The 282,500-nt window shown below is 42.9% G+C and overlaps 4 protein-coding genes, 1 long non-coding RNA gene, 1 other non-coding gene and 1 pseudogene across 10 annotated transcripts in view; 3 read left to right on the forward strand and 4 right to left on the reverse strand.

Annotated features, from left to right (window-relative positions):
• The window catches only part of LOC148323127 (kalirin-like), a 192,797-nt gene extending 103,841 nt beyond the window's left edge, over positions 1-88,956 (reverse strand). For all 3 annotated transcript variants that reach the window (XR_015846514.1, XM_088315416.1, XM_088315415.1), the window contains exons 1-14: positions 88,664-88,956; positions 46,359-46,433; positions 43,341-43,455; positions 41,318-41,510; positions 41,060-41,233; positions 39,415-39,498; positions 39,126-39,257; positions 38,888-39,010; positions 28,955-29,077; positions 28,644-28,835; positions 27,092-27,223; positions 19,104-19,202; positions 17,450-17,581; positions 12,887-13,009 (exon numbers count right to left, since the gene is read on the reverse strand). Coding sequence is in view for 2 of the 3 variants with exons in the window: in XM_088315416.1 (XP_088171542.1) it covers positions 12,887-13,009; positions 17,450-17,581; positions 19,104-19,202; positions 27,092-27,223; positions 28,644-28,835; positions 28,955-29,077; positions 38,888-39,010; positions 39,126-39,257; positions 39,415-39,498; positions 41,060-41,233; positions 41,318-41,510; positions 43,341-43,455; positions 46,359-46,433; positions 88,664-88,730 (1,764 nt within the window). In the remaining variant the exon portion in view is untranslated. The remainder of the gene's footprint in view (positions 1-12,886; positions 13,010-17,449; positions 17,582-19,103; positions 19,203-27,091; positions 27,224-28,643; positions 28,836-28,954; positions 29,078-38,887; positions 39,011-39,125; positions 39,258-39,414; positions 39,499-41,059; positions 41,234-41,317; positions 41,511-43,340; positions 43,456-46,358; positions 46,434-88,663) is intronic.
• Positions 46,681-48,334, forward strand: LOC148323128 (uncharacterized; annotated as a pseudogene).
• A 23,107-nt stretch (positions 88,957-112,063) lies between the features above and the next one.
• Positions 112,064-112,135, forward strand: trnah-gug (transfer RNA histidin (anticodon GUG)). The gene has a single exon. It is a non-coding gene; the product is annotated as a tRNA-His (tRNA).
• Positions 112,136-116,221: 4,086 nt separating this feature from the next.
• On the reverse strand, positions 116,222-166,311 carry LOC148323130 (aryl hydrocarbon receptor-like). 2 transcript variants are annotated; one of them, XM_088314286.1, is made up of 12 exons: positions 165,858-166,311; positions 165,666-165,764; positions 163,671-163,858; positions 141,829-141,938; positions 135,755-135,844; positions 135,116-135,248; positions 129,809-129,942; positions 126,447-126,649; positions 126,246-126,355; positions 124,139-124,280; positions 122,375-123,971; positions 116,222-121,190 (listed from the first exon to the last, which is right to left on the reverse strand). In XM_088314286.1, exons 2-12 carry the CDS (start codon positions 165,704-165,706, stop codon positions 121,050-121,052), a joined length of 2,889 nt encoding a protein of 962 aa, XP_088170412.1. In that variant the 5' UTR covers positions 165,707-165,764; positions 165,858-166,311; the 3' UTR covers positions 116,222-121,049. The 2 variants fall into 2 exon arrangements, with proteins under 2 accessions (XP_088170412.1, XP_088170411.1); XM_088314285.1 differs by having other exon boundaries at positions 165,666-166,311.
• Positions 166,312-175,125: 8,814 nt separating this feature from the next.
• Positions 175,126-233,797, reverse strand: LOC148323131 (aryl hydrocarbon receptor-like). Of its 2 annotated transcripts, XM_088314549.1 has the most exons (12): positions 233,782-233,797; positions 233,334-233,668; positions 215,482-215,672; positions 189,418-189,512; positions 188,651-188,740; positions 188,462-188,570; positions 182,462-182,589; positions 182,176-182,378; positions 181,966-182,075; positions 181,713-181,854; positions 178,905-180,339; positions 175,126-176,873 (listed from the first exon to the last, which is right to left on the reverse strand). In XM_088314549.1, exons 2-11 carry the CDS (start codon positions 233,390-233,392, stop codon positions 178,914-178,916), a joined length of 2,553 nt encoding a protein of 850 aa, XP_088170675.1. In that variant the 5' UTR covers positions 233,393-233,668; positions 233,782-233,797; the 3' UTR covers positions 175,126-176,873; positions 178,905-178,913. The 2 variants fall into 2 exon arrangements, with proteins under 2 accessions (XP_088170675.1, XP_088170674.1); XM_088314548.1 differs by lacking the exon at positions 233,782-233,797 and having other exon boundaries at positions 233,334-233,712.
• On the reverse strand, positions 203,163-213,357 carry LOC148323132 (uncharacterized). The gene is made up of 3 exons (XR_015846456.1): positions 213,265-213,357; positions 213,086-213,195; positions 203,163-204,140 (listed from the first exon to the last, which is right to left on the reverse strand). It is a non-coding gene; the product is annotated as an uncharacterized LOC148323132 (long non-coding RNA).
• A 41,640-nt stretch (positions 233,798-275,437) lies between the features above and the next one.
• Positions 275,438-282,500, forward strand: part of ndufa10 (NADH:ubiquinone oxidoreductase subunit A10) — a 16,818-nt gene continuing 9,755 nt past the window's right edge. Inside the window, exons 1-5 of the mRNA XM_088315081.1 lie at positions 275,438-275,621; positions 276,283-276,451; positions 277,518-277,733; positions 277,810-277,896; positions 277,967-278,088. Of these exons, the coding sequence (XP_088171207.1) occupies positions 275,547-275,621; positions 276,283-276,451; positions 277,518-277,733; positions 277,810-277,896; positions 277,967-278,088 (669 nt within the window). The 5' untranslated portion in view covers positions 275,438-275,546. The remainder of the gene's footprint in view (positions 275,622-276,282; positions 276,452-277,517; positions 277,734-277,809; positions 277,897-277,966; positions 278,089-282,500) is intronic.

The following is a 282,500-nucleotide window of genomic DNA, read 5'->3' on the forward strand; positions in this document are numbered from 1 at the left end:
TTAACTCAGTTTGATTTACTTCAATAATAATTTACATACTTAGCAAATATTGTACCATATTACCGGTACATCTTTAGCACATCATCTCGGAACAAAACACCCATCTCAAGTTCCCACTGGGTCTTGCAAACCAACACTGCTGGAGTGCGGTGCTTGTGGGCAGGTTTGAGAAATGTTTCTAAGAAAGATTCCTGTCAAGATGTCTCCATTTAGATTGTGTCAGAATAAGAATAAAAGCAAAAGCTATTAGAACAGTCATTGATTTAAATATGCTTCATATTTGGTGATTTTGCAATAATTCCAAGATATTATTCAAGAAATATCTATTACAAGCTTCGCAAAAAAAAATCTTTTGAAAAATGTGATTAATCGCAATTAATCATGGAAAAGCTTTGTGATTAATTAGTTAAAAAATAATTACTTAACAGCACTAATATTAACACAATAAAAAAAAGAAAACACCAGATGTGCATCTAAACTACAGCAAAATCATATACTATTATTCTGTTGATCATTAAATAAGCAAAATACTTGCCACCCATAGCGAGTGGAGTGCAGTTATGGAGGTTACCCTCAATCATCCATCCATCCATCTTCTGTACCGTTTCTCCTCACTAAGGTCGCGGGGGGTGCTGAAGCCTATCCCAGCTATCTTCGGGCAGTAGGCGGGGGACAACCTGAACTGGTTGCCAGCCAATTGCAGGGCACGCAGAGACGAACAACCATCCGCGCTCACACTCATACCTAGGGCCAATTTAGAGTGTTCAAATCAGCCTGCCATGCATGTTTTTGGAATGTGGGAGGAAACCGGAGCGGGGATCGAACCAACGCCCGATGCTGTCTCTCACTGTGAGGCCATTGTCTAACCAGTTGGCCACCGTGCCACCCTCAATCATAATGCATTTAACATGAAATAATTGCATTATTTACGAAAAAAAAGTGGAGTGCGTGTTATTACTGCCAAGTGTTGACACTGCTGTTGAGAAAGTATGTGCGTGCAATTTGGCACCTGTACATACTGGTTGTTTCATGTGTTCAGTAAGCGTACACATGTCTGGATTTGTGTCACTTGAAATGAGAAGAAACTTGCCACAGTATTCAGCAACTGTTTGAAATAAAAGAAGATTGTTGTTATAACTTAAGGGGTACAAGCGACATTAAAAATTAAAGTTAAGAACAAATGTATAGCAAATGTGTGTCTCTGTCATAATTATGATAATGAATTGAGAAGGTGTGGTGTTCAAAAGATTAAAAAATATAGTATAAACAACATTTATATCCACATTTAGTTATTTTATCACCTAGTACAGAGGTATATTTTATGGCATAATTCTTTGTATATCAATTATCCACCAGTGCAACTATATAATTATTTAATAAGTAAGCTAAGGAGTAGGACTAGATAAGTGTTGTACTTCTACCTACTCCCTTTGAACATGTAAACCAAGTTGAACTGACATCTACTGATGATTTACTTTCTCTCTTTTCTTTCTTTCAATCTCGTTTTTATCTTGTAATATGTTTATATGTTCAATCAATCAATCAATCAAATGTATGCATGAACAGATGCAAAAAAATAGCTCAAAATCGCAGTTATGCACCTTGACCCGCAGTGTAAATTAATCCTGATTGGAGCGCCCTCACAGTCTCTACGCGGCCTATTTCACGCAAACATCTCGCTTTTTAAACAGATTTCATCCAAGCGTAATATTGTCGGAATATTACAAATGCATTCAACGCAACATGGTAGAAGAAGTGAGTTTTTTACCGCCCTTCTTAAACACAGGCGTTGTTTAACAGGACTGTTGAAGCACGGCATAAGAGTTGAGGAAAACAAACCCTCCCTCAAAAAAAATAAAATAAAATCATCATCTTTGATGTGCTTCAATGAGCTTTTCCATTAAACAGTACTGATCGGGATTTAAAAAATGTGAACAGGTAACACGAAATTACCTTTTTTTTAATTTATTTTTATTTTTTTTAGGAAAACAAAATAAAAAACTAAATCCAAAATATATTGCAATGGCGGGGCGGTGAAATAAGAGACAAGTGATAAAAAGAAAAAAAATAAACCTAACCCTTTCATCATCATGGTTGCGGTTTAATGAGATTTACTTTGAAACACCTAACAGTCACATGTATGCTCACCCACACACACACATACGCACGCACCCCTACACACACGGCCACACACACCCGCACACGCACAGCACCCCCCCCACACACACCCACGCACACCCCTGCACACACACTATAATAGCAATTTATATCAGATTATGTTATATTAAATGTTAAGCCCGTTTGTAAATCTTAACATTTCTTCCTCTATGATGATCCTGAATGAACAATAGCATGGCTCTGTTTTGCTAAGTATGAACCATCACAGTTGCAATACTTCCATATCTTCCTCTTTAAACATACATCACGTCTCAGCATCTTCAGCTGTGGTGAGTCGTCTGGATATTCCCGCATGCAGGGGGAAGATTATTCAAAAGATAAAGATTATAATTTACAGGAGATTAATGATTTGTGCTGCATGACTACCTTGGTTTGGGAGGGTGAAGGATTATTGAAAATTGATAATCCTCTACGTCAAGTGAGTAAAAAAGCCACCAAAAAGTGATGGCGAAAGACAGAAACAATGATTTATGTGTACAGTGAAAATTGTTGTCATGACAACAAACACAAATAATTCTGACATTAAAGCTAAAATGTATTTTCCATGACCCCCAAATTGAAAAACTATATGTTGAGCTTGAGCAGTTGTAACTACCACAATTGAAACTATGCAGTGTCACACTTAAGCTAAGTTGTCAGAAAATAAATCTGAATTTTTTCAGTGTACCAATTATTCATATGTATTCAATTCAAGACTCATCTATCTTAGGTTGCAGGGAGATTGGCGGCAGCAACTCTACTTAGAGCAATAAGAAACCTCCAACAGAAATAAGACACACTAAGAGCAATTAGTAGAAATATGTGACCATTTGTATTTATATATCTTAAACTCCTTAGTATTTAGAACATTAAATTTTCCTTTAAACATATATTCGTGTTGGTATCAGTTTGTGTCAAAATTGGTGTCAGATCTGACCCACAAAAAAAATGTCTGAGATCTCAGAAAAAAACAATAAAAATTAAAAAAAAGATTTGTAAAAAAAAAAAGATTTGTCCAAAAAGAAAGCCTCTTGACGACCCACCCTCCAGGGAAATAGGTGGCCACGGAAATCCAAACGTCACTCGCCGGCGTCCTACGAGGCATCCATCCACTGTCGGTGCAGTTCAAGCTTTAGACGATTCTAATAGTCCCAAAAAAAAACGGCCTGCACGGAACGTGCAGAGCATTCATTCAATGTGGCCCCAAAAACAACAGTGCAACAATCGACCAGTCAAAAAAATTTAATGGAATAAAAGAAAATACGTGTATCTAACACACATGGAGTCCTTCGTGAGCCTGTTAGCTTATCTCACGAGGTAGTGCACTTGCTCGGAAGGCATGTAAAATAGTTTACAATTCTTTAATTTTTTTCTGTTATATCTCACCATTAACTAATAACAATCTCAACATTCACAAAACTTCATCCTGACTGTTTTTTTCAGTTACACATCATGAGATACATTGACACAGGAATGTTAATTAGGCACATTCGACAAAAACACTCACCAGGATCGATAGTCTCAAATAAAATCTAATTTCCTTGGCAAAAAACACCACAGGATTCGAACTCCATTCACTCACAGTTTACACAAAAAAAGTTCAACGGCTCAGTTTGGTCTATTCAGAGCCTTTCTCCTTCAACTCGCATGAAACAAAATGCTAGAAAGTTCTCTACGTCTCTCGTACGAGATGAGACGTCATCTCATGCTGCGGTGCGTTCTAGGTCCGTAGGAAATAGTAACAGCGCTAAAAAAAAAAATCACATTAACAGAAAATAAGAATAGGAATAAAAAAGGCTGAGCCAAAACATGAGTTATATTCTCCCCCTCTAAACGGCATGAGTCTCTTCATGCAACGTTTTACAGCTTGGACATTGCGGAGGTTGTAGCACAGCTCTCGAGAACGCAACGCTTAAAGCCTGAAAAAAAGAACTAATAGCCAAATTCTCCCAGTTCATCATAGGTAAACTTTTTAGGTTGACGTCTTTCTCTTTCAGAGCGTCGCAAGCCTACTGACTTAACCGCCACATCATCTGTTTAGACAGTGTCAGTACTGGGTTTGGAGTCTGAGGGAATGATAACTGTGTCAGTCAAGGTAGGAGTCAAGTCAGGTTCAGGGATATCAATAAGATGGTCGGAAGACCTATCTGTAGATGGCAACTCAACACTACTCAACCCAGGAACTTCATGTTGTGAGGTCATGTTAGACTTATCAAGGTCAAGTGTTGGTTTCTCTGGCACTGCAACATCAGAAGATGACACTGGGGGTTGGACATGTTTAGGAGGTTGGAATTTAACAGGAAACTGCTCAGTTTGGATATAAGGGCCCTTCGTGATTATCTGCCGCTCCCGTGAGTCAATACAAAATTCCTCTTCATCACTCGTTTCATCCTTGTCACTGTACTCTCCTTCACTTCCAACATCAGTCTCGGTCATCTTATTTGTCTTGCTCCTTGTCTGGACTTTTCTTGAATTGTCTCCTGGAGAATCTGATTCACTCTGATCCTCTACAGGTAAGAACCCACAAGGCAAAAGAAGATCCCTGTCCAGTCTCTCCAGTCTCTGGTTTAACAACATAAACACGACTGTCCTTGATGCGCTTTACAACAGTGTGAATGGTCTGCTCCCAACGATTTGCCAGTTTGTGCTTTCCTCTGACATTAACATTCTTTACTAGGACCCTATCACCAACAAAGAGTTCAGCAGCTCTTATTTTGTTGTCAAAACGTGTTTTATTCTTCTCACCCATCTTCTTTGAGTGTTTGGAAGCAAGGGCGTAGCTTTCTTGGAGGTTTGCACGAAGAGTTTTGACATAACCTGAATAGGACTTTGGACTAGATTTGCCAGGGTATGTACCAGGGAGAAGATCAATAGGCAACCTTGGCTGTCTGCCGAACATTAGTTCGTATGGGGAATACCCTGTCGTGTCATTTCGGGTACAGTTGTAAGCATGCGTTAAGGGCTTGACGAAGTCTCGCCAATGGAACTTGTCCTTCTCCTCCAATGTGCCTAACATAGCTAGCAACGTCCTATTGTAGCGTTCTACTGGGTTTCCCCGGGGATGATACTGAGTGGTATGGATCTTCCTCGCTCCGACCAAAGCACAAAGCTCCTTGACTATTTTAGACTCAAAGTCTCTCCCTTGATCACTTAGCAGATGGCAAGGAAAACCATTGGGAATGATCAAGTTATCCCAAAGAGTTTTAGCTATCGTTTTAGCTTTCTGGTCTCTTGTAGGTACTGCTATGGCAAATTTTGTAAAATGATTCGTCAATACTAACACATTCCTTGTGTCTCAACCATCCGGCTCAATGGACAGATAATCCACACAAACTAATTCAAGTGGGTAAGTCGTGTGAATGTTTTCCAGTGGGGCGGCTCTTTGGGGAAAACCCTTCCTCATGACACATCGAGGGCATTTCCTGCACTTATCTTCAATGGACTTCGCCATTCTTGGCCAATAGAACCTAGCTCGAGAAAGATGTAAGGCACGGTCAAATCCAAGGTGACCAATCTCATCATGTACACCTTGCAAGGCTCTTTCACGATACGGACGAGGTAGTACTAACTGGTAGACTAGAGAGTCTTGGTCTTTACACTTTCTGTATAACACTCCATTCCTGAGTTCAAGTTTGTTCCATTGGTTTAACATGACCTTAACATCAGCAGATTCGTACTTTGTTTCATTGAGTCCAGGTTTTGCACCTCCTTCCAACAAGGTTATGACACGTGCAATAGGGGGAGGGGGGTCCATCCTTTGTGCTGTGTGCCAATCAGCATCTGTCATTAAGGGCAAGATATTTTCCCCATATGCTTCAGGAACTGCTGCAAGGACAATAGCGAGAGACTCGACAACAACAAAAGGTTCTGATGGAATTGAAACAGAATGGCGCTGGCACAAAGCAGTGAAAGTTTCGTGATCCATTTGATTTGATGAATCAATGAGTCGCATTTTCATGTCGTTAATACGAGCTCTTTCTTTGCAAAAAGCCTCATCTTCATAAGGTGGTTCTTGTGGCCGCTGAGACAACCCGTCGGCGTCTTTGTTCGCTTGACCTGCCCTGTACTTGATGGTAAAGTGATAAGTGGACAAGGTAGCCAACCACCTGTGTCCAGCAGCATCCAACTTGGCACTTGTTAAGATGTTCGAGGATTATCATCAGTCAGGACAACAAAAGAAGAACCATACAAGTAATCGTTAAATTTGTCACACACAGCCCACTTGAGGGCCAAGAATTCAAGCTTGTGTGTGGGATAATTTTGTTCACTTTTGGAAAGCCCCTGGCTCGCATATGCAATTGCCCTAAGCTTTCCCCCTTGCTGCTGATAGAGGGCAGCACCCAAGCCATCACGACAAGCATCAGTGTGCAGTATGTATGGGAGCTGTGGATCTGCAAAGGCGAGAATAGATGCTGAGGTTATAGTTTCCTGATTATCGTATGAAACGCTGCATCACACTCTGGAGTCCGCTGCTCTGCAAGAGGCTGATTCGGACTGCGAGTTAGCGGGGGTGGCTCTCGTTTGTAAATTTTTCCTCGTTTCTTTGGTGGGTGATAATTCGTAATAAGGCGGTTAAGGGGTTTAGTTATCTTGGAGTATCCTTCAACAAAAGGTCGATAGTACCCAGCGAAGCCTAAAAAACATTTTAACTCTGACAGTAGATGGACGTGGCCAGGTTTTCAAAGCTGAGATTTTGTCCGTATCAGTATGTACTCCATGTGCATCCACAACATGTCCTAAATATTTAACTGAGTCTCGAAAGAAATGACACTTTTCTGGGGACAGTTTAAGCCCATAGTCTCTGAGACGTGACAGGACTTTCATCAACCTGTTCTCGTGTTCCTCCGTGTCTGAGAACACAATTAGATAGTCCAAAAAAACAAGCACTTCGTTCAAGTGGAGGTCACCAACACACCGCACCATGAGGCGTTGGAAAGTGCCTGGGGCATTTGTGACACCTTGTGGCATCCTATTAAATTCATAGAAGCCAAAGGGGCATACAAAAGCTGTCTTAGGCTTGTCTTCTTCAGCTACCTCAACCTGATAATAACCAGACTTAAGGTCCATGACAGAAATCCACTTCGCTCCACTGAGAGCTGTGAATGTCTCCTCAATATTTGTTATGCATCTCTTATGGTCCTCAAATTTGACTTGCGATAATCTATGCATAGCCTGATGGCTCCGTCCCTCTTTTTAACCAATACAATTGGTGAAGCAAAGGGGCTTTGAGACTCACGGATTATGCCTGCGTCAAGTAGCTGTCTGAGATGCTGCTTCACTGCTTCTCTGTCGCTTGGGTGAATGGACCTTGGACGTTCTTTGAAGGGTGTCTCATCGTGTAACCGGATCTGATGTTTTACAGCAGTAGTGTGGCCGTGCGACATGTCATCAAGAGCAAAAACATCAGAAATGGATAGTAACTTCTCCCGTATGCGCTCTTTCCATTCCTCTGAGATGGGAGACTCGTCAAGATCGAAGGTGAATTTACTGGTCTCCTGTTCCGGTTGATTTGGGGAAACCTGAGGTTTAACAAGTGTAAAAGGGGACATCTGCTGGGCTACACAAGCTTGTGCAAGAACACTGGTTGGCCGCAGTGTCACGCTACGTTCACTCATATTATGTACAATGACAGGCACTTTGGTACTGGCCCTAAAAGGAATGTCTACAAAAATGGACTCGATCAGCAGGCCTCCTGGCAACTTGTACTGCTCATGCTGTTCAAGCACAAAGCTCGTGTACGGGTTCGTTCTTCTTAATCTCACATTTCCCATAAAACATGTTTTCTGGTTTGGAAGAATTGTGACAGGCTTCTTACTATGCAGCATGACCGGGTAGGGATCGGTATCATTTCTCTGAGCCTGGGCAACATGTTGCAGGATCATTGCGAACTCTTTGGAGCGTATTCCTTGAATAAACGCAGGCCCATTTTGCTCCACCAATTGTTCATAAAGTCGCAAAAGTACATTTGTCCCAATAAGCAATGGAATTTTACTGTTAAAGTGGCATTCGGGAACTACGAGTGCTAATACGACCTACTCCTGCTCTTCTCCTAACATAAGTTGCGGGAAGGAAATGTGTGTCTAAATGTAGCCTATGTATGGGACATTCTGTCCCCCGGCTCCCTCAATTTCAAGAATAGTGTGGATAGGTTGGATGGAAAGATGAGAAAGGTGCCCTTTGTGGAAAGACTCAGAGATTATCGTTACTTGTGAACCGGAATCTATTATAGAGTCACATGGCATGCCTTCAATCAGTACAGAGGCTGCACAGCGTGGGCCTATGAGACCTTTGGGCAAAGACAATTGTGGGTCGAAAATGTGTTCAGGTTTCATCGGGCAAGTGTTTTGCCGTTCAGTGTCAAAAGATTTGGGACTCTGAGAATCAATGGTTGCAGCTCCTGGATGTCCCACAGCAGGAGCTGCCATTAGTTTAATGCAAAGGGAGCTGAAGCCTGTCCTGCCACAAAGTCAGCTGGTTTCTTCTTCAACTCAGCGTTCTTCTCTCTGACGAGGACAGGGTTTGAATCATTCGTGCAATGAACTGCTATGTGATTGTCATCCCCACACTTGGAAAAAAAAACATGCACGAGGCATGCCAGGGATTTTAACAGAGGTTCGTGACTGTCTTGAATTGACATATAAGGACTTCTTAGGCTCAGTTGCACCATATTTGTGTGCAACCCTTTGGTTTTGGACAAGCATTTGGACTTGCTTGGTCAACTCAACAATTTGATTTTCATTCTTAGCAGGTTCATTTGAGTTTTGCTTCATGGGCTGTGAGCCTACAGGGGGACTAGACATCGGGGTGGTGGTCTTTTCCTTTTGGCTCAACTTTTCCACTTGCTTCGTGAGTTCTGTGACTCTTAAATCAAGCTTTGCAGTTTCGTCATCTAATGAAGTGGGGCTTGTAAGCGACGCTTGGTCAAGGACGGGCATGTTAAATACAGAGTGGGCATGTGCAGCAGCCTTTGTTGCACCCAAATGTTTTTTCATACGGTCCAATTTGGCTGACCGTCTGTCTTCCTCTGTCCGCAACATGAGAATGAGGTCCGGGAACGAAGGGGGGGAACTCTTTTTCCCTTCAAGCTGAAGACCTATTATCAAACTCTGGTCCCAGCAACCCCGAATGAACTGTTTAAGGAGTAGCTCATTCACATTTGTAGTAGATGCACCCCCTCTAGAAATGACTCTGGTGAGAAGACTGTGAAGGCAGCTCAAGAAAGCGGAGGGCTAAGTAAGCTCTCAAGCATCCTTCTTACTTTGTGTGCAGCAGTCAAACCAGAGTCGCAAAGTAAAAGATTAACTTGGGTGCGCCATGTCTCATAATCAAATTCACCGTTGGGCCGAGGAAGTTGACCTGAGAAGGTGCGTATTTTTGCATGTGTAAGGGACGTATGAGTTGGCTCATTACGTATAATGTGCTCAACCACCACTTTCTGGACATGAGAAGGGTTGTAAATGCTCTCATCTAAAGGAACAGCACTAGGACTAAAAGCACTTGTGGGCTCTGCTGGTTCACTTTGATCAAAATAGTGAGTGTCAGTATGAATCTTTTGGTCATTAGTCGGTTGTGTCATAGCCTTAGGTGTGGTGCCCGCCTGTAATTCACTTTGAAGGAAACTAAGGAAGCCTACCTTCCCACTATTTCCCATAAACTCAAGTCCTCTAAGGTACCGACGGGCCACTTCTTTGCCCATCTCCCCTTGAGCAATATCTCTAACAGTTTTAGAAGACCAAGTCGAACTTGGGTCATTAGGGCTTGCAAGTTCCCCGAAGGTCGCAGGATGCATTTTCAAAATAGCCTGTTCTGATTCGTAGATAACGAGAGTTCTGCCTTGCGGTTGGTGTGGCTCATCTGGAACCCTAATGACCTTATCTATTTTGCCATTTATCACAAAAACATCAGAAATATGACCATCTGTGCAACTTGGTTTAATTCCTGTGACACACAACGTTTTTTGACCATCAACTCTAAACCGTTGACAAAGATCCATTTTTTTTCTTTTTTGACAGGGATATAAGTTATAAATAAGCGTATCTTATGGGTTGGAGGTAACAAAAGCCATTATGCCAATCTCCTGGCTTGCTCGCCACAAATAGTGTAACTACCACAATTGAAACTACGCAGTGTCACACTTAAGCTAAGTTGTCAGAAAATAAATCTGAATTTTTTCAGCGTACCAATTATGCATATTTATTCAATTCAAGACTCATCTATCTTAGGTTTCAGGGAGATTGGCGGCAGCAACTCTACTGAGAGCAATAAGAAACCAACAGAAATAAGACACACTAAGAGCAATTAGTAGAAATATGTGAACATTTGTATTTATATATATTAAACTCCTTAGTATTTAGAACATTCAATTTTCCTTAAAACATATATTCGTGTTGGTATCAGTTTGTTTCAAAATTGGTGTCAGATCTGACCCACAAAAAAAAATGTCTGAGATCTCAGAAAAAAACAATAAAAATAAAAAAAAGATTTGTAAAAAAAAAAGATTTGTCCAAAAAGAAATCCTCTTGACGGTCCTACCACCCTCCAGGGAAATAGGTGGCCACGGAAATCCAAACGTCACTCGCCGGCGTCCTACGAGGCATCCATCCACTGTCGGTGCAGTTCAAGCTTTAGACGATTCTAATAGTCCCCAAAAAAAACAGCCTGCACGAAACGTGCAGAGCATTCATTCAATGTGGCCCCAAAAACAACAGTGCAACAATCGACCAGTGAAAAAAATTAAATAGAATAAAAGAAAATACGTGTATCTAACACACATGGAGTCCTTCGTGAGCCTGTTAGCTTATCTCACGAGGTACTGCACTTGCTAGGAAGGCATGTGCGAGTAAAATAGTTTACAATTCTTTAATTTTTTTCTGTTATATCTCACCATTAACTAATACCAATCTCAACGTTCACAAAACGTCATCCTGACTGTTTTTTTTCAGTTACACATCATGAGATACATTGACACAGGAATGTTAATTAGGCACATTCGACAAAAACACTCACCAGGATCGATAGTCTCAAAAAAAATCTAATTTCCTCGGCAAAAAACACCACAGGATTCGAACTCCATTCACTCACAGTTTACACAAAAAAAGTTCAACGGCTCAGTTTGGTCTATTCAAAGCCTTTCTCCTTCAACTCGCATGAAACAAAATGCTAGAAAGTTCTCTACGTCTCTCGTACGAGATGAGACGTCGTCTCATGCTGCGGTGCGTTCTAGGTCCGTAGGAAATAGTAACAGCGCTAAAAAAAAATCACATTAACAGAAAATAAGAATAGGAATAAAAAAGCCTGAGCCAAAACATGGGTTACACAGTGATATGTCATATTCATGCTCATGAGTCAACTTTCTTTCGTTGTTCCTTTGCCCCAATTTAATGATCATGTCTAAATACTGAGATAGGTAGTCTAATGCTGTTTTAGGCGAATTCTATAGGGGCACAGGCAGATTTTGAGCTCTGTTGACCATAACTGTGTTTTTTTTAATTAGCTGTGTGTGTAAGTGCGTGTGTGGTGGTTTCTCCGAACGATCAATGTGCGGCATGGTCTCCAAGTGCCCACTGCACGGCACAGATGTGCTTCCGCCAATTGGAGACTCAAATGTGTGACTAGTGCACTGTATTTGAAGTTTAAAGCAATGGTTTTAGTGGCTTTGATTGCCCATGATTGAAGTCGATTGAGCCACTCTCACAGGGGCGCAGCACTCCCCTCATATCGACCAGTCTGTACTAGACTGCAAAAATACAAATATTCGGTCTGGCCTACCTCTGCGCAGAAATAAGCCACAAGCCGGACTGGAAAATGGAGCCCAGGGTGTTCCGGGTCAATTTAGACAAGGCCAAGAACATCCTCTTCATAATTGTTTGTATCAAATTATGAAGTACAAAGATTTTCAGAATCTATTGATAAATAGTCTGACATTAATAAATTGATTAATAATTCCATTGTGTCAGGTAAAGAGAACATGTGTTTTTTTTTCGCTGCATTGGAGGTACTTTTTTTACAGGTAGCAGATCTCGCCACGGCACTCTCTGACCTGTGTTTGACTTTCATTTCTTTTTTTTAGTATATAAGATCATTCATAAGTGATTTTATGCTTTCACGGTTTCCAGATTCCCCCAAAACCTTTTAATGACCAGCAGTTGCATGTTTCTGGAGAGTAAGTGTACTCTATGAAATCTACTGTGTACCATTCCTTGAAAAAAAAATACAAACAAATACACACATTTACAACATATACAGCTTCATAGTTTCAACTTTTGCACCATTAGAATGAGATGAGTGTATTTTTATTGCCGTCAAATTTGACCTAATGGGTATTTTGGGGTTAATCCGCATAAACAATGCAAATTGTATTTTACACCACTGCACAATCTTTATAGGATTAACACACATAATTCACTGATCTGTCACTTGGTTCTGGCTACACCTGCAAAAAAATCTGCCTTAAAAAAATTATAAAGCTTCTTATAAATTGAATCATACATTTATTATTACTACACTACATTAAAAAACATTGTTCTATAAGTAATCTTTTGATAATCTTCAACTCATCAGAGTTTCATAAATAGCACTGTGTGTACCATGTGACACCTACAACGATAATAAATACTTTGTTAACCCCGAAATGCATGGTCCTCGGCAACTGAAATGTACACATCCACGCATTCTAAAACCATTATGTCGTTATCCTTGTCAAGACAAATGAGTGAGTACAATGTCCAACCTGAGCGACGTCTTCAAAGTCGTCATGTCGCTTCTGCAAGGCTCGAGCTCGATGAAGAGACTTTCCCACTCCAGTGTGCTTGCTTAGAAAAGCCTCGCCGTGGTTTTCAATCCAGTCCATCACCTGATGGGGAGAAAAGGAATTTACAATTCAGAGGACATATTGTCAAACTTCTACCTGAGTGACCACCATACAAATTAAAGCAGATTCTTAATATTGTGGTTTCATAGTTAAATCAATGTGCCTCAATAAATGTGGTTTATTAGGGCCCGAGCAGCAAGCGCTGGGAAGTCCCTATTGTTTCTAAAATAATTCTTATTTGCCACAAATAATTGCAAATTTGAGACACTAAACACGAACAAGAACTCATTCAACTTTGCACAAATGTAACACTAAATATTGTGTTTTAAAGAAATGTAAACGACAATTCCCAATGGGTTATTTTGACCTTATTGTAAAGCCGTCAAGTAATAAAGACAGTTCAAATAATAAGCAAAAACTAAAATGAATCAACAAAGATTAAAGTTTTTTGTTATAATTCTAGTTAGTTTTATAGACACAGTGTCATTTCAGTTAGTTTTCATTTTAGTTCAATTACTCATTCTTATTTTATTTCGTTAATGACAATGTTTTTCAATTGTAGTTTTTTTTTTTGTTTTGTTTTCCTTAACTATAATAACCTTGGGGGCGGCACGGTGACCCGACTGGTTAGCACGATGGCCTCACAGTGAGAGACAGCATCGGTCATGGGTTCAATCCCGGTTCCGGCCGTCCTATGTGGAGTTTGCATGTTCTCCCTGTGACTGCGTGGGTTTCCTCCGGGTACTCCGGTTTCCTCCCACATTCCAAAAACATGCATGGCAGGTCGATTGAACACTCTAAATTGCCCCTAGGTATGAGTGTGAGCGCAGATGGTTGTTCGTCTCTGTGTGCCCTGCGATTGGCTGGCAACCAATTCAGGGTGTCCCCTGCCTACTGCCCGAAGATCGCTGGGATAGGCTCCAGCACCCCTCACGACCCTGTTGAGGAGAAGCGGTAAAGATAATGGATGGATGGAAGGATGATAACCTTGGTTCCAGCCCCCAACCACCGAACACCTTTTTTTCTGTTATGTTTTTTTACCACTGAACTGCAAAATATAAACAAAGGCATCACAGGATCTTCATCATGCTGCTTGAGAGTGGTTCATTTTTCTATTTGTGTATCTTATTTTCACTTCACTTGCCCACAACTCAAATTTTGGCTGGCAGACACAAGGCAAAAACATTGACCAAATGATGGCTCGTAACTGTGAAAAAAATTAAACTGGGGAACTTGTAAGTCAAGATACTAGAGCAATTTAGAATATAAGGGTTAAAGTTCACCTGCGTGTCACACTTACAAGTAAAGCGTTGGAAGATGAATATGAGCAATAAGTGTAAACGCACATCAACGTGTCATCAGCTCTTTTGAAAATGATTTGTTTGGGGGAGCACAAGGTGGATTGAAGGTCGTACGTGCCAAACCAAACTGCACTCCTCATACCCCGCAGCTCCACCTTTGCTTGCACGTCTTCCTCTCTCATGTGGAAACAACATTTTCCGTTCGTTCGTGATTTATTTGCCGTTGGAAGCGTGCGGCGCTTTCCATGTGTACGCCTCTACGCGAGGCACCACCCGCTCAACGGGTGTCTCTGGGGCCTCGTAGACGCCGATATGTGACGGCTGTTTTTGGCGAAACTGTGTTCTCCAGCTAGATATACTGCCCCCGCCGATGTGATCAGTTTTTTTGTTTGCTGTTTCGCTCGTGTCGTCCTCTACGGGACTCCTCAAGCAGCCTTCATATGTGGATATGAATTCTCATCAAATCCCTTCACATATAATAAATGACTCAAGGCTGTTCATTGCTTTTGTGCTGGTGTTGGTTTCTCGCAAAGCTGGGCAGTCCGTTCCGGGGGCGTCCGGCTGACCCTCACATTTTTGGGGCGGGGACAAATTTTAAAAAGGGTTCAATTAATAAAGGTTAACGTAACTTGCACCTCCTACATGCTACCGGGGCTTATCGTTACAAGAGGGGCGGCAATAAAATTGAGAGAGAGAACAGAGGGGAAGTCAAACAGTTAACCCGCTTTGGTTTGAAAAAACACTTGCCACCATAATAAGTCCATAATAAGGTAAGTGGATTTGAATAGTAAAATACGCCAGAAAATAATTGTTTAGGGAATTGTGGGTTTTGCCCTCCCTCTTGTAATGATATAAGCAGGTGGGAGCCGCGTGTTACGCGGGTTGTCAGAATAAGGCGGTGCATCTCAATTATTTTCTGTTACGCCGCCCCAGGCAAGAAGAAAACAATTCGCGCCCCTCCACCACCACCCACTCTCTGCCGTAACTATAAATTATTTTTGTTTTTTTCGTTGCAAAACAAACCTACTCCGTAGAGTTTATACCTGCTGCGCACAATAGGCAATGAGAGCGCCACTGCCGACAAGTGGAAGTGCAATAACACTTTATTGTAGTACGGCAGAAAAAAAGCACGTTGCCCAGGTTCACACGCGCCCCCCACACTATAGGCATGCTTGAATGCACACTGCTGTCTCACGTCTCTTCATACACAAGCTATTGGTAGTGCCATTATTTTACGCGGGACTGAGGACATTTTTGTCATTTGCACGTATCGCGGATAGGTTCATTACACGCATGAGGGCCGATTCGTGGGCCGAACTAAAATTCACCTCCGGCCTTTGTTAATCAAACTCTTTTTTTAAAATGTGTCACCCTCCCCCCGGTCCCTCTCTAAAAAGGCTGGAGGGTTTGGACCGTTCCGCCACCGGGACGGACTGCCCAGCTCTGGTACCGAAATAGCGGTTGGAGGGCGGGGCACTGACCAGCAAAAAAGGGTCAAGTGCCTAGCTATGGTTACTCGCTGAGCTTTTTTTTTTTTTATTAACAATATAAGCATTGTGTGCTAAAAGCAGTCAAAACATCCGTTTAGTTGCCTCTGCTAACGAGGTCTGCATATCCCCAAGTGGAATTACTGCAAATTGACTGCAGAGTGCCAATTCAGCAACAACATAGCGCGACATTGACCTTTTTAAACTTGACACATGGATTAAGATCAACAAAAATGCATTTTGGGAAGGAACGTCAACTCGTAGCTCTGGAAGAATGCCACTACATGAAAAGGAAAATGTTTCTGGTTTGCTATAAAAGTCCATTAAAGTTAAAAGTAGTGAGATTCATCCATGCAATGGAGTTGTTTACCTCTTTGCATTTTCACTTGATAAATGAATGGATTTCTAACTTTTCCCTGAGGAACTCCACCCAAATCTGTGTTGGATTGTTACTTTGGATTGATTTTATACAAATACCACCAACAAGCATGTGTGGAAAAAACAAAAAAAAACAAAAGCATGGAGTTGTGAGCTTTGTGGCTGTAGAATCTTGTGGAGTCTTTCTGCAACATTTTAGATTATGCCTGAGGGAGTTTTTTCCCAATTTGCTAGGTCACTGGCACTGTTGCAAGACCCATTTTGACTTGAATTTGCAGCAAGGAGGAAGAGAGTTTATTGAGAGAGTGGATTGGCCTTCCCTGAACTTTTCCCACAAAGTTGGAAGCAGATTGTGCATAATGGCTTGCTAAAATGTAGATTATTATAAGAACAAACCACATTTCTTCGCTTTTATTTACATAAAAACTATGTATTGGATTACTTTCTATGTGTTTTATTTACATAATAACTATGTATCGGATCAATTTAAACATATTTACATTTGCCCTTCGGCAGGAAAAAGCCCTTTTTGCTGTATTATGTCATAGTTATTGAATAATGTTTTTTCACTATGATAATTTATTATTATAGATTTGTTATTTTGTGACACACAGGAGTCTCTCCGCTTAACCCCAAAAGCCTTTTCCTAGATATAGGATTGATTTTCATAGTTCCTTATCCAGAATTGGACTAAGGTTTCTGGTTGGCTACAATTGATTTATCGTTGCTGTAGCGTTGGCTATACCTATTTCTTTGCATTGCAGTTGATATCCTATTAGTACATTTTTGTGTGGACTGAAACTTTTAGAACTTGCAGAGGGAGGTGTGTTCATGGGGGAAGTGAATGGAAACTTTTGAATGATTAATCCAATTTATTAAGGAATTTGTCCATATATTTGGGCATCCTTTGATAGTGGCCTATTTTTTATAGTGGTTTTAAAATGTCATCTCCTGAACTTCAGACATGCTTTCATGCTTCATTTGTCTGCTGTAGCGTCAGCGGCACTGCCAGTGGCGCAAAGATTCACTTAGATGCAAGAAGTTTTGAGAAATCGATGGATGAAGAGAGCAGATGGGAAACACATGTCGCCACAGGATGACACACTCCACTGCGGCTTTAAGAAATAATCTCCTCTCTTTGTATTGTATTGTTTTCACTTACTAAGGAGATACATATGTGCACGTGCGCGTGCAAGCACATTCGTGTATGGGGGTGTGCGTGCGCATACGTGTGTTTGGCGTGTGTATGCGAGTGTGTGTGGGGGGGGGATGCGGGGGTGTGTGTGTGTGCGTTCATGCGTGTGTGTGCTAAGTACCTGTTGGACATCCTGTTGAAACACACAAAGCTGCAGTCTCTGGTGCAGTCGCACCTTTCTGTGCTGCCAAATGTTCTCAAGACGGCGCTGATGGTGGAGTACTTCATGGACCACATCCAATATACAATGAACCTACACATAAAAAAAAAAATAAAAAAAATGTATTCATTTTGCAAATAAACAACTAAATGAATAAATAAATAAAATGTATAAAAAAAGAATAAATCATTAATTTTATATGTTTTTTAAGGTTGTTTTTGTGGATGTATTTTTTCCTTAATGAATCATGCATTAAAGTAGCAAAACTTAGACATAGGCCAGGGGTAAGAACTGTGTGCGAATGCATGCCAAATAACCAATACTAAGGAAATTGCATGTATGTTTGCTTATGATAAAATATTTAGTTTTATTTTCATAATAGAAGTCAGTCAAACTCACTTATTTTACAGTAGACGACGCAAAATGACCATATCATTATTGTCACTGTCATGATCTCTAGTTATGGTTTTTAGTTAAGTATTTAGTTTGATGTTTTTTCCTTGTGTTTGGTGTCTCTTGTCATGTTCATTGTGTCTAGCTGTGTTCCTCCACCCAAGCACCAGTGTTAACCAATCAGGTCCTTGCAACCCTTCGTTTCTTGTCCAGGTGCTCCACGTTGTCACGTCAATTTGTTTGTATTTAGTTCCCTGTTTACTTTTAGTTCTTGTCGGCGCATTGCCCTTGTCAGTTGTCCTTGTCAGATGTCCATGCCAGCGTTTACGTCAGTTGTCCTCCTGCCTGTCTCTCTTTATTTTCAGTTAAGTCAAGTCCTTGCATTTTGTTGCTCCCATTTATTTTGTACTTTTGTATTTCTTTTTATTAAATGCCATTTAAGTTACCCCTGCCTCGCTTCCCTGCATTTTTGGGTCCTCCTCTTCCTCAACCTCCTCGACAACCTGACAGTCACTCATCAAATATGGATATTTTCCCAAATTCTTTGACAGAAACTATCAAAGGAAAGATTTGTGAACTTTCCTGATAGCATTCAGTGACTTTGCAACCTTTGTTGGGTCTTCATAGGCAGTTTTACAGGCTGTCACCCTTACCAAATACCTTGACCCCAGTTGCTATACCTGGTTGTTACGATGAATCCAACAATTCAAGTGCACTTGATCATCCCCGGCAGACCACAGATGCTAAGTTATATTATGTGTGGTTCCTCTCGTCTATTATATATACAAATGGTCTGTCGAGTGTGACAACGTATAAGGTATAGTAGAATTTTTACATAATTGGGGGTTCATTGAGGCGCAACAGCAGGCTTTGTGCCTGGCTATACTAAACGAGATCTTAAAAACAATACATTGTATAGTCTTCCGAGGTTCACAGAAGACATTATGGCAGTAAACTCGCATTTATTTACAACAAATCACAAACTTTTTTACATTACACAAGTTATACATTCAAATGAAGCAAAGCAAAAGGTCTTGGATAAATAATAGGTTATATTAAAAAAACTAAAAGAAAACCAATAAAAATGTTTTTTTTTTCCTCAGTATGAGTACTTTGTGAGGAATATGTAGCTGTACAATATGGTGCAGATCCAGAATATAAATATTTGGCCTTGGCTGAGGTCTGGCCTCTATTGAATGACGTGTTACGAAAAGTTACCAACCGCTTTGGAGTAGTTGGCCGTGGCCGTCAGAGACTCTGAGTTGCCGGGACTCAGAGGTCTTTGCAGGACATCCAAGAGAGCTTTTCCATCCTGACTCACCTGGACACATGCAAGAAAGAAGGAAAAGTAGGGACAAGATGAGAGATGAATAGAAAGAAGTTGCGAAGGCACATATTTACATTAGAACTATGTCATGGTACACCGCTAAAAAATGTCGGAAAAAATATTGATATTGCAATCATGATGACATCTTTTATGCCCAAATGTACATATTTAGTGTGCAATGCACAGTAGGCATGTTTAGTTGAACACAAAGCAATTACAGTTTTCTGTTGTATGAATCTTAACAGATTCGTTCAGGGGTCACCGATCCAGCCTGTTTCATATGTCATCAGAAAGCTTAGTAAGTTTTGCACAAGCCTGTTAATGATTTCTCATTTTAATCAGGTGTGTTCAAGCTAAGGAAATATCTAAAAGAGGCTAGATGGGGGTTCCCGAGGACTTGGACTAGGGGGACCCCAGGATTAGTTTGACCTACTGCCATCTTGAGAATGAACATTTAATCTGGCAGTTAAACCAGCCACAGACCAAGCAACACAGTGACGCTCAACTGAAGAATTCAGTCATGTCAAACAACTTGAGGAGTTTTACAACACGTTTTCATGGTTTGCTAACCTTCTGCAACTAGTTTGGCTTTGACTATTAATGTTTGATGTCGTAACAGTGTAGCCGATACCGTTCCCAAGAGAAATTAAGCCTGCTGCCATCCAGTATCAATACACTAATGACAATTTCTGTAACACTACTAGGGAAGTTCAGCTGCCCCTAAAATGCCGAAAGAAAGTAGTGAAATATGTATTGCTGTGTGTACATTTCATTAACCACATATGCACTAAAATAAATCCCTTCACCTTTTTATTCAGAATCAGCAATTTATCACAGATAACTGACACGACCTCCTTCTCATTAATCTCCGGGCGATACGGCACTTTATGGCTTAGTAGGATGGTGAGGGACTACTGCCACGCTGAGAAACCATCGAGTGTGTTGTCCCACTGCGTGAAACTGGACAGTTATTGGATAAATGCTGGGCTTTAGGCTTTGGATAAATAAAAACACATGACGTCGCTGTTCTGCAGGGTAAGGGTGGTTGTGTGTGTGCGTGTGTGGGTGGGGGTGTGCGGGTGTGTGTGTGTGTGTGTGTGAGAGTTCAGAATGGAGATGGCTCTCGGAAAGAAAATGTTTTTCAGTCTATTAGTCTTCGATTTGATGCACCTGTAGCACCTGCCAGAGGGCAACAGGTCGAACAGGTGTGAGTTCGGGTCAGTATTGTCTTTGACGATATTGAGAGCTCTGCTGAGACACCGGGAGGTGTAGATGTCCGACAGGGAGGGGAGAGGGCAGCCGATCCTCTGTGCCAATAATTAGTGCTTGAAAATGTTGTTTACAGTTACGGAGGGATCACATTTTCTGTTGCTGGTAAGTATAGAACTAGAACTGTGTTTTTGGTAATTGTTGTTTTTATCCAGTTCAGCGTGTGGCTGCCTTAACTATACTTCAATGGCACGGTTAAACATTATTTGTACTTATTAAATAATTTTCTTAAAAATTAAGTGAAATTTGTTCATTTCCCAAAGCAAACTAATGTGAAGTAAACAACTCTTGAGGGATGCAGGAGTGATTGCAGACTTCAGCTCCAAGATACTCCTGCAACAAGTGAGGCTGGGGGGACAACATCAACAACATACACCACCAGCACTGAGGGCCCTCAAGGATGTGTCATCTCTCCGCTGCTCATTTTCCTTTGTACGAAGGACTGCACTTCAACCAGCTGTTAAACTCCGGAAGTTTGCAGACGACACCACAGTCATCTGCATCATCAAAGACGGTGACGGGTCTGCGTACCGACACGAAGTGGAGCAACTGGCGCACTGGTGCATCCCACACAACCTGAAGCTTAACATGCTCAAGACTGTAGAGATGATCATGGGCTTCAGGAAACATCATTTGCCACAGCTGCCTTCAAATTCCTGGGAATCAGAGTCTCTCAGGACCTGATATGGGAGGCCAAAATCAACTCCAGCCTGAAAAAGGTATAGCAAAGGTTGTACTTCCTGAGGTTGCTGAGGAAGCACGGTCCCCCACAGGAGCTGTTAAGACAGTTCCACACAGTAGTCATTGAATCAGTGCTGTGTCCCTCCATCACATTCTGGTTTAGTGCCACCACAAAACAGACAAAATCCGACTACAACAGGCATTTAGGACTGCAGAAAAAAATCATTGTTACCCCCTATCCACTCTTAAGCACGGAAAAGGCGCTATCAGACCGTGGACAATCAATACTGCACCACTGATCACGTTCGTGCTGTCCATGTGACTCTTACATTGCGGAAAATATTTTTTTATATGTCATGTCTTTATATATCATAGTTGCTTTTTACTGTAATACTAGTGTAGTTGAAGCCGAGAAAGGGAACATAAAATCAGACAGAGTAAGCCGAAAAAGGCAGTGTTTGGATCTTTGATTAAGCATCCACCAAGAGGGAAGCAAAGTATGATAAAAAAGAAAGCCGAAGTGGATACAAAAGGGACCCAAAACCAGGTTGCAAGCCACTGAGCTGAATAACCCAGTTTTGCAGAAGGTATGAGTGGCACAGAGAGAACAAACCCTCTGTCATAGGCTGTGCCCCCACATGAGCATCAATACCCAATTCTCCCACAGAACAAAGCCACAAGCAGGGGCTGGAAGAAACAACATCAATTAGAATTAGAATTAGAATTAGAAATCCCTTTATTGTCATTGTACTCAAGTGTGCAACAAGATTAGAGGGCTCCCCTCTCCAGTGCAATACAACAATAATACAGACAAATATATAAATTAGATAAATAAATAAGAGAGTGCAATGGAATTTAGTACGGAATAGGGTATATAAAAACACATCACAATGCTGTTCTGCAAGGTAAGGGTGTTCTCGTGTGTGTGTGAGAGTTCAGAATGGCGATGGCTCTCGGAAAGAAACTGTTTCTCAGTCTTTTGGTCCTCGATTTGATGCATCTGTAGCGCCTGCCAGAGGGGATCAGGTCGAACAGGTGGGAGTTTGGGTGGGTATTGTCTTTGACGATGTTGAGAGCCCTTCTGAGGCACCGGGCGGTGTAGATGTCCGACAGTGAGGGGAGAGGGCAGCCAATAATCCTTTGCGCTGTTTTGACTGTCCTCTGGAGCCTCACTCTGTCCGCCTCAGTACAGCCGCTGTACCAGGTGGAGACACAGTACGTCAACAGGCTCTCGATGGACGAGTGGTAGAAGGCCAGCAGCAGCTTCCTGTCCAGGTTGAATTTCCTGAGGACTCTCAGGAAGTGCAGACGCTGGTGGACCTTCTTTACCACTGCTGTGGTGTTGTGAGTCCAAGAAAGGTCGTCGGAAATCTGTACTCCCAGGAACTTGAACGTGTGGACCCTCTCCTTCGATGAGGCATGGCACACATTGAAGCTGAAAAAGAAGTGAACCTCAAGATGATTGAGGACATCATAAAACAGATCTTCAAGCAGAGGTTTGGTGAAATCATCCCCAAACAGAGAAACACCCAGAGAGGGAAGGGAAGGGAATATAGGAGATCATCCAGTTTGTGCAAAGGTAATGACAACTCTGCAACAACTGTTGGAAGAAAGTGAAGCCAGCTCTAAGGGAGGGGCGTTCAAAAGGATAACTAGGCTTCAGAGAGTTGAATGCATCCGCAACCACAGCAAACAGAAGCAAAAAAAGCAAATGAGCTTCTTCAAGGATCTTTTCAAGCATGCCACGTAAATAGTAAAGAGAGGATTGGAAAGTTTAAAATCAGCAAGTAGCAAATGGGACAGCATGTCAGAACAGTAACGCTTTCAGGATCATGCCCTTTACAGTACCAGGGTATGTGCCTCACCCTGCAGCCCCAACAGCTGAGATCAACCATCAAACATCATGATCCCAACATTAAAAAAAGTTCGGTAAATCACCTTTGTAAGGTCTTTATCCAAACTTGGAACTTGGAACAGCAACTTACAACAGCAACAAGGCAGTTGAGCTACAATGTTATTTACACAAAACTGCTTGGAAAAATTAGTCCATCAGAGGCGTAAAAAGAAGTTGCGGTCCCGGACAGACAGCCGTTTTGGGGCGGAGGACGGAGGACGCTAATTTTTTTTTAAAAAGGGGGGGCTAAGCAAAGCAGAATTGGGTTTTCGTCCATCCCTTGAAATAGCACGTGAATAGAATTCAAATACTATTTGCAGAATGAAATTTTGTAATGTACTCTCTCTCTCGCATGGCTGTGTGAAGAAACAATTCAAAGCCAAACTAAGCATCTTAAGTTGTGTTTAATTTGAGCAAAGGGATAAAGTTCAGTAAATATCTCCACATTGCGACCACGGTCCGAGCTGGGTCAGATAAAGGTTCCGGCTCACAGCAAGCGTTTATTTATTAATTTATTTATTTGGGGGGTGGTGGGTTTGGAGATTAAAATGCAGGCACGGATGCGCTTTAAAAGGACAAAGACAGACGGCAATGGAGGGCAATTGTTTTTATGAAAATGGACGAAAGTGTAAGGACGGAAGGGTGCCCAGGTCGCAGACGAACGACACGAGACTAACCAACAAAATAAGGTAATGTGCCCATCTACGACATTGACAACCAACAGAAAGCAAGAGGTGTGTTGAGCCCTTGATAACAATCTAGGACAATAGCTTTTGTATTCCGAGTAGATTTAACTGAAAGCTAAAACTGAATTTAAATGTTCCGTACAAACACCTAAATTGGAAAAAACACGCCTATTCAAATATTCAAATCGAAGGTTATTTAAGTTCACAGCGGTGGTACATAAGACATACCTATTGCCAAGATGGACAGATGTTAGTTAAACATAGTGGAACAGGTATATATGTTATTGGAATAGATCATGTCACAATGCATTAAAGAATAGAGTTTCAATCTGAATCCGAATGACAAAAAAAGTATGCATGCCTTATAATCTTGGACAGGATTCAAAAGGAAAAGCGGGATTGTCTGACCTGCATGTTGTTTGGCCTAACCTTGCCAACACATATGGTGCAGTTCCACACCAGTTAATCAATACACCATATCTTCCACTAACCCTACATCAAGAACCTGGATGCATCCTTTTTTAATTACCAACAGATGTGCTTCTCGCTGCAAGACTTTACCACAGCATGACAGCAGCTACAATTAGGAATCACGATGGGCTGTGCCATTTATCTATACCTGTTTGTAACGGCCTTTGAAATAATCCGCAGTGGGGCAAGACAAATTGTTGAAGGGATCAAACTACCCTCTGCTCAGAAACTATACTCACATTGAGGAGAAACGTATATGACATAACTAACCTCCTTAAGACAGCACCATGTACATTTTCTGAAAAAGACGGATAGTTGATGGTTTAGGCAGGAATGAAGATTAAGTCTGCCAAGAGTCACTCTAAAGGGAAGTCATAGATGACTCCACTACCTTTGTTGTTTGGTGGGAGAAAATGCAGCTTCTGTTGAATCACTCTTCAAAAGCCTAGGCCGGCACCATAATGCCCAAATATCTGACTAACAGATGGGGAGACTGTCATCAAGCAGTTCACAGATGGCCTGGCAAGGTATGAACAAAGACAACCCCCTGAAAAGTACAGTTCTATAAGACACCAAGGTTCCCATGGACTAAAAGAACAGTCCTAAAACATGAGCCAAAAAAGCCATCAGTATACTGCAATGCCAAGAGATCCTTCGTCGAATCCATGCAGGAGAAATTCTAGGTTTAGTTTCCTCCTCAATCTCCGAAATGCTTCCATGTCCTTGTAAGACTCCACCAGTATTTCTGTAATAATGGAAAATTGGCTTTCACTTGTACAGACCTTTACTACTTTAGGTACTCCAACGCTTTACACTGTTTGACAGTTATAGACATTTCGTCCTTGGGACGGAACGGTCCGTCCGTCCATCTGTCTCAGACAGACACCAATTTTTGGGACGGAGGATGATAAACCTTTAAAAAAGGACGGACTAAGCGAGGCCAAAAGAGGGTTATTTTCCATCTCTTTATTTTTTTGTCCTGCTCAATGTTCCCTCCATATACTGAATGGAAAATAAATCTGACTTGAAACTTGAATTGTTACTGAGCACTTCATTGAGTATAATTAGTTTTTATTGACTTTATTGGGGTTTCTTAGGGTCCTTTAATTTATTTTGTATTTATTTAATTCACGTGCAGTACATTCTCATGTTTGATGTTGAATTTATGGAACCCAAATGTTTGGAATTAATGGATCGTACTTTCTCATTCCTCCTGTTATCATTTGTTTGAATAGTATCACTTGATCAAGTCTCTTCTAACATTTCATACTAAATTATAAATAAAAGCATGCTGATATCGCGTTAGATCGATAAGATCTGTCAAGTGATTAAAATATTGAATCATAATTAATCACATTTTTTCATAGTTAACTTGCAGTTAATCGCACATTTTATTCATTGTAAAAAGAAAATCCCTTTATTCATTGTAAAAAAAAATCCCTCCCATTTTTTTGTACATTATGTATATAATTCATTATTTTATTGAATTGTAATAACTGAAACAGTTTCTTTCTGAGAGCCATCTCTATTCTGAACTCTCACACACACACAAGACCACCCTTACCTTGCAGAACAGCATCGTGATTTGTTTTTATATACCCTTCAGTATTATTTTCCATTGCACTCTCTTATTTATCTAATTTATATATTTGTCTGTATTATTGTTGTATTGCACTGGAGAGGGGAGCTCTCTAATCTTGTTGCACTCTTGAGTACAATGACAATAAAGGGATTTCTAATTCTAATTCTAAAAAAAAAAATAAAATGCCAACAAAGTGCAAATGAAATGGGTCAAAATAATGGGCTGTCGGAGGTAGTTGTGGTTACTGAGAGAAGTCCAGTAATCACCGGTGAGCGCGACTTTCAGCCTTCTCCGCTTCTTGCAAGTCTTGAATGCGGGTTGCAATGGTGTATCTCGAGGACAATTCCTAAGTGCAGTCGTTGGACGCAATGCGAAGCATTTCACCCAGACCTTCGTGCTGGAGAATTGGCATCAGCGGTGTGCTTGGCCATCAAATGGTATTTTAAACTGGACGTGCTGCGATGGTAGTTCAGTTCAGGATGGCAATACACACAAATGACTTCACTCTTATCAATGACACCATTAGGTAACTTTAAAAAAAAAAAGCTTGCCGTCCAGAATTGAATTTGTGTCATTTTTACCACTTGCCATGATGCTTTTAGTTATGTAAACCAACGGAAACTCAGCATAGCAAGCCCATGCAGGCGTGTCCTAAATTTCGCGTGCTTGATGTTTTTTTCCCGGTCTCGCAAGATCTGGTAAGGTGTAAGAGTTTTTTCAGCGTCAGCGCTTCGTCATAGGACTACATTGTTTATTAGGCCAAGATGAGTCTTAATTGCTCGTTAAAAAAATTGGGGTTGGATTAATCCCATTAATAACATGTTTTTCTGACACCTCTTATATATATATATATATATATATATATATATATATTAATCTATTTATGACTTTAAAGGTGAAATTCTCTATTAAAAAAGAAAATACCTCTTTATTTTGAAGGTTAGTTGTGTTGTCGCAAGATGCTCAAGAATAACTCATTTCTTTTTGGTGCTCTTTAAATCAGAAAATTTTCACCTTATCATGAAATGTAAACAGATTTGTGAAGGGCAATTACGGTTCAATAAGGACATGCTTTTCAAGTTAAAAATATGACGTAATCGTCTAATAAGGTTTGATGCTCTTTGGCGACGCAAGAGCGCAATTGTCTTAAATTGACTTCAGATGACTATGAATAAAAATGTCTCTTAAAATCTTACAGGGCACTTAAATGTTTTAGAACACCACAGAAATTGTTGCTGCGGTCTGGTGCTTTATCTTTCGGTTCTATGTGTGGAATTCCTTTGGTACTTGTGCTTTTTACCTCAGTGTAGGCCTGTGTGACCTGCTCGTAGAGGCTCTGGTGGCGATGAATGGCCAGCTCCAGCTCTTGCATCTCGGTTGGGAGCCCTCCCTCACTGCAGACCTTACACCATGTCTCCACCTCTGACAAGAACTGCACAGATGAAGAAATTGGAGAAGTTGTTAAATAACTGAATGAAAACTCCTCATTATATCAAATTTGCTTCCGTCGTTCTCACCAGCTAATTGCATTTTGTTTTCATCTATTCAATTTATCTTACATAAAGCCAACCCACACCTCTCACACACACCCCCACACCCCCACCCACACACGCGCAGGCACACACACTCTCTTTCAAATATAATATAACCAGGACTAGCAGGAATAAAAGCTAGTTGCCATGTCAACCCTGCTGGACAGCAGTCCATCAAGCTTCCCGAGTGTACATGTCACTTCCACTGTATGCACTCCCTGGAGAAATACTATCACATTTTTGGAAAAAGTGGTACGCAGAATGTCAATGAGGTTTACATTCACCATATCCTGCATCATTAAAGATATAGACTGAGGACAACTATATTACAGAACAACAGCGTTAGCTCTCTATTTACTTATACAGTCATTAAAAATCAGAAAGATACAAGTTTATACAAATAGGCAGGAGCATGAGCCAGTAGCTAAACTAACTTTCTTACACAATTAACTGTATAATATAGAGTAAGTCTCTAGCACTCATGTTAAAAGCATAGCATTTGGGCACATTGTTTACCTTTTGAGCAGACAAAAGTGTTGATTTTGAACTTAGTTCACTGACTATGTGGACAAGCACGCCCTATGCAGCACTTGCATTTATCTGGATTTTTTACAGATATTACAAGGACATTGTTTACACTTGAGTGGATACAGGTATGTCTTGTGATTTTTGAGGGATTTAACAACGCGCATAGCCAAATGGCTTTATCCAGAGCCTGCACGTATCTTGGTTAGATTCAGGTTTTAAATACATTTAAGATATAATACGTTAAGTTGTAGCGTTTATTTTGCGTCTTTATGCAGTATTATTTCAGCCTCTAAGAAAATATGAATTCTGTGCAATTAGTAGTTAGTAGTAGGAGTAGTGGACTAACCTGACTAAAATCAAGACTTTTTAAGGGTACAATTGTATAATTAATGCATCAAAGAATAAATCCATAACATAATTAATAAAATACAAACTTTCCAACAACACACAATATTTTATTTATTTTTTACATATAAAGGCAACAGTCCCCAAACTTTTTAGGGTAACCGGCCAGTTTCATGCAAAAACAGATATTGCATTGTAGAAGCAAATGAAAACAAATGATTAAAAATATCACTCACCATTAGTCAGCCTTCAACAACGCAGCCGTATGCTGTATTCCAGCAAGAGTTATAACAGTAATGACACAGAGCCGTTAAGTGTCATTGTGATGGTAAGTGTTGTTTTATAGCTTCTGTGATAAGTCAAGTGCTCTATACAACACAGTTGTCATCTGTGCAATACTGAACATAATGAGCTAACAATGAACTTTACTATTTTTGTTCTGCTCACCTGTTCGGATTTTTGGTGGAAAACAGCAGACATAGCAAGGATGGTAGAGCGTTCGTCAAGAGCAGCGGCAAAGCTTTTCCATTCCAGGTCCAGCTGACTTGATATCTGTTTAATCTGTGTAGAGGCATAGTGTCCTGCCTCCGCTAGGCGACTTGCTACTGACATGATCCTGTTGATGTTGACATAAGCATTCTAGAAGAAAAATTGAACAATATAGCATCTATGCAGTGTGGTATCATTGTGAGTGCTGAGGCACTATGGGGTGTCTGTGTGCGTGGGTGTGTGTGTGTGTGTGTGTGTGTGTTGTTCACCATCGAGTTCATGGCAAAGTGGTTGTGTTGTGTCTGCAGATCGGCGGCATGTTGGTACGCTCGGCCGATCTCAGTATGACTCTGCAGAAACAACTCCTTGTTGTGGCTTATCCAGTCAAACATCTGCAAACAATACACTTGATTACTGCTGAAAGCTAGTTTAGCATCACCTCACTTGTCCAAAAAGCCAGATGTGCAGACTGCAAGAATGAGTGAAGTTGATTCATCCATTGTCCATTCTAAAAACTGCTTATACAAATAATTAGTTGTCAATTTTATTGAACCCCAACTAAAAGGTACAAATAAAAAAAAAAACTTTTTTGTGCTAAATGGCAACGTTGCAATAAATGTCAGTAGTTACAGTTTTTAACAAGTTTTTCCAACTTAAAATTACTCCATCCATCCATTATCTGCCGCTTATCCAAGGTCGGGTCACGGAGACAGCAGCTTCAGCAGGGAAGCCCTTCCCTTTTCCCTCTTAGAGCTCTGCCGGAGGGATCCCCAGGCTTACCCAAGCCAGCCGGGACACATAATAACTCCAGCGTATCTTAGGTCGTCCTCGGGGCCTCCTGCCGGTGGGACATGCCCAGAAGACCTCAAGAGAGAGGCGTCCAGGATGCATTTTAAACAGATGCCCGAGCCACCTCATCTGGATCCTCTCAACGCGGAGAAGCAGCGACTCGACTCAGACTCCCTCCTGGATGACTGAGCTTCTCTCCCTATTTATAAGGTAGAGCCCGGACACCCTGCGGAGGAAACTCATTTCGGCTGCTTGTATCCAAGGACTTGTGCTTTTGGTCATGACCCACAACCCAAGACCATAGGTGAGTGTAGTAACGTAGAAATCGAGAGCTTCACCTTTTGGTTTAGTTCCTTCGTTACCACGACAAACCAATACAGCATATGCAAACTTAAATTACTGTTTTCCTGAATACATAACACCGGTTGGTATATTTCCTTGAAGTAGTCTAGTAGACCAGATTCAGTGCTTAGGATAATGGATATTTGCTATGCAATAGAAAAATAGGAAGTCATCCCAGAGGTTGCCATACACTTAAACCAATTTGAGTTGTTCGTTAGTCATTGTGCGATATGAAAGCTATGTCAGATTGACTTGGTTAATGCAACATTATTTCCCTGAAGATTTCATGCACAACTTGATTGATGCAGCTTCACACAAGTGAAGAGAGGTCGTTATCGTGGTAATGACTTACGCTTCAAGCTCTGTCCTCCCAAAAATGTGCATCTTTGTGAGGCCTAGGTCATCAAGTACCCTTACAGTGATGCGGACAAAACTTTGCATTTATTCTCGCCGCTTTGTAAATATTAACTGGAGAAACACACCCATGTCGCCAGACTCCCTTCTGCCGGTTTTGTGCGTAAGTAAGAGAACATGAGACATCAACACTTGATGTTCTCCCAAACAAACTTGAAGGAGAGGAAATAAAATGGCTGTGTGGAGTAAGATGCACCATAATCTTTTTCAAGATTATGCTTTGATGTTTGACATGTATGCATGACCCTCGTCTGGAATGTTAATAATGAATGGAATCTATAGTCACAACTGCAGCCGATCAATTTCTGCAAATGGTTGATTATCACACCTTCTTTTCAGTGAACACTAATCTTTGCTTTAACTCATGTGATACTAGATATCATGGTGATGATGACAATGATGATAATTGTTTTTATTGAACATACAAACAGAACAGAAATTAATATTGTCATGAAAGGTGTCTTGGCAATAGACTACTAGACAACGTCAGGGGAGGGACTTCACTGGTCACCACACTCCTTAGAGTCACGGTTTCAAATCAAAACCAAAAAAAAAACTCAGCATACAAGCAAGCAATTAAACAAAGAAATAAGATTAACACAAAACATGTATCTCTCATGCTATCTATATACCCAAAAGAAATAAAAATAACACAAAAAGATTATAGCAATGGCTTCTTGGGAGCCACTCAGCCTTAGCCAATTACAGCAATGGCTTCTTGGGAGCCACTCAGACTCAGCCAATTACATGGCTGTTTAGAGAGATGTGCATGGCTGTTTAGAGAAATGTGCTGTTGTGCTTTGGGCTTTTTGCAGTATGTTGTCTAAACCTGGGACGTTTCTTGCTTGCAATAAAATAAATGATAAGACAGACTACAACATTGTGGACAGCTGCCCTTTTGTCCAGCTTTCTCCTACACCATCACCCAAACACAATAGTCACATATTGTATAACTCACGGTCAATTAGAAGCATAAATGGGGTGTGCCAACATGCACTCCGAACAGTCCAATGAGTAAAAGGGTTGATGGTCGCGAGTGATGCTTAGTCCATATAATGGGCGCGTTGCTTTACAAGGCGCTTTGTTTGTTTTGGGGAAGATTAGGGACTTTAAAGAGCGCCCTATGGCCCGGAAAATACGGTACTTATATTTGATTTATATAGTTTTTTTGTACATTTGAACATGTTTTTGAACACAAGTGATTTATACATTTTCAGGTCCGTTTCAAAATCATTCCACAGAACAACACCTTTTACAGAAACACACCTATGCTTAATGTTTTTTCTTGGTTTGGGCTTTTTATACAAACTTGTGCCCCTTAAGTTGTAACAACTATCTCTCATTTCGAACAGTTTCTGAGTATTGTGGCAGATCAAGTTGTTATGTACTTTATACATTATTGGCGCAATTTTAAATTCAACAAGATCATAAAATTTCATAGTGTTTAATTTGATAAATAATAGATTTGTAGGTTCATTACATTTTGATCGATTAATAATTCAGATTGCATTTGTTTGCAGCTTAAAAAGAGGTAGAGTGTTGGATTTATAGGCATTTCCCCATATTTCCACACAATAAGTCAGGTATGGTAATAATAGTTAACAATATAATGTGAATAGAGACTTCTTATTTAGTACATCCTTGGTTTTATATAAGATCCCTATAACTTTTTTGTATTTTATATTTTACATTATCGATATGTGACTTCCAGGATAATTTGGCATCAATTACTACTCCAAGGAATTTATTCTCATAGACTCTTTCTATTTCAGCTGAGTTTACCTTGATGTTGACTTGGTCTAGTGACAAAAACAATTAACTTTGTTTAGTCTAAATTGAGTGATAATTTGTTTATGTCAAACCATTTTTTTAATATGATCGATTCATTTTCCACAATAGTCAGAAGCTGTTTTAGATTTTTTCCAGAACAATAGAAAGTTGTGTCGTCGGCAAATAAGACACTTTTTAGTGTTTTTGAGACACAACAAATATCATTTATATACAATATGAATAATTTGGTGCCTTGCACAGATCCCTGAGGAACCCCATGAGTAATCTGTAGTTGCTTGGATTTTGTAGTTTTAAATTGCACATACTGATATCTATTTTATAAATAACTTTTCATCCATTCATATGCTACACCTCTTATGCCATATCTCATCAATTTATCTGGTGATATACTATGATCTATAGCAGAGGTATTCAATTAAAAGTCACAGAGGTCCACGACTAAAATTTCTTACAATTAAAAGGTTCGAACCAAAGTCCAACTTCCCGAAATGTCTATCCTATGTTTACATTTTTAGTTTCAATATTTAGTCATTTTCAACAGAGCGCACTTATATACTAAATATTTAGCAATGTTCCCATTAAACACCTTTGCCAGTCAAACAAATATAAGGCGTTTATTTCACATTCAAGAAAATGTGGCTCCAGGAATTTAAGGGTGCCACTTCCAGAAAAAAACTGTAGAATATCTCCTGCAGAAATATATCAAGTGCTAAGCATTGAGTTAACATCTTTTTCCTTTTTTTTAAATCAAAGAGTTATCAGCCTAAAAAAAAACGGAAAGCCTAATTATCCAAGTAAACCAGGTCAACATGTTCAGTACACAATCAATAAAAATGGCTGTCCTCATCAAAAACTAATCCAAAATGAGCTTTGACACCACTTTTTCTTTTGAATATTTTTTTAACTTCTCTTAATGAGAAAAATGAGTTTGTGACTGCCCTGCCAGTGATTTAAATCTGGGTTAGAACGGAGTCAGGGCCATTGGGATTTGGTAGATTATTTCACACATCTGGGCTTTGTGTTTTCCTTGAAATAATGTTTGTGCAACCACATTTAAGCACTCCTTCACAACTTCCCCATCAGTTTTTTATGTTTCCCCAAAATCCATGATACTTTTACTGAATATTCGTTTGCATGCCGCTGGGATGTAAATGAAAATGTAAAAATCTGTTGTACTGCACTCGAAGTTTGATGTTTTGCGTGCACTCACCTCAAACGTCAGCGGATAACTGTGCACAAAAGGGCGGCGCTTTGTTTCGTAGTGGCGCATCGCAATGTTGCGACAGTTTCGGAGCATATGATGCACACTGGTTTTGAATTGGCTGCAGCCAGAACGAAACTAAATTTCTCCATCCATTCATTTAAAACAAGACGCATCGACCTCGCTAACTTTTTAGAAAGGCATACTGTCAGCAGCACTCTCTTCCGGTCTGCTGCGCAATTGGCAGTGGATCGTAAACAAACGATTTTATTGGCTCAAATCAGTGACGCCTTTTCCGTATTTACTAGAATTGCAGCGCCAACGTTTGCGAGTGCGCCATGAAAAAAATTCATCATAGATTGGCCATAGGTCCGGTCCGAACCAACCCGCGGTCCGCCATTTGGTGATGCCTGATCTATAGTGTCAAAAGCTTTTTTTCGATCGATGAAAATCCCCACAGTAAACACTTTGCCGTCTGTGCTAGTGGCTATTTTTTCGACAAATTCCATTAATGCCATTGAAGTGGTATGTTTTTCTCTTATGCCGTATTGATGTTCGTTTAAGAGCATATGTTTTTGGACAAAGTCTATTTGAAAAAAGTTTTTCTAAAATTGTGTGGTAAAAAAACTGTGGTAATATCCATCCATCCATCTTCTATACCGCTTCTCCTCACTAGGGTCGCGGGTGGGTGCTGGAGCCTATCCCAGCTATCTTCGGGCAGTAGGCGGGGGACAACCTGAACTGGTTGCCAGCCAATTGCAGGGCACACAGAGACGAACAACAATCCGCGCTCACACTCATACCTAGGGGCAATTTACAGTGTTCAATCGGCCTGCCATGCATGTTTTTGGAATGTGGGAGGAAACCGGAGTACACGAAGGAAACCCACGCAAGCACGGGGAGAACATGCAAACTCCACACAGGATGGCCGGAGCCGGGATCGAACCCACGCCCGATGCCGTCTCTCACTGTGAGGCCATCGTGCTCACCAGTCAGCCACCGTGCCGCCCCACTGTGGTAATAATGAAATTATAATAATAATAATATTAAAATTAGATTTGGAAGTGGCTTTCAGGACACTCAAGGACACTGTACAGAGTAAAATACAAAGTAAAAACACAAATAGGGGTAAAAAAGCAGCAACACGTAAAACAAACTGCATAAAATACAAAAGTGGACGAGGAACATATCTGGACTTAGAGAGAGTAGTTAAGGCGGATGGGTTTTGAGTTTAGTTTTAAAAACAGGCAGGGTGGTGCAATTACAGAGGTCAGGTGGGAGAGGATTCCAGAGTTGAAGAGCAGAGTGGCTGAAGGCTCTGTCCCCCATGGTGCGCAGGCGGGCCAGGGGTACAATGAGGAGGACGAAGGAAGAAGACCCGAGAGAGCGGGATGGAGTGGCAATATGGACGAGGTCGCAAAGGTACGGAGGAGCGAGGTTGTGAATAGATTTGAAAGTGTAAAGAAAAATTTTGAAGATGATTCTTTGATTGACTGGAAGCCAGTGGAACTGCTGAAGGATGGGGGTGATGTGATGGGTGGAAGCTGATCTGGTGATAATCCGGGCAGCAAAATTTTGGACAAGCTGGAGTTTGTGGAGGGCTTTCTGTGGGAGGCCAAAAAGAAGGGAATTACAATAATCAAGGCGGGAGGTGACGAGGCTGTGGATGAGAATGGCCGTGGTGTGGGGGGTGAGGGAGGGGCGGAGACGGCTGGTATTACAGAGGTGGAAATAACAGGATCGAGTGATGTTGTTGATGTGGGATTGAAATGAAAGAGTACTGTCGAGGATGACACCCAGACTCTTGACCTGAGGGGAAGGGAGGACCAAGGTGGTGTCAAGGGTTAGTGAAAAACTGTCAACTTTAGATAGAGTGGGTTTGGTGCCAATGAGAAGAAATTCAGTTCAGGAAGACAGGAGGAGAGGAAGGGAGGGAGAGGGGAATGTGGTTTGCAGGAGAGGTAGAGCTGGGTGTCATCCGCGTACCAGTGAAAATTAATGCTAAATTTGCGGAGGATATGGCCAAGGGGGAGGATGTAAGTGATGAAGAGGAGGGGCCCCAGGACAGAGCCATGGGGCACACCAGTAGTGACGGGGGAGGAGACGGATTTGAGGGACTTGAGCTGAATAAACCGGGAGCGGCATGTGAGGTAAGAACGGAATCAGTGAAGAGGGGTGTGGGTGATGCCAATGGAGGACAATCTGTTAAGGAGGATTAAGTGGGAAATGGTGTCGAAGGCCGCCTTCAAATCAAGGGAAGATGAGGATGGAAAGTGAACCGGTATCAGCTGCAGTGAGAAGGTCGTTGCTGATTTTTATAAGAGCGGTTTCGGTGCTGTGGCGGAGACGGAAACCAGATTGAAATGGCTCGTAAAGGCAGTTGTGGGTGAAATGGGCATGAAGCTGAGAGGAAACAGTTTTTTCAAGAATTTTGGAGATGAAGGGTAAATTGGAGATGGGGCAGAGGTTGTTGTAATCGTTGGGGTCGGTGACAATTGGTCTATAATTGGTGAATAGGTGCCTGTCTCCATTTCTATAAATTGGGATGACTTTTGCTATTTTCATTTTGGATGGAAAGATACCAGATTTGAATGACAGATTACATATATGAGCACTACATGTTCAATAATAGTTTTTACTAATGGCATATCAATATTATAACAATCAGCAGACTTTTTACACATTAATTATTTTTCAATATTTAATACCTCACTATCATTTACAGCACTAAGAAACATAGTGGAGGAGTTGTTTTTAATATAGTTATTTATTTCAAAGGTATTTCAAAGGACAAACCCTTGATTTATTTTCCATATTTCTTGTGTGTTGTTTTTATTTTGCTCTAGCAATGTATGATAGTGATCTCTCTTCCTTGTTCTTATAATATTTATTAATTCGTTTTTATAAGTTTTATACTTACTTCCAGCCTCTTTTGTTCTCAGTTTGATGATGTTTTATATAAAATATTTTTCATTTTACATGCGTTCTCTATACTGTAATGATAGCAGTTATATCATTAGTCACTAGTTGGCAGTATTGCCTGATACGTGTGTTTGGTCAGTAAATAAAGAGACACAAGCTTGCAGCATCACTGTACCTGCGTGACTTCTTATAAAATAGAAGGCAGAACATTACATATACCCTTTGTCATCCAAGGCTTATCTAAGCCTTTATACATCCTAGTTATTTTAATCAGTGTTGTTTTCGTCAACGATGACGAAAATATTTCGTTAACGCCCCTTTTTTTTCATGACGACAACGAGACGAGGACGAGCTAAACGAGGTTTTTTGATGACAAAAACATAACGTGACGTACATAAAATTTTCGTTGACGAGACGAAACGGGACGAAATTGTTAGCGTGTAGTTCGTCAGACGCTCAAAACTTATGACATCCGTTCCCTTCAGTCTTTCAAAACCATGGTGATTGTGACACTCGCAAGGCTACTTCGCTCTGATAACCGCAAGCTGGTGCAAGTAAACAAGACGTGTTTGATAGAGTTTGTACTTGTGCTACTGTACTATAGAACAAGTCCATGTTGTTAAAACCTTTTTCTATTTAATGTTGCTTTAAGTGAAATAAAGCCAGCTACAAAATAAAACGTTTTGGTTCTCGGCTTATTTTGGAGCAACGAGCATTGATTCCACTGTTGCGTTATCTGTTTGTAATGCATAATCCTTAATAGTCCAACAGAAAGTCTTTGCTGCTGGCTGGAAACCTTGTATGGCTATTTTAAACTAAAACAGACTAAAACCTTTTTGAATTTTGGTCTAATAAATTCACATAAACTAAAGAAAAACTTTTTGGGGCGTTTCTGTTGACTAAAACCGACTAAAACCATTTGGAGTTTTCGTCGACTAAAACTAGACTAAAACTATCACGAATAGGAATGACTAAATCAGACGAAAACTAATAAGCATTTTTGTCCAAATGAGTAAGACTAAGACTAAATCTAAAATGCCTGCCAAAAACAACACAGATTTTAATTAATGGAAAATATTTATTGTATTAGGAGATTATTAAAATGTGTCATTTGCAAGATTTTGATCTTTGTTTGAATAAACCTCAGACCAGTTTTGATTTTCTATCCCCAACTTAAAGGGAACAATGTACTGCTGTGTTTTTGGTCTTATTTCTGATATTTGAGTTGTTACCTTTGTTTTTTTATCAAAATAATTTTGAACTGCAAAGACAGGAAGATGGTCACTTATGTCATTGATTAGAACTCCACTTTGTATTTTATAGTCAATTTTATTTACAAATATATGATCTATTAGTGTGGCTGTATCAACTGTTATTCGACTGGATTTTGTAATTACAGGGAAAAGAATGTTGCTATACATTGTATTTATAAAATCAGTTGGGTTTTTTTGGTGTCCGTTTGGGTTTAGCATATTAATGTTAAAATCACCACACATTATTCATGTTTTTTAATCATTTGCGTGACTATGCGTGTCCATTAATTCTTTGTTGAATATGTCAAGGAATGATCCTGGTGTCCTATAAATACAGCTTATGATGATATTTGATACTTTTTTTGTGTATATTTCAATAGTTAAACATTCCATTATGTTCTCTATTGTGTTCGTCATGCAATCCATGATATTGCATCTCAGAGAATTGTCTGCATATATTGCAACACCCCCTCCGTTTCTATTCTCCCTATTTGTTGTAAATAACGTATATGCTTCCATATTCATGTCATTCATTTTTTTAAGTTTCTGATATAGCAATTATTTTGGATTTGTTTTATTAAGTCAGGTATTCTTTGATTTTGGGGAAGTTTCTATCGAGACTTCTAGTGTATAATTAAAAGTGCGTTATACATTTTTATATTTGTGTTAAATTGATCATCCATATAATATTCAGAATTTACAATGCATGTGACTATAGTGGTTGTCTGGGTCCAAGTTGTTTTCAGAATCGGCTCTCTTGTGGTCAGCATATTCAAAGGTTTTGAAATCCATTTTTTAAATATAGATTTGCTGTTGTAGTTGGGTCCATCGTTGTTTATCAGGTGGTTCAGTTACAGTTCTCAACATGCTGCTTGGTGGTGTTGTAGTTGAGTATGCCGTGTTGGTGTGCTGGTGCGGGGGTGCACTATTAGTTTATCCATCCTTCCATCTTCTGTACTGCTTCTCCTCACTAGGGTCGCGGGGGGTGCTGGAGCCTATCCCAGCTATCTTCGGGCAGAAGGCGGGGGACACACTGAACTGGTTGTCAGCCAATTGCAGGGCACACAGAGACGAACAACCATCCGCGCTCACACTCATACCTAGGGGCAATTTAGAGTGTTCAATCGGCCTGCCATGCATGTTTTTGGAATGTGGGAGGAAACCGGAGTACCCGGAGGAAACCCACGCAAGCACGGGAAGAACATGCAAACTCCACACAGAATGGCCGGAGCCGGGATCGAACCCACGCCCGATACCGTCTCTCACTGTGAGACCATCGTGCTAACCAGTCGTCCACCGTGCCGCACTATTAGTATATCATGTCTTAAATAAGCTATGTCCCCTCTGTAACACGCAGCTTTTAATTTCGGCAGAAGTTCTTTTCTTTTTTGACACACAGCATCTGTGAAGTCCTCGTTTATATAAATGTTAGGTCACAAATCTTTGCTGCTTACTCTTGATAAGTGTTCATATGGTGTATCCTTCCTTACTTTTTCTGCATCCTGCTCAAAGAGTCGTAGCTGGAAACACTGGTCCAGCTTCAACTTCCGTCCATGCCACATCTGATGCAGCTGCTGCCTGTTGGCGTGGAGCTTGTCCAGCAGACTGGCCACCTGGCACATGCACACACGCACACACATCTAAGCCATCTAAAACTACTAAAGGGGGGGTTGTATACTAGACTGGAATATTTTGCTTGTGCTGTGTTGAGGAAGCGGACGAAGTTACCTTGGGCACCAGGCTCTGGAAATCAGCAGAGCCGGAGATGCAGCTCCTCCCCGAGTAACCGTCACTACATCGAATACACTGTAGCAAGCGCTGGCCTTCCCGGTCCAAATCTTCCACAGGAGCATTCAGCACCTTCAGCAGAGTCACAAAAAAAGAGCCCCAATAATTTAAAAAACTATGATGATATTGACATATGGACCAGGCAAAACCAAGGTGAAGTATGATGAGGAACACTAAGTTGCATAATATTATTCACAAAGCAAGTAAATAGTGTGTTGGTAGTGCTTACCTTCTTCTTTAGCTGTGTGTGCTCCTCTATAAGCCGACGGGATCCTTCAACATCACAAGGAAATTCTTTCTCGGACAATACCTCCTTTGATATGAAGCAGATTACTGAGTAAATTTCAGTCTTTGCTCCATCACATCATAATTTCATGAAGTCACGCAGACATCCATCCAACTATTGGCATCCATTAAGTATAGTATCTATCTGAAGCCATGCCTAATCGATCCATTCATTTAGATCAGGTGTGGGCAAACTACGGCCCGGGGGCCACATGCGGCCCATTAAACGTTATAATCCGGCCCGCCGAACTTGAAAAAATTTAACGAATAAACCCGTTAATGTTTTATTTTCTAAAAATTGTGGGTTTTCAAAGACATATATATTGTAGTAATGCTTTTGTTCACTTTCATTTAAAATTAAATTTATTTTTTTTCTCAGATGAGGTGAGGTTATCAAAACACTCCATCCATCGGCTCCTGGTCCGGCCCCTCTGTCAAATTTTAGAACCTATTGTGGCCCGCCAATCAAAAAGTTTGCCCACCCCTGATTTAGATGGTCTTCCCGTTCATTGATAAATCAGAGCACATTCACTCTCAACACGATTCACTCATCCAAACAACAGACCAACCAGTCATCAATTCATCTACCTAGCAACTTTTCATGTAAAGTCGACACAGCATCTAACTATTCCCTTGTTCTTTATGCTTCTATAAAGTGATGATAGTGATCCATCCCAGAGGTCATTTATCCAATTAGCAATGCAGCCACACCTATATCTGGCCATACTCCCATATGTCATTAGTTCATCAAGACAGCTAACCAATTAGTTCTCAATCCAATTACCAACCAATCTGTGATGTTATTCTCCCATTAATCCAACGAATAATCAAACTGCCTCACTTTCCATTTGTCCTGTTATCAATCAGATCAGCTATCTGACATCAGTTCATCAGTTTATCCTGTACAGGGTTGCGGGAGGGTGCTGGAGCCTATCCCAGCTGACTAAGGGCAAAAGGCGACAGGACACCCTGAACAGGTCGCCAGCCAGTCACAGGGCGGACATAGACACTGAGTGAAAACCAAATCCACGCTGCCCGCACACAACTCAGGCGGATGTACCAATACAGCATCGGCGACTCAGTTCATCAAATCCATCCATCCATTATCTTAACCGCTTCTCCTCACTAGGGTCACGGGCGGTGCAGTTGCCTCTCCCAGCTGTCTTCGGGCAGTAGGCGGGGTACACCCTGAACTGGTTGCCAGCCAATCGCAAGGCACACGTAGACAAACAACCATGCGCGCTCATACTCATACCTAGGGGCAATTTAGAGTGTTCAATCAACCTGCCATGCATGTTTTTGGAATGTGGAAGGAAACCAGAGTACCCGGAGGAAACCGACGCAGGCACGGGGAGAACATGCAAACTCCACACAGGAAGGCCGAAGCCGGGATCGAACCCACGACCGCTGTTGTCTCTCACTGTGAGGCCTTCGTGCTAACTTGTTGGGCCACCGTGCCGCCAGTTCATCAAATCATACAGCATAATTGTTGTCTTACAAGCATGTCAAATATCCATCCGGTCACATCTATCTATGAAGTCACTGGTGAGTTTATTCATCTGTTCATTATTAGTCCATCATCGTCCCACCTGCAAGTCCTCCAATCGAGACAGGAGATGAACCGCATTGGACATGAACTCCTCCAGGGAGACTCTCAAGTCCATCCACTCCTCGTGGTTGTAATCCAAGGAGCCTTCAAAGTCATCCGTCAGCTGTGAGGGATCCACTAACTTGGCCAGACCTTCCACTGACACCATACTGGTCTGGTGGAAAGCAATTTGGAGAGCCCTCAGCAAGAGATTCACTTGAGTGAAGTGTCAATTTTCAGATTTAATGAGGCCACTCACTTCAAAGGAGAACTTTGCACTGCCAAAGTTGGTCTTCTGCTTCTGCCAGAAGTTGTCCGGTTTGATGATGAGTGCAACGCAGATCTCGACCGGGAAAAACTCCTGCAGCGTCTTCAGCAGAGGCTTGATTAGCTCCCACTTGGAGCCTCGCATGTCAATGATAACAGTGAAGCCTCTCTTGCACACATCCTCACTACAGTCAAGACAAGTCAAGAGTTGTTTGTTAGAGAATCTGAGGTTACCAAAGAAGCTTTGTTGACTTTTCTCATTCAGTCTGCAACTGATGAACAGAAATATAAACTAATATATGAAAGGACAATGCTTTGTCATGTTTGTCAGGAAGAATCACAATTCATTTTGAATTTCAAATCCACGTGTTACCAACTGGAGTCACCTGCAGACAGGCTCAGCCTGCTTACTGTTCATGTAAATTTATGTTGTCTGCTTCGGGAAAATTCAGGGATCCCCAAGTCGCCATGGAAACTTTTGTTGGATTAGCACAGAATGGCTACTATGGAAGACTGAGACCAATTACAGGTGACTTTGGTCCTGTTCTTATGTGTTCTCAATTGGCAGGTACATATGTTGAAAGGACATTTTCTTTTAGGACCTACCTAATGTACTGGCTTATATCTGTTGTCGATTCAGTTCAGGGGGACGAAACAATATTGCCATTTGGTGGCTAACGTTTGATGAATGTTTATCATTTCCTTCAAGCAGTCCCGTCTAGTGCAGTACACAACGGAATAGAGGTTGAATCCTGATCTAGTTACGCTTCGAGTGTCAGGAGTGTGTATGCAGAATAGTGAAAGCCGCATCGGCAGAGGGATCTGACATGATAGAATACACCGATCGATGACGTATAAAAACACGTATCGTACGCCCAACTTACAAACCCATGTTGAATCAGAACTATAGTGCAATTTTAGACCATTAAATATGATAGTTATTCAAGATAGACCGCTTTGTTTTTTTTTTCAGGGTTGATACCTTTACAGATTATTCGTAATCAATGAGGCAGATTACCGAAATTCATTTTCAGTAAAAAAGAAAATATTAAAAAAAAACTACCTTTGTTGAAACGTCTTAAACATATGTTTATTGAATCATTTTTTCACATTTTTTGATTTGTTATTATATTATTGCAATACGTAAGGATATTTGTTGTAAATTATGATTAATTTCAGGGAGCTCCCATGGTCTTCAGCGTGTCTTAAAAAGTTCAATGAAAACTTAAACAATAGCTCCCTATGGTTTTCCACAGTAAATGAAGTTCTCCAAAATTTCTAAATGACAAAAGTGTTTACATTTCACTTAGAATTGATTAGATTTCAAACAAAAAAACAGGTACCAAGTGTTCCCAGGGTCAGTAGGCTCTCTTATGAACTTAACTGAAATTTCAATAAATGTTTTCTTGAAGTTGACATAGTTTTAAATGGATTTATTATCGTCTATTAGATTTATAAAAAGGGCCGATATTCGTCAAAGTGATGAATATCAGCGCCCATAAGTGGACCAGCCGATAATCGGTCTATCCCGAATACTTCTGGTACAATATGTGTGCGTAGACAATTCAACATGATGTATATAAGGGACATTACCGCTACGTAGACCATTAAATATGGTAGAGGTACATTGAACATTAAAAATGAAATTGGAGCTACTTGCCAAGGACTTTATGTCAGCATACCTACAAAGTACATTGCTGCACATTAGTTGTTTCTTGTTATCTTAATTGTGTCTTGTAGCATTATCAGACTGTTCAGGCGAGCCAGAGCACTCAATAGGCTTGAAGTGACACAGGGTCTGCTGCAAACATTGAAGCGCTTTCATGCTGATGCAAATCAAACACAGGGCTCCCTCTGGTGCTTTGATTCCACCATCAAGCGGTGCAACCAGCCACTTCATCCTCCTTCCATTTGGCACAATTCCCTCTCTCAATGCATTTTTTTGGAAAACATGTATTTCTGATGGGCAGAATGCATGTGTGCGTGCGTGCGTGCGTGCGTGTGTGTGTGTGTACCTGGGAACAGTCGACAGGTATGTGACCAGCCTTCTCAGGTCCTCTTGTTTCATTCGGTCATGGTTGCTTCGTGCTGGGAATGTCAAGATGGGTCCTCCTCGTTTGTCCCGCCCACCTGCATGCACCCATACACAAACATTTAGCTTCAGGATTCACACAAATGTTTATTGTGTTAAAATAAATAAATAAAAAAACACAACACAAACCGATTATACCCTCTAAGCCCAAACTCATGCTTGACACCAAACAAATTTCATGGTTAAACTGGCTTATGGGGCTGAAAGTTTAAGGTGACAATTGTTCGGATTCACCTGTGTAAACTTGATTACTTCATTTGGTGGTCTTTTGAGTGTGGGAAAAGCTTTAAAAAAGACAGTTGCTTTTGGCCGAAGAATAATAATAATGAAGCAAGAGGCTCTTTGCATTACATCCTCCAAATGGACAAAGCTCAGTGTGGAAATCATGTTAGGGTCAGCTGAGTGGTGAGTGCAGCAAAGCGCTTTTCGCATCTGCTTGTTTTGGCACACACTCGTGTGTAATGCCTACCAGATGAGAGAATTTCACACAAGTCATATGTTCGGGGTGCTAAGCGCCCTGGATGACTTTACCTGGCCGTTTCTGCCTGAGCAAATCCTGCAAGGAGGGAGAATCCTAATGATTTTTTTTTTTTTTTCGTGGAAGCCCATTTGTCCACTGAAATTATCATACCCCAAAAAAGCTTTGGACTTCTTTCCACCAAAAAGTACAGTTTGTTCCATGTTGGTAACCTTGTTTTTGCGTTTTCATCGTCAAATGTTTTAACTTGAACCACATTTTACCTCTTGGAGCTTCCATCGGTTGGGAATGACAAAGTAACTTAATTATTCGGCAAAACATTGGTAAAATATATATTTAACTGTAATCAAAAAGTATATTTTGCACGAGCGTACCATAATAAGCAAGTGATTGCAAAATTATTAAAAAAGAAAATAATCAATATCACACTAGAAATATATTGTCCATTTAATTATTTTTTTAAAGCATGAAATTAATAGATTCACGACATCCACATCGCAGCTCTGAGGTCCATGACGCAAATCTTGGCTACAACATCCCTGTTTCGAGTTGACATGTTCTTTCCATGTTTGTGTGTGTCTTTAGGCGCTCTGACTTCCTCCCACGTTCCACAAACATGCATGTTGGGTTCATTGAAGACTAAATTGTCCTCAGGTGCGAATGGGTTATTCGTTTTACTACATAATTTAATGGTCTGTTAACAAGTACAGAGCATACTCCATCTCTTGCCAAGTCAACTGGGATAGGCTCCAGAATACACATGAACATAGGGAGTGAGTATAAGCAGTACATAAATTAAATGGAAGGTTCCAATTGCTAATCGTCTACTCAGAAACTTACTTAATTTTCAACAATGTCAAAATGATTGTAAATTAAAACACGGTACCGGACTGGATAAGTTACATGACTCTTGACTCGGGCTAAAAAAGAAAACGAAATGAGCGGAACACGCCCCCATCGGATCTAGCTCAACTTCCCATAGCTGACGTCTTCCTAGACTTTAGTCATGAAACTAGCCGAGAGTGTGCCAACAACGCAGCACCTCTGTTGGTTGCAGACAAGTATCGCTTTCAATTTTGCCTCAGTTGCTTCACAACGTGATTAATCAATGATCAATTGTGCACATTCGACCAAATTCTTAACAATTAATCAACTACTATTCCCATTACCAATCACAACATTGATATTTTGCTCCACGACGAGTGAAAGAGGGTGCTCTGTTAATTGGTCAACAAAAAAATGTAGACCGGATGAGGGGTTACTGTCCCAAATCATCCAGTGGTAAAAAAATAAGTGCTGACATTTAGTTCTGCGCAAAAGAAATATGCAAATGTGTCCTTTGGATCTCTGTTTGTAAAACTGCACAAAAGCTTACTTCTGCTGTCTTCCTTCTCTTGTTACACATCACATTTATGATGGTTTTCTGATGGCAGAACATTGTACTTCTGACACTTCATTACATCCGTCAAATGACCATGATGAGGAGCGGGTTTCAGCCTTAATTGAAACGCGCCTGTTGGATTTAATCCAAGAATCAAATGATAGATTATTTTCAAATCAGGCTGATAGTTCTGTGTGTCTGCTTTTGATTCTTGATTCAGAGTATTCCGGCTTCCACACACAGAACAAAAACATGATGCATGCCAGATTCATTGAAGACTCTAAATTGTATATAGATGTGAATGTGACTGTTGACAAGTCCTAGCTGTACCCTGCTTCTCGCCCTTCATTCACCTAATGACATATATATACATATGTATGTATATATATATATATATATATATATATGTATATATATATGTATATATATATATATATATATATGTATATATATAGATCAGTTTCCTCTGCAAAACTGTCATAGTATTTTGTTGCACAGCTGTCATTAAGGTGAAATTACTGCACAATGGTACCTCTACATTACGTAAAGATTTGCTATTCCTTTCATGTCTTTGTTTATAGAAGTTGCCTGTTACAGTAATACTAGTGTAGCTCATACTGACGGAGACAAATTCCTCATGTGTTTTATAGGGTTTTGGGTTCGCGCTGTTTGGCAAGCTACGAGATCATTGAATTCAATCACTTTTGATTTCATAAGCAGTATTTTAGTATGATCAGCATAACCAAATGATGTTTTTTCTGAAGACTGATTATTAAAGTAACTTTTATTAGCATTTCCCCATATTTCAGCACAATAACTAAGACAAGACCAAGGAAGGGCCAGGTTTCCCCTTTTTGGGAATTCAAAATATGGTCACATTTTGTCATGTTTTGATTTTTTTTTTCATTATATCACTTTGATTTGATGGATGTAATTTTCAAAGGAATACCGCACACCCTACGTACAACATTTGCAAATTGACATTTACAGAAAAATCGGCCATATTTCTGTAATGAAAGCGTCAGTCAATCTTTGCAACAGTAACGTGGGGGTGGGCAGGTGATGATTTTGATGACACTCACCGGACACAAAGGCGACTTTCTCCTTCAAGACAGGCAGAACATCAGACGCCTTGATGCCTTCAGTCCTCAGAGACCCTGCAGCAAAAAAAAAGAAAAGAGAGAGACAGTCAGTGGAGCTTTACGATTTTATAATTAATCCAATTATCAGATCAACATTCCTGTGATGCAAAAACAGCCGCACGCTGACACAAGCATTTTCTGAAAATGCAGTCGAAAAAGTGTTCCTGTGCTGTTTCTTTTAATTGCCTTTCAAACAACAATTTTTGTTTCATTACTGGAACACTTGAAACTTCACCAGTTGCGGGATAATTCTGCACCCAGAATGTGGTTTGTAATCCACCATCTTTTGCACGTTCTCAAGATCGTAATTTTCTCTCATGAGTGGTGGGGGATGTGACCAAATGTCCTCCTGCTGTGCTAAAGATGAATGTTTTTAAATCCCTGTTCTGATTAAAACATGAAGTCTTCACTGCAGCCTTCACAATACTTGACACTTTAAAACATTTACAAAATGACTTTACCGCCTTGTATTTGTTAGCTAAAATGAGCTCAATTCTATTATATATAATATTTTTAAACACAAATAAAGACAATTGAAGAAGACAACAAAAAAGTACTTTCTATGCATGCTAATAAGATGAGCCAATATTGTTTTCTCTAAAAGTGGGTTAAGACTTTTGAATAATTTTTTTTATATAATTTTTTTTCTGTTTTTAATACTTATTCCAAAAACATGATCAGCCTCCATAAACAAGGGGTGTTAAGAGAACAGATATCAGTCAAGGATTTTTTTCCCCCTCTCCCGGGGCTAGAGGGGTCTTGGGTAAGAAAAAATATATATAATTTTTAAATATATTTTAGGATGTGAAATAAAATGCCGGAAAATCTTAACTGGGACTACACAGATTCGTGATGGGGCTATAGCCCGGTAGAGCACCATCGCCTGTAAAAGCAGATGAAGGAGGGGTGTCATGGTTCCGTTTTTGTCTCATCCGCGTCATGTTTATGTTTCGCTTTTTCCAGCTGGAGTGGGAGAGCTGCCCTCCAGCGCTTCGTTCTGGTGTTCTGCCAAAATGTCCTACCCGTACGAATCGTCCTACCAGAGGCTAATTTGTCAGCAAAGTACTAAAGTGCGCTTTCAGATTGTTTTGTTTACGGGCATATAGGTAGAACTATAAAAAAATCCTTTAGTAAAATACACGTAGATGCAAGCAGGTCGGACGTCCTAACAGTTTAATTTATCTTTGTATATGCATAGATATGTTTACAAACTACTTTGACTGGCGAGATCACACGAGTGTGGCATACATACACTGTGTGAGTAATGTGCTCAACAGAAACTCACGTCAGTCTCTTTTGAGGCAATGAAAAATTCAAATAAGACTCAATGAAAATAAAAATATTAAGTACTCCCCACTTTCAATTTGCAGTGAGCCTGTTAAGACACATAGGAGTTCCCTTCCACCTCGGTCTCCTGGCTCCCGCATTTTAGTGATAGGTGACTCCATTACCCGCAACATTAAGCTTGAAAATCCAGCCACAGTAATGTGTATTACTGGGGCCAGAGCACCCGACATTGAAGCTAATCATATGGCGCTAGCACGCAAGAGACCTAGACAGCAGCGTAGTGCAAGCAACGCTAGCTATTCAGATATAGTGATACACGGATGAGGCAATCAGAGATCACAAAGAAAAACATAGCAAGGACTTGTGATCTCGCCAGAAAAATGAGTCAGCATCGAGTAATTGTCTCTGGCCCCCTGCCTGCGAGAGGCAATGATGAGAGGTTTAGCAGATTATTCTCGCTTAATCGGTGGCTGGCTAGCTTTTGTAGTGAGCAGGCACTGCAGTTTGTAGATAATTAGCCTTCTTTTTGGGGCCGACCTGACCTGCTGAAGGTGGATGGCCTTCACCCCAACTGGGAAGGAGCCGTCACTCTTTCTAGAAACATAGATTATTGTTTGAGCCTTCCATGACTGTTCATATCAGAGCGACCTGCAGGCAAATAGTGAGCCTGTAAGGAAGGATATGGAGTCTGTAAGGCTAGAGCTAACTAGCGCTAAGCTATACTTAAACAACACACATAGCTTTTCTTCTAGATTTGAGCGCGACACACCATACGCCAGTGGTATTCAATTAAAAGTTACAGAGGTCCACGACTAAAATTTCTTCCAATTAAAAGGTCCGAACCAAAGTCCAACTTCCCTTAATGTCTATCCTATGTTTACATTTTTAGTTTCAATATTTAGTAATTTTCAACAGAGCGCACTTATATACTAAATATTTAGCAATGTTCACATTAAACACCTTTGCCAGTAAAACAAATATAAGGTGTGTATTTCACATTCATGAAAATGTGGCTCCAGGAACTTAAGTTTGCCACTTCCAGAAAAAAAACAGTCAAATATCTCCTGCAGAAATGTATCAAGTGCTAAGCATTGAGTTAACATCTTTTACCTTTTTTTCCTCTTATATCAAAGAGTTATCAGCCTAGAAAAAAACGGAATGTCCTCATGAAAAACTAATTCAAAATGAGTTTTGACACCACCTTTTCTTTTGAATATTTTTTTAACAATCTCTTAATGAGAAAAATGAGTTGGTGAATGCCCTGCCAGTGACTTAATTCTGGGTTGGAACGGAGTCAGGGCCATTGGGATTTGGTAGATTATTTCACACATCTGGCCTTTGTGTTTTCCTTTAAATAATGTTTGTGCAACCGCATTTAAGCACTCCTTCACAACTTCCCCATCACTGAATGTTTTTTTTATGTTTTCCCAAAATCCATGATACTTTTAGTGAACATTCGTTTTCATGCCGCTGGGCTGTAAACGAAAATGTAAAAAACACTTATACTGCACTCGAAGTTCGATGTTTTTGCATGCGTTCACCTCAAACTTCAGCGAATAACTTTGCAAAAAAGGGCGGTGCTTTGTTTCGTAGTGGCGCTTCACAATGTTGCGACGGTTTCGGAGCATATGATGCACACTGGTTTTGAATCGGCTGCAACCAGAACGAAAATAAATTTCTCCGTCCATTCATTTAAAACAAGACGCATCGACCTTGCTAACTTTTTAGCAAGGCATACTGTCAGCAGCACTTTCTTCCGGTCTGCTGCGCAATTGGCAGTGGATCGTAAACAAAAGATTTGATTGGCTCAAATCAGTGACGCCTTTTCCGTATTAACTAGAATTGCAGCGCCAACCTTTGCGAATGCGCCCTGAAAAAAATTCATCGTAGATCGGTCATGGGTCCGGTCTGAACCATCGCGCGGTCCGGATCCGGACCGCAGTCCGCCATTTGGTGATGCTTGCCATACGCTGTTGCATCACATACTGATACAATTTCTACTGAGGTGGCAATACATGATGGGTTTAAGCATTCCTCCTCGGTCGGTCTTATCGAGGATGAGGCGTTCTCTCAAAATAATAGCACTCGAAAGCTGATAACTATCGGATTCCGACCGTCGTAATTTCTTGCCGCGTTTACAGTTGCTTGAGGTGCAATCCTGGACCTAGGCAACCCAATCTTATTAACATTACGACCAGGAGTCCTGTCACGCTGAATAATTTAGAGAGACCTATTTTATTGAAACTCGTTTTTTTAAATATTAGATCGCTCTCATCGAAAGCCCTGTTAGTTAATGACTTTATTAGAGACCATAATCTTAAAATAATTGGTCTTTGCGAGACCTGGTTAAAACCGAATCAGTTTTTATCGCTAAATGAGGCCTCGCCTCCAAACTTCGTGAGCTCACATGTTGCGTGCCCTTATAAGAAAGGTGGGGGTGTAGCCCTCATTTCCAAATGTAATCTAAAACTTAGTCCTCGTTCTAGCAATTCCTTTAAAACATCTGAAGTTCTCATTATGCCATCCACAGCCGCATTGCCGTTTTATCTTGCCGTTCTTTCCCGTCCCCCTGGCTCGTACTCGAGCTTTTTAGATGAATTTTCTGAATTTGTGGCTGATTTGGTAACTCATGCGGATAATATACTTACCATGGGCGACTTCAACATTCATATGAATTTCCCGTCTGAACCACTTACCGTGGCGTTTCAGACAATAATTGATACGTTTGGTTTCACGCAAATAATAGATGAAGCGACGCATACAAACGGTAATACGTTAGATTTGGTATTAACCCGAGGCTCAGCATCCTCAAAAATAATTGTATTACCATATACTACTGCTATATCTGACCATTACTTTATTAAATTTGAAGTCTTGGCTCATTGCCATCGTTCTGACCACAATCAAAGCTCGTTCTGACCACAATCAAAGCTATAGCAGCCGCAATATAAGATCCTCAACCATTGCTGCACTCTCTGGGCAACCGCTTCGTTTCCCAATTGGTACTATTGATGATCTCACAAACAACTTTAATGACGCTCTGTTAAACGCGCTTGACTCCGTAGCATCTTTAAAAACTAAAACTCGTCCAAAGAGGCTTACTCCGTGGTTTACAGAGGAATCGTGCATACTTAAACTATCATGTAGGTAGCTTGAGCGCAAATGGCGTGCGACCAAACTTGAGGTTTTCGGTCAGGCATGGTGCGATAGTTTACTAATATATAAGGAAGCACTCGATTTAGCCAAAACTAATTATTTCTCTTGATTAATTGTCTTACATAAAAACAAGCCTAAATAATTATTTGATACCGGAGCAATGCAAACACAACAGCAACTTACCTTGGATAGCTCTTCCTATTCAGCTCACAATTTCATGCAATTCGTTACTCAGAAGATTGAGTGCATTCGTGATGAGATTAAAGACACTGTTCTTAAAATTCCATTGAATTGCGCGATTAATGGTGTTAATTGGGACATTAGGGCTTATAACTGTCCGATAACCCTTTCTCAATTTAAAAAAGTATCTCTTGAAAGCCTAACAAAGTTGGTTAGTGCGGCAAAATCAACAACCTGTGTGCTCGATCCGCTTCCTGGCAAACTAATTAAAGAACTGTTTACGACCCTAGGACCGGCCGTTTTAAATATAATTAATCTATCACTACCACGGGTATAGAACCAGCAGCTTTTAGGACCGCCGTTATCCGACCGCTAATTAAGCAACCAAACCTCAACCCAGAGAGTCTCAACAACTATAGGCCGGTTTCAAATCTCCGTTTATTGCAAAAATCCTTGAAAAAGACGTAGCTCAAAAACTTCATAAATTTATGACTGCTAATAATCAATTTGAACCTTTCCAATCAGGTTTTAGAGCCGACCACTCTCCTGAGACGGCCCGTGCTAAAGTTACTAATGATCTTCTCATAGCTATGGACGCCGACACCTCATCAATATTACTCTTACTCGATCTTAGCGCCGCTTTTGACACCGTTGATCATAACATATTATTAAAACGCCTTGAAACGTGTGTTGGCATTTCAGGCTCAGCGCTTTCTTGGTTTAATTTGTATCTGTCGGAGAGGACGCACCGTGTAATTTATGGCAATGCGACTTCTGATCTTTGTAAGATCACATGTGGAGTTCCGCAGGGATCGGTACTTGGACCTCTATTGTTTAGCATCGACATGCTACCGCTTGGTGATATTATACGTAAATACAGTGAACCCTCGCTACTTCGCGGTTCACCTTTCGCGGGTTCAGTGCTTCGCGGGTCTAAAAAATATTCGGGGGCATTGTAGTTTCGCCGAGTGGCACGACGGGGCGCTGGAGCGGTTAGACGGCCGGCGTGCGCCGAAGAAGAGCGTGGGCGAAGAGGAGAGTGGACGAAGAAGAGCACGTCCCCCCGGCACGATTTGGGGCGACGTTTCGCGCGGTTCGGACCGTACCAGAGCTCCGGCCAGCGTGCGTGGCAGTTAAGCCGAAGAGGAACAACTTCCGCCCGGGCACTAGCGGGGCGACATTTCGCTCCGGAGGAGACCGGCCGGCGTGCGTGGCAGTTAAGCCGAAGAGGAACAACTTCCGCCCGGGCACTAGCGGGGCGACATTTCGCTCCGTTCGGGACCGTGCGAGAGCTCCGGAGGAGACCGGCCGGCGTGCGTGGTAGTTAAGCCGAAGAGGAACACCTTCCGCCTGGGCATGAGCGGAGCGCGATAAATAAATAAATGAAGAATGCCACCTTTCATTTCACAGGGCTCACCGGACGGCGTACCAGCAGGTAAAAGTCGAAGTAATTAAATAAATACAAAACGAAGTAATTGAATAAATACAAAAATAATGACTGGGGAATAAAAAAATAATAAGTTTTAATAATAATTTTTTTTTTTTTTGTTATAACATGAATTTCACTCTCTCTCTCTCTACCCGTATATATATATATATATATATTTTATTTTTTTTTAAAAAATTTTAATTTATTTATTTATTTTTTTTTTTAAGCATTTTTGAAGGTGCGCCGCTACTTCACACTTATTTTTTTAAAGCATCTTTGAAGGTGCGCCGCTACTTCGCGGATTTTCAGTTTTCGCGGGTGGTCCCCATTAACCGCGATAACCGAGGGTTCACTGTATAACATTAGTTTTCATTGTTATGCTGATGATATGCAATTATATATGCCGCTGGATATAACAACTCCGCGTGATTGCTATAAATTAGAGGCATGCCTTGCCAAAATTAAACTACGGATGTCTTTCAATTTTTTGCGTCTTAACTCAGATAAAACCGAGATGCTGATCATTGGAACAGCACGTCATCGGCACCTTTTCAAAGACACCACTCTGAGTATCGATAGATGTAACATTGCCCAAAGGGATTCAACAAAAAATCTCGGTGTTATATTTGTCGCAACTGTCGTTTCAAATGCACATTAAAAATATTACTAGAACTGCGTTTTTTCATCTGCGTAATATTGCTAAAATTCGTCCAATTCTAACAACTCGTGACGCAGAGATCTTAATTCATGCATTTGTTACGTCTCGCCTCGATTATTGTAACGTTTTGTTCTCGGGTCTCCCCATGTCGAGTATTAAAAGTCTGCAGTTAGTTCAAAATGTAGCAGCTAGACTCCTGACTAGGACGAGAAAGTTCGATCATATTACCCCGATACTAGCCAAGTTGCATTCCGGTCCACTTGAGATGTGATTTTAAAGTTTTGCTACTTTCCTATAAAATATTGCACGGCCTAGCACCATCCTATCTTGTTGACTTCGTGGTACCATATGTTCCGTCCCGAAACCTTCGCTCACAAAATGCTGGTCTTTTAGTGATCCCGCGAGCCAAAAAGAAGTCCGCAGGTTCTAGAGGGTTCTCTATTCGGGCACCAACGCTTTGGAATGCACTACCCTCAGATATTAGAGGCGCCACCTCAGTAGAAATGTTCAAAACACTATTAAAGACGCATTTATACTCTTGTGCATTTAGCTGAAATATTTGTTGGCCTGTTTACTACCGCTTCTTTTCTCTTTTCTGCCCCCTTTACCCCGGCTGGGGGATTAGGTGACAGACTCAGACACTCAGAAGTTTAAGGCATTGAGCAACTGGGCAGGCACCTGTTCCACTAATATCGTCTTCCTGCAGCGCAACATTTGATCAATTTATTTATCTACTTTAGCATCTAATCTAATTATTTGTTGGCCTGTTTACTGCAGCTTCTTCTCTTCCCCCTCTTCCCCTGCTTGGGAATTAGGTGATGGTGACCAGCTATGAAGATTACGGCACTGTCCAACCGGGGAGGGCCCTGCTCTGCCGAAGTCGTCTTCATGCAGCGCCTCATCTGATTTACTTATATTTCAGCACTTCGTTGAACTACTTGTTGGCCTGTTTACTACTTCTGTTCTTTTTTATTTTTCTGTTCCCAGTTCCCCAGCTTGGGAATTAGGTGATGGTGATTCACTTGGAAGTGGATGTTCTGAATTTACACCAACTGACAACAAGATCAAGGGCTCATCTTCGGAGGTGTTGCCATGGAGATTACGGCCTTGGACGAGGACCCACTCCACTGAAGTCATCTTCCTGCAGCACTTCATTTGATTGACTCTCACATTATCTCAGCTAACATTATACAGCATCATTTTACGTGTCAAATGTTGCCCACTTGGCATCCATTGCAGCCTGGTCATCCTGGAAGGAGGATGCCCCCATCTGTGGTCCCTCCTTAAGGTTTCTCACCTTTCCCCTAATGGGGTTTTGAGTTTTTCCTTGCCCTCCTGCGGGTTAAGATCAGTGGATATCGATAGTGGTTATGTAAAGCCCTTTGAGACTGTCTGTGATTAAGGGCTATACAAATAAAATTGACTTGACTTGACTTCAATCCTACCCATCGAGACGTCCTACCAATGCCTAGTGCGTATGCGCACAACGACGAAAGTGATTTTGTGGGAAGTTTGGAGCTCTTTGTACTACCAGTCGTTTGGTCGATTGAAAGTGGAGAGTACTTAATATTTTTATTTTCATTGAGTCGTATTTGAATTTTTTGTTGCCTCAAAATACACTGACGTGTGTTTTTATTGAGCACATTACTCATGCAGTATGTATGCCAAACTTGTTTGATATCGCCAGTAAAAGTTGTTTGTAAACATATCTATGGTATATAGAAATTAAACTGTCAGGACGTCCTAAACAAAACAATCTGGAAGTGCACACGGCAATACTTTGCTGACAAATTAAACACTGGTAGGAAGTTTCGCATGGGTAGGAGATTTTGACAGATCAAGCTGTCAAATCAGTCTCCAGTAGGACGATTTGTACAGGTTGGACATTTTGGTCATGTTGTCACGGGCTGGAGAGACGCTCCCTCCAGCCACGCCTGTAACTCTTCACGCTCTTAATGAACTGACTATTTAAGGGCACCATGCAGACTACTGGGCGTCGGATTATTCCTCTTGCTCACGTTACCAAGTTGCGAATTGCTACACGTCTTGTGTTTTCGTCCAGTGCTTTATGACCTTTGTTCATCTGTAAATTATTTGATGGTTTTTAATTTTTTGGCTCGCTCGTGCTAATCTCGCAAACTTGTATGTCCTTGTCCTTCCGAGGCAAGCGATTTTCGTTCCGTTTTGCTCCTTGCCATTTGCAAGCGTTTTTTTGTTCGAATTGTTATTTTCCTGGTGTGTTTTCCCACCAGCGTCATTCGTTGAACTTTGTCGGTCTCGCGCCAGATTTAATTTTCGTAAAATAAATATCTTTTGTGAAATTTATTTTCAGTGTCTGCGTTTTGAAGAATCCTGATCTTTTCCAGACTTCTGGAAAAACCTTACAAGGGGATGAGAAGCTATACAAGATGTTTCATGAAGTATGTGCATTCACATTGAATGTCATGTCCCTTAGTTACTGTAATTTTATTTATTTATATAATTGGGAATATTAAAAAGTGAGGCGCAACTGCAATTCATAATATAAAATGTGTGCGTCGTTCGCCCATCTATGCAGCTCTTCTGAGTCGCAAACTCATTCAAGCAACCCTCACCGTTGCTTTGTGAAAATAAAAAAAAAATCTCTCTCAAACTGTCCCAGAAAACTGGAAGCATCTGATCGTCCAACATGCCTTGATAAGATGAACAATTACTCGTTGATTATGAGGTGTGCCACAAAATATTTGTCCACGCGCATAGAATAAAATAAAATGTTTCAGTAACAAAGCCATTGTACTCAGTTCTTAGAGTGCACACTGGGCACATGTTGCCTTCAGTCATTTGACATTGGAACCAATTTGATTTGCATTGAAAAAAAATTAAGGTTTTCAGGAAATGAAGGAAGGAAAAGCGAGAAGCGAGTTCTGCCAACATTAGCAAGTCAGAGGGTTTGTGTGTGCGTGCGTACGTTCGCGTGTGATTGAGAGTGGAGGCCATGTGCATGTGTGTTTGTGTGAGAGAGAGAGAAAGAGCAAGAGTGTGAGTGCCTGCGTGTGTGATTATAAATTGTGTGCTGAATTTTTGGGGGCATTTTAACACACACAGGAAACTATCTGACTTGTCTCCCAGCACACAAACAGCTACTTGAGGATGGCTACTGTGCAAAGTCCTGCACGGTACTTAATTTTTCCTGACCAAAAGCCTGTATAGGACATAATAGTTAACAGCTCTAAATTTCACTGAGCCTAAAGATTGATAATTTTGCAAAATGAAAGTATAAAATGGCAACTGCGTATCCTATGCTTATGCAGTTTCAACGTCAGTTAGCGCCTTGACTATAGGCAGCAAGCCACATTCTAGCATGCTAACACGTTTTGTATGTATTTAACAGAGTGAGGTGCGAGTACAGATCACATAAGAGAAAGTCACAACATATGTTGGAGTGATAATGAAAAAAAAAGCTCTAAAAATTAAATTAACATTTTTATCTCAAAAAATTAAACCAAAACAATTTAACATGAAATGAATGTCTGCGCTCAAATTATTTAGAAGAATGCATGTAATTTTTTTCCTACTAGTGTTTATGAGAGTGGCTCTCTGTTAATGTGGTGATCCATCCATCCATTATCTGAACCGCTTCTTCTCACAATGGTCGCGGGGGGCTGCTGGAGCCAATCCCAGCTATCTTCGGGCAGTAGGCGGTGGACACCCTGAACTGGTTGCCAGCCAATCGCAGAGCACAAATAGACAAACAGCCTCTCACGCTCACACTCATACCTAGGGGCAATTTAGAGAGTCTAATCAACCTGGCATGCATGTTTTTGGAATGTGGGAGGAAACCGGAGTACCCGGAGGAAACCCACGCAGGCACGGGGAGAACATGCAAACTCCCCCCTTCAGGACGGATGCCGAAATCAATCCTACGACCTCTGCACTGTGAGGCCATCGTGCTTACCAGTCGTCCAGCCGCCTAATGGGGTGATAAATACATAGTGATTAGTTATTTCTGGTGCCAGTGGATGAAACAATGGTATCACCCTGACCAGCTTGTTGTGTCTTTATTCCGTGAGGTGCAACTTAACAGTTTTTGCCAATTTCATCGACAAGAAAATCCATTCATTCAAAATAATGATCCTCGAAGTTGGTTCCATTGTTTTTAGGTCCCCTTAAGGTTGCCACTTCACATCAACAAGTGGCGCTGACAGGATTGCCAGTTTTTTATGAAACAAAAACATGTTTATTCTTTATTGATTGCTTCTCTTCTTAAAGAGGCAAACTGTGTAAAAACTGTTGTTTCAAACCATGAACAAGATGTCTTGTCGAGTCATTTACTTCAAGTCTATGTTAGGTTGAATTGCTTAGATGCCAAGTCTGAAATCAAATCAAGTCCCTTCCACGTTTTCCAAGCAAGTCTCAAGTCTTAAAAATGACAATTTGAGTCTGATTCAATTCAAGTCATATGACTCGAGTTTCTCCAACTCTGGTATCAAATTGTGCTAATGGTCAATGGTGGGCAGGTCAGTCCGTTAGTCATCATTCAGTCATGATTTCAGGCAGGCGCAGTCCAGCGGCGGCGGCAAAAGCCAACTGACGTCAAGAACATGCAACATCACACTCACATGCATGCAATAAACTAAAACAAAAACACAGACACATAGCGTAGTGATTGATGAAATAAAACAAAATATGGTACAATGTCATAGCAGTTTGTGGTCCTGAAAGGTATACACAACAAAACTTTTTTTTAACTCGTCTGCTTGTTCTGCACCTCTGTGCGATGTAATTAGTATGTACTCGATGCTGATTGGCTGACACTGACGATGACGGACGGACTAGGCCAGGCTGAAATAATGACGGAATGATGGCTGATGGACTGACATGCCCACCACTGCTAATGTTGAAATCGGCGAGCCCCTGTGAGGTAGCAGTTAAGACGATTATTATACATAGTGACATGCTTTAAACAGAATTTTTTCTCATCATTTGTCATGAAATATTAAATTAAACAGAATTCATTCATCCCGTGTGAAAACCAAAGCTATGAATGTGACGCCAAGCGAGGAGAAGAAAAAGCACTGGCATATACCATGTGTGTGGATGAAAAGAAAAAACAAAGGACGCTGGCAGGATTGCACTGCATATGGTTGTTCACAACATCCCACGATCATGACAAGTGACCTTGGAACAACTTTTCATAGGTAAAAACAAGGATGGGCTTTTTTTCAAATACAGTATGCTGTTACGACTTCATTTCAGTGTCAATGCATTGCCTTTTGATGGGAGCCTCATTGTCCCTCCGCACACGGCCGCCACATAGGCACCACGGTTAGCTGGGGTCCTACAGCATGCTGACAGAGCAAGGGTGTTCAGAAGTTCACTCTGACGCCCTAACATGACATTGAAGGTGGTGTGTTGGAGTGCGCTTTCCTATTATAGTGTTATCACGATACAAAAACTTCAACTTTGTTACTATCCCTGCAGAAAATACCAGCACCACCGTCCATCCACAACATTCCTGTATGTTGGGAAATTGGGGGGTAACAATGATGCATTCAATCAATTGATTTCTACAAGTGATTCAGTGGGTTCGATGCTGTTGTCATTTGGACCGGAAACAATGACATCCACTACACATATCAGCAGAGCAAAGTATCTGTCTGCCTAAGCCTCGATCAAATTCACCAAAATCGTGTAACTCCACCTGCACCACAATCTAGACCTTGTTTCACCTGGTCTAAAATCTACTCAGCATTCAGTCACCAAATTGTAAAAGAGGTTGTGGTATATTTTGTTGATGCGTGGGTCTGGCTCAGCTTCCCTCCGGACAGGTCGCCGAGCATGGCAGAATTGGTGATGAAAAAAACTCCTCTGACACAGCCATTTTGGTTAGAGAGAGAATTTATTCTCGTCACATGCTGATGTCAAAAGAAGTCTCCCCAAAAAGAAAAAGGGAAAGGTGTCCCCTCTCGCCGGCCTTGCCTTCTTATAGGGAATGGGCACACAGGACATGAATATCTAATTTTACCTTGTTACATATGCATTCTCATTCTACTAGTCTTCGACTTTGCTCCCGAAGCCCCCTACGGTGAGAGCATATGTGGTTGCTCTTTGAAGTGGCCTTCTGGTGCCATCCTGACTGCTACTATCACTTCAAGTGCTCCACACCTAAATACTAGTCAAGCCTTTTGTCCCCCTGGACAGTATCTCATTTACATTGGAATTTCAACTCAAAGACTGGTCACTTCTTTAGTCTCCAATTCCCTCATAGTTTAGAATTACAAAAATGTTCAATAGTGGATATAAAAATACACTACAAGGTTGACTCAGCATGTAAATGAGGGTACACCAGTTTTTACAAATATAGGACCCACTATGTTTTATCTGAAAGTTTTTAAAAATCCACTTGTACATGGATTAATTGGATAAGCACGAGGGCTTAACTATATTGGAAAAAACTGACATTGCGATTTTGGGGGAGGTTTCGATTTGTATTGCGATACTGAAACTTTCAAAAAATTTCACCAGATGACTCAAACAGCTATGTTTGGGAAGAATTCTGAACTCACCATGACACCATTGGATTCATAAAATAATTCAGATATTTAACGTTGTATTTCTCACTTCAATGCAAACAGCAGCAAAATATTAAACATTTTAAAAAAAGTGCAGGTGCACTAGACTCTTGACTTCTTTACAAAAATAGGAGAAAATAAAAAACCTCAAAAGCAGCAACAGTTATAAACATCTTGAAACTAAAATATAAAATATTAAACAATTAAAAATCCAGTGTATTACTGTAGCAAAGTTGTAAATAAATTAGAACAAAAATATTAAAAATAAACGAGGAGGTGCATGAGTCCCTTGATTTGTGAAAAATCCAGTTCAAACAGCGACTTTTGAGTTCAAACTTCTTATTAATTAAGTGAATAGTCAGACGGATGTATGGCGCTAATGTCCGGCGATGTAACTGCATAATGTGCTGCTTGCAATGGCTCATCTTCAACATGTAATTAGCTGGGGGGGTGAGCAAGACTGTCTGTGCATAAAATAGTGTAGCGTGGTGCTCTTATGACACAAACCAAAAGTTTCCGTGTTCTAAAAAAAAGCTAGAAACATCGCACGTCCTACGATTTGACTATTGCGCATGCGCACATCGCAATTGCGATGTTCAAACGGCATATCGTGCAGGCCTAATAAGCACCCACACTGTCGCCAACATGTACTAACCGGGTACATATCACATACCACGTGTGCATCAGTGAATGGGAGTCTACAGGGTATCCGGCTTAAAACGGCACACATCATCCTAAATAAAAAGCAAATAGTGCAAGTTAGTTAGCTGGTTCTACATCGAGGCTGAGATAGTTATTTTTTGTGTTCAAGCCATTTCTTAGGGCAGGAGTGTCAAACTCATTTTTGCGGATGGGCCGCATTGTATTATGGTTTCCCTTGGAGGGCCAATAAGACTGTGAACCCATATAAATGTATGATGACCACAACAAATTAATGAAAAGCTAGTTATGAAATTGTTCAATTTATTTTAAAAGGGGAGGATTGGTAACAAATAAATGGCAATATCTTATATGTCAATGATGTTCAAAGTGGTCACGGTCCAGATCTGGCCCCGGGCCTCTAGTTTGACACCTGTGCAGGGGAACAGGATTACCTGTCTTAAAATAGCTCATTCGATTTAAGTGCCTATAACTACATGGTGATGCAACACATGTCCCATAGTGGCCTGACACTCCCGTTTAGTTCAGCCAGTCCTGCCTGAACTGATGTTGGAGCCCTGCATTGTTTTGCAGATCAAGTACCGGTCTTTGGAAATTATGGTATTGTGCCATTTATTGCCTAAAATAGTGCGGTACTTGTACCGGTACTTGATGCAGCACTATTGAGTTATAAACCAATCAGGATCTCGTGCTTGGAACTGCTCCCATCTAAGCCTTCTTTTTTGAGGTACTCTGAATAACTGAACAGCTACCGAATGGTCATTTTGTAATGTACCACTATTTGTGTTGTTCTGGGAAATATAGCATAAGCATTGAAAAACACAAACCTATAATCTGGCCCATTATAAGCATTTTCAGCGAATTACCAAAGTCAGCAAAGGCCTGATTATCTGATGTCTCAAGCTCAGTCTGAGTGATTGTCTTGCGGTGTTGGGTGTGCTAAGAGTGATTTTCCTCAGCAGTCTGCTGAGCATCGTAAATATCAAATCTATTCAACATTTATGATGGAAATCCTAACCACTGAGTCCATGATTGTGACATGAAACTTAATGATAGTCTTGCACTTTTACTGGACCGAAACAAAGGAGCGGATGGCCGTGCTGAGCATTTAAGTGCATTTCAAGTCATCATCACGATAAAAAGGAATAATAATAATTGTGGACAAAAATGGTGAGCATGTCGAGGCTACAATTTCTTCAACCAAACATCTTTTTTGCATTCACGACTTATCAACAGTGCGTTTAAGAGTCTCAAAAACCTTTTTGGCCGTATCGCCTTTTTTCTTTAACTTTCTTTAACAGTTTTTGTCTTCCTTTTCTGTCTCATACGCACAACTTTCATCCAGCATGTGTTTTCTCCATCCATGCGTGTGTCCACAGTAGCCTTACACTACAGACGTGATTGCAGCAGCATATGGATGTTAAACTACACAGCTCCTGGCCAATGAATTCATTGGACACACGCAAACATTATCGCCAAGAAATCAAACACCCAACACCACGTACAGACTCGGACTTCTGTCATCAAGTTTTCACCACATTCCCAAAATGGTTCCGGAGTTTAAATCTTGATTACAACAGCTGTGTCTGCTTTGTAAGTAGCTTGACATATTTGCAACCAGTAAGTGACTGCTTGTTCAGCAATTATTCAATTTATTTTAAAAGGGGAGGATTGGTAACAAATAAATGGCAATATAAAATTGTATTGTATTGTATCTCATATCTCAATGTTGTTAAAAGTGAAGAAAATGTGCTAGAAACAGGAAGTTGATGCACATCATGCGGGTCACGTAAAATGAGGTTGCGGGCCAGGTCTGGCCCCCGGGCTCTGAGTTTGACACCAGTGCTGTATGGTTTGTAATGGTAAATCCTGGTGTTTCTTGTTTTTGCTGGCTGGATAACCGATGTAAAGCATGACAATGTAGAGTTGTGCCACACTGTAAGGCAACGGATAAGTTAGAAATAGTTTGTAGTTCGTTGAAGTCTTTACAAGTATTACAAGAAGACGAGCATTGGAGCATTGCTGAGCAGTTTGTCATTGCCCCAATCTGAAAGTGGCCTCTTTCTGTTTGCCAATGAATTCATTGTGTCTAGTTCAGAACTTCCTTTCTACTTCCGCTATCCCAATGGAAGTGTGCCAGAAAGTGGCACAGAATATACAGTGAAACCCCGCTACTTCGCGGTTCACCTTTCGCGGGTTCAGTGCTTCGCGGGTCTAAAAAAAATATTAAAAAATTAAAAACTTTTTTGCCCGGGCACGATCGGGGCTCTCCATTTGCTCCGCTCCGCGGGGTCATTGTAGTTTCGCCGAGCGGCACGACGGGGCGCTGGAGCGGTTAGACGGCCGGCGTGCGCCGAAGAAGAGCGTGGGCGAAGAGGAGAGTGGACGAAGAAGAGCACGTTCCCCCGGGCACGATCGGGGGCGACGTTCCGCACGGTTCGGACCGTACCAGAGCTCCGGCCGGCGTGCGTAGCAGTTAAGCCGAAGAGGAGCACCTTCCGCCCGGGCACGAGCGGGGCGACATTTCGCTCCGTTCGGGACCGTACGAGAGCTACGGAGGAGGCCGGCCGGCGTGCGTGGCAGTTAAGCCAAAGAGGAGCACCTTCGGCCCGGGCACGAGCGGGGCGACATTTTGCTCCGTTCGGGACCGTACGAGAGCTCCGGAGGAGGCCGGCCGGCATGCGTGGCAATTACGCCGAAGAGGAGCACCTTCCGCCCGGGCACGAGCGGGGCGACATTTCGCTCCGTTCGGGACAGTACGAGAGCTCCGGAGGAGGCCGGCCGGCGTGCGTGGCAATTACGCCGAAGAGGAGCACCTTCCGCCCGGGGCACGAGCGGGGCGAAATGAAACCGAGTTCAACCGAACGGAGACACGCTTCGGGGGAGCAGGTCCGGCGTGCGTGACAATTAAGCCGAAGAGGAGCACCTCTTCCGCCCGGGCACGAGCTGAATGAATAAATAAATAAATGAAGAATGCCACCTTTCATTTCACAGGGCACACCGGACGGCGTACCAGCAGGTAAAAGTCGAAGTAATTAAATAAATACAAAAAGAAGTAATTGAATAAATACAAAAATAATGGCTGGGGAATAAAAAAATAATAAGTTTTAATAATATTTTTTTTTTTTTTGTTATAACATGAATTTCACTCTCTCTCTCTCTCTCTCTCTCTCTCTCTACCCGTATTCTATATGGTGTACTGTATACAGGGGGGTATACTGTATACCTGTATAGGTTTTTTTAAGCATTTTTGAAGGGGCGCCGCTACTTCGCGGATTTTCAGTTTTCGCGGGTGGTCTCAGGTCCCCATTTACCGCGATAACCGGGGTTTCACTGTAATGAATATTTTGGAACTCTTCTCAAACTTTTTGTCTTTGATTTGATTGAAGAGCTGTATTTTTTTGGGGTACTCTTTTTGCCTTCATAGTCACACACACATCCCTAAGTTGCAACCAGAAAAGAGAATGTAGCAGTAAAACACTGAGTGAATGAAAGTCTAATAAGCGTGATTGAATGACTGGTCCAAATAAACATTCAGTCTCACCTTATTTACATGCCAGCAAAGGCGGAAAGGATGGAATTCAGATTAGGCCTACTTCAGTGAAGGCAGAGTCTGAATTTGATCTGACCTTTGACTCGACTGCAGTCCTATGTGGGGTATTAGTCAAAAGCAAGAGCATACTGTGCTTGCACTGAGCCATCATTAGCCTTTGAAACATTGCAGATTGATCGAAAACTGAGACCAGTGTAGGCCAACAACAAAAAGAATTAGCATTGTAACATCAGTCATGTTTGTGATCTTCAAATAAGCATTCAAATATTAAGTAATTAAAACATTATTTTGCCACAGCATACGTAAACAAATAGATTGAAGCAGACAATCTACAGTTCTATCAAATCTTGATTATTTTATTTTAAATCTGGGCCCTAATGCGGACTCCCATATGAGGCTAAATAAAATTCAGACAACCAATTCATTGGCCAATTAATTTAAAAACATCTTAAGTAACTTTCTTTTTGGTCCAATAATAATTACAGCAATACAATTCAGAATTCCAGGAAGAGGATGACGTTTTTGGGGATATCCCGCAAGATGGGAGTCAATTTTACCTTTAATCACAGTATTGGGACAGTACAAGATAAAAACTTTACGGAATTAGACAATCAGAATGAATATTATCTATGAATAAGGGAGGGTGAAAAATGTCCATCCAGCCATTATTTGTTCTGCTTCACCTCGCAAGGATGGCGGGGTGCTCCAGCCCCACCGAGAGGGGTCCGGCTGCAGCTGGGGCGTTCCTGTTAAGACACAAGAACGCTCACCGTGCATTCCTGTCAGAGTTTAGTCGACCAATGAGAAGGATCCAGTAAAAAACAGGGTGTTCCCAACACAACACAGTGTTCCGCAGAGGGCCTTGGTGATATTATCTACCTGTATATTATAGCGTTAGATTTATGCCAATTGCATAAGCATAATGTAATAACGTAATAAAGTTTTGTGCGTACAAAAGGGTGTTTCGCATGAAAAAGACCCTCCGAGTGTACGCACAAAATAGGTTTTAAGCTTACACCTTCGCTCTCCTCTATGCGTACAAAACGCTGATTCACGCTTGCAATGCAGGCGTGACAATTGTGCAACAATTCTTATCCAATCAGGAGTCGGACACTCGGGCTGATTCTGATTGGCTGTCTACTGTCCAATCGTAACTCCGAGATGGGGTAAAAAAAAAAACAATAGAATGGCGCAGCGCTATTTCAAAACAACTACCATGGCGACATCTAAGGATGAAGATGCAAATGCACAACTCCGAGAGGTGATTTTTGATTATTAAAGAAAAAAAAAAACAAAGAAAACAAACAGCAAAATATTTATAGAAGCACAGCAACATTAAGCCAATCAAAGGTATTTGAAAATAAAAAACATTTTTTAATTATTACTAAAACAATAAGAACAGCGTGTTAGAATGCAGAAAACCTTCCTATCGACTGTTTGTGTTTGAGGTATTTGACATTACGCGTACGTAATTGTGGCATAAATCTAAGGCCATAAAAACGGGAACGCCCATTTGTGTGGCTGCAGCTGGACCATATTGGGCTTATCCCAGCTGTCTTTGGGCAGTAGAGGGGTACACTCTGAACTAGGTGTCAGCCAATCGAAGGGCACACAGAGACGAATAATCATCCACGCTCACACTCACACCAATTCAGAGTGCTCAATCAACCTACCAAGCATTTTTTTGAAATGTGGGAGGAAACCGGAGTACCCGGAGAAAACCCACGCACATGCAAACTCCACTCAGGAAGGCCGGAGCCATAATCGAACCCACGACCTCTGCACTGTAAGGCCATCGTGCTAACCAGTCTTCCACCGTGCCACCACGATAAATGTATCCATGTTAATCTATACTTTTTCCCCCTCTTATTATTGTTACATTTGACTGTTTTTCAATACTTTGTCTTTTAGTATTTAACTTTATAATACAGGGACAGAAAACTGCAATTGTGGGGGAATATTTGAACATCATTATGATAATGGAAAAGAAAGAAAATGTTTTAAGAACTAATATCGGGCGATTTAATCAATTGGGCTCTATGTTGCATTCATTGTATTGGTGTATAAATGCAAAATCATAAAAATGTCATTTGGGCTCATTCAATAACAGTGCATACGCACAAATTTGTACTTAACTCGTGGGAATCGAGGTTGACGCACAAATAGAAATAGAAGCTTATTTGTGATTTTGCCTCGTGTGACAACAACAGCTCGAGGAAGGCTCTGGTATGCTCTGTAACTATAGCTGCATTCAGTGTTGTTTGGGGGATAAAAAAGTGTCTCTTATATAGATAATACCCCATTTAAAAAGATGGAGACCCTTGCAAATTCATCAGAAGCATAATTTTTGGGGCTAAATTTAGCTATTGTGGCTGTTAATCATGTGTGTTTTGCAGTCCGGCAATTACGGTAAGTGAATGTCACTAGAAAATTAGCCAGCTAATGATCTTTAAATAATGTTTATGAATTATTAAGCCTCTGCAGTTCTGATTATCGCACGTGTACCGCAAAATGCAAAAGACGTGCAATGAATTCCTAGCATATTCAATGTTTTGATCTAACTTAAAACACTGATCAAAACACTTCTAATTTCTACACATTTCCTCGTGAATGGGGCCCATTGTTCTAATACTTGGTTGTCAAGGTGGGTCTTTTGCTAAATATACATGTGACATTGAATACAAAACTAGCAGATGGAAACATGTCTATGTTTGAAGAATTTTTCAGCACAAGATCAAGTCAACAATTGGAACCAACCCTGACGTGATTTTTCTTCGCAGTATGCCCCCGCATGTTGAAAAGTATGTTTATTTGAGTGAGCTAAACTAAACAGGAGGTCATGAAATTGTCTAGTGTACCTAATGTTGTGGGAGCTAGCATACAACAGATGTGTGTGTGGGTGTGTGGATTGGATTTCTGTTATCACTGATTCTTTACATGACAAACAGTCGGGTTAAGGTCATGGTTACTGCTGCTATTACGCACACACACCCGCACACACAAATGCACGCCCTCACTCAAAGTTTCCAGACGTCTAAATGTTAAAGGTTGGAACGCAGTCCTGCTAGAGCCATTAACACTTACACCAACCCACCGCACACCCACACAGAACCTAGGAATTCGCCACATACACCTACACACGCGCACACACACGCACGCACACACACCTAATATGAGCGCACTGATGATGCTTGGACAACTAAATTGCAGGTGTCTATGTGTGTGCATATCATGTCATGTCAACTTATACAAGAAATAATACCATCACACCCCCATCAGATTTGTGAATGTGTGAGTGTATCTATGTATATGTGTGGGGGTGTGCGTGCGTGTATGTGTGGCAGGAAACTGTCACACTGAGTTTGGAGCGTTGAAAGTACACGCATGTTAGTAATGTGTTAGAATATTTACAAAATGAATTATTCTGTATGGAGACATCCATTCGGTTTCTTGGGATTAAGACCACAGTCATCACCGAAGTGGAATTCTGATTCATCCTCATGCAAAAGTATAAACTAAATACCTTGCATCGCTTAGAATTTCACCACATGGACATTTTTGTCATCTGTGAATTGATTTAGAGACTTAACTTATTTAACTCACTGGCCGGCATGAGGTCAAAATGCATCTTAGAAACAGCTCTCTATGTTATGCAAACAGTGCATAGACTTGTTGATCAATGAAAGCCTCTGACCGTGTCAAACAAAAGTGAGCAGCTCTATGTTTGTTATTGCTCAGCAACTGCAAAAATTACCACAAAGACCTGCCATGCCACAAATCATTAGCATTATCACATGGCACAATACAATTTCTTAGTAAGGTGATGAGCCTACAGTTGCGGATGTCTGGAACTCACGTTTGTATCACGCCGTCATCATTTTGAGTGAGTCTGTGCATCAAGAACACCGTGGCAGTCAGGAAGAGAAAGATGGACTTTTCAGAACACGAGATCGGTGCTCCCTCCAATGATAAGGAGATGCTAGCGACAGATGTTAATATTACATATGTATCACAGTTGTTTTGTTATGAATAATTAATCGTTATTCTGCTGTACGTGTGTGTCGTCTGAACTGCTAGATCATCAACCTCCAAGGAAGCCCCAAGGAGAGGCCAAGACCAGCTGTGCCACCACATGTGCCACTATCTGACGCCTCAAATTTTTGTTATATACACATACTGCATGTTGATAAAGATTTTAATTAGAAGCATAGAGCTTCAAACGACACTTTTAAGTTTTGCATACAGTACATAATGGTACTAAATTTTCTGATGAACATAATAGGTGTAGCATGTTGATAGAGTCTCTGATTCAGTGGGACCCCTCCTGTCACCGTGGCAACACAAGTTCTTACAGCCGGTTGTCGTGGCAGCTGTTTCCAAGCTCTGCACTGCTTCACCTGTTGTTCTCCAAAGACATGTAGACACGCGCACACACACACACCCACACACATTCCCATCAATTACGGCTAGAACGATTACAGAAAAATAATAATCGTGATTATTTTAATTGATATTGGAATCACTATTCTTAAAAAAATTATCAAAATTTATTCAACTACAAAAAACGTTCTACTCAAAAACGACCATCACCTCACCATGCCTATTCATCCCTACACATTGAACTTTTTTTTCCCACAATCTCCCTCATCTTTTTATGGAGTACACACTTTTCATTATGATAAGCAGAGAAGAAACTTGCAATTGAGCATTGATAAAACTTGTCTTTCACAGATTAGGACAGATCTATGCCTTCAAGTATGGCCTTTCTTTACGTGTTTCAACAGCTCGTCAAATTTTATTGAAAATCGATGCTAATTTTCCGTCAGCATATCAACGGGATTTTACCTTACCTTTAGCATGATCACTGGTGATCTTTAAAAAAAACAAAGCATGTCTTGTGTTTTTATAAAGATAAAGATGTCCTTTATTAGTCCCACAATGGGGAAATTTGATATATATACACAGTGCATATAAGTATTATTACATTAAATTCCAAATGGAGTGTCATTAAACAGCTTGACACACGCTCAGTGAGGGAGTAAAATAAAATCCTGTGAATAACATTTGTACAAATAATACAAACATTCTCAAAATGACCCTAAAAAATGCATTTTTTCCCACTGTACTTGTGTATAATGCGAATAGATTAGCCGATTTGTTGGCATCTTTTATTATTAGCATAAATAATAAGATTGTATTTGATGATTATTTCCGGGTTGTTTTACAACAACAAAGTACTGCTAAAGTGCTGGTGAATGTCTGAACATGTTTTTTTCATTTCTAAATGCAAATAAATGAGTGTTGTTGTCACGATCCGTTTCTGTTTGTGTTTCAGCGAGTGGGCGTTCCCTCCGCGCTCGTCCCGTCGCACGTCACCGGGCAGGGAGAGACGCGCCTCAAGCCGCGCAGTTGAAACTGATCACGTCATGATTACGGACTACTTAAGCCGCCGCCGAGGATCAGTCGGCGTCGGATGATTATCCTGCGATGCTCACGTTCATGCTTCACGTTCTAGATTTTGCCTTTCTTGTTCCGTGAATTGATTTTTGCGGTCGTCGTTTTCCGCTTTCCTTATGGAGTTCCAGCGGGTTTTCCACCACCCGGTCAGGGGAAAAGAGGCGGGTGCCGAGCTCTTGGACTGCACCCAGGGTTCCCGATCGGTCGCGGATTATTCCATCACCTTCCGCATTAAAGCAGCTGAGAGCGGCTTCGATGATTGCGCCCTGCGAACCGTCTTCAGGAGAGGTCTGAGTTCCGCTTTGAAGGATGAGCTGGCCGTGCGAGAGGACGCCCGGTCGTTGGAGGAGCTCATCACCTTGGCGATCCGGCTGGTCAACCGTCTTCGAGAGCGTCGTCGAGAGAGGGTAGCCGAGCAGCGCTGGACCGAGCCAGCCGCCTTCCGGGTTCCCGAGCCTCCTTCCGGCGACGAGCCCATGCAGCTGGGAGCGGGTCGTCTGGATTCCCTCGAGCGGGAGAGACGGCGCAGATCGGGAGCCTGCTTCTACTGCGGTCTCCAAGGCCATCGAGTGGCTTCATGCCCTAGAAGATCCGCCCGTCGCAACTCACCGCCTGGCCGCGTCGACCACTGTGAGTCCGCGGTCGATTTCCCCGCGGTCACCCCTCCCGGACAGGAGCAGTCCGGCGTCGGGGTTCCAGGACATGGGGACGGTAATCCCCGGGACGCGTTGAGACTGGAGGTCGAGGGGGAGATCTCGGGCACGACCACTTCCATCCGTATCCGCGCGCTGATTGACTCAGGGGCGGACGATTGTTTCATCGACGCCGGTTTAGTGGCCAAACCCGGTTGCGCGGTAATGGAGCTGGACAAAGCCGAACCGCTGTACGACCTCGATGGGCGCTTGCTGGCGGACATACGACGGTTGACTGAACCCCTGTCCCTCAAGATTTCAGGGAACCACATCGAGCAGCGTCCCTTTTTTGTTATGCTGTCGAGGTCAGCTCCGGTCGTTCTCGGGATTCCCTGGCTAAGAGCACATAACCCAGTCATAGATTGGGAACGGTTATCGATCCAGAACTGGGGTGTTTTTTGCTATGCTCATTGTTTGCGCTCCGCCGAAGAAGGGTTAAATGTTAGGGTCACTCCCGTTAAAGAGGTGAATCTTGATAACGTACCGCAAGCCTATCATGACCTTCGAGCGGTTTTTTGCAAAGAGCGCGCCAAGTCCTTGCCACCTCACCGTCCCTACGATTGCGCTATTGACTTGGTGCCGAACTCAGTACTCCCGTCGGCCCGGTTGTACAAGGTCTCCCAGCCCGAACAAGCCGCCATGAAGGAATATATCACCGAGTGCTTGGCCGCGGGATTGATTAGACCTTCCAAGTCTCCGGTCGGCGCGGGGCTGTTTTTTGTGGACAAGAAAGACAAGACTCTCCGGCCGTGCGTAGATTATAAAGGGTTGAATGAGATTACGGTGAAGAATCGTTACCCGCTGCCACTGCTAGACTCCGCGTTCGCTCCCCTGCAATCGGCCACCATCTTCTCTAAGCTGGACCTCCGTAGCGCCTATCACCTGGTTCGCATTAGGGAGGGTGACGAGTGGAAGACCGCATTTAAAACTCCTCTAGGCCATTTCGAGTACCTAGTCATGCCCTTTGGCCTGTCTAATGCACCCGCGGTCTTCCAGGCACTAATCAACGACGTGTTGTTGCGTTATCTGTATTTTCTGCCTCAGCTACTTTTCGGCTCGCTTTATGTTCTCGTGTTCGCTGTTTGGATTTCCCTTATCCTTTCGTGGTAAGCCATTCTTGTTTTCTTGTATTCCTTGCTATGCAAGCGCTTTAAGTTTAATCATCGTTTTTCTTCCCTGGTGTGATTGTGTCCACCAGCGTTTTCCGTTATCGTCCCCCGCGACGGTTGTAACTATTGATATCTGCCTCTATTTAGATTCTCCCCTAATTCATACTCCAGTATTTGTGTGGATTGATTACTCTTTGACGGTCCCAATAAACACCTTGTCGGAACCTCTTTCCGTTGTCAGCGTTTTAAGAGTCCACCCTCCGCTTACGGCCTCGGCCGGACAGCGATCCTGTCAGTTGTTCTATGTATTTTTCACTTTTTCACTCACACATAACATGCTTGCTGCACAAGCAACAGTATGTTCACGGTGCTTTCATAATGTCGGGAACTCGAAAAGACATTCATTATCTTCATTATATCATTTTGATAATGAGTCAAAATCTAAATAATAATTACATTTCTATTAATTGCTCAGTCCTATTACCTATCCATCTATCGTGTGTCAAGTTGGCACTCTCTTGTGTTTCCATTGCAACAAAGACAATAACAATGGCCTCTTCCTCCTATTAAACCCTCAAGGTTACCATCCATGCACACACTTCCTCAAATACAGACAAAAAAAACACAGCAACTCTCAACAGCACCATGAACCAACAACAACATTTTGTGTGTGTGTGTGTGTGTGTGTGTGTTTTGACTAATTTCATGCGTGTTGCTCCACTCTTCTTATCGTTGACGGCATGTGAGTCATTCAGCTTGAGCCACTCACATCAAGCGTTAATAGCGCCTGGTCGGAGTGTGGTCCTTTGAGGGTGCAGGGTGAAGTCATTTGTGCGATGCTTCAACCACACACAGAGATGCCATCTGGATGCAGCTGACTCAGCACAACACACAGACACATAAATATAACAGAGTGCTCCCACAGTGATCAGTCAGTATTCAACATTTTATCCTTGGGATAAATAAGGCACGTAAAGTGCATGAAATACCCGCCAATCATGTTTGATCCATCATCTGTGAACAATTGAACAGATGTGACAACACTTCTGCATACATTGTGGCTTATTTTTGCATCCAGCACAAGTCCAGCGCAAAGTCCAGCTTAACTGTGCGCATGGGTGGAATTCTTTTTAATTTTGGGGTATTTTACTAGACTTTGAGTGTAAGGGGGCATTTGCACAGTTCTGCGCCGTTGCGGGATGGAAAGTATCCGATTCCAAGTTCATCAGAGCGGTTCCCCTCATTTTCATTAAAATCAGGGAAGACACAGTACTTGACGTTACAACACCAGAAATACATGTGCATGATTTGGAGAATTGGAGACCGCCTTGCACCCATTTCTGAATACCCCGAAACAACCACCCGCCCGAGTTGTTTTGATGTGCAGTCATGTGCGTGCAAATCCAAAGGTTTTTAAGATGCTAATGATTAGAATTGGATTCATTTCGACTAATTCAGAGGGATCAATGCACGCTGTTGTCATGTTTATGAAAGAAATCCGATGAATTCCACCACACACGTCTGAGGAACGCCAAATCTGTCTGCCTGTGTCTCAATCAAATAAATCAAAATCATGGTACAGCATTTGCACCAACATGCCAACATCAGGCAGTATAAAATGTCGTCTATTTTCTCGCACCAAATTGACATGTACGCTGGAGGAGTGTCATAGAAAATGCCCTCACTCTGCCGGAACGCTGTGCGGCCCACCAAGTTCACAAACATGCTTGTTGGGGCACACAAATGAAGAGGCGTCCGTTTTTATGCCAAGAGCAGACTACTTTCTGTGGCCAAATTGTCAGGTGCATCAGGCGTGGCAGCTCCATGCCTTGGGCACGCTCAGTGAGGTGCTTCGTGGTCTCAAACATGGTAGACAAGACTTGGTTCTGCACCAAAATGAAGTGCCTGTTTTTACGCTGCACGCAAGGGCGCCTGTCTACAAAAATAGTTCCCATTACGTGTCCACAAGCATTGACTGTGTACACACATGTGGGCTAAATTAAGCGCCAAGATCAGAGGTTAAGAGGATACCATATAGGTGCCTTCCGAGAGGAAGTGAACATTAAAACATGGAACACGTGTTGCAGCTATCAGATGAAATTCTCCCTCACTCTGTTTGCCTCGATGTCTCTCGCCCATTAGATCCGCTTACAGTGTGCAGACAGCAACTGTGTGTGGAGAGGAAAAACGTAGGCGCAGTGGTCAAGCCTGGAATGTGTACATGTCTATGTGTGAAGAAAGGACAATGGCAGTTTACTGTGTTTGCAGAGAAGTTCATACAAAATGAAAATAAAAGAGATCACTGAATCACCAAGTACACTTGGACGCACACTGAATTTTTTTCCAAGATTATTCCATCATTGAGAACACAGAATCCCAAAGTGGTGTGCGCACTTTCCAAAAGTACAACTACATAAATATCGTTGTCCTCCTGGCCCTTGTGCTTTAAATGTGGTTTCTTGGTATATACTGTATAAATATAATATGTATGTATAATAGTGTGTGTGCGCATGTGACGGATGGTGAGCGCTCCATCATAACCACCAGCATTTTGCAGCATCATACTGCAGCGCAGGTATCTGAATTTCAAAACCAACCAATTGTCATCCCTTTTCCAAAAGTTGTTGGTTGAATGAATAAATGAAAGAAGGAATCATCTGGTACCAATTCAACAGTCCTTCCATCTAGTACAGTATTTCCTTCTTTTGTTTGACTTTTTCTTGTCAAGTCATTGACTCTCTTTGTACATTTATGGGCTTGTCTTTATTTCTTTCTAATCCTGCATTTGATTAGGAATAAAAGCACAGTTAACCTGAGCCAACAAACACATGCAGAGGAACATATGTGTCAGGCAGTAATTGAGCGGACAGAACCTGGCTGGGTGTAGCCTATTAATAGAACAGGGAGAGCGCGAGTGGAAACATTAATCCGGGCTCTGAGCAGGTCGAGTAAGGTGCAATTATGATGTGATATTTGAGATATTCTGGCAATGTCGTCTCACTGTTTGATGCCTTAATGATAATCATCCAAAATTCATTAAAGAATAAAAAAGCAGGCTTTTTTTCCCCCATCCTCTCCGCTACCATGAGTAGTTTTATCCTGGAAACTCATTTGTCATTAATCCCCAACTAGCTCCAAAAGTTTGCAACCAAATTTACTGATCTCAAGTAATAATCACCGATTCTGTGTCAATCAAATTTTCATTCCATTACATTAAAAAAAAACTGAAATAGTCTAAAATACTTGTAATCATTTAAAATGTTCGTTTTCTTTAAGCTTTTATTAACCCTTAAACCAGAATACAATATATCAAGATGTATTGTACATGTCTTGACTGAAATGACAGGCAACGGTGTCAAGATGCACTTTACTTATTTTGTCGTTTCGCTATTAAACATGCTATAACAACTCCAGACCTCTTGTAAAAGGAGACAACTGACAAAGATATTGAGATACTGGTATCTGATGGCTTTAAAAGTCACCTCTCAAAAGCTGTAAAAAGCAACTCAAGCAAAAGACACTCATCCACACGTTAATCCTGTGATGTTGGCAGAACTGAGACCTGTGACGATACATTGACAATAGTTAAAACTTTTGTAAAATTATATTTCCATAACTTCCCCCAAAAAATTGATGGACTTAAGAAGTTTCACTAGAACGTGTCTATTAGCAGTATGGTGCTATGCATAGCATTTGTTTTCATTTTGTTATACTTTACCATTGTGGTTTGTACTGCATTTATTGATATACAGTGACCCCGCATAATCCCAGTTCAGCAACTATGGTTTCACATATTTGTGGATTCATAAATTTATTTATTTTTTTATTTAAAAAAAACACTTCAGCCAGTCCTTGTTTATCACTAAAATTCTTATTTGTGCTATGGTATATAGCAAGCTTATTTAAGATTTTGTTTGTTTAAATTTTTTCCCCAATACAATTATAATACGGACCATATGTTGAGTTTCACTATTGGCAGGCTCGGGCCCTTTCTCATCCAGTTTAACAAAAATTTTAAATTTAGCGAGCAGCTGGTGACAATTTCAGCATGATTCAATAGTAGTTTTTTTTCTAGCATTTGTTTCTCCTACACATGACCTCTCCTGATTTGTGGCTGATTTTGTTGTTGATTTTCTCCCCAGAATGGAACAGATCCAGGAAGATTTAACTATTTTCGGGTGGAGCAACATGCTGCACGGATTATTTTCTGCAACCAGTCAAGGCTTCTTCCTCCTGATTATATTGCACACAATTACACTATAGGTGAGATGGAGGTCAGTAGAACAAAATGCTCAAGGACAATCACAATAATCAGAAGAGAAGAGTCCACAACAGACAATGAATGATACACACAATATAATGAATGAAAGGTTTTGTAGATTTGATTCAATTCACACACAAACACATACACAAGCATATGTTGTTGTCTGTTTAATATATATATATGACGGAAAATTATTGAGAAGCACTGATATATATATATATATATATATCCCCTACCAAGAAGAAAACAATTCGCCACTTCCTTTGCATCTCCATAACACGCACTCATCAGCACATACGCACACCAACAGTCATTTTCTTGGTGATGCAGGCAAGACTTTTGCTAGCGGGATGGGATAATGCGGCAATTAGCAGTGGCAACAAGCTATGCAGAGGCTCGTAAATAAAACCGCACTAAATGTCAAAAGTACCAAAACCATCATCAGTCCTAATTGGTAACACTTTGAACCACCTCACAGCATATTATAGCTCAGAACCTTCAGGTTTTATTTCTAGACTATTTCTAAGCAACTTCTCATCAAAATGGAACACATGAGAAAAAAACTGTGATCATGATTCAACGTTGCTTATAGTTACTCCATCAACACACATTTACAGACGAGTGGCTTCAGCGGTACAGGCTTAAATATTAGTCACCTGTGAAATCAATGACCACCGGTCCTGTAATGACCAGTTTCCCCTCACTGAATGGAAATCCACCCATCCATGTTGAGGACCTTTAAGCACTAATGAGTCAACACATCAAATTAGTTCTTTCATCTTTCTTTGAATAGCCTTCTTGCGGCCATGGGAGACTTCGATACTATACCTGCATTTAGGAACGCGATGCGGCCACTGAAATTCTACCACGGCAAAAAAAACATCAGTAAAAGAAGTCAGATAATAACTGACAAAACAACTCAAAATTTTATTTTATTAAGAGTATCAATAAATAACATTTTCAACATTTGTAAATACTTTTGAAGATTTTCACATGCAATATTAAACATATTAAACATTTGAACACAAACACAATATCTGATGTATTTGGAAAATTCTTTGGCCACATTAAGGTTCTTTGCAGGAAAACAAGGGTGTCAAATGTTTTCCTCAGACAGAATACTGCAGGAAATGAATGCCTGCATTTTCTTGTGTGTGTATGTAAGTGTACAGTATATATGGGTTTATATGTTTAAACCAGGGCGGCACGGTGGCCGACTGGTTAGCACGATGGCCTCACAGTGAGAGACAGCATCGGGCGTGGGTTCGATCCCGGCTCCGGCCATCCTGTGTGGAGTTTGCATGTTCTCCCTGTGCCTGCGTGGGTTTCCTCCGGGTACTCCGGTTTCCTCCCACATTCCAAAAACATGCATTGTAGGCTGATTGAACACTCTAACTTGCCCCTAGGTATGAGTGTGAGCGCGGATGGTTGTTTGTCTATGTGTCCCCTGCAATTGGCTGGCAACCAGTTCAGGGTGTTCCCTGCCTGCTGCCCGAAGATAGCTGGGATAGGCTCCAGCACCCCCTGCGACCCTAGTGAGGAGAAGCGGTATAGATGATGGATGGATGGATGTTTAAACCAGTGGTGGGCGGTCAAACCCTCAAGGCCCAACATAATCAAGAAATGATGATTATATTTAGGATAAAAGTTTATTTAATTTATATATATCTCAATAAATTCTTCACATTCATGTCATATATCCATCCCAGTGTTATATTTTTCAATGATAGTGTAAGATTTATTTTCACGAGAATGTCTATATTTGTATAGATCTATTTTATTTCTTATTTAGGGGGACTATTGTTTTGTTGTATTGGCGGAGGGATATGGAGTGAGCGGACTAATGAATAAAGTCATATGTGGAGCTATTCCCTCTCCGTGTGTTGTTCTTTCACCCACGAATCCCGATGTCGGACTAGCACTAACCACCCCCAGGGAATCGAGTGTTACAATAGTTTTTATCCAATTAGAATTCAGCTAGCTTGTGTTGCTTTGCAGATTTGATAGTACGCCTTCAGAAGCAACAGTGTTGGCGTTTATGCTGAGTGCGTCAACAGGATTTTAGAGTTGATAGACAGTTGCGATAGCATGGTTGTTGGTCTATGTGTGCGCTGCGATTGGCTGGCAACCAATTCAGGGTCAACCCCGCCTACTTCCCCGAAGACAGCTGGGATAGGCTTATTCACATAATGTATTTGTCACATTCAATTTTTAGCATAGATGTCTCAGACTTTGGCCAGCAGGGTGTGCTAACATACCCTCTGCAATGGCCCAAAGGGACATGCTCGCTAGTTGAGAGAGTTGTTCATTCTATAGCAGGGGTCTTCAATCCTGTTCCTCGAGGGCCGGTGTCCTGGCTGTTTACCATCTCACCCTGCTCCAACACACCTGATTCAAATGATCAGGATCGTTATTTAGCTTCTGCAGACCTTGCTGGTTATCTGATCATTTGAATCAGGTGTGTTGCAGCAAGGAGAGATAGAAAACAGGGAGGACACCGGCCCTCGAGGAACAGGGGTGAGGACCCCTGGTCTATAGAATAGGTGCGGTGCATAAGGCACCTTGTTTGTTTAGGGGGGAAATTTGAGACTTTAAAGTGAGGTTTATGGTCGCGAAAATACGGTATTTTGCCTCTGCCAGTCAGTGTGTCAATGTTTGATATGGAGCAATCAGTCTGCTTTCAAAGAGCACAAAATAAATTTGAGAATATTTACTGTCAAGCTGAAATGCTGAGCATTTTGATATTGTTAAGTCTTTATACAATTAATCGATTATCAAGAATAGTTATCAATTAATTTTATTAATTGATTGATTGTCAATCAATCATTGCACCTCCATGATTTATTATTATTATTATATTATATCTATTATAATGTATGATGCGGTATGTATTATATGGATATATATTCAACATTTATTGTTTCATTTCTATGAAAATTGCCCACGTGCGGGCAGTATGTAACCTCCAATACTTGTCATTTTTCGCAATAGAATAAATAGTTAATATGTCTGTGAGGGGTCACTGATGGTGTAGTGGTACACTCGCCCGAGTTGTGTGCGGGCAGCGTGGGTTCAGTTCCCACTCAGTGATGATGTCTATGTCTGCCCTGTGACTGGCTGGCGACCAGTTCAGGGTGTAGTGCGCCTTTCGCCCGTAGTCAGCTGGGATAGGCTCCAGCACCCTCCCGCGACCCTGTACAGGATAAGCGGTGTGGATAATGACATGACATGACATGTCTGTGAGGGTTGATGTATATTGTCTGTCTACATGTCTACTCCACTGTTTGTGTTCAAATTTCTGTTGCTTAAAAGGTGTGTTGCATTGATTGCATTCAGATAAACAAGCTTTAATAGGGTAAAGCCATGTTGTTGTTGTAACACACAATATGTAATTCTTTGATTTACGTTTAGTTTGTCAGTAAACAGCTTGAAGCCTTGAAATTGTTCACTATCTGCCAAACTGCTGCTTGTTGTGAAGTGAGTTGGGTTACGTTCACAACAGACATTCTAAAATTATTGCTTGCAAGTCATAATCAAAAGTCAGTCCAACGACGGCTCCAATCTCAAAAGGGTTGCATCTCAAGGCACCACTGTATTTACTTTGTAGTTGAGGCTTGATTTGATCATGTGAGTCTATCATCCATTAGCTGTCAAATCAAAATAAAAGCATTCTGTGACACAGGTCACACGCACACACCCGCTCAGAGCGGGTAATAACATCAGGGTCTATTAGCTAGCCTGGCTAACCAGCTAGTAACACACGTACACACACACACCCACACACACACACCCCCACCCCCTCCAGATTTCTTTGTGATCGATTACATTGAAAACATTGCTCATTACACTAACGCACACGGGCCACGCGTACACACCATATGGCTGCATGTGTGCAGAGAGAAGGAAGCTTTTGTGGATAGAGAGGAGACAAAGAGAAGAAGGCGGGTGAGGAAGAGGAGGAGGAAAGGAAGTCCTTTCTTTGTATTTATCAATTTAACACTCTCCCTCATCCCCTGGTGGGTAATAAGGGCCAATCCACATCAGTAGCACTTGTGTCTGCTTGACACACACAAACACGCGCACACGCTTCTTCACGCCCATCTGCCAGGGGGTTGGGGGGTTGTAGAGGAGACAAAGGGATGGATGGAGGGAGGGATTCTCTGCTCTCTCCTCAGCACCGCCGCATTGTTTGTGATGACAGCATAAGCACGCATGCACATGCACATGCACACACCCACACACACATACACATAAATAAATCACAGTTTTGTGGCACCTCCCTGTAAGTGTCCTCGCCATAACTCAGAATCAGGGCTGTGGCCTGCTGGTGAACATTTTGACCCTAAACATGTGACAGGAAGTAATTGGATCACATAGCCCACATGAGCACGAAGACCCTTCAACAGTGCTGGTAAAAGGTGTTATTTTTTGTTATTGGCACTGACACGGATTGGAAGGTAGCGGGTTGGTAATCATCTCAGTAACGTTTTACTTCAAGGTAGTATTAAACATGGAACAAAGGCGGGTCGGAACCTTTTACAGTTACACGGTCTGTAGAAGCTGACATTTTTCCATTTTCCTTCTGTGTCTCTGGCAATTGAAGAATGGCACTGACACAATGGCACTGGCACATGTTAAATGTTGATAGACCTCACTCCTCAATTGTGTCATGACATTTCAGTTTAAACAAGCTTGCAGTATAAAAAAATAAAAACTAATAAAAAAATATGAACTATGCTGAATAGCACTAATACTAAACTACAGAAAATTACTAAAAGAAATACTGTACTTTGTAAACATAGTTGGGCAGCAATCCTTTTTTCTCCTGCAGGAGACGAGGCATTTTCAAGAGAAAAACACAGCAGCAAATAATTATATAAGTAAACAATACGACAGTTTTAATCAATTTTATATAAATTGTTACATCCCTAAAAAATGAATGGAAAATAATGTGTAAATCCTTCATGTGTGATGTCAAAAATAAGATTTCAACTGATTGAAATTGATGTTCATCAATACAATTGCACAAAAATTCATAGTATCCATCCAATGATCATGGCTAATAAATGGTATGCCTCTCAATAATATACCCGCTGAATTAATACTATGATGATAGTGTCTATATATTCTATTATGTGTTTGTTGTCAATTATATAAATTCTTATGATGTCATTTTCTCGTGGCTCTGTTCGATGGCAGCATCTTCATGTCCTCATTCATGGAGGCCCACAAGTCAGATGGTACATCTGAGGGTATGAATTCATCGTCAATCTCATCTAGATTATATCTAGCTCCATCTCCAACTTTGCTGTTTTTTCAGCCCATCTGAATCTCAGTTGTTTCAGTGACTTGCAGTTACACTTCGTCTCAGCATGTCTGGTCAGAGTTGGGACCGTCAGCAAAGAACACATCCTGGACATAACAGTCGATATTTCTGAAAATATAATGACATAAAATTGTCATCATGCAAAGTATATTGTTTGTTCCTACTTGACACCATCTTCTATGTGCAGTAACCACACTAATACCAATAAATTGTCGTACTAAGCATTAACTAGCAGATCATCCAATTCGTTGTATTAAGCCGCTTGGAGCAGTCATAAAAGCTATCTTGGTGATTCAATGCAGCACGCATAATATCCACCTTATGTACGATAAGTCAACCTAAATTGTTAGCATGAGGGTCCTCCGTTCACAACAATAAGCTAGTTTATGCAGGGGAATAAGAATGGCATCACAAGTTACCAACGTACATACTGTTTTTTACTTGAGTGACATTTGAGGTGGGGCGGCATGGTGGCCCGACTGGTTAGCACGATGGCCTCACAGTGAGAGACAGCATCAGTCGTGGGTTCAATCCCGGCTCTAACCGAGGTCGCACTTGATCCCTTTTTTAAATTAAAAGCTATTTAAAATGCTTATTTTGGCTCTAAACTGCTTCTTCACACATCTGTGCGAATCACTTCCATATTTTTTCCCACTATGACTCGCTCTTTCTCTTTCGCGCTCTCTCACTCGCACTCTCGCTCAGTTGCTCGCTCTGAGTTGAACTGTCAGTTAAAGGCCCAATACACGCAGAAAAATTATGGGATTTCATTCGGCTCCAAGTCCAAATACCTGAATTCTATACACACGGTACTTGACACGATTGGGCACAATTGCAGGGACGGACAAAAACCCTCCGTCCTTGCTTAGTCCGTCCTTTTAAAAAAAAAGAACTCTCGTCCTCCGTCCCCCGTCCCTAAAATGGCCATCCGTCCATCTTGGCATACATACATACATACAGTGGAATAGATACATATAGCAAAAGGTCACATAGACTGCTTAGATTATATACATTTTCCTTGCTTGTCCCTGAAATGCAGCTTTGTGTTTGTCATATATATTTTTTCTTTCTAAACAAAAACAACATTTGGCTAGCCATTCAATCGGTGTTCAGCAATATTCTTGCGCATCAATGTATTTTCTTGAGGTTCTTAAAAATAAAGCTGTCTTGCAAAAAAAAAGTAGACCTGCAGTGTAGCAAGCAACAAAAGATGAACCTGCACGTTATGCTTTTTTTTTTTTGGCTTTTGTAGAAGGGAAGAGAAGAAGAAAATATTCCAGGAGTTAAAATAGTGTCACTATATACTTTGTAAATCAAAACTTCTCAGAAAGTTAATATAGCGTTTTTTTCTTTTTTGTTGATTTATTTTTTTCAAAAGTTTGCATTTTGGAAAAAAAAATCAGTTCAAATGATTGTATGTGTGAGGTGTGGTGTAACTGTAAAACTAATCATGTTTCCATTGAGCCTTTGCTGTTAAAACTAAGTCTTACAGTTAAAGGAATTATCCAGCCGTGATGACTCAACAAGCTCATTTTATACATTTTTTTAATCAGGATTTTTTTTTTTATCCATTCAATTTGTAGTAAATATTTACATGCAAACCTCTTATATAAGTGCCAATGTTAACATCAATCAACTGTCCCTTTAAGAACGTTGTAGATGAATTATCTCAATTTTCATCCTTTTATTTTCATTGGACATGATTTGAAATTAAAATTGCTGAAAATGAACAAACAAACTGATGATTCAGTTTCTCTTTTATCAAAAATATTGTTTATTCTTTTCCAAAGCGAAAGCAGATGTTTGCAATTATCTTATTTTGAAAAGACAAAACACACAAAGCGAATCAGTGCTTTCATGGATGACTTGATAAATTGGAGAATACTTACTGTTGAAAGGCTGAAATTCCAGGGCTTTGGACTATTTTAAGTCAAATGGCTCAAAACTATTAATTGATCGATTATCAAGATAATGATGAATTGGATAATCGATCAGCTGTCATCTTTTCTTCAATGCTTACACAAAACAACACTAACACATTATTAAAAGGCTCCATGATTACAGGCCATTGCTTTTATTATCAAAATGAAATATTGTTTCACTATTTTTTACGTTTATAGCTGTTGACGTCTTTTTAAATGTATTTAATAATTATTAATGAGAAATTAGACGCATGAAGCTCATCTGAGACATACCTTTGTCAAGGTTCTATTGGTTATACACTTTAAGACTGGATAACCTTGCCACTTTTTTTACACTTCTAAAACAATAAATTATGTTACATTTTTAAGGTGCTTGTAAAGTTAGTATACATTTTATGATGTTGACAGTTTTACCCCGGGATGCATTGTTTCTTCTTACGTTCAATTGTATGTAGAAAATTATTTCAAAGGCATTATCATACAAATTGATTATATTAATCTACTCCTGACAGGATCTCCTAACTGTGTTGTCATGCTTGAATCCATTTACATTAATTCATTAAATTGACCCCACAAATTGGACGCTGTGCCACTAGTGGGAGTCTGATTAATAATATGACACCATCCAACACACACACACACACACACACATGTGCACACGCACGCACACAACCCTTTCCTAAATAAATCATAAATCATATTGTTACACGCACAACCCTTTCCTAAATAAATCATATTGTTACAAACTCCTTCCCCCATCTGCTTTACATTGAAGGTTCATCTGGCTGAAAGATGGAGGAAACCAATGTGCTTTATGTGTGTTTGAATCCAAGTCAATGAACGGATTATTGATTACTCGGCCGTGTAATGTCTGTTCACTAGGCACACAACTACCCACACGACTACCCACACGCTCCGCCCATACACGCAAACTGAACAACTCCCTGGCCCAGGTCAATGTTTTTCAGGAATTGTCCAGCCAAAACGAAAACGCATCAGGTGGCTCAAGCTTGTTGATTGTTACTTTGGATGAATGTTTGAGTATCTATTTCTCAAGAATTTTCATTTTAAAAATTTTTTCTGAAAATGTATATCTCAACACAATTTATTTCAAGTTATCTGGAAGGTTACGCAAAAAAAATTGAGCGACCTCAAAATTTCAAGGCAACAGATTGATCAAATTTAATGTTGAGCAATTTAACAAAATAGTTATGCTAAAGGGAACATTACATCGCCGCATTTTCAACAAATATATAAGCTTTTACAAAACTAATTGTGTTTTGGAATGTCCCCCAACTTAATGATATAAGCAGAGCTGGTCGGTTCGTCTCAGGGGCAGAACGGTCCAGGCCTCCATCCCGTCCAGACGCCCATTTTTGGGGCAGGGTTCGAGACATGGCAAATTTAAAAAAAGGGTTCGATTAACAAAGGCTGGAGATTGATTATAGTCCGGCCTGGGAATCGGCCCTCGTGCGTGTAATGAAACTACTTGGGGAAATGGGCAAACGACAGAAATTGCCTCAGGACATCAAAAGAGCCACTACCAACTGTTTATGTATGAAGAGACGTGTGCGTTTAAGCGTGCCTGTATTTCCTTATTCTGACATCACATAACCCGTGCCTCACACCTGCTACTGGGGAATACCATTCCAAGAGGGGTCGTGGGAAATACCACAATCCCTCTAACACCAACAGTGTGTACTTACTTGCAGTGGGCACGTTCATGGAGAAGTAGAAAGAAGAAGGAGACGAAGAAGAATATTATCAGAATCAGAAATCTCTTTAACGGCGACAATTTTTATGAATATGGCTGGAGGGTCGAGGCCGGAACGGTACCGAGATCACGGCCGGAGGGCGGGGGGCTGAACGGCAAAAAAAGGTCAAGTGCCCACTGCCCAGCTGTGGATATTTGTAGCATAGTTTTAATTGTTTGTGTATCTTACAATGTTTTTTTTTTTTGGAGAGGGGTTTTGGGGAGAAATGTTTGGCATTGACAATGTTCGTGTCACGTCAAAGTGTCATTTGCAGGCAGTAATGAAATCACATTCAATGTAAAAAATAAATCAATGAGAGCACTTATGTAATACAAATATCGATATTCGCTTCTAGTATACTGAAAACCTATGATGAAATCGATCGCTTAATCGTTAAAATGCCCATCTGGGGATTTCATCTCGCACTACCAGATGACATGATGCATGATGAAGCAGCCGCAGCACCCATTGTTGGCCCGAATAGCCAAACGGCGGACAACGCAAACACGGCATGTGTTTGACAGCCAAGGCACCAGATTCTTCCAAATTCCAATAAACCTCGTAAAAAATATAACCCGCCACGGATTTCAAGCTGAAGACAAATTCTGAGCAAAGTAATTGTAACATGTACAATAACAACAGGTGAGTCTTAATTTGTAAAGACATAAGCTACAGTACTAACATGCTAACACATGTAACAGTTGGCGTCTGCTAAAGAGCATGCACGTAGATGTGAAGATGGACGTGCGTTTGTGTGTGAGTGTAAGTGGGTGTGCGCATGGGTGGGGGTGGGGGTGTGTGTGTGTGTGTGTGCGTCACTTCCTGTCTACAACTGATAATTCTAGTTTCTAATTATAAAACAACTGATTAACATTGACACGCAGCATTTTTTTGCTTGTGTTTTTCTCCTTAATATGCATGCATACATGCAAGCAACTTCTTTAGTCAATTCATCCATCAGCAAATGTGACTCATTTGCATACATTTGTAAGAGTAGTGGAACTACTGTGGTAGATCTGAAAATGAAATAAATATGGGAAAAAATGATGGAATATGAAAAAAAAGTTTCCATCGGAAATGGCATTAGATCAAAACGGGCTCAAGCTGTCACAGAAATTGTATTAGCCACACAGACGGTGTTTATGTAACATTTTATCATTTTTAAACCGACACACAAATGTGAAAAGAAGCATACCAATTACCAAAGGTAAAAACAATTTTAGACAATTTACTATCACTTTGATACCAATACTGGGAAGTAGGCCTAGTTAGGATGTGCTTTTTTTGGAACAAGACTTTCTCAATCACCGGGCTTTAAAGCATTCAAAATCCAAGCGAGGGACAGTTCCAGGTTACTGAAGGAGTCAAGGCACTGCCCGAAACCTTTACCGCCACTGATCTGATCTCGCTAAAGTGTCAAGTGAAAGAGAGACATGGTGGCGCGGAATAGACACAAAGGACTCAAGACGCAAAGTGAGCATCCATTAGAATGGCGGCTCGGCCGAGATGCATTTCAGATGAATAATAGACCTCTAACGAGACCTCGCCGGGAACTTGAAGGAAATGGATACCGAAGCGCGTTGACAACAAGCTCTACATGTCTGGATGCACAAACGAGGAAGTGACGAGGCGTTTTGCTGTGCTGTGAGCACTATGGCACCACCATTGGGTCAAATGTGCTGCTACCAAACTTGTTTCGATTTATCCCAGTATGTCTAAAATAAATGTCTGCAGTTTAAATGGGTCAAACGCCATTTGAATGAGCAAATTTCTCCAAAAGGTTATGACAAAAGTAAAGTATGTAAAATGTTCTCATTTAGAAGAAGGAATATTTAGCAAGCAGTGGTAATTATTGTTTTCACGTTGATATCTGCCATTTTGGGAAATTGAATGTCAACACTGCCCCTTAAATCTTACCAAGATTAAAAAATAAATAAATAAAACAAGGAAAATCATGCTTGTTCTTTGTTTGCCAGCATATTTCTTCTTACGAGCAACCACGGCAATTCAAAGACAAGAAATTGAGGATTGCTGAGAGCTCTGGTGCCAGAAGACATCTGATGATCGGAGGACAGTCGGTCAGCAGGGGGATGTTGGGGAATTCACATTTTACCGCAAGCATGCTCCCCCACACACACGCACATACAGCCGAGCCACATAAAAAGTATTGTAGGGGTAAAAAGTCTACACACCCCCGTTCAAATTCCAGGCTTTTCTGATATAAAAGTTAGCCCAAGATGAATTTTTTTTTTCAACTTTTTCCAGCATTAACATGGCTAAAACCCCAAGGAACTCAATTGAAGAAAAATCTTTTTAATAGCTGAAATAAACAAATAAAACAATGGGAACAGCGCACACTCACTCTTATAACTGGAATGTGGGTGTTTTTAGAATTAATAAACCACAATGAAACTCATGTCAAATTAATAGGAGTTTTTCAAAAACCTAGCTGCTACCATTTAACGTCTCTACTCAACGCTAAATAAAGATCTTATACTTGTTCTAGTAGGGTTTTTTCTTTTCTGTCTTTTTTTGTAGCAGAAACTTGAATGTTTTGTGCTAATAACAATTGCTATATGGAACTGTTCATAATTGCCTCTACCTTGTCTATATACTGTATATGAACTTTATCAGCAAGCAAATCGACTTTACTTCTTGGGATGAATCTATCTATCACAGTGATTTTTATTGAGCCAAGGCATATATTTTAGGTTCGTAAAATACCACAGCACACCACCAAACAAAAATGTCACTGAAGAGGATTAACGTCAATTATATAGTTTCTGACATCTAATCAAAGATCATTATTATCTTGTTCTGACTGCCTCTATAAGTCACTGTCATCGATAGATGAACAAAGATACAAATATTATGAATATTTTTTGGGGCTAATTAAGTGAAATTTGATATTTCCCCAGAACTCTTGAGACTAATGTGGCGCAGCAGTGGCACACTGCTTGAGAATCACTGATCTAGCTATCCATCTATGGCTTTTTGCTATTTGCGGGCCGGCCCGGTCCCTATAACCCGCAAATAGCCGTCCACTGTATACAAATGTATATATTTTTGCAATATTTATTTTTATTTTGACTTCACAAGCATATTTGGGATTAGAGTTACCAAAAAGTAATATTCATGATGAATTAATTTAACTTGGATTACATTACAACTAAATTTTTTTTAACAGGTAACTCGTAACCATATCGGAATGTATTTACTCATTAGTGGTGCATCAAAAAAACTCTCGATTCAGATCTGATCACAGATACACAACCAAAATGGAAAAAGATCAACACAATTAAATCTATTCTTTGGTCCACTAATGTAAATCATTCAACCACCAGGGAGTACGAACATGCTTTTAACCTGATCAAATTGTGTTGCCATGGCAACTTGGCCCTGTCTCTTGCAGGTATTTTGATAAGAGCATCACAGTGTTGCTCAAGTTGAAAGAGGATGGCTTGCTGGCAGAGCACTACAGTATCATAATGAACCGTTGCTCTTTGAAGCAAGTCAACAAGTCTCAAGTCATCCCTCTAACATACAGTTAGGCAGGAGTAGGAGGCAAAAACTGAAAAAAAAAACAGTTCAATCTTCGGTCCACTTTTTTCCATGTATCAAAAATGGCTAAAATCCCAAAAGGCTCTCTATATTCTGCAGTTAGATAAAGTGAAGATGCTATTTATCACTTCATATCTACCAATTGCTGCAATTATCGCTCACTCACAAAACCAATGGATCCCTGAGATCATTGATTGATTGACACTCCAGTGACACGCGCCCCCCAAAAAAACAATCTCAATGACACGAAAAAGGCTTTTTAATAGGGCAATTTCTTCCATAAAACGTTCACCCATATCACGGGATGTCTCCGTGAACACAAGAGACATCAACACAGACACCACGCGCGGGCACGCACGCACGCGCCGTCTGCAGAGGCTTGAACATCATTGCGATAACGTCATTGAGTTGCACATTAGGAAACACATTTGCTGGCGCCTTGGACCAGCTGATTCAAGCATGGGAGTCTTCTTTCTTTTTATATGTGCACACACGTGCTGTAAATTGTGACACAAAGTGGACGTGCACACACGCTAAGAAGCACGCAGGGAGATGTTAAAAGCTACAGAACCACACCGGACTGATGTGCAATAAACGAGCTTCTCCCTCCTCACGTTGAGGACGGGCGTTAAGGACTAAGATCTGGCCCATTATTCGGTCATGTCCTTCACTCCCTGTCTTCCTACCTGTTTTGAAGAATTCATCAGTGTCGGGGTCGGTGGGCGCCTCCTCGGCCGCTTCTGCGGGGTTCATGCCGGATTCCGGTTTAATACAAGCCCACCGACAAATGAGTCCAAACAAGGGAGATGCAGAGGTTCCAAAAAAATCCACTCGGTGTTAGTCCTTTACATGTCCAGGGTCCACTTTAGGTGGCCTCCATCCCGCTCCTGGGCTCGCTTTCTGTCGCCTTCTGCGTTTGTTTGGAGCCTGAAGGCTGGCGGCGCTCCTCTCTATTGTTGTTCCCGTCCAACCTCCCCGCTGCTCCGCCAGGGTCTTTCTGCCTCCACTCCCTCCCCCTTCCAGTCGCCCGCCTCCTCCTTCCCTCCTCCCCTTCGCTCCCTGCCTCTATTCAATCCACTGACTTTTATTAGCATCATATGTGTTGGTTAGAGTTCGACTATGACCAAATACAGGCAACGAAAACGTTTGCATTTTGATAGAGCGTCATGATGATATGCGATATGGTGCAAATGAATGTTGCGAGTCAGGCATAATTTGCGTGTTAGGAAACTTGCATTGGGTGGGAGTCAATCGTTTTCATTCATATGTTTAAAGAAAGTGCGTTTCCATTGTGTTATGGGTCGACCATTCAAACTACTCCCTCACACTTAACATAGTGGATAAATTCTGAGCGTCAGAGTCACATTAAATCCCAATGCATGGCAAAACGGTTGTTTCTTCTGATGCTGGAGAGTCAAACATTCACTAATGCGCTTTTGAACACTACTTTAATGCCCTGTACAAGACTTTGGTATTTTTGGATATTCACTCACCAGTAGAATATAAAGGTAAAGATGGCCTTTATTAGTCCGACAATGGGAAAATTTGCAATTTTACAGATTTATAGACAAAATATAAGTTACACAGAAACGGCATAATGTAGCCGTTAATGTGTAACATTAGCAGCAAACATTCGGAAAACAAACCTGTGCCAATATACACAGTAAATATGTATATGCACAAATACCCATGATTAAAAAAAATACTGCAAGGATAAAAACACTGCAGTGGTCAAAATAAATAGATTATATATATAATTGTAGAAATGTGTTTGCACCGTTGTGGAAGTGGACACAGCCAACTTGATTTCTGCCCAATCAAAGTGTCTTTACGCCAAAGACATGGACGGGTCTTCTCTACAAAAATAATGCCCCCAGTGTCAGAACCTTTTTATCAAGTGCGCACCAAAAATAAATCGTTTATATGACTGAAAATCAATCAATCAGACTATTACAAATGTCTTCTTTCTGTGTTAATTGCGAGAGTCAAGCATTCATACAAATGCTTTTGCCTGTCAAACACGCCATGATTACGATTGCATGTTACTGCTAACGTAAATCATTCAAACTTTGAATTAACTGAGTAGCCCACAGTGTTGTGACATGTCTTAATGCATCTGTTGCTACACAGGTCCTTTTCTGCTCTGTTCTTTTATGACGTCTTATAGGCTTGATGCTTTGAGTATTTAAGATCGAGTTACTCAGTGACACATCGTCAGTACGTCAAGCTTTCTTCGTGTGAGGATGTCAGCCATCTTCCATGTGTTCTGAATACAGGCCTGCTTGTTATTACTTGGAAATTTTGTATATAAAGATTTTTACATCGCCACTTCCGTCTCATGTCTGCTTCTGGGTCCAAACCCCACTCCTCACGTCAAGTCAAGTCAATTTTATTTGTATAGCCCTTAATCACAGACAGTCTCAAAGGGCTTTACATAGCCACAATCGACATCCCCGATCTTAACCCCCAGGAGGGCAAGGAAAAACTCACAAAACCTCATTAGGGGAAAAGTGAGAAACCTTGAGAAGGGACCACAGATGGGGGAATCCCCCTTCCAGGATGACCAGGCTGCAATGGATGCCAACTGGGCAACATTTGACACATACAATGATGCTATGCAATAATAGATGAGATAATATAAGAGTCAATTGAATGAAGTGCTGCAGGAAGATGACTTCAGTGGAGTGGGTCCTCATCCAGGGCCGTAATATCCATGGCAGCATATCCGCGACACACAGTCCTCTTCTAAAAATAGCTCACCAGGCCATTGTGACAATGCGAGTTCCTAGAAATGTTGGAGAAGTGACAATTTGAAAATGCAAATGCTTGCATAGAATTGCAGAAACAAAGTTAAAGTTTTGATATTGCACCCCTACCTCATTGTTGACAAATCCGCACGACCGCTTCACAGTTCAGAGGTCCAAGGTAGAAATCTGAATTGGTACGAGGTGTGTGTGTGTGTGCATGGGTGGTTGTTTGTCTTTGCGTGCCCTGCGATTGGCTGGCAACCAGTTCAGGGTGTACCCCACCTATTGCCCAAAGACAGCTGAGTTAGGCTTCAGCACGCCCACGACCCTAGTGAGGATAAGCGGATCAGATGATGGATGGATGGAAATTTTACATGATCAGTTGGGGTCTAACAAAAAAACACTTGAAATTGGAAAATCATTTAGATTTAAGCCATATCCCCACTCAAACTGAGCCGTACGATATAGAATATAATCGTTATCCATTGAATTGAATCAAATCAAATCATTCCACTAAAATTAACGTCCTTTAATCGTATCGCACCTGATAGGGTCGCTGTGAAGAGTGAACTCCACAAACGCTGACCACAAGAAGAGTTTCAGACCAGGTGTTTATTGGGGCCGACAGAGAACAATCAATCCATATCCTCACTACGATATGGACTAGTGACAAACATAGATTTAGGAGTATATATACAATTACAAGCGTCGCGAGCGACGAGAACAGAAAACGCTGGTGGACCGGGTCGCACCAGGAACCAAAAACGAGATTTAACTTAAAGCGCTTGCATAGCAAGGATAAACTACAAAACGATAATGGTCTTACCACAGAAGGGAAAGATGAATCCAAATAACGAAAACGAGAACCAAGGGCGAGCCGAAAAGTAGCTGAATCAAGAAACACTATGAACGAGAAACTCAAGACACGGAACAACGTGGAGCAAACGTGAGCATCAACTATGAGCGTGAGCATTGCGGGATAATTATCCGACGCCGAGCGATCCTCGGCGACGGCTTATGTAGTCACGGTAATCAGCAGGTGATGAGCGTCAGCTGCGCGGCTGGGCGCGTCTGCCCGGTGACGTGCGACGGGGAGCGCGCGGAGGGAACGCCCACTGCTGGACAGAGAAACAGACGGATCATGACAGCACCACATGTATTGCGATCCAATTATTGCATTGTCTTTTATTGCAGAGCTGCACACACCTAATGACTGTGTTCATTTTGATAAATTTCTATCACTCTTTTCCTTTTCTGAACCACTTGTCATTTTTAGTGCATTAATTATTGATAATGGCATATATATATATATATATATATATATATATATATATAGAGAGAGAGAGAGAGAGAGAGAAAGAGAGAGAGAGAGAGAGATATGGATATAAGATAATTTGAGCGCAGGTTTTTTTTATTTCAGAACTGGTAGCCCTTCACATTAATCAGTGCACAAGAAGTAGCCCACGTTATCCAAAACGGTTGGTGACGCCTACAAAAAACTGTTAGGGTGAAGCATTCGCACCATAATGTTTCCTTTTGACAAAAAGCTGATGATTCAGTGCATGTTTAATGCCGAAAGTCCATCATTCATTTAAACTGTGGCAATTGTGTGCTGATGCCAACAAAACAGGAGTTCGAATGCGATTGGTTTATTCTGAACACAGACAAGTTGAAACTCTTGCTCGCTACCTCGCTTGTACTCGCGACCACGTGTGAACATAAAAAGGCCAACTATCAAAATAAAAGCACGGCATAGTTTACGTTTTACTTTTTCATGGTGGTCACTATGAGGAAAGTTCAGAGACAGCGAGCGAGTCGTTTTGTGGCCTCCGGGTCGTGTTTTGACCAAGCCAACAACTGTCTTGGCATACATCTAACTGGGTTTCCAGTGCTGTTTGCAGGTCTGTGGGAATGAGGATTATTTTTGACAATATTGTCGTCTTTATGTGAATCATGGAAACAGAACATAGGTCACTGTCATAAACGCACCCATAAATTCAAGTCGCGAAAATAATGCTTTGAACAAGATGCCGTGTACCAATCTGTCACCAGAATCGTCATCCACTTAAGACAAATTAAGCAATGGAGTCTTTCACCTATTGTAATGAACTCCCTGCGCAATGTTCAAGGCAATCTTAGATTATGTTGAAACAGAGCCTTTATCGTTGAACAGTACTCTTGTAAACGGATGAGATTGTTCCATAATGTTGTGTTGGTCCATGTTACCAATCTCGGGAACGACAATGTTCCCATCGAGTCTGGTTAGTTTCCTGCTGTTTAACTGCACTTGCATGAGTCATTTTCAATTTTGATTCACTCCTTTGTTTGCATTTCCTGTGTCAAAGGTTTTCAGATGTACTGTAATAAGTAATTTGTACCAATTTTTGACCCCGGAAATTTGGAGAAGGGTCCCAGCAGCCGGGGCGTTCCTGTTAGGACACACGAACACCCACTGGCGTTCCTGTCAGCGTTTAGTCAACAAATGAGAAGGACCCAGTTTGAACCAGGGTGTTTCCCAACACGACAGTGTCCCGCCGTGGGCCTTGGTGATATTATCTATCTGTATATTATAGCGTTAGATTTATGCCACAATTGTAATGGTAATGTAATACCATGTAGGAAAACATCTTTTGTGCGTCCAAAAATGTGTTTCGCGTGTAAAAGACCCTCCGAGTGTACGCACTAAATAGTTTCTACGCTTACGGCTTCTCCCTCCACTATGGGTGCAAAAGGCTGATCGCAGGCGTGACAATTGTGCCAAAATTCATAACCAATCAGGAGTCGGACACTAGGGCTGATTCTGATTGGCTGTTTACTGTCCAATCATAACTCAGAGGCGGGGTGAAAAAAACAATAGAATGGTACGGCACGATTGCAAAACAACTACGATGGCGACATCTAATGATGAAGATGCAAAGCTCTGAGAGGTGATTTTTGATTATTAAAAATAAATAAAACAAAAAAAGTTTATAGAAGCACAAAGGGACAATGACGTTAAGCCAATCAAAGATATTTAAAAAAAAATATTTTTGAATTATTACTAATACAAGAACAGCGTGTTAGAATGCAGAAAGACCCCAGCTTGCAGCATTACTGTTCTTGCGTGGCTTCTTGAAAACCATACAATACAATACAATTTTATTTGTATAGCGCATTTCACAACAGATGGAGTTGTAACAAAGCATGAATAACAGAAGGTAGAACATTACACCTCGTATCGACTGTTTGTGTTTGAGGTATTTGACATCACGGTTACGTAATTGTGGCATGAATCTAACGCCATAGGCGACACCGGACGTGGCGCTTGGTGCGAGGGGGCGTTCCCGTTGTCAGAACGGGGTATTCCCATTAAACAAATGGGCACACTCATTTGTGGCTGCAGCTGGACCATATTGGAAATTTGCCGTGGAGCGCACACAGCATGGAGTCTTAGAAATTCATGCCCGACTGAAGAAACTATGTATTTCAATTTATCTTCAGTGGGTTCAACAGAGGTGTGATGATGACTAAAGGGCAATTTGAACCGGAAATTTACGTTAATGAAAACTTGTCAAAAACACATGTAAACACACCATAAGCAATTGTAGCAATGAATCAACTTGCAGAAAAACCGCAGGGTTGATATATGGCCACATTTGAAATGTATATGCATTATGTGCACCACAACTTGAAATATGTTAGCCTTAACTGCACCTTCATAAAAAGCAAACCACCAAAGACTCCAGAGAGCTCAGCTGTTTCTGGCACCATGATTCATCTCTGCTCTGCATATATACATATACACACACACACATACCCGAGGATAGCTGGGATAGGTTCCAGCACCCACCGCGACCCTTGTGAAGACAAGTGGTACAGATAATGGATGGATGGTTTTATTTTATTTTGTTTTTTAAGACGACCATTAATACTGACCACAAGCACACTCACACACAAGCACTCACACACACACATGCACACACATGACAAAACACTACGTTTTCAGACTGGCTGCCGGCCGGCTGTTTACTGGGGACATCTTTGAGTTTGATGAGCATTGACTGTGACGTGCCGTGAAAAACTTGGTGCAGTTATGTTGCAACTGACTCGCAAACTTTGTTTTTATTTAGCTCCCGTGGCTCCCTTTACTGAGTAATAACATCATTATGTGGTTCCCTATCACTTTACTTAGCAGCAGAAAAAAAATGTTAAAACACCCCATAACTGGGTCAAATGCCAAAGATACTGTTCATTCTTCTGGTGTCAACTTAAAGCCAGATTTAACACATCAAAAGTACTTTCTCAGTCAGACTAGTCAAAACAAAACAACTTAAGATCATTTGACTAAATAAAAATAAAATTCAAATTCATTCCGACATGACATTCTAACAGTTGGAAAGCTGAACCCTAAAACATGTGGTGAGTGAATTTAAATTAATCCCTGCGTGAAATTCCATTTTCAATTTTTTCCCCACAAAATAACGACCATGGACCGGCGTAACACCGAAAACACAGATTCTAAAATTTTACTACGTTTTATGGAATGGAAAGGTGTTTGAGCATTGACTGAATAATCTTTGTTTGCATCTTAATGTCAATATACTAATACTGTCTTTGAACTGAATTGTCTCATTTGACATGCCCCCACAAGGAACAGTTCTTGTAAAACAGCTCGGGCGCACCATTTAACCTTTATTCGTCCAGGAAAGATGATTGTATAGAGATCATCATTCCATAAAGCAAAGAACTGTTTTTATTTCCGTGTAGGTCCATAAAGGCCTCGAAATACGACGTATTGAGTTTGCGCGGTTTCACTGGTATGCAAGGGCACGTGATGTTAGTTTAATTCAGTTATAAGCTGCTGCCATCTAGAGGGCAAAAGTACACATGGCAGTCAGCACTCGTAGACAGCCCCGCAGTATGGCAAGACATTTGAGCATTTATTCCATATCGCTGATGTGATTGTGGCGACAAGGGTTTGCTAATGAATTTCCCCATGTGATGAACAATGCATAATTGTATTTTGGAGGGGGGTGGGGATCAAATATGAGCAAGATAATGCCACCTTGGGAGTTGCACCTAAGGAAAATCTAAAAACTAAATGAATAATGTCGTCAGGTCTTGGTTTCGGCATGGTGGATAATTGAGGTAGAGAACTTAATTTCCAAAAGAAAATGAAAAGGCGGCACAGTGGGCTCACAGTGAGAGACAGCATCGGGCGTGGGTTCGCTCCCGGCTCCGGCCATCCTGTGTGGAGTTTGCATGTTCTCCCTGTGCTTGCGTGGGTTTCCTCCGGGTACTCCGGTTTCCTCCCACATTCCAAAAACATGCATGGCAGGCCGATTGACACTCTAAATTGCCCCTAGGTATGAGTGTGACCGTGGATGGTTGTTCGTCTCTGTGTGCCCTGCAATTGGCTGGCAATCAGTTCAGGGTGTCCCCCGCCTACTGCCCGAAGATAGCTGGGATAGGCTCCAGCACCCCCCGCGACCCGAGTGAGGAGATGGGGTACAGAAGATGGATGGAAAATGAATAGGCAAACAAGGACTGTGTTATCCGTTCCTGCTCGGTTTCCTCCTGACCGTGGTCAGGGGGGCGCAGGGGAGATTCGTCTCTAAGGCCGGAGTTGCCCGGGGATCGTGATCGGCGCACGTCGTCGGAATGCGGAGTCCGTCTTCGCGGCCGGAGTTGCTCGGGGATCGTGATCGGCGCACGTCGTCGAAATGCGGAGTCCTCCCAATCAATAATAACACGCCAGCAGGGAGACAGTGGTGTACCTGTAGCCTCGCTTTATTGTTTTCATGCTCTTCCCTCTTCCATTTTTCACTTCCTCCTTTCATTCATTCACACTCCAACAACATCCGCCCCCTCCCTCCTCCACGCATGCGCACCCCACACGTCACGCAAGCTTGTCACCATACTTGCAACACTACCCCCACTCTGGATGGTATTTAAACAATTCCACTCCAGCACAGAAACACGAGCTGACCTACAACATCTATAAGAGGCTTGGAGCCCAAAAGACAGTTGTGATTATCATTCTGTTATACAAGCGAGGTATGGTAAATGACAGCTTGGTAACAATAATAGGTTCATATAAGAAAATACATATTAACCACGGTGAAAATAAGCGCCACGAGGAAGGAGCTGAAAATCCACTCCTAAGTAATCAGTTTAAGGCGACCGGCGGAATTCCTGAGATAAAGCAATTTACAGTGACAGGTCAGAAGCGTAGCACTGGCAGGGTTTTTTTTTTTTTTTAAACAGCGAAACACATTGAAAAATCGCATATGTAAACAACTTCCATTCAAACATGGACGAAGTAGAAAAATTGTATAAAATTTAGCTAAGGCCCTGAGAACTGCCTAGAACATTCAAGTGCTCCTCACACCATTTAAGTCACCCAGGCACCATAACGGTCAGGTGCCCTGCGGGGACGTCCTGGTCGTTGGGCTGGCAGGCCCAGCTGGAGTGACTCACCCACCGCGCCCCCACCATTTTCATGGTCTCCATGGGAAGGGGAGGATGGAATGAGCACAACCGGTGTGGGGTCAGATGCAGATGGTGAAATGGTGCCAGGATCGTCAGTCACGCTTGAGAACAAATCACGCAGGCCTAGATCATGGTCTGCTGGGCCATCCTCCACAGCTGGCGGAGGAACCTCGGTAGGTGCCCACCTCTGAGCTCGGTCCAAAGCCCAGGTGTTGTCCAGGGGCTCACGGCTGCGATAATGTTTAAGTTGATCGTGGTGAACAACTTTCACCTTGGATCTCGGGTTCTTCTGAATACGGTAGACCAGGTCGTCCAATTGTCCAAGGACAAAGAATGGCCCTTCATATGACGGAAGGAACTTCCTCACTTTGTTCTTGACGTGGTGCGTACCTTTTACAAGGTACCACACAGGATCTCCAATCTTGTACTGCGAATGGCAACAGTTTTTGTCGTACTGTCTTTTTGCACACGTAACAGACTCACCCAGAGCTTCTCTGGTGATCAGATGGGCCAGCTCCAGCCGTTCACGCAGCTGTTTGACGTACTCTGGAACGGACGGTTGAATGTCTGGGTCGGGTGGCAATCCGGCAACTAGGTCCACTGGTTCGCTCACTTCTCTGCCGAACATCATGAAATTTGGAGTGAACCCGGTGGAACTGTGTTTAGTTGCCCTGTAGGCCATGACAGCATAAGGAACCATAAGGTCCCAGTCCCAATGGCAACGTTCCGCGGTGGAGGCCAGAATCTTCTGGAGAGTAGCGTTGAAGCGTTCAACCTGGCCATCTGACTGGGGTCTAAATGGTGTAGTGTGAGTCTTGTCAATGCCAAACAAGCGGCACATGCTTTGGAATACTTCAGATTCAAAATTGCGTCCCTGATCGCTGTGCAGTGCATGAGGTATGCCGTAGCGGCACACCCACTCAGAAGCAACAACTTCGGCAACGGTCACAGCTCGCTCATCAGGAATGGGAAACGCCTCTGTCCATTTCGTGAAGTAATCTCAGTCTCATTAAGTGGTCCCATAATGTCCAAGGCAATGCGCTCCATCGGGGCCCCTACCCGGACAGTTCCCATTGGGGCTTGTGGTCTCTTGACGGGGCGGGCCCTGGACGCACAGCTGGTACAGGTCCGGCACCAGAGGGTGACATCCTCCCTCATGTGGTACCAGTAGTATCGGGTTTGCAGTCTGGCCACGGTCCGTTCAACCCCAAAATGTCCACCCACGGCACCGTCATGCATCTGTTTCATCACCTCGGGCCGTAAATTGTGAGGCAGCAGAATTTGCGGGTAGAATTGGGTGTCGTCAAGGCAGTAGAAACGACGGACCAAAACATCATCTCTGAAGTAGAGTCGTTTCCATTGGGACCAGTACGTCTTCACGGCTTCACTGCATGATGAAACTGTAGTCCAAGGGGGGCGCTCACTGCTGGCTGACATCCAGGCGCGTATTGGTGCAATGTCAGCGTCTGCGTCCTGGGCTTGGCTCAGCTCCCCCATTGTCCAGCCATGAAACAACGAAGCAGTATCAGGGGTTCTCGTCACATGTACATTCTCGGTCATATTGACAATGTGTACATTGGTGTGACTGCCTTGGTCTACAGTATGTGTGTCGGGTGCAGGGGCGCTTTGACTTACCCCCACTAGACCCGACACCATGGTGGATGGTCGTCCCTCTACCCCCACTGGACTCAGCGACAGGGAACCGGGGGCAGAGTCCAATTTGCACTGGACCGCCCGATGTGTGACGCCCGTCGGTTGCGAGGAAGGACTTGGCACTTTGCAGGCACAGGACTGGCGACAGGGCCTTCTGGAGAGGCCATCAGCGTTGGCGTGCACACGCCCTGGGCGGTGAACAATCTCAAAGTCGTATTCAGCAAGTTTTTCGAGCCACCGAGCCAACTGCCCTTCTGGTTCTTTCATTCTGGTCAGCCAGCGCAGGCTGCTGTGGTCGGTGCGCACCTTGAAGCGTCGTCCAAGGAGGTACTGGCGAAAATGTGAAGTGAAGTCCACAATGGCTAGGAGTTCACGTCTCGTCGTGCAGTAGTTCTGTTCGGTTCTCGTCAGTTTGTGACTGCCATAAGCCAGCACTCGCTCCACACCTTGTTGAATCTGCGACAGTACAGCACCGACGCCCGTGTCACTCGCATCGGTGTCCAGTATCATTTCACCGCAGTCAAGCGGATATCCAAGGACTGGGGCTGAAGTCAGGCGGCACTTAAGCTCGTCAAAAGCCGCTTGGTGCTCTGCATGCCACTGGAAGTGAGCGTTCTTCTTAGTCAGGCTGTGCAAGGGCTCGGCTATTGATGCAAAGTCTTTTACAAACCGACGATAGTACGAGGCTAGACCGATGAATCGTCTTACCTCCTGGATTGATGTGGGGGTGGGCCACGTCTGGACCTTCTGGACCTTGCTCGGGTCGGTGGCCACACCGTGCTCAGATACTATGTGGCCAAGGTAGGCAACCTTGCGTCGAAAGAGGCAGCATTTAGAGGGTTTCAGCTTCAAGTTCGCGTGCTGAAGTCGGTCAAACACCTTGCCCAACCGTTGCAGCATCTCCGTCACGTCCCTGGCCAGCACAATGATGTCGTCCAAATAGACCAAGCAGGTCTCCCACTGCAGGCCAGCCAAGACGCAGTCCATCAGCCGTTGGAACGTTGCTGGAGCGTTGCAAAGGCCGAATGGCATGACATTCCATTCGAAGAGGCCCTTTCTGGTACAAAAAGCGGCGGCTTTGCGTGCTCTTGGGGTCAACTCCACTTGCCAGTAGCCCGAGGCAAGATCCAACGTGCTGAACCATTTAGCAGTGGAGAGCGTGTCCAGCGTGTCCTGGATACGCGGTAGGGGATATGCATCGGTGATGGTACGGTCGTTGAGGGCTCTGTAGTCGATGCATAGACGGTACGTCCCATCCTTTTTACGCACCATAACAATGGGTGAGGCCCAGCTACTGTGACTACGCTGAGCGACACCGCTTTGCAGGCTGTCGTGGATCTGCTGGTCTGCATGCTGCTGCTTTTCTCCTGCCATTCTCCTTGGCGGTTGTTTGACTGGAGCGCCAGGACGGGTCATAATGTCGTGCTGGACAAGGCTGGTTCGGCCCAGGTCTGTAGGCCCTGTGGAAAACGTGTGGCCATAGGTGCACAGCAAACGCTTAAGTTGGAGCTGCTCATGGTCATTAAGGTCTTGGGAACTCTGGGCATAGAGCTCTTGCAGGTGCAGAGGAACCACTGGCGGGCCAACAAGTGTGTCCTTCACCGAGGGCACGCTGGACGGCTGCATGGCTTCGGCCGGCTGGAGGAGACCAGCAATGGATCCTTCCTTAACAGTCACAGCTTTGTTGCCCGGGTTGAAAAGTCGAAGGGGGACCGCTTTGGAAGACTGGGCATCGATCAGCACTCTAGCAACGAGCACCTTGTGCTTTTCGACGAATCCTTTCGTGGGACTGAGTATCAGGTTCCCGAAGGTGGCTGCGCCTAGATCCACACTGCCCCTCACAACACATTCCTGCCCCGGCTCCACAACACCGGACCTGGATACTCTCACGGCAAGTGACTTTGGGCTAGCTTCAGCTTGGTAGTAGGTTACTTCTTCGCCGAACAAGATGATGCGATGACGGCCAAAGTCAAGGCGAGCTTCGGCTCGAACGAGAAAGGGATGACCCAGCAGCACTTCATTTCCAGATATATCTGCTACAACAAAATCAATGGTCACTTGACGGCTGCTGATATCGACAGGTATTTGGGCCTCGCCAAGTACAGGCACGTCTCCAGGGCCTACACCGATCAAGGTCTCGACAGTCGAGGGCTGCAGAGGGGGCCTCATGTCGGTGTGAATGGCGTTGTAATAGTGCAGTGGCAGCACACTCCTACGGGCCCCGCTATCCAGAACAGCGCACACTTCCAGCTCGTAAAGGCGCACGGCTATGCACATTTCCTTGCTTGGAGCCTTGAGATGGAGCATAGGTGGTTCGGGGCAGTCGCGAGGGCAACTGCTCAAGGTTGAAGTCTTGTTGGGTTTTTGAGGGGAAGGACACTGCTTCTGAATATGGCCCCAGCCTTGACAGTTATGGCAGCGAACTCGACCCTTCTTAAAGTTTTTGTGCTTACTGGATGAAGAGCTGACCGGAGATGGATCTTCCACAGCATAATCCTCTTTCTCTCTGACAACAGCAGCCCGGGGCCGACATCCAGAAGTGTGGCGGGCTCCCAACAGCATGGCATCAGCGACATATGATGCAGCCCTTTTAGTGGTCTCATGTCGGCGTGCTATTTCATAAGAATCAGCAAGGGTGGCTGGTCGCTTTTCCAACAACTTCTGGACCGTCTCAGCATCACCTAGGCCGTTAGTAAACACTTCAACAGCAATAGAATCTTGCTCACTTTCCACTCTGTCACCATAAGCTACAGCTATTCTTCCATAAATGTCATCCCGGAATTCGTGCAATGCTTCTCTGGGTTTACGCACCCGCTGTCTGAGTTCCACAGCGGCTGAGGCGGCATGAGCGGAGGAAGGGCCATAGGCAGTCTCAAGCTCATCTACTAGGCGGTGATAATCCCACTTCCATGAGTGTCATGATCCGCGTCGGACATGACCGGGGTTTTGTTATTGTTTTCATGTTCATGCGGTTTTGTTATTGTTTTCTTCACCTCCCGGCCATGTGCACTTGTTATTGTTTTGATCTGCTGAGTAGGGGCGTTTCCCCTCAGCACCTCGCCCTCACCAGCCACGCACCTGTTCCCCGTCAGCTCACACACCTGATGCCCATCCGCACTCCTAATGACTGGACTATATAAACACCTCATCCCAACAACTCATTGTCGGAACATTGCCCCTGCTACGCCTGCCCTATGCAATTGCTGCCGCACTTTCCTGACTTCCACGACCACGTTTGTTCCTGTCAAGTTCATGCTCTTGTTCACGTCCTCGTTCCCGTCACGCCCCTCAGCGTTCTGCCCCCGGCTTATGTTCCTCGTCTTCCTTTTCTGTTCGTCACGTTTTGGTTGCGTCCTTGTTATTTTTCATCCTGCCACGTTTGTTTGTCCACGCCCCGTTGTTTGTCCTCGTTAGATTTATTTAATAAACTCCCTTAGTTTACCCTTCTCCTGCTTCCTCGCTCTTTGGGTCCACCCACCTCTTCGCCGAACGGCGAAACCTGACAGAATGTTCCGACCAACCACGGACCCAGCGGGAAGCTCTCGGCGACGTCATCGTCGTCGCTGCTCGGACTACCCCACTCAGCCTGCCGACCAATCCCGCGTCCTTCACGTAGGTTCTATTTTTCGTTCCCCACCGGTTTTCTCCCCTGCGTTTCATGATAATGTTAAGGATTACCCACCTGTCATACCTCCCCATTTTATTATAGATTCAGATTACCAAGAAGATTTTGAGCGCAATGCCATTACACCACCTCACATTTTAGTAGACTCAGATCACGAGGATGACTTTGAATACATTTATGACCAGTTGTATGCCCAGCATGACACAGATTCCGTTAGGATCCATCACTTTCCTCCCCCCGAACAATTTCCGTCACCTTTTTCTTTTGACCGTTTTGAGACCACCTCCCACGTTACCTCGCGTCGTTCACCTCGTCCCAAATCACGTAGATCACGGCCACGTCGTTCACCACGTCCACAGTCTGTTTCCGCTCCTAGTCACGTTCCCCTCGCGTTTCATAGCTCACGTTCACCAGCACCAGTAGTCACGGTCCCTCATGTTTCCCGTTCCCCTGACTCCCTATGGCGGCAGGCTGATAGGGATCAGTTCCCCCGTTTCGGCTGCGCCCGGCCCGGCTGCTGCGCCCGGCCCGCTGCAGCCTCCACGTCAGCTGCGCAACCCACGCCGCCTCCACGTCAGCCGCAGCAACCCACGCCGCCTCCACGTCAGCCGCAGCAACCCACGCCGCCTCCACGTCAGCCGCAGCAACCCACGCCGCCTCCACGTCAGCCGCAGCAACCCACGCCGCCTCCACGTCAGCTGCAGCAACCCACGCCGCCTCCACGTCAGCTGCAGCAACCCACGCCGCCTCCACGTCAGCTGCAGCAACCAGCGCCGCCCCCTCGCCAGCTGCAGCAACCAGCGCCGCCCCCTCGCCAGCTGCAGCCTCCAGCGCCGGCCCCTCGTCAGCTGCAGCCTCCAGCGCCGGCCCCTCGTCAGCTGCAGCCTCCAGCGCCGGCCCCTCGTCAGCTGCAGCCTCCAGTGCCGGCCCCTCGTCAGCTGCAGCCCCCAGTGCCGGCTCCTCGTCAGTTGCAGCCCCCAGTGCCGGCTCCTTGTCAGCGGCAGCCTCCTGTGCCGGCCCCTTGTCAGCGGCAGCCTCCTGTGCCGGCCCCTTGTCAGCGGCAGCCTCCTGTGCCGGCCCCTTGTCAGCGGCAGCCTCCTGTGCCGGCCCCTTGTCAGCGGCAGCCCCCCGTGCCGGTTCCTCGTCCGCTGCAGCCTCCAGAGTCCCACTCTGGCTCCTCCCCAGCTGCTGAGCCCCGTTCAGGCTCCCCGCCAGCTGCTGAGCCCCGTTCAGGCTCCCCGCCAGCTGCTGAGCCCCGTTCAGACTCCTCGTCAGCTGCTGAGCCCCGTCCCGGCTCCTCGTCAGCTGCTGAGCCCCGTCTCGGCTCCTCATCAGCTGCTGAGCCCCGTTCCGGCGCCCTGCCGATGGCCCAAGTCCATGTGGCGGCGGAGCACGTTCCGCGTCCGCCCCAAGTTTATGTTCCGGCGGTGCACGTCGTGCGTTTGCCCCAAGTCCATGTTGCGGCGGTGCGCGTCCTGCGTCCGCCCCAAGTCCATGTTGCGGCGGAGCGCGTTCCGAGTCTGCCCCAAGTCCATGTCCCGGCGGAGCACGTTGTGCGTCCGTCCCCAGTCCATGTCCCGGCGGAGCACGTTGTGCGTCCGTCCCAGGTTCACGTTCAGGCGGAGCACGTTGTGCGTCCGTCCCAGGTTCACGTTCAGGCGGAGCACGTTGTGCGTCCATCCCAGGTTCACGTTCAGGCGGAGCACGTTGTGCGTCCGTCCCAGGTTCACGTTCAGGCGGAGCACGTTGTGCGTCCGTCCCAGGTTCACGTTCAGGCGGAGCACGTTGTGCGTCCGTCCCAGGTTCACGTTCAGGCGGAGCACGTTGTGCGTCCGTCCCAGGTTCACGTTCAGGCGGAGCACGTTGTGCGTCCGTCCCAGGTTCACGTTCAGGCGGAGCACGTTGTGCGTCCGTCCCAGGTTCACGTTCAGGCGGAGCACGTTGTGCGTCCGTCCCAGGTTCACGTTCAGGCGGAGCACGTTGTGCGTCCGTCCCAGGTTCACGTTCAGGCGGAGCACGTTGTGCGTCCGTCCCAGGTTCACGTTCAGGCGGAGCACGTTGTGCGTCCGTCCCAGGTTCACGTTCAGGCGGAGCACGTTGTGCGTCCGTCCCAGGTTCACGTTCAGGCGGAGCACGTTGTGCGTCCGTCCCAGGTTCACGTTCAGGCGGAGCACGTTGTGCGTCCGTCCCAGGTTCACGTTCAGGCGGAGCACGTTGTGCGTCCGTCCCAGGTTCACGATCAGGCGGAGCACGTTGTGCGTCCGTCCCAGGTTCACGTTCAGGCGGAGCACGTTGTGCGTCCGTCCCAGGTTCACGTTCAGGCGGAGCACGTTGTGCGTCCGTCCCAGGTTCACGTTCAGGCGGAGCACGTTGTGCGTCCGTCCCAGGTTCACGTTCAGGCGGAGCACGTTGAGCGTCCGTCCCCGGTTCGCGTTCAGGCGGAGCACATTGTGCGTCCGCCCCAAGCTCACGTTCCGGCGGAGCACATTGTGCGTCCGCCCCAAGCTCACGTTCCGGCGGAGCCTGTCCCGCGTCCGCTTCCGGTCAAGGATCCGACGGCGCCTGTCCTGCGCCCGTCGCAAGGGCCTGCCCCGGCAGCGCTCGACGACCCACGGTCGCTCCTGGCTCCTGCCTCGGCGGTGGACGACGACACGCCGCCGCCTCTCGACTCTGCCTCGGCGGCGTCCGACGGTCCACCGCCGCTCCACGTTCCTGTCTCGGCGGGGCTCGAGGACCAGCCGCCGCTCCACGTTCCTGTCTCGGCGGGGCTCGAGGACCAGCCGCCGCTCCACGTTCCTGTCTCGGCGGGGCTCGAGGACCAGCCGCCGCTCCACGTTCCTGTCTCGGCGGGGCTCGAGGACCAGCCGCCGCTCCACGTTCCTGTCTCGGCGGGGCTCGAGGACCAGCCGCCGCTCCACCTTCCTGCCTCGGCGGGATTCGACGACCCGCCGCCGCTCCACGTTCCTGTCTCGGGTGCGCCCGGACGTCCACCTGAATGGCCACGGGTGGACTTATTGATCGGGCCTCCCGGACGTCCGCCCGAATGGCCCCGTCGGGACTCGCTGGTCTGGCCCCCTGGACATCCGCCAGACCGGTCTCGTTCGCGGACCTTGGTCCCACCTCCCGACCCCTTCCGCCCACCCTCGTTCTTGGACAATTTTGGGGTTCCTTTTTTGTGTTTTTTTTTCTCCGTGTTTGTTTTTTTTGGGACGTCTGGAATCCGTCCCTTGAGGGGGGGGTACTGTCATGATCCGCGTCGGACATGACCGGGGTTTTGTTATTGTTTTCATGTTCATGCGGTTTTGTTATTGTTTTCTTCACCTCCCGGCCATGTGCACTTGTTATTGTTTTGATCTGCTGAGTAGGGGCGTTTCCCCTCAGCACCTCGCCCTCACCAGCCACGCACCTGTTCCCTGTCAGCTCACACACCTGATGCCCATCCGCACTCCTAATGACTGGACTATATAAACACCTCATCCCAACAACTCATTGTCGGAACATTGCCCCTGCTACGCCTGCCCTATGCAATTGCTGCCGCACTTTCCTGACTTCCACGACCACGTTTGTTCCTGTCAAGTTCATGCTCTTGTTCACGTCCTCGTTCCCGTCACGCCCCTCAGCGTTCTGCCCCCGGATTATGTTCCTCGTCTTCCTTTTCTGTTAGTCACGTTTTGGTTGCGTCCTTGTTATTTTTCATCCTGCCACGTTTGTTTGTCCACGCCCCGTTGTTTGTCCTCGTTAGATTTATTTAATAAACTCCCTTAGTTTACCCTTCTCCTGCTTCCTCGCTCTTTGGGTCCACCCACCTCTTCGCCGAACGGCGAAACCTGACAATGAGCGTGGGTTACGGTGGACGATGGCCCCCGCTGCTCCAACCAAACAGTGTTTCAACTGCGTCGTCATAGTCCTCTCCGATCAATAATTCGCCTCGGCGCAACTCTCAAACTTGTGCAGAAATTCTCTCCATGGTGTGCTGCCGTCGTATCGATCAGGGCGTAGTGTGGGGATCCTTTCTCTGGGATCATCATCTTCATCAGCATTAGTTTGGGGTTGAAGAAAGAAACGGTGAGACTGTCCGTCCCTCGGGTACTGCTGAGGACATGCAGGGATTTGCTGACTGTCTCCCGCATCAACTTGTCTGTATTCCAACAATTTGCAAGGAGCTGGCGTGCTATATGCAAAACACCCCAGATTAGTAGAAGTAAATGGGTTCGAGTCCGGTGCTCCTATTTTTATGGTGGAAGCTGAACCACAGAGGGAACTGCTGTACGTGCAGTGGGGTCGTTTCTTATAAACGTCATCAGAAAAAGGGTTTGACCGGGAAAACTGTGGTGGGGCGAGTAAATCCTTCCCATTAGCACATGCGGTAGCACAATTTGCGTCACACAAAAATGGGTTATAATGTTCACATTTTGCCACAGGCTTGCATTGGTTAACTTCCTCAATCCATTCAGCACGTTTAGGAACACGGTCCAACAGCATACATGCGCATTGACCCTCGAGTCCAGAGTTTTCACGGGGATATTGAGCGGCAGCCATCGTGTGCTAGCTTAGCTACGAGCTAACGCACGTAGTTGTTGATAAGCCGCGAGTGCTATATTCCTCTGTGCTCACCACTCCTCTTAACGACGTGAGCTCGATCCTGTCCCTTCGTGGTCGCCAGTGTTATCCGTTCCTGCTCGGTTTCCTCCTGACCGTGGTCGGGGGGGCGCAGGGGAGATTCGTCTCCAAGGCCGGAGTTGCCCGGAGATCGTGATCGGCGCACGTCGTCGGAATGCGGAGTCCGTCTTCGCGGCCGGAGTTGCCCGGGGATCGTGATCGCCGCACGTCGTCGAAATGCGGAGTCCTCCCAATCAATAATAACACGCCAGCAGGGAGACAGTGGTGTACCTGTAGCCTCGCTTTATTGTTTTCATGCTCTTCCCTCTTCCATTTTTCACTTCCTCCTTTCATTCATTCAACACTCCAACAACATCCACCCCCTCCCTCCTCCACGCATGCGCACCCCACACGTCACGCAAGCTTGTCACCATACTTGCAACAACTGAGTTAAACAAAAATCCTAAAGTTCAAAACAAACACAGATCAAAGCAACCAAACAATGGAAAAAGGACTTGGACACGGCATAGACAAAAAGAACAAGACAACACGACAGGAGACAGGCAGGTGGACAACTGACATTGGCAACTGACATGGACAATGAACGGACAAGAACTGAAAGCAAACGGGGAACACCAGGACAAGACAAAGAGTTGGAGGGAGCTGATTGATTAACACTAGGGAATGGGACCTTTAACGAGAGACAAAGGAACACAAGGAAAAACCTGAAACTAAATACTGAACCAAAATCAACAAACAGAACAGATACGAAGTTCTTACAATTTAACTACTTGCTACTTACTTATTACTTTGACAAATTGGAACTAGATAATTAAACCATTCTTTATGGATGTGCCCGTGTGTGTTAAGCTGTTTGTGCCCCTTGTTCACGCAGTACTGGTTTAAAAAAGTGTCGCCCTGTCACGCAGTACTGATTAAAAAAAAGCGTCGTCCCGTCGCTCGTTGACCCGGAAGTGATTTCTTTCGCCGCTATTTAAATGCACCGCGCCAAGCTATCTTGCGCCGTAGCAGAACGGACTTTATTTGAACTATATGTAAGTCCGCGCACAGCAGAAGCAACAAGCTCCGTGATGGCGAATAAACGACTTTGTAAACAAGTAGTGTTCTAAACGAGGAGGCGAGCAAGGCGGCTCTCAGCGCGCTATTTGCTTAAATGAATTGCTTCGATGTATGCTCGACTTTTAACAGAAGTCTGACTCGAACCGTGTTTGGGCGGAGAGCCAGCAGCTATGAACAGAAATGTTGTATTGCAACAATTACGTATCTAAACAAAATAAGACGACGGCTACGTTAGCAATTTAGCAGACGCTCTCAAGCTAGAACACGGAAATGGATGACGTCATCACAAAGAAGAGGTTCGACATCAAACGTATTGTAAACATAAAAAAATACGTATAGTAAACATTAAAACTGTTGCTTTATGTTATTTATATAGATTTTTGTCTAAAATCCCCCTGGCTCTTTTTGTCTTTTCTATATTATGTACGTATTAATAACTGTTTGGTTTGTTCATGTTAATAAAGTTAAAAAAACAATACAAAAACGTATAGTAAATATTTATCATCTCATCAATATTTGCACAACAGTACTGAGTTTCGAGATCCTCACAATAGTCGTTCTCAAAATATTTTTTTCATCAGTTTAGCTTTGTTAAGGATATTTTATTGACAATCTAATATTAATATATAAATTTGGCGGTGGGGGGGCGAATTGTTTTCTTCTTGGTAGGGGGGGGCGTGACAGGAAATAATTGAGAACCACTGTGGTAAAGGAACATCCCATAAAAGGATCATAGCAACTGATGGCTCAAGATACATTAAGGAGCAACCAGTCACAACACTACTTCAAGGGGAACCACCCGGTGTCCTAAAACACGAAATAAACACAAGTCCAAAAGAACAAGAATCAAAGCAACTAAACAAACACTAGGAAACCACCTTGACTTGGATTAAGACAGCAAACACCAGATAGACGTGACAAAGACAACGACCAACAAAGACTGAACAAAAACTGGAAACTAAAGAAAACTAGGAACAACTGTGAACAACTTGTGAAAGGAAGCTGATGTGGCAACACAAGGGATTGACACAAAAGAACACAACAAAAACATGAAACTATATTCCAAATCAAAACCAAAATCAACAACAGCACGGTAGGCCAGATGAGAGGATCTTTGTGGGACCAGTCCGGTGGGCGTTCCGGTGCCAAGATGAGAGGTTCTTGGCAAGGCCAGTACGAAGGCCGTCTTGGAGGCCGGAGGAGAGGTTCTTGGTGAGGACAATCTGGTGGCCGTCCTGAAGGCCAGACAACAGTTTTTGACAGGGCTAGTCCGGTGGCCGTCCCCCAGGCCACACTGGAGGTGAGGGCGTCTGTGGTGCTTGCACTTGCGCCACCAAAGTATGGTCAGAAAGCAGCCGTAGAGCCAGAGCGGGGCTTGTGTTGCAGGAGCAGAATTGGAGCCTGGTGGTGCTGAGGAGCTGCAACAGGGGCCTGGACAGGTTACGGAAGGAACCAGATCTTTTACTTGGGCGCTGACGTTTGCCACCTCACAGAGGTCCCGTGTAAAGGGCCAAATGGGTTTGGGGTGGACACTAAGAGATCATGAATGAGAAAAACGTGAAAAAATTGAGTATAACTATAAGAAATAACTTTTAATTGAAAACACAGCAAACAATGGCCAAAGTAGGAAAATATTTACCTTATTTGGCATCAAAAGACTTTCCAGATTTGTGAAAAATTTCTGGAATAATCTATGAGTGGCACAACAGGCACAGTTACAGAATAGTTTGCTCTTCATCCAACAAACCCACAGGACGATGCGGTTTGTTTCCTTCAAAACATAATTTTGCACAGCATATTCCAACGATATACATCTATGTTGGTCAAATTATTTTTTTTTCTCAAAGCAATACATGTACCAATACGGCGTTTAAATACTTTTGTCCAAGGCACAGTGCTGACACATCACTGTTGTTCATATTGAATCAAGAAATCAGGGGCTGAGGAGTCGCCTGACGTAGTCAATAACTACTTGGACAATGTCCAGACTGTTCTGATTTACGATGATAACAAACTTTTCTCAGAAGATCAAAAGTCATCATGTATCCGGAACATATCATGGACACTTTGAAGTCTTCTGTGACTGATGTATGCAGTATGTGCTGATAGAACCATCTGCCATCAAGGAGTTCCTGTTTTCTACAGAAGCAAGTCTGGTTGGTTTGAAACTCAGTTGTTCAGTGACTGGTTTGAAAAAATGCCTTGCCTTATCTGAGATATTTGCCAGGAAAGAACCTCTCAGCTGATATCATCAAACAGTGCAAGGACAACAACAACCATTTTTCCTTTACCCCAAAAAATGCCACTCACCTTTTTCAGCCTGTATGTGGCATTCCTTGGTCTCATGAAAAAAGATTCTGGTGAAATAGAAATTGGCAGCTGCTAGGCGTAAACAGGCCTCCATTTCAAGAATGTTTTGTTTAACAGAAAGAAACAGAAACAGAACAGTATTGACAATAGCTTTATGGATATACTAAAGGAGATGAGGTACCAGAACAGCAGTGTAGCTACCCAAAGAAAGTGGAAGAAAAGATGTGGAAACATGTAGCAAATACGTGAGAGTTGTGTGTGTATATTCCAGATTCAGAGTGTGGCAAGTGCTCAGAGTTGCTTTATGGATATACTAAAGGAGATGAGGTACCAGAACAGCAGTGTAGCTACCCAAAGAAAGTGGAAGAAAAGATGTGGAAACATGTAGCAAATACGTGAGAGTTGTGTGTGTATATTCCAGATTCAGAGTGTGGCAAGTGCTCAGAGTTGGATCACAGAGAATCTGAAAAGGGTGTAGGCCAGAACAGAGGTGACAAAGAAAGTGACTGTTGGGGTTGATAGTAGAGGAAGCAGTGATCAGCCAGATAATTCAGAGTCTGAAACTCTTAACATTCAAAAGGTAAGAAAAATGAGAATAGTTGTAGAGCATTGGTGTCAACCTAAAGGCCCAAGAGTCAGATTATGTTCGCCCCATATGTGACATAAAATGATGGGACAAAGGCAAATCATGTGCGTTGACCACTTGTTTCTTGCTAAAATACCAAAATTCAATATTGTCTTCACTTTAATAGCATTGAGGTAATGCAATATTTTTTGTTACTTAATTGCCCTATCAAAATAAAAAAAAAACATAAAGAAATGGTAACAAACATTTTTTAACTGGCTTCTGATTGCAAAACTAGAAGAATCCATAAATTTCTCATGCATATGTGATAATATGAATCATATGTTTTGATTTATATGGGTTCACAGTAATAATGGCTCTCTGAGCGAAAACTAAAAAACGTTGTAGATGTAGTGACAAAAACAAGTGTGACATCTCTGCTGTAGAGGTAAACAACTATATTCTGTTTGAGCGCTATCATGAAAAATTGTCTTTTGTCTTACTATGTTTAGACATTGTGTCTCCTTGTTGATCCGAACAATGTTCTTTCTGCTGCAGTGCGAAGCGACAACACTGTTTACAGACATAGTCTGTGTGTTTATGTGTGGCTCATACTCCCCGCCCCCAAAAAAACAAACCGAAACATTGGGTTACCACTCGTCCATTGAGAGCCTGCTGACTTACTGTGTCTCCACCTGGTACAGCAGCTGTACTGAGGCAGACAGCGTGAGGCTCCAGAGAACAGTCAAAACAATGCAGAGGATGATTGGCTGCCCTGTTCCCTTCCTGTTGACAGGAAACAGACTAAAATACAGTTTCTTCCCGAGACCCATCTCCATGCTGAACTCTCGCACACAACTACCTTTGCCTTGTAGAACTGTAACATAATATGACACCCAGTGCACTTTGTCAAAACTCTTTTGATTTTATTTGTATTCATTTTATCAGAATCAGAAATCCCTTTGTCATTGCACAATGTGCAACGGGATTAGAGAGCTCCCCTCTCCAGTGCAATACAACAATAATTATTTATCACGCCGTGATCGTATAGTGGTTAGTACTCTGCGTTGTGGCCGCAGCAACCCCGGTTCGAATCCGGGTCACGGCATTTTCAAATTTCCCCATTGTGGGACTAATAAAGGACATCTTTATCTTTAATTTAATTAAATATATAAATTAGATAAATAAAAGAATAAATAATGAGATGGAAAATAATACGAAATTGGATAAATAAAAACACATTATGTAGCTGTTCTGCAAGGTAAGGTTGGTTGTGTGTGTGTGTGTGTGTGAGTTCACAATGCAGATGGCTCTCGGAAAGAAACCTATTTTCAGTCTATTAGGCTTTGATTTGATGCACCTGTAGCGCCTGCAAGAGGGCAACAGGTCGAACAGGTGTGAGTTCGGGTGAGTATTGTCTTTGACGAAATTGAGAGCTCTGCTGAGGCACCGGGTGGTGCAGATGTCCGACAGGGAGGGGAGAGGGCAGCCAATAATCCTCTGTGCCGTTTTGACTGTCCTATGGAGCCTCACTCGGTCTGCCTCAGTGTAGCCTATGTACCAGATGGAGACACAGTACGTCACCAGGCTCTCGATGGATGAATGGTAGAAGGCCAGCAGCAGCTTCCTGCCCATGTTGAATTTCCTGAGGACCCTCAGGAAGTGCAGACGCTGGTGGACCTTCTGTTGTGTGTCCAAGAGAGGTCATCGGAGATCTGTACTCCCAGGAACTTGAACATGTGGACCCTCTCCACACACACGCCTTTGATGCACAGTCGTGTTCCTCCTGAAGTCGATGACAATCTCCTTTGTGTTTGCAATGTTGAGTTGCAGTCTGTTGTCTTCACACCAAGCCGTTAGTCTCTGGACCTCCTCCCTATAGGCTGTCTCGTCACCTTTCGAGATCAGATCGACCACTGTCGTATCGTCAGAAAATTTGACGATGGAGTTGTTCCCGTGGGCCGGGCTGCAGTTATAGGTGTAGAGGGCGTATAGGAGAGGGCTCAGCATGCATCCTTGAGGGGAACTGATGCTCAGCGTTCAGGTGGAGGACGTGTAGGGGCCGAGAACCACAGTCTGCGGTCTGTTGGTCAGAAAGTCCCTAATCCAGATGCGTGAGAGGGCAGGGAGGCCGAGAATGTCCAGTTTGGCGACGAGGATGTCCGGGATGATTGTGTTGAATGCCAAGCTGTAGTCCACAAAGAGCATCCTGGCATAGCTCTGCTGTTGTTCCAGATGGCCCAGCACAACATGCAGCGCTGTGTCGATGGCGTCCTCAGTGGATCTGTTTGCTCGGTATGCAAACTGGTAGGGGTCCTGATGTCTGTCTCTCGAAGCACTTCATGATGACTGGTGTGAGAGCAACAGGACGGTAGTCATTCAGGAGGACTGCGGGTGACTTTTTGGGGACAGGAATAATGGTGGAAGTTTTCAAGCAGGAGGGGATGACTGCTTGAGCCAGGGAGCGGTTGAAGATTCTGCAAAAAACATGTGATAGTTGGTGGGCACATGCTCTGAGAACCTTGCCTGGTATTCCGTCGGGTTCAGTAGCTTTCCTGGGGTTAATAGCCAGGAGCGCACGCCTCACATCGTGTTCCTCTATGGTGAGTGAGGGGGAGTTGAGGCATGGAGTGAGGGAGTGTGACGGTTGGGGTGAGTCAAAGCGAGCAAAGAAGTAGTTTAGCTCCTCTGCCAGCGACACACTCGGGTCTACAGATGTCATGCTGCTGCCTCTGTAGTTGGTGATGGTCTGTTGCTGGCAAGGTGGGACTCCAGCTTCCTCTTGTAGTCCGCCTTGGCTAGCTTAATGCCTTTTTTCAGGTCAGCACGAGCCACACTGTACAGGGCTCTGTCACCTGACCTGAAGGCAGTGTCACGGGCCTTGAGGAGTGAGCGAACCTGGCTGGACATCCAGGGTTTTGCGTTTGGGGTCCATATGGTCCTGTTCAGGGACACAGTTTCCATGCCGAACTTGATGTAGTCCAGTACACATTGTGTGTAAACATCAAGGTTCTGATGATCAAAGAGGTCCCAGTTGGTGTCTTGAAAGCAGTCCTGTAATTCACTCATGGCGGTCTCACGCCAGGTTTACACAGTCTTTGTGGTGGGCCTGAATCTGCGTCTGAGAGGGGTGTACGCAGGTGTGAGCAGCAAGGACAGGTGGTCTGACTGGCTGAGGGGGGCGAGTGGGAAGACTCTGTATCCGTGCTTGATGTTTGAGTACACATGGTCAAGAGTGTTGTCTCCCCTCGTTGGGCACTTAACATGCTAGTGGAACTTTGGGAGTACAGTCTTTAAATTGGCCTTATTAAAGTCTCCCGCTACTATGTGAACGCCATCAGGGTGGGCCCGCTGTTGTTTATTGATGACACGCCATGCTAGTGTTAGCATCAGGAGGGATGTAAACAGCTGTGACGAGCACTACTGTTAGCTCCCTCTGGAGAAAATAAGGCCGACATTTAACGGACATGTACTCGATGTCTGGGGAAGAGTGCTTCTCAACGATCGTGCTGTTATTGCACCAGTTCTCATGCACGTAAACACAGAGCCCCCCACCCCTGCTCTTACCGGTGTCCGCGCGATGTAGCGAGCGCCCAGCTAGCTGGATGCTAGCGTCGGGAATGTTGGCGTGCAGCCAGGATTCCGTGATGATGATCGATTATTGTCTTATTTTTAATTATCTACACTGCAGAGGGCAGCTCTCCAATGTTGTTGTACACTGAGTATAATGACAATAAAGGGCATTCTGATTCTGAATTCGGCTAGCTTGTGTTGCCAGGCTGATTTCACGTACTATTCGTATAAAGCCTTCAGATTCAACCATGCGAGAGTCCGTGCTGTGTGAGTGAACGGGCTCTTAAGAGTTGATGGACAGTTGCGATAGCCAATCAGATCACAATTTGGTGACAGTAAAGCCTTCTTGTACGCTTTACGGTAAAGGTGCGAATGTGTCCTGTGATTCAATACTTGTGAGAGGGCAGCGTTATGCTGAATCAGCAAATCCACACCAGAAGGTTTTACCCAACGACCGTTTGAAAATATAAACTATATTCTTGCTTTCTTAACCCTCAATGGCCAAAGGATGGAAAAGTGTGGATTTGACTGCAGATAAACTTGCAAGGCCATCTTCAAGACGGTTCTTTCAAGAGAAGCTCGCTATCGTGAGCCGAGGTGGTTGTAAGATAAGATGAAGACCACATTAACCTCAAGTAACTTTATGTAATCAGTTTGTGTATTTCTAATCATGTTTTATACACTACTTGTATTAATAATTACACACGCACACACACACCTACATTTTTGCTCTAGAGTTAAGTTTCTGTTTCCTTAAGTTTCGTTTTGTCTAATCTAACCTTCGTTGTGAGTTAAGTTTCTGTTTCCTTAAGTTTTGTTATGAGTCTGCTTCAAGCTCTAATAAAAGCGGAGGCAGCAGGGCGGGAAGATAGGGAGTCCTACGGAGCTGAGAGCAGGTCAACTGCTCGCTCTCTGTCTCTCCCTCCCTGCCGGAACAATCTTGCCTGGTTTCTTCTGGCCTTGGTCATGTCAAGTCAAGTCAAGTCAAGTCAATTTTATTTGTATAGCCCTTAATCACAGACAGTCTCAAAGGGCTTTACATAACCACAATCGACATCCCCGATCTTAACCCCCAGGAGGGCAAGGAAAAACTCAAAAAAACTCATTAGGGGAAAAGTGAGAAACCTTGAGAAGGGACCACAGATGGGGGAATCCCCCTTCCAGGATGACCAGGCTGCAATGTAAGTAAGCTTAGTAACCGATCCCCCAAAAGCGTCAGGGCATTTAAACCTGACAGTGGTCCAACACTCAGTAGCGCATAAGTGTGTGTCAGTATATTATTTGTCCATCCGTGGTGTCATAAACGATGGTATTTTGAGGGGGATTTATTCAAGTCAGACTATGTAGGACATCACTGAAGGCCAAGGTATGAAATGCACGGCCCTTCACTGTGTTTTGGCAATGTAACGCCTAGCACAATGTAAATCAAATGGTACTGTAGGTAGTGGGCTAGCTATTACGTTTTATATTACTTTATGGCAACCCAACCAAGCATTTTATACAAACGTGAGAAAATGGCTTCCACAAACCGGATGAAGGAGCTTTTGTCCCCAGTCTTCCTTCTCCATATACATTCTTTTGACGAAATGTTCAATATTCAGAAATACACACTCCCCAAGCATAATGTGGCAATGATGATTTATTGATGTTAAAATGCTACACAAAGCACCTTTACATGTTCGGGCTCCGCACAGGAAATCATCGCTGACTGCGATTGGAGGCCGCCCCCTTGTTTTAGGAGGATGTCAGTCAAGAAGGCTCACAAGCATGTTGGTGTTTATTTATTTGTCCAACAACATGATCACTGAGATCTTTTTTTTATTCGTAAGAAGGAAGAACAGAAGACAACGCACAAACAACCTTGACCTGTCGTTGCACGATCAACTTTACGTTATTTCGCCTACGATAGAAGACTCAGCAGTATGGCACCATTTCCAGGCTGTCATCGTGTTTTGTTCTCATTCGTGTAAGCTGCACTATTTACACATCTTGGAAAAAAAAAAGAACGACAGAGCAAAAGGAAATAAATTGGACAAAGGAGCAAGTGTCGCAAAAACAGTGTATGAAACTAGTGACGCCGAACTATGTACACACCTGTATGATTATTTTTTTGTAATATTTACGGAACACATATTTGTCTTCACATCTGTAATAAGTCACATCAACAAATTACACATAGCAAAAAATTGTTCTGCAGTAGAAAAAAATAAGAAAAAATAAGAGGGAAGGAAATGAGTCAATCCGAATGACATATAACCACGTGTGAATCACATTTTAACATAAACCATAGAGAACAATAATATTAAAACCACGAGTAATGACATTATCTCAACAATTAAAATCTCTTTTCAGCATCTCTCCTCCGCCACAACTTAACAGCCATTTTGTAAAAATTGTTTTTAAACTAGGAATAAGAAACATTCACAACTGCGTCCTTCATTTAGGGATCTCCTCTCAATCCTCACATTTGGTTTTGCTCGTAACTGCTCGTTGACTGCTCCCAAAACTCGTATCAAGTGAGCAATTTTTGCCGCAAACGTATCTCTTAAAAAAGTGTGCCATTTTGAGAAGTAGTCTCTTTCGTCACTCAGATGACAAGTCAGGTGACAAGATTGATACAATCTTTTTATTTCTGTGCACTCTTTATTTTGTACAGAATAAATCTAGCTTCAGTTCTTATGCCTCCAGGGGGTCAATTGCGGGTTTTGGGGATGAATATTTGACTACATTTGCTCTCACGATCGTTTAAGTATTTATTTGTGAGAGTATTTTGCATTCATTTTAATGTTAAATGTATATTTCTTCTCATAGATATGTTTATTTTTTTTCCAAAGAAATTATTGAATAAAAATCAACAAATGCTAAATGTAACAAATGGCGTGAGCTAATGTTATGTCTTTCAGACTGCAAATTAGTTAAGACTGATTTGACGCCTTTTCTGGTTGCAGCTAAGTACGCTCGCCACATTTCCTCCATTTGTCAAACATCACTTTCAAACAATCTCCCAAATTCTTAACAATCGATTACTTGACTTTTCAATTTTAATGCACTCCCTAGCTGGTACTGAAATGGAGCCTGAGGTGCATGAGAGCGAAGCACATAGTTTACAAAAGCAAAATCAAAGTGGCGTAGCTAAGGGAGGCTAAAAAATACTTATATACTGCCTTGCATTTTGTCCAAAATTTTGTGGCAATCAAAAGTTCATTAAAAAACTTTAATAATGAACCCTCGTCACTCGGCCGTTTGGCTAGCTGCTGTCATTAGTTGATTATACAAGTAGACTGTGTTTTGTTTTTGGACTTGAGTAAAAAAAATGCAAGGCTACTATACATCATTGATTGCGAAAGTTAAGATGCAATAGCATTATTTTAACATTTTTAACATCGTCTAAATTAATTTTCAGGTTTTTTTAATCTAAAGAAATTTATGGTCAACCAGCGTTTCAAAACGGTTTTGTGTTCGATAGTTATCGATATCCAACCACTAAGACCCCCTGGCCCCCATCCGCTACCAGTCAGTGCACTAACTAACCTCTAATTAGGTGATACATACTGTGTTTTCTTTTCCTTCTCAAACTGACATGTCTACTTTAGGTATAAAGTGAAGTGCAATACTTCAAACAAATAAGTTAAAATAAGTAAAGTATTTGCACACTTAATGAACATAACAAAGCATTACAGTGGCCCTAAAGGTTTTAAAAATAGTGCATCACAAATCTGGTGGAACTTGGGAGCGGTAAAGTTAAACAGATTAGTAGGGGGCTGGTAACCCACGTTAAACCATGTATTTTTTTTCCTCTTCTGATTTTTTTTGTGTATATGAGAATGTCCTTTCTCTTCAGAACAATCGAGAACCCATTATTGCCGCAGCCTGTGAATAAATACTGAAATTCTAAATAAATCCTCTAATCAGGTCAGTTCAATGCATTTACACCCGAATATCACCCCAAGGTTAATGTTGATCAGCATGGTCAACAATAATAATAATAATTAAAAAAAGAACATTTCTATATATACTGTATAATTCAACTTGAGAATTATAAAGAGAACACAAACAAGTGTACAGAAAGGATTGCGCTTGTGATGGCGTCATCTGAAAATGGATGCCAACTTGGGTAGTTAGCATGAGTCACTTCTTAAATCCGTACAAATGAAATAACACCAAAACAAATCAGGGTTTGTTTGAAGATGACTGCAGGGCTGCTGCATTAAATGGCTGCTTGAAATAAAGTGCAGGATATCATCCACACTAATTTTCTTCATATTCTATACTTCCTTTCAAACATTTAATCTCATTGTTGACGGGGACAACTATTCAACAGAGAACTGAAGCACTACATTCTTGTTGCATGACAAACAACTGTTTACTTTGCTCACTTTTGTGCTTTTTTTTTTTGAGTGTCGATGCAATGCGAAGCAAATAACCAAATGACGTTCACCCTGGACACTTCATTAGGTACACCTGCACAAGCTATGAAAGCGTCTGCCTCTTGAACAGAAACATGCTCAAGTATTATCTCCACTAAGATGATGTTTTCTTTGATGTTTGTTAGTAATCTCCAATATGCAAAACTACTTAAAGAGATAGTGTGTGAAATGCACTTGCTCATCTGGTGGTGAACTAATAGGAAGCAACAACCTAAATTTTAAGCACGTGCACTACACTACGGTGCCTCAAAATAATGTACAAAGGATACAACAAGAATTTCTGCCACAGTATTCAGAAACTGTTTGAAATTAAAGAAGGTTGCTTTTATAATCTGAGGGGCACAAGCGACTTTAAAAAAATTAAAGATAAGAACTAATGTAAAGCAAATGTGTGTCTCTGTCAAAGGTGTCAATCTAGGGAATAATTCTGAAAATTAATTGAGAAGGTGTGAATCACTTATGGTGTTCAAAAGATGATGTAAAAATATAGTGCTACAAAATTATATAAATCAAGTATAAATATGAACAGCATTGATACACATAATTAGTTATCATATGAACCTGGGACTGGAGTATATTTTTTATTATGGCATAATTCTTTGTATATAAATTATCTACCATCCATCCATCCATCTTCTCCTCACTAGGGTTGCGGGGGGTGCTGGAGCCTATCCCAGCTATCTTCGGGCAGTAGGCGGGGGACACCCTGAACTGGCTGTCAGCCAATCGCAGAGCACACAGAGACAAACAATCATCCACACTCACACTCATACCTAGGGGCAATTTAGAGTGTTCAATTGGCCTGCCATGCATGTTTTTGGAATGTGGGAGGAAACCGGAGTACCCGGAGGAAACCCACGCAAGCACAGGGAGTACATGCAAACTCCACACAGGATGGCCGGAGCCGGGATCGAACCCACGCCCGATGCTGTTTCTCACTGTGAGGTCATCGTGCTAACCAGTCGGCCACCGTGCCGCCCAATAATCTACCAGTGTAACTATATAATTAATTAGTAAGATAAGGGGTAGGACTAGAGTATTGTGCATCTTCCTACTCCCTTTGAACATGTAAACCAAGTTTAACTGTAACATCTACTGAGGATTTTCTTTCTCTTTCTTTTCTTTATTTAAATTTTGTTTTTATCATGTAACATGTTTATATGTTCAATAAATCAATCAATCAAAAAATCCTGATAAAGGTGCATATTCTGTCTTATCAATGCGGTTGTACAATTAAAATCTAATTGAATAGATCAACTTTTTTGGGTTCTACTCTTTGTGGTGTGGCCATTCGACTGCACGCTCACATTACACCTACTGATGCTACTAGTAGTAGAAATGTCTAACTGGTGACACCCACATCCTCCCCACAAACATGCTGTCCAAAAGTTATATGGTGGCTTAAGTAACTAGCCAATAACCGACTGCATCATGCAACCTTAACTGAGCATTGTGATCTTACAAAAGGCAGATTTTACATTGGATTTGATTGTCCAGGTGTCCCTAAGGAACTGGCTGGTGAACGGAATTTATCAACAGGAAGAGACGCAGGTATTTGATGGAAATATGGACAAAGTAAAAGTTGCATTTAGTGCTAAAGCCTCCCTCCCTTTTTCCACTTGAGTGTTTCTGTACATTCATGAAGTGCAGACAAACAGATTGACTCCAAACCTGTTTGTTCAACTGCAACTCCTTCACTAAAAGAAAACCCTGAATCATCTGTCACATCTGTATTCATTCACATAACTCTCTAACTGCATTATTGTAAACAAAGGACTCTTATGATAATATGACTTGAAAAATAATACAATGATCGCTCAACCCCCTTGGCCAAAACAAACGAACAAAAACAAAATACGACAGCATTTATTAATTTTGTTTGTTGTCTTATCTGTGTGTTATAAGGCTGGTCCATTCAGTGTGTGTGTGCGTGTGTGTGGGGGTGTGGGTGCGCGTGTGTGTGTGCGTGCGCGTGTGTGTGCTTTCTTGTCTCTGGCCATTTGCAATGCACGGGCCAGCTGGTCAGAGGTAGAAGCCAGTGGCTGGTGGATCGGGGAGTCCAGGCAGCGTCTCCGGGCAAGGTATCTGGACAGCAGGGGGCGTTGCACCATTCCTATTGGGCATTGCTGGGTATGCTGTGGTCAGGACACTGCCATTCTCCATCTGCACAGTCCAGGGGGTATGAACAAAAGGGCAGCAAGTGATGCAATGTGCTGGGTGTATAATATCTTGGAACATTCATATACCGTAGCTTTTTACTGAAGCGCCAACTTGACAAGATGTATTTATTTGTGATTCATCCCTGATTGGACTGAACACTATTTAAACAGCACCAAGTTCTCTTTATTTACTCTGGGATGTGGCCAGGTTGCTTTTGCAAAAGTGATTGAAAATCACTGAGTTTTTTTAAACCTGTTTAAATAACTAACAACCATAGCATACAACTGTACTGTATCATACTGAGAACTGAGTCTCAAACTTTGACTATCTCATCTTGCTAAATACCAAACTATTCACAACACTCCTCAGTATAAGCATAGCAGTGTAACAAAGTTACATTTCCAGAGGCAGGTATACATATAATGGTGGTATTATAGTATGTTTTACAATAGTTAAAGTAAGTTTCTCCATGTGTTGTATTGTGCCCCAACAGGAGCTAGGTGGATGTATTTGATTAACTAGTAAGTCATTCTTCCGCCAGTGCTTCTGGAATAATTTTTGTGTGCGGGTGTCAGTTTGAGCTTGGTTGATTCAAAAGTCACTTGTTTTGTTGAACCTTCCCTTTGGTTCAAATACACTATCCATCCATCCATCCATCCATGCATTATCTCTTCCGCTTCTCCTCACAAGGGTCGCGGGGGTGCTGGAGCCTATCCCAGCTGTCTTCAGGCAGTAGGTGGGCTACACCCTGGACTGGTTGCCAGCCGATCGCAGAGCACTCAAAGACGAACAACCATCCACACTCATACTCACACCGAGGGGCAATTCAGAGTGTCCAATCAACCTGCCATGCATGTTTTTTGAATGTGGGTGGAAACTGGAGTACTTGGAGACAACCTACGCTGAGATGGGGAGAGACATGCAAACTCCACACTAGAGGGAATCAATCCCCACAACCTATGCACTGCAAGGCCATCGTGGTAACCAGTCGCCCACCGTGCCGCCCAAACACAATATCATAAACTACAAATGTTACTCACAGATTATAGCTACTACCTAAAATATGAATAAATGAAACAAACTTGGTATTGAACAATTGTATTGAGTAAAGCTTCCTGTGAATTATTGACCATCACCTTAAATATGATTGTCCAACTACTGTAAAATCCAAGTTCAATGTTTCTTACCTTGCCTTGATTGGGTTCATGAGGCATGTCGGAGGCCACCATGCTGTAATGATCCAACTGACGACAAGGTTTACCAACTGCCAGAATTTGCTCCAGCGAGGCATTCGGAGGCGGACACTGTGACAAGCTGGATATGACCTGAGCTAAAGGAACTGGAATCGGCTCCTGCGGCAGCTTCTGCGTAATCCCCTGGAATGATGAAACTGTCGACTCAGCCCTGTGCTGAAGCGCACTGCTCCCAAACAACCCACCACCGTTAACAGAGTAATCCGAATTGTCAATATCGGGGACGCTGTAATCCATGCAGGAATCTAACGAGGTGTCCACAAGGTCTTTTTGGCTGTTATTGAGGCACGGACCCAGACTCTCTCTGAAGCCAAAGTCCTGCCACTGTGATTTTACTGCCGACTGCTCTGTGCTGGAGATACCACACAGTCCATTTCGGTTGGCGGCCTTCTGTTTGGCATGGCACTGCTGTGAGAGCTGGTTCTGTATCAAGGGTTGCTGCTGCTGAAGGTAGGTTTGATGCTGTTGATGAAGCTCATCATCTAGTTCGGACGTCTTGCCATTGAAAACAGTTTGTTGTGAGTTCATGTGTTCAAATTGTATCCCTGCATTCATGAGAATGTCTTGTGCTGACCATTGTCCATTGGGGGGAGCTTCAGCAGGCTCTATCAGGTCTCCATTAACTAAGGTGTTGGCCAAATGGTCACTCTGATGGCCCCAGTTGTGTGCCCCTTTGCCCGAGCACATGCTAAGGTGCTTTTGCATTTGCTGGGACAACTGGATGATGGGTGCCTTCCCGGCCACTGGAGGCTTATGGTGAGAAAACTGCATTTTCACATTTGTGTCAGAGGTGAGCATGCTTTCAGAAACCGACACAGTTGTTGCACACACTGATGGACTGCAGGGTGGCATCTGTCCTCCCTGGTCTGCGGAATCAGTCTTTCCTTCAATGGAGTCATAGATGTATGAAAGAATCTCATCATTTGTTAGTAGGTCATCCAAGGTGGGCACACGCTCTGGGTCTATCTCAACTCGAATCATCCGCTCATCCAACAGGAGAAGCTCAAGATCCTCAGCGCTCAGCCCCAAACCCTCGAGAGCTCCAAACAACTCCCCATTTGAACAGCCGCCATCCTCCAAATCCACAACCCCTTGGCCTTCCAGTGACAGGGAGTCCAAAGTGGCAAGCAGTGGGTCAAAGCTGGTGCCCGGTTCTGTGATACGTTGATCCACATCACCATTGCTTGGTGTGTCCCAGGTTCTCTGCAAACTGGATTTGGAATCAGAGAATCCCATTTGGTCTCCAAAGAAACTGCTGTGAAAGGAGATTTTGGGCTCCAGGGCAGGCTGGCAAACATACACCGATTCATCTTGGCTCATGAGGGCCCCAAGAAGTGAGCCTGGGTCCAGACCATCCCTCAACAGCCTGTCAGTCCGGCTCTTCTTTGACTTACTACTGCTCTTCTCTGAAACACCATCTCTGAAGCCTGCAATGGGATGGTTAGACTGGTAAAGCAATGCCTCGCCTGTTGCATATGTAAAGGGTAAATGCATGGAGCGTTTATGCAAGTGTTCTCCTCCCTCTTCATCCCTGCAAAGCATAAAAAAAGCATTATTAAGTGGAACTTCTGTGGCCTAGTTTAAATATTATATACATGGTGCATATCTGAAATTGTAAATCTAATGTTCCAAAAGTGGCTCCATATACAAAAAAACAATAACATTTTCAATTTTGAGTTTAACAGTAAAGAAACATACAAAAGGGGCCTCTGAGTTGCGATGATGTAGTCGGGTTTGCCATTTTTGTAAACCAAACGAGCGTTGGCCTGCACCCATTTCCAGCGATTCTCCTTGGTGAGCAGCCTGAAGACAGTCAGTCCACTCTCACCAGTCTTCATCACTATAGCAAAAACACATACGATTAGTATTGTTGCACGTGCTGGCCCTTGAGTGGTTTAATTTAATTCATTTTGTGTTTGTTTGTTTTGCACGTTTATTTAAGTACATTGACCCTTGAACCACACTGGTGAGAGTAACATATCTGGCCTCTGAGATATTTGTCCTCACAATGTGTTGGTGCTGGGTCATCTGTGATGCTTTGCTTATGCAGTGGATTTGTAGAGTGCCCCCACCCCCCCTTTCCCATCTTCTACTCTGGCAGCTCCACAGCTTTACTCAATCTGCTCCGTAATCCCAGGGGATTACGAGCAAAAGCCGTTTTAACTCTCTGACTGGGTTGGACTGTGTATCCTCAACTTTTTTGACAGGACTACATTCAAAATGTATTGTGTTTCATACGTATTTTGGTTGTCATGAACTCACACGGTATAGCGCTTAGGTGTCAGTTGTTTCGGATCGTCGTGCCATTTGGTGGCCGACCAGCCACGCACACAAACTGAACTAGGGCTGCAACAACAAATGGATATAATCACAAAGAAATTGATCGTTTGAAGTGTTTCCAATGAATTTCATTCTTGATTCCTTGTGTCAAAGTCTTGTGGCATGACAGATTTCAAGACTGGGGGCCCTATATTCATGCCCAGTGCAAGTCTAGCACAAAACGAGTGCGCATGGGTGGCCTTTTATTTCTTTTAGTATTTTCGTAGACTCGTAAAGGTGGACGAACGCTTTTGTGCCGTTGTGGGATGGAATGTAGCCAACTCCCGGCCAATCCAAAAAACAGGGCGGTCGAAATGCACACAGTGCTTGTCATTGCAGAACCAGAACTTGACTCGCTGTGATCTGTTCATGAGATTGGCGTGTGCAAAGTGTGTTTACACAGTTATAGAGGTAAACTGTATGATCTTCTCTTGCAAATGATGTAGTCGTGGCACATGGACGGGGGCAATTGGAGATAGCATGAACCCCCGATTGTGCAAGTATTGGTGAACTACCCCCCAACCATAGTTGCGACGAATGGTCAAGGGGGTGCTATTGAATTTTTTTTAAGATTATAATGATAATAATTAATTCAATTAATTGATTTCTACAATGATTCAGAGGGATTGTTCCATGCAGTTGGTATTTTGATAATGAAATAGTTTGACATCCACCATAAACATCTGCGGAGCACAAAATCAGTCTGCCTGTGTCTCAATCAAATTCACCAAAATCATATTACGCCACCTGCACCATCACTTGGACCTGCTTTTAGTGATTCTAAAATCAAGTCTACTTTTGTCACCAAATTGCTAGCTCCGCCAGTGGCGTGCGATAGTATACGCCAGATTGCCCATTGAGGCCTATCATGGTCTACCTAATTCACAAACGTACGAAAATGGAAAACGACACATCAGTTTTAATGCTATGCACATTCTATTTTCTGTCACCAAATTGACACGTGAAATATACATTCTATCTTTCCGATTTCAGGAAAAAAAATACTAAACTATCAGACCTTTTCTTTATGGGAAATGCAACATGTGCACCACGCAGTTATTGCAAATAGCATCTTAGAATGCTCATCATTGACAAGAGACCTTGAAGGTTGAAGATGAAGATGGTGGCCTCACTATTGTAATCTGCACCTTGACCCGAAGCTTTTTGACATTAACATTTCATTTTTGTCATTTTAAGATGATCATGCAGCAACATGTATTTTGTGCACTTTGTGCAGTGTTAGTTGAAATAAATGTCCTGTTTTCGAATAAAAAAAACAAAAACAAATTACCACTAATTTTGGCAACAACATTCAGTGTATTGTTGAGTTACTTTTTCATTATTTAGTTAGACATGTTTCTCGGTTGGTCCTTGAAAAAATATTGCTTCATGTTATAAATCTCAGCAGTGGCACAAAACTGGTTGGGAAACGCTCGTATAGTTCATTCCTGACATGATTTGTGGATAAAAAGTAAATTAAACTTACTTCTGACATGATTTTCGGCACAGTACAACATATCTGCAGCATGGATGAACTGATAGCCAGATCCTCGTACCCGCAGTTCAGCCTCTGTATACCCCAAGACTATCTTCCCCCTGAAGAGAGATATTCAATCCTAATCAGAGGTCTTGGCACAATTTTAATATGTTACATTTCCTGCACTGGAACCAAGTTTTTGAAGCCTACTTTGCATCACAAGCCAACGGTGTAAAGTCCAATTTATGCTTGGTTCTGAAGATCATGTTCTTGGTCCTGATCTCCAGAATGGATGGAGGTTGCAAAGGAGTTGCAATGGCAAAAAGTGCAAGCTGTGGTGGCGCCTTTCCTCCGTTTTCTTGTCTCTGGGCCTGTCCGTGTAGAAATTTCAGCCTGCCCTGGAAGTTCAGAGCCTGTAAAGAAGGGAAGTTTCACTCATGAGTTTATTGTCACACCTCAGCATGGCTGCACTGGTCAGATGTAGTAAGAGTTTGATTGTGTTGTAGCACAAGGCATTTTTAACAGCAAGTTGCTAAAACATGCTACACTAGCATTTAAGACTGGGATTATTTCAAGAGAATAGGGGTCCGAAAGCAAAAAGCGGCACACTGTCACATACCTCCATTGAGGCATGTTGATAGGACCGATATGTCTGATCTTGTTGGGCTAAATCTACTCAATAAGGGCTGGGCAATATATGGCGTCAAAATAAAATCTCCAATTAACACTTCAGATAAATGGGCGGGAAAGACAAATGACAAAAAAAAAATATTGCAAAAATATTTTGCTTTTGGAATTTTCTGGTTGGGGTGCGGGGGGCACACCATCAACATGTCAATGAATCCCACCATGACTCTGACAAGTTGTAACACGACTGCAGTGCGAAAATGATTCTGCTTATGTTTCATCAGTGTGAGGTTTTGTCCTCCTGTTTTTTTCTGAGTTATGTACAGAAGGAGCAACATTTGTGGCATGTCTTCATTTCAAATGTTGAATTAAGTACAGATGGACCGAGCCGAATTTTTTTCATATGCAGACATGATTCATCACCGATACTGAGTATAGATACTTTTTTTAAATTTATGTAGGTAAAAACCACAAACTTCTCTTGAATGTGGTGGTTTCACTCAAATATAACACTTTCTAGAATGTCAATTGCAATTTTTTCTGACAGTATTGTCTCACATTTTACAAAATTGTTGCATGTTATGTGTTGTTTGGCCTTGAAAACGGCACCTTTTTACAGCTGTGGTTCTTCTTTAAAGCATTCTATAAATACAGTAATCCCTCGTTTACCTGGGATACGTTCCCAAAAAAACCTGCGATAGGTGAAATCCGCAAAGTAGTCTGCTTGAATTTTTTTTATTATTTTACAATGCATTTGATAAGATGCATTGTTGTGCTTTGTTTGCACGTGTAAGTTGTGGTCCTTCAGTGCTACCTTGTGGCATTGCTGCCTTTGTTTTAAGCGTGTTATTTCTTCTCCCATCTTTTTTTTGTTATTCAACTTCCGGGTTGCTTCACTTTGAGACGTGTGTTCATATGTTGACAGAGGAGCGGTTTAAAGCCATCTATATAAACACACACTAGGTATAGAGCATTAATTTGATTGTTTTGGGAAAGAATTGACATTGTGATTTTTCGTTATTTTACATTGTCCGTAGCTCCGAATCTCAATGTGTATCCCAAGCCAAGGCAAGATATATATTGATGTGCCGCCACGGACGAGACAGAACGACCTTCTACTGCCGCACTGATTAACGAAGCTTACGAGAAAAGTGAATTTCTGCCGTTACAGGAGCGTTGTGTAAACATTATTGATATGTGTATTATTTGTGAAAGTACTATTACAATTTGTGTTTTTCTGTTGTTCTGTAGTTTTCATGGTGCAGAATGCTGAACATGCTTGTTCAGTGATAAAAGATTATCGACACCCGTTTCAAACTGTCTGCATCCTTATTCGAAATCCAAGGGGCCGCTGCACAGAGCACAATACCACTGTAAAAAAAATCTGCGAAGCCGCAATAGGTGAAGCACGATATAGCGAGGGATTACTGTAATGCTGAGTTGAGTGGACTTGTGTGATGTGTTGTCTCAGTTTGAACACTAAGGGGCACTATGTAAAAGCACAGAACATACAGTTGAATTGAGATGAAGAGAATAAATAACTCATTACAAAGAAGATCTCAATTTGAAGATCACAGAGTACGGTCTCGTGAAAATGCCAAGTACGGTCGTTCCAAGAACGTACACAAGTACAGTCTTCCTAAGAAGGTGAATCTCTTTGGAACAGCTGTGTACTTGTTAACTTCCACCCGACTCAGATGGGATTCTGTGATATCGGCTTGAATGCATCTAGGGATATTTTCCTAGCCAGGCCTTCACGTGAACCAACAGATGCATCCTTGGTTCCCAATACTCAATGTATTCTTTTTTTACTCATACTTTTCAATTGTAGCAGTACTTGGGCATTTGCACTGCATATACACGCCATGTTAACTCTCTGTGTTAAGTACCAAAAATATGTGCAAAAACAAACACAAGACTGCTTCTCCATAAGCGCACAAATTACAAAATAAAACTGACAGGACAACTTTTCCAATAGTGTCGCAAATCTGCAGTTGTTTTATATGAATTGTAGAGTTCTCTTATTTACCACTGTGTGTAGGGCTTTGACGGTAAAAATTATTTATGACTGGATGGGTGAAGAGGATGAGAAGTGTGTGAGGAGACAGATAAAGGCTGACGATTGAGAACAACATCAGTTGAATGTCATTTCATTTTGGCATGATCATACCAAACAGTGTTTATTTTCGCAATAAAGAGACGGTCGATCGCACATTCATCCTCATTTCTTTGTCCAAACAGATGCGACAAAACTTGATCACACAATTGTTTGTTTCCCTTTCCTCGACATGCCATGCGACAAGGCATTGCACGGCCCACTTACCTCCATCACGGCTTCATAATGGGAGCATTAGTGCATTGTGGGCAACGAGGCTCAAAACTCTGTGCTTTTGGGGCGGCAGTCTCCATCCCAGCAATTACCACCCAAGCCAAAAGAACAGTTAATCATGCATTTGCAGAAAATAATTTGCATTAAATTGCACTTCTAGCGTGGCTCCTACCCGGAAAGTATATGCCAGGCTGGTTATGCGCTATTGGGGTGTAGTATCGGTGCACTTTTAGGACTATTGAGTATTGTGCAAATGTACAATTTCGGCAAAGACGTTGGTCAGGTTGTGCTCCGCCCTTTGGTTGCTATGACCTTTAAACATACATTGCAGTGGAGTTTTTTTTTTTTTTTGCTCGTTGTCTGACACTGCAAACCTGAACCAATTACTGACAAAGCTGTGCCTCTTTTTGAATATAGGTTCTCTTTGTTGCAGCTGTTGTTGTGGTATTGTATGATCATTGCAAATCAGCTGGGTAAGAAAACAAATTTCGTGCCAGAAATTCAAATGAATCAACAAAATTGATTTCCCAATCTTACTAGAGTCCATTTAGTAAATTAATTTCATTTCATCACTTTTTTTATTTTGTATGCACGTATGGTTTTCCGCAAAACCTACCAGGAAGCCAGACGAATTGTCCAGGAGGCAGCGGAAGCGACACACAAAGCTCCTCTCCAGGAATGATGAGTTTTCTGGAGGAAGCTGCTCAGGGTTATAGGTAACCAAGGATGAGCTGTTGTCCGGTTCTAGCTCTATGAATGTAAGAAAATCAAATTGTTGGCAAATTCAACACAAAACAGGATTACACTGTAAAAAATGGGGAGTGATATTTACTTGAAAAAATCCAGCAAAGTTTTTTCACTCAGGACATTCTAAATAAATTTTACAAGAAGATTTTATTGAATGAAAAAAAAACACCAACGGGAAGTTGTAGTTTGTACTTTTTCACATAGCTCATTTCATACACAAGGTTACTCAATGTGATTGAGGATTGAACCGACAACCTCCAGATTTTGAAGATGGCCGCTCTACACCTGCGCTATGACTTGGCTATTTGAGGTGAGTATCTCCAAAAGGAGGCCAAAAACTATGCATAGACGGATTCCAAGGTTTGCACCTGACACCAATCGTGTACTGACTGACTGTCGGAGTGGCATGGCTCAGTTGTAGAGTGGCCGTCGACCAACCTTGTGGTTATGGGTTCCTCTACCGCATTGAGCTCCATTGTGTATGAAATGTGTGTAAAAAACCAAAGTGGGTTCAACCTTGGAATGCCTTTTGAAATTTAATGTAGTCAAAAACTCTTCTTGTAAAACGTACTTAGAATTTCAGAGTGAAACAACTTTAATAGTATTTTTCAAGTAAATATCAATCCCCATTTTTTACATTGTACTGTTATTGGCTTGCTTTCATACAGTAAACTGCGCTGTAGAAATCAAGCACTAGAAAAGGTAATTTATTTTGCTCAATGTTTGAATCATATTCAAACCTGGGTTTCATGGCTAATTTCTTCCATTAAAAACATATTGTGTAGGTCCAACTTGCACTACAGCGGTAACACTTGTGGCTCGGGATCAAGAGTTTGTGTCAGGGCTATGGGTCTTATCTTGAACACATTGCTAAAATCCAAAGACACAGACATAAGCATCTTACAACCAAAATACAGAAGGGGACCACTTCTCCTCGTAAGCCCGCTGAAGATTATGAGGTCATGTGACCCGACCTGAGGGACAGTCTTATGGCTTACTGCCTAAACTGTGTGTACTTAACTGTCTGATTTGGAATTCCCAATGTTTGTATGCCAACATGGGCTCTTTGTGGTCATTAAGTCATCGTTGAATAAGGGAGTCCCCTTCCAGTACAAACCACACATTGTTGTCTTTTTACAAACCCCAATTCCATCCATCGTCTGTACCGCTTCTCCTCACTAGGGTCGCGGGGGTGCTGGAGCCTATCCCAGCTATCTTCGGGCAGTAGGCGGGGGACACCCTGAACTGGTTGCCAGCCAATTGCAGGTCACACAGAGACGAACAACGATCCGCGCTCACACTCATACCTAGGGGCAATTTAGAGCGTTCAATTGGCCTGCCAAGCATGTTTTTGGAATGTGGGAGGAAACCGGAGTACCCGGAGAACATGCAAACTCCACACAGGATGGCCGTAGCCAGGATCGAAACCCACGCCTGATGCTGTCTCTCACTGTGAGGCCATCGTGCTAACCAGTCGGCCACCGTGCCGCCCATATATATATATATATATATATATATTCAGTATTAACAACAACAAGAAATTCTGCCGGATTCTCTGGGCCCAAGCTCATCTGAGATGAACTCAAACAAATTTGAAAAGTGTGGTGAGGTCTGACCAGTCCACAATTAAATGTGTTCTGGAAATTGTGGCTATTGTGTGCTCTAGGCCAAGGAGGAAAACGACCATCTGGGTTGTTATCAGCACAAAATCCAAAAGCCACCATCTGTGATGGTATGTGTGTGTGTCAGTGCCCATGGCAAACATAACTTGCAACAGAGGCACCACTGATGGTGAAATGTTTTGGAGCAACATATGCTGCCGGAAAATAATACGAAATTGGATAAATAAAACACATTACGTCGCTGCTCTGCAAGGTAAGGGTGGTCGTGTGTGTGTGTGAGAGTTCAGAATGGTGATGGCTCTCGGAAAGAAACTGTTTTTCAGTCTATTAGGCTTTGATTTGATGCACCTGTAGCGCCTGCCAGAGGGCAACAGGTCGAACAGGTGTGAGTTCGGGTGAGCATTGTCTTTGACGAAATTGAGAGCTCTGCTGAGGCACCGGGTGGTGCAGATGTCCGACAGGGAGGGGAGAGGGCAGCCAATAATCCTCTGTGCCGTTTTGACTGTCCTATGGAGCCTCACTCGGTCTGCCTCAGTGCAGCCTCTGTACCAGGTGGAGACACAGTACGTCACCAGGCTCTCTGCCCATGTTGAATTTCCTGAGGATTCTCAGGAAGTGCAGACGCTGGTGGACCTTCTTTACCACTGCTGTGGTGTTGTGTGTCCAAGAGAGGTCATCGGAGATCTGTACTCCCAGGAACGTGAACATGTGGACCCTCTCCACACACACGCCTTTGATGTAGAGGGGGGGTGGCGCAGTCGTGTTCCTCCTAAAGTCGATGACGATCTCCTTAGTTTTTGCAATGTTGAGTTTCAGTCTGTTGTCCTCACACTAAGCCGTTAGTCTCTGGACCTTCTCCCTGTAAACTGTCTCGTCTCCTTTCGAGATCAGACCGACCACTGTCGTGTCATCGGCAAATTTGACGACGGTGTTGTTACCGTGGTCCGGGCTGCAGTCATAGGTGTAGAGGGCGTAAAGGAGAAGGCTCAGCACACATCCTTGAGGGGAACCGGTGCTCAGCGTTCGGGTGGATGACATGTAGGGGCCGAGCAACACAGTCTGGGGTCTGTTGGTCAGAAAGTCCCTAATCCAGATGCGTGTGAGGGCAGGGTGGCCGAGAATGTCCAGTTTGGCGACGAGGATGTCCGGGATGATTGTGTTGAATCCCGAGCTGTTGTTCCAGATGGCCCAGCACAACATGCAGAGCAGTGTCGATGGCGTCCTCAGTGGATCTGTTTGCTCGGTATGCAAACTGGTATGGGTCCAGTGTGGGAGGAAGTCAGTCCTTGATGTGCTGGAGAACCAGTTTCTCGAAGCACTTTATGATGACGTGAGAGCAACAGGACGGTAGTCATTCAGGAGGAATGCAGGTGACTTTTTGGGGACAGGAATAATGGTGGAAGTCTTCAAGCAGGAGGGGATGACTGTTTGAGCCTGGGAGCGGTTGAAGATCCTGCAAAAAACATGAGATAGTTGCTGGGCACATGCTCTGAGGATCTTGCCTTGTATTCCGTCGGGTCCAGTAACTTTCCTGGAGTTAATAGCCAGGAGCACACACCTCACATCGTGTTCCTCTATGGTGAGTGAGGGGGAGTTGAGGCATGGAGTGCGGGGGTGTGACAGTTGGGGTGAGTCAAAGCGAGCAAAGAAGCAGTTTAGCTCCTCTGCTAGCGCCGCACTCGGGTCTACAGATGTCATGCTGACGCCTCTGTAGTTGATGATGCTCTCTAGACCCTTCGACACCTCTCGTGGTCTGTTGCTGGCAAGGTGGGACTCCAGATTCCTCTTGTAGTCCGTCTTGGCTCGTTTAATGCCTTTTTTCAGGTCAGCACGAGCCACACGGTACAGGACTCTGTCACCTGACCTGAAGGCAGCGTCGTGGGCCTTGAGGAGAGAGCGAACCTGGCTGGACATCCAGGGTTTCGCGTTTGGGAAGGTCCGTATGGTCTTGTTCAGGGACACAGTTTCCATGGAGAACTTGATGTAGTCCAGTACACATTGTGTGTAAACATCAAGGTCCTGATGATCAAAGAGGTCCCAGTTGGTGTCTTGAAAGCAGTCCTGTAATTCACTCATGGCGGTCTCCCGCCAGGTTTTCACAGTCTTTGTGGTGGGCTTGGATCTGAGTCTGAGAGGGGTGTACGCAGGTGTGAGCAGCAAGGACAGGTGGTCTGACTGGCTGAGGGGGGCGAGTGGGAAGGCTCTGTATCCGTGTTTGATGTTTGAGTACACATGGTCAAGAGTGTTGTCTCCCCTCGCTGGGCATTTGACATGCTGGTGGAACTTTGGGAGTACAGTCTTTAAATTGGCCTTACTACTAAGTGAACGCCATCAGGGTGGGCCCGCTGTTGTTTATCGATGACACACGCGAGTAGCGAGAGCGCCATGCTAGTGTTAGCATCAGGAGGGATGTAAACAGCGGTGACGAGCACTACTGTTAGCTCCCTCGGGAGGAAATAAGGCCGGCATTTAACGGACATGTACTCGACGTCGGGGGAAGAGTGCTTCTCAACGATCACGCTGTTATTGCACCAGTTCTCATGCACATAAACACAGAGCCCCCCACCCCTGCTCTTACCGGTGTCGCGATGTAGCGAGCGCCCAGCTAGCTGGATGCTAGCGTCGGGAACGTTGTCGTGCAGCCAGGATTCCGTGATGATGATCACACTGCTGTCTCGCACATAGCGGTTTCCCAGGATTTGTAATTCCAGGTCGTCGGTTTTATAGACTACGGATCTGGCGTTGGTGAGGTAGAGACTCGGCAGTGGTTGCTTGTAGGGCTGCTGTCGTAGCTTTAGTAGGACACTGGATCTGCAGCCCCGCTTCTGATTCCTCTCTCTCCGTCTCTGCGTCGCCTCCCGGTCCCGATGACAATCCACGGTGAGCCAGGCGGCCTCGCTAGTTCATCGGGAAATTTGCCATCATAGCAAAATTCCTCTGAGATAGTAATTTTGTATCGATATCCAACGTCCACGATGTCCTGACGGGTATATCGATACTGTGTCGCAGTTGGTGTTTATAAGACCAAGCAAACGTAAATAAAAAGGAATAAAGGACAAAATATGACAACACAGACCTGGACAGTTGAGTAACTATAGTTGTACATCAAACAAGAATGGGAAAGAATTCCACCTACAAAGTTTCAACAATTAATTAAGTTCCCAAATGTTCAGTCTTGTCAAAAGGAAAGGCAATGTCACAAAGTGGTACATGCCCCGTATCAGCTTTTTTGTCACATATTGTAGGCATGGAGATAACCACAGTTTACCTCAAGCTTTGTATCTAAACTTAAATCCACAAACAAATATATAGACAATATGCCAGAGATGGAGAAAACTCTCAGTTGTTCTCAAAATCATTCACTCACTCAGTAGTCTTATAAGTAAAATGTTGCAAATGCCATGACATCTCGAGGTAGTTAAACTAGCACTAGACCTTGGCGTACATCAACAGGAAGAACCCTCAATGTTTAGTTTCCCCTTCTAAAGTTTTAACTGATTCTTCATTTTGATATGGGCTTGACAAAATGGTAACATCCAGAATAAACTACCAACCTTGAGGCGAGTCCTGGCTGATGTTTGATGGTGCTGCAGGAGGAGGATTCAACGCCCAGTGTAAGTTTCTCCTGAGCTCCTGCTGGTCTTCTGTATGGACCAACTCATACACACTCTGGTGCATGACGTCGGTCTAGGGGAAAAAAAAACAATAAGTGGGGAGTCAAAGTCTGAGCCATGACCGTTAAGGCATGCCAGCATCTAAAATTTAACAGATAACTGGCATTCTCCACCAGTTTAACATCTATATCTCTATCAATATATCTCTATCAATATATATATATATATATGTATATATATATATATATATATATATATATATATATATATATATATATATATATTGATATATATGGATGCCTTGGCTCAATAAAGTTTGGGAAACATTGACCTTGATACTAGTCTGGATAGATGATTGATTTGGTCTGCTGCTAGAACTGTGCTGTTCTTGCAAAAGGCCAAACCTGATAAGTTCAAATTTTCATTGTTTTTCGGGGCGAGTGATTCTATGCACCATGCAGGGATTGAACCACAGGATGCTGAGCAGTTTCCTGCTGATGTTGCACGCAACCTATCCATCTAAACGTGAGGTCATACAGTCGTAAAGCCAAATTGCACATGACATGAATGATAGGTAACCTGATGGAAGCCCAAGTAATCCTGGATGGTGTGAGAGGAGAAGAAGATGGTCCCGCTGGCAGTGATGACCAGGACAAACCCATTGAGAGCCTTGAGGAGGAAACACAGCGTTAGTGTTCAGTCTAGCAGCAATTAACAGAAGGGCAAAGTCATGCTGCTAATTTTAGTCACATATGATTGTTACGTAATGTTTACCCTGAATGAAATTAACACAACAAACAGTGTGCACATCTCGAGTTGTAATAACATGCAGTGTGAGGAATATTTTTCAAGGGTGGTATGTTATGAGCACATATTTATTAGACCGCCAATTGTTTAGCCATTCTCAAAGTTAGCCAAAGCTTTTGTCTTCTAATATATTTAAGGCATGCAATGTCCTTGATTTTATTTTTTTGCTTCTTTAGTGATGGCAGTGTGTTTGTGTTATGTAAGAGTGGAAGCCTGCAAGATTTTAACTGCTCCACCATTGAGATTATTGTTAAGAAATTCAACAATGGCAATGTATGGATGTGGTGTGAACAGTGACAGGATTTGAAAACACCCAAACTTAATTGAATTTTGATGTCAATGTATACCCGCAACACTCGTAAGGATAAGTGTTTTGGCTAAAAGACGGATGCATTCAATCAGAAAATTAGTGCCAACACCGTAGCTGTTATAACCTTTTTTTCGGTCTTTCATAAAATGCCTACTAGAAAGTATTGTTAATATGAATGTAAGCTTGTTTAAATTCTACATGATTAACCAAATAATATATAATCATTATAAAATGCGGTCAAGCTCTACTCTTCGTGGACGATAGGGACAGTGTCGATACGTGAATAGCCAAGATTTGCGTATGATTGACAACCATTGAAATGCACTGAGGGAAAAAATAATACACCCCTAAAGCCATCCATTTTTTTCGTTTTCTGCCAGTTTTATTACTCTGAGTGTTATGACATATTTCAACCTTATCTGAAGCTCAAAAACACACACACAAAAAAAGAAACATAAAGACGTTTACTAAGAGAAAGCCATTAATAATAAAACAGAAGCACGTTTTCCCATTCAGATGAGATTCACATAATGTGAAGCAAAACAAGACAAAGAGAGCCAGGAATTTAAGTTGTAGGCCAATTTGTATTATATGAATTATTCCAAAACCAGCGAGTCGTTATGTCCTTAAATAGAGCTGTTTGGCTGCAAACACAGTACTGGACCCAACCAGGATTGAAGTTGGGATCGCAGTGGTTGCTGATATATTCACATGCGCTCATGCAGCTCAGCCCAATCTACCCCAAGGTCAGCAAGCCACCATGTGACAGAACCCAAGAAATGACCAGGACCCAAGCACAAGAACCCAGCCCACGTGGAAAAAAAGTCCAAATTCTCATCCCAACTGCTCCAGCAAAAGATGGAGATCCTGGTTTAATGCCAACTGTACCACAGGCCACCCAACTGGACCATTTCAAGACTTTGGCTGCCCAAAGAATATTCTGTCCATAAAGGTTATGAACAGAATCAATGAACAAATGCTGTAATGATGTAGTGCAACAATCAATTGTTACAAATCCAACTAATGCCAACCAAACTCTATCACCCGTTGTGGAGTGACCTAACAAGCTTTATTAGGGGTTCTAGTACTCCCAGAGTACCCTAAATAGAATTCCCTAGACTTCTCAAAGTCTAAAAAACACATTTCGATCGGTTGGGCACACTTGAATAGTACCCTGCTGAGGGGGTAGAGCAAGTGTAGTGTTCCAGAGCCTAGGTGGAGATCACACTGCATCTTCTATGAGGTTCAATGCAATAGATCCTCCTCTCCGGAACTCCACAATTGACCTGGAAGCCGTGTGTGTGTGTGTGGGGGTGTGTGCGTGTGTGTGGCTCCCACCCACCGTAGTTGAAAAAGACCCTCTGGTCTGCCTTCTTAAATAGGTAGAGAACCACCAAGTCTGCTAATACCGAATCATTGTCCTTGATGTCCATATGATGGTGCAGAAACCCCACAACATCACAGCTTTTGTGAACTTTGCGCTAACGTCATCAACCTTAAGGCCATTTAACATTTTCAACCACCTCAGTGCTCACAATCCTTGGGATAGAAGAGCCCACTTGAGAGTCCCCAGACGCTGCTTCCTCAATGAAAAGTGTGTCTGGGAAATTGAGGCCTTCAAAATATTCTGCGCAATCGCCCACAACTTCCTGAATCAACATCAGCAGTGTCACATCCAGTGTTGATGGTGCACTGTCTCTTCCTCCTGAGCTGATGGACAACGAACTCCTTACTAAGTCCCACAGAACAAATCGGCCTGACAGAATTCTTGACGGGATTGCTGATCCCCCAACAAGCACAGCTCCTGTCTTTTGCTTTAACAATTCTGCATCTGACTCAACACCCCAAAGCTTCACTGGCATGACATGGCTGAAATTTTGCCACCGGTGCGAGTTGAAACTCCTTCAGAAGTCCAATGCAACACTCAAATTCCAATCAGTACGGAAATGTGATGCGTTACTGTTCCTTCAAATACAATCCTTCCGTGTCTCACTGTCATTGGGCAGATGACCATTGAAGTTTCCAAGCATAACAAGGGAGTCCCGAGTAGTCACCAACCTATTTGTAGCTGAGAGCAACATCTTGACTACTGATTAGTGTGAAAGGCTGCCAGTGTGATACACACTGAAACATCTGGAACATCCATGCATCCATCCACCCATCCATCCATTTATCATCTAAACCGAAAACCCACGCAGGCACGGGGAGAACGTGCAATAATTACATTCAGTTTTTAATGATTTTTTACAACAACTTACACAAAATTGAAAATCACAATGTTTCATCATTGGTGAGCTATTTTTGGAGAAGGCCCACAGGCTACTCATTTGTCCTTGGGGGCTGCTTTTTGCCCACGGGCATCACGTTGGAGACCCCTCATTATGCCCATTCCTGCTCGGCTCATCTCGTTGGGGGCAACTTCAGAGTGAAAGCGAGTCACCCCCTTTCTAGATGACTGGACATTTGGAAGTGATGAGCAAAGTCTTCTTGGTGAGACACAAGACTTGACCAGGCTTTAGTAATTCTGTATACTTCGCGTCTTTTTCAGGCAACACATTGACCATTTGTCTTTGTTTTTTTTTTGTTACTCTATTGTTATTATTCAGCCCCATTCTCTGAGCTCCCATGTTTAATGACACTTTTATTGTTATTTAATTTGTGTCTGGAGTTTGCTTTGGGTTCTTCTTTTAGGCAAATGGCTAAGCCTAACATCAATATAGAAAACGCAGGAGTTTGCGAAAGGATAAAAAAAAAGGAGAAAAGCAGAAGCCTCTTTGGTGAAGAGGAGGGCTGATAGTTCCAGCTCACCTGGTGCGCACATGCCCTTTCTGCATTTACCAACATTCCATAAACAAACAGGTCACAACAAAAACACAAAAATGTCAACACTAACATGCATAGATGCCCCGGCATCTCCCTGAATCAGGCCAGGGGCGGCTACGGGGTTGAGCAAGTGACTAATGCTGCAGACTTTATGTGATTCTTTTGGACACACGCGCACGCACACGCACACACCACATACACAGTCAACACAATAATCTGCCACACTTCCTCCCCGATAAACATGAACACCCATGTCAAAGCTGAAGATTTCACAATAGCGGCCACCAAACTAATGAAAGCAGTTAAATTATATGAAACGTATTGTTTGTATGAAAACAAATTGTGATAATTATGTCAATACTATTTAGTAAAATAGATTATTTTCTTTGGAAGGGGTTGTTTGCTGAAAGCAGTGGGGAACCAGCTGTACAACCAAAAATGGACTTATGGCTTTGCAACATATTATTGAAGTAATAGTTCATTCATTTTTGTCAATGGAGGATTTTGATCAAATCATTTAAGGCTAAGTTATGTAATTTACTGCTAATTTATATTAATTAGTGCTGTCAAGTGATATACACAATGATGTGGACAATGAACCGAAAGCAAACAGGCAACTAAATACAAACAAATTAACGAGACAACGAGGAACACCTGGACAAGACACAAAGGAGCTGATTGGGTAACACTAGGGAATGGGACGACAGGTGCAGGTGAACACAATCAGAATCAGCTGAGGAGAGCAAGGAAAGTAAGGAAAAACCTGAAACTAAATACTAAACCAAAATCAACGAATAGACCATGCCAGGCTTGTTATCATATCACGCTGAATTCGCCTACACTATAGTGGTAACGCAGGCTTGATCGGTATACATTTTGTGATCCATTCAAAACTGGACCACTGGCATAATTATTGCTTATGTTTTGAAGTGGTGGCACCATTCAGATACATCCAAAATGATAATCATCAAAGAAAAAGATTGTTTTCACAAATCAACCAAAAGCAAGCAGGAAGAGGCCCCCTTTTTGGAATGGTCACCTCCTGACCGAGCCTGTTTCTCCATATGAGCTTTCATGTTTGATTACGAGGGAGCCAAAAGAATTGCATACTGTAACGACATAACGAAACCTCCCCGGTACAATCGGGTTGCGCTGGGCGGGTAGGCGTCTCCTTCCCCTCCTGGAATGCCAGTGTGGTGCACATTGGGAGGAATTGGACTGGAAAATCAATGACTCCAGCAGATCAAAAGAGATCTGGCAGCCAGTGAGTTTTTGCTCCATTCAATCACACATACAGTATTGCCTTGAACCAAGACTGGATGCAGTGTGTTTAGCCTTTTTTTTTTTAAGAATCAACATCAATATACTGTAGTATGACCAAATGTAATGCATTATTAGGCAAGGCAAGGCAGCCTTATTTATATCGCACATTTCATACACAATGTACTTCAAATAAGTAAAAATACAACCAATAAAAACAGAAGAATTTAAGCGTGTTAGTTCATAGTGTCAATGAAATGTTTGCGGGGTGAAAAGACTAGCCAATATTTAGTTGATAATCAATCGATCCATCCATCATCCAAGCCGCTTCTCCTAAAAAGGGTCGTGGGCATGCTGGAGCCTATTGCAGCCGTCTTCGGTCAGTAGGGGGGGTACACCCTGAACTAGTTGCCAGCCAATCGCAGGGCACACAAAGACAAACACCCATCCACACTCACAATAACACCTAGGGACAATTACGAGTGTTCAATCAACCTAGCATGCATGTAATGGGAATATGGGAGAAAACCCACACAGGCACGGGGTGAACATGCAAACTCCACACAGGAAGAGCCGGAATCGAACCCTGTGAGAACAATGTGTTAACCAGTCACCCACTGTGCCGCCTAGATAGTAAATAATAAATACTATTTAATTTGGGGCAAAGTTGAGGCTAGACTTCCGGCAGATGTTCTCATCAGACAGATTTAATTAACCTGATGTGCCAGATGGTTTGTATCACAAAACATTAGACCATGTGGAAAAGAGCTCAAGAGCCCTGTGTGGCTCAATAAAACCTATTTAACGCAGAAAACCACTACATTTGAAGCAAAAGAACAGTATCCCTAAATATTACCAGGGATGGGGAACCCAAATGCAGCAATTTTCTAATTTTTTTTCACAAAAATTAACTCACTACAAATGTTCATATTGTATGTTCATATATCATACCAAATCCACCAAAAAATATCAAATCTATATTATAAGACCAACTCACGTTGTAGTACAGAGCAGTATAATTGGATAATTGTATAAATTAAATTCCTCTTCTTCCTTGATGTTGTCCGCAAAAATGTCTGCAAAATTGGCCTAGTCATAATTTTGTTTGATCCCTCTGACAAACTCACAAATGCAGGCCATTGTAAGCAATCTCAAACACAGAGTGCTTTGATGCAGGTTCTGATTAGAAACATTTTACTCAACAAGCAGCAGACTGTGCAAGTGCACAAAACAGAAAACACAAAACATTGTTGCATGAGTGCATGCCAGACAGTGCCAGATGTGTCAAGTGAAAAGCTACTGTGAGGATTTTGGCATCCAAATAGATGGCCTCAATAGAATTTTAGGGACTTTTCGTAGGTTGAAAATACATGGTGACGATTGGGACAAGCTGTTAGTCAATGAATAGTTGTTTGGATTCAGTGAATGCTTTGATCACTTTGTATTTACTGACTTGGAGCAAAAGTTCTCCTTCGGGTATCTTGGCATCCACAACTCCTGTTGTTTTTCCGTCGCCATTATTCATGCTGACTGGAGTGACACTTTCTCGGTTGGTCAGGGCCACTGTGGAGAGAGGAGAATATGAAGTTAGGTTGGAGACGGACGGGCAATCCTCTGGATGCGAAAGTTAATCTACTTTGCTGAATGCTTCTTTAATTCCAAAATAGAGTTGCCATGATAAATGATTAATAGTACAGACATAACAGTGATGTGGTACCCAGATTTTGTTCACCCTGGAATGGTCGCCATGTCATCGCAGCGAAGTTATTTAAAAGACAGTTAACAGTTTCAATTGCAGCTTAGTTGAACCTGATTTGTTGTATTTCACATTCTGTAAGTTATATGGGGACACAGAAAGTCAGGAGCGAGTATTTGCAGCTGTCTGCCTTAAGGTCCGTCAGTCCGTCAGTGAAGGACGCCTGATGGCAAATTTGAAACACAGACGGAATGAGCGCATTTTCAGACGTCCCCAGAACCACCACAAACCAGAAAAAAACAAAGATGAGGTTCATATTGGGGATGAGAAGTAGGAGGAGGAATAGAATAAGATATAATTGATTTTATGTTTCGTGTAAAGTAGTCCAAACTGTTAAAATTGACTGCAAACACTATTCCTAACAATTTTTTTTACTGATGGTCCTAAAACAGCGGTGAAGAAATGTAATTTCACAGTGAAGGAACTGCGTTAAAAATAGCAATCACACAGTGACGGACTGGGCCAGCCAGAAATAATGAAGACTGATAATGATCATGATGGACTTTCGAGTCCGTCACTGGTGAATGACGGAAGTTAACTGACATGCCCACCACTAGAGAATGTATCACTGCTTCCCAATTGACTCTAGTGGGATACATTGTAGTGAGCAAGCTTTATCTACAGTTATATTTAACGACACATGCAAAAGAAAGTATTTGCATTCATAGGGCCCTCTTGTCCTTTCGGGTGCGAATGGAAGTAGTCTTTACATGGCCAATCCTAGTGTCATCCCTAATTTCCATCCAAATCAGGGTACTACGTCCGAGTACGCCGTGCTTTCATTGCAGAAGCAGAAATACACTCGCTGCGGTCTGTGTATGATATTGGCAGCCTGTAAACTGCAAGATCTCCCCTTGCGGATGATGTAGTTGGCCGTGCATGTGATGTTGACAATTGGAGACAGTTTTCCACCCCGTATGTCCAAATGTCACTCCCCAAAATGGTGACTGTTATATAGTGGTTAGGTGGAGTTACTGATTGTTGCCAATAGAGGGTGCTAGTGGTTTATATATGTCAGGGTTATGAAGGTCTGTGGCACTCAGAGTAACAACAACCGTCAGTCAGACCTGTTGTATGATGTTAAGCGCTGCATTAAAAGAGCCTACATAAAGAGAGCCGTTGTGCGTGCATATCTTCATTGATATCTCAAGATATTACATATGGCGACGAGGATGAAAGTCGTGGATGCAAGCCAGACATGAGGGCGGAGAAAACGTGTCTGTGAAGTGACGACGGCAGCAGTGTTTGTTAGCAACGTAAGCAGCTATTTTTATTTTTTTTGCCTCGACGAGTGTCCGGAATACGTCCTGTGAACAAGACGATGGTTGCTACAGTCGGCTCGGTGGCTCTTTTGATGGCAACTCACAGTCGTGAGAGGAGTACTGTGAGATTCTGGACCATTTCTTTGTGGCGAACGACATTGTTGATGCTAACAAGAAACGGGCTGTGTTGCTGAGTAGTGTGGGCTCCCAGGCCTACACACTGATGAGGAACCTGCTCAGTCCGGCTAGACCTGGAGAACGGACTTACGAGGAACTGGTGAGACTGTTGACGGATCATTTTTACCCCAAGCCGAGTAAAATAATGCAGAGGTGGAAGTTTAATTCCAGGAATAGAAAAATGGATGAAAGTGTGGGTGACTATGTTGCGGAGCTGAGGAGGCTCGCGCTGGACTGTGATTAGAATTAGAATTAGAAATCCCTTTATTGTCATTGTACTCAAGAGTGCAACGAGATTAGAGAGCTCCCCTCTCCAGTGCAATACAACAATAATACAGACAAATATATAAATTAGATAAGAGAGTGCAATGGAAAATAATACTGAATAGGGTACGGTGTTATCGGTGCGGTGGAGACAACCACGTGGCAAAGGATTGCAGATTTGCCAGTGAGAAGTGCCACAACTGTGGTAAGGTGGGCCATATAAAAAGAGCATGCAGAAGTAAGTCACTGGGGAAAGCAACAGGTTCGCGTGAAAAATGGGGGCGACCGCAGAAAGGAAAAGCAGCTAATTTCATACAGGAAGAGGAGGGAGATAGTGAGAAGGAAGAAGTTTTCACTATGCATCACCTTAAGGAGGATAACAGGACTATGTACAACATTAATGATAGTGAAGTGATAGTGATCCCTCGAGAAGAGCCAATTAAAAAAGAGCTAACAGTAAATGACAAAAAAGTCATTTTTGAAGTGGACACTGGATGTGGATACACCATAATGTCAAGTAGGACTTTTTACAAGCTGTTTGACAATCAGAAGCCAAAGCTAGCCAAGTGCTCGATAAAGCTCAGGACATATGGTGGCCATAGAGTGCCGGTGATGGGTGCAGCGAAAGTGAAAGTTGAACATGAAGGTACCACCAAGATGTTAGTGGTGGTCGTGGTTAGAGGTACTGGGGCGAGTCTAGTTGGACGTGGGTGGATCAAAGCCTTCAAGTTAGACTGGCTGGAGGAGGTCCACAGAGTAGAGGACAGAGAAACTCCTCTCCAAGAAATACTGTCTAAACATGAAGAAGTATTTAAAGATGAGCTAGGGATGCTGAAGGGCTTCACAGCTAAAATCCATGTACCTAGAAATGCCACACCCTGTTTTTACAAGCCAAGATCCGTTCCTTTTGCCATGAAAAGAAAAGTAGAACAGGAGTTAGAGAGGCTTTTACAGGAGAAAATCATTGAGCCAGTGAAGTTTTCTGAATGGGCAGCACCCATTGTACCAGTTCTCAAACCAGACTCACGAGCGAGAATTTGTGGAGAGCTAACAGTAAACAAATGCTCAGCCATTGAACAGTACCCCATCCCCAGAATGGAAGACATGATAGCTTGTCTCACGGGAGGAGAGAAGTACTCTAAGTTAGACATGAGCCACGCATACCAACAGATTGTGCTGGATGAAGAATCAAGATATGTAACAGTTAACACCCACAAGGGACTGTTTACATACACCAGATTACCTTTTGGCGTAAATTCTAGTCCAGCCATTTTTCAGCGTACCATAGAAGGGGTCCTGCAAGGGATCGAAAAAGTTGCAGTATATTTGGATGACATTATTCTGACAGGAAAAGATGACAACGATCACCTGCACACACTGGATCAAGTTCTGAAGCGACTGAGAAGTGCAGGACTGCGTTGGAAACGGAGCAAGTGCCAGTTTCTGGAAAACGAGGTGACATTTTTGGGACACAGAGTGGACAATTAGAATTAGAAATCCCTTTATTGTCATTGTACTCAAGAGTGCAACGAGATTAGAGACAAGACAGGGCTGCATCCACTGCCAGCAAAGGTAAAGGCCATACAGGAGGCACCCCCACCCACTTCTGTGACAGAGCTCAAGGCGTACTTGGGACTGTTGAACTTCTACAATAAGTTCCTTCCAAACGTATCTACGTTGCTGGCACCCATGCACAAACTATTAAGGAAGGATGAATTGTGGTCTTGGGGCCCACAGCAAGAAAAGGCTTTCAAGCAATCAAAGGTATGTTTTCAGTCTAGCCGTGTGTTAGTACACTACGATGAAACAAAAGAACTGCTGTTGTCTTGTGATGCATCACCATATGGAGTGGGAGCAGTAATAGCTCACCGAATGAGTGATGGAGACGAGAAACCCCTATGCTTTGCTTCAAGAACACTGTCAGCGGCAGAAAAGAACTACTCCCAGCTTGATAAAGAGGGACTCGCAGTGATTTTTGGAGTACAGTATTTCCACAAGTATCTATATGGCAGAAAATTTGTGATTTATACAGATCACAAACCTCTCATCGGTTTATTCCATGAGATGAAAGCAGTACCACAGATGGCTTCACAAAGGATCATGAGATGGGCTGTTTTGTTGAGAGCTTACGAGTATGTTATCACAAAGACCATGGTAATGCAGATGCGCTCAGTCGTCTTCCATTGCCGGAGACACCCAAAGATCCATGATGGAACAGTTACATCAGTCACATCCCGGGATGAGCCGTATGAAAGGACTGGCAAGAGGATACATGTGGTGGCCGCAAATGGACAATGATGTGGAAAATACGGTAAAATCATGCACCACATGCCAAGAACACAGAAAGGCACCTGCCTGTGCACCTCTCCATCCCTGGGAGTGGCCTGAGAAGCCATGGAGGAGACTTCACATTGATTATGCTGGTCCATTCATGGGAAAGATGTTTTTAGTTATTGTGGATGCGCATTCCAAGTGGCTTGACGTTTATCCAGTCAACTCAGCAACGTCATCAGCAACAGTAAACAGTTTGAGAAACAGTTTCAGTACACATGGTATTCCAGAAATGATTGTGTCTGATAATGCCCAGTGTTTTGTGAGTGAACAAACCAAGGAATTTATGGCACGAAATGGAATCACACACGTCACTTCTGCGCCGTTCCATCCCTCATCTAACGGGTTGGCGGAAAGAGCTGTACAAACCTTCAAAGAACTCATGAAAAAAAGTGCCGGGGAAAATCTGGAGACAAAACTGAACAGTTTTGTTTAGTTACCGCATCACTCCACAGTCAACAACGGGACTGTCGCCTGCTGAGATGATAATGGGAAGGAAGTTGAGGTGTACACTTGATCTCATACACCCTGATATGAAGCAGAGAGTGGCAGCAAAACAGGCAAGTCAAAAAGCTTATCATGACAGACACGCCAAGGAACGCAGTTTTGTTGCTGGAGACACTGTCTATACCAAGAATTATGGGGCAGGCCCAAAATGGATACCGGGGCTCATAAAGGAGTCCACAGGACCGGTGTCGTATACAGTGCTGCTGGGAAACGGGAAGATAATTAGGCGACATGTGGATCAACTGTTCGACAGAACCGGAGAGGCATCTGTTCGGCTACGGTACTCGACAAGTGAGGAGGGCTGTGTGTTGCCAGCGCCAATAACTTGTGCACGGAGAGAGGAGGCGAGTTCATCACAAGTGGAGAACGAGGTTGGGCCTCCGGTGCTGCTAGAGGAAGAGTGCAGTGAGGCCAGCAGTTCGCCAACACATGAGTTGCGTCGATCTTAACGAAACAAGAAACCTCCTGCCTATCTGACAGATTTTGTGAAGTAAAATATGTGCAAGAAAAAAAAAAAGGTGTGACTGTTAGGTCGTTTACATGGGAGTGGCAGAGTTTTGGGCTGAGTCGTCTTTTGTTAATAACTACAGGGCTAAACATGCTTACACGTACGTATATTTTGAATTTAACTGTTTATAGTATGTTTCAGATTTAAGAAGGGAGGGATGTTATATAGTGGTTAGGCGGAGTTACTGATTGTTGCCAATAGAGGGTGGTAGTGGTTTATATATGTCAGGGTTATGAAGGTCTGGGGAACTCAGAGTAACAACGACCGTCAGTCAGATGTTGTATGATGTTAAGCGCTGCATTAAAAGAGCCTACATAAAGAGAGCCGTTGTGCGTGCATATCTTCATTGATATCTCAAGACATTACAGTGACAGTGGGGGGCTATTAAAATATTTTTAAGTTGACAATGATTGAAATTCATTCCATGAATGGTTTTCTACACTGAGTCACAGAGGTTGTCCCAACGCCTGTCTCATATTTGTGAATGAAATTCGATGACATCCACGACACGTCTGCCTACGCTTTGATCAAATACACCAAAATTGTGTTTCACCAGGAGTTAGACCTGCTCTTTCCGAGTCTGAAATAGTCAACTTTTTGTAACCAAATTTGCAGATGCGCAGGCGGGGGCATGATAGGAACATGCAGTGAGACATACTGAATCTACCAAATTCCTAAACAGGCTGAACTCAATCATTGCCCCAGCACGAAAATGACGATCTCCCCATTTTTTCACTGAGCGCAGACTACTTCCTGTTAAGACTGATGGTCACGGGGTGCCATCAGTTTTGCCATCAATGACTCCGGGTGTGGATGGTGCTGTTCTCCGAACAATAGGCGCCTTTGGTGTTTAAAGTTTGGTATCATGTGACCAACAAGATGGTGACCACAAAGTCAGATTTAAGTGATATCTAAGCTGAAGAGATGTTGCCCGGTTTGTGCTTATCCTTATATTCTGGGGACCTGATATTTTAAAAGCAGGCATAATCTTGCCAAATAGAACTAATTTATCCTCTTTATCCTCAGGGCGCTGGAATATTTGGTGTATGCATGGAGAACGCATGCACCATGGATAATTGTCAAGTGCAGTTGGCTCCTGTGCCCCGCACCCCTCACGCCGATGGCATCTGAGGGCCAAAATTATCTAACAAGTTTGATACTCGCGCCTAAAAAAATTCCCCTGCACACAAGGCACAGACAGCAGAATACCGTGTGAGGCAATAGGGCAATAAGTTAGTATGAGTAACAACTCACAATGCCATTGGCTCAATAGCGTGTTGGATTATGTCACATGCAGTTTGTCTGAGAACAAGGTCAGGGGTGTCAGACCAAAGCCGTGTCCCGTGTGAAGGTCCGAACGCTCCATCACAACAAGTCAATATGATAGTTGAGCAACCCACCCTGCCATTCACTCATGGACTCCTTGTTAACCCTCCTTTGCAGACAACAAAAGAGCTGACCCAAAATCTCATTGGCCCATCATGTCATACTTCACTACCTCCCCGAGCATGCAGGTCAGTGGTCATCATGGGTCGTGGCACTGTGCTCCTGCAAGGGTCAGAGATTAATGTGCGTTCTTTCTCATGACATCACCTCATGATCGACCAGGCCTACTGTCTCACAATGTGGAGACCTCGTTCGTGAGCATCCCAGTTATGTTTGGGCGGGTAGAAAACTACACAATTGCTTGATTATTTTCAAACATAGCTTGTAGCAAACATGAGTGACGTCATATGCATGACGTGATCGTGATAACTATGATCTTGGCAATGTCATCTGGTCAAAGGTGACATCAAATTTCTCCTGCTTCATCTATAACAGCTTCAAACAACCTGTGCGATCTACCAATATGAAGAGACTTGTGGTGAATTTTGAATTTTATTTGATTACACCGGTCAACAGCTTTTTACCCATTTTTTTTTTTTAAATCAGAGAGCCAAGTTAACATTTCTAGATTCCTTTATTGCATTGATTTTAAATCTGCTCTTGTTTTTTTCTTTAGCACATCAGGTTTTCAGAATAATAATATAATATCAGAATATAATATGTAATATGGTAATATATTAAGTAGTAATATGGTAATATATAAAGTAGTGCTGTTAGGTGATTCATTGTTAAATTAATTATTAATTTATTATAATGAATAAATATATATTTTTAAATTTATTAATAATTTAATTATTCACAAAAAAATTCCATGATTAGTTGTGATTAATCACTATTTTTTGTGACGCCTGTAACAGATATTTACTTGAAAAGAATGTTGGAATTAATGCAGAATCACCAAATATGAAGTATATTTAATTCATAGACTGTTCTAATAGCTTTCCTTGATTCTTGAATACGATCTAAACTGAGACATCTTTACAGGCATTTTTTTTTATCGAAACAATTCTCAAAACTGTCCACAGGCGCCACACTCAAGCAGTGTTGGTTTGTAAGGCCCAGTGGTTACATTACAAGGCATCGCAAAATCCATATTATGCCAGCGTTTATAGCTCAAATTTAAAAAACAAAAATGAAAATATCTCAAAAACCGAATGTGCTAGAAAAGAAGACTTTTTTTTAATCAGCGTCCAAATACATTTTGAGACACATAAATTTGCGGTTGACTCGTCTTATGATTTATATTATTGTTATCCATCCATCCAGTATCTGTACTATTTGTCCTCACAAGGGTCGCTGGGGTTGCTGGAGCCTATCCCAGGTATCTTCGGGCAGGAGGCGGGGTACAACGTGAACTGGTTGTCAGCCAATTGCAGGGCACACAGAGATGAACAACCATCCACGCTCACACTCATACCGAGGGGCAATTTAGAGTGTCCAATCAACCTGCCATGCATGTTTTTGGAATGTGGGAGGAAACCGGAGTACCCGGATGAAACCCACGCAGGCACGGGGAGAACATACAAATTCCACTCAGGAAGGCCGGAGCCGGAATCGAATCCACGACCTCTGCACTGTGACGCCATTGTGCTAACCAGGCGCCCACTGTGATGTGTATTATTGTTATCTTGTGCTATTTTTTTTTTTACAGCGCTTTGATACAGCTTCAATAGTTGTGAAACTTCGATATAAATTGCGTTGAGTCTATATGTACCTTGCAAATGACAGGGATAGGAAGAGGGTTTCTACAACTTGTAAAAAAAGATATTGTGTGCCGCAAGACTAACTGACAAGTCCAATGCAATGGCTAGGTAATGTCGTCTGATGCCTTGACGAGTGAAAATCCAGTACATTCCATGCTCTCCCAGTCTTTATGAGCACTTGCCTTTTTTTCTTCTTTACTTGAGGGTGCAACTTTTGCAAGTGGAAGCCACTGGCCTTATGCGAGTACCCAACTCTCTCAGCAGTCGTGATGGCATCAAGAGCACACTCTCAGTTGGCCTTGCAGTCGAGGGAGGTAGGATGAGCAGCATCTCATGTGCCCGCCCCTTCAAAACGGGCTGAGTTCAGTGCGGCTAAAATTAGATTTGTCATTTGAAATTCTTGGGCCTTAACAGGCATGTTATTAAGGAACCTGGGAATTGCAAATAATACTGAATGCCTCTTATTTCCTTTACAATCAACTAATTTCAATAATTTCATATTCACTCCAAAATATTCCAAGAGCATTACTATTAATATTCTATTGTTGATTTCCCCAATGCATCACAAATGGCAGGTATGCAACCACATGACTTGGAGCTGAATACGCTTTCAAAAGTGGGACAGCACAAAGCCTCTTGAATGGCTAGAGGAGGACAAAGAGCAGATCTCGTTAGCAAGCTTCAGTGGGCAGAAGTGTACGCTTTGAAAAATTTACATTCCCCGCTGCCATAACATACATGTGGCATAATAGCAAGCGTTGCAGCAGTCACCCACGGGCGTTTCCAACTGCAGGGAACATCTTGCCCTTCCCAAATGGGCTTATTTTATCATAATTGTGTGCCACGAAAACAAAGAACAAACGTGGAAAAGACCCCAGTGACCCTGTATGACAAGAAGCAACAGCACTGGTGCTTTGGGCTGCTTTGATTTGCTCCACCTCAAAACGAACTACAAAGGACAAAAGATGCAAACTAAGTGATTAAATCGTGAAATTAATCATTTCCATTGTAAGTTTTTTTTGTTCATTTTTTTTAAAGGGTCACACTTCACAGTATAGAAAGCAGAAAATAATCAAAGTCACAAGGGCAAAGCTAAAAAAAATGCAAACCTCAAGCATTATTAGTGCTTTAATTCTTTTATTAATTTAAATTGTGCGTCAACACAATTAATTTTACAGTATCACCAGCAGACTCTTAAGTAATTTAGGTACTTACACCACACCTGTGGCCAATCAACCACGCTTTACAGAAATAAATTGTAAAGCAACTTTTCCATCCAACCTGCATTTTCTACATCCATTGTCCATCTTAGGGCCATTGGTGAGCTGGAGCCAATCCCAGCTGACTTTGGTGCACTCACGTTTTGAGGTTAGTGCAACTGTGCATGTCACTATTAAACCTACAAATGCAGCTTAGCACTTCATTAATGTCAGACAGTGATCCTGATTGTACAAAATTAATGCAATAAGATATTGATATAATCATTAATGTGCTTGGATGACAACGAAGACTTGATGAGTTTTGATGTATGCTCGGATGATTGACAAAAATGACAGAAGAGCCGTGACCCTGAAAACAGACAGTTCATCACACTTCAGCTGCCTCCAGGAGTTTTTTTTTTTTAATTCATTGTTTGCCCTTGATGGTATTGACTTTGCATTAAAAAGAGGGCTTAATTATTTTTAAGACATAATTCAGTCACTTGTTTTTAAGTGAACTTGTATTTTATTTTAAATAGTTAAGCAGTAACGGTAACTTCAGCCACCCTGTAAAATATTCTAATGGAATCCAGTCAACTTAGTCAAGATCGTCTGAGACACTGACAGCTGCTACAAAAATTGGTTTGCATTACCAAATGACTTCTGCACAAACAGTCAGAAACCATCTCAGGCAAGTTTATTTTCAGCCTTGTTGTCATCAAGGTCTCAACCTGACTTCAGTTCATTGTTGTAAACTACTTGCTCACTTTCAATGCTGTCTGGTACTTTGGGGAGGTGTTTTCTTTACGTATGATTCTTGGTTGACAACATTGTGTCTCTGTTGGCACTTGATGACAAAATGTACACTAGTGTATTTTATTGGTGGCATTTTGAATGCACAGAAATGCCATGATGAGAGTCTGAGGGCGATTTTTGTGCCATTCATTCCAACCATCTTCTCATGTTGTAACATGGTAATAATGCACAGTGTGCAAGGTTCTATACACAATTCTCCAAACCTGAAAAAATGGTCCATCATTCAAAAGGCCACAATCAACAACCTGATCAATTTTTTGAATCAATGAGTACTGGGTGAGGCAAATGGTGGTCCCTCCAGATACAGACTGCCCCTAGAACAATAATGTAATAATGATGTAATATCAACAATAACATACCAAATGTAAAAGATTTGATTCACATAGAATACCATGTGTCTACTTGACACCTAAAAATGGTAAGTAGCCTACTTACTGATGGATTTCACATGTATGTGGTTTGTAGATATCTTTTTATAGTAACTATACACTGTCTTGGTCAAACATTGTTTTTACCAAATATTAGCGAATACGGTTTTTGAAAAATAAAAGCCTTTAAGGCATTGATGCTATCATCTGAACATTATTTTTGGGCAGAAAAAAACATCTTGGCTTTGTCAAACAGCCTCCAGCATGAAGCTTAGTAACATGGCTTGATGCAGCGCCAGCGCCAACCTATGTTAGCCATTAATATTCAAGTAAAAACACTAAGCAAGTGCAAATATTTACCAAATATTTGATCATTTTCGATTTGTCCCATCATGCTATTTACACTCGGATTAGAGGGGATGTTCTGGGTTTGTGCTGTTTCAATTCCATCCCCAATCCCTCCATGTCATATTGGCATCGTTCCAGCATGCCGCTTGATAACAAAAACACACAACTCAGCCAAAGAAGACTTAGCAAAATCTACTTTGACTTCAGATGCGCAACAACGACGAGCTGCTGTTTCGGAATAAAGATAGAGACACAATTTCACTTAATGGTTATTACGGAACTATTTTCAGATGGATGGGTGTATTCCGTCACCATTGGAATGATGGAAAGGTTTTGTTCTGTGGCATTTGGGGCCTTTAAACGCTAAAAGGCAATACATAATTCAAACACTGCTCTCTTTGTGGAGAGTTAACTTGTTTGTTTACATCGCATATTGCACATTTTCACTGTCAGGTCACATGAGATAACAATGGCAGCGCTCTGAATCATGAAACGCTGCTATATTTGGACAGCATTAACCCGCCGTATTAAGCGTGATAAAGGCAGGGTTGGACTAGCAATGAACAGTGACGGGGGCCATAATAAGACGATCCCCGCCCACACAAACCAAAGAAATTGCCTATTGGACAGAAAATGAGTCATCTGACCAAAATGTTTATGACACTACAAAATACATTCTGAATCCAATGAGCATTTCATGTGTCAAAATAACAGAGTCATTCAGAGAATTATGGCAAATGATCCAAACCCAATGTCCCCAGACGCAACATGTCGGAATGTGTGCCAAAATTAAAAATAAATCCATGAGTTCAGTAAAGTTGACTGCAATCGGCCGTGGCTGCAAGCCAGATTTGAAAATGTAGGCCACGGGACAAAGTAGTCCTCATTGTGCATAAGTTTGCTGCTGCTTTATGCAATAAGTCTCAAGGCTGATTTGTTTGAAATCTCCAGACTTGTCTACCCAGATGGTGAATAATGCTTGCTGCTAATTGTGAAAGAACAATTTGGGATGTTCAATACTGAAATTGCAGTAGCTTGGATTTTTAGCAGTAAATAAAAGCGATATTTGTGTCTATCCTTACAAAATATATGTTGTGCATGAAACAAAATGAACAAGTACCAACTGCAGAAAACAAACATATCTTGGAACTGCCAGCTTCTCACAGACTCACCCTCAAAACCAGTGAATGGTTTAGGTCGCACATACTTATCGGATCTCCTGACCCATTACGAAACATTGCAGACCTCTTGGAGACTGATTTGGGATTACTGGCTGTTCTCAGAGTCGAAACTAAACACGCTTAAGCTGCCTTCAGCTTCCATGCCGCTTAGAATGACATGGTCACTTGTCGCAAGCATTGTGTTTTTGGTTGTCTATACACCGACCTTGAATAGTTATTCTGAGGTGTGCAGTTCGTTACGGTCACAAATACTTATGTGTGTGGTAGACACCAAATTCAGTCAATACTCGGACTGGCTGGTTCTGTTGAGGATTTGTACAACATGTCTCCCAAATTAATCACAAATATATGAATGTTACAAGACCACGATTCAGATAAGCTAAAATGATTATAGCTTATTTTATTTCTTCTTCTACTACTTCTACTCTTCCTTTATTGTTATATTTTCCAGGAGTCTGTTAGGCCCTGTTGACAACATTTTACCCCTCACTAGTCAATCTTAGTATTTACTACTTACTAAGATCTGGGTAGGGGGGAGGAGACTTGCGATTGTGGTATTGTTGCATGTGGTGTGCTGACCATCTCTATTCCACTACTCACACATTTTTTTCTTTTCACTTTTTAAAAGTCAGTCAGAAAAATTTTATGTTTATTACAGTATGTAGTCTGAAACGTAAGAGTCAACTGTCTACGTAAAGAGTGTCAAACTCAGTTATGTCACGGGCCACATGACATGATGGCGTCAATTGGACTGTGAGCCCATTTTAATGTACGATTGTCTTATCTCACATACTCAAAAAAATTGAAGGATAATTTGCTCTGAAATCGTTTTTCAATATATTTTAAAGGCAAACAAAGATTACTTGCAATATCTCACATCTCAGTGTTATTAACGGTAGTCGTACACTTGCCTGTCTCAAGTGCGGGCAGCGTGGGATCGGTTCCCACTCACTGACGGTGTCTTTGTGTGACCTGCGACTGGCTGGAGACCAGTTCGGGGTGTAGGGCGCCTTTCGCCCGCAGTCAGCTGGGATAATAATGTAAAACTAATTCTCAACGTAAAGTTTGTTGGCAGATCAAATGTGCATCTCAGCATGAAGTGCAGCCAATTCATGCTTGCATACACACTGTATGTGTGTTTGTGTGCTAATTATTCTTACACAGTGTGAATGGCAGCAAGTAAATATAGAACGTTTCAATTCCTTCACCCCTTGAACATTGCAGAGTGAACAGGCGATGTACACATACCACCCCCACTGCCCTCACACACATATGCAATACACACATACACATGAATGCACGAAACGCACACATGGAGAACACACAGTCACTAATGCAGGGTAGTAGGGTGGGCACGCACACCCTGTTCTGCTTTCGTGCCTCCTGAAGTTTTCTCCATCACATGCTTGCATATTTGCTTATAGAGTATAAAGAAGGGGGTGGGGTCGGCTGAAGGAGACGTATTTGGGCGGAGTCACCGGTGATTATGAGGTTCCCCATTTTGTTGACCTGCATTCTTTGCAGTAGCGTTTCATGTCGCTGGGAGGGTGGGGGAAGGACATACGGAAGGGCAGGATGGGGGTTGGTTATGAAGGGATGACCCACTGCTGATTATGTAGCCCATATTGCTCTCCCTACAGGAAAACGTGGGGGATGGTCGCTTCGTACATGACATAAAAACAAACAAATGTCATGACACGTTAGGACTTTACAGCTTATGTAAGCAACCCTGCGGGGGGCAATGATTACAGCGACGGTGGCGAGCTGTTTCACGTGCTCTAAAAACATGGGCAGCCGTGTGCCGAGCATATGCGTCCTATGCCGCCAAATTCACCGACCCTTCACGTAATAGCGTAACTGCTAAGTAATTTTTAACTGACAGTCGAAGCAAAAATGCATTAAAAATGAATAAAAATACCAGTGTACTCACTAAAAAATGTGTTTTTACTCTATGTCTATATAGGTCATGATCTCCTTCAAATGTGTAACGGAGTCATAAACTCTTTGTTGTGTTTTATTTTTTTCTTCTGTTTCATCACCAAACGGGCCATTCTCGGCCTCCCCGCCCTCACACGCACCTGGATTAAGGACTTTCTGACCAACAGACCCCAGACTGTGTTGCTCGGCCCCTACATGTCCTCCACCCGTACGCTGAGCACCGGTTCCCCTCAAGGATGTGTGCTGAGCCCTCTCCTGTACGCTCTCTACACCTATGACTGCAGCCCGGCCCACGGAAACAACACCATCGTCAAATTTGCTGACGATACGACAGTGGTCGGTCTGATCTCGAAAGGTGACGAGACAGCTTACAGGGAGGAGATCCAGAGACTAACAGCTTGGTGTGAGGACAATAAACTACAGCTCAACACTGTAAAAAGAAAGGAGATCGTCATTGACTTCCGGAGGAACAAGACTGTGCCACCACCCCTCTACATCAGAGGCGTGTGTGTGGAGAGGGTCCACACGTTCAAGTTCCTGGGAGTACAGATCTCTGATGACCTCCCCTGGACACACAACACCACAGCAGTGATAAAGAAGGTCCACTAGTGTCTGCACTTCCTGAGGGTCCTCAGGAAATTCAACCTGGACAGGAAGCTGCTGCTGGCCTTCTACCACTCGTCCATCGAGAGCCTGCTGACCTACTGTGTCTCTACCTGATACGGCTGCTGCACTGAGGCAGACAGAGTGAGGCTCCAGAGGACAGTCAAAACAGCGCAGAGGATCATTGGCTGCCCTCTCCCCTCCCTGTCGGACATCTACACCACCGATGCCTCCGCAGAGCTCTCAATATCATTAAAGACAATACTCACCCGATCTCACACCTGTTTGACTTGTTGCTCTCTGGCAGGCGCTACAGGTGCATCAAAATAAAGACAGACTGAACAACAGTTTCTTCCAGAGAGCCATATCCATGCTGAACTCTCACACACACCTACCCTTACCTTGCAGAACAGCGACACAATGTCTTTTTATTTTTCCAATTCCATATTTCATTATTTTATCTTTAATTAATCAATTTTATATATTTAATTAAATTATTGTTGTATCGAACTGCAGCGGGGAGCTCTCGAATCTCGTTGAACACGGAGTACAATGACAATAAAGGGCATTCTGATTCTGATTCTTCTGATTTTATAAACATTCAAATATGACTTAAAGGGATCTTCCAGCTGGGATGGTCTATTTTATATAAGGTCAATTTATGTATCAGGGAAATTATATTAGCTTGCATTTCAAATTTCATGAATTTGTTTTGGAGAAATCAACCACCCCCAAAATGTATGTGGAAATCTCTACTTGGGCCCACTTCAAACTGAAAATGTCACAAAATGATGCGCCTTTCTATTGCTGACTTAAAAGACAATGAGTAAATGAGCAGCTTATTTCCTTGTCTTTCTTTTTTAATAAGTCACCAAGATACGCAAACAAAATGAACTCCGAGAAGTTTTCCTAAGGTTAATTGTTTGTAGGACTTTATATGTATTACAATTTCATTCATAAGCGTTAGCTTCACCTCCTTTTTTTCACCAAGGCCACTCATGGCCACGCCTACACCACTCATTTGAAAACGGCATCGGCTTCTTCGCTGAAGCATAGGTTCTCGGAATTTTTCAAAGTTTGTCCATCCACCAGGGTTCATGCGCACATTTAGCCGGGGTCAGTGAAGAAGCAACTGGCACATTTTTTTTATTGTTTTGTGGAGGTGATCATGTTTTTTACTCATAAGAGCTAACGTTTGTTCCAAAATATTGTGTTTATAGATCTTATATATTTTCACAGGTTGAAGTGGACAAGAATACTAGTAATGTGCATTTGCATTTTGGTGGCAATCAATCGACGTTTGAGAGAACAGAACTGACATAGCAAGCAACATCACAACGCTTTCCTCACTGCTGTGACGTAGACAGCTGAGATGGAAAAAATAATAAGGCAAGCTCCAAATGGAAGCGTGCCAATTCGTGGTAAATCTTATCACAAAAAAAGACCTCAAATCACTCCAGATTCTTTTACGTGGACGCATTTTTGTACTGATGTCATTTTTACATGCATGCCTGTTATGTAAATACCAATGTTCAGCCCAATCAATTGTCCCTTTAAACAACCAAACTATTATGCTAACAATATGGATGTTAATTAAGTTGACGCAGGTCTTGTTTTTTTTTTCAACTTGACAAACATGCTGCCGACTAATCAATTTCACGTGCCATTTTTATTCAGTTGGGCAAGTTCATGGGCCATGCCCTGTTTGTTGAAAATGTGCATAATTCATTGTCCATATCTTTGGCTACCTCTAGTGGGACTTACATAATGTGTGCACAGCACCATGTTTGACATCACTCTATTAATGAAATCCATTTATAAGCAATATAACATTCTACCTTATTGGATACATGTTAAATATTCATACCTCTCGGCTCGATTGTGTTTCGTATCTACTGTATGTTTTTGGGAGCAGAATCCATTTCTAAAAATCATGGACAAAAAATGATAATCACAAACACCGTGCTAACTGTGAATCTCAAGTGTTGTAGGGTAACCCATCGCTTGTTTATTATATTTGGGAATGCCGCAATTCTCTTCTTTCTCAACAATGGTGTCAAAATCACAACAATACTTAGGACATTGTCTCAAGTCGGCACATAATAATAGCAGTCATGGGAAGAACGATAGTTATGCTGTGGTGGTCATGTGACCACGGGTTTAAGGCAAGGAAGGCTGGTACTTCTGAGAAAGCTAGGGAAGCCCTTATTGGCTTACTTGTGTCATCCTGGATCTCGTCAGGATTTTGGCGGGGGAGCAACACCACCAGAAACAGAAGTACTGATCCACATTGCCAGATTGTATTTTGCAAATAGCTTTGGCAAACACATGCAGGTCACAGAAATACCACTGCTGACTCCGCATCTTGTCCTCTTTAAATATCCCAAAGCAGTCCAAACCAGATTAACTTAAACCAGACCAGAAATATCAAGTAGTAGTCAGGAACAAGCGAGACGCTCGACTCACTGCAAACCCTGACAAGTGAGCCATCTGTCGCGTTGGATAATGCTTTACACATTAGTCAGCAAAATGGATTTTAGAACTCTTCTGTCTTTGTTTTGCTATAATCCTAATCTGTCAGACATATCACAATTTAACCGGGAAAACCATCAACGTCAAAGAGAGCATACTTTGTATAAATATGTGATCTATAAAAAACTAATTGTTTAGAATATCTTCTCATAACTAAAACAAAAATTGAGTTGTAGTGAATAAAATAATACTTTATCCATCCTAATAGTGGAAAATTATGTTTTGGGGTGTTTTTACAGCAAAGTGGAAGGTAGTATTAAGTATTAACCATCACCAGTAGAGTGGCAAGTTGACAAATACAGAAACAAACCAATAACAATAGGCAGAGTCGTTGTAATTAATGAGTAATGATGTAACAATGCAACTTTTTAATTGATGTGTCAATATGTCTGCCGTGGGATCCTGGTACTTCGATCGTGATAGTTTACATGGATGCTGGCCACACATTGACACAATATAATTTTTATAAATTATTAATTGATTACATGGGTAATTAACAAAGTAATTATATATTAAAAATGCCCAATACCCTTTTTTTTTTTATTATTCATTTGAATGTTATTTTTTCTCAAATTTCATGAATTTTGCACTCGTGCACGTCATACCTGGTCGCCGCTGGGGATTTATGCCAAGCAGGCAACATAGATCATGCATGTGTATATATATATATATATATATATATATATATATATATATATATATATATGAATATTAGGGCTTTCAAAATAAAAGAGTTAACTCGAGATTAATTTTATTATTATTTTTTTTTAATGAAGATAAATATTTTAACTGAGTTGACTCGGTTTTATAAAAAAATATTTGTATATGTCGCAAAGATAAATTCAAACACTGTACTATATTAGGGGTACATTTTTAGCACAACCTCTCAGAACAAAACACCCTGCTCAAGTTAACACAGGGCCTTGCAAACCAACCCTGCTGGAGTCTGGTGCTTGTTCTCACAATAGTATTGTTAGTTGTTGTTGATGTTGCTTAGGGGGCGGATTATAGTGAGAGAACAGGCGAGAGGAAGTGACGTTTTCCATTGTTACGGGTCTAGAGGAACGTACGGTACTCGCTGGTTAAGAAGTTAATAAAAGTGAAGTAAGCAAGTCAATGCTTTAATCATCCACTTTCTATGCTATGAGAGAACGGAACAGAGTGAAACACTTGTGGGCAGAACTAAATGTATAAGTTTTGAGAATTGTTTCCAAGAAAAATGCCTGTACAGATGACACAGTTTAGATTGTATTCAAGGATCAAAGAAAGCTATTAGAACAGTCTTTGATTTCAAATACATTTAATATTTGATGATTTTACATTAATTAAAAATATTATAAAAAATAGTACCGTTTTTTCTGGACTATGAGGTGCATTTGTATATAAGTCGCGGCAACTATTTTGGAGGGGGAAAAACGATATACAAGCCACACCAGGCTATAAGCCGCAGTTTTCTATGTTGAAAAACAATTGTTGTTCACTGCATGCACAAAACAATTTTGTACTGTGAATGCACATAAAGGTGCATAAACAGATTGTTAAAACAGTGTCTTTTAACACGGCAACAACTTTGCTAATTAAAACATACCCAAGAGAAAAAAAAAAATCAAGATTTATTTAGCGTATTTTCTGATTTATAGAGCGCCCCTATCGGTGAAAGAAAAAATCCGCAGAAAAGCTGCACCGTTGTATTAGCGGCATGGTTCAAAATCTAGGAAACAAGTAGCTTATAGTCCGAAAAATAGGGTAGTTGAAAAATGTGATTAATCAATTAATTAGGTAAATGTAAATGTAGTTTGACAGCACTAATATATATATATATATATATATATATATATATATATATATATATATATATATATATATATATATATATATAACATTTTGTACATGGTATGAAGAGGACTGGTGGTTGTCAAGTCCTGTTTTCAATTCAAACGGCAGTGTGATGTTGGTGCTGCTTGAGCTGAGGTCATGCTAGGTTGTGTTGTATGCTTTAATGTGTAAACCCATCGCCTCCATCCCCCACCAAATACCCCAGTTTTTCCTTCTTCAGCCTGGCCAAGAAGTGCCTGTCCATTATAGCTCCTGACAACCACCAAGATGGCCGACAGGCTGGATAATGCCACCTTAACGACCAAGGCTTTGTTCAAAATTGCGCAGTATAGTGCGGAATCACCATCTTAATTGTAAGCAATATGCACACTTTCAAGCATTTATATCTTTTAATAACAGTGAACATCATATGAAGCGTACCCACCACCACCCTCCTCCTCCTCCTCTGAGTGTCTGTACTGAGATGCCTCTGACAAGCAAGATTTACTGTGTTTACATACAACAAATTATGGCTGACCGCAAAGGCAGCCCAAAGAGACGAAGCCCTCAAGTGGAGCTGCTTGCTTCGAGAAAGCGCCCTTGAGCTCGTTAATTACTTAGCAAGCGTGTACAGGAAGTAGGCTAATGCATTTAGACAAGAGGACAAGTCTATGTGTCTAATAAGACATTTTGACCTATTGCTATGGAAAAAAACCATGATCAATAATTCAGTCAGACGAGGCTGAAAATCTCCAAATGTTGTTGGTGGGGAAATCTACAGAAGCTCATGAAAAATTAAAAATGAAGACCCTGGTTTCTGTACAGTGGATTCTCCAACCCAACACCCAATGCATACGTGTGCTCTTAGTTTGTATCGAAGCATCCTGGCTGCCTCCATCCTGCCCACCTCTGTTCTGTCCCAAACAGCCGTTGCCTTAAACAAACATGGCTCTGCCTCCATATCATAAATTCTTTAAACCTCAAAAGTTCCTGTGAATTATTCATCCGTCGAGAGCAGCTGACGGCCGCATTGCAGCTTTTCTCTCCGGAAGATCATTGCCTGAAATGACGGTGCCTTCTCCCGTCTTTGCGAATCGTAGACTGGAGAACGTACACACTTGTCAGTTGCGAGTGACGCTCAGCGCTCGCCAAGTCTTAATGGTCGCTCTTCATCCTCACCCTCCGATCGCTTGATGTCACCGCCACACGTAGACATGCGGTCTCAATTAAATATTGACGGCTGCCCCCCCACGCGATGAAATCAGTGGAATAAGGCGGTGCCTCCTCGCACTTGTCATCACAACAACGCCGATCAACTGCAAGATGTTGGCCAACAAACATATCCAACACTGGAACGGAAGACACCGCAAACAAACTTTGATATCTTGGCTCGGCTAACTTAGCCCGATGAGTAGAATCAGAGGTAAACGTAAGAATTGTCAATACTGCATATACAATTACAATAGTCACACAATTCAAACCATGCAGTTGAGCCTGAATGACTGAGATGGTTGCTGCCAAGTAATAATAAATATCTTGCACCAGCTTTGACATTGTCTTGTCTGCATTGTGTTTTCATTTCGATTTCAACCCATTCAGGCAATGGTTGGGCTTGAGCAACTTTGGCATTGAGGTGGTGGCTGCCAAGTAGCAAATGAACAAAAAGCACTTTCACTTCTTGTTTAAATTGTTTTGATTGCTTTCGCAACCCTTTTAGAAGTAATCTAATTCGGGCTGAATTAAACTTGCCCTCTGTTCATTGCAACCAAGTAGTCAAATCTGAAAAGCAGTCATGGCTTCAATACATCTAGGCTAGATTACTGTAATGCACTTTACTTTGGAGTCAGCCAGTCCTCCCTCAAGCACCTCCAACTGGTGCAAAATGCTGCTGCTCGTCTTTTGACTGGAGCTCAGAAGACGGATCACATAACACCAATCTTGGCCACTCTTCACTGGCTCCCAGTGCAGTTAGGAGTTCCTTTAAGATACTTCTGTTCGTCTTCAAAGCTTCAAATGGCCTCACCCCAGCGTACCTCTCCAAGCTCCTCCACCCCTACCCGCTTCCTCAGGTCTGCGGTCCAAATGCTGCTGGAGGGACAGTGGACTAAGCGCAGCATCTGGAGGGATCGCACCTTTTCTGTTTCCGGTCCTTCCCTATCGAATGACCTTCCATTGCATGTTAGGCAAGCCCCCTTTCTGTCCACTTTTAAAACTCGTTTGAAGACATGTTTATTCTTTGGCTTTCGACTCAACATGAAAGTGTCGCGGTTCTGCTGTTCTTCTGGTATCTATTGTTTACGTGTTCTTATTTGTGTTCTAATTTATATTAAAGCATTTTGTTACAGCTTCAGCTGTTGTGAAATGCGCTATATAAATATAGTTGTATTGTATTGAATCAAATGGTCTTGCACAATATCATCTGAATTACTTTGTTTCAGTTTCTATTGCAACCCATTTGCAGTAAATTAACTGGACCCAATTTATTTTTCTCATCTGCTGTCCTGTCCCATGACCTGTTCTTGTGTGCTTTTTTAACATCTGTGGCAATACATAGAAGTTGCAAACTCGAATGATTCTGCTCCTGACATGGACAGAACGTACCAGAGAAGAAGTTCTTGGCTCGCAGGTAGCTGACACTTAGTCGTAGGATAGACAGTTTGTCCAGGCTGGCGGTGACTTCCTCAGGAAATGGCAGGAGGCTAGCCAACCTCTCCAGCTCCCCATTGAGGCGATCCCGGTGCCGCTTGGACGGGTTGGACTTCGCCCCCTCATTGGGTGGCTGTTTCACACTACCAGACAGGACAAAATTAGAATTAAGTACACAAGCACAGGTGCTTTTTGTTGATGGATACACATGTTGTGGTGTGCATTAAATTGGAATTTATGCTAAGTTGTTGATCTGACTTTGAGTTTTCATCCTGAATAGAACGGTATGTTTAGGTACTAATTTCTTGAACAGGACTAGTTGGTTTGCACCCTACCTCAAACAAAATGACCATCAGTGGGCATTATGGTTGTAATTTGTGTCATACTAAGAGTTGTTTTTGATATTTTGGTTATTTGGTTTATTTTTTAGAAGAAATTATCAGAAACTGCTGACAATACGATACACTACAATTGAACACTGCTGAAAACATTGATCAAACTACAAATGTAAGGTAATTGTCTCATGCAGCTGCCAAGTGCAGCTGCCAAGCGCGTTGTTACTGCTCCAGTTGTTGTGAAATGCGCTATTTAAATACAGTTGTATTGTATTATATCATTAATGACATTGTCGATCAAAAGGGAGAATTTTCATATTTGTCAATGTTTGATCCAACATTTGTATTAGCTGAGTGTTTACAAGGGTCTTCTAAGCACATATTCCTTTCCAAATTACAAACGCTGTTCATGGCTGGAAATGAAAACATTTCCACAGCACATCAAATGAAATAATGTGTTTTACAATTAATAGTGCAGATAGTGGCCCTAACAAAAAACATACATGAATGATTTATTTTTCTTCCTTTCTAAAAAAAAAAAAGTTTTTAAAAAGTTATTTCAGAGGCCATGAGCTGTGTTTAGACAGCATCTTTGATAGATGTCAGCATATATGGCCTTCTCTGCTGGCCCTCGTCTTTAAGGTGGTTGCGTTTCTTTACAATTGACAGGTCAAGCCACATATGCTCACGAAAGTGTTTTTATTCGATAACCAAATTCATTTAAAAAAAAAAAAAATTAAAATAAATAAATAAACAACGGGGAAAAAACACAGGCATCTTAACATTTACCAGTTGAGTTGTAAGTGCTAGAGTATTGAATGTGAAAAATAGATCGCCCTTTGAGTATTTTTGTTGTCTTTTATTTATCATTTTTATTTCATTTTTGTTAGGATTTCGCACTTTAAAAAATAGCCCCTCGTACGATTAAACTCGCTAGTTTGTTGTGCATGTATGCGCAACATTCGTTCGTGTTTTTTTTTTCTTTAATTAAAATCGCCGGAGAGAACAGCATACAGCAGCTGCAGGCCTTTTAGTGAAAAGTGTATCACTTTACTTTAAAACAAATTGTTGTTTTATTGTTACGAACAAAAGCGGGCGTCTTTATTGCATTTTAAATAACGATAATATCTTCAAAAGGGCGTTAAAACACCCCCGATCGAAAGAATTTAAGGAGGCTGACTAAAGCAATCTAATGAATTAAACGTGTATTGTTCGAATTTTGTGTTATTTGCAGCAACGTGTTAAAATTGTGTGAAGATTTATTTCTTTCCACGCATGTTTGTTTTGAAGGTCAAAATCCGGCCTTGGAAATAGAGGGCCTGTAAAAATAATCCTCGGGCATTAAAGCAGTCCGGTGCACAACATTGAACGTAAAGCTGCTTTTAACTGTAAACAAACAACACGTTCGGTCTAAATGAGAAAATATCCGCTATAATGTTGATGTTTTTTCGATCAAATCACCAAAATGCATATTTGAAATATGGAATTGCATGGTGACTATTTGATGGGGTTTTTCTTTGTTTAAAAGTATATTTTCCCCACTAGTTACATTTTCATTCACGTACCAGTAAGTCTAATTAGGGGGAAAATAAATAAAAAAATCGAAATAACTTACGCTCTCTGGACTGGTTTTCTCCTCTTGCGTCCTGCATACATGACGCTGCTGCTTATGTAAGCCTGGTGAGCCGCAAACACTCTGCGTCTCTTTCTTGCGCTACATGGACGACCAGCGCAAATATTCCGTTTTTATCCCGACAAATCAAAGCTATAAAACATTTTATTTTTTTAATAAAAAATAACCCGCCACCTTGGCCGTAGCAGTAGCTCCCAACTGGACGGATTTCGCTCCTTTAAAATGAACCAAAGTGTTTCAAAATCATCGGGATAATCCACAATAGTTGTCCCATTTGGAGTGTGATGCACTTGTTCCGGGCACGTACGCTCAATTTGTCACGTCCACACCAGTCACAAAAGATGCGCCAGGTACACGCACGAGCACTCCATCCTAGTTAAAGATAGCAAAAAGAAAAAGTTTGCAAACTAAAAAAACGGAAACAAAAGGGGAAACAATAAACATGTTAAACGTGAACATCGGCGCTGTGCTGCAGCAAAGGCGGTGGGAGGCGCGCGGTGGGAAGGTCCGCGGGGGCGCGCATTCCACCGGCGGTTACGCCCGGCACAGATTGACTACGTGCGCGCTATCTCGCTCGCTCAGAAAGAAACTTAAAAATGCAATAGCGGCGAGCGTGTGCGCACGCATGTGGGAGAATCTCCTGGAAACATTGGCCGTGCGCGTGCACCTAAGCGCGTACCCAAGCGACCCTCCAGGGCCAATGAGCGCCAAGCATGCGCGATGAAGGTTTTATGGGTGAATATGGGTCAGGGGTGAGACTCTTACATGTCATGTGCATTCCCCTCACTTGATTGTAATTTTCGTGTTAATAATTCATGTTATCATATTTAAAAATGTCAATTATGGTTATATTTCTGTTTATGTGTTTAACTGTCATCATATATTTAAAATAAAGTTTGAAAAACAGTATGATGCAGCGTTTCAACATAAGACTATTGGAAATGATTTAGCCTCATGCAAAGGAGCAAGATCTTTGCTGCAATCAAGCATTGCAGTTTTGACGTTCAGATGAGTGACAAACCTTTTTAAAAAGTTAGGTTATTGATCCCCATATTGATCAAGCCATGACCTTGGCATTATTAGCACCAAATTCCAACCAACTGAACTAACCAGCTTGTTTAGACAAATAGCACAAAGTATTAAATCAACAATAACCTATGGTGGTGCTGGGGCAACTAAGACATATCTGCCATCTAGTGGTGTATGGTGATATTACAACTTAAACCTACAGCCGATACTTTCATACTTGCAGAGCTGCCAATTTAGAAAGTCACTTCCAGAACAATTATCTGGATCACCACTTTTCTCTCCTTCGGCCATTGTGGTTTAAAAAAAAAAGCAAGAATATATTTTACATTTTCAAACAGTCACAGTCACCTGTTACGACTTCCGGGTGTGTTTTTACATTTGTGATGAAACTGTGATAACCAATTGCAGCAATTCAAAGATGATTTTGGAATCTATAATTTTGATTATTTCAACGACTTAATTGCATAATTGGATAAAAAAAATAAAAAATTGCAGTAAAGTTCGAGATATGAGCACATCGCCCAACCAACATTTTGCTTTGACTTGTGAGCAATAATATGAGATGCATTTTTTCTAGATGGAGGCAACAAATTTCACAACAAGCAGCAGTTATGTAGATAAGGCCATATTCTCCCATTTGGAAGTCTTCTTGTTTTTTCACACACCTGGCTTACCGCCCATCAAGCAATACGCATTAAGTCTGAGACTGGCTGTAAATCATGGAGAATGGAGTTTTAGAGGAGATAAGATAATACCATAGAAATCCATTTGGAAAATCCATCCATCCAAAGATTATCCTGGCCGCTTCTCCTCACAGGGGTCCCGGGTGTGCTGGAGCCCATCCCAGCAGTGTTCAGGCAGTAGTGGGGGTACACCCTGAACTGGTAGCTAGCCAATCGCAGGGCACACAAAGACAAACAACCATCGACACTCACAAACACACTCATGTTCTTTGGAATGTGGGAGGAAACCAGAGAACCCGGAGGAAACCCACGCAGGCACGGGGAGAATATGCTAAGTAAGTGGGACTTAAAAAAAAAACCCTCCAAACCACAGCACGATGTTGCAGTTGCAAAAATGTCAGCTGGGGCTGATATTTCTCCATCAGCGTAGTGTGTGCAGTCACCGTCAGCGGGAACTGCAAGCAACTGCATCAAATTGCTCTATGCTGTCAAGTGAGAAGTTTAGTTCACTGCCACAATAATCGAACCTCAAATTTTCATCCATCCATTATTTGTACCGCTTCTCTTCACAAGGGTCGCGGGGGTGCTGGAGTCTATCTTTGGGGAGTAGGCAGGGGACACCCTGAACAGGTTGCCAGCCAATTGCAGGGCACACAGAGACAAACAACCATCCACGCTCACACTCATACCTAGGGGCACTTTAGAGTGTCCAATCAACCTGCCGTGCATGTTTTGGGAATGTGGGAGGAAACCGGAGTACCCGGAGGAAACCCAGGTAGGCACGGGGAGAACATGCAAACTCCACACAGGAAGGCCGGAGATGGAATTGAATCCACGACCTCCACATTGTGAGGCTAATCTTGTACTAACCAGTCGGCCACCGAGCCGCCCTCTCAAATTTTCAGTCAAAGTAAAAAAAATAAAAAAGAAAAGAAAACAGCCAAATAACGACTCACATCTCCAAAAATGTACATGTCAGGTCACTTTTATCATAAAGTTGGTGTGTTGGGAGATTTTCTTAAACTATGTGCCTCGGTTTAATAAAGGTTGACAAACACGGCATTAACTTGGCATCTTTGTCATCATCGAATGTTGAACAAGAGCCTGAGATGTGCTCCTCTAATGTTTTGACTCCCAAAGAATTGGAGTGCAAATTAATGTATTAAATATAAGGTCCAGAGGCCTCAGTAAAATGGTGGCCATGCTGTCATAGCGAGTGAGTGTCCATGTGCCCTTGTGACACGTGCATGTTTTGACAGCGCACAAAGACACACAAGATACGTCTCTGTGCTCAAACACAAACACAGGGGTCACATGATCGGTTCACAGCCCCCTTAGGGTGCACACACACATATGCAAAGACAGAAACACATGTGCACGCACCCCCGCACACAAACATGGACACACCCCCACACACACACACACACACGCACACACGCGCACACAAAACTAGGCCAGTGAGCCAAAGGGTTGTGTTGTTGTTAGTGTGAAAGGTTCACTGTCAACAGATCAGTTCTCTCGCTCTCATATGCACACGTCCACACACATTCACAAGCACGCACTCACAGATGATGATGGTGATTAAAGGTTGAAAGGAAAACAAATCATGAGGCACCCGTGCGCCAACGAAGAATTTTGAGTTAAAACGAAACATCCAACATTGCTCCCCAAACATGATAGAGAAGTGTAGTGGGAGTAAGGGCAAAAAATGAGAGAAAAACCATACAAGAGGAAATGGGACTTATAGCAAGGAAGGAAGGAAAGACGTCCACACTTCTCTGTCTTGGCTCCTCCATACAATATGGGAAAGGCAACGATTTTAACTCGTTTAGAGCCATTGACGGCTACATTTTCTTGCACAATGTGTGGCTGGTACTACAATACATGAGTGATGCTAATGTCATTGAACTATACACAAATAAAGGTGACAAAAGCAATTGCAATAATTATAGTGGTATAACCGCCCCAGGATTATTGGGTAATTCTTTGCTCGAGTTGCTGAGCATGTCTACCCTGAATCGCAGTGCGGTTTCCGGGCGAACAGACCCATCATAGACATGATTTTTTCCCCCTCAGACAACATTAGGACAAGTGTAGGGAGTAAATGCAGCCACTCTTTGTAGCCTTTATAGATCTCACAAAAGCGTTCAATCTAGTCTTGTGGCATCTTCAACATTCTTCCCAAGATTGTATGTCCACCCAAACTTCTCAGTATCGTCAGATCCTTCATGATGACGTGAAAGGAACCGTCATTTTAGACTGCTCAACCTCGGCTGCCTTCATTATACAGAGTCTTCTTTGCTATGATACTGAAACACGTCTTTGGTTCTGCAACTGATGGTATCTACCTCCTAACCAGGTCAGACAACCTTTCCAGATTAAGAACCAAGACTAAAGACCAGCTGAGGTGTGCACGTGACTTCCTTTTTGTTGATGAAGCAGAGGTAACCATCCACTCAGCTAAGGATCTACAAGAACTGATTTGCTTCAGTGAGGATCAACTGCTATTTATTGGCTGTGCAAAGTTGCCTGATGTTAGCAGGAACTGGAATGCGCTGCCATATATGCTGGCCATGCAAGAAATGACATGGTTTCACTTTCCATAAATTGCAAAGAGATCCTTGTACAAGAATTGCTTTCCAGATGGGGCCACGCGTTAACGAAATTGTTAGCGTGTGGTCCGTCAGACGCGTTGAAAATTTCTGACATCCCTTCCTATTGTACGTCTTTCGAAAAATTGCATTGCCAGTGTTTTACCGGTGCAGGTGCAACCTATCCTCGTTTTGGCACGCCCGGCCACCGGGACGACAAGCAGAGCGAATGCGCCGCACACACCGTTGATTACACCGGCAAAACAAAACACGTCTGCGGTCATTAAAAAAAACAAAAAAAACACTTAGGCTCACACCGTGATGTAGAACGTTAAAAACAGCGCTGGGGGTTGTCGATGATGAGGTGTTCATCCGAAATTGATGATCACTTGCACTGCGACGTTCACGACTGCAAGCGGTGGTGGTCGCGAACGTACTCGATGGCACAGAGCCACCTGCATGTCTGGATGGTAAGATGATTTTGTTATGCTTACCTCGACTGTTTAGCAGCCGAAAGCTAATGCTGTCTTGACAATTGCTGTTACTTTTAACACCGCTGCAGCGGCTTCTGGACATCCATGCATGCCTGGCGGGGTGCAGCCTCCTGAGACTTAACAAAACCAAGTGTCAGGTTCGCCGGTAGGCGAGGTGGAGGGTGGACCCAAAATGCGAGGAAGCAGGGATAAGGGTAACTTAAAGGGAATTTATTTACAAAACAAAACCAAAAGGCAAACAAGGTACTAGGACAAACAAACGTGGCAGGGTGCAAAATAACAAAGTCGAATTAAACGTGACTAAACAGAACAAAAACCGAGGAACGAAGACAGTGACAAAAACTAGGGGCGAGAGCGAGAACATGAGCGTGAACGAGATCAGGGAGCGGTCGTGACAGTCCAAATGGAGCAGCAACAGGGAGCCAAGCGGGGTAATGAACCGACACTGGGTTGATGTCATGGGAAGCTTAAATAGTCCGGTAATCAGGGGAGCAGATGGGGATCAGGTGTGTGATGGGTAACGATGAGCAGGTGCGTGACTGGTGAGGACGAGTGCTGAGGGGGAAACGCCCCGAAAGCAAGCAAAACAATAACAAAACCGCATGCGCACAATAACAAAAAACCCTGCCATGCCCGACGGGGATCATGACAGTACCCCCCCCTTAAGGGACGGATCCCAGACGTCCCAAAAAACAAACACGGAGAAAAAAAACCCCAAAAAACCCCCAAAATTGTCCAAGAACAAGGGTGGGCGGAAGGGGTCGGGAGGTGGGACCCAGGCCCGCGAACGAGACCGGTCTGGCGGATGTCCAGGGGGCCAGACCAGCGAGTCCCGACGGGGCCATTCGGGCGGCCGTCCGGGAGGCGGGACCAAGGCCCGCGAACTAGGCCGGTCTGGCGGATGTCCGGGAGGCCAGACCAGAGAGTCCCGTCGGGGCCATTCAGGCGGACGTCCGGGAGGCCCGATCAATAAGTCCACCCGTGGCCATTCAGGCGGACGTCCGGGCGCACCCAAGACAGGAACGTGGAGCGGCGGCTGGTCGTCGAGCCCCGCCGAGACAAGAACGTGGAGCGGCGGCTGGTCGTCGAATCCCGCCGAGACAGGAACGTGGAGCGGCGGATGGTCGTCGAGTGTCGCCGACACAGGAACGTGGAGCGGCGGCTGGTCGTCGACCCCCGCCGAGACAGAAAGGTGGAGCGGCGGCTGGTCCTCGAGCCCCGCCGAGACAGGAACGTGGAGCGGCGGCTGGTCCTCGAGCCCCGCCGAGACAGGAACGTGGAGCGGCGGCTGGTCGTCGAACCCCGCCGAGACAGGAACGTGGAGCGGCGGTTGGTCGTCGGACGCCGCCGAGACAGGCACGTGGAGCGGCGGTGGACCGTCGGACGCCGCCGAGGCCGTGACGAGAAGCGGCGGCGCGTCGTCGAAGGCCGCCGAGGCAGAGTCGAGAGGCGGCGGCATGTCGTCGTCCACCGCCGAGGCAGGAGCCAGGAGCGACCGTGGGTCGTCGAGCGCTGCCGGGGCAGGCACTTGCGACGGGCGCAGGACAGGCGCCGTCGGATCCTGGACCGGAGGCGGACGCGGGACGGACTCCGCCGGAACGTGAGCTTGGGGCGGACGCACAATGTGCTCCGCCTGAACGTGAACTGGGGACGGACGCACCACGTGCTCCGCCTGAACGTGAACCGGGGACGGACGCACAACGTGCTCCGCCTGAACGTGAACCTGGGACGGACGCACAACGTGCTCCGCCTGAACGTGAACCTGGGACGGACGCACAACGTGCTCCGCCTGAACGTGAACCTGGGACGGACGCACAACGTGCTCCGCCTGAACGTGAACCTGGGACGGACGCACAACGTGCTCCGCCTGAACGTGAACCTGGGACGGACGCACAACGTGCTCCGCCTGAACGTGAACCTGGGACGGACGCACAACGTGCTCCGCCTGAACGTGAACCTGGGACGGACGCACAACGTGCTCCGCCTGAACTTGAACTGGGGACTGACGCACGACATGCTCCGCCTGAACTTGAACTGGGGACGGACGCACGACGTGCTCCGCCTGAACATGAACTGAGGACGGACGCACAACGCGCTCCGCCGCAACATGGACTTGGGGCGGACGCAGGACACGCACCACCGGAACATGGGACTTGGGGCGAACGCACGACGTGCACCGCCGGAACATAAACTTGGGGCGGACGCAGGACGTGCTTCGCTGGTACATGGACTTGGGGCGGGCGCACGACGTGCTCCGCCGGAACGTGGACCTGGGGCGCTGGCAGGGCGCCGGAACGAGGCTCAGCAACTGGCGGGGAGCCGGGACGGGGCTCAGCAGCTGGCGGGGAGCCGGGACGGGGCTCAGCAGCTGGCGGGGAGCCGGGACGGGGCTCAGCAGCTGGCGGGGAGCCGGGACGGGGCTCAGCAGCTGGCGGGGAGCCGGAGTGGGACTCTGGAGGCTGCAGCGGACGAGGAACCGGCACAGAGGGCTGCCGCTGACGAGGAGCCGGCACAGGAGGCTGCCGCTGACGAGGAGCCGGCACAGGATGCTGCAGCTGACGAGGAGCCGGCACAGGAGGCTGCAGCTGACGAGGAGCCGGCACAGGAGGCTGCAGCTGACGAGAAGCCGGCACAGGAGGCTGCAGCTGACGAGGAGCCGGCACAGGAGGCTGCAGCTGACGAGGAGCCGGCACAGGAGGCTGCAGCTGACGAGGAGCCGGCACAGGAGGCTGCAGCTGACGAGGAGCCGGCACAGGAGGCTGCAGCTGACGAGGAGCCGGCACAGGAGGCTGCAGCTGACGAGGAGCCGGCACAGGAGGCTGCAGCTGACGAGGACCCGGCACAGGAGGCTGCAGCTGACGAGGAGCCGGCACTGGAGGCTGCAGCTGACGAGGAGCCGGCACTGGAGGCTGCAGCTGACGAGGAGCCGGCACTGGAGGCAGCAGCTGACGAGGAGCCGGCACTGGTTGCTGCAACAGGCGTGGAGGCGGCATGGTCTGTGCAGCTGACGTGGAGGCTGCAGCGGGCCGGGCGCAGCAGCCGGGCAGGGCGCAACCGAGACGGGGGAACTGATCCCTATCAGCCTGCCGCCATAGGGAATCAGGGGAATGGGAGACACGAGGGACCGAGACTATGGGTGCTGGTGAACGTGAGCTATCATGCGCAAGGGGAACGTGATCAGGTGCGGAAAGTGACGGTGGACGAGGGGAGCGACGGGACCGTGACTTACGTGACTTTGGACGTGAAGCGCGCGAGGTAGAGTGGGAAGTGGACTCAAAACAGTCAAAAGAAAAAGATGACGGAAGTTGTTCGGGGGGAGGAAAGTGACGGTTCCTAAATAAGACTGCGTTGCGCTGAGCGTCTAGGAGAGCGGAAATATATTCAAAATCATATTCGTGATCCGAATCGACAAAAAAGTGAGGGGCAAGGTGCTCAAAATCATACTCGTAACCGGACTTACTTGAATCGTGAGGGGGTGAAAAGGCTTGGTGCTCAAAATCATCGTCATAATCGGAATCAATAATCAGGTGAGGGGGTATGACAGGGAGGCCGTCGATTTTAATACCGTGAGACGCGGAGGAAGCAACAGACGAGGTACGGGGCTGGTCGGCAGACTGATGAGGGCGGTTGTCCGATCGGCGACGACGATGACGTCGCCGAGAGCTTCCCGCAGGGTCCGTAGTTGGTCGGATCATTCTGTCAGGTTCGCCGGTAGGCGAGGTGGAGGGTGGACCCAAAATGCGAGGAAGCAGGGATAAGGGTAACTTAAAGGGAATTTATTTACAAAACAAAACCAAAAGGCAAACAAGGTACTAGGACAAACAAACGTGGCAGGGTGCAAAATAACAAAGTCGAACAAAAACCGAGGAACGAAGACAGTGACAAAAACTAGGGACAAGAGCGAGAGCGAGAACATGAGCGTGAACGAGATCAGGGAGCGGTCGTGACAGTCCAAATGGAGCAGCAACAGGGAGCCAAGCGGGGTAATGATCCGACACTGGGTTGATGGCATGGGAAGCTTAAATAGTCCGGTAATCAGGGGAGCAGATGGGGATCAGGTGTGTGATGGGTAACGATGAGCAGGTGCGTGACTGGTGAGGACGAGTGCTGAGGGGGAAACGCCCCAAAAGCAAGCAAAACAATAACAAAACCGCATGCGCACAAAAACAATAACAAAAAACCCTGCCATGCCCGACGCGGATCATGACACCAAGGGCACATAAATCACGACAGAGCCCTTTAGGTTGGGTGAAGTTTAGTACTGGTGTAATATTTACATGCATACCTATTATATAAGTGCCAATGTTCAGCCGGATCAAGTGTCCCGTTAAGGGCTTTTATGGAATGACATTTACAATGAATTGGCAACCCCCCCCACACTGCAATTGGATGGCAACCAGTTCAGGGTGTCCCCCGCCCACTGCTTAGTGACAGCTGGGATAGGCTCCCGTGCTCCTGCGACCCTAGTGTGGACTATAGCGATTCAGCTAATGGATGGAGGACAGTCGAAATACGGTGGGTCAAACTTATTTCATACTTGGTCTTTAAAGGGACAGGCTCAGCCTGTAGCACTAGGATAGATTGAGTTCCTTTATTCAGAAAAAAAACCAACGAATTTGAATAATCACACTGTACCAATTTCAAATCATTATATGCATATATTCATATTTATTAAAAAATATACAGTAGACAAAAAACATTATAATTGCTTGATATATCACATGATAACAATGACTAATATAATTAGGTTACATGAAAGTGAAAAATAAATTTGGCTGAGGTGGTTTAAGTGGCTCCAGTCTCGAAACCTCCCTTAGGCTTGTTTTTTCATTTTAACTGAGTGATCACATCAACATGTTTCTCCTCCATCTTGCACAGACACAGATAGATAGACAGGCAGACAGATAGACAAATAGATAGATCAATACTGGTCAAAGCTGCCAAAATATCTGAGGAGGGTGTTCACAGTGAGATACTTATGTTGATGGGATTCCTGGTATTGTATTAAGTGCACTTGTTACGAGCGGAAAAGCCACTAGAGAAAATGTTCCCTTAATGAAGGATACAAAAACATGTTCATGTCAAGGCCACTGAATATATATATATATATATATATATATATATATATATATATATATATAATTTTATTCTTTTTTTTTCCTTAAGCGTGAAGGCACAAGCAAGGGAAGGTGGAGGCCTTGCTATAAATGTTTATATATTAATACACGCTTTGTCCTCACAATTCAGCATACTAGTAGAACAACAAGTACGTAATGTTTTTTCCACAATTGCATAACATTGTTTGCATACTAGTTGGAAAACAACACTCTACTAATGAGACACAACTATGCACTAGTTGTGACCTGTGAAGCGCTAAATCTTAACTAGTAAACTTTTATATCAATATTTGTACGAGTAGTGCGCAGTCGTCAACTAGTGCTCAGTTTTAACTCCCCACCAGTAATGAGTTTGTCCTACTAAAATGCCAAAGCTGTCTGATGAGTGAGGACAAAGAGGCTTGTCATAAAGAAATAATATTTCCATAAAGCTGTTTGATCACTTGATGGAAAAACATTATGCCAAAGCATGATAGTTACTACCAGTGCGCTGAATTGTCTGACCAGTGAAGTCAAAGATCGTACTAGTGCATGGACCTTGGGATGGATATCAATGCCCCTGATTGTTCTACATGGGTGCATGGAAGAAACCATGAAAATTCCTGCCGGCTTTTACAGACAGTGGAAAAGGAGTTGCAGTTTAAAGTACTTTATCTAACCTGAAGGGGGCATCCTTGACACGCACTAGTGTCGTTCACTGACAAGTCGCTCAGACCCATGGCGAGAACCAGAATTCCATGTTTCCCATAAAGTGGACTGAACTATATCATGGAATCAGGTGAATGTTACCAGTGCTACCTCAAGATTGTTTTATTCATTTGGATTGTCTGTGGCCGCAAGTTTCTTGACACACCATTTCATTGATGGTACTTATGAAATTGAAACTATGGTTCAATGTTGATTTAAAACACAAACCTGTATTGCATGTATTTTAGTGATGATGGCAGCCAGCTAGTGGGCAGCTGTGTCTCACTATTGTGTATATATATATATATATATATATATAAACGTCCTAAATTGCAACAAATATTGGTTTTCCAAGTAAAAAAACTAAATCTTTGGCTGTTTCCATTCACACCTTCATACTTCATTCCTAATATACGGAACTTTCATGTGAGTAAATATGAGACAGATACAAGAGAGGTTATATGACAAAGTAAGTGCAAGAGTCGGAGAATAAGCGCCGATACTGCATGGGGGGGAGGAGATGCTGCTAGCCGGTTGCGGTGGCAACATCACTGGCAGCCACATGGATGACGAGCGAAGACTGTTCCATCTATGTGAAAAAAACAAAAGTAAAACATGAATATGACTGTACTATGAAGGAAAATGCAGGACTGTGCACCACATTTGTTTGGTAGTGAGCCAGCTAATAAAATTATGGGAGGGCATTAGTGCAATTGTGCAGTCCTAGGATGCAATATAAACTACTACTGTACTTTCAGCCAAGGGTGTACTTAAATATTGACCAATGATGTATTTTGTTTACCATTACAGTATTCTTATTACAATACTTCTATCACTGTAGTATTTCTACCACTGCAGGATGTTCACTACTACAGTACTTTTATCATTGCAGTACTTTTATCATTGCAGTATTTTTCTATCATTGCGGTACTTTTACTATTACAGTACTTTTACCATTGCAGTACTTTTACCATTGCAGTACTTTTACCATTGCAGTATTTTCTATCATGCAGTACTTTTCTATCATTTCAGTACTCTTACCATTACAGTACTTTTATCATTGCAATATTTTTATGATTGCAGTATTTTCAATCATTCAGTAGTTTTTATCATTACAGCGTTTCCCCCTCCGTATAATGGACAAACATTAGGAGTGTTTCCTTACACTTAGATACGTTTATACTGTGTATATTTGCATGCTTTTTCTGAATGTCTACTGCTAATGTTATACATTAACGGCTACATTACGCCGCCGACTCTGTGTGATCTATATCTTTGCTGCTGTAACACCTCAAATTTCCCCATTGTGGGACTAATAAAGGACATCTTATCTTATCTTATCTTATTAGAGAACACTACTTTTTTGGACATTTCTATGTGATGATGTGTCTCACAAGAAGACACTGCTTTGAGGGTTTTGCCACTTTGAAGTAAACTATTTAAGGATGGTTGGATGGATCATCATCATATTGTTCACAGCAAAAATAACTATTGTATTTTCCGGACTGTAAGTCACGCTTTTTTTTTCATAAGTCAGCTGGTCCTGCGACTTATACACTGGAGCGACTTATACATTGAAAAAATGTCATTTCTGACCCACGAGAGGGCACTCTAGATTTATGCACCGATATCTCCTACTCCTTACAAAGACAAATGCCCCTCAAGCAAAAAATGAATCATATTCCGCAAACTACCCAGCTCCAAATTGGGAAATTTGCAGCTGAAAACCATAAACCAACCGCAGAGAGAATGTTTGGAGTGAATGAGAAACCTGTTAGGGAACAGCAAAAATTGGAGGCTGCTCTTACTTCTAGATGGCCGCAGCGAGAAGAACGAGTTCGCCAGTGGCTGCTTGAACAACGTGTTTCTGGAGAGGCTTACGGTTTGTCTCCACACTCAGGTAGTTGCCAAGGAGATGAATGTAAAGGATTTTGCTGAAGGACCTTCTTGGTGCTTCCGCTTCATGTCACCCAACTTCCTCACTAACAGAGTGTCCCAAAATCAACATGAACACCGGACACCTTTTCTGTTCATGTTTATTTTTTGTGTAACTTAATAACCTTCATTGTGTTAGCATATATTACACCTATCCAGCCAGTTCTATATTCTTTCATTAATGTTCCTAGATGAAATGTCTGTTTTTGACTTTGTAAAATAAATTACCTGCAAAAAATCTGTTTTTTTACTCCAGAGCGACTTGTTGTCCGGAAAATATGGTATTCAGAGTGCAACAAAATACAGATATTGCAATAAATGTAAATGTTATTGTTACTTCTCAAGATACAGTGCGGTAAACCAAGATCAGATATTTTTTCTGTGCAAAACAGAAACACAAAACCATTTTGTTAAATGACTGAAAATATCTTTTTTTTTTTTTAAACATTTGGCTATTATTCAATAAATCGAAACCAAAGGTGTCAAACAAAGTTCTGTACACGAGGAGGAATCAGTGGTTACCGTTACACAGTATTTTTTCATTCGATTGTTGCAGACTACTTCCTGGTTCACAGAGAAATACATGAGATTTTATCGGCTAGTAGTGCCATTTTGACACTAAGTAGCGTGTAATTTCTAGTGATTTGGTCAAATCAACAAGATGAACCTGAGCATGTATTCGTACCTGCACATATCATTCTTGGTAGCTCTGAAGGTTAAAGACTTGCGCCGAGGTTGACATGTTGGACGGAGCCGTCATGGGATTGATATTGGCATTCTTCTGGCTGATGGCCGATGTGCCCACCATAGACTGACTGCTACCCCACTGGGGGTAGCAGCCGCCCTGTAGGGGACTCTGGTCCAGGCACGTTACTCTCTGGCAGGAGGAGTGCGCAACGGTCAGGGGCTGCGCATACATGCAGCTGCTGTTATTGGCCACCTGGCCGCACACCAGTACGTCCTGCTGAGCGTGATCCAGCCCATTGACAGTTTTTGGCCAGGGGCTGGTACATGGGATTGTTTGGCTTTCCGCAACCGGACTGTTGTTTGTAACGGACGCATGGGGATGCTTGTGCTGGCCCTGCGACCATGAAATCGGTGTAGGGTCAGGGATGGCAGGATTATGCGCGTTAAAGTCATTCCAAGGAATTGAGGGTGGGGTCACGGAGTATATGTTCTTCTGATGTTGAATTGGCAGCTGCTGCTGGTGCCGCTCAAATCCTGGGAAGTGCTCTGAAGCACTACCAGCAGAAGAATCAGGCACAATAAGTTGTGGGAGTTCTATTTCTGGGCTAAAAATGTCCTGAAGTTGCAGCTGCTGCTCATTCGCAGGACCCTGCAGAGGTCCGCAGTGGGCAAGTTTCTGGCTGTTGCTGAAAGCTGGAGCAGATCCCGCTAAGGTTTGCGCCGTGTAGAAGCTGCTGGTTTGAGGGGAAATCCCACCCTGGGACGGCGTCAGGAACTGCTGCTGTGGTTGCATGAAGGCGTCCTGCTTCAGGCAAGCGGCAGGACACTCGTCTCTATTCTCCTTGAACAAAACAGAATCGATTTGGTCGAATATCTCGCTGATGAGGACGTTGTCCAACTCAGACTCCACGCTGTCCTGCTGGTTGCCCTCCTGACCCAAGAGCTTGAGAGACTCCTCCCACTGAATCAGCTCAGAATCATCCACCTCCACGTTATCCAGGGCGCTGCAGAAGTCACCCTTCTGCGCCATCTCCTGCAGGCTGTTGATCACAGCCATCACTGACTGCTTCGCCTCCTCCTTCACCACCATGGGGGCAGAGGAAGTGGCCCCCACGCCCGTGTCCTTCCAAGCGTTACTGGGCACGCTAACCAGCGCGCGACTGTCCATGAAAACCTTATCCACGGGAAAGAGCACCTCTGGGGTGTGCCTGTAGGCGGATTCGTCCTGCCTGAGGAAGCAGTCCAGTAGTGAGCGGGGCAACTGCGTCTCCTTGCTGGCATCCATGTCACCGTTATTGTTAAACTTTTTGTTGAACTCTGTCTGCGTGAGGTCCACGGTTGGGCCGGTGTTATAAAGCACAGCCTCACCCGTGGTGAAGCTGAAGGGCAGCTGCATCCTCCTCTGGCGGAGATAGTCCTCGCCCTCGGCATTGCTGGAACACACAAAGCAGAGGTCACGACAATGACAACTAGGTCTGGGTTAAGAAAAAAAAAAAAAAAAAAAAAAGAATTGACAAATAGATTTTTATCGATTTTCCTTCTCATAGCCCAATATCAAATCAGAAAACCATATATCGAAACTATTAATACCATCCTTTGCCCCACAAATTTACATGCCCACGGGAGATTTTGTCGCTACGAAAAAGTCGCGTATTAAAACAAAACAGCAGAAGCAGTGAAGTCAGCGCCAAAAAACATAAAGGCAGATGTATTTATTATTTTGATCAGGTCATGTTAAATAAAATGTACATGATTAATGTAACAGCTTTGAATTCAATTCAATTCAATTTGAATTCTTAATGTAAATAATATTTTTACCATTGCACTTAGTTACACCAACCAGTTTGTACTAATTGCAGCATGGGTCTTTCTGAGAATGCCTTCCATACGAAAAGTAAAATTGGCATTGTGTGGAATGCTTGATTGAATCGAAAATCAATCAAAGTGAATAGTAATATGAAAATCGAATCGAATCGGGCCCTTGTATATTGAATCGAATCAAGTTTGGAAATTTGAATCGAAACAAGATGTTGAGTATCCATTTAGGAACCATTCATTTGACGGGTCAAATTAAAAAAGAAAACTATTGTGGCAGCCAACCACTATTTTAAGTAGACTATCCCCACCTATTAAATATTTTTCGGGAGTCAAAATATAACCAATCATTTTCCCACTGCTGAGGATGGAGAAGAAACCAATTTGCCAATTACCGACACTAGAAGGAGATTACGAACCTGGTTCAAGTAGTCCATTCTGAACGCAGGTGCATTTCCAGTTGTAATAGGGTGTACACACTTTATCTCAGTTGATAATTTTTTACTTTGCCACTAAAAAGATTTCTTTTTTTTTAAGTGAATTGTACACAAAAAAGTCTTGCAACGATTAATTTTGGTCTCATTTTTCATCACGCAAAAACATGGCATTAAAACAGCGGTCTGCAGACTTTTTACATCAACTGTAAGAGCATTGCTCAGTTCGAAACACATCAAAGTTGTGTTTCGAATGTCTTGTTTTTTGCTCTTTTGCTGATTGGCCTCAACAATATAACAATATACTCTTTTAATATTGGTTAACTTGTTTTTACAACTGTCTGAGAGTGAAGTAATGTAACGTAAAACATGCATGTATAGATAAATACGATGTTTTAGAGTTATTCTGACGATCTTTTTTTCCCATTTTCTTTATTTGTTATTGGAAACATTTTTCAAGATATGAAGAAATTAGTAGATAAAACATCATTCCTGTATAGATTGTATTTTTGACCAGATGTTGCTATTAGTAAAACTATTAGGACAGCAACACTTACACTAGAGCTCGCTGATAGGCGATGATGAAGTCGGGTCTTCCTCCTTTGTAGATGAGCTTGGCGTTGGCTTTGACCCAAACCCAGCTTCCCGACTTACTCAGGAGACGGAAAGTCGTCAGGCCACTTTCTCCAGTTTTAATCACTGTGAAGTGCACGCACACACAAACATGCAAACCATGTTCTGTAGTTAGAAGTCGCAACAGTTGATGAGTCTTCAATCCACATTGCAAAGTATCAAAACTGTCTGACATACTGCGCAAGTGGTTGTCGGCACAGTACATCATGTCAGCGGCGTGGATAAACTGGTAGCCGGAGCCTTTCATGCAAAGCTCTGTCTCTGAATAGCCCAAAATAATCTTCCCCCTACAGGGAAGAAACAAGGTCTCATATTTTCCCACAACTGTATAATTTTCTTTTTTTTTTTAAAAGAACGTTTTGGTCGGATTGCAGTGCTAGGAGTCACCTGTTGTCAACGCCCATAGGTGTGAAGTCCAGCTTGTGCTTGGTCTGAAAGAGCAACATTTTGGAGCGGATCTCCACAATAGACGTAGACTGGACGGGCATGGCGATGCAAAAGAGCGCCAGCTGTGCTTTGCTGTGGGACCCATTTTCCCTGAAGACGTTCTGGCCATGCAGGTACTTGAGTCGTCCCTGGAACTTAAGAGCCTGGTGCAAAGATGAATAGTCGAAACCCCCACAATTAAATCAAGCTAATATTTAAGACGTTTACTCGAGAAGGCAATTCTCACTAAAAAGCCAGACGAGTTGTCCAAGAGGCAGCGGAAGCGACACACAAAACCTCTCTCCAGGAAGGACGAGTTCTCCGGAGGAAGTTGATCGGGATTGTAGAACTCTGTGTTCACGCATTCCCCCAAGCCTGACAACACAAGAAGACTGCATTAGTCATTTACATATGAAGTTCACAATAATAGTGAGACATGTTTAAAATAGTGAGTGAAGCCCAAAATTATTTTTGTAGTTGTTCATTCCATCAGTGGAGGGCCGTGCATTTCACACTAAGGCCTTCGGTGAAGTTCTACTTAGTCCAACTTGAATAAATACCCCTCATAATATTCATGACACCACGGCCGGAGAAATAATATACAGACACACACTTCCGCACTACTGAGTGCTGGACCACCTCGGCTCACGTGAGCGAGTTTCTCTTGAGAGGTCCGTCTTGAAAATGGCCTTGTACGTATATCTGCAATCAAATTCACACTTTTCCCACCTTCGATCATTATGGGTTGAAAAAAGCAAGAATATATTTTAGATTTTCAAACGGTCCCCAGGTACGACTGTCTGATATGGTTTTGTTACTTCCGCGTAGCACTGCTTATCTTATCGAATCACAGGACACATTGGCACCTAAAACGTGAGGCCGGCGAGAAGGCTTGCTCATTTACCTAGCGATCTGGTCGGCTACGGCAACTGTCTATCAACTCTAAAAGCCTGTTCACTCTCACAGCACGGACGTTTGCACAGTTCATTCTGAGAGTGTACTCTGAATATAAACTTTGATCATAAATATGATCATAATTTATCATCATATTTATGATGAACTCCCCTAAAATGATCAAATCGTTTATTCCTTACAATAAATTTGGTATGCGACTTTTGTTTTTTCAGCTTTGCTTCTGACTGTTCTTAACTGTTTTGTTTGTAAATGCTTGTCAAGCACATTGCATTGCCTTGTGACTGAAATGCCAATGTATTGTGTGGTGCTTGTGGGCAGTTTTGAGAAATGAGAAATGCCTGTAAAGATTTCTTCATTTAGATGGTATTCAAGACTCAAAGAAAGCTATTAGAACAGTCTTTGAATTAAATATACAGTAATCCCTCGCTATATCGCGCTTCACCTATCGCGGCTTCGCAGATTTTTTTTACAGTGGTATTGTGTTCTGTGTAGCGGCCCCTTGGATTTTAAATAAGGAAGGACGCAGAGAGTTTCAAAGGGTGTCGATGATCTTTCATCTCTGAACAAGCATGTTCAACATTCTGCACATTGAAAATGACAGGAAAAACAGAAAAACACAAATTGTAATAGTAGTTCACAGATAATTCACATATCAAAAAATACACAACGCTCCTGTAACGGCAGAAATTCACTTTTCTCGTAAGCTTCGTGAATCAGTGTGGGCAGTCGAATGTCACTAAGACTCCTCCGTGGCGGCCCTTCATTTTATCCACAGCTTTCACTTGCTCGCCACACGCGCATGCGCCGTCAATCACAAATTAGAATTATCAAATTAACTACACCATTATTTACAACACCGAAAATTCTAAATCCCATAGTTAACTTATAAGCACTGAACTTGAATCTTTGTAAATACCTAACATGATATAAAATAACACAAGAAGAACTGGCTCTTACCGCTCCAATCAACTCAATACAAAGGAATGAAGAAATATAAATGAATCAAATGACACCATTTCAATTTGCCATCCAACTATCCATCCATCCATCCATCTTCTCTACCGCTTCTCCTCACTAGGGTCGCGGGTGTGCTGGAGCCTATCCCAGCTATCTTCGGGCAGGAGGCGGGGGACACCCTGAACTGGTTGCCAGCCAATTGCAGGGCACACAGAGACGAACAACCATCCGCGCTCACACTCATACTTATGGGCAATTTAGAGTGTTCAATCGACCTGCCATGCATGTTTTTGGAATGTGGGAGGAAACCGTAGTACCCGGAGGAAACCCACGCAGGCACGGGGAGAACCTGCAAACTGCACACAGGATGGCCAGAGCCGGGATTGAACCCACGCCCGGTGCTTTCTCTCAGTGTGAAGCCATCGTGCTCACCATTCGGCCACCGTGCCGCCATCCAACTAATATTTTACATTTTTAATATATTTAACATTTTATACACTACCATAACTCATTCCGCTCTCCAAGGGCGCTAGTTAACAGTTCCGACAGTCAGCTATCTTGCCTTAGCTTGGGATATACACCAGATTCTGAACTACGGACAATGTAAAATAACAAAATATCAAAATGTCAATTATTTCCCAAAACAATCAAATTAATGCTCTTTACCTAGTGTGTGTTATTATAGATGGCTTTTTTACTGCTCCTCTGTCAACATATGAGCACACGTCTCAAAGTGAAGCAACCCGGAAGTTGAATAACAAAAAAAAGAATAAATAACACACTTAAAACTAACTCAGCAATGCCACAAGGTGACACTGCAGGACAACAACTTGCCATCTACACACACAAACAAACCACAACAATGCATCATATCAAATGCATTGTAAAATAATAAAAAATATATTAAAGCTGACTACTTTGCGGATTTCACCTATCGCGGGTTATTTTTGGAACGCATCCCCCGCGATAAACGAGGGATTACTGTACTCCACATTTGGTGATTTTGCATTAATTACAAGATTTTTATTATTCAAGTAAATATCAAAAAGCATGACAAAAAAATAGTAGTTCAAAAACGTGATTAATCGCAATGAATCACAAATTTCTTGTGATTAATGAGTTAAAAAAATGTAATCACTTGACAGCACTAATATATATATATATATATATATATATTTATTTATATATATATGTATAGCGATTAAAATATTTAATCATAATTAATCACATTTTTCATAGTTAACTTGTAGTTAAACATTTTATTCATTGTAAAAAAAAATCCCTATATTTTTTGCCCCAATATTTTATTGAATTGCAATACCTTTAATATATAAGAATTGATTTTGTTTTTATGCAAATACTTTTTTTTATTGAAAAAATAAAGCATTGGATTTGACTCACACAAACAAAGTCACACAAAACAGCATCTCAACAGCCTTTCTAAGGGATCAAATTGGAGTAATATAAGAAATATAAAATGCCAACAAAGTGCAAATGAACTGGGTCAAAATAATGGGATGTCACACCGAGGTCGTTGTGGTTACTGAGAGAAGTTCAGTAATCACCTTCTCGGCTTTCTTGAATGCGGGTTGCAATGGTATATCTCGAGGACAATTCCTAAGTGCAGTCGTTGGACGCAATGCGAAGTATTTCAGCCATACCTTCGCCCTCCATGATGCTAACACGCAGTGGCTACCCTCTTAGCTATGGCTTCGGCGAGTCTCTTTTAATTTAGCCATCCATCGGTTTCTGTCGCAAATTATCCATGGATAGGATGGATGGGTTTTACAAGGGGCTGGAGAATTGGCATCAGCGGTGTGCTTGGCCATCAAATTGTATTTTAAACTGGACGTGCTGCGATGGAAGTTAAATTTACGATGGCAATACACACAAAGGACTTTGCTCTTATCAATGACTTATTAGGTAACTTTAAAAAAAAATTAAAAAAAAAGAACTTGCCGTTCAGAATTGAATTTGCGTAATTTTTACCACTCCCATGATGCTTTTAGTTCTATAAACCAGCAAAAACTCTGCACAGCAAGCTCAGGCGTGTCCCAAATTTCGCGTGCTTGATGTTTTTTTCCGGTCTCGCAAGATCCGTTATGGTGTTGGGAGTTTTTCCAGCGTCAGTGCTACGTCAAAGAACTACATTGTTTATTCGGCCAAGATGAGGCTTAATTGCTCGTTAAAAAAATTGACGGCGTTAAAAAGGGGTTGGATTAATCCCATTAATACCACGTTTTTCTGACACCTCTAATATATATATATATATATATATATATATATATATATATATATATATATATAAAATCATTTGTTTAAACTCAAAAGCACACATTTTTCCATTTAATTAAATCTATTTAAGCAACACCTAATTCGTTTTCTAATGGGTGTACTTCGCTACATATTAAAAAAAACAGCACCATGAAAAAAAAACAAGAATATTACACTAATACAAAATAAATTATCTGATAAATGAGGTGTGGTGCATTCTAAGCAACATATTACAGCATGTTTGACAAATAAACAGTTCCTTAACAAATAAAAGTTAGACTATACCTATCTTGTAATGCATATTTTCAGCATAGGCAACTTCTTAAGCAAAAAAACGACCTTAAACTTAAAGTCTTAGTTTAAAGTTAAGTTGGAACTATATCGGCTATAAACGGTATGTAAAAACTATTTATTATAAAATATTCATTTATTTTATATATAAAATTTAAAATATTTTTCTGCAATTCATATTTATCAGTCGAGTATACATAAAAAAAACAATTATCTTCCTTAATATTGAATAATTTGAAACATTGTTTTTAAAATTTGAATTTTGGAACACAAAACTCATCCAAAAACAGAAGTGTATCAATGTAGGTGCTTGACTGTATTTTCAGTATAGGGAGAAAATAAACACTTTATCCCTTATATTATTTTTTATAACGACTGTACTGTATATACAAATAAAGATGTATTGGACTGTATTGTACAACTCCAAAATATTTAAAAATAAATCAATAAAATAAAACAAGTGTAGTTGGGCGCACTAAATTCCATCCTCCGCAACTTCTTTCAGTTTTCTGGTTAAATCATCAGGCGTGTGACTTTCGAGCAGCCGTGAAAAAGAGTAACGTTTGCATTTGATGTCCCACTCGGCAGTGACGTAAAGTGCAGTAACAGTCAGCTCGCGCAGCGGGGCTGCTGACAAAGCCGTTGCTAATTTGACTCTCGTCTTGTTGTACAAATGAGAAAATTGGCGAGATCGGTCCGCGCCGGAACCTTATGACGTTCCACTCATTTTCACATCAAAGTGATATTGGCGTAAAAATGTTACCATGTTTGTTGTACTTCCACCGATGTACTTTAAGCATTGTGTGACACATCCGACCGACTGTTGAAATTGTAGTCCACAACACGCTTTCCGTCTGGTACATACTTGAAAACTAACGTGAAGTTTGGTGGAGCTTCTTTCACTTCAGGTAAGCTTGTGACCATGTTCCAACCGCTCGCAAGCTTCCCATGCAGCTTGGGCCAAAATTAATGTGGGAGGGGCGGTAACGTAAAGTCAATGGATTTGCGCTAGCCAATGCAGCATATAAAAAGGCGGGAATAGACAGCGCTGCTCCTCCTCATCATAACATTTTGCGTATTGTTCGATCCAGTGCGCACCGAACCGTGACCACTGTATCGAACGATTCAATACAGATACACGTATCGTTGTATGTACATATACATATGCATATACATGTATATATATATATATATATATATATGTAAATATATATATATATATGTAAATATACATGTATATATATATATATATATATGTAAATCTTCTTTTACTATAATGACAATTTGTAATGATTGAGTGTAACAATCGTAATCAGAATTTAATTTCGATTAATCACACAGCTCTATATTACAGCATATTACTAATATCAATGAAGAGTTAATATGAAAGACAGTATTTATCAACAACAATTTCAAGTGTGAACTTTCATGTGCAGTTTTTTAAGCATTCACCCTGACATTTCGCCATAGAAGTGTGGCATTAACGCAGGAGTGCGCATAAAAACTTTGGCATGGTTCTCAAATGCGCACTAGAGGTTGCTGTTTGGTGCTTATTTTTTCTCAGAGCCTAATTAGGGCACATGGGGACAAGGTTTCTGAATGTGTAGAGAGGTCCACTAAATGACATTTTTTTTTTTATATCAGTTTTCATCTTTTAATTCCTAATATATTTAAAGCATGGCGACATAATGCAAGCTTATAAAAACAAACAAAAGCACAATGACACACGTTATCTGATTTTTGCTTTTGATTTTGCTCTGTTGTGCAAATACCTGTATGTGACAGTGTTGGAAGAGCCAAGGCTACATACCTTGTTCACCTGTGTCAGGTGGGTTTAGAGCGAAGTGGAGGTTCTGCCTGAAAGTGGCGCGGTCGTCCGTGTGGATGAGCTCAAACACGCTCTGGTGCACAACATCTGACTACATGGGGAAAGACCACATCAGCGAAGCGTCTACTTAATTCTTTGGTGCACAAAAAAAACTTCAGGACGAATATTCACCTGTTGGAAGCCCAGGTACTCTTTGATGGTGGGCGACGTGTAGAACACGTACCCTTCGGACGCGACCACCAGCACAAAGCCATTCAGCGCCTGCACAGTCACACACAAGTTACATCTTACAGACATTTCCTGATGTCCCACATTATCAGAGTTGGGCACTTGATTCTTTTTTTGCCGGTCAGTCCCCCGCCCTCCGGCCGCGATCTGTATAGCCTTCCGGCTTCGACCATCCAACCTTATTTTTAAAAATTGTCAGCCGCCGACCCCGTTCTGCCGCCGAAAAAGAAAGAAAGCATCCATGCATGACACTGCGGCGAGAGAGCTGCTAACCGCAGTGGTTTATTTAAACATCCTTGTTTGTGTAAGGAGACGTGAGACAAGAGCATGCGTTCAAGCGTGCCTGTATTTCCTTATTCTGACCTCACCTAACCCACGCCTCCCACCTGTTACAGGGGCAAACTATTATAAGAGGGGGGAGCAATACCGCAATCCCTATAGCAGTCATCTAATTTACTATTCAAATCCGCTTACGTTATTATGGGCTTATTATGGTGGTAAGTGTTTCGTCAAACCGGGTTACATGATGTCAGAATAAGGAAATACAGGCACGCTTGAACGCACGCTGCTGTCTCTCACCTCCTCATACACAAACAGTAGGTAGTGGCGCTTTTAATGCGTTCTGAGACAATTCTTTAGATGAACCTTTAATAACAACATGGCACAAATCTTGGTTTCCGAGCATATTTGGACTTGGCTTTGTCTATTACCTGGAGTAGCAGGTCTCCCTCAGAGAAGTCTTTGGTCGCCAAGTTGTTGCCATTGCCTCCAGGAAAACCACTGCTTGTGTTGTTCTTTATCGTTGCTGTAAGAGTGACAAAGGTAAACATCACAAGTGGGATACTTAGTGGCCCTGTTATTCATAGGAGTTGCAGAGTTTAAAGAACATATTTGACTGCTTGTGCAGCTGGTCTGATTATCCACTCTGTGGCAGGACAGCAAAAAAATGTGCCTTGGCTTGTTTGAGAAAAAAACCCGTCTTGTAATCCCCACTTTGACGGTAAAGTGGTAAAGGACAAAAGGTAGTCGCACACAACTGGCTTATTTTCCATGCCAAAACCAAAGCACAGATCACATTGACACTGAGCAACTTCTGATTCCAAATCTTGCTTGAGTGCACATTCTATTGCGCTTTTCCACATGCACATGAGTCCAATGACTAGTCAGGTTCACAACAGCATATTTACTTTGCCACTATTGTGTAAGCATATCGCTGTTATGGGTAGCGCTGCTTAGCAGTACACTTGAGACACTTCCTGTGAGGCTGCAATTCACAAGACTTTTGGAGTTAATGGAAAACATGGAGATCATTTTGGTTTCACCTCATCCAAGCGCAATGCTTTCTATTTTGATAACCATTTCTTCTAAATAATCAATCATCTGCCACATCCAGCAGATGTGGGAAAAAAAACAACACTCAGCAATGATTTTGAAATGCACAAAATAGCCTCATATAGGAGTATAGCTGTTTTACCTTCTGATGACTTCAATACTAGCGTCCCCTTGTGGTCTGAATGTGTAGCTACGGAGCCACACACAAGTCTCCAGATACACATTTGCAAATTGCCACATGCATTTGTGAGTTGTCCACAGCAGGACTGTGGCAAAAGTCACATGTAAGAACGCAGCCAATCAAGATGCCCAGTGTTGACAGATCACAAGCTTACTGACTTCTGTATGCATTTACACATACATTTTGTACATACAAACCAATGTACACGTTTGTAGATTTTTGTCACACATTTGTGACTTCAATCACGCATTTGTAGATTCTCGGTACACATTTGCGACTTCAGTCACGCATTTGCAGATTTATGTTACACATTTGTGACTGTGGTTACTGATATGGATTCTTTTTACACATTTATGGATTGAAATACACATTTGTGAATCTCCTTGATGGAGATCTGGGCTCTACTGAGTGACTCACTTGTTTATTGATTCAAATGTATCCAATAAAATATTGGCCAGAGGTTTTACTCCCTCAACTGCAGATGGAGAAGGGTTGTGGGCAGCATGAACGCTTACAGGAGAGGTCATGACAAAAAAACATGTTTCATTTCTTTAATTTGTGTTTGTCTAGCGCCACCCCGAGATTATCTAACCTCTCACTGGTATCGAGTTTACAATCTCCAGGGAAGGCCATGGCAGTTTTTTTAAGTGAACTGAATCATTCGACACGGTCCATCAAAAAGTATCATGCAAAAGATCCGATTACAGTAAGTCAACGACCTGAATGGTTTGCGAACGGGAAGTTACCTCACTGATTCCTACATGAATGCCAATAGCGTGGCAATATTATAAGTAAAGGAAGGAGACACCCACCGCCCCAAACAAGCCCTAATTGCAGCCCTTGAATGGAACCACTAGCTAGAGTATAATGTCATCAGAAACAACAAGAAGTAAATCATTTTCATGGTTCAGTGCTATAAGATCCAACCCCCGAAAAACTGAATGCAGACTAGCCGCTCCTATTCCATATCTGGAAAACCCACCAAGAGTCCCTTTACTGTTTTTTTCTCTCCATTCAGACCTTGCATGAGTAAGTGGGCCTCTCAGGGGCCTCATGTTTGTTTTCATTTGAGTTTTCTTCCCAACTGATGAAGCCTCTATTCCATCTCTTTCCATTATTAACCCGCTTGACACTTTCTGGTGCTGCTCCGAGCAAACGTCCAACAGGAATTCCTTGCAAGATGGGCTTGATGCCTCATGGATCCTTGCCAGCATCTCTCGCAGACAAGAACTTGTTTTAATGGATCATTTCCTGCTTTTTAGATCTCAGGAAGCGCAAGTCAGATTTGCAGCCCTGGTTGACTTTGTTAACGGGACAACAATAAACTATCATTTTAACACTGAAATTTCTTCTGCCCGGTTCCTTGTTGCAACACTGGCTGGATGTAGAGAGTCAACCCCACAATTTTTGTTTGGAAGACTTGACTTGTCCTGTTGCATTGAGAGCTCTGGGTTTTCAAATGGTTGGAGTGAAACAGAACACACTCTTTGTGCATTTAAAAATGCACCCATAATTAAGGAACAGTGATTGCTCTACTGTTCTTGGTCTCGATTTTTGTGAATTAAATTTCCCCCAAAAATATGACATACTTTAACGCAACCAAAATTTGCATTTTTCATTGCTGCGCTTTATACTCCTGAGTGACTTAAAGTCTGAAAAATATGGTACATGACGGGTGCAATTGGATGAATCTGCAATGCATTAAGTATGAAACCATAGTGGGGTTGTCCCTTTACGACGTTATGTGGTTGGAAATTGGGGCTGCTCAACTAATTGTCAGCAGATCATATGGAGTGAAAAATATTTTTTAATTTTCTTAATTTTTAAAGGACTGCAGTTTAGCACACTTGACAGCCAACTGGGGGGGACTGTGGAAACGTGGGTCTAAGAAAGTGTGACTTTGGGAGTTTTTGTGTCACAAGAATGGTTTTAGATGTATTTCGCCACAGTTTCTCCACTCAGATTGAAAATTTAAGGTGAATGATACTGCAGCAATCAATGTTTCTTCTAATACGTGCATGTCCACAACTGTGCACCGCTCCCTCAATTGGGCAACATTAGGTGTATTGGCATTTTGCATTTTCATATTCATCTCATATAAGAAAAACAAATACAGAAAATTATGAAATTGTGGGACCATTTCAGACTAAAATGCATATATAGTGTGTAAGACGACCACCAACGTTATTTTTACCTCCTTGGCTCATTTTGTTCTTGATTTTGATATAAAGGTGCTTTGAATATTTATTTAACCTACCTACATTAAGTAACTTGGGATCTCAGGATTTGGACTGGTGTAATACTGAATTGGCCGCTGTGTACAAGTCTGCTGCTCACTGTGGTCCAAGGAATGCTCAGAGAATGTATGTGAATGCTCAGACGCATAGAAAATTAGAGGGAACATAGACAGCAATGCTCTACTTTGCAGTTTTAACATCAACTGTAAATACTAGTGCACTGCACTCTAAGAGGGGCATTGATGTAAAAAACATTGTACACAAGTTACTCCACAACAGCATGCATTCCTTGAAAACAAGTTGGACTACCACATATTTTGAATGCTATTTTTCCACTGGATAGTTGTGTTTCAGTATGCATTTTATTGAGCAAATTTTCTTCTACTCAGTTTCTATATCATTTTTTTGTCTTTTATAAATACATAGCGAAACGATAACATTCCTATTAATTTGGAATAATTTAAAAAATATATTTATATATATGTATGGATTATATTGGCAGACACAGTAAATGACATAGCGGAATATAACATGTTGTCAATATCGGCCAGAATTACAAAGCGACAAAATAATCCAGATGGAAGATAGTGCCAAATGGAACAGCATTGTTTTATAAAACACAATGTAGCATTTAGAGTTCTTGTAATGGGGCACTAAAGAAAAAAGACAGAAAATAAATTCTACAAAAATGCTTGTTTATTCTAGATGTAATTTTTAACGTATTTGTTCAAAAGAACCAACTATAGGAGACGATAAGTACTGTCAAGCTTGACTACTGCTGTTTCATTTGGTGATATCTTTGTAGCCCAGGATTGTTTTGTCGCTTTTAGAGCAGTGATTCAAGGCCGCGTATCTGCTTTAGTTTTTTAAATTAATGATCCGGGTGAAGGGGGGCTTGGAAATTTTTAAAGACTTCATGTGAGATAAGCTTGACCCACCGTATTTTACGTCATTAATGTATTTTAAGAATACTCACATTAGTTTTTTTAACACAAACGTATATTCATAGTGAGACTCATAGCAATGCCCTAATAACGAAATTGCTTTTGTTTGGCAATCGCCGGTATTCTTCAGGAATGACATCATTCACAGAACGACAAGTCTCCAGTTACCATTGTAATGCATTGATTATTGTCCAGTGAGCTGCTCAACTAACATTGTTTTTGCGTTTTTCGGAGATATGCCTCTGCTATGTATTGGTCGCATTCTGGGAAGCATCTTTTTGAGTGGCCAAAGCAAAACAATAGGACACGTAACTGGATCAATTTTGTTCTGGCAAAGAGTGAATTTCAAGTCAGTGTCGACGAGTGTTCTTTGCCACAATCCTGTGAAGATCACTGCTTTCTCAACCATTTTCCTTATTATAAAGGGTTCGCAAAAAGGTAGGGTGATTACACTCCATTGTGAAAAACGCCTTTATCTTTATGCTTGTATAATTGTATAACATTTTAATTGTTTACATATAGTATACAAAGATACAGGTGTGAGTAGCAAAAGTGACTGTTGGAAACGTTCATTTTCTCTGTGAACTAGTTCAAAGTTCAGTTGACTAGTTTAAGAATGAATTCGTTCAGGTCATAATTCATAATTAAAATGTTGGATCTAAGTTCAGCATTCCAAAAATGAATCTTTTTTTTCCCTTAATATTTTGCCACAAGCTATTGGCCTCAAAATACTGGAATTTCCCCATCGTTGCCAAGTCTCTAATGGCTACCAGGGGTGAACAAACAGTAACTTACCTTATTGTGTGTATAATTTCTGAAGTCAGGTAACCACAAAGGGCTCTTTATTCCCCGTCTCCAAGCTGTCATCATGCGCTAAATTTTTAAAACGATTGTGTCTGAGGGAATGTCAGTGACTTTGCCAAATGTGTTTACACACCAACATCTGAGGGCTCCTTTAGCCGTGTTTAGCCGGGTTTTCTCTTGAATGCTAGTGAAACCTTTCACAGACTCCAGAACGAGCTCAAAAATATTCATTTGGCAGAAATACACCGCGTTCAATTCATGTTCACCTAAAATACGGATGAGTTTATGAACTTTAGTTCATCAAACTCGTTCAGGCACAACACTGAATAGAATAGTATATAATGTATACTACATTACAAAATATGTTTGAAAAAGAAAAAAAAAACGGCATGATAATTACAAGCCTATAGAAGAAAATGATGACGTAAATTAGATAATAGAAAGGTGACTTTCCTTAAAAATATGTATGCTACGTATGTTTGTTTTCTCCTGGTCAAGTATAATAGGATGAAACTTGGCTAATAGAGAATTTAACTGATGATCCATGACATTCAATGCACAGTAGCCACCTTTTAAAAATTACAGTTATGATGAAAAGAAGAAAATCTTCCTCCTCTGTTCTCTTTACTTGAACTCAGTTAGGCCTAAAGCGCCTGGTGAAACATTCCTCTAACCTATGGGCGACTTTAGAATCACCCGCTAAAACCTGAAGTTTTACAGGAAATCCAACACCTATATAATAATTGACATCTCAGCCCTGTAGCAGATAGAAATATAATTCCAAAAGAATTTCAGAGCTAAGACCTGTGGCTTTCACACAGGCCCATGTTTATTATTATAAATCTTCAATATATTTTTCTAAACATCAACAAGGTAATCCAATAAAACAAACAAAATAACGTGTGAATAATACACATTTCTGAGTGAAAACAGTTCACATGTTGGCAATAACATAGCACTCACCAAAAGATGCACTTGCGGCTATCAAAATATAAATAAATTAATTAAAAAACGGGGTGTCATTGCAAAAAAAGAAAAATCACTATTTTCAATTAAAAAAAATGTCTGTAGAAAACAGCATGAGATTAACTGTAACCATTTGTTGTGTTCCCTTACTGTTTCAAGCAGAAATGTAAAAATAAAGTGTCAGTGAAAGAAAAGCACTTTTTTGAATAAAAAACACAAAACAAAAGTGTCAATACAATCGCAGCATGTGGTTTGTTGTTTCCTCTTAATCTTTCAATTATGTCATGTCATTATCCACACCGCTTATTAGGGCTGCACGATATTGAAAAAATACCTAATTGTGATTATTCAGACCAATATTGCGATTACGATTCGATTTGCGTTTTTTGTATTTTACACGTAAAAATGCATTAAAATGCTACTGTTTGTAAAATACGTATTAAGGAGCATTAATGACAAGAGCCAAGCAGTATGTCAGTCAAGGCTGTATCGTTGTCCGTCTTGATTGTGCACTTCCGTGACTAGCTGGCACTCAGTACGGCAAGCGAGACGGACATAAACAATCGCGGACAGTGAACATATCTCACAATACATACACTGTTAACGTTTCTGCTTCGACTTGCTTTATTTTTTACACTCTTTAACTTTTCCTTTACACTTGTCTCTCATTTCCTCGCTCGCCATTGCAGCATATCCGCTCATCTACTCCACTGCAATCTTCCTCACGCATGCACGCGCACACCCACACGTCACACACAAGCTCGCAAAACTACGATTGTGAGTCAGTTTAGTTTCAAACAAAGAATTTGATCAATATCATAATACAAATCACTAATGTCAACATTTTATGAAAAGTACGAGGCGCTCTCCTCTGGCGATTGTATTGTATTATATTCGTTTTTCGGGGGCTAGAAAAAGCAGCATATTCACCAGGTGTGGGAAAACTATGGACCGGGGGCCACATGCGGCCCATTAAACGTTTTGATCCGGCCCGCCAAACTTGAAAAAAATTAAATGAATAATCCTCGTTAATGTTTTATTTTATGAATACTCTGGTGGGTCAAACCCAGATATTTTGTTGTAATGCTTTTGTTCATTTTAATTTAAAATTAAATGTATTTTTTTTCTCCGACGAGGTGAGGTTAACAAAACGCTCCATCCATCTCTGCTCCTCGTCCGGTCCCACTGTCAAATTTTAGAACCCATTGTGCCCCACCAATCAAAATGTTTGCCCATCCCTGCTGTACAGGGTCGCGGTAGGGTGCTTGAGCCTATCCCAGCTGACTACAGGCGAAAGGCGCTCTTTCAATTGAAATAATAAAATAAAACTCAAGGTAAAAAAAAGCATTTTCACTTTCACATCTTTGCTTTAGCTGAAATGTGTCTGGTCACTGTAAATATTGGTTTCAGTAACAAGCTGCGTCCTGACTTCACCAGTAAAAATGGGACAAAATACCTGCAATGGTGTAGCATCTGGCTCTTTCGTTGTTGACACGAATGTAATATGTCTCTCTTCACTTGCCCTACCGTGAACCTAAACATGTATGCAAAAACTGCCATCAATAGTAAACAAAATGTCAGCTGAGATCTCTAGTTATGCTCACTCCAACTTCTAAAAACATAAGAATTACCGCGAAAGAATTACGGATTTCTGTGCAGTTTTGTCTCCATAGTTGTTCACGACGTTTATGTCATGAATGAGAGAAACACGTCGTCCATAAAATACAAAATATTGGGGTAATATTTTTTAGAGGTTGATGTGGCCATAAGTAGAGACATCTACATACATTTGGGTACAAGTGACTGCAATTTTCTGACATACTGAGCGCCGTAAGATTTAATTTTTTTTTTCATGTGACTGCTGCCATAAGTGCCAGGCCAACCTACCTCAGTGTCCTTGGCATTTGTAATTTACAAATACTTAATTTTCTTTACAGACATATTTAGCCACGTTACACAATGCCACACATTGAAAAACGTGGCATACTCTTGCATACAAATATATTGATATATTTGTCATGATATGCCTGCAAACCAAACATTATTTTCAGTAAGGCCGTGATAAGCTCTTGCAGGTAGAGACTGGCCATCAATCAAACACAAATGACATCACTGTTTATTTACATTTTAATGTCTTAGTGAAAGCAACTTAACATTAGTACTTCACATCAGAAAGGTAGCCACACGGGTCAATTTAAAAACTAAAAATAAAAAGGTTATTCTTAGAAATACATGCCTTAAGCATCTTGGTGGGTGGGCCCGGTCCTCTATGGCATGGCCCCTCATGATATTTCACATTTCGTCTGAAGTAGTGTGTTGGCAAATTACACATGCAAGAGTTTCTGTCAGTGTAATTAAAAAGATGAACGAAAAACCACATCTGTCCTGGCTTAGTCCATCCTTTTTATAAAACCCATCCTCTGGCCTCCGTGTCCGGATCTTAACCATACATCATGATCGACTGGTTCTAGTGGTTCCCAGTCCACGATCATGTGCATCATCTGTATCACTACCCTCACTTATTTTAGAACTCCCACAATCGTCTGCGGCCACCATGATTGCGCAAAAAAATTCCAGAATTTCTTACTAGGGCTCACGACACCATCACATGTATATTCTGATGCATCTCAATGGTTAAAAGACGTATTCACATTCCTGGCTCTAAAGGTCGAAATACGCAACAGTGCTCTAGTGGTCGAAAGGCGGGAATGCGCTTCCGATCTAAATGGGTTAATTGCATTACTCACTATGTTGGCTCATGGAGAACCTCTGACACAATTTATTGTGAAACAAATGACATTTGTCCTATTTAATCAAAGGTTACCTTTAATTATGCTGTGGTGACAATGACAGCAATGAAAACCTGTATGAAATACTGCTTTAAAATAAAATTGAGGCTGACGAGCTCCATTACAGCAGGTCATGCTAAACACAGTTTCATAAGTTGCTGATGCTACTTCACTCAACTCATTTTTATTTATATGGCGCTTTCACAACACAAACTTTTCTTTAAAATCATTTATATGAACACACGTTTCACATTAGGGAGACATTTTTTTACCCTGGACCTGTCACAACAGTGTAAATATAGTCAAATGATAAAAGATACTTTGCCGTATTAGCATGTCGTGTCAACAGTAATTATACTTGCGCACAAACCACCCCTTTGTGGTCTCAATTTAAACATATAACCAACTTCAAACTTAATGTTGTCAATCTGCCGTAGCTTAACTTGATTTGTTTTTTCTTGTATTGAGGGAGGATGTTAGGTTTCATATTTATTGTGTCTAGTTCTTTTCAGATTAAAATCTTACACATAGCAATTTTGTTTTTCCTGATCACATCAAAAACAAATGTTACACAACTTAGAAGGTCCCTCGACAAAATTAACACTAAGCTTCATAGCATGGTGGTGGTGAGCTGCTTGCGCAAGTACTACACAAAAAATACTTTTCTTTCAAAAACTAAGGAAAATGTAGACTTTCAACTGTAAACCGGCAAGACTAAGTCAAATCTAGTGTTTCAAATCTAAGTCGAGTCTTTCATAAGCAAGCCGAGTCCTAAAATTGGTAGTCTGTCTTGATTCAAATCAAGTGACCCACTTCAGGCAATATCCCGCCTCACTAAGTTCTGTATAAGGAACATTTGAATTCAACGTTCGTTCCTCCTTAAGAGGCAAGCAGGAATTGAGAATCAGATGTTTATCGCCATGCATGACCACCAACCACAGCCCTCATCATGCACTAGTTTTGACCAACTAAAAACCCTTTATCAAATTTAACTATAAGCTCTTACTTAACACGCAGCTTCTTCCAGTACTTTCTTTGTCTTTTTTCAAAGCCAAGTGTAATCTGACACCACGAGAGGCCCTCTTCTCTGCAGCTTCCTCTTTGCAGAAGATGGGCCATTATGGGACTGGAGAAATGAACATGTTTGACTCCAGGCAAACATTGCTGTCAGACTGGGAATAAGCTGCATTCATAGGGTCTGACGCCAGTGCATCATTGTACGTTAAACCCGTTCATGGGAATTTAGGTGAAACTAAGGGTTACTTTTACAAGACAACAAAATGCAGACCACTTCAAAACAATCCCTCCCATTCACATGGACTTAGAAAATGCATTGAAAAAAACAAACAATACAGTATTTATGCCAGGACACAAATTGTAAATGCCAATCTGTAACGAAACCCGACACAGATGTCTTGTCCTCTTGAAGCTGCCATCTGAATAGCCTTCATTCACTCAACAGTTAGTAGTAACATGCTTATTTGTACTTTCAGGCATCAAAAACGCTATGGCCGAAACGACTCATTTTTGTTTGAATTCTGTTCAACAGCCCTTACATATGCAACTTGTGGAGTCTTCTTGAGAGTGGTAACGTCTGTTGCTGGAGCACAAGGAGCGTCAGAAGGGAAGGAGGAGGAAGGGGTGGGGCGAGGAAATGCTGTCACAGCTTGGAGATCTGCCAGACTGCGAGCGAGTATAAAGCATGCCGGCAATGCAAAGGGGGATATTATCTTGATCTGAAAACATTTAGTTCCAGTTGATCCTGTACAGAGATTGCTGTTCTCACGCATATGTACAAGGAAAAGGGCTGCAAATGGCAGCCAGCACAGTTGCTGGTCGTTCGCTCCAGAGCTTCCATCCTCCCCTTCAGTTGTGTGACAAATCACCCAGTTTACTTCCAGGACTTCCACTAGGAAACATACTTTTATCTTGTTGATTCAACAACAGTGTCATGCAGATGTTTCAGGGACTGGACTTTTTTTTTTTTACTGGATAGTGCAGCTTCTTGACTCCAGCGTTTCAGTTGGCGCTTTAGCAAGATTTCTTTACTTATTTGATAAAACAAGCACAAGCATATTTATTTCTGATTTAAGTGGAGCAGGAGAGAACAATGAACTGTTGTCTTACCACTGCGTTAACACTGCGTGCCCAAAGGTAGCACCATTTAACTTTGAAATTTAACCTTCTATTATCTGAACTGCTTATCCTCATGAGGGTTGCACACAAAAAAAATTCTAAATTTCTACACATCAAAATAGCATAGAAATCGTAAGAAAGTGCCAATCAATGGGATTTTAAGATTACTGTCAGAAATAACATGCCATAACAAGGAATTTTAAATGCTAATGTAATGTCTTTATAGCAGTCCTCATCTGTCATCCCATTCTGGCTAATGTACTGTTCATACTTTAAAACAACAGCCCATGCGACAGAACCCAGAAGAAGAACATACTGAACAACCAGTAAATGAGCTCTAACCGTAAATAGGAAAGTTTGCAATCACGAAAGCAGCATGCACAAGGGCAAAAATGTGACTGTTCTGCTAAATGAAGTGTTCAGAAAGAGAAGCGTGTGGTAGTGTTGTAGTCACGACAGTGGAGATACCCCACTTAAAATGACAAGATATGACTGAATGTTACGGATGGACTACGCGGTCGATTGAGACATCCCTTGTCATAGTTGGAGAAGACTCCTGTCAACAACGAGATAGCCAAATGGGGCAACAAGAAAGAGTACATGTTCAAGTCAAGTCTCAAAATAGTGCAACTCGGCTTGTTTATGAAAGACTCAAGAAGGCGAAAGAGTCGCCGAAATATGTCAGGCAATGACAATCTAATAGGTTGTCTCTGATAACAGAACCAACAACTTCAAATATAAATAAGAGACAGAATAAACTTTATTCAATCAACATTCTTCATGGTCAATATTTAAAACAGCAAAGGCTACTTTATATTAACATACAAATAAGGCGAATTATTTAAATAATAATTATCTACACAAATATAATAATTTTCACTCAAGATTTAAACGATTGTAGAAAAGTATAAAAACAGCACACTAGTTTGAAGTCCTGAGTATTTTTAGAGGTATACAAGAGGATAATAAAGACATTATTGTTTTCCAGTTTTACATTATGATACCTTGTGAACATTATTGTGACTTTGAGGACATTAATTTCAAGTAGTCAACAAGTTTAAATTTATGGCAAAGGTTTAGAACAGGACGGGGAGACAAAGCGAGGGTATTTAATTCAGAATCTATTAAGTGCAGCGCTTACTACAAAAAAGCAGCTGCTCCAATGGGGAGTGTTAAGAGAAAAAAAATATGAGAGGAGAAGAATATACACAGGAAGTTAAGTAAAGCAAGCAGACTCATTTTAATGCAGGAAGACTTGTCAAAGTTAAATAGTGTGTTCCGTTTTCATGTTTTAGTGAGGTTCACTTCCTTTTGCACTTGTGTGAAAGTTAATAGTGGTGCAAAGATTAGTCAATTACTCACGTGTACGTCTGCGGCCAAATTGGTCGAAGATATGCTTCACGAATTTTGCAATTTTTAGCAATAGAAAGTTAATATTCCTTCAATAATGAATTTGATGCCATTACCTTTATTTTTCATGTAAAATCAACACCGCATTCTGCCACTTGTCAACTGAAAATGATATCACATGTTCAGGTAACAGTCAATCAGGGCTCACCTAACGTTCACAACCTCACAAAAAAATTACTATTTTTTATTTATATTGCAACAAACTAGGTTATGTGTTTTATTGTTATGTGTTGCCGTTGCAGTCTTCGTCCTGAGTGCTCTGATTTCCCAGCTCGTGAATGCAACACTCGCGACCTTAACACACATCAACATACATGTTTATGCTCTTCCTACTTCAATGTCAATCAGGGGCATATAAAAACCATTTGGTTATTAATGAACATGAGTTCACTGATTAATGCCTCCGTAATACATAGTCAACGCTGTAACATGTTAGTCTGCAACAGAACATCGCATAGTAAATAAAACACACACAGTAGCCCTTGTGTGCTTATGTTAGCTTCCAAACACGACTGTTTCTATGTCAGAAATGAAATCCGGCATCAGTCACAACAGGCTTCCAACGCTGTGAGAGGGAGGTTTACATCCTATTGTTTATTTTTGATGAAATGCACCCGATATTTTATATTGTAGTGGTTTAAGAAATTATCCATCCATCATGTGTACCGCTTCTCCTCACAAGGGCCGCCCGCAGTGGGTGCTGGAGCCTATCCCAGCTGTCTCTGGGCAGTAGGCGGCCTACACCATGAACTGGTTGCCAGCCAATCGCAGGGCACGCAACCATCCGCGCCCACACTCATACCTTGGGGCAATTTAGAATGTTCAATCAACCTGCCATGCATGTTTTTGGAATGCCAGAGGAAATCAGAGTACCGCGGACGGGGAGAAAATGCACACTTCACACAAGAAGGCCGGGGCTGGAATCAAACCCACGACCTCTGCACTGTGAGGCCATTGTGCTAACCAGTCGCCCACCGTGCCGCACGGTTTAACAAATTATTATTGTTTTAGTTATTTATCCATCCATTATCTGTACCGCTTTTCCTCACTAGGGTCGCGGGGGGTGCTAGAGCCTATCCCAGCTATGTTCGGGCAGTAGGCGGGGACACCCTGAACTGGTTGCCAGCCAATTGTAGGACACACATAGACAACCAACCATCCGCGCTCACACTCATACCTAGGGGCAATTTAGAGTGTTCAATCAACCTGTTTTTGGAATGTGGGAGAAAACCCACGCAGGCACGGGGAGAACACGCAAACTCCACACAGGATGGCCGGAGCCGGGATCGAACCCACGGCCGCTGCTGTCTCTCACTGTGAGGCCAGTCTCGTGCTAACCAGTCGGGCCACCGTGCCGCACGGTTTAACAACTTATTAATATTTTAGTTATTTATTATGGGCAAATTGAGAGTTGATAAGTTGTCTTAGAAAGGATTCTGTTTGACTTAAAGCAGGGGTGTCAAACTCATTTTTGTGGACGAGCCACATCGTAGTTATGGCTTCCCTCAGAGAGCCGTTATGTCTGCGAACCCATATAAATGTATGATCAGCTTACGTTATCAGATACACACAACAAATTGATGGAAAGCCAGGCTTGAAATCAGAAGCCAGTGAGGAATTGTTTGTTCAACATGTCTGCAATTTATTTTAAAAATGGTAAAAAATAAATGGCAATGGTATCTCAAAGTTGTTAAAAGGGAAGAAAATGTCCTACAAATAAGAAGTTGACGTACATGATTTGCTCTTCGCGGACCACATAAAATGTGGTCGCGGGCCAGATCTGGCCTCCAGGCCTTGAGTTTGACACCTGTAACTTGTGTTATCCGGTTCGGTACCACACTAATCCTTGAATTTGAGTTGAGAATTAGAATGATAATTAACGATCAAATGATTTTTGTCTTTCAAAAACAAACTTCTTGAACCCTAAAATTGAGGCCGACAACACTGTGGGGTGAGCTGGTTTCTCATAAGCATACACAATGTTGTGCTTGGGAGGCCCAAACCTCTGCAGAATGGGAGTATGGTAACAATGAAAACGTGATTAAAAATGGTTACTTGCATTCTCACGCCATCCTTTAACATCGAAAAATGAATCAAGAGGAAACCATGTTAATTCCTGGCAACTTACTCAAAAACTATATCTCCACAAGAGCGAGCGGGCTTCCCCCTGTCAGCTCAACGATACCTTCAGGGAGCCGCCAGGACACAACAAGCCACTCTTTATTTCTGTTCCATTTGTGTCATGTGCTTGGGGTTGTGTGTACATGCTTCAGATATCCAAAACACTAGCACACAAGGTTGTGTTACCACATCGCCTATGATTGTTAACAGGCCTTGGATGTGTTCAATGAGGCTCTCGCCTCCCTCCTTTCTTTCTTTTAACACAAATATGTCAGCAGCAGCGAGCCACAAAGCTTTCAAAAAGATCAAGCTCAGCCTCATAAAGTCACGCTACAAAGTCCACAGCCATAAATAGCTTGTTGCACACTATCGGCTCTTTAAATCTGCCGCGCGGCGGCTGCGTTTGTTCTTTTCTTCCACTCGAGGATTTTGTAAGATCTTAGTCTGAGGTTTCAGACATGTCCCCACTTGAGCAGCCATCCATGGCTGGTGTTTTGAGGCAGTCCTGGTGATCTCATGCAGACACACAACAACGCATTTGGCTAGACATTGTGTCTTGAATCGTGTATAATCACTATATGCACACAAATTTTATATAATTACAAGTACATCGTGTTTAAATAATATAAGTCAAGTGGAAGAGTTATCGCTGTGACTGTATGGAGAACAATAGTGCAATAGCGTACAAAACTACTGAAATAGTTCATAGGAGTAGCACTTAATATTGGATATGCATGTAATTTACCAAATTTCCAAAAATGTGGTCCGTCTGTATAAGTTACTGTATTTTCACAACCATAAGGCACACTTTTAAGTCCCAAATATTCCCCAAAATAGACGGGGTGGCCTGTAATGCTGCGTGCCTTGAGTACAGGCTGAGAGCTTGGATCCGTACTCAGGCTGGACAATATGACCTCAAATCAATATCACGATAAATTGAGCAATTTTACCTCGATTACGATAAATGCACGACAAATTCCCCCGTGGACCAAAATCAAAATAAATGCAAGAAATGCATATTAACTGCTTTTTTTAATTGACCAACTGGTACACATTACTTTCAATGAAAAATAAAAGTACAAAACTCATTTGTATAAACATTCCAAATGGCTTGCTTTGCATGACTTGAACAATGTCACAAAGAACAGAAGAAAAGGGTTGCCTCTAGCAAAACCTTTTTCTGTAAATGGCTTGCAACAGGATGCTGTAATGCCATGTGCAACGGCCGAGTTTTGTGTAAAGGTCTCTTGTAAACAATATAAATAATGCCATGTGCAAAGGAGCTAGTGTGGCCTGTAAACAAAATGCTCAATAAAATGAAAAAAAAATGTCAATGCAAGCCAAATAAACAAGTGTGCATTATCAGGAAAATGTGCCGTCTCGAGTACTCTGGTGCGCAGTCGCCACTTGCTTGACATGTCTAAGCTCCCGTCCCGATGTTGTCCATATTGGGAAGTACGATTTGCGAAAAATATTCGCGTGCCGGCTACTTTCATGAGGCGTTTAAATCCCGTGCGCTCTACTGTAGCTAAATGAGCTCTATCTTTAGCTATGTGCGAGGCTGTCGCGTCAACCTCTTAGACGTTCTCTCGTATGGTGTCGCCTCCGTTATAGGCTGTTGTCACTTGTCAAACCTTGCTTCTCACTTAAAGCTTTTAGCACAAGTTCCAAGTCCACAGCATGGTTGTGTTGTATGTGGTGAAAAAGAAAAGGTTGGACGCGCTGTTTTGGGTGCTTACGACGCACTTTGTAGTTTGTGTTCTTTTGCTCGAACATCGTCTTTATGGAACCCATCATATTTCCAAACGACAGATTTCTTTTTGGGACAAGCGCAACAGGAACAACTTCAACTAATGTTACGTCGTCTTCAGCACTGTCAGCCGCTTCTTGATTTGAATCGCCAGTTTACGACCGCTTGGTCAGTTTTCTTTTTTTGTTCAGATGGGTGGAGTCACGTGACTGCACGCGCTGTAGGGGGGCTTAAAGGGGAATGAACATTGCCGCGGACATAAAAGACTTTTCTTTCTTTCTTTTTTTTTTAAACACGGAATTTACCGACATGGGCAAAATGATGTCGGTTATTTCGGTAACGGTAAATTTTCGGTTTATCGCCAGCCCTAATGCGTACACGTGTTACTCTCTTGATCAACACACCTGACCAACTTGGAGCATTTCACAATGCATGTTCGCACCGCTTTTGGAAAAGTCTGACTACATGTCGCTGCACAATTGATTGGGAAACATTGACTGAACACTCCTGTTATAACGGTTTGACACCAAAGTCACTTGACAACAGACCAGTATGTACGTGTGGGAGAAAGCTGGATAAAAGGGACGCTGCCCACAATGTCGAAGACTGTCTTACCATTAATGTTATTGCAAGCAAGAAACATCACAGGTTACACTACAGACTCTGCAAAAAAAAAAAAAAATCTCTCTAACCAGCCTTCTGATTGGCTGAGGCTGAAGGACTCTCAGAATGCTTTGCGTCACTTGATACATGTTTTGTGTTAATTATATTTCTTTGTTCATTGTTTTGGTTGATTCATTGTCTGCTTAGTGTGCTGGTATGTGTGGTGACCAGTGAGATCCCTCCCCCGACATAGTGCGCTCATGTACTGTTTATGACAATGTGTCTGACCTATTGTTGCCTTTTTAAAGCTGCCTTGCTCAAAATGTATGCTAGGATGTATGTAAGTTACTGTTTTAGCGCTGAGGCATGTCATGACGTTCCTGTGCCCAATAATACATACATAGTGTGCCCTTACCATGTGCTTAATACAGTAAAAGCTCACGCAACTGAGACCAAGGGTTAGTACGGTGCGCACTATGGTCGTGAAAATACAGTATTTACATAACTGTGAATGGGAGAATGCCCTGCTTCTTGTTTTGGTAGTCTGAAGTGTGCTTGTCCCTTCTTTTGCTATATGGTTTTCGCACCCTGGTTGTCCACCACTGTTAAATTTTGTGCCCCCCATGAGCTTCCGGAGCTTCCGCCATCCTCCTTGTTTTCGTACCAAAGTTATGCTGATTAGAGTAGCGCAAAAAGAGCGCATGGCTGCGGCTAAAGATAGGGAAATGTTCCTAGGAGTTGTATCAGTTGTTCAGTTGAAACGAGTGATTCCATGCTGCAGTTTGTTTGAAGCACACACACAAACACACACACACGCACACACCCCCCACCCCTACGCACGCACACACACGCGCACACCCCCACGCACGCGCGCGCACACACACACACACACCTAAGCACAGACCTTATGTCCAGTACCTCAGCAAAAATGTTAATTTGTTGTGATCTTATATTGTATGACAGCGTATTAGTGTCACCCAGCAAGACAAAAAAAAAAAAAAAAGCCAAGACAAAATTTAAAGTCGTCATCTCGATAGTTGACAAGTGAATCCTGAAAAGTAGGACGTCCATGGCGGCATGAAGTCAAGCTGTTACGTAGCCCGGTTTTGACGCCAGGATACACCCAAACATGAAGTCACAAGTCTGCATACCACCGTCATTAATGAGAGGGAAAATGCACTCGCGTAGTGTTCAATTGCACTTTTGTTGTTCAACTTTATTCAGAACGTGGTAGCCAACGTGTCAGAACGGGTGTTTTCATGATGAAATCTAAGGCCGTCGTGGTGACTTTTAATCTCGTCCTGATGACTTTTAACTCATCATAATGACTTTAAATCACATCTTGTCTTTTTTTTCCCTTGCTGAGTAACGCCAATACATTGTCGTAATATTAAGTTATAGAAGGACTGTTTATCTTTTAAAGTTGTAAATATTTAAAGTTGATAAAAAAAAGTCTGTTATGTTACATTTGTTGCCAAAAGTATTTTATTTAAGACAGATGTTTTGCACATTAATTCTGCAAGGGAACTGGTTACTTATGTTAAGTGTTTGACAATTTAATCAACGTTTTGAGTTGAATTTTTACCCAAAAAAATAAAAAATAAATAAATAAATGAAATAAAATGAAAAAGGAAAACGTTTCAAGTTTCCACTTCATAAATGTTACATTTGTTTCCAGAAGTATCGGCACACATTTTGCACTTTGTGAAAGTGACATTTTTACTTATGTTAAGTGTTTGATGAAATAAAAGAAAACGTTTTCTTTAATTAAATAAATAAATAAGAAATAAATAAATCTGGAAAAATCTGGGAGTAAAAATACAGTCTCAAGGAATGTAGCATGTTGTTGTGTACATCATGATGTAGTTTAACGTGCTTTACATACATCCTCCATCCTCCTCATTCAGTGCATTGTAATTGCTTATTTGTGGAAGACCCTACTCCGAAGCAGTATTGTTCATGCAGTTACATAACCTTTATTTGTTGTTCATACAATCTTAGCGCATCAAACTAATACCTGCTTGGATGCATTACAGTTGACCATCTGTCTTAGGTGTTTCTAATTGTGGCACAAATCTAATGTCATATGGTGGCCTCTGCCTACAGCAGGTAGAATGCCTTCATGACATTCAAAAGATTGTCCATTTCTTAATTAGTGCATAATATGACATTATCAAACATTTTTGGAAAATGTAGGTCAAGGAAGGCAGTGATGAGCAAAGAAATGGTTGCAAATACAGTGTGTTGGCCTTAAAAGGCCTTAATTAATATTAAAAATGCTGCTTGAACCTGTGCCTTTAAAAACTTCTTGAATAAGGCTGAGACACAATAAACACAATCATATTTTCTGTCCAAATCTTTTTTTAAAGAATTTGATATTCCTTTTCAATTGTGACCCGGCTCAGTTCTATTGTCGCAAGGTATGGTTTCAAGTATGCATGTACAAAAATAGATTTTGAGATTTCTCAAAAAATACCCTTCTTAAAGAGATTCTCTTGCCGGGATGGTCCATTTTTCAATAACAAGCTCACTTTATGTATTTTTTTTGTCATGAAACTGACACTAGTTAGCATTTTCAATTTTAGCAATTTGTTTTGGAGAAATCAATAGCAAACGAAGGGGTTCAAAAACACCTCCTGGTCATGATCAGTAAGGCCGCGACCACAAATTGAATGTATTGAGTGAATTCACTGTTTGCAAAGAAAACCGCACTGATTTTGAGGGTTTAAATATGTACTAAAACTTAGGAAACGTTGCACACAGGGCTGGCATGAAATCTATAGTTTCTTGTGTGATTTTCACTAATCGTCTGAGAAACACCCCCTACAAAATAGAAACGAAGTAGCTGTGGTTGTACGTTTCACCTAGATCTACAACAATTGGAGACACAGCGGAAGACCAACAAAAAAGTATTTTACTGCCATAACCCAAACCTAGCAGAAAGTACGCCATTCAATGTGCCAGGACCCCAACGTTGCCAAGGATGCAAGAGCCCTTTTATAGTTTCTCGCAGCTCTAGTATAGTGTCTTTCTGAAAATCCTGCATCTAACATTTCACCAGTTTCTAACCCACTTGATCAGTTCAGCTTTCTTTTTTTTCCCAGGCAAAACCAAAGAGGACATTAAACAAGTGGCCACATATTAAGTCTCTGCTGTTGGGTAAACATATTTATCTGAGTACAACTATCATCATATTTATTTCATTGAACAACCGCAAAAAGAAAAACATTTGTGATGACGGAGGGCAGGTGAGGATCAGCAGGTGACAGCTTGCACATTGCGGGCGTGATGAGGCATGTGATTTGGATGCAGTGTGTCCTCCATTTTGCCACAATCAGGGTAAAGAGAAGAGAAGTCACAGCCATTGACTGAGACCAAGACTTATATATTTTACAGAAATGTGGTCTTAAGATACACAATTTCTCTCAGAACTGTGTTGTCCTGAATTCCGTAAAAATATGGACTCAGTTCTGTAAAACTTAAGGCTTAGTTAAGTCATGAATTCTTGCTCCCATTTCGAAGAATCACCTTTCACACCGTCCAATATTGACCCCTCTTTTGCAAGATGGCGAGACAAGGGTTTGGCACGAGTTAGGGACCTCTACGTAGATAACCAATTTGCAGACTTCAGTGAACTTGCAGATGGATTTGAGCTACCTCAGACACATTTTTTAATTTTTTTGCAGGTTAGGCACTTTGTTCGGGCTATTTATTCTAATTTTCCTGGCCGGTCACCCAATTCCTTGGTTGATTTGGTGCTCAGCCTAGGCCCTACCCAGAAGCGTTCTATATTGACCATTTACAATTGCTTGGGTTCACATGACTCTCAACTGTGAGATTCTGAGACGGGGAGATGGGAAGAAGAGATTTGAATAAGGATACTTGCGGACCAAAGGGAACATATCTGTAAGCTTGTTCATTCCCCTTCCATTTGTGCTCGGCATGGTTTGCTTCAATGCAAAGTGCTTTTTGGAATACACAATACTAAGGCTGTACGATCGATCAAAATCTAATCGACATCGAGGTTTGACATAGTGTGATTATCTAATCGCAAGACAGTAAGGTTTTGTATTTTTTCCTCTATCCCCCAACCTTTGGCGTTTGAGTGACAGATGAATTAGCCAACCAGAATTCTCGATGCTCTGGTCTGAATGGTGCTGGCCAATCAGTGTTGTTGGTTACACGTGTTAGTCTGCGCTCCGGTGCCTACAGTTAGCGCAGTCCGACAATAACACACTACGCGTGCACCTCTGTTTTTTTCTGTGATTGCTGTGTACCTAAGTGGATGTAATGGAAGTAACTTCTGCCGTCGTAGATGAGGAGAGGGAGATGCTCGTGCTATAGACGGGCGGTACGTCTATTATTTGGATGTGCGGCGGATTCGACAAAAATGAAGGCATCAAAAAAAAAGCATCAGATCCAGAGGCAACACGACCAACGTAGTTCAACATTTAAAAAACCACCACCGATTTGAGTATGAAGCCTGTCAAACAGATTCGAAATGAACAGATGAACGGGAGGCAACAACTAGCGGTCATTCATGTGCTAAGCTAAGATCGCTAACAGTAGCATTCATGTTATGAAAAAAATTGGCATCGGAAAACTATCTCGTATTTGTGCGTACCAGTGACAAGCTCCCTCTCAGAGCATCTTTCCAGCACTAAATGCAACATTGTAACTTGTGTGATCGTATTGTCTATCGCTACTACAACCAGTACACGAGCCCTTATTATTTTCGTCTTCAACATGACTCTTGCGTGATTACTGGCTGATCTTATACTTGCTGCCACCTGCTGGCTGTTTTTTTTTTTTAAATAACATTGCAGTCAAGGACTATCATTCAGTCAGAAGCTGCATGAAACCCTCTTGTACACTCGTATGAAACAAAAACGTATGACGTATTAATACATCTTTGATAGGCGGGGACTAAGTTTCTGAATACACATATATAGACACATTTTTGGATTAAATGAGTTAAAAACTCATTTAACTAAATTGAACGTTTTGCAAATGACGTCATCATGGTTTATTGTTGGTTTCCCTTCCTTAACAAGGAATTCAATCACAGCCCTTTGCTTCTGAAGTTTGCTATAAAAATAAAGATGTATTCTATTGTATTGTATCCAATGACGTAATTTCCCTAAACTCTGACAGGAAGTGAATGACAAAATGTTCATCAGTTTAAATTTACATGAGTATTTTAACCACCCACTTTTTAAATTTATGGAAGAAATATGAATTATAAGTCGGGAAAAATTAACAGAGCTCATTACTTTTTGACTACACATTGTATTATAATTTTTTTAGGTTCGGTGGCTATGAATATTTTTCCTCTACTACAGTGGACACACCGTCTACTCGCGTTTGGCACTCGCGGATTCACCTATTGCAGACTTTTTTCCTTTTTTTGTTTTTATTTTTTAGGGGGGGGGCATCCATGTTTTTCATGGAAAACATATTTGAGCTTCAAATTTGTAGTTGTTTTCCTTTCCCACAGTGTCACGGAGCATGAAAAACTGAGCTACATTCACCATAAAACTTGATTAGGGATGCAATTTATATAAGCCTCAACGTGACTGCTGGTTTTTGTCCAGAAACTTAGTTAGAGGCAAAGAGAGCTATCTAAATAGCGAGGTGAATTTACTAGGAATGGAGATGATGGCAAAAAGGAATAAACAAGCGCCCTGCGAGTCAAAAAAATAAATGTGTTTTTCCTCGAACATGAATGTCTTGAAAATGTGTAACTCTACCAAGAGAGCATATCCTTATCCTTATCTTTGGCGGGAGTAAATATATTTCATACGGGAGGACTCACACATCAGGATGCTGGTTGTGTGTGCTTTGGTTAATGCATATACAGCACAGTTTTAGCTTGACCCACAGTTGACCCATAGAGTTTTTTGGAATTACATTGCTTGGCCAATTTTTTGCTTTGTGTTACGATCCAAGAATTTGTTATATAAGCAAGCTTCAGATAGACCAAACAGTCAAATACAAAATGACAATATCATATATTCTGACGCTAAGTGGCTCCAGTCACGGGATGTAGTATGAAGGGGAAAAAAAACATGGCTGGTCTCGGGCTGAAACTTCATAAAACACAATTTGGTAATTTTTCCACACACGTGGGTGGTATTTTTACAAATCAATGACCAATCTAAGTGTTGTTGGCTAGCCCTCTTTAATGATGCAATGTTAATGATTGATGATGAGGCTGTTGTTGGGGATTTACTGAAAAGTGACTATTTTAGCGGGACAAGATTCCATCCCGACGGCAGCGATATATACGTCATTTGTTTATATGAAAAATACATTACGTGAATACGATCTTAAGAGATGGTGCAAGGGAAAGCTGGACAAAAGGCAGCTGTCCACAAAGTCGTAGTCTGTATTATCATTCATGTTATTGCAAGCAAGAAACATCACAGGTTTAGACAACTGACTGCAAAAAAAAACAAAAAAAACTAACATATCTCTAACCTGATAAGGCTGATAAGATCCCAGAATGCCTCAGTCTGATAATCTCCCAGATGCCTCAGACTGATAATCTCCCAGAATGCCTCAGTGTGAACACAAAAACAGTACTGAGGCATTCTGGGAGATTGTTATTTTTATTTCTTTTGGTGATAGGAATGGCATGAGAGATGCATGTTTTGTGTTAATTTTATTTCTTTGTTTCATTATTTGCTTGTATGCTGTTCAGAGGTATTTATAGTTTTGATTTGAACCCATGACTCTAAGGAATGTGGTGACCAGTGACATCTTTCCCCTGACATAGTCAATTAGATGTGTTGGCATGACATCTCTGACTGGTCTCAGCTGAAGTGTTGCTACTGACAGCCACCAGTATGCATGAGCTAGCATGCTAACACGAGCCTCGTAGTGTGACGCGCCCAGTCTAAGTATTAAATACGAAAATAGCACCCTAAACTGTTGCCGCCCTTTGATACCGCGCGTCTTTTGGCTGTGAAAATACGGTAAATACTTGCTGTGTCAGAAACCAAATGCTAGCTAGCAATATGTTACACATTAGTTTCCATGACTACTACTACTTCTTCCATTTCTACTTTCATTTTGAGGTTGGCAGATACTTGTGGTGCATTACTTCAATTCAGGACCAGCCAGACCATGAAAAAAAGGGCAAAAATGTCCCTCAGGAGAATCACAGACTCCAAAGCTGCAACGGGTGAACTTGGCACAGCTGAAAACAGTAATCTAGCAGCAAAGAGAAGATTGAATGAGTGGATTGGAGTGAATAAGAAACACAAAAAGCAAAAAGCTTACTTTTACTGCGATGAAGAAAACAAAAAAACAAAAACTGACAGCTTCGATGTTCACAGCTAGAGGAAGAAGTTTGCCAGTGGCTACTGGTTTGACTTTACTCCGCAGCGACTTGCAGTTAAGGAAATTTGGTATTATTAGATAAATATATGCAGGGTCAGACAGTAACAGTGGGCGGATGGCTCAGGGCCACCATGCGACTGTGTTGGGCCACCTGACGTTGAAGGGATCATCTGGCCAGGATGGTCCACTTTTCAATAACAAGCTCAATATGTTTTTGTTCAGTGTTTATCGGGGATAGACATCCATGACTGCCTGCAGGCTGTTGCTGCTTGCCGCCGCACGCTGGTTGTCTCCTTCGACTTGATATAACTTAGCATAGCTAAATATAACCAGTCGGGGTTCATGTGTGCATTCACGCTATTGTCCTCTTCAGACTGTTCAAGTGGATAAAATATTGACATGATATTTTTGATTTCGTGGAAAATCACGTTTGATGTTAATAAATCCAAACTATCACGCAGAATTCTTTAATATTTTCACGGGTTGAAGTGGACAAGAGCAGTAATGCGCATTTGAATTTTGGTGGCAATCGGTTGCCGTTTTAGACAAAAGAACTGACAAAGCAAGAAACATTCCAACACTTGCCTCCATCCTGTGACGTAGACACTAGGGCTGCACGATATTGGAAAAAGCTGACATAGTGATTTTTGGGGAGGTAGCGATGTACATTGCGATATTGAAACTAGAAAAGTTTTCACCAGATGACTCAAATAGCTGTTTGGGAAGAATTTGGTTAACTCACCAAACTCACCATTGGGTTCATATAATAATTCAGATATTTAACATTGTATTTCCCACTTCAATGTAAACACCAGCAAAATATTCAACATATTTTAAACAAAAAATAAATAAAAGATCAGGTGCAGTAGCTTTACAAAAACAGAAGAAAATAAAATACCTCGAAAGCAACAACAGTTACAAATATCATTGACTAAAATATAAAATATTAAACAATTCAAAAGCAGGGGTATTTCTGTAGAAAAGTTGTAAATAAATTAGAACAAAAATATTAAAAATAAATGAGGAGGTGCAAAATCCAGTTTGCAATCATTGATTTTTGAGTTCAAACTTCTTATTTATTAAGTAGCTAGTCAGACGGATGTATGGCGCTAATGTCCGGCGTCGTAACGGCATAATGCAATAGCTCATCTTCAACCAGTACCTTATGTTTATTATACAGCTCTGGGATGGCCCCTTGAGAGAAATACATGCGCATTGGCATTTTATACATTTTGTTGAGCGTGCGGCTTATTTTTTCTAAACCTCTCTTTCGTGACGGCGTTGAGTTGCTTGCACAGTGTCTTTCGCCACGTGAAAAGTTATTGCATTCGTGATTTGGCGATGACGTTTGGACTACTTATCATAAGGTGTTATAATGGCAAAGGCGTCTGTCATTGTTTTTTGAGTAGATGGTTTCACCTCGGGTCCCATGAATGAGTTTGAACTGGTTATACGGGGGGATCGTAATAGCAATTCAAATGGTCGGACAGGTTTGTTGTATTACCTTGTGTTGCAGCAACAATGGCGAGGCACTTGTCTCTACAATGTAGAGCATAGTGTAGCGTGCTGCTTTTATGAATCAAACCAAAAGTTTCCGTGTTCCAAAAAAAAAAAGAAAAAAAAAAGATAGGAACATTGCACGTCCTCTGATGTGACTATTGCGCATGCGCACATCGCAATTGTGATGGTCAAACGGCATATCATACAGGCCTATTAGACACTGCGACCAGAAAGATAACAAGCCGAGCTCTAAAAGGGGGTGTGCCAATTTGTCAGGAATTTCATCAGCCTTTAAATCATTACAGAGCCTTTTAGGGGGTGAATTTTGGTTCTGATGTCATTTTTACATGCAAACCTATTATTATAAGAGTCAATGAGTCAATCAAGTGTCCCTTTAATGCTGGGCCACCAGTACAAATTCTATATCACTGGCATAGGGCCGAGGTACAAGGATTCCACTGCAATAGCAACAAAGTAAATAAATGATATGAAATTAACATGTTTTTTTTAAACCTGACTATCAGCGTCTTGTGTGCTGAGGGATTTTTTTAGCTTTTCGAGATCACTTGGATCTGACTCGGAGGTTGGCATCATCAAACATGATCAACTTTAAGCAGCTCGGTCGCCTAGTGTGCGAATCTAAGATCAGGAACTCACCTTTGAAATAACTCTTGACTCGCAGGTATCCGACGCTGAGGCGAAGGACAGACAGTTTGTCCAGACAGGAGCGAACATCCTCGGAAAAGGGTAGCAGGTCCGTCAGGCGGTCTAGCTCCCCGTTCAGCCGATCCCGGTGTCGCTTGGACGGGTTGGATTTGATGACTTCATTCCCGTCCTTAACCTTTTTTCTGCAGAACAAGAAAAGAACCAAATTACAAGTTGTTGATGTGCAATTTTTGGGCCAGTGAACTTTCCAAATGAATGTCATATCATACACAAATTAAACAATGGAAACCACAGAGCATTTCTCAAATTTGCCGTTCGGTTATTCATAGAGTCGGTGCGCGCACGAGGCACTGTGACTGGGTACACAGCAATTAATGGGCGTCAGTGAATTTCTGAAAACACCCATTATTCATTTTTGGGTGCATTAATATTAAGTATATTATACAGTAAAACAGGTACTAAAAGTTACTCTAGAGCCCTGTAATGTAAATGAAAGAGACGCGACACTGGAGCTTGCTCTTGAAGATAACAAGATTGTTCCCTTTTCATTGTAAATAAGTGACTTAAATGTGGCCATTAGTGGTATAAATAATGGAAATTGCAACACCTTTGTGTAGACCATCTTTTGAAATAAGTCTAAAAATGGTAATGGCCTCTGTGTTGTAAAAAATAAAAAATAAGACTGGAGAATTGGATCAAATCATGACTAAAATTGTTACAATACGCTGACACTGTATTGTATGGCACTAGCCGTGCTACCTGTGCTAGCAGACTTAGATGACTCTGCATACTTTGATGCTGACAGCCTGACACTGTTGCCATTCCTACGGATCACTTTTTAATGAATCTGGCTTACTCAAGTGTGTTGATTTAGCCGGCAAAATTGCTACTGAAAACAACAAAGTAAAAAATGACAAACAAAATTCATGGAGAGAGATTTATCTAAATTTCCACTAATGTTTCTAGAGAAGAAAATAGTCTGCTGCTATGCACAGATTAAATTTAAGTAGAACATGTTGATCAAAAAATGCAATATTGCTATATTTTTATCGAATACCCAATTATTCAATATTATTTTCATAAGGATATTGTTGTGCTTAGGTGATTAAACCTGACAGATATCCCAACACAAAAATAATGGATTTCTGCAAACCAAAACCAGTAGTATAATGAGTGTCACGTTTAACAGACTTATGTTTGATTTATCTTGCACTACGTTTTGACTTTATTGCTGACTTCTTATTACTTCCCAACAAACTGTGACCTTAGGTTGATTGTAAACTGGTGACATTCGGGTTAAGTTCTTGAACAACTTGCTATGCTCAATTCGTCATTGCTTGAATACAATAATTGCCCACATAAAAATCCCAACTCGGATGGTTGAAACATTATAAAGGAAATTTGTTTTTTTTTTTCTTTCCAATGGATTGAAGTTCACACTATAATCAAATTACTTTGGTATTCCTGAAAGTTGAAAATGACACAAGGAAACAATCACTATTGAGCATGTTCCATTATCAGCCTGATGGTACCACCATCCTTCCTTGCTTCCTTCCTTCCTTGCCATGGCCACTCCACATTCCACCGGTTACTAAAACAGCAGCCGCGCCTGACCTATTTAAAGCTGCACTCACTCTGCTCGGTTGTCGCAGACGAATTCCAAATACTCACGCATGAGTGAACTCAGACACATACACTCTGGGTGGATAATCCCAAAGAATGGAAGGTCTTGGGTGACGATGAATACCAAAGTTAGAGCAAAATGAGAACAAATTGTTCACACAATTATTTTTTAATTCAAACTTTAGTGCCTGTCAAATTATTGTATATTCCTAAAATGACTAATTAAGGCTTAAAGGAACTTGAGTCACTTATCTATTGCAAACCACCGTCTTGGCCTAACTCGCCTTGGTTCAATTTCAAAATAATACTGTGAAACTGTGAAAACCAATGTGCATTGAACAGATCATCAGACAGAGATGAGCACTATACCGGTCTGTCTTCCGGCCATAACCAGGGCACCCTTCCGTCATCGTCCCTCCGCTCTTATTCATAAAATAATCGTCCTGCGTCCCTGTCTATTCTGCATCCTATGAAAGCGCTTCCGTTCTTGCATTTCACCAGTGCCCGCCCCAAAAAAGTCCTTGAGATGAAATGCCCATCTTTGCAATCAGAGGTCAGCATTCCATCAATACTGACGGAACAGGGCTCGAAAGTGCGATCATTTTGCACTTGAATGCTCCCATTTTTTAACTGTGTGCTGGTAAAAATGTCATCCGGACGCACAGCGCGAGTGCTTGTTTAAGGATTCTATGGGTAGATACAGCGAAGGCACTCCATCTCTGTGTACCTCTTGTCATACGTCACACAGAAGGTGGAACGCGCGTCAGGTTTAAAAAACATTTGCCTGATCTTAACATTGGTACGTATATAATAGGTTTGTATCTTAAAATGACATCAGTACTAAAATCCACCTCCTTAAAAGACTGGAGTGATTTACAGGCTTTTTTTGTGAAGAGATTTACATCAAATTGGCGTGCCCGTTTTGGAGCTCATCTTATTTTTTCCGGTCACAGGTTTCTACGTCACAGCAGGGAGGCAAGCGTTGTAATGTTGCTCATTTTCTCAGGTCTGTTGTCTAAAACGGCAACCAATCGCCAACAAAATACAATACAATACGATACAATACAATTTTTATATATAGCGCATTTCACAACAGCTGCCATATGACGTCATGTAAATTAGCAGGTAATTAGATTAAAACACATAAACACATTTACAATAGATGCCAGAACAGCGACAGTCTCATGTTGAGTCGAAAGCTAAAGAATAAAAATGTGTCTTCAAATGGGTTTTACAAATGGACAGAGATGGGGCTTGCCTTACATTTAATGGGAGGTCATTGCATAGGGAAGGACCGGCAACAGAAAAGGCACAATACTCCCTGAGGTTGCGCTTAGTCCTCGGTACCTCCTGCAGCATTTGGTCCACAGACCTGAGGCAGCGGGCCGGTGCGTATAGGGGTGGTGGAGCTCAGAGAGGTACACTGGGGCACGGCCATCTAAAGCTTTGAAGACGAACAGTAGTATCTTAAAGCAAACTCAAAAGTGCACTGGGAGCCAGTGAAGAGAGGCTAATATTGGGGTGATGTGATCTGTCTTCTGAGCGCCAGTTAAAAGGTGAGCGGCAGCATTTTGGACCAGTTGGAGGCGCTTGAGCGAGGACTGGCTGACTCCAAAGTAAAGTGCATTGCAGTAATTTAGCCTAATGAATGCATGGATTACTGTTTCTAAGTGGTGTTGGGAAAGAAAGGGCTTCACTTTAGCTTGCTGTCTAAAATGAAAAAAGATGGATTGAACAACAGCACTGATTTGCTGATCTAACTTAAAAAATCACTCTCTGGTTTAAAACATACGTTTGAGACTGTTGGCTGTAGATAAGATTCCAGAGGGCCAAGGTCAACAGGGTTGAGAGTAGAAGGGCCACTGGGACCGAACACCATTACCACATTTCTAATCTTGTCCACTTCAACCTGTGACAGTATAAAAGAGTTCTGCACAATAGTTTGGATGAAAAGACATCAAACATGGGCTCATGTGATCACCTCCACAAAATCAAAAATACTGTGCCGATCTCTGCTCCACTTAAACAGGCTGAAGCGGACAAGAGCATGAATGTGCACTTGAACCCCAACTGGTTACTGTATTTTTACTCACATAAGACGCATCTAAAAGTCACAAAATATCTCCAGAACGGATGAGGCACCCTGCCTTGTCTACAGACCGAGTTCCATAGAGGTGGATGGAGTTTCATAGATCTGTACACATTTGACTTTCTTGAGCACTACTCCGCCTGACCAGCTGAGGGCATTTTACAGAGCATGTTAACACCCTCTGTTGCTAAAGTTCAAGATTACAAAGCTCTTCAGAATTGACTGGTGAGTCAGTCAGTTGACAACAGACCAGTATCTTCGTGCCGGAGAACGCTGGATAAAAGGGCCGCTGTCCACGATGTCATTGTCTGTCTGATCATTAATGTTATTGCAAGCAAGAAACATCACAGGTTTGGACAACAGACTCTGCAAAAAAAAACAAAAAAAAAACATGCCGCCCAAAGCATACCACTCGCGACATCTCTCAAACCAGCCATCTGATTGGCTGAGGCACTCCCAGAATGCTTTGCAGCACTTGTAATATGAATGGCCTGAGAGATTTTGCCGTGCGAGTGAGTAAGCGTCGATTTCAGAGTCTCTTAATTTTTATTTCTTCATAAGACCTCATCAAACTCCATAGGTATCGGATCGGAAGTGGAAAATGTATCGGGACACCCCTGGTATTAATACCCAATGTAAAATTTCACATTTATAAATCATCATTCACAATGTCGTTATAATGCCAACACCTCCTCAAAATATGACTGGGAAATATTAGTCTTGTATCTGTCTTGTAATAATGGTAATGCTTGGGTGTAAATGACAAGCTCAATTTTCAATGCTGATATGAAGTGTTACAAAACTACACAGTAAAGGCAAACAAAATTGAATATGAACAACTGAATGGAGTCAAAAAGGGAAACATTTCAAGTTTTTTATATACGTCAAATTATACACCTCGTAAAATTATTAATACCTTTCAATACCTATGCAAATTTAATTGCATATTGACAACGCTGTCGTCTTTTACAAATCACAAACACACACAAAAATGTTTTACTAAGTTGTCGTTACCATGGTAAATGTGCAATGCTCTACAATTACACATGTTTGTCCCACACTAAAACGCTGTTGTCTACTTTGAAGCTAGTGCAGCACCAACCAGCCTCAGGAGAATGACTCAGCAATGCAGGTCTTTTTGCTTTCTTTGGCTGCTGGCCAACACCGATTGCAAGATGGAAAAGGGACGGTATATATAAAAGCCTGCTCTCGCTTACAAAAAGGTTTATAGACTATTTAAAAAAAAGTGAACATGAAAATAGCACATGTTTTTCACATTCCCTGATGTTTCCATGACTTGGAGACAAACATTTGAGACTATAAATTATTATAAATCCACTCTTTTTTTTTTTTATTCTGTTTTACTTGAAGCATTATCCTAAAAATGTGTCAGGTGTGTGACAGAGAGTAAAACAAAGGGCAGAGAACAAAGGACTACTGTGTTACCCTTGACCCGGAGTTGTTTAACTTGGCTTGTTGCCACACCTTTGTGTGTGCGTGTAGAGTCCTACTATCATAAAGGTTTCATTTTAGTAAGCTATGAATCTATATGATTAAAAAATTAGTATGTAAGCTCTTTTTAAATTTGGGACACAAACACTGGGAGCTGTCTGGCTGGATGCAATTTGCCAGGCAAGTGCCGCAAACATTCTGTATCAACAGTGTAAAACACGATGGACACACACATGCTATAATTCTTCTGGCAGAATAAGTTAAAATTGGATCACAGGCATTTTAAGTGACATGGCCACAAGCATTTACCGTACAGTGTGCTCATTCTTGAATTCAAAGACGTGCACTACTTCCCTGGTTTTCCCCTGTTCGGTTTCACCATTTTTGAAAGGTTTTGCTTTTTTTTTTTTAAGGGACCAAACCATGCTATTTTAAATTTTATGCAGTTGACTCTCAGCGTGTATATGATCATACATTACTTTTGTCACAATGGAATGTTGTTTTTTCGTCAGGGAGCGTTCAAGGTGGCAAACGGTTGCCAACAATTTTAATGGTCTCAAAGAGTTTTTCTTGTTAAAAGTTTGATGGCAACAAGAAAAACTGTGAAAACTATTTGCAATTGTCGAAGAAACATCTTTGCAACTGTTTGCCACATTGAACAAACGCTGACAAAAAACCTTCGCTGCGTGCGCACATACTTGTAAACCTTTGCCACTCAGTGAGAAACGGGCTTTAATGTACAGCGATGGTACAACAGCATTTTTCCACAACTATCTATCTCCAATGTCACAATTAGTACAGGGGCTGGATAGACATGTGATCATTAACAATAGAAAATACCTTGGATATAAAGCCCGATTAAAAAAATTCAGAAGACAAACCCTGACCATGTTATAGGCAGCGCGCAGCTGTCTACAAACATGAAGAAGCTGCAAATATATATATATATATATTATATATAGATAGATAGATTTGTATGTATATATTTGTAAGTGTATATATATATATATATATATATATTCAAACTATACAGTTCAAGTGAACATGTACACCTTGCAGTTCAGAATCAGCAGAAGTGTCTGCGCAGGTATGTCACAAGTGATCGATCTCTCTCTCTCTCTCTTATATATATATATATATATATATATATATATATATATATATATATATATATATATATATATATATATATATATATATATATATATATATATATATATATATATAAGCAAAGACTTTTCTCCCCCACATTAAAAATATAATTCTGAAAAAATAAATCTACATTTTTATTAAATGTACCTGTAATCTGATTACGTTTTTTTTCTGCACCAGTAATGGAATTGAGTTACATTTTTCGTATCCTGAATACATAACGGTAGATGTATTTCCTTAAGTGTGGAGTTCCTAGGGCAAATGTTCAATAACAATTAGTCTCACTATTTTAGGTTTAACTTTCCTCTCCATCATAGTAAAGTTTCAAGTAGTGAAGTTGCACATTTGAGGGACAGAAAAAAAACTGTCTCTCTAGAGTTGCGACTTAGTAGTAATACTATAACATCTGCATCTGTGTCACCACAAAAAACTCTTCACAAGTGATATTCCCAACATTTGTTTATATAATCAGGTGCTCAGTTACTGGGAATTCTGATTAGCACGCACCGTATGAAACCACAGAGGAGAACCTGGACAGACTCCCAACTGTATAATTCTATTCGTCACACTCACTAGATCATTGGAAACAACATCCTCCATCAGGCTCTGTGGGCCTAATAGATCTGTCCTCATACAAATGTTTGACATAAATTACGTTCAACGCCTGTCTCCGAGTCACACTTGAGTAAACACTAAACTGCCTTGGCCAAATGATTTTGCTAATAGTAAGAGTGTTTGGCATTATACTTGTTTGGATTAGCGACGACAGTGGACACCAGCACAATCGCCGTTAAATAATTGTAATTATTATTATTATTTTTCATTTTTGGGGAGAGGGTCAACATGTTTTACAAAGAAAATGATTGTCCAAGCCAATTAAAAAAAATTGAGGGGGGAGTTTAAAAAAACATTTTTTTTTGTTTTTGTTTCTCTTCAGCGCAATTCCAACGACCTTCAAATATTTGTGGATTTTCGCTATTTGCATGTCATACCAGTACCTATCCCCTGCCAATGGCGGGAATCCACTTTATGTGCATAATTTGGAAGACTTATTGTCCCATTACGGTAGTCCTCCTTTTACCAAAATCAATCCCGTGGTTTTGATGTCACTTCATCTCATAGATGAAAATCTATCGGGAGAGATTCCTCAAAAGACTTGTCAGACTTAAAAGATTTAGGATAAAAAAAAAATCTTTTTTGTTTTTGCTTTTTTTTACTTGAAAATCTTTCTCGACGGCAGTGATTCTCAAATAGTGGTGCTGAGGGGGGCGCGTGGGACCCTGGGGAACATGTTTTTTTGCATTGTTTTGGGACCAAAAAAGGCGATCTCAGGCAACGCGAGTTTGAGCTCGTCAAAGCTGTTTGTGTCCCTAGTTTACGCAGTACTGGTTTAAAAAAGTGTCGCCCTGTCACGCAGTACTGATTAAAAAAAAGCGTCGTCCTGTCACGCAGTACTGATTAAAAAAAAGCGTTTCCCCGTCACTCGTTGACCCGGAACTGATTTCTTTCGCCGCTATTTAAATGCACCGAGCCAAGCTATCTTGCGCCGTAGCAGAACGGACTTTATTTGACGAACTATATCTAAGCCCGCGCAGAGCAGAAGCAACAAGCTACGTGATGTCAAATAAACGATTTTGTAAACAAGTAGCGTTCTAAACGAGGAGGCGAGCAAGGTGGTGCTAAGCGCGCTAATCGCTAAAATTAATTGCTTCGATGTATGCTCGACTTTTAACAGAAGTCTGCCTCGAACCGCGTTTGGGCGGAGAGCCAGCAGCTATCAACAGAAATGTTGTATTTCAACAATTATGTATCTAAACGAAAAAGGACGACGGCTACCTTAGCAATTTCGCAGACGCTCTCAAGCTGGAACACGGAAATGGATGACATCACAACGAAGAGGTTCGACGTCAAACGTATTGTAAACATAAAAAAAATACGTATTGTAAACATTAAAACTGTTGCTTTATGTTATTTATATAGATTTTTGTTTAAAGTCCCCCTAGCTCTTTTTGTCTTTTCTATATTATGTACGTATTAATAACTGTTTGGTTTGTTCATGTTAATAAAGTTAAAAAAAATACAAAAACGCATCGTAAATATTTATCATCTCATCAATATTTGCACAACAGTACTGAGGTTCGAGATCCTCACAATAGTCGTTTTCAAAATGATGTTTTTTTATCAATTTAGCTTTGTTAAGGAATATTCTATTGACAATCTAACATTAATATACATAGAACATGTACATTAGTACGAAATGTAAAAAAAAAAAAATTGTTGGTGGGGGGGCGCGAATTGTTTTCTTCTTGGTGGGGGGGCGTGACAGGAAATAATTAAGAACCACTGCTCTATGGTAAAGTTAAATAAATAGTAAAGGACAAAGTACTGAAAAACAACCAAATGCAATGACCTGTAATTCATAATTTTAAGCATTAAGGAACAAAAAAAAGTTGTTTGATTAATTAGATCACAGGTTTCAAACTCAAGGTCCAGGCGCCAGATCGGGCAAGGGCAAATTATGTTTGTCAATTTCCTGTTTCTAGGACATTTTCTTCACTTTTAACAACATTGAGATATGGGATATTGACATTCCTTTGTTACCAATCCTCCCTTTTAAAATAAATTGAAGAATCGTTGATCAAACAATTACTCACTGGGTTCTGATTTCAAAACAGGCTTTCCATCAATTTGTTGTGTGTGATAACGTAATGTGATCATATATTTATATGGGTTCACAGTCATAACGGCCCTCTGGGGGAAACCATAACTACAATGTGGCCGGTCCACAAAAATGAGTTTGACAACCCTGAATTAGATATTTTTAATTGATTGGTTGATTAATGATGGCACAGCGGACGACTGGATCGCACATCCACCTACCTCACAGTCAATGTGCCCTCTTAACTTCGCATGTGAGCAATTTCGCACTGCTCTCTCCTTTTCAGCGCATATGGCGACGCTGGCGCGCACCCCGCACACACATTACATTTCTACACTCATTCAGTTATTTCCACCGCAATTCAATCTACAAAAAGGACAACACACTATTCCCACTTTCCTTACAATTTGAGTAGCGCGACCAAGGGCGTACACTCAGTTGTTCTACTATAGTTTGAAGAACACTCACCACAGACGTTACGCAGCAGACAACACACAACCTACTCTGTTCAGTAAACACGGGCATTGTTTAAATGAGGCTGTTTCGCATGTTTCAGGAGGTCAGGTGACTTAGAATTGTTTTGTGTTTTATTAGATGGCATGATTTAATTTATTTATGAGTGAATTATGTGGGACCATATTGAATCAGATTTTTTGGAGACTTGATTTTATTTGTGTCATAAATCTTTTCAATGATTTGTTCTATTTGTATATGCAGCTGGTTGTTTTTGTGTTGCAGCAGGGAGAGATGGAAAACACGAAGAATGACGGCAACGCGGAGCGGAGTTTCAAACCTATGTACTGTTCCCTGAAGTGACAAAGTTGTTATATATAATATATTGTATTTGTCACACAGTGTGGTTTTCGTTAATGATGACGACAAATATGTCGCGAGCTAAACGTGGCTCTTTGATGACAATAACATGACGTGACGTACATGAAATTTTGGTGATGAGACGAGGCATGACGAATTGTTAGCGTGTGGTCCGTCAAACGTTTAAAATTTATGACATCTCTTTCTATTGTACATGTAATCTGTCGTTCAAAAATTGCAATGCTGGTGTAACCTATCCTTGTTTGGGGCACGCCCACCACCGGGACAGCACGCAGGGTGCACCCTTTGCACGTAGGGCGCACGCAGGGCGCACGTATCGCACACAGCAAGTGAGAGACTGTAAGGCAGAGAGAGATGCCAGCCAAGCTCCGCCCTCCGCATTAGCACAAGAGTCATTTTGGAGAGAAGTGCTTTCCTAAAAGTGAATCAAGCTCGGTAGGCTACTTGGTTCTGACAACAGCAAGCTGTTACAAGTGAAGAAGTGTTTGATATTGTTTGCACTTGTGCTACTGTATTAGAACAAGTCTTATCCATGTTGTCCATAGTCCATGTTGTTAAAACGTTTTTATTTTCTGTTCTTTAAGTGAAATAAAGCCGCAACAGTTGCCAAATAAAGTGTTTTGGTTTTCAGTTTATTTTGGAGCAATGAGCATTGATTCCACTGTTACCACTTGTATCTGTTTGTAATGCATGATCCTTAGTAGTCAATCAGAAAGTCTTTGATATTGAGTGGAAACCTATTATGCCTATCTTTGAGGTTTTCATCAACTAAATTTACGAGAACTAGACTAAAACTTTTTTTTTTAGTGTTTCACTCGACTAAATCCTTGTTGAGTTTATGTCAACTAAAGCTAGACTAAAACTATCACGAATAGGAATGACTAAATGTGACCAAAACTAAGACTCATTTTCGTCCAAAAGACTAAGACTAAATCTAAAATGCCTGCCAAAAACAACACTTGTTACACTTGCTAATTAGCAATTACTAGACCTACAATTATGTAAAGAAAATATACGTTGATGTGATCAAACTTTTTTTTAATGTAGATTACTTAAAATAAAAATAATAATGGGTTTATAAAATAAATGAACTTTGAAAAATCAAAAACATTTTACACACTCTCCCTTCAGGTCATTTTGGTATCGAACACTGGGCCAAATAGAACAGACACTCCACTAAATATCGTCACTGTCGGGTTGATTCAAATAGACTTTAAAGGAAATAAAACAAAAATGCCATCTTGTTTGTGTTCCCAGGCACCACTTTGTTCATGTTGTAGTCTACATTATATTGCCATTGCAAAATAAAATCATCCAGCCATTCATCCATTTTCTAAGCTGCTTTTCCTTACAATGGCCGAGGGGGTGCTAGAGCTAAATTGCAAAATAATACACTGTAAGAAATACTTTCAATCTGCAATTAGGCGCTGTCATTGATTAAGAAAATGCAAAGACGAGGACGGAGGCAGCAGAGTACTTCAAAGTATGCAACGCTCAACCAAGTAAAAAGACATTGAAAACATCCCAAAACCAAACCTCTGCCCTATAACATCTTCACAACATCTTCTTGATGGTCTAAAGCAAGGGTATCAAACTCATTTTTGTGAACAGGCCACATCGTAGTTATGGTTTCCCTCAGAGGGCGGTTATGACTGTGAACCCATATGACTGTATTATCACCTGAGGTCATCACATGCACACAACAAATTGATGGAAAGAAAGTTTTGAAATCAGAAGCCTGTAAGTAATTGTTCAACTATTCTTCAACTTAGTGGAGTATTGCGAACAAATAAATGGCAATATCTCATATCTCAATATTGTTAGAAATGAAGAAAATGTGCTAGAAACAGGAAGTTGACACACATGATTTGCCCTTCACGGGGCCTTATAAAAAGAGATCACAGGACAGATCTATTCCCCGGGCCTTGAATTTGACACTTGTGGTCTAAGGCCATGAGTGATGCAATAAATAAAACAATGAGTCAACTAACCCATCCATTAAGTGGATATTAACCTGAAATGGAGACTTAAATACCTCTATGATATACGATGGTCCTTCTGCAATGAAGCATCACATGGAAGTTGCCTTCGTGTAGAGCTTCATTTGATTTACTTTATATCCTTCTGCATTTAGTTAAATTATTTGTTGCCCTATTTACTGCTTCTATTCTCTTTTCTGCCCCCTCTTGCCCGGCTTGAGAATTAAGTGATGGTGACCAATTTGGAAGTCGCTGTTTCGATTCTACAGCAACTGACCAGTACAAGATCGGAGACTGACCACATCCTCTGAGGCGCTGCTATGGAGATTACAGCATTGACCAACTCAGCGAGGATCCGCATATGTTGAGGGGGGCGTGTGTTACCCTGGGAAACATGCTTTTTTTCCCGCCGTAGTACGGCTGAACGATGTATGGTTTTGGAACCGAAATTGCAATCTCAGACAAAGCAAATTTGAGATTGTCAAAGCTGCGCTTTGCAATCTCATACAACGCAAATTATGCATTTTATGCATTACAAACAGACAAAGTGGTAACAGTGGAATCAATGCCCATTGGTCCAAAATAAGCCAAGAATCAAAACATTTTATTTGGCAAATGTTGTGGCTTTATAGCAACATAAATAAACAAAATAAAAATGTTTTAACAACTTACAATTGTTGACTTGTTCTATTACAGTAGCACAAGTACACACTATCAAACATCTCTTGTTTACTTGCAACAGCTTGCTGTTATCACAATGAAGTTGCCTACCGAGTGTCACTGTCACCATGGTCCGTCAAACAAAAGCGTGTCAGAGTGTGTGAGCCAAGACGAATGACCGCAGATTAGGGATGGAACGATTCACTCAAGACCGGATTCGATTAAATTTTCGATTTTCAGTTCCCGATATCGATTAGATTCTATGTTATTTATTCACTTTTTTAAGTTGCGGTCACGCTCGTCTCTGTGCGCTTGTGTGATGCTGAAGCGATCCACAAACGAAACACGTATTGATGTGGTGTTTCGCGCATATTGAATGGATCAAAAAACTATACACTATGCCGAGTTGCGAGTCACTGATGGTGTAGTGGTACACTCGCCCGAGTTGTGTACGGGCAGAGTGGGTTCAGTTCCCACTCAGTGACTGTGTCTATGTCTGCCCTGTGAATGGCGGGCGACCAGTTCAGGGTGTAGTGCGCCTTTCGCCCGTAGTCAGCTGGGATAGGCTCCAGCACCCTCCCGCGACCCTGTACAGGATAAGCGGTGTGGATAATGACATGACATGCAGAGTTCCACTATTATTATGGAACTGCCTATAAGTTGTAAAAGAAATACATATAAACATATTTCACGTTTCTCGAGCACCAATATTTTTTTTAATGCAAAAGGGACTGAAAACATGTAAACAAAATTGAGGAAATGCTTCTTGCTAAAGAAAACTAAAATCATCACTTGAATTGATTTTATATTTTGGTTTTATTTAACCTGAATACAAAACGTTTTGTTTTGCTTATCTAGTATGCATAACCATCTTTCAAAATGTGGTATGTGCCTCAAAAATAAAAGAAATAGAGAGAGAGAGCAAGAGAGAGAAATCTCAAGCGTGATCCATATCACGAAACTCAGCAAAACACAATTGTTAACCCATTTTTCAAATATTTTTAGCACTGTAAATTTGCATATTCCAAAGACCTAGGTATGTTATGTTTTCTTGTCGGATTTTGCCACCAATGGCTCGTGGCAAATACATCATGTTGTACTTTGGGTGGTCAAATTTCCGACTTAATAAACGCAACAAACGGTGCGCGGTCGCAAGTTAGTACTTGTGCTCTAGCTGTTTCAATGTCAATAATGCGTAAATAACAACTATGTTTTGGTTTTCAATACACGTGAGTTCGCTGACTAACGCCGCCCCAATCCACAGTAGACGCTCCATTATGAGGGTAGATTTCATTGTATGGGGTCGTTTCCCAACCAAGCGGTCATGGGTTCGATCCCTGGCCATTGTGTCCATGTCGAAGTATCCTTGAGCAAGATACTGAACCCCCAGTTGCTCCTGATGGCATGTTTATCAGTAGGTAGGTGAGGTAATAGTGTGAAGCGCTTTGAGTACCAAAGGTAGAAAACCACCAAGTGACAGCCCATTTACCATTACCAGCCCATATTAAGTAGCGGAGGTGTGCAGTTTGTTTACAGCACAGACATGAGAGAACTGCTCTGATTAACATGCCGTTGTGAATCAATTCTTTTTTTTTTATATCGATGCATATTTTGAGCAGGTTATATCGATATTAAATTGATTTTTAATTAATCTTTACGTCCCTACCGCAGATGTATTTTTTTATTATATTCTTTTTTTTTAAATGACCGCAGACGTGTTTGTGTTTTGTTGTGCCGTTGTGTGCAATGGTGTGTGCGGCCCATGCACCCTGCGTGATGCGCCGGTGGCGGGCGTGCCCAAATGAGGATAGGTTGCACCGGTGAAACACCGGCAATGTAATTATTGGAAAGACAGACATGTACAAAAGGAAGGGATGTCAGAAATTAACAATTTCATCCTGTCTTGTCTCGTCAACGAAAATTTGTGTTCGTCACGTTTGTTTTCGTCAAAAAGAGCCACGTTAAGCACATAATCCCCTCGTTATTGTCAAGGAAAAAAAGGGGGCGTTAACGAAATATTTTCGTCGTTGTCATCGTTGAAGAAAACAACACTGATAGCATCATAATATGTGTTAAATATTGCCCACTCTGCATCCATTGCAGCCTGATCATCCTGTAAGGCAGTGGTTCTCAAATATTGGGGCGTGCCCCCCTGGAGGGGCGCGGTGCAATGCTGAGAGGGGCGCATGTTACCCTGGGAAACATGCTTTTTTCCTCGCCGTAGTACGGCTGAACGATGTATGGTTTTGGAACCGAAATTGCAATCTCAGACAACGCAAATTTGAGATTGTCAAAGCTGCGCTTTGCAATCTCATACAACACAAATTTGAGATTGTCAAAGCTGCGCTTTGCAATCTCATACAACGCAAATTTGAGATTGTCAAAGCTGCGCTTTGTGCCCCTAGTTCACGCGGTAGGTCTCGCAGTATTGATTTTAAAAAAAGCGTTGCCCTGTTGCTCGTTGTCCCGGAAGTAATTTCTTTCGCCGCTACTTGAATACTAGCCGCCAAGCTATCTTGCGTTGCAGCAGTATGAGCTTTGTTTGTATTATATCTAAGTCCGTGCACAGCAGCAGCACCGAGCTGCGCGATGACAAATAAATGACAAGAAGCGTTCTAAACGAGTCGGCGAACGAGGCGGCGCTAAGCGTTCTAATTGCTAAAATGAATTACAAAGTAATAAGTGCTTCAATGTACGCTCGACTTTTAACAAAAGTCTGACTCGAACCGCGTTTGGGCGGAGAGCCAGCAGCTACGAACAGAAATGTTGTATTCCAACCATTACGTATAGAAACATAAAATAAGATGACGGCTACGTTAGCAATTTAGCAGACGCTCTCAGACCTGAACGCGGAAACGGATGACGTCACCACGACGAAGAAATTCGACGTCAAACGTATTGTAGCATCTTTAAAAGACCAAGTCAGAATTTCATTAATTTCTCTACATTTTATTCTTACAGAAACAGCTCTGTTGGCCGTAACCGATCAAACACCGGGCAACTCGTTCCGTCACTTTCAACGGATCTCTCTCTCTCGCGCTGGCACACACCTCCCGTCCAGTGCGTTGCGCGATGCATTCACAGAAATCGGACACAACACAACTTAGAGAAACACAAATGTCAACACGAGAACAGACAACAGAGAACCCAATTTGTTACAGTATAGTAAATATTTGTCATATCAATAATATTTGCACCACAGAGTACTGAGTTTCGAGATCCTCTCAATAATAGCTCTCAATTATATTTCTTATCAATTTAGCTTTGCTAAGGGACATTTTATTGACATAATCTAACATCAATATGCAATGAACATGTACATTTGTACAAAATGGAAAAAAAATGGTGGTGGGGGGGCGCGAATTGTTTTCTTCTTGGTAGGGGGGGGCGTGACAGATAATAATTGAGAAGCACTGCTGTAAGGGGATTACCCCATCTATGGTCACTTCTAACAGTTTGTCATTTTTCCCCAGATGGGGTTTTTCCTTGCCCTCCAAGGGGTTTAGATCAGGGGATGTTAATATTTGTCAAATGTAGACGTGAAGCCCTTTGAGACGTTCTTGCTTTTAAAGGCTACATAAAAAAATTGACTTGACTTGGATCGATTTTAGAAAACAAGGCAACTTAATCCAGTAAACCGTACCATTTCCACTCATTATCGTCCAAAATAATAAAAAAATAAAATCATCCAGATGTCACATGGAGGTGATAATTATGCCACACAGTTTCTATAGAACGTGGAAACCGAAGTAGTTTTGCCACACTTCAGCAACACTTCTTCACTTCAACATAAATTGCGTTCGCGTGCGACAGTGTGTTAGCATATTTGTCATTTTCACTGCTTTTGTCATGTTTTGTTGTGCTTGGTGGATTGGTGGGGAGGCTTTCACATCAGCGCATCTGTGGCTGATCCTATCAAAGGACTATTTAAGGACAACCATGCTGACTACTCGGAGTCCGATTATTCTCCTTGCTTACATTCCAAGCGCTGAATTTTCTAGACGTCACGTTTCTGCCCGTAGTTTAATGTTTCGTTTCTCGCCGTGAGTGAGTTTATTTGTTAATAACCTTTTCTCCTCGTTTAGCTATTTACGTGATTGGCATGCTATTTTCATTCTTTTTCTCCCTGGCTTCTGCAAGCATTTTTTGTTCTCCATGTTATTCTACTGGTGTGTTGCCACCAGCGCCATTTGTTGTACTTTGGTCTTACACAGGATTTAATTTTGTATGCAAATAAATCCAGAATTTCTGGAGAACCTAACAGCTTTAAATTGGCTAAAATTGCGTTAGAAAATACAGATGAAATGGGGACGGACCATTCGTATTGAGATTAGGAGAAAAGTAATTTGACCAAATTTGGACATACAAGGTTTCCGCAGGAGTGTTGATATGTTTAAGTATATTCAAACTAAAGTAATGAAGGAATGGCTGAAGCAGAGGATTGTTCAATTTGAAATGCAGAAAATTATCCTTTTGGGGTGGAGGGTTGTTGCCATTAAGGTAAAGTACTATAATTTATTTTGGTGTTTCACTTTTCAGTGTGAGTTTCAGTATTTTCTGTTTCGGCCAATAATTTGGTTTCCACACTATCAACATAATCACATTTTGCCTAATTAGCTCGTAAAGATAAACCAACAAGTTCGTCAACATAACACAGCAATTGTATGATTATATATGGGCCGACATGACTAAACCTAACTCACAAGCACGGTATGAACTAATATCAAACTTGCCATACTTCTGTACAGTTCTTTTAAAAGCCAAAAAATGAAGCGGGGCATGCTCGACGAAAGTTGAAGGAGAGAGGTGGAAGGAAGAAAGGAAAGGAGGGAGGCGGAAGAGGGGGGGTATCAGATTGCAATAACAGAGCGAGGCTCGCGAGACTGCCCCGCCCTCCCCGATGCATCGCGTGAGAGCAGCAGCGGACTCTTGGACTTGATTATGATTAATGCGCTAAGGCAACGCACCCGTGCCAGAACCAAGCGCCGCACATTCTTAAGGTGGTCTTGCTTGCAACTAATTTAAGAATCCAGCGCCGCTCCAAGTAAACTCACCCACTGTCATTTGTTTACTTATATGAACTCGATTAATCGCATGCAAAGTTACAATCCACCACCGAGAGTCATTTCTTTGTCGACTGTCTCGCAAGAAGAGGCATAAATAAGTCCACCTTAACACGTGTCTTCCTTGCAGCATAGGTCTTCACCGTACAAAGTTTTCATTCGGAAAAAAAATATGGTTAAAGTCACAACGTAATGAATGTAAACCTTCACAAACGGTATTATGCTGCACTTTTGTCAACTTTCACCGTGCAGATATGGCGACCAGACGTTTAAAATGTCTGCCTATAATAGTGTCACGATTTAGCGTTGACAAAAAAACAAAGTGCACCTACTGTTTGAGGACGGGTTTCTTCCTCTTCTTATTGGCGTAAGTCCCAGAAGTAGCCAACATTTGGGTGTCGCTTGTCAAGCAAACTTCACCAAAAAATGTCTTCCCAGGGGACTTTTTCTCCTCCCGCGCAAGGACACTCTTTTATCTCCGGGGTGTAAATATCAAGTCACACCCGAAGGTATCCACCCGCCATGTTCAGTCCGGTAGGAGTGAAAATAATCAACACAACCCGAACCCGTAGTGGTTTGGTCCCGTGTTGACAGGTTCCCGAGTTGGTCAGTGTGGCTCGCCTCGGTCGGCAGTGTTGTGGTGGGGGCTGAAGCAGAATGGCTGTGACTGAAGTACAGGAAAAGAGGGAAGCAAAAGTTAAGTTGGGGGTAAAGCCTATGTAGAGCCCTCCTCTTTGCGCAAACAGCACAGCCTATTTGAATTACTTTTTTTTTTTTTACCTGCACTTGTTGCTTCAACTGATGCGTTTGTGTTTGTTTATATCACGGTCTCCCAAATGTTTACAGCGTAACACCATATATGGGCCCTTAAGGAAGGTCTTCTCAAATATTTGCTGTTGCGCCCCCTAGGAAAAATAAAATATTTCACGCCCCTCGCAAAATCTCCGCGGTAACCAAAAATAGATACTATACTAGTGATATCATTAGTACACCTCTGCATAACATTGTATCCTTATTAACATTGAAGAAACAAAGGAAGAAGTATACAGATCATCTTATGAAGTATACAGGACATTTTTATCTTTAGATCCACTGACAACAAAATATAACTTAAGTAACATTGTTTCTTATCTCTCCGCCTATCTATTCATGCGTTGGGCGTTGCACACCCACACGTCACACACAAGCCTGTCACAACACTCGCAACACATGTCTGTTAAATATTTTTCCACGGTGTCTCTTGGCTTCGTTCACTGGACTTCATATGTGCAGCTCTGTACTGTGCGAGCAAGCTTGGTACAAAAAAACTACTTTTAGATTGCTCCAATACCAGATATGTTGAAATAAATGAATACGACAAAAACAAATAAATATGATGTTTATTTTTATATATTTGATAATCCAAAGCACAAGAAATGAGAAGGAGACATACACACCACTTGGGCATCATGCTGCAGAATAAGACAGACTTATAGGTAAAATCATAACTTCGTCTATTGGGGGAAAGTAGATTTGGTAGCTTAATAAAGGTTTTCAAACTTTTCCACATTGTACATATAAAAATCCAACCATCCATTATTTGAGCCTCTTTTCTTCACAAGGGTCGCGGGCGTGTTGGACACAGTTAACAGAAAATAATTTAGTAGGAAGTAAAATATGGAAAAGAAAGGACAAAATCATTTGCTCCGTGTTTCCCAACCAAGGGTATGTGAGCATTTTGCAGGGGGTATGTGGAAATATTTAATAATCGATTTCCCAAATCAATATACCTGTGGCACAGCCGTGCTAAAAATCTTAACTGTCAAGTGTTAACTCAGATGACTGATGAAAAGACAGTAAAACTACAAATTGTCTGTTTACAGGGTACTTATTCAATGGAGATCCATTTGCGTGTGTGTGTGTGTGTGTGTGTGTGGTGAATGTTATGAGTTACTTATAAAAAAGGCATTTTTTCATTCATTTTTTTTACATGTATTGCTTCTTTTGAAGACAATGCCTAGGAATTAAATGTTCAAATTAGCGAAATAAAATCATTTTCCTTTATTAATCACTTATGATACGTACATACGGACAGTGTGAGTGAAGTGGTACTCATGGTATGGCAAAAAAGGTTTGGGGGTACATACGCCCAATAAGGTTGGGCAGTGGCGGGCTGTGCATTTCACACGTAGGCCTTCAGTGAAGTCCTACTTAGTCCAACTTGAATAAATCCCCCTCATAATTCCATCATTTATGACACCACAGCTGGAGAAATAATATACAGAAACACACTTTGTCATGGTCTGTGTTTGTTGTTTTTGATTTAGTATTTAGTTTCATGTTTTTCATTGTTTAGTGTGTGTGTTGCGCTATCTGATTGTGTTCACCTGTGTTTGTCGTCTCACTCCCTAGTGTGAACCAATCAGTTCCCTCAAACCCTTTGTGTCTTGTCCAGATGTTCCTGGTTGTCTCGTTTCTTTGGTTGTATTTAGTTCCTGGGTTGCTTTCAGTTCTTGTTGGTCCATTCTGTCAGGTTTCGGTGGAGGTTGAGGAGGAGCCAAATGCAGGGAAGCGAGGCAGGTTATAACTTAAATGGTATTTCATTGAAATTAAAAAGGAAAACAAGGCACAGGCAAAATAAAAATAAAAACAAAAGTACAAAATAACAGGATCAACAACACAAGAACTTGACTTGGGAAAACAAGACTGGCATGGAAAACAGACATGAACACGACACGGACAGCGACAAGAACAACGACAATGGACCAACAAGAACTGAAACCAACATGATGGAGCGGACGCCACATTCCAAATGATTACGCAAACAATGTTTTTCTCTGATTTGTATAAATAGTCTATGCAAATGGTTTCGACATAATTTCAAGGCATCAATTGTTCGAGAATAATTTGAATGAATTGAAACAACTCTACCAATGATAACAGTATGTTTGTAATCAAAAATAAAAAAAGTTCAGATTACGTGCAGTTCCAAATTATTATACAAGGCTGTGTTTCAAGACATTTTATGCAGTACATTGTGAAGACCTGAAAATAATCCCATTTAAGCAATCAATCTGTGAAGTTGGGTGGCAATTCACATCCAAACAGCAACTATTCTGACATCCTGGAATAAAAATTCAAGCAGAAGCTGTCCAAAAACTCCCGTTTGGGACGAGAGCAACAATGAGCAGGAATGCTCAGAGATGGGTGAATTGAGGAAAACATCACTCTGGGGGTGTTTTTAGTGAATAATCAGAATTCTAACATGGCTTAAAGCCCCAAAAAGTTGATTTTGCTTGATCCACGCTCGTAAAAAAAACGACATGTATTTCCATCTATCTATCCATTATCCAAGCCGCTTCTCCTCACGAGGGTCCACGCCCGTGACCCATGCTAGCTGACTTCGGCAGTAGGCGGGTACACCCACAACTTGTTGCCAGCCAACCGCAGATTTTTATATTTTTTGTTCGACCATTTTGTATAGCACTTTGTAGTGGTTTTGAAAATTGTCTATAAGTAATTTTGACTTGGGCTGATGAAGCTGCTCCCGTAGGTCTCATGGCTGTTTTTCAGGAGCCAACACTGGGTGTTTGATCAAAATGTAACAGAAATGAGAGCTATTAAACATATTGACTCAGTGGGGGGGGGGGTGATTGCTTCATGTTGCTGTTGCAGTGATATTTCAGTTTGGGTTAATGGTGATGAATTCTTTGTTTTAACAAACAAGTTTGATGAACTTAGTTTCGTAACTTACAGTATGACAGTTAACAATATGAACTCATTCACTGCCAGCCATTTTAGAGCATTTTGACATTTTCAAGACACACAGGATAGTGTGGTCAATGATTAACTGTGGCGGACATTAGGACCATGCCCCTCACCCAGTAGGAATGCTGTTTAGGGGTGTATTCATGTAAATGTTTTTTGGCACAAATTTGTGATTGTGCAATATTCTCTTGTTGTCTTGGAATAAAGACGTGTTTACAGTCAGTCGCGTGTGCTCATTTTGACTGCCACAATACGCTATATATATATATATATATATATATATATATATATATATATATATATATATATATATATATATATATATATATATATATATATATACTGTAATACCTCGCTACTTCGCGGTTCACCTTTTGCGGGTTCAGTGCTTCGCGGGTCTAAAAAATATTCAAAAATTAAAAACTTTTTTGCCCGGGCACGATCGGGGCTCTCCATTCGCTCCGCTCCGCGGGGGCATTGTAGTTTCGCCGAGCGGCACGACGGGGCGCTGGAGCGGTTAGACGGCCGGCGTGCGCCAAAGAAGAGCGTGGGCGAAGAGGAGAGTGGACGAAGAAGAGCACGTTCCCCCGGGCACGATCGGGGCGACGTTTCGCGCGGTTCGGACCGTACCAGAGCTCCGGAGGAGGCCGGCCGGCGTGCGTGGCAGTTAAGCCAAAGAGGAGCACCTCTTCCGCCCGGGCACGAGCGGAGCGCGAGGCAGTCAGTTATGAATGAATAAATAAATAAATGAAGAATGCCACCTTTCATTTCACAGGGCACACCGGGCGGCGTACCAGCAGGTAAAAGTCGAAGTAATTAAATAAATACAAAAAGAAGTAATTGAATAAATACAAAAATAATGGCTGGGGAATAAAAAAATAATGTTTTAATAATAACTTGTTTTTTTTTGTTATAACATGAATTTCACTCTCTCTCTCTCTCTCTACCCGTATTCTATATGGTGTACTGTATACAGGGGGGTATACTGTATACCTGTATAGGTTTTTTTAAGCATTTTTGAAGGTGCGCCGCTACTTCGCGGATTTTCAGTTTTCGCGGGTGGTCTCTGTCCCCATTAACCGCGATAACCGGGGTATTACAGTATATATATATATATATATATATATATATATATATATATATATATTTATATACCAAACTACCAATTGAAGGAACAGAGTCTCTCCTTTTAGTAGGAAGCAAGAAAGTCGATTCTGCCTTTTTCCACCCTTATTCAATCTGCAGGAGAAAAAGGGAGGCTGCACAGAATGACACCCTTTCTCTAAGTGGACTCACAAACAGTGCTGATGTCATTTCTAAAATGGGGCATCCATGTCATCTATTGGTGGTTTTGCATCAGTGACGTTGTTTCCTTAAATAAAAGGTGAGAAGTTGTTGTACGTATACATGCAGTAATCCTGTTAACTTTTTTCATATGCATACTGGTGGAAGTTTGACCCATAAACAGATTTTTTCTATTTCCATTTTTTTCTCGGGGGGAAAATTCTTTTTGTTACATCTGGAGAATGTAGCAAATAACGTAAGTTTTATTTCAATCCCATTTTACTGTCTAGGATAAGACAAAGCTTATAGTATTTGAGTTCAAAACAAACTTGAAATTCCCATTCTCCTCCCCCATCTGTTCAACTGTCTGCACAGCGGACAATGCATTCCACATGGAAACATGTCTGTCCATTGACCACAAGGCTTTACATCAACAGGAAATGAAATAAGACCTGCACTGACTCACTCACTCAGTCAAACGAATCACAGAAGAAAAATCACACAACTCTTCATCTTATGTGCAATATTTAAACTTGGAGAAATACTTTTGCAAATACTTTTTGCAAAACAGGAACCAGCCTCAGTAAGTGGTGTTGCTCTCAAAAATAAATGGCAAACAAGAAATCAACAAGTAACTGGGGCACATTTTACACTAAACACAAGATAGAAAATATATATTTAAAACATTTATAATTTAAATGTAATTTGCATGTAATAGCAAACTACTCTTGCTGTATCAGGTTTGTTCCTTAAAGGGGGTCTTTGTCTGACTGATAACGTTTCAAATCTTTTCACAGATGGTACATATTATTTATTTCAGGTCTCATCAGAAAAGTTGTTTGTTCTTAACCTTTCTTGGATATTTGTATCTGTGTTTTGGGTCGTTATCCTGTTGGAGGTCCCATGACCTGTGTGACCCTGACTGTATCCAAACTTTCAATAGCACATTTCACTCCAAAATGCCTTGTTAATTTTAATATTTTGTTTTACCCTGCACAAGTTCAAAACACTTTGTGCGAGATGTAGTGAAGCAGACACATCAGACACTTCCTGCATGTTTCACAGTAACACGTCCATTTCTTTGTATGCCTTTTTTTTTATTGGAGTCTTTACCTTGGTGCTCAGTCAGTTTAAAACTCAATAGATGAACAAAAGAAGTGAAGACTTGTGCACACAAGTAAAAGGTAGTAGTTCCTAAAACCCCGCGGCCCACTCATGAAACATGAGGTGACTGTCAGTAGTTTTAAGAGTGGAGTGAGCCAATGAGTCACACGCACACACAGACATACGCATACACTCGCATGCAGACACGCCTTGGAGTAGCTCTTATGTAAAGGCTTTAAGTATGAACACTGACAGCTGCTGGCTGGAGGGGCACAAGTACAAGGAAAGATTAGGCAAAGCGGAAAACAAAGCAACTATTTGCAATTTTTCAGTCACATTTTGTCATTTGTAACCACATTTAGAAAAAAGGATATGACTGATATGTTGTAATGGATGAGTATGATGATTTGGGTCATTCCTGGCTATTGGTAATTTTCGTGGGTTCCCCAATCCTGTTCCTCGAGAGCCGGTGTTGCCTGGTTTTACAACTCTCCCTGCAGTAACACACCTGATTCCGATGATCAGATTATCAGCAACCTCTGCAGAAGCAAGATAACGATCCTGAATCAGATGCGTTGCAGCAGAGTGAGAAGGAAAACTGGCAGGACACTGGCCCTCGAGAAACAGGACTCAAGACCCTCTAACCCAGTGCGTCTCAATTATTTTCTGTTACGCCCCCCCTAGCAAGAACAAAACAATTTGCACCCCTGCCTGCCCCACCACCCACTCTCCACTGCAACTATAAATAATAGCATTTTCGTTGAAGAACAAACCTACACCGTAGAGTTAATACTCACTGAGCACAATAAGCAATGAGCGCCACTGCCAACTACTGGAGTGGATATGCAATTACACTTTATTGTAGTACAAGAACGTCTCCAGCGCTGTAAGATAAGCTGAAGATCATAATAACCTCAAGTAACCTTATATAATCAGTTTGTGTATTTCTAATCATGGTTTTATACACTAATTGCATTAACGGTTGCACAAGCACACACACCTACATTTTTGCTTCTGTTGTCTAATAAGTTTCTATTTCCTTGCTTTCATTGTAAGCCATGATGAGCTAGTTTCAGTTTCGTTATGACTCTGCTTCAAGCTCTAATAAAAGAGGAGGCGGCGGGGTGGAAGGCCAGAGGGTGCGCGGAGCTGAACTGAGCGAGTTGCCTGTCTGCTCCTGGCCTCTCTCCCGCTCGCGACCAGTAAAAACGAACAACCATGCCTGTTTCCTTCTGGCTTTCAGCCACCTTTAGCTCTCCCAAATGGCGTCAGGGCATTTAAACCTGACACGTGCCCACCTCAGCATCGCACTGCGCCCCCCAAGGGGGCCCGCCCCACTATTTGAGAAGCACTGCTCTAACCTATGTGAAAAAAAAATTCGGAGCAGTGTCTCGCCTGGCCTCTGTAGTGACACTGCATCTCTGCTGCACTTAGTTCTGGAACCATTTACAAACAAATACGGTATACATAATGTTACATCATTAAATCTTATAGGCTTACTTTTTACTGTTTAAATGTGATTAGAAATCACACAAGGGGGTGTGATCAATATATTCGATCATGGCTTTGGTTACATCCTTAATACATCAATAAATTCAAATAAATGTTGAATAATTTCTATTTACAATGTAAACCCTCAGTCTAGCGACTGTACTTGGTAAATTGAATGCACAGTTAAAAATAACGTTTGAAAATGCAGCATTTGTATGCATTTCTTTACATTTTGTAAAGGATTTTCCACCCTCTTAAGTTTATGTTCCACCTTGTTAGGTTTGTCTTAACAAGGTGGAATTTTTAAAATGAAATTAGGAAATTAGCTATAGCTCGATGAGTAGGCCATCTTTAGCTGGCTAACGCTACACACAAACAGTACTTTGATATTTACTGTATATAAAAAATGTTTGCAATTATTAGCAAATATTGTTTCATTTCTTAACAATTCAACATAACAGGGTGGAAAGTTAAAGGGACACTTGCTACCAGAACATTGGCACCTATAAAACAGGTTTGCATGTAAAAATGACTTCAGTACCAAAATTCACCAGGCTAAAGGACTCTGTAGCAATTTAAAGGGACGCTTCGCTGATGTTAATATTGGCAGTTATATAATAGGTGTTGGAGTTGAGTCACAGAGGAAATGAAAAGTATTTAGTAAAAGAACCTTAAAAGCCAATGCGTGTTCGTTTTTTTTGTATTCAAGAAGAAAAGGGTCAAAAGGGCTGCCAGGATGGCCGAGTGGTCTAAGGCGCCGCGTTCAGGACCCTGTCTCCCCAGGAGGCCTGGGTTCGAATCTCGAATTTCCCCATTGTGGGACTAATAAAGGCATCTTAAATAAAGACTCAACCACTGATTAGAGTTCTGATGTTTAGTTTCTTCGATTTCTGGAGTTCAGGAAATAGTACAAAGACAGATATCTGGACAGCTTTTTCTTAATCTCACGAGAAACTGTACTCAGGGGAGCACCGTCGAAAAATGCCGCGCATCTTTCACCCCAGCTTCAGATTTATAGGAGTTTTTTTATGTCAAGGGGAATGTAGGTTGAGTCGGTCGTCCTTGCTCCCTCCCATGGCACGGTCCACGTCCAAGGAAAGGTCCTCTCCAGGATAGTCATCGTCTGGATGGTTGATTCCCGTCTGGACCCCAAGATTGGCATTCCACGGCTGGCCTTCTCCGTCTCTCCTCCGGCATTCCCCTGTAATCTTGTCGGTGTGCACGTGCGTGTGGGTGTTTATGTGTGTGTGTATGTGCGTGTGCTCCGATCTCAAATTGTTATGTCTTTCGGGATGTGTTTTAGCGATAGAGTCCCTGTGACACCTCCAGTGCCCAATTTGGTATGTTTGCATCTCTACAGCCAATGTGGAGAATGTCCTTTGTCGTATTTGTCCATGAAGTGCTGTGAATGTGAGTGCAGCTCATGGAAATGCTATGTGTGCAAGTTTGTCTCACTACTGAAAATCTCAATAAAGTTCACACATTTAAACTAAGTACTACATATTTTGCATATGAGAATAATATAATAAATCAGTAAACATCAGGACTACAATCCCAGTCATTCTTGTGACCTGTGCTTCTAGTTTCATTTGAAAAATGCTTCTGTCATGACCCGTGTCGGTCATGGCAGGGGTTTGTTGTTGTTTTCGCGTCTCCCATGCCTTTTTGTTGTTGTTTTTGGTTTCTGTCAGCTGAGTAGGGGCGTTTCCCCTCAGCACTCCGTCCCCACCAGCAACGCACCTGTTCCCCGTTAGCCTCGCACACCTGATGCCCATTTGCACTCCTAGTTCTGGACTATTCAACCACCCCATGCCGACTACTCAGTGTCGGAACATTGCTTCCCCTTGTGGACTGTCACGGCCGCTCCCTGCTCTCGTTCTCGCTCATGCTCATGCTCACGATCCCTAGAATTTGCCACTGTCCTTGTTCCTTGTTTTCGCTCCCGCTCTCGTTCCCCCGTGTTTTGTTCACTGTCTTTGTCCCTCGTCATTTGGGCCTGTTCAGTTACGTTTAGTTGGCCCCGGTTATTTTTGGCACCCGGCCGCATTGTTTGTTCTCGTTTGATTTCTTAAATAAATTCCCTTTAAATTACCCTTATGCCTGGCTTCCCCGCACTCTTGGGTCCACCCCCCTCCTCGCCGACCGGCGGGCGCGACAGAATGTTCCGACCAAACCCGGACCCAGCGAGAAGCTCTCGGCGGCGTCGTCGTCGTCGCTCGGACTACCCCCCTCAGCCTGCCGACCAATCCCGTGTCCTTCACGTAGGTACAATTTTTCGTTCCCCGTCTGTTTCCTTCCCTGCGTTTCGTGATAATGTTAAGGATTACCCACCTGTCATACCTCCCCATCTTATTATAGATTCAGATTACGAAGAAGATTTTGAGCGCAATGCCATTACACCCCCTCACATTTTTGTAGACTCAGATCATGAGGATGACTTCGAACACATATACAACCTGTTATATGCCCAGCGCGACACAGATTCGGTTAGGACCAGTCACTTTCCTCCCCCCGAACAATTTCCGTCACCATTTTCTTTTGACCGTTTTGAGACCACCTCCCACGTTACCTCGCGTCGTTCACCTCGTCCCAAGTCACGTAGATCACGGCCACGTCGTTCACCTCGTCCACCGTCGGTATCCGTACCTGACCACGTTTCCCCGGCATGTCTTAGCTCACGATCACCAGCACCTGTAGTCTCGGTCCCTCGTGTCTCCCGGTCCCCTGACTCCCTATGGCGGCAGGCTGATAGGGATCAGGGCCCCCGTCCCGGCTCCCCGTCAGCTGCCGAGCCCCGTGCAGGCTCCTCGCCAGCGGCTGAGTCCCGTGCAGGCTCCCGGCCAGCTGCTGAGCCCCGTGCAGGCTCCCCGCCAGCTGCTGAGCCCCGTGCAGGCTCCCCGCCAGCTGCTGAGCCCCGTGCAGGCTCCCCGCCAGCTGCTGAGCCCCGTTCAGGCTCCCCGCCAGCTGCTGAGCCCCGTGCAGGCTCCCCGCCAGCTGCTGAGCCACGTTTTGCCTCCACGCCCGCTGCAGCAACCCACGCCGCCTCCGCGTCAGCTGCACAGACCATATCGCCTCCACAACAGCTGCAGCAACCCGCGCCGTCTCCCCGTCAGCAGCAGCCTCCAGTTCCGGCTCCACGTCAGCAGCAGCCTCCAGTGCCGGCCCCTCGTCGGCTGCAGTCTCCAGTGCCGGCCCCTCGACAGCTGCAGCCTCCAGTGCCGGCCCCTCGTCGGCTGCAGCCTCCAGTGCCGGCTCCTCGCCAGCTGCAGCCTCCCATCCCGGATCCTCGCCAGCTGCAGAGCCTAGTTCTCGTTCAGACGGAGCACATCCCGTGTCCGTCCCAAGTTCACGTTCAGGCGGAGCACGTCCTGCGTCCGTCCCAAGTTCTCGTTCAGACGGAGCACATCCCGTGTCCGTCCCAAGTTCACGTTCAGGCGGAGCACGTCCTGCGTCCGTCCCAAGTTCTCGTTCAGACGGAGCACATCCCGCGTCCGTCCCAAGTTCTCGTTCAGGCGGAGCACATCCCGCGTCCGTCCCAAGTTCTCGTTCAGACGGAGCACATCCCACGTCCGTCCCAAGTTCATGTTCAGGCGGAGCACGTTGTGCGTCCGTCCCAAGTGCACGTTCAGGCGGAGCACATCCCGCGTCCGTCCCCAGTTCACGTTCAGGCGGAGTACATCCCGCGTCCGTCCCAAGTTCTCGTTCAGACGGAGCACATCCCGCGTCCGTCCCAAGTTCATGTTCAGGCGGAGCACGTCTTGCGTCCGTCCCAAGTTCTCGTTCAGGCGGAGCCCGTCCGGCGTCCGTCCCAAGTTCTCGTTCAGGCGGCGCACATCCTGCGTCCGTCCCAAGTTTACGTTCAGGCGGAGCACGCTTTGCGTCCGTCCCCTGTTCCCGTACCTGCGGAGCCTGTATGGCATCCGCCCCAAGCCCTAGTTCAAGCGGAGCACGCCTTGCTTCCGCCCCAAGCTCACGTTTCGGCAGAGCACGGCCCGCAGCCGTCACTCCAGGTTCCTGCCTCGGCGGTGGACGGCGACCAGCCGCCCGCCGTATCTGCCTCAGCGGCGCCCGACGAAGCGCTGCCGCTCCCGGTTCCGGTGCCCGCGATGGACGACGGTCCGCCGCCGCGTCTCGCCTTAGTCTCGGCGACGCACGACGACCCACCATCGCGCCCCGCTCTAGCCTCGGCGGCATCCGACGACCCGTCGCCACTGCTCGTCTTGGTCCCGGCAGCGCCCGACGACCCACGGCCGCTCCCCATTCCTGTCTCGGCCGCTCCAGGTTCCTGTCTCGGCGCCGTCCGACGACCAGCCGCCGCTCCAAGTTCCTGTCTCGGCGGGGTTCGACGACCAGCCGCTGCTCCAAGTTCCTGTCTCGGCGGGGTTCGACGACCAGCCGCCGCTCCACGTTCCTGTCTCGGCGGGCTCGACGACCAGCCGCCGCTCCACGTTCCTATCTCTGCGGGGTTCGACGACCAGCCGCCGCTCCACGTTCCTGTCTCGGCGGGACTCGACGACCAGCCGCCGCTCCACGTTCCTGTCTCGGCGACACTCGACGAGCAGCCGCCGCTCCGCGTCCCTGTCTCGGCGGGGCTCGACGACCAGCCGCCGCTCCACGTTCCTGTCTCGGCGGGGTTCGACGACCAGCCGCCGCTCCACGTTCCTGTCTCGGCGGGGTTCGACGACCAGCCGCCGCTCCACGTTCCTGTCTCGGCGGGGTTCGATGACCAGCCGCCACTCCACGTCCCTGTCTCGGCGACGTTCGATGACCAGCCGCCGCTCCACGTTCCTGTCTCGGCGGGATTCGACGACCAGCCGCCGCTCCACATTCCTCTCTCGGCGGGATTCGACGACCAGCCGCCGCTCCACGTTCCGGTCTCCGACCAGCCGCCGCTCCACGTTCCGGTCTCGGCGGGGTTCAACGACCAGCCGCCGCTCCACGTTCCGGTCTCGGCGGGGTTCGACGACCAGCCGCCGCTCCACGTTCCTGTCTCGGCGGGGTTCGACGACCAGCCGCCGCTCCACGTCCCTGTCTCGGCGGGGTTCGACGACCAGCCGCCGCTCCCTGTCTCGGCGACACTCGACGACCAGCCGCCGCTCCACGTTCCGGTCTCGGCTGCCTCTGGTTCGTCACCGCTCCAAGTTCCTGCCTCGACGGCTTTCGACGACCCACCGCCGCTTCTCGTCCCTGTTCCGGCGGGGTCCGACAACTCGCCGCCGCTCCAAGCTCCTGCCTCCGCTGCTCCCGGGGTCCCGCCGCCGCTCCTCGTCTCGGCCTCGTCAGCGAACTCCATGTGGCGTTCGGGCCCCCCCGGACGGCCGCCCGAAGGACCACGGGTGGACTCGCTGGTCTGGCCCCCCGGTCGGCCGCCTGAATGGGCACAACTGGACTCGCTGGTCTGGCCACTCGGACGCCCGCCTGACCAGTCTTCGATTGCGGGTCGTTGTCCCGCCTTCCGGCCCCCTTCCGCCCGCCCTCGTTTTTGGACACTTTTTTTCTTTTTGTATTGTTTTTGGGACGTCTGGGATCCGTCCCTTCGGGGGTGGGGGGGGTACTGTCATGACCCGTGTCGGTCATGGCAGGGGTTTGTTGTTGTTTTCGCGTCTCCCATGCCTTTTTGTTGTTGTTTTTGGTTTCTGTCAGCTGAGTAGGGGCGTTTCCCCTCAGCACTCCGTCCCCACCAGCCACGCACCTGCTCCCCATTAACCTCACACACCTGATGCCCATTTGCACTCCTAGTTCTGGACTATTCAACCACCCCATGCCGACTACTCAGTGGAACATTGCTTCCCCTTGTGGACTGTCACGGCCGCTCCCTGCTCTCGTTCTCGCTCATGCTCATGCTCACGATCCCTAGAATTTGCCACTGTCCTTGTTCCTTGTTTTCGCTCCCGCTCTCGTTCCCCCGTGTTTTGTTCACTGTCTTTGTCCCTCGTCATTTGGGCCTGTTCAGTTACGTTTAGTTGGCCCCGGTTATTTTTGGCACCCGGCCGCATTGTTTGTACTTGTTTGATTTCTTAAATAAATTCCCTTTAAGTTACCCTTATGCCTGGCTTCCCCGCACTCTTGGGTCCACCCCCCTCCTCGCCGACCGGCGGACGCGACAGCTTCTTGTTTAACATATTCAGTAAATATGAACCTGCTAAATTAAATAATTGACATTCTGTCCCGTAAGTGTTTAAAATAATGCCATTAATCGTAACACAATCCTTCATAGGTTTGTGTAGCACCTGGAATAGTACATTTTCTTTGAATGATGTTGCAATCAGTTGATGACCTCTCTTATTGGGTTTATGTTGGGATGTGATATAGTGCCCTAAAGTGGGGGGCAGTGTTGAGTGTTTTGTTGGAAAGGACTGTTAGCGAAGTGCGGAAGAAGAAGAGACAAAAAGAGGAGAAGAAGAAAATTGCTGTGCTGGAGCGATGGTGAAGGAACTTGTGTATCACCTCTGTTAGGACCAATAAATGTTCAAACACCTTACACCTAACTGTGTCCGGTCAGTGGTGTAACAAATTGGAGGTTCCACCGAGATACAGATGAATAGTGCAAACTGACAGAGGACGTCCTCGACGACTGGAAAGGAAAACGGACGTCGGACGTGTGCTAGTACCGAGTTGGCTAAAAGGAGCTATCAAGGGTTAGCTGCAAAGAGAGCCGACGTTTGGCTAGAGCTACATGGCCTTGTTTTATTTATTTATTTTGTTTCCGAGTGTCGACGATTATACTGCGACTAGCAAGATGTCTGAGCACCGAGAAGAATTTTTGATGGACATAGAAACTCAACTGCTTGGATTATCAGTGAAAGAACTACACATAGTCTGTGAGTACTGTGAAATAACTGGGAGAGACTCGGAGGACATTAAAAACAAGACTCGTCGCGCATTAGTAAAGCACATCGTGAAGTTTTGTGAACGCGATGACTTTCTCAAGAGGGAGGACGAGGGCATGTCTGTGCTGTTGGAGCTGAACGACACGTTGCTCTTGCTGCGGGAGGATTGCGCGGAGGATGACTGCGCTGGAGCAGCGCGGGAGCAGTGGGCAGCATCCGCTCCTTAGCACGCCGCAGAGGAGAGAGTGGTGGATCGTCTGACTCGGCCAGCGTCCCGACGACGGGAGGTGGACCGCGCGCCACAGCCGCCGTCGAGGGAGACAACGCAGGACGAGAGTGCGCAAAGCAGAGGAAGAGACTCCACGAGCAACAGCTGCTGTATGTCCACCAGATTCAGAAAGGACTTAAGGATAAATGGTCATGTTGGTGAGACAACATCTAGAGACACTCTGAGTTTTAGCAGTTTGGAACATCAAATTGAAGGAGGTTTAAGGAAGGGTTATTCAGAAATTGAAGTCATTGAGGCTGTGGTGCGGCCGGTAAATCCCAGTTTAAAGCTTAGAAGTAGTGATGGGTAGATGAGGCATCCTGTATCGTTTCGACACAGCGACACAATGTATTGACACTGTGTTGACACTGTGTTGCTGAATACTGACACCTGGTGGACTTGCAGGAAACATTTGACAGGGTCATCTGACACTGATCTGTCAAACTAATTTTATCCAATTCCATTGATTAGCGACGTGATGTGTTTTTATATATCCTATTTCGTATTACTTTCCATCGCACTAATTATTCTCTTATCTAATTTATATATTTAACTGAATTATTGTTGTATTGCACTGGAGAGGGGAGCTCTCTAATCTCGTTGCACACTTGAGTACAATGACAAAGGGATTTCTGATTCTGATTAGGCATTTGCTTTCACATTATTTTTACATACACGCAATTTCATAAAAAAAATCTTTGATATTCGAGACGCAGTTGATAAATTAAGAGAACATCTGTCTGAATGCCCAAGTAAAAGTGTTGTGAATGACAATGGACTCATTGTAATTAAAGATTTTTATTCAAAAGAAATTAGTTTCTTCAGCGTTTTGTTATTCAGTCTATTTCTTTTTTTGAGGCAATTTCCCCCGCCTTTGAGAAAATCCTCTCACAAGGCACTGAAGAGGCCGGTGTGCACAACGCCTGTGTGGCTAATATAAATAGGTGAGGGAACGTTGCCTCCATGGACTTCCAGTATAAGAGCGGGTCTTCCGTACGTGCAACGTGTCCTGCTGACATATAGCGCTGCACCTCTGAGTGCGCATCAACAGTGACATCTTCCATCTTGCGGATATTTAATGCAAAGTAACGCGCCAATAACTCAATGCTTGTTTTGAGCGTCCATCCTGTTGACAGATGCGCTTCCTTATGAACACAGTTTGGCGCGCGACCGCTGTGTCGACACGATTCTGGTAGTGGTCACGTGACTTTCTCAAAGCAGTACGCGCACCGACACGGGGTTTGCCCTGGAAACTCGGCGCGCGCATCGACGCCTCAGTGTTGCTGGACCCATCACTACTTAGAAGCTATTTAGAGGGAAAGCAAGATCTTACTTTAGCCACTCTCAGGCAAATATTAAGAGCACAATATGCAGAAAAAGATGCAACTGTTCTGTACCAACAACTAGCAAAAGCTGTACAGGACCCGGCTGAAACTGCTCTGGATTTTTTAGTTCAAGTGCTTGATTTGCGTCAAAAGGTATTGTTTGCATCTGAACGTGCCCAATCTGGCTTCAAGTATAACAACGAGTTAGTTCAAAGCCAGTGTTTCCAATCCATCATGACAGGCTTGTCAAATGACAACATAAGAGCAGAAATGAGGATGTATTTGCAGGGACGATATAGCGGTGATGAGGTGCTTTTAGAAAAAATGCAGATTGCGCATAATAAGTGCCGCATGGAGATCCCAGAACATACCCACTGCAGAAATTCGCCCTATCAGTGAACTGCTAAGCAGTAAGGAGTTGCTGGATGTAAGGGCTGCGAATGGCTCTGAAATCCCATTTCAGGGCTGGGTACCAATTAGTTTCAGTCTGTGTGATCCGAAAGTGAAAGAAACTATGTCAGACGAGCTACTTGTCCCAGTACTAGTGAGCAAAGACATCCTGCAGCGGCCAATAATAGGGTTTAATGCTATTGTGGAAGTGTTGGGAAACAAAGAGGATCGGGTCAGTCGAGCAAAAACATTGGAATGCTCAGAAATTCACTAAGACTTGGGGCAGGAAAGGCAGAAGCTTTGCTAAACCTCATCCAGGAGGCTGCAAATGAGACTGTAACTTATACTGTAAAGACAGGACGGACACCTGTTGTAGTTCCAAGGGGACAAATCAAGTGCATCACATGTCCTGTCCACACAGATCTGAAAGTGAAGACCGAAATGCTCTTTGAACCCGAGGAGGACCTATCATTGGATGAGGGACTCAAACTTGCATATCAGCTCATAACTGTTTCATGTTCCTCACGTAAAATCAACATTTATGTGGAAAACGCCACGCAGCATGACATTGTAATGCCTTGTAAAACTGTGATAGGAAGCATACAGAGGGTGACAAACTGTTACCCAGTGCAGCCAGAGGGGCAGCAGATAAATTCTGTTGTTGCGGAAACTCCGCAGGCTTCTCCAGACTCTCCCACAAACCCGTCTCGAGATGGTACGTACTATCAACCATTTGATCCACCTGTCAATGTGGGCCACTTGACCTGTGAACAGCAAGCAGTGGTCAAACAAATGCTCAAAGAGGAATCGGAAGCATTTGGGAGAGACAAAGATGATATAGGCTACATCCAAAACTTAAAAATGGACATTAAGCTGACCGATGACATCCCGGTAGCGAAAACATACAATGCTATATGTGGGGGTTCGGGTTTGGGGGGCCTGGCGAGCTTTTCCTGTTTGCAGATCTCCGGCAGTCTTCCGCCAGGCACGCCTCCGGCTGGAGAGGGCATCGGCTCCTGCGCACCTGCAGCTCGTCAACAGCAATCACCGCGGGTTTAAAGCTCAGCGCTGCCAGGAGCCAGATGCCGGAGTATCCCGTGACCTACCGTGGTACCTGGCTCATGTCGTCACTCACCTCGCTCTCGCCTGGTTCCCGTGACATGTTTTCCGCGTTAACCCCTGTCTGTCCTCGTTCTCCCTCCAGCCGCCCAGTGCCTGTCCGAGCCCGTTCCGCTGCTGCCGGCCGTCGTGCTCCTGACCGCCGCCTGCACCTTGGCCATCCCTACGCTGCCTGCCTGCCGTTCACCGCTTCCGCCTCCTCGCCGACATCTTCACCGCCTCGCCGATCTCCTCGCCCGCGCTCCTCCCGCCACAGCGCCGGTCTGCCCTCCGCCCGTCGCTCCCGCAGCACCGTCGCCGGTCCGCCTCCTCCCGCTGCTGCAGGCTCTTCTGCCCTGCCTCGCCGCTCCGCCACCAGCCACCCTTCCCCGGCGCCCGAACTCGCTGCTATTCCCCCAATCCTACCAATAAAGCCTCCTCTACTCTCCACGCTTGCTTTTGGGTCCAGTTTTCCTTCCACTTGGTTCATAGAACCACCACACTATACCTCGCCCGCTGTATGACGAAGTCAAAAACCACATCCAGGACTTGTTAAACAAAGGCTTTATACGGAAATTCTTCTCTCCGTATGCTGCTGTAGTCGTTTGTGTGAGGAAGAGAGACGGAAGCCTAAGACTTTGTATTGACTACAGAGGGCTCAACAAAAAGACAATTCCGGACAGACACCCCATACCACACATACAGGAGATTCTGGATGGTCTTGGTGGGAATGCTTGGTTCAGCGTGCTGGACCAAGGAAAAGCTTATCACCAAGGGAATGTCAGTGAAGACTCGAAGAAATTCACAGCTTTCAACACGCCCTCGGGACTATATGAATGGAATAGGATCCCATTTGGTCTCACAAATGCACCTTCGGCTTTTCAGCGCAGCATGGAGGAAAGTTTAAAAGGTCTCCGAGACAAAATATGTATTCCATACCTAGATGATGTCCTGGTCTATAGTAAAACATTTGCGCAACATGTTGAGGATGTAAGATCTGTCTTAAAACAACAGAAAGCTTGGGGAATTAAACTCAGGCCAGACAAACTTTTCAAAAATGAAGTCCGCTACGTGGGCAAAGTTATCTCAGCTGAAGGGTACAAGATGGACAATAAGGAAGTTGCAGCGGAAAAAAATTATCCTTTACATTCAGGGAAGCTTGAGTTTTTAGCGCTGAAATGGGCTGTCACAGACAGGTTTAGGGACTATTTGTTCTATGCTCCCTCTGTAACAGTATACAGTGATAATAATCCTGTCACATATGTTTTGAGTACAGCTAGACTGAATGCAACAGGACATCGCTGGGTGTCGGAGCTGGACGATTACAACATATCACTGAAGTATCGACCAGGTAAGGCAAACATTGATGCCGATTTCCTGTCCCGTATGCCGATAGACATGGACTCCTATATGAGTGAGTGTACCGAGCAGTACTCCCCTGACACTTTGAGTGCACTATTCGGTGCAGTTGTAATGCAGAAGCAACACGAAATAGACTGGATATCAGCTATCACATGCAATCCACTGGTTCAGGAATTGGCGACAGACCAACAGCCAGATGTAAATATATCTCCAAAAGACCTATTGCAGGCGCAGGCGAGAGACCCTGCCATATCCTGTGTTCTCCAGTTGAAGGCACTTGGTGAAAAGCCAAACAAGAGGGTCACAGATGTGGAAGCAGCGAAAACTAAACAATAGCTCCATGAATGGAATAGGCTCTACGTTACTCAAGAGGGCTTGTTGAAGCGCAAAACAGCAACCTGTACTCAAGTTGTCCTACCGGAAGTGTACAGAGATTTAGTGTACAAATACCTTCATTGTGAAATGGGACACCTAGGGGTGGAGCGTGTACTTAATCTGGCAAGGGGTAGATTTTATTGGCCGGGGATGCAAAAAGATATTGAGTTTTTCATAACCCAAGTTTGCAAATGTAACATCCAGAAGAAACCGCATGTGCAAAGCAGAGCCCCGATGCATCACATACCTGCAACAGCCCCTTTCGAAATGATTTCGATAGACTATCTTCACCTTGAGAAAAGCAGTGGAGGGTATGAATATATTTGGGTGATAATTGACAACTTCACTAAATTTGCCCAGGCATATCCAACCCGTACCAAATCAGGCAAAACGGCAGCAGAAAAAATCTTTCATGATTTCTCTCTCAAATTTGGTTTTCCTTCTAAAATACATCATGATCAAGGCAAAGAGTTTGAGAACAAGTTATTTAGACAATTACAAAAATACACTGGTACAGCAAACTCAAAGACAACACCCTATCATCCCCAAGGGAATCTTGCTGAAAGGTTTAATCGCACCCTGTTGGCAATGCTGCGAACCTTGGATGAAGAGAAAAGGGCAAATTGGAGTGACTATATAAACAAAGTGGTACATACATATAATTGCACAACTAGTGAAGCCACCGGATATTCTCCTTTCTTTTTGCTGTTTGGTCGAAACCCTCGTTTGCCAATTGACCTGATTTTTGGAATAAATGAGGAGGAAGGATGTAACTCACACCAAGAATATGTACAAAAATGGCAACAACAAATGAAAGAAGCATATGACATTGCATCAAAATCCAGAATCCTTCATTGTAACATGTTAATGCCATGCGATTCCTTACCACTTCAGGAATCAAGCCAAGATACAGGAGGAAAACAAAACATTGGTCAGCAAGAGAATGGCATCACCAAGACATCTGATGAAGCATCACTAAACGCAGAAAGCTCGGATGAGGAGGAAGGTTCCTGGCCTCAAAGTGCGAGGAACTAACATCACCATCACCAATCTGTGGAGCATAACATTGCCCCTCCCATGACACTTGAGGCACAATCAGATTCAAAACTGAATGCCGAAGCAGAGGAGTTCAGAATGGATATTCCAGGTCAAATTGTTGGGGACAATGACTCTCATGAAATCTTCACAACTGAAAACGACGTGCAAGACGACATACACGCCAGTCTGCCTGAAGACCCACCGCAAATACATGCACCCGAGCCTACTGACACACAGCCACGTAGGTCACAGAGAGAAAGACGACTTAAAGAGACCTTTACATATGATTCATTAGGCAAACCTACTTATCGTACAGTGAGACAACACACCAACCCTATGTATGTTAATACACTGGCACCGATCTATGGGCAATGTAGTGTACCTTGGCTATCTCCACAGCTGTCTGGTTGGCACAGGGATTATCCTAATCCTAACCTTGCTCCTGTAGAATATTATGGAAAAACTACCCCATCAATATAGATGTGAAAACAGAATGGTTAGTATTCAGCAGTTATGTCATGGAACAACAGTCAGAACTGAGATTGGAAAAAATGGAAGGTGATGTCACTTGCGAGATATTGATTATAATGTCATTGTTCCGTTTATATCGCTAGACTAGTACAAGTAAGTTTCACTCGTGGCTTTGAAATAATGTAAATGGAAAAGGTCCAACAAAGTTATACATTTTCAATGAGATCTCACAATGGGTGGGGGAATTTAAAGTGAAATGACTGGAATTAGTATTATTTTTGTCACAGCATTAATTGAGGACTGTTCTGCTATTTCAAAGTGTTCATAAATTGACTATTAATGTCTAAACACTATAGTGTTTGCGGAGGGTAGCGTGTGATTAGATCACATAGTATACAGTCATAATGTACTCTTGTGGTGGACACCCAGGGAAATGCTTTTGAAGCCATTTATGCCAATCCACTTTTCTTTAAAAGGGAAGTTAATGTGAAACGTACCCTATTTTTGTTATTTGCAACTTTGGAAATTTGAGCTATTGTATGCTACAAGTACTGCAAATTTATGACAATGTTGAGGACAACTTTTATTTTGCAGGGGAGGGTTGTAGCACCTAGAATAGTACATTTTCTTTGAATGATGTTGCAATCAGTTGATGACCTCTCTTATTGGGTTTATGTTGGGATGTGATATAGTGCCGTACAGTGGGGGGCCGTGTTGAGTGTTTTGTTGGAAAGGACTGTTGGCGAAGTGCGAAAGAAGAAGAGACAAAAAGAGGAGAAGAAGAAAATTGCCCTGCTGGAGCGATGGTGAAGGAACGTGTGTATCACCTCTGTTAGGACCAATAAAAGTTCAAACACCTTACACCTAACTGTGTCCGGTCAGTGGTGTAACATTTGCATGTATAATGTCTTCAGTACTAAATGCACCCCCGCCCTAAAAGTCTCAGTCGTGATTTTTTTGTCATGAGATTCACGACAAAATGGCACATCCCTTTTGGAGCTCAGCTTATCTTTGTGGTCTCAGCTGTCTATGTCACACGTCTATCACATTGCAATATTGCTTGCATTGTCAGTTCTGTTGTCTAAAATGGCAACCGATCGCCACCAAAAATCAAATGCACATTATGAGTCTTGTCCACTACAAAACTGTGAAAGTAGGAAAGCATTTTGCACAATAGCTTGGATTTATTGACATCAAACGTGAGCTCATGTGATCACCTCCACAAAATCATAAATATTGTGCCGATCTCTTCTCCACTTATACAGGCTCAAGCAGACAAGTGCATAAATGAGCACACAACAACCCCGAGTGGTTATATTACGGACATTTAGCTAAAGTTAGTTCAAGTCTCAGGAGGCGACCGGCGTGAGGTGTCAGGCAGCAAAAGCCTGCAGGCGAACATCCGTTGTTAGAACTATGGTGCGATTATTATTACTCAGACACGATGGTAACTTCCATAAAGTGCCTTTTATTGCAGTGAATGGGGAATACGAGAAGCCGTAACTCGCTCGTCAACAATGTAGTGAACACCGACATAACACAGTGAAGCAACACTCAACGTCCACACGGTGGTACTGCAATACCATCTGTAACATCCATGTTTACACCACTAGTTCACAAGTAAGCTTATTTTAGAACTTAATACAGTGAACCCTCGGTTATCGCGGTTAATGGGGACCGAGACCACCCGCGAAAACTGAAAATCCGCGAAGTAGCGGCGCACCTTCAAAAATGCTTAAAAAAAAAAGTGCGAAGTAGCGGCGCACCTTCAAAAATGCTTAAAAAATATATATATAGTAGAGAGAGAGAGAGTGAAATTCATGTTATAACAAAAAAAAAAAAATTATTAAAACTTATTATTTTTTTATTTATTCAATTACTTCTTTTTGTATTTATTTAATTACTTCGACTTTTACCTGCTGGTACGCCGTCCGGTGTGCCCTGTGAAATGAAAGGTGGCATTCTTCATTTATTTATTTATTCATTCATAACTGACAGCCTCGCGCTCCGCTCATGCCCGGGCGGAAGGTGTTCCTCTTCGGCTTAACTACCACGCACGCCGGCCTGTCTCCTCCGGAGCTCTCGCACGGTCCCGAACGGAGCGAAATGTCGCCCCGCTAGTGCCCGGGCGGAAGTTGTTCCTCTTCGGCTTAACTGCCACGCACGCTGGCCGGAGCTCTGGTACGGTCCGAACCGCGCGAAACGTCGCCCCAAATCGTGCCCGGGGGAACGTGCTCTTCTTCGTCGACTCTCCTCTTCGCCCACGCTCTTCTTCGGCGCATGCCGGCCGTCTAACCGCTCCAGCGCCCCGTCGTGCCGCTCGGCGAAACTACAATGCCCCCGAATATTTTTTAGACCGCGAAGCACTGAACCAGCGAAAGGTGAACCGCGAAGTAGCGAGGGTTCACTGTATTTAACATGTAGTGGAGCGTACTTGTTTACATTCATCATTATCTTAACCGATTCTCCTCACTAGTGTCGCGGGGGGTGCTGGAGCCTATCCCAGCTATCTTTGGGCAATAGGCGGAGTACACCCTGAACTGGTTACCAGCCAATCGCGGGCACACAAAGACAAAACCATCCACGCTCACACTCATACCCAGGGGCAATTTAGAGTGTCCAATCCACATGCCATGCATGTTTTTGGAATATGGGAGGCAACTGGAGTACCCGCAGAAAACCCACGCAGGCACGGAGAGACCATGTAAACACCACACAGGAAGGCCAGAGCCTGCTCCGCGTTGACGTGACTGGCCAACGTGCAGTCGGCCTGGACTGCCCACCTCGCGCATGCTAGCTCACGCTTGCTAGCTCGCGCTTGCTAGCTCGCGCATGCTAGCTCTTAGATGGCTCAACAATTCTTTGTCATGGCCAGCACCTCAACCGAGTGAGTGCTTTCATGACATCACTGTTAATTGGCAACGTCAGGGGAGAGATGTCATTGGTCACCACACTCTTTACACGGTTTCAAATTATAACCAAAAATCACAGCATACAAGCAAACAATGAAACAAAGAAATAAAATTAACACAAGACATGCATCTCTCATGCCATTCATATCCAGAATAGAAATAAAAATAACCAATGGATTCTGGGAGCCAATCAGCCTCAGCCAATCACATAGCTCTTTAGAGAGATGTGAGTGGTGTGCTTTGGGAAGTGTTTTTTTTTTCTTTTTTCCAGTCTGTTGTCTAAACCTGTGATGTTTCATGCTTGCAATCACTGTCGGAGCCAGAGGGAAGGCCGGGGTAGCACTGGACCCCCTGAAATCTGATTGGACCCCGCAGGTGCCACCCCAGACGATTGGCATATTGCGGCACCGAGAGCTATGTCTCTCCCATACTGTAGATGGCGCTCAGTAGAAGAAGAATCACTACTGAAGCTGGAAGATTTTAATTTGATTTGACTGTTATCATTGCTGGAGACAGAAGATTAACAAATTAACGAAAAATAAGGAGACGATGGATACTCTTCATGGACAGTGAAATACTCGTCGCAAAGTAAGTTTTACGCTGGTGTAAAAATAATAACTTTTGAAAAAATAAATAACTTTTGTAGATCGGAGATTTTTTGTCATGATTTGTATTTGTTATTTTTGGTTTAGTATTTGGTTTCATGTTTTGGCCTTGTATATGTGTCTTGTCTCGTCTTGTCTATTGTGTCCACCTGTGCTCGTTTACCCAAGCCCTAGTGTCAACCAATCCGGTCCTTCCAACCCTCCATGTCTTGTCCAGGTGCTCCTCGTTGTCTCGTCAATTTGTGTGTATTTAGTTACCTGGTTGCTTTCAGTTCTTGTTGGTTCATTGTCATTTTAAGTGTCGCTTGTCCCTGTCGCTTGTCCCGGTTGCCTGTCCCTGTTGCCAGTTCCTGTCGCCTCTCCCTGTAGTTGGGTTCCTGTCGTTAAGTTTTTCCAAGTTCCTTGTTTGCCTTAGTTTTCTGTTTAATAAATACCCTTTAAGTTACCCCTGCCTGGCTTCCCTGCGTTTGGGTCCTCATCTTCCTCAACCCTGACAGAATGAACCAACCAATACTGGACCCAGCAGGAAGCTCACGGCGACGAGTTCGCCGTCGCCGCCCAAGCTGGTACCCCCCTCAGCCTGCCGACCAACCCCGCTCCCTTCACGTAGGTTCCTTTTTTCGTTCTATGTCTGTTTTTCCCCCTTCGTTCCACGATCACGATAATGACTACCCACCTGTCGAACCTCCCCACCTTATCGATTCTGATTTCGAAGATGATTTTGAACACCCTGCTATTTCACCTCCTCACGTTTTAGTTGACTCGGATCATGAGTATGATTTTGAATATATATACAACCTTTTAGATGCCCAGCGCGACCCGGTTTCTGTTAGGTCCAGTCACTTTCCTCCCCCCGAACAATTTCTGTCCCCTTTTTCTTTTGACCCTTTTGAGACCACCTCCCACGTTACCTCGCGTCGTTCACCTCGCCCTAAATCACGAAAGTCACGTAAATCACGGCCACGTCGTTCACCTCGTCCACTGTCGGTTTCCTTACCTTGTCACGTCCCCCTTGCGTCTCATAGCTCACGTTCACCAGCCCCTGTAGTCCCGGTCCCTCGTGTCCTTCGCGTCTCCCGTTCCCCTGAATCCCTATGGCGGCAGGCTGATAGGGATCAGGTCCCCGACCCAGCTCCTCACGAGCTGCAGCCTCCAGTGCCGGCCCCTCGCCAGCTGCAGCGTCCCGTCCCGGCTCCTCGCCAGCTGCAGCGTCCCGTCCCGGCTCCTCGCCAGCTGCAGCGTCCCGTCCCGGCTCCTCGCCAGCTGCAGCGTCCCGTCCCGGCTCCTCGCCAGCTGCAGCGTCCCGTCCCGGCTCCTCGCCAGCTGCAGCGTCCCGTCCCGGCTCCGCGCCAGCTGCAGCGTCCCGTCCCGGCTCCCCGCCAGCTGATAAGCCCCGTCCCGGTTCCCCCCGAGCTGCTGGGGCCCGTTCTGGCCTCCCGAGAGCTGCTGACCCCCGTTCCGGCGCCTCGCCAGCGCTTCAAGTCCCTGTTCCGGCGGAGCACGTCCTGCGTCCGCCACAAGTCCCTGTTCCGGCGGAGCACGTCCTGCGTCCGCCACCAGTCCCGGCGGAGCACGCTACGCGTCCGCCACAAGTCCCTGTTCCAGCGGAGCACGTTCTGCGTCCGCCACAAGTCCCTATTCCGGCGGAGCACGTTCTGCGTCCGCCACCAGTCCCTGTTCCGGCGGAGCACGCCCTGCGTCCGCCACAAGTCCCTGGTCCGGCGGAGCACGCCCTGCGTCCGCCACCAGTCCCTGTTCCGGCGGAGCACGTCCTGCGTCCGCCACCAGTCCCTGTTCCGGCGGAGCACGTCCTGCTTCCGCCACCAGTCCCTGTTCCGGCGGAGCATGCCCTGCGTCCGCCACAAGTCCCTGTTCCGGCGGAGCATGCCCTGCGTCCGCCACAAGTCCCGGTTCCGGCGGAGCACGCCACGCGTCCGCCACAAGTCCCTGTTCCGGCGGAGCACGTTCTGCGTCCGCCACCAGTCCCTGTCCCCGCTGCGCCCGGCCCGCCGCCGCTCCAAGTCCCGGCCTCTGGTGCGCCCGGCCCGCCGCCGCTCCAAATCCCTGCCTCGGCGGTGCCAGACGGCCCGCCGCCACCCCACTTCCCTGTCCCGGCGGCGCCCGAGGACACGCCGTCGCTTCCCGTCGCTGCCTCGGCGGTGCTCGACGATCCGCCGTCGCCCCAAGCTCCTTTTTCGGCGGGACTCGACGATCCGCCGGCGCTCCAGTTTCCTGCCTGGGCGGTGGATGACGACCCGCCGTCGCTTCTCGTCTCTGCCACAGCGGCGCCCGACGAAGCGCCGCCGCTCCACGTTCCAGTCTCGGCGGCGTTCAACGACCGGCCGCCGCTCCACGATCCAGTCTCGGCGGCGTTCGACGACCGGTCGCCGCTCCACGTTCCTGTCTCGGCGGGGCTCGACGACCAGCCGCCGCTCCAAGTGCCTGCCTCGGCTGCGCCCGCCCCGTCGCTGCTCCAAGCTCCGGTCTCGGCTGCATCCGGCGTCCAGCCGCCGCGTCTCGTCTCAGCCTCGTCAGCGGACTCCATGCGGTGTTCGGGTCATCCTGGACGTCCGCCTGAATGGCCGCCCTTGGACTTATGCGTCTGTCCTCCCGGACGCCCGCCTGAATGGCCACGGCTAGACTCCCTGGTCTGGTTTCCCGGACGGCCGCCTGAAGGGCCACGGCTGGACTCGCTGGTCTGGCCTCCCGGACGCCCGCCTGACCAGCCTTGATTGCGGACTGTGGTCCCGCCTCCTGGCCCCCTTCTGCCCACCCTGATTTTGGACAATTTTCTTTTGTTTGTGTTTGGGACGTCTGGGATCCGTCCCTTAAGGGGGGGGTACTGTCATGATTTGTATTTGTTATTTTTGGTTTAGTATTTGGTTTCATGTTTTGGCCTTGTATATGTGTCTTGTCTCGTCTTGTCTATTGTGTCCACCTGTGCTCGTTTACCCAAGCCCTAGTGTCAACCAATCCGGTCCTTCCAACCCTCCATGTCTTGTCCAGGTGCTCCTCGTTGTCTCGTCAATTTGTGTGTATTTAGTTCCCTGGTTGCTTTCAGTTCTTGTTGGTTCATTGTCATTTTAAGTGTCGCTTGTCCCTGTCGCTTGTCCCGGTTGTCTGTCCCTGTTGCCAGTTCCTGTCGCCTCTCCCTGTAGTTGGGTTCCTGTCGTTAAGTTTTTCCAAGTTCCTTGTTTGCCTTAGTTTTCTGTTTAATAAATACCCTTTAAGTTACCCCTGCCTGGCTTCCCTGCGTTTGGGTCCTCATCTTCCTCAACCCTGACATTTTTCTTGTTGTTGCTCCAAGCCGAGAGCCATGGCATCAAGCAAACGTTAACTTTAGATCTCATGGCAGCCCGGTAGTAACGTCTACATTTAATTCATTTGGGTCGCTATTTATGTACATATTTATCCAATGATGATTGAACCCTAATGTGAAGACGGTTGTTGGTAGTTAGCCTGCTGCCAACTGGCTTAAAAGTCTGAATATTAACTTTGGTCTACGGTGGTTTATTAGCTCTGACTTTTTTTGGCTTTAAATCTGGATTTAATAAGTGTAATCATTGTGTGATTATAAGTGATGCTAGGAGTGACGTTAACAAGACTGGCATCTTTTTTTTTTTCCCAAGATGGCGGCGCGCATGGACGCAGCGGCTAACAGCTCCCCCTCACAGTGCTCCTTTTTACTTTTTATTAGTGTTTGCTTGCTCTTATTGGCATCAACTGAGGCACAACATCGATATACCCGCCAAGACATCGTGAACATTGGATATCGATGCGAAATAACCATCACAGAGGAATTTTGCTATGATCGCAAAATTCCGAACGAACTGGCGAGGCTGCCCGGCTCACCATGGCTGGTCATCGGGGCCGGGAGGCGGCGCAGGCGACGCGGAGAGAGGAAGCAGAAGCGAGGCTGCAGGTCCGGTGTCTTGCAACGGCTGCGACGGCAGCCCCATAGGCAACCACTACCGAGTCTGCACCTCACCAACGCCAGATCCGTGGTCCACAAAATCGACGACCTGGGATTACAAATCCTGGGAAACCGCTATGTGCGCGATAGCAGTGTGATCGTCGTCACGGAAACCTGGCTGCACGCAGACGTCCCCGACGCTAGCATCCAGCTGGCCGGGCGCTCGCTACATCGCGCGGATCGGACGAGGGACACCGGTAAGAGGAGGGGCGGGGGGCTCTGTGTTTACGTGCATGAGAACTGGTGCGGCGATAGCACGATCGTCGAGAAGCACTCTTCCCCCGACATCGAGTTCATGTCCGTTAAATGCCGGCCTTATTTTCTCCCGAGGGAGCTAACGGTAGTGATTGTCACAGCTGTTTACATCCCTCCCGACGCTAGCACTAGCACGGCGCTCTCGCTACTCGCGTGCGTCATCAATAAACATCAGCGGGCCCACCCTGATGGCGTTCACGTAGTAGCGGGAGACTTTAATAAGGATATGTACATTTAAATATATGACACTCTGATTGCAATTGTTAAGTCAAGAAAGAAACAAATTTATTGTTAAAGTCTGTGGACCCCCTGAGATAGCCTTGGCCACCCCCTGGCCACCCCAAGGATAAAAGTCTAGCTCTGTCACTTCTGGATTGACTTCGTCGTTGCGAGTGGAGGCTGGCCTGACTGCAGTGAGCGACTGCTACGTCAGTGGCCGCTCTGATTCCAGTGCTGGACCGGCGACTTCCCCCGGGGTCTACTATGAGGAAAGTGGATACGTAGAAATTGTATGTCTGAATGTCACTATTGTGCCCTGACAGGTAGAAGGTGCTGCTGATTAGAAAAATTGAATATGTTGCACAGCAGATGAGTTGGCCCATCATTCTTGTGTGTAACACACACAAGCCGCTATTTGAGACTTGTTTGACATCAGCATGCAACCAGAATAAAATATTGATTTACCAAATGGCTGTATCAGAGAAGTTTATTTCCATCACCTTGTTCAGCAGCCTCTCCAGAAGGACACAGATACAACCTGCTCTGCAAAGAAAATACCCTACATAGTCATTTAAAATAGTCTGCTCTTGCTTTTGATACTTTACATTACAGGTCCATCATCATTCGCCACGATTAATGATGTAAAAACTATATTCTGTTTGTATTTAACCCGGTGTACAATTGCCTGTTCAAAAAGTCACTCTCAAATAGTTTTGTTCAGTCAAACAGTACCAACCTGCCAAGGCTGAAGTTCTTCTTAAGTGTAACATTTTTACAATGAAGGCATGTCATGTTGTTCGCCACATCGCTTATCCTGTAGAGGGTCACGGGAGGGTGCTGAAACCTATCCCTGCTGACTACGGGCAAAAGGCACACCACACCCTGAACAGGTCACCAGCCAGTCACAGGGCCGACATAGACACCGTCACAGAGTGGGAACCAATCCCACGCTTCCCGCACACAAATCAGGTGGATGTACCACTACACCATCAGTGACTCAATGAAGGAATGTCAGTCTAAAACAAAAAAAAAACATAAACCCCCCAAAAAGTCATTCATAATAGTCGAGTCTGTAGAAACAAACAATGAATTTGTCTGTTAGTTTTGAGCCACACTAGTATTAAAGTTACAAGCAGCTATAACCAAAAGAACATTTGGGACGTGACACAATTGTATTGACTTGGTAGCTGTGCAGAATACCGCTTGGTATCAAACCAATTTGGCACTGTTGGAATTTATCTTTAAATCAATGTTAGAATTTAACTTTAACCCAATGTAAACTCAAATTAGTAATCTGACTCCAATTTGCGACCTTACCCAACTCTCACTCATCCAACAATATGCGCGCTCGTTCTGCAATAGAAAGGTATCAGGAAGCCGGCATTTTCACGCACAAGTGGGTTTATTCCCAATACACAGATTTCTACATGGCACCTGGGTCTCGGGTCCCTCTCAATACAACTCTACACCTCTCTTGCCACCAGTGAATGTAACTAACCAGAACTTTTTTCGAGTTGCCCAGTAGTCATTCATACAATACAATATGTAAATTATACAAAGACAAAGGCATCATGGCATGATTCTATTGGCTATGTGTATCCTGCAGTTAACTTTAGCTTGCTTTCATTGGTCTTTCTTCCCCCGCCGAATCCCGTGGTGGCTCCTCCTGCTTGTGGCTGAAGGGTCCAGTTTCTTGTCGACCCCTTCCCCCTCGAAGTATCTGTCTCCGCCAGGCACTGACCTAAAACCTCCCAAACCTTCACATTCTTTCACTTTCTTTGTTCAGCTTCACCAGCCGCACACTCAGCACTCCACAGAATAACAGTGACACAAGATGCAGGATATAAAGATAAAAAGATAAAGATAAAGATGTCCTTTATTAGTCCCACAATGGGGAAATTTGAAGTGTTACAGCAGCAAAGATATAGATCACACAGAGTCGGCGGCGTAATGTAGCCGTTAATGTGTAACATTAGCAACAGACATTCATAAAAAGCATGCAAATATACACAGTATAAACGTATCTAAGTGTAAGGAAACACTCCTAATGCCTGTCCATTATACAGAGGGGGAAACACTGTAATGATAAAAACTACTGAATGATTGAAAATACTGCAATGATAAAGATATTACACTGATAAAAGTACTGTAATGGTGAGAGTACTGAAATGACAGGAAAGTACTGCAATGATAGAAAATACTGCAATGATAAAAGTACTGTAATGGTAAAAGTACTGCAATGATAAAATATACTGCAATGATAAAAGTACTATAATGGTAGAAGTACTGCAACGATGGAAAAATACTGCAATGATGAAGTATTGTAATAGTAAAAGTACCGCAATGATAGGAAATACCGTAATTATAAAAGTACTGCAATGATAAAAGTACTGTAATAGTGAACATCCTGCAGTGGTAGAAATACTACAGTGATAGAAGTATTGTAATAAGAATACTGTAATGGTAAACAAAATACATCATTGGTCGATGTTTAAGTACACCCTTGGCTGAAAGTAAAGTAGTAGTGTATATTGCATTCTAGGACTGCACAATTGCACTAATGCCCTCCTGTTTGTAGGCCTGACCCAATGTTCTTGTTAAAAAGTCTGACAGCAGTCGGCAGGAAGGAGCGGCGAAATCTCTCTTTGGTACAGCGAGGGTGTAAAAGTCTGTCACTGAAGGAGCTGTAAAGTGTTCTCAGAGTGTCATTGAATGGGTGGGCTGGTTTGTCCAGCATTGATGACAGTTTTGCTGTCATCCTCCTGCCCCCCACTGAGTCCACAGAGTCCAGGGAGCAGCCCAGGACAGAGCTGGCCCTCCTCACCAGTTTGTCCAGTCTCTTTTTGTCTCGGCCCGAGATGCCTCCTGCCCAGGAGACCACTCCATAGAAGATGACTGATGAAACCACCGAGTCATAGAAGTTCCTGAGGAGTGTTCCCCGAACGCCAAAGGACCTCAGCCGCCTGAGTAGGAAGAGTCTGCTCTGACCCTTCCTATAGAGAGCGTCTGTGTTGTCGCTCCAGTCCAGTTTATTGTTCAGATGAACACCCAGGTACTTGTAAGTTGAGACCCTCTCAACGTCTGTTCCCTGGATATTCACTGGTGCAGGTGGAGAGTGCCGACGCTTGCGGAAATCCACCACCAGCTCTTTGGATTTCCCAGTGTTGATTTCGAATAAAACTAGCCAGGTTTAAACTCTTCCACTCCTTTAGCACTCATAAAAGCACAGTAAAAAAGTTGATGCACATGTTTTGCAAGGGCATGATAAAAGGACCGATTAAAGAGCTCATCCGGATGCCCAAAGAAGAGGAAGCCAGGTGATTTTAGGCAATGTGTTTCATCCCTCCAATCATGGGTTTGATTGATGGGATACACGTCCCCATCCTTCCTCCATCAGATGGCTTAAAATACTTTGTCACCTGAAAAGGATGGACTTCCTATGTACTCCAGGCTGTCATGGATGACAGATGCCATTTCTTAAACCCTTTCAATGAATGCCGTTTCCGATGGCTGTGATTGTGACATAACATGCTGGGAGAAAAATCTATACGTGGGCTCTATTTTTAAATTACGTAATTATATGCAAATAGCACTTCTGTTGACCCTGATCTACAATACAATAATTGCTACTTAGTTACGAAAAAGTCACCCATGTTTAATGCATCAAATGCCAGAAATTTAGTCTGAATGCGTGTATTTAAAAATGTGTATCCAACTGTTGTTTCAGTTTTAGAAGCATCAGCTGTAAAATGCCAGGAAGTACTCATGATGCAAACGTACTTTGTCAGTCTGCCCTTTTCATAAGGGCTCACTTACTGCCTAAGGAAAGGCACCTGTCAGTTGTTATTTTTATTTTTTGACAGTCCACACTTACTTATCTATCATAACATTACATTACAATACACCCAAACTACGGACCGGGGGTCATTTGCAGTCCACCATCCATTTCATGTGGCTCGCAGCATATACTAAAAATTACGTTTGTCATGTCCAATATGGCATGTTTAAAAAAAATAAAAAACATGGAGGGCAGATTTGCCACAATTATTAATAAATTGGTTCACAAACTGTACAGGTTTTCTAGTTATGCAAATACACAAATAAACTATGGTGACTAAAATAAAATAAATTTCTCTTCAAAATCATGGTGAATAAAGATAATCAAATTTTAGAGGCAAAAATTGTTTCGTCCTCATCCTGAAAAACAATTCTTAAATTATTTTAACTAACAAAAAGTTTCAGTGCGGTAAAAAATACACTGCTATCACATTATTGTATAACAAAAACAACAGTTGCGCGCGCACATGTACATACACCATCTTGTGAAAAGAAAAGTGCCAAATATTTTTGTTCATATACCACCTTGTACATATCCCAATACCTTTACAAAATTGTTTTTGTGTGTGTGTGTGCAGCGTGCGTGTGGGGGGGGGGGTGTGCGCGTGTGCGGGGTGTGTGGGGGGGGGGGTGCGTGGGGGTGTGTGTGGGTGTGTGTGTAAACATGAGTTTGTTCAACAGAAAACATGAACAATTTTTTTGTTGAACTTAATTCAGAGCAACATTTTTGATTTCCCCACCTGTCTAATTCTGTCGAGTAAGGTGTCATTAGCTTCACACTGCTGTCGGAGCTACCTACTGATGACATACCATCTATCTATCTATCTAATCTATTTTATCTAATCTATTTTATCTATCTATCTAATCTATCTATCTGTCTGTGTCGAGCCGCTGTTCCTTCATGTCGAGAGGAGCCAGATGAGGTGGCTCGGGCATCTGATTAGGATGTCTCCTGGACACCTCCATGGTGAGGTGTTCGGGGCATGTCCCACCGGCAGGAGGCCCAGAGGACGACCCAGGACCCGCTGGAGAGACTATGTCTTCTGGCTGGCCTGGGAACGCCTGGGGATCCCTCCGGAAGAGCTAGAAGAGGTGGCTGGGGAGAGGGAAGTCTGGGTTTCCCTGCTGAAACTGCTGCCTCAGCAACCCGACCCCAGATGAGCGGCACATAATGGATGGATGGATACATATATATATATATATATATATATATATATAAATGTATATATATATATATATATCAGAAATCAGAAATCCCTTTATTGTCATTGTACTCAAGTGTGCAACGAGATTAGAGAGCTCCCCTCTCCAGTGCAATACAACAATAATTCAGATGGCTACTTCCCTACTTTTACACCGCCCTATATATAGAGAGGGAGAGAGAGAAAGATAATCATAAGTATAAAATGTTTTTATTTGAGGTGTCAGAAAAATACGCTATTAATGGGATTAATCCAAGCCCTTTTTAACGCCGTAATTTTTTTTTAACGTGCAATTAAGACTCATCTTGGCCTGACAAACAATGTAGTCCTATGACGCTGGAAAAACTCCAACACCTCGCCGGATCTTGCGAGACCGGAAAAAACATCAAGCTCGCAAAATTTAGGACACACCTGCATGGGCTTGCTGTGCGCCGGTGTCGTGCCAAAGTACTTACCCCCAGAAAAAATCTGTATCCCCTGTCACGGGAGCGGGCACGCATTGACTGAAGGCGGCGCGATGTTACTGCGTTTGTTTTCATTGAAAGGCACGAAGAATGTATAATTTTGTGTTTTTGATTTGCTGTAATTTAAACTAGGTTTTGCATAAAAGTGATAGTATCCGTCGGTGTGGTTTTCAGCACACCATTTGCTACAATTTCACACGTAAAGTAAGCGTTTGACTCCGCCGAAATTGGGGGGAAATTACCTGCATTTGCATTAGTGAGACCGAAGAAATTTCGTAATCAATGAAGCTACCATAAGTGAATTTCAGTGATCAAAACACGATGAAAAGGGGAGAGGGTTAGTGAAGTGGGCAATCGTGTTTCCAGCGAAATCAAATTAAGTGGCAAAACACAGATAGGTGGTATCCTGTTAGAGAACACGTAATTGTATTCCAATTGACTGATTTGTTTATTTTTTTTATAACCACCGAAAGCCGCGTCAAGAGTAGCAAGAGAATAAAAAAAATAAAGTCACTCGCGTTCTGGTAACTTTGCTTAGAAAAGAGGGATCCTGCTCAAATTTGCCACACTTACTCAAGATGATCCAATAAGTACACAACATAAATTTCCTGATGTCTGGGGTTAATATTTTTGTGATTAGGGGGGGGGGGGTACTTATTGTGGTGGGAGCTGCCAGAATCAGTGCCCCCTGGTAACTTTGCTTAGGAAAGAGGGATCCTGCTCAAATTTGCCACACTTACTCAAAATGATCCTAGAAATACACAGAATAAGTCACTTGATGGTTGGGGTTAATATTTTTGTGATTGGAGGGGGGTACCTATTCAGGCAGGTGCTGCCAGAATCAGTATCCCCTCGTAACTTTCCTATTGCGTAAGTGGTCATTGAATGCACCTCGAGTCCGACGCAGAACGCGAGTGACTTTATTTTTTTAATTCTTTTGTTACTCTTGACTCGGCTATCAGTGGTTATAAAAAAAATAAACAAATCAGTCAATTGGAATACAATTATGTGTTCTCTAACAGGATACCACCTATCTGTATTTTGCCACTTAATTTGATCTCGCTGGAAACACGATAGCCCACTTCACTCATCTTCTCCCCTTTTCATCGTGTTTTGATCACTGAAATTCACTTATGGTAGCTTCATTGATTGCAACATTTCTTTGGTCTAACAAATGCAAATGCAAGTAATTTCCCCCCAATTTCGGTGGAGTCAAACGCTTACTTTACGTGTTAAATTGTAGCGAATGGTGTGCTGAAAACCACACCGACGGATACTACCACTTTTATGCAAAACCTAGTTTAAATTACAGCAAATCAAAAACACAAAATTATACATTCTTCGTGCCTTTCAATGAAAACAAACGTAGTAACATTGCGCCGCCTTCAGTCAATGCGTGCGCGCTCCCGCGACAGGGGATACAGATTTTTACGGGGGTAAGTACTTTGGCACGACACGAATTGTGCTCAAGATTCACCATTGCAACCCGCATTCAAGACTTGCAGGAAGCGGAGAAGGCGGAAGCAGTCGCGCTCACAGAGGAATTCTGGACTTCTCTCAGTAACCACGACTACCTCGGAGTGACAGCCCATTATTTTGACCCATTTCATTTGCAATTTGTTGGTATTTTATATTTCTTATATTACTCCAATTTGATCCCTTAGAAGAGATGCTGTTTTGTGTGACTTTGTTTGTGTGATGTTACGGTTACTATCAACCGAGGAGGTGAAAGGAGGACCCAAGAGCAATCGGCATTAAAGGCAATGAGGAAGGATTTATTGTGAGTGAATGGAAGTGAGGCAAGGTGTCCAGAGTCCTTTGGAACAGAGGGTTGAATCAGGGAGTGCAATCCAGAATCCAGAATCGAGAGAGTGCAGGTGGCAGTCAGGCAGGGCTTGGGCGGGTAGGCAGGAGGCTGCGGCAAACGCGAGAAAAGAAAAACACAACGAATCAGGTGAGCCAAAAACACACCACAGAAGATTCACTGGGAGCACAGATGTGGACCGTAGTACCAAGGCAAGGGCAGGAATAATCTGGCGCCTGACTCCTGGCTGCACCGAGTTTATATGGTGGTGTTGATGATCCTGATGAGCGACAGGTGTGCAGGAGCAGGAGCCTGAAGAGGTAGGGGCGTGACCAGGAAGTGGGAAGGAGCCGCCCAAGCCCTGAAAGGAAACAAGAACACCACAGTACCCCCCCCCTCAACGGGCGCCTCCTGGCGTCCTACTAGGCTTGTCAGGGTGAGCTGCATAAAAATCCTCCAATAATGAATCATCAACAAACAATCTACGAGAAATCCAAGACCTCTCCTCAGGACCATAACCCTCCCAGTCCACCAGGTATTGGAAACCCCTTCCCCGTGGCCTCACATCCAAAACCCTGGACACTGAGAAGGCTGGGTGGTCATCCACGATCAGGGGGGGTGGAGGGGGAACGTCCGGCGGGCTAAGAGTACTGGAGGAGACAGGCTTGAGAAGGGACACGTGAAAGGTGGGGTGTATTTTCAGGGATTCTGCGAGCTTGAGTTTGACAGAGCACGGGTTAATGACTTTCACGATGGGGAAAGGCCCAATGAACCGTGGTGTGAGTTTACGTGACTCAGTCTGGAGGGGTAGGTCACGGGATGAAAGCCACACCATTTGTCCAGGCTTGTACTCGGAGGCATCCGAACGAGGAAGGTCCGCCAGCTGCTTGTTCCGTTGAGCGGAACGGGTGAGGGCCGCTTTAACCTCCCTCCAGACTCCTCTGACCCGTCGGAGATGCTCCCTAACTCATGGCACGCCCACCGCATGTTCCTGGTCTGCGAACAGTGGAGGTTGATAACCAAAACATGCCATGAAGGGAGACATACCTGTAGCTGAGCTGGAGAGTGAGTTGTGGGTGTACTCAATCCAGGGTAGGACTGAGCTCCATGAAACAGGGTTACGGGCAACTACATACCGGAGAGCAGCCTCAAGGTCCTGATTAGCCCGCTCCGTCTGACCGTTAGTCTGGGGGTGATAACCTTATGAAAGACTGGCCGCTGCGCCCACAGCTTTGCAGAACTCCTTCCAAACTCGGGATGTGAACTGCAGGCCTCTGTCGGATACAATGTCCGCTGGAATTCCATGGAGCTTGAACACATGTAACACTACAAGATTGGCAGTCTCTAGAGCAGAGGGTAGCTTGAGAAGGGGCACGTAATGGACACATTTGGAGAATCGATCCACAATTGTGAGGATGACGGTGTTACCTTCAGAAGGTGGAAGACCGGTGACAAAATCCACAGCAATGTGAGACCAAGGACGGTTCGGGATGGGTAGCGGGTGCAGCAGGCCAGGAGGAGGTCGGTGGGAAGCTTTACCTCGGGCACAGACACAGCAGGCTAGGACAAACTCACGGATGTCCCTGATCATATTGGGCCACCAAAAATGGCTTCGGAGGAACTGGAGGGTCCGAGATATTCCAGGGTGACATGTGAGCTTGGATGAATGGCCCCACTGAAGGACTTGTGATCGTGCAGCATCTGGTACAAAAAGACGGTTGGGAGGTCCGGTCTGGGGGTCAGGCTGATCTCGCTGAGCTTCTCTCACCACCTTCTCTATCTCCCATGAGGCTGCTCCGATGAGACAGGAAGGGGGCAGAATGGGTTCAGGGGTCTCCGAGCTAGTTGAAGGTGAATGGATGCGAGAAAGGGTGTCGGGTTTAATGTTGCGAGAACCTGGCCGGTAGGAGAGGGAGAATTTGAATCGACTGAGGAAAAGCAACCAGCGCGCCTGACGTGGGCTCAGCCGCTTGGCAGAGTGAAGGTAGGCGAGGTTTTTATGGTCCGTCCAGATGATAAAAGGAACTAGGGATCCCTCGAGCCAATGCCGCCATTCCTGTAATGCCAAGACAACTGCCAATATCTCCCTGTTACCAACGTCGTAGTTCCTCTCTGCAGGGGACAAACGACGGTAAAAAAAGGCACAGGGATGAACCTTTTGCGTCTGAGCATCACGCTGAGACAAGATAGCTCCTACACCAGTAGCCGAGGCATCTACCTCCACAATAAACTGGCGCGCAGGGTCGGGATTCTTGAGCACTGGTGCGCTGGTGAACGGCTCCTTTAGATGAGCAAAGGCATGGGAAGCTGCAGGGGTCCACTGAAACAGGGAGGATGTGGAAGTGAGTGCTGTGAGAGGGCTGGCCACCTTGCTGTAGTTGCGGATAAACCGCCGGTAAAAGTTGGCAAAGCCGAGGAAACGCTGCAGCTCTTTCCGTGTGGAAGTGATGGGCCAGTCTCTTACAGCGAGGATCTTGGCAGGGTCTGGTCGGAGTTGGCCTTTGGCAATGATATAGCCCAAAAAGTGCACCGAAGGGACATGGAACTCGCACTTCTCAGGCTTCACAAAAAGACGGTTCTCGAGGAGGCGTTGTAGAACTTGACGAACATGCTGTCGATGTTCCTGGAGAGTGCGGGAGAATATCAGAATGTCGTCCAGGTAGACAAACACAAAACGATTGAGCATGTCTCTAAGAATGTCAGTCATCAGGTTCTGAAAGATCGCCGGAGCGTTGGTGAGCCCGAAAGGCATCACCAGATACTCAAAATGCCCCAGAGGAATATTGAACGCTGTCTTCCACTCATCGAAGATCTAGTTTCGAAAAGACCTGAGCTTCACAGAGGGGTTCAAAGGAGGGATTAATGAGAGGAAGGGAGAACTTGTTGTTTACTGTGATTTCGTTCAGGCCCCTGAAGTCAATGCAAGGACGAAATGATGTATCCTTTTTTTTAACAAAGAAAAATCCTGCTCCGAGCGGCGAGGAGGAAGGCCGAATAAGACCAGAAGCAAGGGAATCTCGAATGTAGGACTCCATAGCATCCTTCTCTGGGCGGGATAAATTGTAAAGACGGCTGGTCGGTAGAGGGGTGCCAGGGAGGAGGTCAATGGCACAATCATAAGGACGATGGGATGGTAGGGTGAGAGCTAAGTCTTTGCTGAAGACCGGGGAGGGATCATGGTAGTCGGATGGAACTGAGGTGAGATCCGGAGGAACAGGTATCGGTAAGGAAACTCGGGGCACCGGCTCCGCCGAACGGAGGCAATGGGCGTGACAGTGAGACCTCCAGCTGGTGATGCAGGGACCTCCCCAGTCAATGGCTGGATTGTGTTTCTTGAGCCATGGAAAACCAAGGACAACGGGGCACAAGGGAGAGCGGATAACGGACAACTGTATGGTCTCTCTGTGGTTTCCAGAAATAATGAGGGTCAGGGGTAAGGTCTGGCGGGAAGCTAGAGAGATAAGGTGACCATCTAGTGCCACGACTCTCCTACAGGAAGGGAGGGATTCGAGAGGGAGAAGAAGAACACCACATGTGAGTCGAATCCAATGCTTTATTTTTTCCAATAAAAAAAAGTATTTGCATAAAAACAAAAAAACAAAATATTCTCATATATTAAAGGTATTACAATTCAATAAAATATTAGGACAAAACATATAGGGATTTTTTTACAATGAATAAAATCTGTGATTAACTACAAGTTAACTATGAAAAAATTCGATTAATTATGATTAAGTATTTTAATCGCTTGACGGCACTAGTTTTAATACAATCACTATTCTCATAATAGGTGTAATGGGACGGGCTCTTAGCAGTTTTAAAGCTTCAAGATAACTCGTCTGAATATTCACCAATCAAAATTCTTGTACCACTTGCTCACGAACATGTTGGCACATGAGTTGCATTGGTTACATCAATGGTCAGACACTCAGGAAATTTAAAAGTAATACATAATAACAATAGCTACTATTGATACATATTTGGGGGCGGAACGGTGACGGACTGGTTAGCTCGGTGGCCTCACAGTGAGAGACAGCATCGGTCGTGGGTTCAATCCTGGCTCCGGCCATCCTGTGTGGAGTTTGCATGTTCTCCCCGTGCCTGCGTGGGTTTCCCCCGGGTACTCCGGTTTCCTCCCACATTCCAAAAACATGCATGGTAGGTTGATTGCACTCTCTAAATTGCCCCTAGGTATGAGTGTGAGCGTGGATGGTTGTTCGTCTCTGTGTGCCTTGCGATTGGCTGGCAACTAATTCAGGGTGTCCCCCGCCTACTGCCTGAAGATAGCTGGGATAGGCTCCAGCGCCCCGCCCCCCTCCCCTCCCCTCCCCCTGACCCCAGTGAGGAGAAGAGGTATACATAATGGATGGATCGATGGATGTATACATATTTGTAGACAATGAGATTTTAATGTGATTTATAACATAATTTGCATTTTATTTTTAATATATCGCAAATGTCTCGTTGAAACTGAAGATTTGCTTTGGGGACATCGTGAAAAAGAGTGTATGATCCCCCCATACACTCCTGAAAAAAGTAATTAAAAGTTCAATTTATATTACATGCATTATTTTGAGTTAATCCTTTTTAATACTTCAATGTTTAATGAAAGCTTTTCATCATTGACTTTTCGTTTATTTGAAATAAAATATTAACATTTCTATTCTGGGGACAGAAAAGACACCATATCTTTATTTGTACAGTACATTTCATAGAAATAGGAAAAACGGTTTGTAATTATGAGGGAAGAGCAATACAAAATATTTAAAAAAATATTCTATTGTTGATTTATAATTCCACTGGCTTGCACGTCAACATCTGCCATTGATTCATCTATACAGTGAAACCCCGCTACTTCGCGGTTCACCTTTCGCGGGTTCAGTGCTTCGCGGGTCTAAAAAAAGTATTCAAAAATTAAAAACATTTTTGCCCGGGCACGATCGGAGCTCTCCATTCGCTCCGCTCCGCGGGGGCATTGTAGTTTCGCCGAGCGGCACGACGGGGCGCTGGAGCGGTTAGACGGCCGGCGTGCGCCGAAGAAGAGCGTGGGCGAAGAGGAGAGTGGACGAAGAAGAGCACGTTCCCCCGGGCACGATCGAGGGCGACGCTCCGCACGGTTCGGACCGTACCAGAGCTCCGGCCGGCGTGCGTGGCAGTAAAGCCGAAGAGGAGCACCTTCCGCCCGGACACGAGCGGGGCGACATTTCGCTCCGTTCGGGACCGTACGAGAGCTCCGGAGGAGGCCGGCCGGCGTGCGTGGCAATTACGCTGAAGAGGAGCACCTTCCGCCCGGGGCGCGAGCGGGGCGAAATGAAACCAAGTTCAACCGAACGGAGACACGCTTCGGGGGAGCAGGTCCGGCGTGCGTGACAATTAAGCCGAAGAGGAGCACCTCTTCCACCCGGGCACGAGCGGAGCGCGAGGCTGTCAGTTATGAATGAATAAATAAATAAATGAAGAATGCCACCTTTCATTTCACAGAGCACACCGGACGGCGTACCAGCAGGTAGAAGTCGAAGTAATTAAATAAATACAAAAAGTAGTAATTGAATAAATACAAAAATAATGGCTGGAGAATAAAAAAAAAAAAAAGTTTTAATAATAATTTGTTTTGGTTTTTTTTAACATGAATTTTACTCTCTCTCTCTCTCTACCCGTATTCTATATGGTGTACTGTATACAGGGGGGTATACTGAATACCTGTATAGGATTTTTTAAGCATTTTTGAAGGGGCGCCGCTACTTCGCGGATTTTCAGTTTTCGCGGGTGGTCTCGGTCCCCATTAACCGCAATAACCGGGGTTTCACTGTACAGTATTTTTCCTCATCGAATCAGGATACATGAGGATCAAAAGACGGTTAACAGTTTAACTCAAGTTGACCTCATTATTTTTTATTTAATTTAATTACATTCAAATATCAACCAATGAAAATGAGGAAGCCTTGTGGAATACATTGTGGTTGGCGACAACCATCAAATTGGGGGTTCCAGTTAGTTGCAAAAATTGAAAAACAAAAATAAGTTTGTTTGGAGTATCCACAAAAATTTATTATAAACTGTACAAAGAAAATGCATGATTTTTTTTCGATCACATAACTGAAATGAAATAGATTTTATTCATATAGTCCTTTTTTGTGGCTTGCTTCATAAACTTTATGGATGAACTGTCTATACTACCCCCTGTTGGTGGAAATGGCGAGGCACGCAACATTTTTAAACACAAATCATTTAATAATGCAAAAAACTATGTCTTGTGCTACATGATTATAGTCTGCTAATTTAAAAATAAATCCTGAATAAAAATAATAATAATAAACCATCAAATAAACGTCGTAAAACAGCAATATAAATCAGGCAGCAATTAGCCAACCTTCTACGTACATCGACTGAGACAACACTTGTGTAAGGCCCCTGCCGTGTGACGTCAAACTCAGTGATCAGTTAGCTGTGATTTCAGGTCAGGTCGGAGGGGTTCTGGAGGACAGTTGATCATGGCCCTGAGGGCGATCCGGTTGGTCTTCCCGTCGGTGACAGCCGCTGTCAAAACCGCAAATGTTGTTTCGAAGGTACGGACACAAAATGCACAAACGCTGGTGTGCTTGGTTGTACGGTTCTACAAGGACATGCTAAACTAGCAGGCTAGCTCGTTCTGCAGTGTCCTGTCACTCGCACTACTGACTGTCGCTAAATAGCTAATGCCACAAGTTTAGTGAGATTTAAGGAGAGAGTCACAACATAACATTAAACGCTACTTTTGGCATTTGACTACTTTTAGCACCGAAGTAAATAGTGACATTATAGCGAGTTTTGTCGTTTATGTGTTGCGTCGTTTTAATGTAAAAACTTTTAATTTAATTGTAAACTGTGTTTAAACTAATGTGTTGCCCCAAAATTTTATAACCAGCATTTTATTTCTCGAAATCTCTTCTAATGTTTACATTTTCAAATGATCACTGCAAATAATGTTCCATCACTGGTGAGCTATTTTTTGAACAGGCTCACAGGCTAGTCACGTTGTCCTTGCAGGTTACCATATATGTAGTTTTACTAAGTAAAAATTAACACCCATGTGAACCGACAATTTTATTAGCATAATTGTTAATTGATATTAATTATTAATAGTCATTATTATTTTGGAGCCCCAAGTTAAGATGACTATTTTGAAAAACTGCCATCACTTTTTCTTCAATTCGAAGACAATATCTGTATTGCTTGTTGTCATCCAAGGCGTCTGTACACATGACTGCAGCAAGGAAGCTGGAGTACGGCTGGTGGGCGTTCGCGCTGGGCGAAAGGACCACACCGCGCTTGAAACAGTACAGCAAGATTATTTCGGTGGATGGCAATCTCGCATCAGGCAAAGGAGCACTGGCTCAAAAGCTGGCAGATCAGCTCGGTAAGTTATCTGAGTGCAGAGCACATTGTTAGAGTTTTGCTTAAAAAAGGCTTTTTAAGGATAAGAAAGTGACAAAATAATTCTGAGGTACAGCTATATTGCTGAATGCAACAGTGATAGCTTAGCTTTATATTGCACAAAGGTGGTGCTCTGACTGCAGGTACATCTGATTCCTATCAGATTCCCTCCTCAAATAAGATTATTAGGGCTGACTGTCCAGTGTTTTTTTTTTGGGAGGGGGTTGGTCCAAATGGGATCTGGCCCTGTTCCGACTGGGCCACATTATTCATCTATCTGACAGGTTGCTGTTGCAACGACGTCAGATCTGAGACGTCCAGCACGTGTAATTTTTTACATCACTGCTCTGCACTTCGATTGGTGAAAGGGGCATGCTGACCATATTGAATTCATTTTTCTCAAACTGTCTATTTCCGGACTGGTCGAACCGCGAGAAGAACATCCTCCTTTTTAGGCGCATTCTTCCTAATGCATAGTTGAGGTATCTGTTATTGATCAGATCGGATGTACAGAGTGCTGACTCTGTATCGCGGAAATAATCAAAATTAAATTACTCGTGCTCGGTGAAAAAAAATGTATTTGGTACATCTTTTTCTAATAATAATTGGTTTTATTGGACCCTACAAGCAATAGTGTTGCAAAAAATTGATGCTCCTGAAACTTTGTTTTTTTTTTTTAAACAAGTTTGAAAAGTCTCTTAAAATTAACTGTAATAAACATTTTTAAGATCTAAACATGGGCAATGTTTGAACAAATGAAATTTTTCTTCTAGTTTGGACAAATTCATTTGTGAAATTGCCAGAGACAAGGCATTGATGAAACTATAATTTTCAACCTTCATCACTAGGTGGTGCAACTACTCTTGTATCACACGCACAACATTCATGTTGTATGTTTTCTTTTAATCATGTGCAGAACACACACAAATATTCTCTCTGGGATGCTTTATTGTCTCCTATGGTGCATTTCTTCTGCCTCACAGTTCTGTATGAAGTGCACAGAGGTCCATATTTTCCCCCAATAAGTTAACATTGCTGTCTTTTCTTAGGGATGCTCTACATGGCTGAACCCGACACCTTCTATTTGGACAAAATGTCAGGAGACAAGGAGCCCCTCCCGGTCAGCTTCAATGGAATGTGCAGCCTGGAGAAGTTCTATGAGGATCCGAAAGCTGCTGACGGAAACAGCTACAGGCTCCAGCTGTGGATGTACACCATGCGCCTGCTGCAGTACTCGGACGCCATCGAACATCTGCTCACCACAGGTACGATTAAAAACCCACTCCAATCTCCGTTTTTGTCCCTTTCCTCTCATTGAGATAATGATGCCGTGTGTCAAAGGCCAAGGTGTCATCATTGAACGTTCCCCCTTCAGCGATATGGTGTTTTTGGACGCCATGTCTCAACAGGGCTACATCAGGAAAGAGTGTAAGTATCCTAGACATTACACTTTCAAATGTACACACGCGTGTCGTCAACGCTGCCTTTCCACTGGCAGGTGTGCAACACTACAACGAGATAAAAAACATCAGCATCTGCGAGTTCCTGCCGCCGCACGTCGTCCTATATGTCGATGTGCCTGCCGAAGAGGTGCAGAAGAAGCTGAAACAAAGCGGCAAGGTAAGACTCACTAACGTCAAGAATTGCGACTTTATCATTTGTGATTGTAGAAAATACAGAGGAATACTAATATTTTTGTCTGTGGTCAAATGTACAGTGAATGGCCATGTTTGTCTATTTTGTTTTGCAGTTTTTAGTTTTCAGTATGGATTATTTTAAAACTGGCATAAAATGTATTCTTTTTTAGAAAACTATTTGTGTCGTAAATAGGGCTGGGCGATATGGCTGAAAACTATATCGGTAGGCATGTATGTCATATCGGTCTATTTCGATATATATCAAATTATTATTATTCTATATATTTATGTTTGTTTTTTTTTTTACTATTGTTGTGGAGAGCTGGGACTGTATGTGAATTTAGGGGGATTCTTCGGAGCGCCTCATCCAAACAGTCACTCGAATCAAAGAGCGTGACCGGACACAGGGATGGAGAACTACGTAGCTTTAATTGCACTCCAATCCAATCAACAGAGCTCAATAACTCACTTTCATTCTGGCGCGCACACGACCACGAAAATTGAAGGAATCGCGCATCCGCAGCTAACGGCTAACGGACTCGAGACGTCTCTCTTAGGACCGCTTAGCTGTCTAACAATATGCCCGACATAAATTAATGTAAATACAAGGACTCATTAGCTGCCAGAAAACATGCCTCTTGTTAAATACGCAAATTAAACAGCAAAGCAATACCTGTATAAACAAAGCAGTAATGAGGTATTTATGACTATTGAAAATAAAACAGAGAAAAGGTCTGAATTCCAATTTGTTTTATTTTAAAATGTACAACGCACGCCGGCATCCCTTGAGACGGAACACACGCGTTAGCGGCTTCACTGCTACGTACACCCGCCTCCGTTGCAACGAAGGTCTTGTGTGCTAGAGCTATGGGCCGTTTTGTCCCGTGCGTGTCTGGGAGGGGGTACTTGTTATCGGCTTAACTATTAAGCAAGGGTTTCCTCAAGTCGGCCGGTAAGTCCACCTTAGCCACCCGTTTTTTAATTTTTTTATTTATTTTTTTGAGTCACGCTAGCTCAGCAGCGCATGCGTAAGCCTCGGGTTGTATTTCCTCAATGGGAGGGAGTTTGTGATGAGTAGGGCATTGATAGGTCGAATTTGCTTCGTTGTTTTTTTTTTGGGGGGGGGGATCGATAATTTATCAATACCATTTTCTATTGATATCACTCACCCATCTATCGTGATGCATATCGATATCGAATTATCATCACAACCCAAGTCTGGGTCAAATCTTATTTAGAGCCTGACTGTGCATTGCATAGACGACAAGTGGCGACTGCGCACCACAGCACTCAAGACGGCACATTTTCCTGATGATGCACACTTGTTTATTTGGCTTGTATTGACATTTTTTAAATTTTATTTAGCATTTTGTTTACAGGCCACACTAGCTCCTTTGCACATGGCATTATTTATATTGTTTACAAGAGACCTTTACACAAATCTAGGCCTTTGCACATGGCATAACAGCGTCTTGGCGCAATCTATTTGCAGAAAAAGATTTTGCGAGAGGTACCCTTTTTCTCCTGTTCTTTGTGACATTGTTCAAGTCATGCAAAGCAATCTATTTGGAATGTTTATCCAAATGATTTTTGTACTTTTATTTTTCATTGAAAGGTATGTGTAGCAGTTGGTCTATAAAAAAAAGCAGTTAATACGCATTTCCTGCATTCATTTTGATTTTTGTCGACGGGGGAATTTATCGTGCATGTTATCGTTATCGAGGTGAAATTGCTCAATTTATCGTGATATTGATTTGAGGTCATATCGCCCAGCCCTACGATATAGTATGATGTGCTGAAAAAAAAAAGTTACTCCAAATATTATTCACATGAGAATTTTTTTTTTGTTGAGTACCTTGTGTATTGATTTTGTAAACCAATTTACTACTCTTAAATAATGCTTACTAGTAAAGAAAAGAACAAAGTTTTGGATAACGGTTAAATAAAATAAAAAAAATTAAAAACCAATGAAAGTTTTTAGTTAAGTTTTTGTTTGCAAAGTGCATTTAACTATTTTACTACTGTACTCAGATTTCACGACCTCTTACATTTGGAAAAAAAGGCCTGGTGCCCAAGAAGATTAAAATTTGTTCTATACTATACAGTATTTCTTTTTGTATTGATAGTCCTGTAGTACTAGTGCAACTCTGAATAGTGTAGAATATTGGTATCATTTTAAAATTCACCAAACAATAACAGCTAAACATTTTAAGGCCCCAGTATTGCCTCCAATTTAAACTTCACCATAATTCATGAACATCTCGAAAATGTTGGTACAAGCTGCAAATTTATATCTAAGTTGAATGTTATATCATCTGCTAACTTTAGACATACCTTGAAAGAATTCAGATGTGAAAGACTCATTGCCAATTGTAGAATTTGCTTAATTTAGTTGTTGCTGCTGAAGTTGCCCCAACCAGTGATTATATTTACGACTAGGTGATGATAATTCGATATCGATATGCATAGTTGGGTGAGTCATATCAATCTAAAATGGGATCGATAAATTATCGATCCAAAAAAAACCCCAAAGCAAATTCGACCTATCACTGCCCTACTCGTGATAAACTCCCTCCCACTGAGGAAATACAACCTGAGGCTTACGCATGCGCTGCTGAGCTCGCGTGACTCAAAACAAACAAACAAAAAAAAAACGCGTGGCGTAAAATGGATTTACCGGGATCCATGTTGTGACTCGACCACAAGTCAGATGTGGATGCAAAATGCTTGACATGTCTAAGCTCCCGTCCCGATGTTGTCCGTTTTGGGAAGTACGGTTTGCGAACAATATTTTTGTACCTCTTGTTGGCTACTTTTATGAGGCGTTTAAATCCCGTCCGCTCCACTGTAGCTAAATGAGCTATATATCTAGCTATGTGCCAGGCTATCGCGTCCACCTCTGAGACGTTCTCTCGTATGGTGTCGCCTCCGTTATGGGCTGTTGTCACTTGTCGAACCTTGCTTCTCACTTTGCACTTTTAGCACAAGTTCCAAGTCAACATCATGGTTGTCTTGTAGGTGGTGAAAAAAAAAAAGGGTGGACGCGCTTTTTTGGGTGTTCTTTTGCTCAAACATCGTCTTTATGGAACACAAAACATTTCTAAACGGATGTTGAATTTCTTTTCGGGACAAAAACAACTTCAACTAACGCTACTTGGTCTTCAGCCATGTCAGCCGCTTCTTTATCTGAATCGCCAGTTTTCTTTCTTGTTGAGATAGGTGGGGTCATGTGACTACACGCGCTGAAGCTGTCTTAAAGGGGCATGAACATAGCCGCAGACAGAAAAGACTTCTTTTTTTTTTTTAAACACTGAATTTACCGACATGGACAAAATGATGTCAGTTATTGTAATGAATTTTGGTCACGGTAGATTTTCTGTTTATCGCCCAGCCCTACTTTCTACTAAAATTTACTGTAGTTTATTTTTCATAGGCCAGATTTAGGACTGTGACGATAATTCGATATTGATATGTATCGCGATAGTTGGGTGAGTGATATCATTAGAAAATGGTATCGATAAATTATCGATCCCAAAAAAATAATACAACCTGAGGCTGACGCATGCGCCGCTGAGCTCGCGTGACTCAAAACAAAAAAAAACGGTGGCGTAACATAGACTTACCGGCCGACTTGAGGAAACGTCCCTCAGTTCCATCACACGAGAGCTACGGAGGAGAGAGGCAGGCTTGCTCAATAGTTAAGGCGATAACAAGCACCCTACCCGGACACGCACGGGACGAAACGGCCCATAGCTCTCGCACACAAGACCTTTGTCGCAAGGGAGGCGGGCGTATGTAGCAGTGAAGCCACTAACAAGCAGCCTCCGCGGACATGCACTGAACGAAACGACCCGTAGCTCCTGCACATGAGAGCTCCATCGCAAGGGAGGTGGGGGTACGTAGCAGTGAAGCCGCTAGAGCACCCTCCGCGAACACGCACTGGACGAAACGACCCGTCGCACCAGCACACAAGAGCTCTGTCGCAAGGGAGGCCGGCGCGCGTTGTACGTTTTAAAATAAAGCAAATCGGAATTCAGCCCTTTTCCCTTTTTTATTTTCAATAGTAAAAAAAAATAATTATAATAATTCGATATAAATCGATGTCGACCTAGCCAGATGTACCGTCCAGCGCCAATTAGCGCCTCTACTCAAATGGAAAAACATGATTTGCTCTTTTTAAAAAGTTGGGTCTCTTGAGTGCCTGCCCACCCATAAAGTGGGAAATTACTTATATTTGTGAACCTGACATTATGAATTCTGCCCCACTGTGATGTAACAGCTTTTTTCACCTCCCAGACTCAGGGCTAGTTTTGCACAGTGTACTAGTATCAAAACCACGTTTTTTTAAGGCGCTGTAGTAAAAAAATATAGTGATCGTGCGCCGACTAAATTGTC

This window comes from Idiotropiscis lumnitzeri, chromosome 14, assembly GCF_059441095.1.
Source record: "Idiotropiscis lumnitzeri isolate Australia: NSW breed Sydney's pygmy pipehorse chromosome 14, RoL_Ilum_1.0, whole genome shotgun sequence".
In the NCBI taxonomy this organism is placed as follows: Eukaryota; Metazoa; Chordata; class Actinopteri; order Syngnathiformes; family Syngnathidae; genus Idiotropiscis; species Idiotropiscis lumnitzeri.

Coding starts and splice junctions, on each gene's coding strand:
- LOC148323130 (XM_088314286.1), bottom strand. CDS start 165,706: ATGTATGCAGGACGCAAGAGGAGAAAACCAGTCCAGAGAGC. Junction 135,845..141,828: donor AAGGAGAACTTTTGCTCCAA/GTCAGTAAATAC, acceptor TTCCTCCTCAAG/GCTCTCAATGGGTTTGTCCT. Junction 126,356..126,446: donor CCGTTGGCTTGTGATGCAAA/GTAGGCTTCAAA, acceptor ATCTCTCTTCAG/GGGGAAGATAGTCTTGGGGT.
- LOC148323131 (XM_088314549.1), bottom strand. CDS start 233,392: ATGTTGGCTACTTCTGGGACTTACGCCAATAAGAAGAGGAAGAAACCC. Junction 182,590..188,461: donor ACCTGACACAGGTGAACAAG/GTATGTAGCCTT, acceptor TTGTGTTGTCAG/GCTTGGGGGAATGCGTGAAC. Junction 182,379..182,461: donor ACAACTCGTCTGGCTTTTTA/GTGAGAATTGCC, acceptor TCTTTGCACCAG/GCTCTTAAGTTCCAGGGACG.